Raw genomic sequence first — 219,018 nt, 5'->3', positions numbered from 1 at the left:
GTACAGGAGATTTAGTTGCACTTTCAGCACAATTACAAGGCTTCGTAGGAACACAACGACCTACGCTTAATGGAACGAGGGTCAACTGGCTCGCCTCGTCAGCATGGGCATAACCAAGGTCGTGTGAGTTGACATTGGGGCTCGTGTCTGGCGCTGTGAGCACGGGGAAGGAAAAGCAGGCAACAACTGAAAACGCCATGCATTGGCAATGGGGTGGAGGTTGAGCAATTTGTGGGTGGAGCAGACTGACCAATCAAATGTGATCTGATTCCTTAACTAACCAACTAGCCATCCAGCCTCTGGGTCTAGCTCTAACCAATCAGCCAATCAACCATGAAGAATAACCCTGCCAATGACCATACTACGACTCTTAGCGCTAACTCTGGGGTATTGCCATTGTCCCTAACGCGCCTTGTTCATGTTTAAGTTTTGGTGTTCTCAGCAACAACACGGTTAGAGGTTTATTTTCACCCGGCAGTTGATAGAGAATGGCTGACGGTGACGTTAAATTGACAAGTGGTGAGGATTTGTCCGTTCTTCTGCTGGGGTGGAAGTAATTTTATTGTTTAAACTGGTGCTGGAACGTGCCGAGTGAGTGAGACGTGCGGCGCTGTCTCGTTTGTGCTTGTTTGTTTCTCGAGTTTGCCGTGATGTAACTGTGAAGAGCAAATATACTCCCGGTGTGCATCACGCAAATGCCCTGTACCAGTGCCCACTGCCTCTAAGATGCCTATGTGCAAGATGTCGCAAAAAATCGTGGGCTTATCTGTAGGCTACAATTGTGGCGATATGGAAAGATTGATGGCTGTCAAAATTATAAATGCACTTTACGAATGGAAAGAAAATAAACAAAACTTTTTTCTGAAACACTGCCCCCCCCCCACCTGCATGCCAAGCGTGGCTCGTTTTACGCTGATGTTTGTTTAAATTGGCTGTGAAAATGTGCTCGATTTTGTGTCCTCATTTAAACGTTGACCACATGGAGTCACCCAAACGATATTTCTCTCAAAGTCACTCGATAGACCCCTTCGAAAAACGGGGTTATGTCTGTGAGCACATCGCAAATGTACCCAATTTCATCAGCTCTCAGACACTTGAGGATTAAGCCTGTTGGAAACTTGGAATGGCGCCTGCTAGAACTTGCCGGTTGTTGTCAACATGGGGCTATGAGGTGGCCTGGTGATGCCAGTGTTGAGTATCACACCCTCGCATGCGTGGGTTTCTCTGGGTACTCCAATATCCTTCCACATGTGAGACATTCATGGAATTGCCAAACATTCCAATGCAGGACTTTTCTGAAAAACAATTTTGAAAACTCAATATTTCACATGATACAAATATGTGCATGTAGAGGAAGTTAATGCAAGGGTATTCATGAGTTTAGGTGTGACTGAAAGTTGTTTTTATGTTGTCATCTTTTTCCATATTTTGCTATCGGCATCGTGTTGAATCCATTTTGATCCTCGGAAGCGGATACTATAGAATTACTGCCGAGATCCCGAAGCTTATATCGACTTAAAAACCTATTTGCTGCCTTTTATTTTTTAATATTGGAATTTTTATAGAAACATTTCTCACGATCATTACACGGGATCACATCCCTCCATACAGTATATCCATGCATAATTTTGGGGCTAGTGATTTTAGTTCACACCGATCAAGGCTGGAATTGCCCGCAAGGGGGGTTTTTGTCACCAGAATGACTCCCACCTGCCTTTGTCTCCCCAATGCTCGCGTTCATACACCAGCCCAGGTGCTGCTTAGACCTCAAGGGACACTCGAGAGAGCCACGGAAGATTTAAACATCGCTTGCCACCGATGGCGCAATGCACGCACCACAGATAGCAAAATAAAAGTGAAGGGACTTGCAATCGTTGAAAAAAGGTGGCGTTAGGGGTGGGGTTTGGATCAATAAAGCAAGTCAGCACTAGTGACTGGTTGGCCAACTGGTTAGGGGTAAGGTTCGCGTCGGCACATGGGTTTTTGGATAGTTGGTTCGGGGTATGGCTAATGTTTGGTTGGCTAGCGTGCTCTGCCCAAAAGAAACTACTCCTCCTCCCCCAGTGTAACCGGCGGGGAATGACTTTTCAGTAGTCGGTGAATTATCGTCTCTTGACGTTTATAGGGCCGAGTCTGCTGATCGGGATGACAAGCGCGCAGTGGAATGCGCTTGGCTCTCTGCCACTCCACGCTGACACTGCACGGCATTTCCCAGCAGAACGCGTCTTCATTACTCTACTACCATTCCTGTTGTTACTCTAACTACTACTATTCGTGTTGTTACCATCGCTGCGTAATTACGATACAAAATTCGTTTCACGACGGGGTGATCAGCTGTTATTGAAACCGAGTTCGGTGATTTGTAAAAAAAAAATAATGGTAATTGAATGTCGACTTTAAAACGCGATGCGCTTGGCCAAATTAAAGCCACAAAAGTTGTATTTTTGCATTTGGTTAACTCCATGCATTCACGTATATCGATTGTTCACGATTCGAATATCATAGGTCAACCGACTAGGCATATTCATGCTCATAGCAGCAAGTTGAGGGGTGGGGTACACCAACCTTTCTTTTTTAACCCGTGCGACTTTTTGAACTATTGAAAGCAGCCAGTGACTGATGATACAGTTGAAGAGGTGGAACACTGTACCTTGGTAGTCGGGTGAATGCACGGGGGCAGCATAGAGAGAGAGAGAGGTCAAGAGTTGTCGTGTGCGACGTCGCAAGAGGCGCAACGCTTAGGAAAGTGGAGATGTGAATGTCAACACCACAGGGAGAGTGCGATCAAAGTAGGGCAATGGCAACCTCACTCAGGGCCGCGTAGATAGTCTCTCTAACTATAACTTTATTATTTACCAGGTAAGGCCCACTGAGGTATATAGCTCTTTTTTCAGAAGCGACCTGGCTTTCACAAATTATAGCTCAACGAAGTGGCTTATCATCATGTGGAAATGTATAGCAGCCCAAGACTGTAAACGCATGTTTCTAAATGTGGAGGAAAAAACCTGGAGGACCTGGAGAAAAATCCACGTGAACACGCGAACTCCAAATATACAGGTGACAGCAGGTTCGGGATTTAACCCACGACCTGCATACAGGGCGAGATCTCGCCACCGTGGCGCCAGTCATCAAAGGGGTGTTAGCAGATCGGAGGAAGCCGAGAGTACTCGGGGGGTACTGATGGAGTAAAGTGGATCGACTTCGTGTCAAACTCGATCGAAAATCAGCGCAGTGTGAACTCGATATTATAGATAATGGCTAAGAGATGAGAAGATTGAGGTGATTGGGACAGTGTTTGAAAAAGTCAGATTAAAGGCAGCCCAGGAAAGTCTATGAGTATAAGCTATAGGGGAGCAAGAATGTGGGAAAGACTGCCAACACACCACAGAGAGAAAGGATTAATGAAGACCTGGAGGGCATTCCTCGTGGGCAGTATTGGAGACTTTGTATGGCTTCCTGCTTCACTCTTGACGCTTCAGGATAAGAGAGAGATAACATTCAGAAGGTCTTGCACCAATGAGACCACATTTATAAATATTTAGTCATTTATATCAGAAACAGAAGCCTGGTCACGTTTTACCAACTGACAACGGAGTTGATTGTGGGGCTTTTTTCTGGGCGGTAAGTATGTTACATGTTTATTTTATTGGTCAATATTGTGGATATACCACTTGGGTATTCTGGTCTCCCTTGTAAAAGACATTTGCTACACTTAATGAGCTCTCACCTGGCATGAAATTAATCTTATAAATTAATTTGAAACAATGCGGCACGCACTTGTTCTTCAATTATTCATGCATTACACAGTTATTCGCTGTATTCACGACCTGTATCTCGCGAGAGCAACTACACGAGCACATCACAGAGCCGATTACGCATCGCTTCCTTTGTTGGTGCATTTCTCAGAGGCTGTCTCGGCAATTAACGAAGGAGTAAGGGAACTCGTAGCGACTTCCATGCTTTGTGATTTCAGGAAAAACGACAACACCAAACATAACACAGTTAAGGTTCAGGGATCAGATAGGAAAGGTTCATCTTTTTGGTTCTTTCGGTAAAGTCACGTAGAAGGGAAGTAATAAAAAAATAAAAATAAAACATAATAAAATAGTTCTCACGACGTTTCGGACCAGGTCTGTCGGGGAGACAGCGTCTGAATGTCTCCCCGACAGACCTGGTCTTCACCTGAGGACGGCTGCTTGCGTTGTGGCCGAAACGTCGTGAGAATTAGTTTTATTATGTTTAATTTTTATTATTTTATTACTTCCCTTCTACGTGACTTTACCGAAAGAACCAAGACGATGAATCCCTGCAGTCACGAAAGCTTTAAATCGAAATATAGGAAAGGTTATTTAGGTATACAGAATAACAAACTACCACTGACAAATGCCGAATGTCTGAACTGCTTCAACTAAGCAAAGTTAACCGGGAGTGCATACGTTTTATTTACCAGTAATCGTAAATGGAAGATCAAATCAGATATTACTGATACTACTGCATAGGTTTTCATGGTTGTGCTGCATGGCTCTCCGACATGTTTTCGGATTGTACCGGACAGACATCATGCCAAACATCACGCTGTACAACGCAGAAATCAATCAGTGGTTCTATCGGGAAAAGTTATATAAATATAGCTTTGTAAACACGCAGTGTATCACATTGATGGCACAAGTGTCATTTCATGCACACTCTTTCCCATTCATGTTCAGCGTCTATGGGTGCGAGTGGCTGTCTAAGAAATGCATTTGTATTTGGACACTCTGCCCAAGAAAGCCTCATGTCGTTGTAGTTGTCTTGAAACGTTTTCTGGAACACCCTGCCTGGGATGATGATGGGATATTTGTTATTATACATGTGTGTGTTTTTGCAAATACTTAAATGTATGGAGAAACCCCACACATACTGTAAGAAAACTATCGAACTGCACACGAATAATGTTGTATTTTGTAACAACCCTTAAGTGGTACCTGTCAACCCAACGACCCGCAGTCTGCCACAAGTGACAGTGAAAAACGACGTGAAGCTTCCAACACCCCAGGCGCTAGGATATTTAATATACATATGAATAAAGGTTCCGTGCTTACATGTTACAATGCTGTACAAAATTTATTGCAATTTGATGGTGTTTTCATAAAAAAACCCATAACTAACGTCGTGACATGTTCTGGTAATGCTGCGGGGTAGATGGACAGTGCAGTGCTAACACATGATATGTCCACCTGTATTTAAGGCAGTAGAGAAAGTAGGTTGTTGGCACGTATATTACATTTCAATATCATTCTCTTGTGTGCACAATTCTCAAAAAACAATCCGGCCAACCATCCCAAGTGAGATAGCTCTACCGATACACTTTAAGATGGCACCGTGTGTTTTTCGACATGAACTGCATGGACGAAGCCCCCCCCCCCCCCACATCCAGCGCGTGGAGAAAAATAATTAATCGGACGTTGTGTGGAACAACTTACGACACAACCCACAAACACATCGGAGAGCTGTACAGCACAGCCAAAAACAAAGGCTCTCCGACTTAAAATACGTTTTGAAACCCAGTTAAATCTTGCAACTGCAGTTTACTAAGTAGCCCAGGCCATTGCTGCACCAGGGCTGGTGAGAAGCTGTAAACCCAACACAATATGTCAACTTTAAATTGGCACGGGGGGTATAACGATGAGGCTCCTTTTGTTATTGAAATGAGACGCGGGGAGGCGCAGCCAGGGGCTACTTTCACGCATAACAATGACAACCCGGAGCTGCTACGGGGTAACGCGCATTCACTCTGAAAGCCGAGGGGCGGTTTTGGGCGAAATGTGGCGCGCTGTCTCCTGGCACCGTCCGCAAAGAGAAGTGAGAGTCGATGAGGAATTCTGACGGTCAACGCTGGCAGGACCCTTGCTGAAAATGAAATGGCGGTGGAGCACAATCAAAAACAAAACCCCATCGCATTTGTCTTTAACATTTCCGAGTGAGTAAAACGAAATTCACATTGCTAATGGATCAAGCGTTGGCCCTTCTTCGGCGCACAGAGAGAGGGCAGGCAGATTTACTGACTTATACTGTATTTGAACATCACGATGAGGTGGGTGCAATAGGAAATTTGGGTAACGATAGGAAACATCTCCCTTTCTGTCCAGCATGGGTTTGCATCCAAAATGTTTTATAATCCTGTAGAACTAACAGTTATAGCACTAAATCCGTTCTGAAAACCTGTTTGCTTTAAGTTTTGCATTTAATTAGGCCTCTGTATAAGATATAAGTTTTTATGCATTGTTGGTCATGATTAAAACATTCGATATACATAAGTCTGTACTTATTTGGGTAGTTTTATGTCACTACCCTGGTTAGGCAATGCATAATCACTAATTGTCAGTCATAAGGCACTACGTTTTAGGAGATTGAACGACTTAACAGTTGCCTAGATGCAATTGCAATTGAGATATGACGTCGACGATCAACTGAGTTCGTGTCACTGAGCTATGTGAAGGCGATTTAGACTTCCTGGTGACTGAATTATCTTTAGTCGAAAGGAGCAATGGGAAGTTTTGGAAGTTTGAAGTTATTATTTTGTTTTCACCAGGTAAGAACTCAAAGAGACCAGGACAGTCTCATTTGCAAGAGTGGCCTGAGGCATTCATCTGTATGTATGTTGGACTTATTTACACACTGAGACCTCCTTTACCAGTGGCAAAATATAGTAGTAGGTTTTTACCCTTTAAACTGGTACAAAACTGACACCTTTATACAAGGCATCATGTTTGCAATAACCGCAACACAAGCAGTCAAAATGCAAACAAAAAGAAACAACTCTGATAATGGTAATGATATGCACTGTCCTTGAAGTTGATTGGTCCACACCCGAGACAGCTTTCCTTAGAGCCTAGTCTCCATTGGCGTTGGACCAGATGACGCCAGAAGACGTACAACTCAAAAACAGTGCACTATCAGAGTTTTGAGAGCTCGGGGTAAGCATTTACACTATGAGACATCTCCTTTACCAGTGGCAAAATATAGTAGTAGGTTTTTACCCTTTAAACTGGTACAAAACTGACTAAAGGTGTCAGTTTTGTACCAATTTAAAGGGTAAAAACCTACTACTATATGTTGAACTTCGTTCGCACCCTACGTCGCCAACCGTACTAATCGGAGGTGCGAGGGGGGGTGAAAGACAACAAACTTAGGCGGCCACTCTTTAGTCCTCGCCTGTGTAGTGAGAAAGGGCGCGCTGGGCCGGCCAGCTTGCCCTGTGCTTTCTGGAGGAGGAGGCTGCCGTGTGACTGCATGGGCTGATGTCTATCCAAGTGAACATCTCTTACTCTTTGGTTTTTTCGGTAAAGTCACGTGGGTAAAACAATTAATAAAATAAATGAAAACAACTAAATTAAATCACGACGTTTCGGAGGCAACACAAGCCTCCCTCATCAGGTTACTACAGTTATTTTGCTGTGCCTTTTTACACCTGATGAGGGAGGCTTGTGTTGCCTCCAAAACGTCGTGATTTAATTTAGTTGTTTTCATTTATTTTATTTTATTAATTGTTTTACCTACGTGACTTTACCGAAGAAAACAAAGAGTATGAATCCTTGCAGTCACGAAAGCTTCAAATCTAGAAATGAACATGTCTTATTTTTTTTACGCTGTGTAACTGCGCAGTCACGTGTTACGGGGTTCCTTCAATTAAAAAACAGAGGTCGACCACGTCTATGTATTTTTTTTTTCTCAAAGCGAGTACATTGCGGGTGATTTTCAATGATGGCTAATTTGGCGTGTGATGGCTTATTGTTGCGAATTATGTCAGGGGATCTCCAATGTCCACTGTGAAGCAGATGGCGTGTATTATTATGATGACGATGAATAACTCCCCGCAAGTACTAACCGTGAACGTCTGCAATCAGCGCTTCCACGAGGCTACGTCACTACCCGTGGCCTAAACACGATTATAATTACAGCTCAGCAAGAAGGTGCCGTAAAAGATAAGCTGCTGTTTACAGATGCATTCCCTGCTTCTGAAAAATGGCAGTTTATAGCATGCAGAATGTTCTTATCGCCCACAGTGGCATTATTATTCACCAAAAGGCGAACTAAAAGTAAACCTTTAAAAAATGTTATTTTCAATACATGTTATGGCTGGCCAAAACTTTTTTGGGCATCTTTTTGAAAGAGCCATCTCAATTCTAAAGTGATATGAATTTGGTGCCTCTACAATGCAGTGAAAATGTTTCCGAGCCATTTGTATGTTGGATGATGATGAAGATTACGCTGTAAATTTTCATTTTGCGTAAGCAGAGGACGCATTTGCAAATGCCACCTTTTAATCTCGATCTACATTACTTGGCCATGAACATCCTAGATTGATTTGAAGCTTTCGTGACTGCAGGAATCCATACTCTTTGGTTCTTTCGGTAAAGTCACGTAGGTAGAAAAATAAAACAAAAAATAATATATCAGGACGTTTCGATCGCAACACAAGCGGTCGTCCTCAGGCGGAAAAAATAATCCAGCAGTGGAACTGCTGAACCAGCGAGAGAGCTGTTACAACAAGAGGTTATTTATGTGGCGATGGGCAAGCAAGCGGGGTTAACATTACTCCATCACGAACTCAGCTGATCGTTGATGTCATCTCTCCGTCAGCTGTGACGCTAGCTTAAAGCTCAACTAAAAATTCCAGTAAGGCATCTTTTAAATCCCTCAATTTTCTCAAAAACGTTCATGCTTAATGACATGAAATTGACGTATTTGCATCTCCTCCACAAAGATGGCGATGTAGCATCTCCACGTGCTTGGGTGGCACCCCCCCAGTCGCGCGAGCACGAGGCACCAAGTTCGACTGCCTCCCCAATCGCGCACGTTGCCAACTCATGGCGCGTGGTCGTGAGTGAACGGGGCGAACAAAACTCACGTGCACCTCTGCACGTGCGCACGTGGCCATTGCATTCAGTGGGCGAATGCACACTTTCACTGTGCCAACAAACAGCAATCGTGTGTGTGTGTGTTTGTGTTTTGACTCCCCATCATGGATAATTTAAGTAGCAAGCAATAGCCGAGCTTGTACCGGGCTTCTTCTAGGTTGGCTGAGCCATGAATGAATTTCCTATGAGGTGTGTAAAACATCAGCAATAGAGAAACAAAAGGCACAAAGCCGTGGTATTGGCTACAGTACCACCACCACCGTCACGTGCCATTCCGACATTAATAGGTACCTGCTAACAGCACACATCCCAACAGTCTATAAAGCTATACAGGCACTCTTTTGTGTGCGGTCAAAACTGTTGAAATTGTAAAGCACTAACTCTATCACCATAGAAGGTTTCATAAGACCACAATACCACTTTTCATGGAGCGAGGAGGGCGGTTCAACCCAACCGTATTGCCTCTGTTGATTCATCATAACTGAGGGCGTGGGATTGGAACCAGGGAACTGTTAACACCAGACTCAAAAAAGGCGTGATGATGCAATGGGAAGAGGTGACAAGCTGCCTGAGGTATGTATGTTGACCTTCTTTCGCACCGTACGTAGCCGACACCGTGCTAATCGGGGGTGCTGGGGGAGGACAACGAGGTGATGCACGCAGGCCAACCAGCTCTGCCTCTAACCCTCTCAGCTCATCACTTCCGAAACAACGCGCGGCTACAGCTGTGGAACACACAACTGCAACGGAACATCACCAGCCGCAAAGATGAGACTGCGAGTGGCAAAGACTCTTTCAGCAAGGGTGACAAGAACCACGCGCCGTTTTAGTGATGTCTTAACTGCCTCCGTGTATATTTATTCTTGGTTCTTTCGGTAAAGTCACGTGACTTTACAGAAAGAACCAAGAATATGAATCCCTGCAGTCACGAAAGCTTTAAATCAAAATGCCTCCTGTATAGGTGTTAGCTACTGCAAAGAAAATCTCAGGAAGTGAGACCGTCTCGACCAGAACATGAACTGCATCTGCGGTGAAGGGCAGACGATGCCTCCGCGCATCTGCTTCAGTATCATCTGCTAGAGGAGCCGTGCACGGCTGATGATGCAAGCACCATTACTGGTTGCGCGTGGGCCTGTGTAGTTGATCTGAATAATTTTCTATGATGGGCACGAAATGAACCCAACCGTTGAATACGAGCTCTCACACTGATCATACCACGAGCCAGCTGGCCACACCATCCATTTAGTCGAGTGCCCCTCACTAACCGAAAACAATTAACTAGCCAAGCATGCAGCCATGAGTAGCAGCTGTCTCACTCACCATTAGCCCCACCCCTGATTCCACCTCCGAAAACTTGATCAGGTCATCAGTTTAAAAGGGTAAAAACCTACTACCAGGTCATCCTTTTTCACTTTTGTTTTCATTAGTTTCGGTGTTCGTGAAAAAGGCCAAACTTACGTCTATAAAGTGGAAGGAGAATGGCTAATTAACGACAGTGATATGCACGTTTATACCATGCTGATTTTAAAGGTGAGGATGTGTCTGTTCTCCTGCTGGGGTGGAAGTGACTTTATTGTTGTTTAAACTGGTGCCGGAACGTGCCGAGTGAGTGAGACGTGCAGCGCTGCCTCGTTTGTGCCTGTTTGTTTCTCGAGTTTGCCGTGATGTAACTGTGAAGAGCAAATATACTCCTGGTGTGCATCACGCAAATGCCCTGGTCCAATGCCCACTGGCTTTAAGACGTCCACACTTGAATGCAACATGTCCCAAAATCACCGACTTATCTGTACACTACAATCGTTGCGATAGGGAGAAACTGGTGGCTTATAAAATATAGATTTAGAAAATGTGACACATTCATTAAATACAATTTTTTACGCTGCTCACACCTGCATGCTAAGCGTTGGGTTTTGTGTGGTTAAATTTGTTTTAATTTGCTGTTAAGCCTGCTTGTTTGTGAGTCGTGTAGATTTTGACCTCAATGAGAGCCGTCCAGACTCCGTTCTGTTTCTCAAACTCACTCGATCGACCCCCGTAAAAGCAGCTTTATAGAAACGGCGCATATAGGGAAAGTATATGTGAACGCATTAATGGGGTTTGCGGTGTGACCTGTATATTTTAAAGACTTGGCGAGCACTGTTCACAACCAGAAAGTTAAGTGTATACAAGAGGGCATATAAAATATACGTGTGTGTCTGGTGCAGTGTTACCCTAACTCACATAGTTTCACTACTGACTATAGTTGTACTCTGTTTATACAAAGTTCACCTAAGTAACCCTACACATAGTCAAATGTGCAAGTGCTGTTAGAGAACACCTACGAAGGCTGGATGGTACAAAATGGGGTGGTACTCATGTAAGGCTGAGTCGACCGAGGGAAGGGCCAGCATAGGCCCATATAATAATTGCCACTGATGCAATTTACAGCCATGAATATGAAACTCACTCGTCGGTTCACCGGGTTTGTCGTGCATTGCGGTAACCGCTGTGCCACCTCTCCCGACATAATAAAAACAAACCACCATTCGCCACTAAGTGGTGCTGATGTTACCAGGTTACCTGTGCCAGGCTAGATTCACTTTGACATCATATGAAGTGTCCGAGGCTCACCGGTCGGCCCAGTTGCTTACATAGTTAACTTACAATTTAACCCATATACAAAAAAAAACAATGTTCCCCCGTATACAAACTGTTGGGGAAAGTGCTGTGAGCGAACACCTATGAAGACCAACGCAACACACGGGGGGTTTGGTGGCGTGTCCAGAATCACGTCTGGCCACATTTGTTTCCCGAGTGGTGATGTTTATACACCGTATCAGGTACGTACTCATTTTAATACCGAGTCGCCCTATGGGGAGGCCTCGGGACTTGTGACCAAAATATTCGCCACTGTTATTTGGTCGTGAGCAGGAATCAAACCAGCATGGCCGGGTTCGTTGTGCAGTAGGCTAACCACTACACTACCGCAGCCCAGACAAAGAAGACGCATACAATCACACACACACACACCGGAAAAAAAACGCAAATAGCTCGATTGTGTTGAGTGCGGTTAAAATTACGCAATTACGAGATACAACCATGCTTGACAAACGCAAACAGAGGAGTGAGTGGGATGGCGATGTTGGAGGGGAAGGGCAGGAAGGGGGGGAGGGAGGTTTTACATTGACCAGATTAAACGTGGGCCGAATTGCAAAAGTGCGCGCGGTATGAATGCCCGGCTCTATGCGTCGGCGGTGAGTGGCGTCTTCGGCTTCTTCTTCTTCTTCGTCTTGCGGCTCATGGAGGCGGCAGACGGAGCCACTCTGGACGCAATGTCGCCTGACGGGTATGACAGGCGCGCCGTGGAATGCGCTTGGCTCTCTGCCCTTCCTCACTGACTGACACACTGTACGGCATCTCCCGGCACAAGGCGTCTCTGTTATTGTATTATTATTATACTGCCGTTATTATTACTGCTATAGTCATCACTCACCGCTGCTGCTGCTGCTGTTGCTGCTGTTACGACTGCAGAATTACTCGAAAGTTATGCGCTGCTCAAAAAGAGCATCTGACTGGTGCTTAAAAATCTCGTGTTTACAGCCCCGGAGCCAGTGGTACAAATTACACATTCCTCTGGCGGGGCCGAGTTTATCCATCGGACAACCACCGCTGAATTCCCCACAAATCGGCACTAATTTTAGCGACCCCGGAGGGATGATGGCTTCAGTCAACCCTCAAGCGGGGTCATGACCTTAGCAGGCAAACTTCCGAATGCACGTCACTCGCGATATCGCTGAGCCACCTGGCATTGTCTGCCGTGCTGTCATGGTTAGCAGAATGGCTTTGTAATCCAGAGGTCGCCCTTTCGAAATCCCGTAGCGACAGTTGATTTGGGAACATTTACCGTATTCATATTCTCTGGGTCTTTCGGTAAAGTCACGTAGATAGAACAATAAAATAATGAAAGTAAAAATTATTTTATTGTTCACATTCCTTGGGTCTTTCGGTAAAGTCCCGTAGATAGAACAAAAAAATATATAAAAGTAAATATTATTAAAAAAAATAAAAGTAAATATGATTTTATTGTTCTCTCTATGTGACTTTACAGAGAGACCCAAAGAATATGAATTCCTGCAATCACGAAAGCTTTAAGTCAAGATTGACTATATTATTACAGTCTGCCTCGCCTCCCCGCCTCCGTCCGCCGAGCAATATAAATTAGTCCACCACATTTAGTTGATCGGCGGTTTGTGTGTTGTGGTGTAAAATGTGGGTACTCCCACCAACCGAGCGGAGGCCATTCCGCCAGCAGTGACGTGAGCAAGTTATTGCAGGGCTGCGCACTTACCTTTTTCAACCGCAATTTCTCCTCAATCCCTGCTTCGTAACCCGACCCGTGAGCCCCTGTGCAGTTGCACCGCCTGCACACTCGATAGCCACTGTCAGATTTTTTACTGATAAATGTTTATACAATTAATTGTACGCGATCTGGAACTCGATTGCTTTTGGGTTAAGAACGATTTTGAAACGCTTATCTGGTATTTTCTCGCGAAAGCAATTACGCGAAGCACATTAACGGAACTAATTGCGCATCGTGTATGTTTAAGTGCGGTTCTCAATTAGTGGATCAGTTGTTAATGAACGAAGGGTATGAATATTTATCGCTACTTGCACGCATTGTGATTTCTAAAAAAGAAAACAATGCCAAACGTTAACATAATTAAGGATAGTGGGTGAGATAGGAAAAGTTACGTAGGTTAGAGATTAGACATAAAAATCACTACAGCTGAAACTGCACAATATCATACGAGATGGAGATGTTAAGAATGTACAGTTCTTTGTCAATCCACTGCTGGATGAAGACGTGAAGGTTATGGGAGTCCTTTGACCACACTTCACCAAGATGGTCAGTACGGGTTGATCTTTCAAACGCTTTTTTTGATAGATATAAATTTAAACCTGGGAAAGCCCTGCTTGGGATGTTATTGGACTTTTACGAATCTCTTAGTTGCGTGTGCGCAGAGAAAACCCGCCGCCCATACACAGAGGAACTGCACAGAATGTACGTGAATGTATTTCGTAGCGACTCCTAAGTGGTACCTGAGTGCCTGACGCCTGCCACGAGTTGACAGTGAAATGTGATATGAATCCTACAGTACCCCAGGCGCTATGAGTTCAATATAAACAGTAAGAGAAGTGCGATGCTTTTTTTACTTTACAGGAGTTAAGCGTTGGATTTGATTTTCCGGTCGATAAGCAGAGCGATTTTATTATTAAAGGTTAGTATTATTGACTTGGAGTGATAGAGCCATCCCGCAGTGGTTAGTGCACTGCACAATGAATCTGAGTTATATTCCTGGCCATGGATAACTTCAGTCGTGAATGATATCTGAATTGACACTCGACCTCCTCCAGTAACCTGCATTGACCAGCGTCGTGAGGTATAGTCACAACAACAACAAGCGTCATTCGTCACTCAGTGGCTGTGACGTCACCACGGCGCTTGTGCCAGGCTATGTGCAAGTTGAGGCCACGTGAAGTGTCGAACGCCTGCTGGCAGGTCATGGGGCAGACCCAGGTGTCACGGGTCGACTAAGATGACTGGCCGATGCACCACCTGTGCCCCCTACTGTGCCAACTTTTACTGTGCTTTAGCCACCCGCCGCTCCGCTCGTTGTTGTGAGCGTCGCTCCTCTGCCCTCCGTTGTTGTTGGAGGGCGACTGCCTCCAACTGCCCAGTAGCGTCCTTCACGAGCCTCCTCCACAGAGGCCGATCTTGACATCGCTGGTACCAGTCATTGGCAAGTCCACTCAGCTCCACGTCCTCTTATACCACATCACTCCATCTCTTCTCTATCCCGTGCTGCGCCCGTTTAGCCCCCTCTATCCGGCCGAAGAAAAGCTGTTTAGGCATGTGGTGGCTGGGCATGCGGGCTACATGACCCAGCCAATGCAGCCTTGCCTGCCCGAGGAGCTCGCCGATGGGACATTATCCAGATATTTCAGGCGGTACCGGTCCATCTCCCGACAGAGGAGTGGCAGCCTCTCCTCCGCAGTGAGCATTCGAACATTACACGTGGTCACCTGCAGTGGCTTTTTGCTGTTTAGGGAGGAACACGGAGGGTAAGGTTCAATCTCCTGGCTCCTCCAAATGGGGTTTGGCCAGGAGACGTCACAGACGCCTGTTCCCCCGGGGCCTCCGGCACAAGCTTCGTTTGATATATTTTTCGTGGTTTAGTGGTAATTTATTTGAAGGTGGAGGGTTTATCAGCCCCTCGCACTCGTCCAGAGCCCTCTTTTGCCGCTGTGGTGGCTACAAACGCCATGAGGGGAATGGCCAATCGAATTTGGCCCTCCCCCCATGGCACTGCCCACCACAGCGTTACTGCCCCGGCACCAACGGGGAGGTAGGGAGTTGTTTTGCAGAACTTCTATTGACACACAGCTCCCATGATCGACAAGGCGCGGGGGAGGCCTTCATCCACAGTGAAATAATTACTCAGATTATTCATAATTGACGTAGTCACGTATACTTCTAATGCGTACGCGGGACACCCACCGACATGGTAACAAGGCAGCGTATAGAAGGCAGTAGGTCAAGTAAGCTATTCACCTACGCAGAGTGAAAACATCATTCCCCCGTGTTCACAAATTATATATATAAATGTATGTTGAACTTCTTTCACACCGTACTTAGCCACCGGTGCTCATTGGAGGTGCTAAAAATACATATAACTGGCCAATCTTCCCAAGCAATACTCTCAGACCCCGTGAAGTCTTAAGTCGCACGGTTAAAATAGACTGCTCACTATCGCGATTAGTTTACTTTATCCCCCCCCCTCCCCCCGAACCTCCTCCGTCAATGCTTACCGATAGCTGGTGAGTAGCTGTAAACGAAATACAATGAGAACTTTAAATTGGCACGCGTGGTATAATGATGAGTCGTCTTTGTTATTGAAATGAGACGCGGGGAGGCGCAGGGAGACGCGACTTTTGCGAATAACAATGCCCGACCCGGAGCCACCAACGGTAATTCGCTGGGAGTCGCTTGCCTTTTTACACACGGGAACAGTTCGCCAACGTTGGTTTAAAAGAGCCCGGCTCTGCTGATGACACGTATACAGTCGAAACCGGTACCGAGTGTGATTGTGTTAAAGCAATGCTGCTGGAAACATGCACTCCCAAATCATTGTGAGGCTGATGGGATGTAAAAGAGAGTTGTTAATGTGTAGGTGGAGAACGCAACATGGGAAGAAGGCGTTATGCCTGTTTTATTATTTTCTTTGTACGGCTGATGAACAATTTTGCTTAACATTCGTGCGCTCTCTAAGCGACGAGCACAATTCAAGAAGAGTGGAGAGCCACGTGGAGTTTCTCCTGCCGCTGTGAGAGACGGGGGAGGGGGGGCGCGCATGGGTTAGAGAACAAACACAGGCTAACGACATCATTCAAACTTGTGAAGTAAGTGCGGCTTGTGCAGGGACACGCCGAGCAGTTCCGTTCATTATTACATCGCATCATCTTCAGAGACGGTGACGCCTTGGTGAGGCATTCACGCAAAAGTGGAATGATTATGGCTGATAATGACTACGATTTCCTACCGTCTGCAAAAGTCCGGGAATTTGCCCAAAAAACACCACCACAAGCTACAGCACTCTTATGAAACACTGCGGACCGCTTCTTGCGCACCTTGTGAGACTGGGCGTGAGGCTCTGTGGATACAGCTCATCATCGTCATTACACATCATCATCATCAACACGCCGTGGCTTCGGAATCTGTTTTTGAGTTTGACGCCCGCAGAGGAAAGCGACAAAGCCAAACGGCCGGGCCCAAGCGCCGTGTTTATGTGCCGGAGTAACTCCGTAATTATCGGGACGCGCCAATCCCACCCGATCATCCCCCCCGGGGGTGGGGGGTGGGGTGCTCCGTTCACAGTGAGAGAGAAAGAGAGAGAGGAGAAGAAGAAGAAAAAAAACCTCGCTCAGCTGCAACCAATCGCCAGAGCTCGGTCCGCCAAAATCTGGCACGAATTAGCTGCCAGCTCGCTCATTGGCTACATCCATAATCGCCACGCCGCTTGAAGGCGCTCCCCGTTCGACCCCCCCACCACAACATCCCAGAGCCCCCCTCCTCCACCCACCCATCCCACATCCACCCACCCCCCACACATCTCCATCCCCCCCCGCCTCTCGCTGCATCCCATCCACCAAACCCAATCCATTGCGCGATCAGATTTCAGTGCGGGCCGCCTCGAAACGGCGAGCGCGACGCGAACGCGGCACAAAGGGCTCGGAGCGCAACTTATCCTGCGTCAAGTAGCGCAGTGAGTTCCTAGGCATCTCCCCCCTCCCCCAGCCCCCTCTTCTTCTCAATACCGTCTCCCTCTCCTCCACACGACGAGTGGGGGACGTCTCTACCTCCTCCCGAGTTGTTGTTTAAAAGCGAGTTAGTCTCTTTGTTTCGACGCCGTCATCGCCGCCGCCGCCTCCACCATCGCCGGAGTCGTCGCCCGGATAGAGTTCGTTGTCACCGTCTGTGCGGTGTCGTGGTTAGTGAGGTTTTCTTTTGTTGTTGTAAAAGTTTGAGCGGCGTGCGGCGAAACAAGGGCGAGTGGGGGTGGGGCGAGATGCGCGACGAGAGGAGGGCGAAATAAAAACTCGACAATAAGAAGCAACAGCAGAAGTCAACCGCGGGCGCTGCAGCGCGAGTGAGTGACGCGGGGAGGAAAGACGCCTCGAGACACATGGCGAGGTCGAGGCAGCGCTGCGGGCTCTCGTCCCCAGCCAGGAACCACCACCACCATCACCTCCACCACCACCACCTCCTCGTCGTCGTCGTCGTGGGCTGCGCGCTTCTCGCAGCGCAGAGCCCACGCGCGGAGGCGCAGGCGCACGGCGAGAAGGGCATCTCTGTGCCCGAGCACGGCTTCTGCCAGCCCATCTCCATCCCGCTGTGCACGGACATCGCCTACAACCAGACCATCATGCCCAACCTGCTGGGCCACACCAACCAGGAGGACGCGGGGCTGGAGGTGCACCAGTTCTACCCGCTCGTCAAGGTGCAGTGCTCGCCCGACCTCAAGTTCTTCCTGTGCTCCATGTACGCGCCCGTATGCACCGTGCTGGAAGAGGCGATCCCGCCGTGCCGCTTGCTGTGCGAGAGAGCTCGCCAGGGCTGCGAGACGCTCATGAACAAGTTCGGCTTCCAGTGGCCCGAGCGGCTTCGCTGCGAGAACTTCCCCGTGCAGGGCTCGGAGAAGATCTGCGTGGGGCAGAACCACACGGACGAAAAGGGCGGCCACCCGACTCCTCCCGACCCGCACCCACCTCCGCACGGGGACTCGTTCACTCTGCCGCCGCACTACCGACCCGGTGGGCCATCCTCTGGCGGCGGAATCGGTGGTGGCGGTGGTGGCAGTGGCGGCGACTCGTCGAGCTATCAGTTGACCTGTCCCCCCGTGCTCCGGGTGCCCGGCTATCTCAACTACCAGTTTCTGGGAAAGAAGGAATGCGGGTCGCCGTGTGAGCCGAGCAAGTCCAACGGGCTGATGTACTTCGACGCAGATGAGCTGTGGTTCGCGCGCATGTGGGTTGGTGTGTGGTCCATCCTGTGCTGCGCCTCCACGCTCTTCACCGTGCTCACATACCTGGTGGACATGGAGAGGTTCCGCTACCCGGAGAGGCCCATCATCTTCCTGTCGGGTTGCTACGCCGTGGTGTCGATTGCCTACATCGTGGGCTTCTTCTTCGAAGAGAAGATCGTTTGCAACAAGTTCTCCGAGGACGGCTACAGCACCGTGGTGCAGGGCACCAAGAAGGAGGGCTGCACCATCCTGTTCATGATGCTCTACTTCTTCAGCATGGCCAGCTCCATCTGGTGGGTCATCCTCTCGCTCACGTGGTTCCTCTCGGCCGGCATGAAGTGGGGCCACGAGGCGATCGAGGCCAACTCGCAGTACTTCCACCTGGCCGCGTGGGCTGTGCCGGCCATCAAGACCATCACCATCCTGGCCATGGGCCAGGTCGACGGCGACGTCCTCACGGGTGTCTGCTTCGTGGGCCTCAACAGCATCGACGCGCTGCGCGGATTCGTGCTGGCGCCGCTCTTCGTCTACCTCTTCATCGGCACCTCGTTCCTGCTGGCCGGGTTCGTGTCGCTCTTCCGCATCCGCACCATCATGAAGCACGACGGCACCAAGACGGAGAAGCTGGAGAAGTTGATGGTGAGGATCGGCATTTTCAGCGTGCTCTACACGGTGCCCGCCACCATCGTGATCGCGTGCTACTTCTACGAGCAGGCGTTCCGCGCGCAGTGGGAGAAGACGTGGGTTGCCCACACGTGCAAGAGCTTCGCCGTCCAGTGCCCGCAGGGACACTACCCCAACATGAAGCCGGACTTCACCGTCTTCATGATCAAGTACCTGATGACGCTCATCGTGGGCATCACGTCGGGATTCTGGATCTGGTCGGGCAAGACCCTGCAGTCGTGGCGCAACTTCTACAGCAGACTGAGCAATAAGTCGCACGGCGAGACCACGGTGTGACCCGCGGTCTAGAGCCAGAACTCTTTTTTTTCTCTCTCTCTCGTTTAAAACAGCGCGCTTAAACTACACGGAAGGAAAACAAACAAAAAACAACCGAAACGTTTAGATTTTGTACAGATGATGATGATGAATTGTTTAACTTGTTTTTTAACTCTACATGCGGCGAATTTAGGGATATTTTGGGTTGATTCACCCAACATTGACTCGATGAAATATCTCCCATCGTTCAAATTACGTGTTTTTTTTAATCATTTTAGTTTTGCCCTATATATTGCTAAACATCATACGCGCGTTAAAGCAGTCTCGACGGACGGACTGAACCTATACTTGATTGGACTGCAGAAGGTTTTTAATACCGTAGTTGTTCCCGTGTAATGTGGGTATAGACTTCGCTTAGAGTCATAATTTTGTGTGCGTATCGCATTACCTGCTTTCGAAGATAAGTTATTTATTTTTGTAACGTGACCCTTGATTTAACTCTTTTATTTTTTCTTGGTTCTTGTGTAACTCTTGGGCCAAGTTTGGAAGCAACCACACACATTGTGTTTTCATAAAATAACCATAAAATAGAATTATTCTTATGATGCAGGGAAATGCGAGGCCAATACGTCGGGAAAACAAGATTCCAGTGAAATGTCCATGACTCTACATTGTCTCGTGTTGTAAACCTGACCCTAAACACAAGTGTCGCTTTGTCTTAAATTCACCGTCGGTTGCCTTAATAATTCACATCCTCTGGGAGACGGGCACTAACTACATGACTACACGTGTACAATGTAAGTGACTCACGTCTGAGACCGCTGTACAGACTTTGTGCATCTGATTGACCCCCCCACCACCACCCGTGGATTTTGGGGACCCTCATCTAGCAGTGGATTGCCAAGGGCTGTACATCTCCCATGTACGTGGACTGCTGGTGGAAAAGTCTGCTGGTAGTGGTGGTGCCGCCGATGAAATTTGTTTTTCTTTCGAAGTAAAAATCGCAGTATTGTCGCCTGTACACGATGCCTTGATCATCAAGATCCATCAAGAACGATGTCTTCACGCATCCCATTTTCTTGAAGGGGGTTTGATGCCAACCTGACACCCATGTAATGCAACATCACACACACACACGTGCAAACACGCACTCACGTTTCTCTCTTGATAAGCGCTGCAAAGTAAATGTACAATATTTTGCTTTGACGTATATCTCAATTTTATTTTAAAGTAATAATGATAATTATACAAATGTATTATAAACACGGACTCTTTTTTTGGAAATAAACACTTCTGATTTTATTGTTTTGGTCCTTGCAATTGCTGGTAACATCTGCAGGCAGTTGACTATTACGTCATCGTAATTCTGTATAAACTATCACTTAATTTAGTTGTCTGCCAAATGTGCTTCTAAATGTGCCGCTTAATTACAACGCTGTGTATATTTCATCCAGGTCTGTTGGGAACATGAACCCAGCGCACCGCATCCAGTAATACCTCTGGCTTTGTCTTCTGCTCACGTTGCCTACTCCATTTGACCAGCGAGGATTTAAGTCCCCGTGTAATACTCGTGAGTGTGCGCATATGCGGTGTATGCTTTTAACCAGCAGTGAGCTCATTGAAATAACATATCTGCTTGCAAGGGAGAAGCCGGTCTGGGTTGTAATGAAAACATACCTTCAGGATGAGCCACGAAGTCTGTAATAGGCAGTGGCATTATAATAGATGGCTAATTGTGGCCCTATACTGTGCAAGCAATTAGAGTGAAATCCAGTACACCTATTGCTGTGGGGGCGGAGGGCGGTGCTACGTTGTGAGCAGCAAAAGGGAAGTGCAGAAAAAAAAAGCCATTGTACAGGGTTGTGTTCGATCACCTGTGCTTCCGTGCCTTTTGCCAACCGGTATTGACCAAACGGTCAAACCCCACGAGTGGCACTGGATCTTGAGCCCCCCCCCCCCCCGCCTTGTCCAGCAGCGGATTGACACGACCAGCTTGTGTTTGCATGCAAACAAAAGATGGATTTGTGTAAATGCTCGCAACTTGGTGAACAATGTTGCCGAATATCAATGACACTGGCATAGGAAGTAGTGTGTTTTTTATTTTGACAATTAGACTCGCGGGTAATCTAAAGAGAGACTTCAAGACGGTATGTGTAGCTCCCGTGGTGCGGATGTTTATTATTTGACCATACGTCATGCTGGAGCATGCATCGTATGGGAGCTGTCACCCACTGTGGTTATTTGCCCTTCCTCACCCAAGCGGCGTTGGCACTGCAGTAACCTGACCTTACCGCCACTTCATAATGTCACCAATGTTTTCTATCTCCAAGATTCAGTGGCTCAAGTCTTTCCAAGCCTCCGTCATATGAATACATAGTATCTGCAAGTTACTGACACGTGGATGAGCTGAGACCGATTCTAAAACTTGTGTTTTCATCATGTTGATCATCAGACAGTCTAACCGCTGCTGGATTAAGGCCTCCCTACCACATCACCATCCCTTCCAATCCACCGCGCTTCCCATTAATTTCACTCGTGGCACACAACCTGATTTCGTTGCTCTATCTCCGTGCCAATCGTCTTCTTGGGTGCGTTCTCTCCTTTGGCTACCACGCTGTCACCAGTCTGTTATTTTATAGGGGGGCGGGAAGGTGTGGGATTTTAAGTTCCCATCATTTTACGTGGGTGGCTTCTGTCCGCCTGCCTGGATAGCACTGTGGTCAAGAAGGTTGAGAGTTCAAATCACAATGGGGGGTCCACTCGTCCACCCATCCTTCCTTCACCCGGCTGAGGTTGACGCAAGCGAGTAATGTACCACTTTCTGGGATTTCAACTGTCGTTTTACGATTAGGCTGTTTCATCAAGAGAGCGTGTATTTCCACCACTGGCTCTAGGCTTTGAACAGGATGATTGGTTCCTAATGTGAGTTTGAGCTGGATACTACAATTGATCTGACTTGAATAGCATCGATGCAACGGATGGTCGAGTTGATAGATGCATCGTTGCGATTCTTCTCGCTTTCCTTCGAATTACCCCTCGCGCAACGTATTTAAAATGTACTTCATCAAAGCAGAGTTGTAACTGAAAATAAAAATGACTTTCAAAGCCCAAGCACACGCACGGCAGCTCATCGGCAAGCGTGACTCGTCACGAGTGTGCGCATGAAAAGGTGGCAGATTCTTCTGACGTGAGTGGCGGTTGCTGGCAAGTGTCAAAAGCTGTGCGTGTGAAACCCTCCGAGGCAGGCGTTTTGACACGGCCCAGAATGTCCATGTGCCACTGCTCCGCAAGTGTTTTTTTACCATGCGTGGTGGCATTGGAGAGACGTGTGGGCCTGCGCCTTGGATAGACGATCCCGTGCTGCGGATGATGCTGATGAAGCTGTGAAGGTAAGAACTGCACTGTTGCCCCGCATTCACAGCTGTCCTCTGCTCCTACGTTTTGTTTTGTTCTTGAAGAAGAGTAACATTAACGTATATTTTAATGATTAGTGGAATAACACATGAACTAACATCTCCGATGACCAAATCAACCAGAATGTACCCCATCCCCGGTCAGATCTCTGATGGCTAAGCAGAGCCGTAAGAGTGTTTGGGTGACCACAGTGCACAGGAGGTTGGAATTAGCTGCTGTCAGGCATTGTATTGTATTATACTATTATTTTACTGTACTATTGCATTGTACTATTATTGTACTGTATCGTATTATCACTTGACTGCATTGTATAGCACTATTATTGTACTGTATTGTATCATATTGTACTATTATTGTACTGTATTGTACTGCACTTGTCTGTGCTGACACATCTATGCTCAAAAGTCTAAAGGAGAAAATTGTGGCACCATACATTTAAGTTGGTGTTTATTTTATTTTATTACTTTTTCCAGCTACGTGACTTTACCGAAAGAACCAGAGAGTATTTTAGTTGTAAGCATAAAAACAATTGCGTCCAAGCTAACGTTGGTCTAATTAGAAATTCTGCAAAATCGTTAGAATTTACATCACTTGTGTTTTCAATCTAGGAGATCTGTCATAGACCACGTGTGACTAAGATGCTCCGCTGTAATAACGTTAACATCGTGAAATATATTTGTATTGATCAAATACTGCTGTAAACAATGCGTATAATGTACTGTCCTACTGCTGGGTGAATGCATCCCTTTTTGGTCAAGGGGATTGTTTAACCATATACCTTACCACCTTGGTTCATGTGGGGGTGGTGGTAGTGGTGTGAGGACACGATCTGATATCACTTGTCACTTGTGTTAACCGTCATTGGTGAATCAAACTCCGGTTGTCAGGTTCATTGTGCAGTCTACTGCGCTTTACATCGAATCAATGCGAATGCGTCACTAAATCACGTGATGTAACTTTGATCTATAACGGCGTGCATTTAACGTGCATATGCATTGTACCCATCGTGTATGCACGACTAACTTCTTGGGCACTTACATAAGAATATAATCACTATTGGCCTTATTTTATCCATCCCATCAGATGATGTATTTGTCAACAATAAATGTTCTTTTAGTAAATTTTCATGCCTCTCGCACGCAATCTCAAAATGCCATGGCCGTTTATCTGCCTTTGGAGAAAAATGCTCATTGTACGACGTTTGTTATTTTTATCGTGGCCTTTGAATGCCATGTTGCAAGCTGCTTAGCTGTGAAAATCGGTTGTGGATATTTCGCAGAGATGCTTGACATCTCAGACAGAGGATTCTCATAAAACGTCAAGGACTTGAACAATATGACTGCCTTGGGGCACATTGAAGAGAAGGGGGCTGGTGTGTTGCTGTTGAAGCGAACTACGGCTGCTCCGCGAAACGACGCAGTCGACGTTTGTGTAAACAAAAAAACAGCCGGTTGGAAAGCGCCAGCGTGTGGTTTCGAACTTGTGTTGACAATGGCTTGAGAAGAAAGAGTTCCCAATAAAACAAAAACACCCCCCCCCCCCCCCTGATCGGCTTCAGTCAATAACGGCGCACAGGAGCTGATATGCTAATAAACAAATGATAAAGCATTCAGTAAATATAACCCTCAAATGAATGCGTGCCACATCGAGTGTGTCTGGTCTTCAGTGCTGCCTGTTGTTAGCCGTGAACGCGTTGAATGAGACTCTTTTGGAGTGTGCATTCCCGATGTATTATTTGCATTCTTTCTAAGTTGTTTAATTTACTACCATAAATGTATTTACATATCTCTAGTGTGGAAGATGCGCGAAGGTGTGCGTTCCCACTAGGTCATAGATAATGGCATAATCAAGCAACATAGAATGCATTGTGATTAGGTGTTTGTGTTTCGGTGTTTTGTGATATTTTAGGTGTTTATGAAAAAATATTCTTGAAGCCTTTAAAAAAATAACTATTAAATTAGGTAATATATTCATACCCAATGTATATAAATAATGAAACTGATGTGGAATACATTCATCACTGATATGTACATTGAAAGTAAGAATACATATTAAACTACATTTTACCGACATGTGCCATGCATGATAGGTATTCTTTGTAATATCTCAATCTGAAAGTTGAAGGTCATTTCATCCCAATAATTACATAGATTAACAATCAATTGACCACAGAGGGGCTTTTCAAATGTGGCTTTTTGGTATTCAGCCTCGCGCACCAGCTCCCAGTTTATCTCGCAAAGCAGGGACAATGCCACAAGTTGCACAAGGGAGGGTTGCATATCAATAAATCGATAATGTGTGTGCTTCTGAAATCAAACCTCCGCTGCCTAGTGTGAGTATCCCTGACAAAACCGGCGGAGCCGACTGCTGTGGCCTCTGGCCCAGATATCATCTTCAGCGTGAGACGCGTCACCCAAAGGGCTCATAAATCATAAATGTGCTGATCTCTCCTGAGAACCCCGCTGTTTTTTTGGAGATATTTGAGGATTAAACAAAGCTTGGGCAGTTCACAGGGGCTGACATTTTCATAGCCCTGCCTAGAGACCTTTTTGTAGAGAGCAACATCGCTGTGTGTGCTGATGCATCTGCAAGGCATTAAAAAAATAAGAACATTTGACCCGAGTTGTGGAGTGACCCCTGCCATCCTCTCCCTCCCCAGCCACTCCCCCAACTGTGGTTAATGTTACCTGCATGACCACAAGAAATCCTGCCAGCAGCTCGTTGACACCGATAGTCTAAATTCTTGTGATTTTATGGCTAAAGATTTACTGCGCAGTGTGCAATATATCAGGGGTAAAAAAAACTCACTTGTACAAATTAATTTTTACAGGATCCTGAGAATTTTGCTAGATGGGATTTCAAATGAATAATCCATTTATAGTGCCCATGAGTACAATAAACAATGTGCTCTGTTCCTGCTACGGAAATATTCTTGAACCAATTGGTCTTCCCACATCATCACCATGCTGTGTCAAACGTTTGGATTTTTTTTAGCTTTTTTATGTAAAGGGTTATTGTCGCTATATATGCTTATTAGCATGAAAATCGGAAAACCAGTGAGGAAATGTGAGGTGCACGATCCAAGTATTACGTGCCAATTTGAGCAGCAGGATTGAATGCCAAGTAATGGGCCAGAGAAGAAATCGGTACCACCTGAGGTGGTGAAACCATTCGTGATACCGATTTCACTAGTATTAGAACCAGTCCAACGAGTACATCAGTCGGATAACTCCTGATTTATTGGACAACGTTTGTCCATTATTCCTCATGTAACTTAACATCCAAAAGTCGTAGAAGGATTTACAATACATCACGATAAAAAAAACACCCACTCCAAAATAAAGTTTAGTTTTTTTCAGTGGTCGTAACCTGACCTAAAGAGCTGGCAAACATTTTTTACGTTCAAAAAAACCCCCATGACCCACTCAGCATGGGGAGGCCTTAATAGAAAAGTGAATGTTAAAGGATTGTAAAAACAGCATCAATAATTTTCACGTGATAACCGATCAATTTTTAAAGGTTCACAAATTAGAGCGAAACACAGTGTTTCCACCTTTGTGTCGACAAACTCAAATATATCGTCTGCGCCGAATAAGCTAAAGTTATTCCACTATTCGTACACTACAAATATATACCGAAATTGGAATATGCAAAACACACCGTATTGTCGGTTATTTTTTGTACGCGGCTTATTTTAATGCGCATTTGCGCAATGAAGGCGACCGCCATCGCAATTATTGTTGCAGTTGGTTTGGTACACATGGCGAGTTGGCAAACAAGAACGATTCATGTGGTCCCGCAGCCTGGTCCGTGGTGCAATACTCGTTAGCGGCCAGTGCGATGCGCACGCACGCGCGCGCGTTTGTATGGGTTTATGTTGCTCAACAAGATCCATTGGGAGGGATGGACACATCGGTGCCCTGGCCTGGTCTCGTATTCTCCCAGGTAACATTATAATTACATAGAAGTAGGCCCGGTGGCTCAGGAGTCCGAGAGAACTGAGCCGATTTCTCTAAATTCCAGTTTTGAATACATTTTTTGGACACTCGTGAGTAAACCGGGCTCTCAAGTGTAATAGTTTCAGCCAGGTCAACGGTGACCTGGTTGAAATCATAGCGTTACACTCCACTTTAAAGGAGCGGTTACCAATGACCTGGGTGTGCGTAAATCCCATCATCTTACATCTCGTTTCTCTTTAAATGTGGCTACATTCCAGCTGTGAGCAAGAACAAGAATATCACTTTGCCATGTTATGAACATACCTTTTCGACTGGACATGTGGGAAAGTGAGCCCCCTAGTGTATGGATTTTAAAAAAAGAGTCACTTTAAGAGAAATCTGAAGTAGTTTTGTAACCTCTCCTTCCATGGCCGTTATCTAACACCGGGTGAGAGTAATGCTCAGCGATAGTTACGAATCGAGACTGGGCCTCATGATGTGATAACAATGACACAATTGTGATTCACATTTTGAAACAAGCATTGTGTTACACGTGCAAATGCTCTACGTTTGCAATGCAAACAGAAGCAATGCGGTCCACTACCTGTGCGTCAGTGCAACAATTTTGCATAAGTTGTTGCTTGTGGACTCTGACCAAATCTCTCACAATGCGCCGATCCCATCAGACCTCAGAAGCCAAGCAGGGGTGAGCCTGGATAGCGCTTGGATGGCTGTCCGCCATGCGTGTCAAGTTGTCGTCGGCAGCTTTGGAGCTGCGCTTTGTGGTGGTCAGAAGAGGGCAGTACTGCATTATATATTGTTGTGCTGTACTTCTGTGCTCCCAGGGCCATGCTCCGCGCCCGTATTCTCCAACCCACACTTACCAGCAGAGGTGGGACAAAGTCATTGTTATGCAAGTCCAAGTCGAGTCTGAAGTCATCAAATTCATGACTCGAGTCTGACTCGAGTCCAAGTCACATGACTCGAGTCCACATCTCAGAGGTGGGACAAAGTCATTGTTATGCAAGTCCAAGTCGAGTCTGAAGTCATCAAATTCATGACTCGAGTCTGACTCGAGTCCAAGTCACATGACTCGAGTCCACACCTCTGCTTACCAGCATGGTGAAGTATGGTTAAAAAACAACGCGTGCCTTGGCGAGGCCCTCGTTTGACAGTGGATTCATGAAAAGGCTCTGCATGTGCATTTTGCTTGTGAACCTACAACAAACCTGTTGTTTCCTTCATTGCTACCCGGAAGTGGAACATGATCTTACCGTCTCGATGTGAAAGCGAGGTAATAACTGGGAGGTCTTATTCATAATGCCGCCTCTTAAGATGTTTCGACTAATTAACATATTTTTTGTAACTTCTTGTCTTAATTTGAACATTGCAATTGAATACTCAAAAAAATCCGAACACTTTCTCAAGAATGTACATGTTATTAAACAAGTACTGAGACCCAGGTACATCGCTCTCAATATAAACGGTAAAACAAAGGTAAAAGTGCAGCTCTGCAATTTCTTGCTGATGCCATCGTTGACGGAAGGGGCCTATAGATCGTGTATTTTTACCTCCTCTTCCAAGCTGGCGAAACTCTCAAAAGAGGTGGGAATTACCGCACTTTACCCCACGACACATGACCTGCCGATAAACTGTGGTGTTTCCCATTTATACTCCTGGATCATTACTTCAACTGCTGCACCAGGATTTCAAGTTAAGTGTGATGGCCCTTACACAGCGGGAGCTTTCCAGCTCTAAATATTTAACTTATCAAAAAATAATTGCCGCATGCTTTAGCGAACTATTTCTATATTTCTTTTTCTCCCGTTAAAGTTTGGCAAGAGAAAACGGCACTTCTGCAGTCGGACTGGCAGCAGCGCCAAGTGACTAATTCTGCTTAATACGCGATGACTAAACTCTTGAGCAGGTGGCTTGAAGACTAGGGCAGGGCCTGCTGGTGTCCGCTGGCTTATGGCGCGCAAGAGAAAATATGGCAAAGGAAACGTTGTGGAACGTCCGGGATGGGTTTATTTTCAGCGGCAGACGGCTGTAAGGCCTCGTTATATGAGCACACGATGGGAATTAAGTTACTAAGCCAGACTTCCACTCTTAAGTTCAGAGCACCCAGCCCAGGTTGACTTAGTTGGTTGGTTCTCGAGTGCTTAAAATTATCTGAGAATTATGTCGATAATCAGGTTTAACATCTTTCTTTTTTCTCCAGGACTTACGTTTCTCACTGAATATTTTCCAATTTGCTGGGAGATTGGAGTAGGCACATGCTTAGAAGCCACGGCCATAACAAGAGGGTATACTGGAAGAGGTTTTCTGGGTGCAGAATTATTTTCTAGGTTGCTAACAGGGACAGAAGCAGCTGGAATGAACCTCTGCTTGTGCACTAAGCCCAGCGTGGGTTGGTTTGTGAGCGCTTTAAATGGTTGCGAATCATCACGGCAGCCAGTTTTTCCTCTCATTCTGTCATCGTATCTTCATCAACCAATCAATGTGTATTTATCACATGGAAAGTCTCGTTTCGCTGGTTAGCCAGCAAGTATGCAAGGGAGATCTGTAATGCATTAATTCGGAACAAGAGCATCAACGTCCATCGCTCGGATCTGATCGTGTAAGGCAAGCTGAGGATCGCAGCCAAAAAAACCCGCACGAAGCTTCACTGACAATACACAGGCACGCACGCACATCTTAATTTACGCCGATGTCTGTCCGGGTGGACAAACGCGTAAAAATATTTACACGGCCCGGCACACCACATGAAGTATGCCTATCGCAATGACTGCGGCTATCTCATCGTCCCCGTACCTCCTGCAATATAACCGGTGAGAATGTAAGTCCTGTACACGCAGCTTCACGCGTAGCCGGTCTGCCCGAGGTTCTTGCCGTGCGCAATCGTGGACTTCCCCCCCCCCACCCAACCTCTCATCGGTGATGTCTGGCGTTAATTTTGGGAGGGCTTACACAGTGCTAACTATAGGCCCTCCTGCCCCCCCCCCCCCCCCGCGAAAGTCCATCTGGGGCGAGTTACTCTGTGCGCGGTGGGGGAGGCCTCCCAGACAAGTTATTTTTGTGATCGCATGGCCGCTCCAGGGTGGAAATTAGGGCGGCAAACCACAAAACGTGTCTACCTCAACTTGGCCAGCCTTGCGGAACAGAGTTTCGCACCAGCAAATAAATTACTCTCCAAACGGCATCAATTACTAACGTTACGGGTGCGTTTGCGTTGCTACTCAACGGCACGGAAACCTTTGCTTTATTACCTTGGGCATTGTTGCCGTGAAAGCGAGGGTGTTATTAGCCGCGCGTTTTGATCTTTAGAAATAAATAATAATAAAAGAATTGCAGCTGCCTTAACGCGCACAAAATATGACGTTGCGATTTTGATTTATGACGCTTCTACATGTGACAGCAAGATGAAGTATAAAAACAGTGTACATATTTATTTTATAGAGAGAAGCAGTCGCTCATAAACTAAACTAAAATATTTTAGGCTATTTTTTATCCCACTGAGTTAAATATCTATTTTCAGACGCGACCTGACCACAAACGATAGCTCAACAAAGTGGCTTATCATGTAGACATTTATAGCAGCCAACAACTCTGATATTGATTCAACATATGGAGAGAATAACCAGAGCCTCAGAGAAAAAAAAAATCCACGCGACCACGGGGAGAACATGTGTCAGGGTTGGGATCGAACTTACGTACCTCCTGAATACCAGGCGAGAGAGTTATCATCTTGCCACCGTGACCCCATAGCTAGAGGGTAAAAACGATTGAACTTGGGCCCTGGACGTGAACGGGGGCAAGGAGTCGATAGGACAGACTGCGGGGGGAAAGAGGGTTCAAAATCATGGGGGCAAACAGAACATACAGAACGAGCGACCTCCCACTGAGCAAGAGACCACTGGGAACTTCGCCAGGAAGCATTGGTCGCTAGAACAGAGGGTGTCTGGAGGGGGGGGGGGGGCAGCGTGATGTAAATGGAGAGAGATAGATAGGAACCAGTTCATAGTGGATCTTGAAAATTGTGTGTGGAATGTTGAAATCAATCCAGCATTGAATTAGGAGCCAGTGGGAATGCTTTTGGAGTATTGCGATGATGTGGTCTGGTTTAAAGGTGCGGAATTAGAGGTCTGGCAGTGGCATTTTTGATCATGTGGAGTTTGCTGATGAGGGATTTGGCGAGGCCATAGGAGACGGTTACAGTAGTTGCGTCAGGATGTGTTGAAGGCATGGATGCTGGAGATGTTGCACAGATGGAGGTATCGTTGGAAAGAGAAGGAGGGCTCAGGATCAATGACAACTCCAGGATTTTACACATTTTAACCAGTGTCCTCTCGGAGATTACGAGGTGCAGGCCTCCCCAAGCCATTATCACACCTCACGGTCTTAAATGCAATAATCTGCCCATGTCCTGCATTCTAAGACGGCCACTGCATCGCACGCTTTCTATGTGTTGAGTCTATGGGTCTCTGTGTGTTGAGTCTATGGGTCGAGTTTGTTGTCCTTCCTCCGCACCTCCAATTGGCACGGTTGGCTACATACAGTACAAAATAAGTTCTACATACATACAACTCAGTAGCTTTACTGTCCTCTCACTCACCCTCCCGTCCACTATCTCACTAATCCACTCATTCATTCATCAACCTGCTCACTCACTTACTCACATGTTCGCTTGCAGCGGGCTCACTTCATTCATTCAAGGAAGAGCTTATTCTCTCACTCTCTCACCCACCTAATGGCCCATCCCATGCATGCCGCTAGCTCTCCCTTTGCGTGCCAAATATCCGGGAATGTTCGTCGCCAAAACTTCCTGGGCATCGCAAAGGTATTCAGACGCAGCTGGCTGCCCAGATACGCAAAAGCAGTGGAGTCCGATGCCACGCACTCGCAATCGCAGATCCTTCAAAAAATATATAGCAAGTTGCTTTTTTGTCGCTGTATGAAATGTTGAGAATTGTTAGTGTTATTGGAGATGGCGCGATTAAATCTTTCTGCGTGCAGGAGCTCGGTCGATCTTTGCATTGCAAGGCCATGAAGATTGGCGATGGCTTGGGGATACTTTCATCCAACAGTGGCTAGATCATGGCTGATGATGATGACGATGATTGTCAAAATCGCGTGAGATATTGCCGTCAAAAAAAGAGAAAAAAAGTTTTTTTGTGATGACAATCCAATCGGTTAAAATTACTTTACACAGCTGCCTTCAAGGTCGTCAGGGCAAACTTTCACCGGTATGCATAAACCACCAGTCTACATTCGCACACAGGCTCTACGCAGACAACGGTCTTGATGCCACCTGTAGCAGTGCAAATAATGAATACCTGCTAAGCTTTATTTACCTTCTCCTGTGACGCGTCCAAGAGGACGTGCACAAAGTATATTGCATCTTCTCGCATGCAGGTGCTAGGGACCTGACCATGGCTTGGGCGGGAAGAGACATTCATCCAGCAGTGGATTGATTGTATCCAATAAACCGGGCTCTCACTCCTGCGGAAGACGAAGTGCCCCGTGTGTGCAATGCGCACACACCTGCCACAAAATGCGAGTATACCCATTTTTTTAAGGTCGCCCTGATGTGCAAATGGACGGAACACCAAGGGAACCTGAGCTGGATGCGAACGGATTCTGATCCCCTGAGATGCAGAGTGGGCCCTGGCACGGCATGAAAGGGAGTCCAGGAAAAGGGGGTTGGATGGAACAGCCGCCTTCAAAGGAATGCGTCCGGCTGCCAAAGCCACGCACTTTCATAGTTGCTGTATTGGGAACATTATAATAAAGCAGTTGGATAACCGGGCAGACCCTGAACAATGTCATTGTTTAAATTGTGATAATGAAAGTAATAACGACCATGAGTGTAACCGGGCAAATAATAATGTGATGTTAATTGTAGAAAATGAACAGCATTTACATTTTTTTTATGTGTGCACACTAAGTGCTATCTCATTATGTGGCTATTTAACGGAAAGCATTTCAATCAATCGACGGTTATTAAAATGCTAATAATGTGCTGGCCGGTAAACCCTTTATGGAGTTGATTGACTCAGTTGCTACTTTGCATGTCATCAGCACAATCCCATTATAAATAAAGCTCCCAATTATGCAAGCTGTGTGCTGGCATGAAATTAAGCAGTGCCATTTGTCAATTGCTTACTTTCAATAAAGATGGCATCGAGTTTGACTATGCGTCACCTAAGATATCATTACAAATGCAGTACCGCTAATCATGATGTTAAACTCGCACTGCCACTCTTAAGCGACTGCACAATTTTGTTTCAAGTGTCAGACGTATTCATCTTGATTTGAAGCTTTTGTGACTACAGTATTGTGGGGAAATTATGAAAGGATTGTGAGGAATTCATGAAACAGTTGTGTGACCCCTCCCAGAGACCGTGATCTATGGATTAATGTAATTGCTGTGGATTAGAGCAATCACTGTTCATTTCTGCTCTTTTAGTCACCCAGAATAATTAAAGGTGCAGCGGTAGCGTGGTGGTGCGGTGGTTAGGGCATTGCACTCTGAACCCGGTGACCCGAGTTCAATTCCTAGCCATGGCTCGCATCAGTGATGAGCGGTATCTGCACTGGACCCACCACCGCCCACCCACCCCCACCCCTTCCTTCACCAACCCACAACTAACCAGCATGGCGAAGTATAGTCAAACCACCCTGATGATAACTGCCATGTTGCGGTGGATTGACAAAAAAGACTACACATTATGATTAAGTTAAACGTTATAATAGTTACAGAGTGCAAAATTAGCTCAAAAAGTCGGGGTGGGAGGGGGGCATGGGAATCATTGCTCGAGCGATGGTTGGCAGTCATGCTTTTAAATTGCCATCGTTGCTCTCGTGTGTACGCAGTTTCCCCGTGTAGCCAGTGACGATTACGGGGAGGGGTGGGGTGGATTTTTTTCCCACACCCGACGAGGTGACTGGCAAATAAATAAATATGTATTGCACCGAAACCTAAAAAAAATGCGCAGGGGCCTACGCGCGCTTGCTGGAGCAAATTGTGGGGGCAAGCAGCAGCGGTGAAGTGTGAGGACAAAGTCTGTCACGTGTTGCTGCTTTCCTTTGTCAGGGTTCGTGATTTTGACAGAATTGTGCCCTTGGCGATTTAGGGTTTTTTTCCTCTCTCTCTTTCTTCCTAAAAATCACGTGGATGAATTGTGGAGGGGTGGGGAGAGAGGGGGGCACTGCAACCACCCTGTGATTGTGATGTCGTTTTGATGAATTTGAGTAATACATTATTGGGGTTAAGTAAAATGGATGAAGTTTATATTTTTACTTACAATGTAAAATAAACCACGGTCGTTGCAATACAAGGCATGTAATGCAACTAGAAACGGAAACTGATCCAGTTGGCATTGCCACTATGCCTTAAGTAATACATGTCAATAAAAGACTTGCAATAAATACACGTAATAATCTTTACTAAAGCTGCTAGTCGGGTTTTAAAAAAGGTAAACATTTGTTTTGAAAAATGTTTTCATCAAAACATTAATTTAAAAAAATCCTACACAGTCCATACTGTATTAAACATATATACAGTAATGCAATTTGGTCCAAACAATAATAGTAATACAAACACAACTCCACAAATTTATGTCCGGATATTATTATACAATTCTTGTTTGATCCTGTAATCGGTGTGCGGTGGGAGTAAATTAAAGTGAGAGTACTTCCACTTCTTCCAAGACAAAAAGTGCCCTCTGAAGAGGCCATGGAGGGTACTTTGTGGAGGCTCTTCTTCTGGGTGTCACGTCAGCAACAAATTGCAGGGCTGCACTGAGTCCGACACCACTGAGAGTCTGGGTTCATATCTGGGTTTCAGCCACCAGTGATGAAAATCAGGCTCATGCATGGTGTCAGTCCATTCAGCAGTAATAATTACTCAAAAAGCCACGCGATAAAATTGCATTTTCGATCAATTTGAATGAATCTCCGCTGTAAAAAACTATAACATGTAAATTTTACTGCCACTAAATTGTCAGTGGCATATGATCAATTAGTGGCCACTGGTGTGGATGAGAGGCAATTTGAAGGGCTCTCAGAAGTGTTTTGGCCCTTCCAGAGTTTATTCTCAGATGTGGATGACATTTCTTCTAGCGCGAACACCGAACGGGCATTTTCTTAGTCTTCCTCTCATTGACGTGACATCAATATCGATACTTTGAATGTAAAGATGAGGGCGGCGCAGCCCTGAAATGTCTTGCTCACTCCACTGCTGGCAGAAGTGCCTCTTACTAGAGGGCGCTCTAGAGAGCCCCTATAAGAGGGAGTTGAATGTTGTTTGGAGACAAAATACAAAAACATCATTGTTTTTAAAGCCACAGGTAGTGTTTTTGTTCTTTGTTTAAGCAGACGAGTCTTGTGGGCTGGGGTGATCGGTGATGAGAGGGGCTGTCCACCACAACCCCTGATGGATTGTGCACAGGCCATGAGCGAACACAACCTCCCAAAGGGGGGTAACTTTACTCCCCGGACATGGCGGAGACCTGATAGGGCGCCTTCATCTTCATTTGCCACGCTGAACATTGAGATATTTTAAACCTTTCATTAATGTTATTATTCTTTCTGAGGAGATTAAATATATATATATAAATAAGTTTCTTTAATAAAAAAATATTGTGTAGTTTTCGTTTAAAAAAAATATTAATATTATTATGAAAGTCTGCCCGAGGCCTTTTCATTGTATTGCAGGTAAATTGGTATGGAGAATTGAAAGGATATGAGCAGATCACGGTTGAGTGGCAGTGAAGTGTGTCTTTAATACGAATGCACTCCAGGTTATTTTCTTTTTTCCTCCCTCTTTTAAACTTTTATGTAATGTGAGATCAAGTCCGGACATCAAAGACTTTTAGTAAAAAAAAATGTCCATATAAAAAGTTCAAGATTTGTACAGGCCTCACTCTGTTTGACTTGGAGTGAGACCTAATTCCCAGAGAGCAGCCCTCGTTTTCAAACATTCATTATCCAACCCAAAAAAGCCCTACAGCAATTGCAAATTTGCATGTGAAAAAAATACAGTCATTCAGAACGATTTATAAAACAAAGGATCCAATTCTAATGCATGCTACCTGGGGCATCGAGAGACACCTGCTCGATAAACGAGTTAATACATCGGTAATGAGCACTGGCTCCAACATAAATAAAGCACTGCAAGAAACAACCTGCAACTGTGCGCACACAAATGTAAAAATCTGCAAGTGCAAATTGAAAGGGAAATGCGAGTGCACGTTTGCATGTGTGTGTGCGCGCGCGCGCGCATGAATGCCTGAGGAACGGTCAGCTAGCACTAGACGCGTACACAACGCCATCTCTATGGGCAGAGAGGTGTGGTTTTAGCACAAGCAAAGCTGCTGTTGAGTGAAGCACAATTATAACGCTAGTCCATTCCGACCCCTGCCCTTTTTTCCCTCCTTCAAAATAGCCATTAATCTTTCGATTTAAAGCCATTAATCGCCGAGTCTTTCGACATTGTTCGAATTAGTGTTTCGCCACAGAATAAATCGTCATATAATTGTGAAACAAAATTATTGTGCCTCTGATAATAACTTCATTGCAACTGCCATCCCAATGCCGTAGAAACTGGATGTAAGCATGACGTATAACAGTAGAGTTCTGATTTAAGTGCTTACATATCACTGGTGGGGAAAGAGTAAAGGGAAACTTCTGATACAAGCACACCTAGACTTGTTCCCTGTGGTATTTTCATATCCACTTTGTGCTGACTGGCAGTGTTTTTTTGACGTGATATGTTACATTTGTTTGTCCATGTGTTGCCCGCTTAAAAAACATTTCTAGGCAGTTGAAAGAGGAAAGTTTTAATTCAGAATCAGCATAGCAGCACAAAAATATCCACAGGTTGTGACATCAGCGAGGTCACACTTGTTAGGCACAATATAGTCATGCGAAGCAGGCACTCTGCATGGCTCACTTAAAGTCTAGCAGTGGTTGGCAGAGAGCACGACTAATTCTACCGGCTGACTTAATTCTGCATGGAAAAAAACCCTAAATGGTTTTGACATTGGGTCCATATATAAATAAAATAACAGCTGCAAACATGCCGAATTGGAAGTGCCATGGATCAGGTAAAGGTTTCCACACAGCCTCGAGCTTGGAGATGAATGAGAGGCATGAGTGCTATGAGTGAACGTGCCTTTCTCCAGCAATCTTTCCTTGCTCTACAATATTGGGGTCAGTGACTGTGTGAGTGGCACGCTCGCGAGATGACTGCACTGGATTTCTATATATTTGTTTCACTTAAAAGAAGACGTGTGAACATTTGCTGTGTTTATGTATATATAAAACTGTACTGCGTGACAATATAATTTTCCTCAGCGAGCACTAGTGTTGTAAGAAGGGATTTGATGTCAATATGTATTTAAATTCTGTTAAGGATTTAATTTTTGTTGGGGTTTTTATTTTCAAGAAAAACACAGTACTACATGGTCTGTTAAACTCCCATGCATAACTCCAGTTTGTAAATATCTAGCATACCTTTTCTCGTAATCAGCAGAGGGCTTTATTTTAATGGTCAGTCATGGCTCGGTTTTTGACTCGACAAAAAGCACAGCAATTACTTGTCGCTCGGCTGGTAGGCATGTGGCTATGAGCTTAAAAAAATAGCCTAGGGATTGTAATTAAATTGACGGTGAAAGAACCCTCACTGTGGCCACTTGGGTGGTGTTTCTAATAAACTTGGTGTAAATGGGGAAGACCACAGCAACAGAATAGGGAAGAATCGTGCAAAGAGAGTGAGCGCTTGACACAAAATCACTGAAACTGCCAGTGTGCCCCTTATACCGACGATAATTGGGTCGGACGGTGCAGAAAGACGGTAAAATTTGGCCCAGTGTTACCGGACTTAAGTTGCCAGATGTGATCTGCGCGTTTGAGTCCCAGTTGGAGGAAAGCAGTGTGGAGAGCTGGTAGTGAGCTGTTGCTTGCTGGGTGCAAGTACAGCGGTGCGATACATGTACACGTTGTGTGTTTTACCTGTTGGGGGGGGGGGGATCTGTGCTCTCTGAACAAGGGAAGCCTGTTGACCGTCGGCATTAAATACGAGCTGTCACATTTTTTCTTGAGAATAGCGATCCAATTTGCTAAGTGAAACTGCTTATGGTTCACAAAGCCTGGTTCTGTGACCAATGTGATATTCTGTTTCTCCGCGTGCAGGTAGGAGGTAGATGGTCAGAGGGACGCCAATTTAATTCCAATGTGGCCCAAGGAAAAAACACCACCATGTTTACTTTGCTTCGCCTTAGGCATGCACAAAAAGGAAATATCTGAGGCATTGGGTTTAAAAAGTAAACAGCCGTGCATACAGAGAATGTACGTACAGAAAATGTTTATACATATATTTTTAAACGTTTGAAAATGTAAATGTTTGTGTAAGCTACATATCAATTATACGAAAGGGTACAGGTTTTTGACAGATGCCTTTATAAATTCTGTCAATCGTTTCTTGTGGGTAATTGGCTGGGCAGTCGGGTGTGCAGAGAATTATATGCTGATACATTCAGCAGTGAATTCGCCAGATGCAATTTCATTGACGTTTGGAAAAGTGTCTTCGTAAAGTTTTAAAAATAAACCAATGTTTCTAATTTATTCACCGTGCGCTCTCACATGTCCTCATGAAATATATGAAGTCTCCAGACAAAGTCAATATTTTTAAATATTACATTACTACATGGGGTTTTTCTATAACTTAATGCATTTTCCAACTTTATTGGCCGTGCCATAATTTTTGTACATTTTAAATAAAATATATATATTTATGAGCAACGGACTTGGAGCTTCAATGACCTCTCAGGGGAAGTCATTCAGCTCACGTGTGTACAAGCATCCACAATCGCAAACACGTGTGTCATGAGAAGTATCAGACCCTCCCAACTTCCTGACGCAAGTGATGGCAAAGTGTAATCTCTTTTCTGCCAGTAGTTCAACCAAATAAATGTTTAGCTGATTAGTGTTATTTTATCTTGAGTGACGGAGATTTAAATGTCCTTGGTATGATGTTAAACTGCGATTAGCACGGTTGGCTGCATACAGTGTGAAATAAGTTCAACATACAAATATTCATGCATCCTGCCATCCTTCTCCAGTCATGGCTCAAGATTCCTGTGTTGTGAGGTTTTCTTTTTTACGAATGGTGGTGAGTTGATCAAGAACGTTTGTACATTCACGTAGAGGTTGGTGAACCGGTGGATTCATTCAGGAGTAGCCTGGGGAATGACTGAAGTGGAGCCTGGCGTTGCAATGTGGTCCATGATTGAAATTGTGACTATGGTCGCACTGTGGGCTATTCATTGTTTTGAATTGTAATGGGATGGAGGGTTTGAGCTTGAGCCATGGAGATATCCTTGGGCAGAGAACTGAAGAAGATTAAAATGTATTATTTGTTCTGAGCTATGCCTCACAGTGGTCATCGCTCAAAACCTGTGCAAGATGATGATACAATTTGCGTAGAGTCCATTTTACAGTGTACAGTGCATTCTGATGAATCCCTGCAGGACTCGAATCGTGGCGTTACTGCACGTGGGTTTAAGTGAGCAATGGCCGCCAATCCCGCCAGCTGCTCACTTTCCAACATTTTAGAAAAGTGGCGCGCGGCATCTTGGCACGCTTCGTTCTCATCCAAGTCACCCCCCCCCCCTCGCCCCCCACGAGTGCAATTCCATCCCTCCGAGCCAAACTTTACAACAATTTCAAATGTTCTTGCATGCCCCATGAGGGCCTCCCGGCGGATGTAGTCTCATCCTGAAATGAACACCCGTGGCTAAGTTTGTAAAGTGCCCAGTAAGGGCAGTCAAGGGCAGTGTCAACCCTCCTCGAATGACCTGCGATGTTTTTCGTGGCTCTGGAATGGGTGCCAGCCAGCAGTGATCCGCTAGGGCTCCTCTGGCCAGTTATAATGAATCACCTCAAGTAATTATTTAATTTGGCTCGCACTGCTTCAAATGACAACGTGAAAGTGGTTTCCCTGTCAAATACATATATACAAGGTGTTTCAAAAGAATGTTAACACTTATATGGGACGATCGTTTTTAATGGCAAAAAAATAACGGATAATACACTGTAACACGATAACAAATGTATGTTGATAGCTTCAAAAGGTCAGAGTCTCCAATTTGTTCGCCATCAGTTGTCAACACGTGGCCTGGAATCTTCTCCAGGTGGTCTCCAAAGCCCGGAGGCACATTTATAGTGGTATTATTGCAAATTCTCGGAAGTGTTCACATTTTTTTGAAGCACCCTGCATATAGACTGGTCCCCATTTACGGTGAGAGGTGAGTCTCTTCATAGAACGACCACGGTTTGCTCACCTACAAAGTGGTAACCATTTGTATTCACTCTCGAGGGATGAAAGTCTGAGACGACCACCGGCTGGGTTATATTGCAGGCTGCACACTCCAGTGCGCCACCCAGGAGGAGTTTTCTTTTTTATAAACACAAGTTGCACTTACGGTGTTCTGTGCAACCGGCGACTGAACACAAAGTGAGAATTGTTTAGCCCAGAAGGGAGAACAGAAACTCGGGATTAGAAGCCATTGCTGAGTCTTCATCGATGTTGGAACTCTGTGGGCAAACTGGGAACAACAAGCAATATATTTATTCCCAGCCCCCTATCAATCTGGATGCATGAATTTCCACATCATGCCGGTCATTGGGTTTTTTTTTAACCATACTTCACCATTCTGGGCAGTGCTGATTGGTTAAGTGGTTGGCCTGGGATGGGAGGACGTGACCAGTTTTGATATAAAACTAAACCTTTTTTTTATTTTACTAGGTAAGACCCACTGAGCTAATCGACCTGGCCAAAAATGATAGCTCAACCAACTAAGTGGCTTAACGTGTGGAAATGTATAACAGCCATATATTCTATCACTCGTCCCTGATGTTAGCTGTGGCTTGGAATCAAACTCGGGACGCTTGGTTTGTTGCGCAGCACTCAAACGACGATGCCCACTCTTCCCTTCCGGAAACAACTGGTAATAATCCAAAAACCAGTCTGACATTGATGAGACCAAGACTTAAGACATTTACGAACAATTGAAAAGTATTATTTATCAACATTATACCGTGGGGAGAATTTTTTAAAATTATTTTATTAATTGGATGGTGGCACTTTCACACCAGCAATACATCTCGTACCCAGCACGCTAAACCATCAACCCTTGCCACCACCGCCTCCCTTCATCCCCCCCCCACCCCCCTTCGTGAGGGATTTCGTCGACACTTTGGAACGCGGCGTGTGTCGCGAGGTCTGGCGTACGTTCACCCAGCGGGGGCCGCCTCGAGAGAAACTTTCATCCGAGCGCGGTGCCGCGTCTGGTGCCACTACGTTATGAGTATAATTGGATGTTTAGACACAGACAGCCGCTGTTTTTGGTTTGTCCGTCTCTCCAGGGGAAGAAACCAATCGGCAATGCTGAGCCGTCTCCTGCCACTTCTGCTCACGCCAGTGTCGATGTTGCTGTTATAAGACTGTAACTTTCAGCTGCTGGAGCAAGGAGCCCTTCATTATTTTCTTCCATCTTTTTTCTCTTTTTTTCTTTATTTAGTTCTTCTTGTCCAGCAGTGGCCTCACATTTCTCTGATTTCGTTTTCACTGCACATCTCCTCGGCCGTCGACCTCTCCTTCTCTTCCCTTCTCTCGCTCTCCGCTCCGGCGTCAATGTTGTCTCTCATTTCTCGTCAGTTGTTTTCGTGACGTGTCCTGCCCCATTTACACTCGATTTAATTTTGCTTTACCATCAACATCAGTTGACCCCTGCTATTTAACTTTTTTCTCTAATTTCTTAAAGTATCTCCGTGAGAAGTACAGTGAACTACTTTTGTGGCCCTACTATCCACAACTCTTAATATCCTGGGCTTTTGCCAGACATGTTCCAAATAAATTGCGTTATCCACAATCTCTATGGATAAATACTCCGCATGTATTGTTGATATAATGGGTGAAGCAATGGCGCAGTGATTCGTGCACCTTGCTATAAACCGAATGACCTGAGTTGGATTCCCGGCCCAGGGTTGACATGAGTGGCGAGTGACATCTGATCGAATCCCAGGCGCCTCCCTGGACCCCTTCGCCCCCTACCCCTTCACCAACTGGCGCTGACCAGTGTGGTGAAGTATCGGCAAACAACCCCTCAGACCAACGTGGCGTTAGCCCTCCATCCAGCAGTGGATTGATAAAGGGCTGAAAATTAAACTATTGTCACGGAGTGTACATTACAGATAATAAGATGAACACTCCTGTAATCTGCACTGTACATAAGTGAATTAAAACCCGAAAGAAAATGTCGAGGTCTTCGCTTGCAATCGTGCCAACAAATGTCCTGGCATCCCATGCATTTGACAAGGTCCTACAAAAAGAAAGTGACTTTTAATTTGTTGAAGGCGATCGCCATCAATAAAAGCACGAGTTTAATGAGCTTCCCAGGAGAACCCGAACCAAGGAGTCAGCAATTAGCTCACTTTGTTTAGATTCCTTCTCTTCCCGTTTAGCTCCAACACCTGTCATCGGTTTTAAATAGGTGCTAGGAGCTAATTGTAGCTACGGCAGTGACATTCTTGCTGCTCATTCAAAGCGAAAAAGGAGAGAACGATTTATCTCCCGGCAGTGGAGTTTGCCTTGCGCTGTTTGTTTAATCTGGCAACAAAGTATCGGGCTTAGGAAACAAGTAAAGTATGTCACCTTTATAAACAGTCTGAAAACACCGAGCACCTGAATGGTATGGGCAGCACTCCATCGCTCATCTGTACTCGGGGGGGCCCCGCGCATGACCCAATTCAAGGCGAGTGCTTTTCAAAGTAGCCGACGCGCTTTAAAAACTGCACCAAGTCTAAACACAGCTGGCGACTGTGGCGGAACAGAGTGAAGTTATTTTCCTCAATCCAATATATGCTGGCGCAGATTTATTAAGGCGTTTCAAATGCGTCAATGGTGTTACAGATACTAAACTTAGATGTCAGGTGATTTAGCGAATTCATATAAAGGTGGGGCAGCCGTGGGACGGTGGTTAGGCTACTGCACTTTGAACCAGATGACTGAATGTGATCTTTGGCCACGGCTGATAGCGGCGGTGAGTGATATCTGAACCAGTCCTGGGTCATCTCTCACCTTCACCAACCCGCACTGACCAGCATGGTTTGAACTTTGGTCAAACAACCCTGATAACTGACATGATGTGGAGCAGAGACTGCAATTTTAACTCTCAAACACAAGCAGCTTGTTTTGAATACATGTCCAGCTCTTTTGTCATTCTACTGCTGTACTGTTATAGTATAACATTTAAATTATTATACAATAATACATGTAAAAGGACAGACCTAAATAGAAAAATGTGAAAACTTCCCTGTGCTCTAATTAGCATCGTGGTGGCACTGCATTCCATTGGTGGAGTTGAGCCAGTGATGGTGTAAATTCAACATTTCTATAGAAGGACCAGTGGAGCTACAACGAGCCTATTGTTGGCCCTCCATATTCTCACGTACATCGTAGGCAGAGTTTAATTTCAGCTGAGTCTGTTGGAGTCGGTGATCCAGAATATGTATTCTGTGTCCGGTACACCTTCAGTATACCTTTCGCTATGGCTGTGCCTACTATGAACGTGCCTATTTCAGTCTTCCCATGACATGTAAACTATTAATGGAGAAGTTAAACTCTGGTCATAAGTACTGTACCTATGAACATGGTAAAGGGTAGGGTGACTACTAGGGGGATGAGTTGCACACGGGGCTTTCTGGAGTGTCCCCGTGTTTCCATGCACGTCCCTAAAGTGTTTTTTTGTTTCTGTGGAGTGGAGCAGGGGAGTACTGAGTGCATGGCCAAATGAAAGTGGCCTTGAACCAAAAGGGGAATGGTGCATTAACAAATCGTGGCGTATTCCCAAAGAACGGTCAAAGTAAATTTGGCTCTGGGTGGATGATTGTAACCGGTGCCGTACACCCTCCAAACCAGGTGGAATGTTTTGATTTGCGTAATTTATGTAAACGTTTGTATGTTTTCAGGTGCATGGAAATTGACTTGTGATTGGATATTTTTTAACTTCTGCATGGTATTCTGTTTACAAAATTGAGCTGTATGGCATATGGACAGGTTAGTGTTGGTATAGTGTTGTTATAGTGTTGTTATAGTGTTGTTATAGTGTTGTTATAGTGTTGTTATAGTGTTGTTATAGTGTTGTTATAGTGTTGTTATAGTGTTGTTATAGTGTTGTTATAGTGTTGTTGTTTAAGTCTTTTTGTGATCCTTACTGCATGGGTGAGCAAGGGCTGATTTAAAATTATCAATTGAAATGAAACACTGCATATTTCAAATATAATATCTGGAGGATAAAATGTGGTAAAGTTTGGTATAGGTTGACTGTAGCGATGCAATTCTGTTGATAAACAAATACCACTGCTTAGTAGGAAATAATACATGTTTATCAGAACGAAAATACATTAACAAGGTTTAATGAACTATGAAAACAAGCAGTGTGAAATTAGCCTTGAGTTTGATTCTCAACCACAGCTCACATCAGTGACATCTGATCTGGTCCTGGACCACATTTTTTACAAACTTGCCCTGACCAGCGTGGTGATGATGTATGGTAACGATCTAAATTAGTATTACTAATGATGGTGGTAAAAGGTGTACATCCATTTATGCAGCATTTGGCAAATTCCTTTGAAACATCAGAAAAGGAAATTACAGAATACTGTATCATATAATAATCTGTTAAACTTTCAAATTTGAAAAGGCTATGCTTTGTGTGAGTATACTGAAACCAAGCTGGAAGTCATCTCGAATACTTAAAAAAAGTACCGGTCGTTAAAACACAGGCCTGGCTCTGTTGACGGCGCAAGAAAAAGTAAAAAAAACCTATAACTGCTCCTCAGGACGCCTTCCAAAATCGATCATTTTTTATATTTTTTACTGCGGCAGCCGTTAGAGAATAAAAGCATAACGCACGATTGTGTCTCTTCTTCTGGGACAGATCACGCCGGGCCTGAGTAAGGGTTGCAGCCAGGAATGGGGATCATGGTGGCGGAGGAGGGGAAGAGATGGGGCTAGAGAGGGTGGGGAGCACACTAGCAATCCAGGATGTAAATGAGGCATGGATTGGACGGTGCACCGGGGTCTTGCTTTGGGAGGGAATAGAGGGGGGGGGATACAGTAATACCTAGCGGCAGGCAGCAGTGGCGCAACCACTTGGAAAACGCATTAATCATGCGCAGGGCCTGATGCGTTGAGCGCTCGCTGCAAGGCTGGGGATGTGTGGGCCTCGGCTCACATGGCAGGATGAGAGAGAGAGAGAGAGAAGAAAAGTTGGGACATAGCACGGGCCGCTAATTGAGATTAATAGTGGTGACGATGGACGCGGTGGAGCTGGGGGTTGTTATGTTCATCGGAAAAGCAAAAAGGGCACCTATGGAATACCAGCCACAGTTGGTGGATTCTTTGTGATCACTGCAAACAGGAGAGCAGCATGGGACCGTTTGAATTCGCTCACCCGATCGCAAGGAAGGCCCCACGGTGCTTGAGGTGCATATTGTGTTGCGCTGGAATTTTTTCGAAGGTCAAAAATGAAACTGCTGAAATCAAATTCTGAACGAGGTGAATTGTATTATTGCCCGCTTCTGTGAATTGTAAAGGGGCATTGCTTAATGATTGTTTAATATTTCATGCTGGTATCACTTTTAATAATAGCAGGACTTCATAAGCCCGATGAAGGGGTTGGTGTCATAAGGCATATACATTTGCAATTAAATGGAATTTGTCATAAATCTGACTCTCAGTGGTACACCGTATTTTAAATTATTATTTCAAAAACGCAATTATTCAGTTAATTTCATCCAACAGAATACCTGCTGTCTTCACAATTATAGGTTAGATCATCACTGACTTTTTACATCATCCCAGAATTAAATGTGCATAACATTTGCAGGATTCTGTGCAAATTTCATTTATTTTAAAAAATGTGGGAATTATTTAGTTTTGTTATCATCTTCTTGTAAAAATATTAATAAATCACCACGGCATACATTTCCAAGAAAGTTGAAAGGCATGTCCATCCATGGCCGTTGTGCCTTTTGAAGCAATTATGTAAACAGCGCACATGACAGATGCGTATAATTACACTGTAAGGCAAGAACGCTCCTACAATGGCAGCGGCTGTCTGCCGCGAAATTCCTTGCCCAAGAAAAGGGTCACCAGAGCTGCGTGCACCGCCCGCTTGCACCTCACAAACACGAGGGGGAAGTGAGTTGGCGTTTGACGAGGGCTGGACATTTATCACTGTCTCGGAGAGGGCAGGTTGGGGCTTTACAAGTCAGCTAAAAGAGGGAGAAAGAGACCCGACCCTGCGCTGGAAGTGGGGTGTGTAATGGTGGTGAGCTTTTGTCTGGGCGGGCGGGCGGGCGGAGGGTGGGAGTTCAAAATTACAGAAATGGGCCCCGACTGTGAAAAGCCTGGATCATCCGAAAGCAGAGAGATTGCCACCGCTGCCATTACCCAAATACCTGCTGTTGTTGTTGTTGTTTTGTTACTAAGGACGGGCATGTCTGTTGCAACCTGCAAGGGGAATGTCCTGGCATGTGTCTAAGCCATTTAAAACTAAAGATTGCCCCGATTTTAGTTGAACTGGAGCAACAACGGTGTGTGGTGGCAGGACTCTATATAGACACCGTGATCGTTAATCATCAGCACAGCCGATGTTGTTTTGGGGTATCTGCATTCCAGCGCTATGCTCTATCGGAAAGATTTGTCATAACCATTACCCATGCAGGCTTTATCGGCACGAGTTGTGTCTGCGAAATGAACAACAATGTTAGACCTTCTTGGTGTAACGCTTATCCGTGCCGCGCTGGACTTTACGGAGCATGTAAATCATTTGGGTCGTTCCCAGTTGTAAATTTATACACGGGCACAAAACCCCCGAGCCCTTTCGCAAATGCAAACTCATAAAGTTATTATCTGATGCAGACAGGAGTGTTTTAGGCTTTTAAGTACCCATGCTTTTATCTGTTTAAAGCAGGAAGTTAAAGAGTAGCTGAGGGTTAACCGTGCATCCAGGATGGGATGGTGTTTGTATAATGCTGTCACATGGCTTTTGAGTGTTCTGGCAGGTGTGCGTGCGAGATGCTTTCACATGCTGGTATTTGGATGGTGACCACGAGAGTGACGATGTGCGTTGTCATGTGTGCGACGAGGGAGAGCATTTGTAAAAGCCACATCGGACATGGGTGGGCATGAGGACGTTGTCCATCCGATTCGTGCGAGAGCCCCAAGCAGAGATAAATTGAGATGCCACTGTGAGGCGGCTGGGTAGGGAGTTGGTCCATTTCGTGTTTTGTTTTCAGGAAATGTAATGCAGCAAAGGAATTGCAGCTTCCACGTCCGTAACTGCTCACAGCGTCTGAACACAAGCTGATCACAGACGTGCAGCAATATTCTTACACCAGTCTGGCGGTGCTGCATGAGGATGAGATGAGCCCGGCTGCTATTGATATACAAATCTTACCGATTCTTTGAAGCGTGCAAACATTCGGTGGTCACGCTGTCAGCACCGTTCATTTGTTTCGCCAAAATGACTGCTGTTGAAAGCAAGGTTTTCTTTTTTTAAGTTTGTTTTTGTGTGCATATTATTTGCTAAGTTGGTGTAAAAATGAAAGATAAGAAAGGGAGCTGCTACTCCGCTCCTGGACATCCCAGGGAAACCGGCAGCCCGTTAAGGGATAGACACGGACTTTTATTGAAAGGCTTCAGGTGTCAGGCAAGCAGGCGATTACACTCATTCACTGGTGAGTTCCAGGCACCAACGGAATGATAATAAGCAGCGTGGAGATAAGAAAACTGGTTGTTTTGTTAAAGGGAATTTTAAAGAAAAGACTTGTCGCATAATCCGAACGTTTTGCATGTACGGTAGTAATTCTAGATTTGAAGCTTTCGTGACTGCAAGGATTCATATTCTTAGGTTTTTTCGGTTAAGTCACGTAGGTAAAAAATTCAAATTAAAATTAATAAAAATAAAATAAAAATCACGACGTTTCGGAGACAACACAAGCTTCCGTCTTCAGGTGGAACCGTCACAGCACGATAGCTGTATCAAGTAAGTGAAATTCCAAGAAAACCGTCCTTGTATATATACTGGTTGAGGGTGGGAGGAGCCAAGGCAGGCCCCTAGGTATTATTATTATTGTGAATAATTTTAATTTTTTACCTACGTGACTTTACCGAAAAAACCTAAGAACATGTACGGTAGTGTTGTATGCGAGGTGCCCATATCAAAGAACAGTCATGGTGCTCCAGCATGTTGTGACAACAACCGATGCAAACGCATCAAACATTAATGGAGGGGCGCTACACAAACACAACGCTCCGTATTTGTGAAATGGCAAAAGAGACGATGTTTTTTCCAAGAGCATCACCTGTATATTGTCGGGAGTCAGTCTAGATTTTGGATTTTCTACAAATCACTGTAACACACTTCCCCCTCCACATTAAACCTAAGCTCACTAGTTTCCGCTCCGCACTCAAAACTCACTTATTTTCCGTAGCTCACCCCACGACCCCTTAATCTCCCCTCATATCCGCTACCGTTACTTTCCATCTTCATCTACTCATTGTATGGCTCTCACTCATTCCCCATTCATTAAATCCATTCATCATCATTGACTGCCATCAATTTCGCTTTCACCGATTTCACGCATCACAGATTTGCCCATTGCGTCCTCATATATTTCCATTACATTAACACGTGCTACAGTATCGCTAATTCGGTGTAAAACGCCTTGAATAAGGCGCCATATAAATTATTTTAAGATAAGAATAGACATTACAACGAAAACTAAAAATGCCATTGCCTATCAATCCAGCTAAAAAAAGCTAACTCAAACCAATTTGTTTTAAAATTGGATTTCACAGCTTCCATTTCGCCAGCATTCTTGACATGATGTGGCATGAAGCACATATAAGCAGAGCTCCATTCTATGACTTGCTCCCATAAATAATATATAAAACTCTCCAAGCTTTCCAGACCAATATTATCCAGGAGTATTTACTTAAGAAAGCAAACTCTGAACTGGTTTCTGTGCCTCATCAGCAAGGTCTAGATTTGTTAGCATAGAAACTTGCTGGACCCTCTTGATTTCTAGAAACTTCTCGAAACTTCAGCACTTAGTCACAACTGAAGCAAAATTGGTTTGAAACTAGCGAGCAATCGATGCGGATGTGAATTTCTATGTGTACCTCATCGCTTCCTTCCACAGTGCCAAATGCCAATCTAGAAAACATTGAATTGCTTCATCAGCAGCGCCGACCTTTCCTGTCATTTTATTATTATTACGCCAGTATTTTTTTCGATTCTTTTTTTAAACTCACACCAGATTTACTGTGACTATTTCCGCTGCCACCCTAAAAAATAACTTTAAAAAAAATCTTCCATACGCATAGATTACGTAACGTTTTCCAACACGTGTTTATCCTCCGAAGTATTTAATTACCAGTACGGAAGCCAATTGGTAGAAAAATATTTGCAAATAGTCTTTTTTCCTCCAGGTTTTTTCTCTCTCTCTCTCTCTCTGGTCTCAATCAATTCTCCCCGTTTTCAAGAGGATAAGTGCCTCACTGCGTCACAACTTCACGTGAAAAATGTTGTTATTAGATCATATTCACAACAGTCACAGCGCCTCCCCATTTTAGACGACGGACGGACCTAGTCAATAAATGTTCTCGACATGAGTTTGAAACCGTTAAAAAAAACGAATGTTCACAAACCTTTAGCCAATAATAGCCACCTTCGGAATGCATTGATGTATATCGAACTTTTTTCGCACTGTACGTAGCTAACCGTGATAATCGGAGGTGCTGGGAAGGACACCAAATTATGAACAAAAAGTAGTTCTAAGAAATGAGATTTCAATCTAGATTTAAAAGTGCATAGCTCCAGCAGCTTCCTAATATCGAAGTTCAAAGTTCAAAGTTAATTTATTAGGTATAGCCCTGTGAGCCATTCGGCTCTTGAATCGGGTGCAACCGCAATAAACAAAAAACATGAACAAGAAAACATCTTAAAGTGACTATGTGCAAACAGAAAATCCAAGAAAAGACAGCAAAATATTTCAGAAAAATCACCGTACACCAACGCTGTGCAAATATCCCAGTGGGATGCAAGTCAAACAACAACAACCACAAGACAACTTAGACTAAGGCCATCAGTCTAACTCTGTACTACAACAAACAAACATGGCCAAACCAAAAAACTTTTCGATAATCACCAAAATAAAGCCATAAAAGCAATGAAACAGTGGTCATAGGAATTGTGACGGAAATTTCACAATAAACGACGTAAACAACATGTACCACCAAACTCTGCAGCCATAGCTGGCTGCATGAGTCACTCGGGAGCAAGAGCCGTTCCAGACAGGCCGAAAGCGCGCAACAAAATGACCGTCTTTGTTCGATGGACAGCCAAAATCCGCTGCTGCAAGGATGACTGGAGGTCGCGCGATGGTTTATGCTCCTTGACGAATGGGGGCCACAGCCTCGCCAAGGGGTCACGACGTGCACAACTTGTATGGCGAGCTGCACACTCGACCGATCCACTCCAAGTCCTCTCACCTCGGCCCTTGTCTCCTTTAAGGGGACTCACACGGGAGCACGGAGCGTGTTTCTCATTTCCACCTGCCGATAAAATCGAGAAAATGATGACGATTGTTATTATTGTTATTATTATTTTTTGTCAACAGGCCTGAGAAATTGGGGGGAACTGCGGTGGCTGTACAGGGTACGTTGAAGGCCGCTTGTATTGAGAATCCCAACCGGCAGAGCTCAAGGCTCAGCGAGTTTTACGTTTGGGTTTTTTTCTTTCTGCGGCACGGTAGAATAATATTTGGTTGTATAAAGAGTTGCCGGCAAAAATTCACGTCACCAAATTAAAAAAGGAAGCTCCACTTGTAAGGAAGATTAGCACGTCTGCATCAGATTTTTTTTTATTTGTAATGCTTTTTTTAATATATGAGGGCAGAAATACAATGATTTTCCCCATTGCATGATCTTCTGGCTGTCACAATGCTTCGCCTTCTCGTACACATTTTAACATCAGTTCAGTCAAAAAGCGTTTACTCTACTTAATTAACTAAAAAGATTGCCAATAATCTTGTAAGGTTTTGCTTCAATACATCATAAGTGTGTTCGCTGATGCGACGTTTATTTAACTATATTCGTCCTGAAATAAGCAGGCTCCAGGTATTGCAAATATGTTGTATGTCGGGTACACTTCGTTTACTCGTACAGGGCATGCAATGCGCGTGACTCAGTGCCGCACGTGAGATTGTACCAGAGGCGCAGCGTGTACTCGTTTGGCACAGGTGACTGGGAAGCCAGAATTGCACGCCTTTTGCCTTAAATCTTTTCGCAAGCATAAGGATCATGCCAAAATGATACAGATGATCTATGATTTCACTGTGGTGACTGATATATAATAATATGGTTGACAATTTCCAAATGCTTTACTTTTTTCATTCAGATTTTAAGTTCGTTGTACAAATTATTTATCATCATATGCCAGCAGAGCTTAATTTTAGCCAGAGCTGTCTGGGGCTGAGCTCCAGAAAATATCCCCCCTCCCCACTACCTTCCCACTGTATCTCCATGCTCAAGCAGGCGTTGGATATCTCAATGGGACTAAGTAAGATTGGAGGCATTCTCATCACAGTAACAAGTATCTCCAAAGGACAATCACAGGAGGCTTTCCCTAATGTAGTGCTCGATGCCTGATTGAAATCTCAATTATGAATCGAAATCTATACCTCTTTGTTTACCAACACTCCGTACCTTAAATCTGCTATCTCAGATGATCTACCTGATGTTTGAGCGTGTTCCCACCTTTAGTCATGTTGTAATTCAAGCTGGGGATCTTTTTGCTACCCTCATAAGTATGCATTGCCAGAATGTTTTTAAAGGTTTTCATGTGTCTTGAAAGTTACTTGAAATTTGTAAAAAAAAAAGCAATGCACATGGTTTAAATGCGTGTAAAAACGTTACAGTTTTCTTTATTAGTTTTTTCACTGCATTTGCCAATATTGTAGTTAAATTAATGAGAATAATAAGTTACGTTTATTTGGCTTGACATCCACTGGTGGAACAATCCACTCCTCAATAATTCGGTGAATTGGCAGGATTCAGGGCTGCGATTCGATGTAATAATGAATAATATTTTCCGTCTTCCTTTTACCATCTAATTTGTATGGTTTCATATTTTTACATCCATGTATGTACGGACATTATTCACTCTGTCAACATAAATAGCAAAAACATTAATTTTAACACTTGCACTTTGATGCATATATCACGAGCAATAAGAATAGTGATGGATGATTAGATGGATTGTGGTTACAACCCTACCGAGCAAACGACATTTAACTGTGAGCAGCTTCACTCACACATCACATCATCATCAGAAATGCGTAGGCGACGAAAGCTCGTTGTGCCAACCAGAGTGTCCACGTTCCACCGCCTTGTATTAAGGCCCCTTGCACGGCGAGGCCAGGGTCACGACAGATCGGACGAACCCACGAGTCACTTGGACGGCCGACTGGACGGTGATGAAGACGACGGTCCAGATCCGCTCTGTGCCTGGATGGAGAGAAGCAGGGGACTGTGTGAGGGAGAGTCGTCCTCCATTGTTCCTGCGTGGCCCCAACGGACGTCACGCGCATCGCTTTGCCTAAAAAGTAGAAATGTTTATTTGGGTGAAGAGGCTCACAGCCAGAGCCAATAACGCACAGCAGTGTGTGTGTGCAGTGGTTAGCACGGTAGCGTAGTGGTTAGCGTGCTGCGCTACGAACCCGGGGATCCCAGTTTGATTCCCGCTCAACACCAGTGGCGATTTTCTGAACCGGTCCTGGGCCTCCCCTAGGTCGACTCAGCATCAAATGAGTACCTAGTGCGGTGCGTAATAAACATCGCCACTAGAGACACAAAGGCGGTCAGGTGTGGCGCTAGCCACCCACCCCCTCGTGTATTGTTCCGGCCTTCATAGGTGCTCGCTAACAGCACTTGCCCCAGCAGTCCGTTAAGGCGACACGGGGGAATCTTTGTCTTGTCACCAGTAAACAACAAAACACTTGCGCCCACTGCCTTGCGTACTTCCATATTAAAGTGATGCCAAACAGGCTGCTTGAATTTGCGCTCGCGGTATCTCGCAAAACATTCCGGACACAAAGGCACTCGCAACCATTCGAGTCGCTCTTCCAGAGCCAAACAACCACGTTGAACGTAGGACGAGAGCAAACACAAACCATTTGCTCCCCAACTGCTTCCACTGTGCCAAAGCTATCACTGTGACACTCAAACTCCATTGAGTTCTACTGCCTAGAGCTAGGTTCACAGTTCAAGTTCCCTCCATGCGCTCTCCGTTTCATTACCAATGACGAGCCCCTTCAAGTCGTCAAGCAGTGTCTCCCTGTTTTTGTGCCTCGTGGCCTTTCCCCCCCAGCATTCTTCCTTCCAGAGCACTGGCTCTCAACCTTGTCGGATAGTCTTGCCAATCAAAAAAAAAAGACGTCTTGCGACGCCTCCACCCCCCCCCCTTCTCCGCCCCAGGTATTGCAATGTGAAATCGGTATTTTTGTGTGTTGACACTGCAACGTGGTGCTGGTGTTCTCTGTTTTAATTGCACGTTAACCACTACGTGGGCTGAACTGCTGTTGTAAAACCCCCTTCAGCAACCATCATTCACATTTGAAGATATCGCACTTCCTCCTCCTATATAGGTCCCTCCAACAAGTGTTCCCGTCTGACATTGAGTCCATTACTGGTACAGCTCTTTGACCATCTCTGACTTTGTTCGAGTCACTGTAAAATATCTCACTGAGCCCCGAGTTCTTACAGTAGCATAAAATATCACCAAAATCTTAAGGCACGCACATTAACAACAGTAATGACAATGGGTCTCCGATGGGTGTTTTGGCTCGCGCTGAATGTTATCGGCCAAACAACACACCGCTAACACAGCACAGCGGTGAAAACCTACACAGGAATAATGACACGAGTGGTAAACCTACCCTCATTGTGCTCTGTGTGCGTGTGGCTTCCAGCACCAACTGTTGTTGCCCTAATTGCCCGACTCGTTAGGGAGGCATTGCACCTTCGTATAAAAGTGTTCTTTGTTTGCAGCCTATCATTGACTCCTGGCATTGTTGACCTTTGGCCTTCATGTTTGTGAGAACTGTTCTCACCTTTTGGTTGTTCCTAAAAGTCGTCTGTAATCAAGAGGGGTGAGGGCCTTTTACTCGCTATCTTCTGTGCCTTTAAAATTCTCGACGGACCTGGTTTTCACCTGAGGACGGCTGCTTGCGTTGTGGCCGAAACGTCGTGAGAATAATTTTATTATGTTTTATTTTTATTATTTTATTACTTCCCTTCTACGTGACTTTACCGAAAGAACCAAGAAGAAGAAGATCTATTCCAAGTCATATCAGAATTTATGTTAGAATGGAATCTATGAAATAAAATGTATAACTGTATTTGAAGCAGCACATTTTTGTGCTGCATTGAGCGACCAACGGCTTATTGAGTTCATAAAGTGCCATGGGATGCCCTGCATGAAAAGCCCCTCAATAGAACGATCTGTAAAGGGCTTTGAGACATTGGCCCAAGTCAGGCTGCAGAATCATGAGAGCCACAACACTCGGTGCAGGTGGCCAGATGCAGCTCTTCACCTCCATGCACCCCTTAAGCACGCAAAACCAAAAGCACCAGGTATCCATAGCGTTAATGGCGCTTAAATATTTGTCAGTAGACCTGAATCCTAACATCACATCTGCATCGACATGTCGACGAATAACTGCGGCAGGTTATTATAATTTAAAGCTTTTCACTGCTTTTTTAGTGACGATATATATGAACAAACAAGGTTATAAACAGTTGTCCATGACTTAATACAAATTTGTTTCATAAGGGACACCTTTGCCATAACATTGTCTTTTTGTCAACCTCTTCAATATTTCTCAGTTTTTATAAAGTGTCGCACTTATTTTTTACGACTGTTGCTGAACAAAGGCCCAAAGTGCCAAGCAGTCAGCAACAAACAGCACTATTTAGCCATGGAAAGAGAAGTGTTGTGACCTGCAGTGTGGTGGTTGAACAGTGTGGACAAGACGAAACAGCCCGGTGGACCAAGTCCTCAACGTGCGCGGACGAATCAACGAGTGAAATTTACAGGAACAGAAACCACTGCGGTGGAGATCTTCCCCTCCACATCACCTTTCTGACCACCAGAGTGAGTGTATGACTGCTGGATCATCAATCGCCCTGACTGCTTTACGATTAAGATCTATCAAGTACATTGTGATAAGAACTTGGGTGCCCGCAAATGTGATAGCAGGATTCCAACTTTGTCCTTTGTAGCGCAGTAACAATTGTTTGGTGGATATTTATTTATATATTTACATGATCTAACCATCTTCTTGGTTCTTTCAATAAAGTCACGTAGAAGGGAAATAATAAAATAATAAAAATAAAACATAATAAAATAATTCTCACGACGTTTCAGCCACAATGCAAGCAGCCGTCCTCAGGTGAAGAACAGATCTGTCGGAAAGACAGCGTCTGAATGGGCACCACCACGCTTGGCAGCGTATATTTAAGCTGGGTTGGAGGGGGAGGGGGCGCCTTGACAAAGGAATTTGCATATCAAGAGTAATTTAGCATATTTATGGGAAATGCAGATATGAAACTAGTCACTACTTGTGGAAGTAGGACCAAAAAAGACCTGTATTATGGATGATATTGGTCGCGAAAGCCGACGTGTTATACTAACTAACCTTTGTGGGGAGGATACTTTTCTTCTAACCAGAAAATTGGAGAAACTCCGAATTAAGAGGATGGAGCTGTTATCTTCACTGGTGTTCCTCAAAAGATACAGAAATTCAAAGGTACGTCATCACATCTTTCCCTCTATTTAATAAACGAAACAGGAGAATTTCTCCACAAATCTGGCTGTTGCCTGATGAAGCTAGTTTAAATGAATGGAGAAACGTCATACTCAGATTGTAAATGTTGTGGCTTTGCTCTCCAACACACCGGTGTGCTGTACTAGTAATGAATTGGCATGTTCTGTTTACGTGACAAACCTTACTAATTGGCTGTGTCGGGTGGTGGTGGGTTTAACGATAAATTTATATATTTACGCGATTTAACCCAAAAAAACCTGTATTATGGATATTGATTGTGAAAGCCCATGTGTTAAACTGGATAAAGAGGCTTTAACAAGGACACAAACGCAAAACTACTTTGACACCTCCTTAGCCAGATCAGTAGCAGCCAATTCTATGACAGGTCACATGAGTGTATTGTGCGAAACAGGTTCATGGTTTCAATATAGCAAGAATATTTTTGTTAAACTGATTGGAGGAACTGTGGAATTGCCAGCCTTGCACGATATTCTCATTGATTGGAGGTTTTTTTGTCGTGAAGATATGTTTTTTGGCAGCTTATTGCCTGTTTCAGCTTGTGATTTAATTGAATAACGTCAACTACCACATACATTGACCATATATATATATATTTGAAGCCCAGAAATCCAAGCTTGCAGATTAGAATGGATTCCAGGTTACGGAAGTTTTAACTGTGTTAACAATGTCAGTCGATTTTTCTACCCTCTATTTACCTTTGCTATAAAGTATGACCATTGACTGAAGCAGCAGCGTAGCATGTGTATTTTCCTTTATGAAGACAGTATTAATAAAAATGTGTTGAGCGTTTTGTTTCAATTGCCTCCATCGCCAAGGGGCTGTTATGTGGCCAGTGGCTTTGCTGGTGATTGAAATCCCCCTGCAAGTGTAGTAGCGCGGTTAGGGTCGTTGCTTTTCAGAGTTGATGTTTGCCCCTCTCTCGCCACCCTTCATGAAATTCCCCAAGTTCAGTGTGTAAACTAATGCCCTGGGCAGCATTATTACTACCCTTGCTCTGAATAATATGTAAAAATCGCATGAAGGTATTATTAGGCAGTAAAAAATATATATATTGTCATTACACATTTGTTGTACAATATCCTATTGTTCAAAATAAAAAAACAATGTTGTGCACATGAAATCTTTAATCATTTACAGTATAGGGTGACATTTGTGTGGGTTGTAGCACTAGCTTTCAGATAATCACGTCTTTACAGAGCATACAAACGTTTAATAAGCTAATTTGATGCCGACAATGTCTCTCCCCCCCCCCACCCCTTCCCAAAACAACATCAAAAGTTAACATTTTTCAATCCGACGCTTCCACCACAGAACATGGCCAGGCTCTTAATGATGTCCATTCGCAAGGACTGTTTCGCTTTAATCACAGCTCATCTACTTGAAATGGCTGCAAACTTCATGCATCTTGCCTTTGATATTCTGGTCATGTTTGAAGCACCCCCAGTTCGTATTTGAAAAGCGGGATGGGATTTTTAAGCCGTGCTGATCAAAGGACGTTGAGCATGAATTTTGTTGACACCTATTTAATGTGCACATTTTTTGTGCAGTGATCTGATTTGTTTTCTCTGATGTCGGCTCAAACTTTATTCTTTTTCTCAAACATTTGTTTCTTAATCGTCACCAAATGCGTATTAGACATTCACGAAGCAACAGCACCAGGTGTCCTCGTTGTACAAAAGGTCTGTGGGAGCCGATGCCGAAACTTACAAATGGCGTTCTGGAATGTAAAAAAAAGAGTCATTACTGCTTGAGAGAGCAGTATAAATAAATCTACCCAACCATTATTCATGCATTAATAACCATTAGCTGCAAGTATATGTAGGATTTGAAAAAGCAATTCAAACGTTTCAAGAAATAGGAGCCAGAGATCATTGGCCATCTATTTATTATTAAGAGGCCATTGTCATGAAGTCATATGCCACAGATACCTGGGAGTGTTTTCTTTACTTGTGGATAATTTGCAAATTTTTACATTAAATTGACAACATTGGCTTCTATTGTGAATGATATCGCAGGGTCTTCAAGGATGTAAATGTGCATTTATAAGGCACTTAAATGCCTCCACAGCTCAAAAGGACTTCCATCAGATCGCGTCTCATCTCAAACCTTCCAATGCCCTGTGGCAGGCAATCCAAGGGAACCCAGTGGCAGCTATTCCAAGATGTACGTATAACTATTTTGAAATTGGTATTGGTGCTGGAAGGGGATGATGTAGCAATGTCATTTTCCCGATTAAAAAAAAAACACACGTTTGTGGGTAATTTGAGACAGTTTGGACCGTAACGTTGGCACATAATGGCCTGGTCTTATTTTTACTAATGTCACGAGATCGTTGAGATCCGCTGTGATGCAGCAATTTTGCAACACCCGGAGCTGCTGGCCTTGAACTGCAAAGACTTCTGCAACACGCGGAAATTGCGCTGCCGCTCAGCCACCAAGCAGTAGCCATGGAGCACGTGGCCCACAGTGGTGACTGAGGGGGATTAGAACAATCGACTTCCAAGTGCCGCCTCGGTAGCGGCACAATAAACACGATGTCACCAATCCAGCCCAAAACATTCCCGCGAGGCAGCCATCTGTTCGATGGGTGAGACTGAGCAATCGCTTGTCTCCAAGTTGTTCAGCCCTTCCTCAGACGCCACACGCAACTGTGTTTTGCTTTATGGAGGGGTCTTCAGGGGTGGTCTCTTTATCTTGGCATATCTTTCAATCCACCACCACAGTCTGCCCGCTCAACTCCACACGATATCTGCTCATCTCCAGCCAGCCCGGATGTCTCCACGAGATTTCCCTCCCATGCACCGTGTGAAACGGTGCGTTGTAGCATGGGGTGTGCCTGGCACCACGCACACTCGGTGCCCCATTGAGCTGCAGTGTCCTTGCCACGCCTGTCCGTCTGCACCCACGGCATTGAACTTTCCTCTTTCTATTGTGTGTGAAATGTCGAGTTCAGGGGGTTGTTTAACCTTTCTCGATGGCGGGACACATTCGGAATCTCCTGGCCATCTCCGTGAGCCGTCACATTGTCGTGGTCGCCTGTTCGCCGCCATGTGTCTGTGTACACCCGGTGGCTCGCGGGCCATGAAAACCACGCCACGGCATGTATGTTAAACACAGGGCCTCGTCTTTTAACTGCATATTTCCATCTTCTTGGTTCTTTCGGTAAAGTCACGTAGACCTGGTCTTCACCTGAGGACGGCTGCTTGCGTTGTGGCCGAAACGTCGTGAGAATTATTTTATTATGTTTTATTTTTATTATTTTATTACTTCCCTTCTACGTGACTTTAAAGAATCAAGAAGATGAATCAATGCAGTCACGAAATCTTTAAATTGCATATTTCCAGTATCTCTGGTCGACTGGGGTTGATATGTGACGAGTAGCCACAACCGTGATGAGGGATATGATAAACGACCTGGAACTATTTTCCAGGTCGTTTGTCCGGACACACTCTTGGCTGAGATGAAGCCTTGGTTGCACTTCCCTGGTATAGTTGGTTAGTTTATTGTAATGCCGTATAAGCGGTTGCATAAGTCAGAAGACCGACAACGCCAATTAGCGTTGGCCCCTTGCTTGTTCTGCAAACTTGTTGATGGTTATGTTGAGATTTGTAACATGTGCCGTTATGAATGGCATCGCGAACCCCCTGGCTGCATTTTTAACTCGTGTTTTGTGGTTGGCAATAAAAGGCCTGTTTTGGTAGTCTTGGTTGGGAATGCGGAGCACATTCACTCTCCAATAATCCCGATGCTGGAATGAGATAAGCTCTGAAGAGGATATCTGCAGTTGTCGTAAAATCCAATCATTGAAGTTGTAGGATTGTTTTTGGCACATTTGTTGACAGAGCTATTTTGTTTATGCTCGGTTGACTTATTGAAATTCCATGATTTAGTACTGCACTTAAGTATGGGCAGCACGTTATTCTTGCAGCTGTAAGGTTTTGTTTTTTTGTAGCTTTGTTCTTGCCCATATCATTATGTATTGGACTGTGAGGTGACCAGGAGATGCCAGTAAAGCCATGCATTACAAATCTGTCTGTGAGAAGCATTCAGAGTTACCTCCTCGTATGCTTGGGTATTATCTGGGTACGCCAGTGACCTCCAACGTGACGCCACTCATTAATTATGAAATTGAACAAACATATCGATGCAGGACCCTCGTGAAAAAAACACTCAATTATCAGCGTGACTTTTCTGGATAAATAAAGTGCATTTTACGAATGTATGGGAATGTTGCCGTGGTTTAGTATTTAGCGCACTAGACTTGTAATTCAGAGGTAGCCGGTTGACTCTCGCGCCTGTGCTTCAGTCGAAACACTGGACACGTTTCTTACATCCCCAGGCCTCTGTCTAACCAGAAGAATAAATGGACACACTACAGTTAGCCGATCAACAGGGAACATGTGGTGGGATAGAGTGTGGGGTTTCCCATCTCTACTAAGACGTCTGCCTATCTAGAGGGGCTCTGGGGCTTCCACTACTGGAGGCTCTTCTGCCACTGACACGAGCAAGTCATTGCAGTGCTGCATTAAAAAAATCGTTATTATATTCTCGAGTTAATGTTTATTGTTTTGCTTAAATCATATTTTTATCATCTTATTTTCAGGGTTATGTATTTTTTTCGTGATACAGTGTTTGCTTTTCAGGTAACCCTTTGCATAATATACCTTTGACCCAATGGGCTATTATTTGGTTAATAATTTTAATTTTTAAATAAAGTTCATGGCGATCATGGTAACGCACCCAAAACCATCCAGTGACTCGTATGTGTCCATAAGTCCACAGTGGCAATATATCTACCTCTACCCCACCACCACCACCAAACAAGGAGGTGACCTGCCCCCACATGATGTTCCTAAAACATAGGTATTCATAGCCACTACAATGATCGACCCGTCAAGATTGTCATGCTTACTGCAGCAGCTACTCGATTTCTGAGTGCATTACGCGATAAAGCACAGAGCAGTTTGAGCAAAACGTCATCGTATGTTGACGTTAAATCCAGTCATGAAAACTCAAGCCTCCGACGAGGAGCTTTATTGACCCGCCCCTAGTGGCTATCTGTGAAAAAGAGCTTCATAGCTCATCGGATTTCTCCAAGATAAATAGAGATTAAGATTATTGGCCAAAATTTGATCAACACACTTGCGCTTAGAAATGTTATCTGTGTCAACGAGACAATCTTGTCAGGTGGTGGATGATGAAAACTACTCAGTGGCCTAACCCAAAAACAAATATGGACCACGACGCCCCTACTTGGCAATCTATGGACGCTCCACTGACAAGCGTGTGGCCCGTTTCGCGTACGCGATGAGGAGGTGGATGGGGTTTTGACGCCGGCTCAGATATGCGTGGGCTTTTCAAATACATTCCCTCTGCTGCGTGCGATTAAAGGCTTAGAGAATGGCTCTGGGAGAGGGAGACATGATGGCATGTAATTATGCCATATAATCCATTCATCTCCGGACTGGTGACTCAGGGTGTTCACATTTCGTTCAAGTTTCAATGCGAGTGATCTTTAATATGATTCACGGTGGAGCGGTCACTAGTAGCTGGTATGACAATGGCATTGTTGTGGGTCACGTACAATTGAAAAGTTATGTGAGCATATTTAAAAGAAAATAGGAATGTTCTATAATGTTTTTTTTTTCTAAACAGGTTGAGATATGGTATGTTTTGACTCCTAAGTAGGATTACCACATCCATGACTTTGCAAAGTTATGACCAAACCAGCTGGAATGCACTTTATTTTGTCAAATCTCGGAAGCTAAGCAGGTATGACCCTGGGTAGTTATTGGATGGGTGACCACCCCACACAGCAACAGGTTGTTAGAGGCTGGTAGGCTCCGTTGTGGACAGCACACACACAACTCACACTCTGCGTGGACGCCTTCATACAGCAGTGGATTAACAAAATGATTGTACATTTGCAAAGTCTTGATTGGAATTATCTGTATGTTTGCAATATATTAAACCAAATCGATTTGTGGAAAGCCATTGTTCCTCACTCCATTTTACTTGGAATATTGGATTACGAAACATGGAAATAATCCTAATATGGAATCCTTATTCTCTTCTTTTTATAGCAAAGTAAAATTTGAACATGATATGCGTATGTGGAAAAATATCTTATATTCAGTGCACTACTAACATGTACACATTCTATAATTCTCTCTAGGCGTTCAATAATTCATCCCTCCCATATCCCATCAGGCAATATCGATAATTTATCATGATTCAGTGTGACGATTTTATTCAAGAGATCATTATTTTTTACAACATACGAATCGAAAAGCATCGATTCTTACACACGCAATATGATGTATATATCATGAACATGTATGAACACTCATTAGTTTGCTGAAAACATCTGTATATTTAGAGGACTGCAGAGCATGGACAATCATTGGTGGCACAAGATCACCGCCTGGCTGCTACCTTCCAGTTTGTCTGTGGTTCGTCAGTGAATGTGAGATGTAATTTTCATGAACGAAACTATATAAATCTAAACATCACTATTCTAAGAATAGATATTAATCGATAAATCAATTAATCTTTCCACCACTTAATGCTAACTCGTGATGTGCTTCTTTGTGAAGCCTTTTCCCCATCCTTGGTTTTGATGCAAATGTTGATTGTCATGGGAAAATCTCACATGATTAATCCATTAATATTCTCTCTGGAATTTCCCGTATCTGAAACCACCTCTGCCTTTTAACAGCTACAAGTCTCTTGGCAGACCTGACATACCCTTGATAACACTATGTAACACAATTTTTGTTCTTGGGTAATAAGTGTTATTTCGTAATTGCTTATGCCTATAAAGTATAGAAAATGGCGATTATTCCCCACAAACTCTGCTTTTGTGACCAGGATAGTGATATTTTGAAATTTACCTATTTTCAATGAGAAAACGGGTGACCTTGTGTCTTTTAGTTCACATAAAGTCAGAAAAAAAAAACATGAATCAAAATTAACATGTATTTATATGAAAGTAATGCAAAAAATACTACAAAAGATTTAGAAGTGAGTAGTTTTTCGAGATTTACGATTATACTGTAAATCACTTTCACGAATCAGTCTCCAAATGTAGTCTCCCATCATGTTTTCATTGTACTGTCCTTGGTAGCAGCGTTCAAAGTCAAATATATCCTGGTGGAAGCGCTCGCCTTGCTCCTCCGAGTACGCTCCCACGTTTTCCTTGAATTTATCAAGATGAGCATCAAGGATATGGACTTTGAAGTACATCCTACAGCCCATTGTGCCGTAGTTCTTCACCAGAGTCTCAACCAGCTCCACATAGTTTTGGACCTTGTGATTGCCCAGGAAGCCACGAGCCACTGCGACAAAGCTGTTCCAAGCCGCTTTCTCCTTACGAGTGAACTTCTTGGGGAATTCATTGCACTCCAGGATCTTCTTTATCTGTGGTCCGACGAAGACACCGGCTTTGACCTTTGCCTCAGACAGCTTATGGAAGAAGTCTTGAAGGTACTTGAAGGCTGCCGACTCCTTATCTATAGCTCTGACAAATTTTTCATAAGGCCCAATTTGATGTGCAGTGGTGGCATAAGCACCTTTCAGGGGTCCACCAGTGGCTCCCACTTGACGTTGTTCCTCCCCACATAGAACTCGGTGGCCAGTCCCACCTGTGGTAGTGCGCCTTGGTGTCTAAATCTGTTGTAGTAATTTTTGTATTATTTTAGTATAATAACATGTTAATTTTGATTCATATGTTGTTTTTTCTGACTTTATGTGAACGAAAAGACACAAATTCGCCCGTTTTCTCATTGAAAATAGGTAAATTTCAAAAGATCACTGTCCTGTTCACAAAAGCAAAGTTTGTGGGGAATAATAGCCATTTTGAGGCATAAGCAATGAGGAAATAATACTTACTAGGCAGGAACAAAATAAATAAATTTGTTACATAGTGTAATTATCCTTACTGCTCTGAAGTAATTAAAATTTCCAAAGTATAGGAAGCACAGTCCTAGATGGGCATAGAAAAGCTTGGTGATGTAATAGTGTCCCCATTCGGGCACAGTGATTCAAGAACTGTCCCTTGCCCATGAGTTCATCCCACCCCCTTCCATCCCGCTTGGGGTGGTTTTGACTCCCTCTGGCTTTACGTCGAGCCTCCAGAACATTAAACATTGCACGTGTTCTGTTGTTTCGCTATTATGCATAGAATGAATAGTTAATCTCGGGAGCATGTGCAAGGAACTGGTGCATTGGCATTTGCGATTGTGCTGAAGACGAAAACGTTGGACACTGTGCGGAACGACACGCGGTACAAGCAGAAAACGCATCGGAAAGCAACGTGGTAAAAATAACTAAACGCATGAATGTGATTGCTTTTAATCTTCTTCAATTCTTGCATCCTACCACTGTATCAAACCACACCCTCCCACCCCCATCACCAAGGTTTAAATCCGGGATAAAATAATGATCTTCACAAGATGCCATTCACTGTGACATTTCAAATCCACGCTCCTAACAAGCGCTCAACCGCTATGCCGCATAAGCGCAACCAAAACGCGCACTGCATTTAATTGTAGTGCATTGCATCATTCTCTAATAACAAAAATTATTGCAGAATTTTAATGCTGCATATTTTGCGTACACCGATGGGAGGGGTAATCTGCAATGTGACAGTAAGTGTATTGTCTGCAAATCGTAGCTCTCCACTGTGTTTTATAATAAATCTCCCAAAGCAGGTCCCAGCACATGGAGTGAAACATGGGTCATCGTGCCCAACAGCAAACGCTACAACCCGACACACACTTCGGATGGCTCCGCAGCACAACTGTAAAAACCTATGAAGTAGTTTCTGAAATCATATTAAAGCAAGCGCTCATTTTGCATGAACGCCGGGAGCTGTACGTACCATGTATCACCGCAGAAAGTTGACCCCCGAGCAAAGCATGCGCATTGTTTCATCTGCAAAAAGAACCAAAGTATTTAGGGTTTTTTTTTGCCTGGTGACTCGGGTCTCTGTCGGACAGGCCTGGGCTGGAGCGGTGCATTATGCTTCACTCATGTGGCCAAGGTCGCTAATCTGTCTTCTAGCCCAGCCAGACGCGCGGGATTAAGCGATGATACCCTCATCCTGCTTGCGATGGCACGTGTGGCGGAGCGACGGTAGCCCGGGGCCAAGCCGTAAGCCTCCCGCAAAACTCGGCGGCAATCTTTTACAAAAGGAGGGCAATTACAGTGCAATCCATTTTTTGGGGGGGTTTTGTTTAAAAAGCTTGTCTCTTTTCACTCGCTCACATGTTTGATCTATTTGTGATTAATGATGTGCCGAATATGTTTTGAAGAGACGTGCCTCTTGAGTAAACATGATATGAAAGACCCATGCTGTGTTAAAGGCTTAAATGGTCGGCATGTGTGTCAGTTTGCTGGGAATTATAACTTTTGACGAATAACCTTATAAATGTTGAAATAAAAACGGTTGGATTCATGAGAGCACATAATACAATATTTTGCGATACATATTTGTACAGCGGGGTTTGTCGCTTAAAAAAAATCGCTTAAAAATGGAACCATGGCCGATGTCTTTGGTGACATCATTTAGCCAGTAATAAACATTCCAACCCGCACAATTGCACACACTGCAATTGTACAAAAGGACAAACGCATTCTTGCACTCACACTTCTTTTTGGCACCTACATATACACGCGTACGTACACACGCAGGCACACAAATCGTCCTCCACGAATTGTCTCGCACAGCATTCAATTGTTGACAAACAGCCAACATCAGACCCACGCAGGGCCCCTTTCACCTGCGGTGCATGTCGGCCCATTATTACCAGCGTATCACTGAGGATGAGAATCGTTTTTATCTTTATTTAAAATTAACCTTATGGCGGGACCCCGGGCTCCCGAATAAACAGAAGTCAAAATAGTAATGAATTAATTTATTTTTTAGCGCCTCCGTCCCACCGCGCACATAAACGCCGCGACCCACCTGGCGCGGATCATTCTGTTGTCGTGTCGTCCAAGCGCAGCAGCGAGGACGAATGCGCAGAAGAAAAACAACTTTGAGGCTTTGATTAGCGCATCGTGCAGAGCTCGTCGAGAGGAATAGATTGCCGTGTCGTTCGCCTTCAACAGACATACAATGACGTTGCAACGCAGTTTATACGAGATCCGGGGGCTTATGGGACCCCGGGGTCCCGCCATAAAGTCATTAATGATGTTTTATATTAATATGTGTGTGCATATGTGTGTGTATACTCCTCACATTACGTCGGTTGCAAATATTTAAAAAAACACGTAAAATCCCATCGGCTTAATCTTAGGCAATAATACATTGCAAGGGGTGGTGCCCTGTGCCATGTGGCAAACGGCCAACAAGTGACAACACCAGTGACGATCATCTGAATCGGTCTAGAGCCTCCCTTAGATTGACTCAGCCTGAAATTAGTACCTGCTACAGTTTGTAAACATCGCCACTGGAGAGACAAAGGCGGCCGGGCATGGCGTTGGCCACCCACCCCCACGTGTGCCGTGCCAGCCTTCATAGGTGCTCGCTAACAGCACTTGCCCCGAAAGTCTATTAAGGCTATACGGGGAATATTTGTCTTTTTTGCCCTGCACTATAAACCCAGCAACCCGAGGTCTATTCCCTTCCACGGATAACGTCACTGGTGACTCAGATCTGAACTGGTCCCGGCCCCCTTTCACAAACCAATACTCAGCAGATTGGTCAAATATGGTCAACCCCCCCCCCCCCCACACACACAGAACTGACGCATTGTGGTGAGTGCCTCGTTCAGCAGGAATCGACGGAAAATCTGAAACTGTTTAATGAATTGTTTCATAACAACGATCGTCTACCGCTGTGTTTAAGTTGTCGGCGTACATTAAGTAAACATTACTCATGGATCTTCATGCTTCCTGTGTAGGAGTGAAGTCCATGTGCAAAACGGTGGAAATTGCTGCTTCAGCTCTTTGGAACCAATTGCATTCTCCAATGGCACAGCGCACCTGCGGTATACATTTACTCAGGTAATGCACTGCAACGAGACAATGCGCTTCACTCGTCCAATGTGTCAGCTTCGCTCAAGGCACACGCCAGAGTATACACAATCACAACATCCTCGTGTTGTTTGTTTTAATGAAAATATGTATCGGAGTTTGGGAAGACCTTGGCGAGTGGAGTCCCGCACGCTGCCTGTCTGCCAGCCTCTCCGCTTGCTTCCATTGCTGGCGATGTGCCACACTGGAATGTTTTTCTGCAGCTGAGAAAACAACATTCTTTCAATGTTGAGGTTTGAGCTGACAGTCCAGTGAGACGCACAGTTCATAAAGAAAAAACTGAAACAAAAAAAACTATATTTTTTCAGTAGCCAGTTTAGAAGAACTGCAGTGGACCTTGACAGGCTTAAAGTTTGCCGGTGTGGGATTTGGGGCTGGTCAACTGGTGCCACATTGTTAAGTGCTACTTTAAGACTGATTTGTGAAAACATATTCTCATTGCCTTGTTTTAAATCATGAAAAAAATTCACTTGCCAAATAAATCACAGAATATAATCCTCGGTGAACATAGCAATGAGATGAGTTTTGAAAAAAGAAAGTTATTTAACATCATAATCGTAAAAAAAAAGTTAGCGCTGTGGTAATGTGCGCAACGTACGTGTTTTATAGCGTAATATCTTCAAAATCTATGTTATCAAACACGGCTGTAACAAATTACTGCAGACACGTATACAAGAAGCGGTGTTGGGTTTCGTATTACCATTTTCGTATTCATGGAATATTTTATAAGGCCCGGTATATTCGAGCCCAGGGAGTGAAGGAATGAAACGGAGTTGGCAAACAATCATGTTTTCTTTGGATTGCCCAGATAATGATTTTCTTTTGAGTTTCACTCCAATAATAATAATACATCTTGGTTAAGGATTGCGGACGTGATAATCCCATTGAGGTTTGGGCTTAGACAGAATGTACGTTATCCTGAGAGGTGAAGAATAGCTTTAGAGCTACATCCAACTCATGAGTCATTTGTTTTCCTCCTTTATAATGGTATAATAAATAAACAACATCTATTAAATGCATTCAGCACGTATGGTATTCACGCTATTCCAGTAGTACAGACGCTATAACGAAGGTGATATGCTTCATAGACGGGTGTACGCCAGCATTGTGGGGTGATGTTTGCTCTGTAGTTTTACCCAATTGAGCAATTTGTAGGTCATTTTCTAAATTTGGCAAATTTCGGCCGTGATGTCGGCTCACACGGCTTCGCTTGTTTTTCGACTAACATTACGGAATCTTTAACGTCAATTGCGAAGCAGATGCTGCACAGTATTTTATGGTTAATACAGCTGCAGTATTTTAACGAAGGTGGCTGCTGGCTTCGAACCGCGAGGAGAAACCTATGCATAGATACAGCAGCGGGTAACATGAAAAACGGTGTTCCTAAGCTGTCGCAGGTTGTAGCTGTGAAACCGAATAGGTATTCTTCAAGTAAAGTTCACGTTTTCATGTCTTTGCCGTGACATTTAGAACTCATGGCTAGGGCTGCTTACATTGTGTATTCAGGTCAGAAACCTAACACAACAGAGCCAGGAGACACTACTGGGTGATAAAAGATGACACCAGTGATGAGGAGGAAAATGCCAAACAAATTCTGTTTTATTTAAGAGGAGAAATATTTCTGGAGTTGTGAACCGCAGATGATGAATCCAGTATGCAGGTGTGGGCATTGTTGAATCCCTGAATGAAGTCACTATAGGCAATGTGTGCGTTTCCTACATATGAGCATCTTGGGACATGGAAACGCTGCTACAAACATCTGAACTAACACACTACTGTGCCACACCGCTTTTGTTAAGCATTATATGGTATTTAACTTTTCATTTGGAAAAATAAACTTCTAACAGAAATAATATACAGTCATATTTCAGTAGCATGGAAATGCTTTTCTCATGGTTGTGGTTATGTGTAGGGCTGGTGTTTAGCGTAGTTGGGGTTATGGGTAGTGCTAGTGTTTTGTGTGTTTGGGGTTATGGGTAGGGTTGGTGTTTGGTGTGGTTGGGGTTATGGGAATAGCTGGTGTTTGGTGTGGTTGGGGTTATGGGTATGGCTGGTGTTTGGTGTGGTTATGGGTAGGGCTGGTATTTGGTGTGGTTGGGGTTATGGGAATAGCTGGTGTTTGGTGTGGTTGGGGTTATGGGTAAGTCTGGTGTTTAGTGTAGTTATGGGAATAGCTGGTGTTTGGTGTGGTTGGGGTTATGGGAATAGCTGGTGTTTGGTGTGATTGGGGTTATAGGTAGGGCTGGTATTTGGTGTGGTTAAGGTTATGGGTACAGCTGGTGTTTGAATGAATAGAGATCGAACGTTAATTGCTGAGGCAGGTGTCACGAGTCCCGCTTGAGAACACAGTGACATGATAAGGTGCCACTAAGCTACACTCACCTGTCTGTTGCTGCTACGATATTATGTTTGATACGAGATCACATTTCAAGATATGATGAATCATTCTCTGGATTCCCATTCTCAAAGGGTCATATTAATTTCATCAATCGGTGCTGAGAGGAAGGAGCGATGGTCTGAGATGATGGGAGAAAAGATGAGTTATGGGAGGCGATGATGGGTGAAGTAAGGAGGAGGTGATGTGATGTGAAGTGGGGGGAGTGATGGCGAGCGGTGATGGGGGAGAGTTGTTAGTTGATGGGCGTTGAGGGAGTGATGGCGGGGCTGTTCATGTTGAGGAATACAAATGCGAGAAATTGACTGGTTGGTGCCACAGCAGTGACTAGGGGGCGCTGAACGGGAATTTCCGATCGTGGAAAGAGCGAGTTGATGGGGAGTGCGGTGTGTGGTGTGGGTGGTGGTGGTGGTGGTATTTGGGGGTTTGTGTGTGAGCCGTGTGCGCTGCGGTACGTGCGAGCGAGGGGGCGAGAACGCGTTGGTTATGTTGTGGATGATATGGATGCATGTTGAACTTCTTTCGCACCGTACGTAGCCCACCGTGCTAATCGGAGGGGTTTGTTGGAGAGATATAATAGTGGCGGAGGGAGGGATTTAATCAATAAATAAGTAAAAATAAATTTTAATTAAAAACACGCTTTAATGAAATGTATCGTACTCGTAATGTAAGAACTCGACGACTCCAGGAAGTGGCCCTGAAGCTTGCCATATCGTAAGGGGCCCTGGTCAATTAGAGCCAACATCAGTTGAGCGTGGACAATTAGAGCCAAGCCGAAACATAACATGTAAAAAATTATGTTTTCAAATATGTTTTTTTATTTTGTATGATAAAATATAGTATTGTCATTAGTATGACATAAGTATACCAAGTTTGCAGTCGATACCACATTGGGAAGTGGGTTAAATTTGAGTTACAAGATTTGAGGATACGACGAGAACAGTGAGTTAATAAAAAGCGTGTAATAATACATCGGCCTGTGTCTCTCTCTCTCGAGAGAGAGAGAGACACACAGGAGGGAGTGGTTGCTGAGGTCATGGGGCAAAGAATTAGAATCTCTATTTATACTGGAGTAAGAACGTTGCAACAACAAACAGTACAAAAACATGATAGTCCAAAGTACAGGTAGTCCTCTTCTTACGGTGGAGATGCGTTACGACGACCCCATCGTAAGTCAAAAATATCGTAAGTCGAAAATGACCTAGGCTACCCAGGAGTCTTAAAGAATGGTGATAATTTAACAAAACAGAGCAATTTACAATACCGTACTGTATAAACTATATACTGTATGTAATTATGTAGGCGTTTGCCTGCCGTGCGAAATATTAAATATTTTACACTTTTGTCGTATCGCCATCGTAAGATCGAAATATCGTAAGTCGGAGCATCGTAACTCGGGGACTACCTGTACAATGAAAGTAAACGAATCAAGAGAGGTGGGTGTGAACGGGTGGGTGTGAATGGGTGGATGTATGGAGGGGAGGGGGCGGTCTCGGGTAGTGATGGTGGGGGGAAGGAGGTGAGAGATGAGAAAGAGTGAAGGCGAAGAGCGATTGTGTTGGTTGAGAGCGAGAGATGAGATGCCCAGGGGATGCAGGGGGTGAACGGGATGGTGTTGGTGATGGCGGTGTTGGTGATGGAGGAGAATCTCTTCTTCTTTCGTGTGGCTGACGCAGAGCGACAACTACGACAATCTCACATTCAGGTGGTCAAGCCAGACACCCACGCCAGGAAGCGGCGTTCAGTCGGAGGATCCTTGTCCCAGTGGTGCCGATCATGCGCGTTGTTGTTTGGCCCTGATGAGGAGCCGCGGTTTGTGTTGGGGGAGATCGATGTTCGATGTTCGGTCGTCGTGATTTCTCACTTAACAAAGTGGGCTGCGTGAAGGCTGCCTTCTTCCACTCCACAGAGGAGAATGATAGTGGGGGTGGGGGGTTATCATAGCGAGTATTTGTGCTGCGATAGATTAACATTTTACTGGTAGGAACCTCCTGGTTACACCAGCCCACAGGGGATTATTGTGTCCGTCCGTCGTATAGGGAGGGGCTGGGTGGGGAGGGGCTGGGTGGGGAGGGTGGGGAGGGGCTGGGTGGGGGGTGGGGATGGGTGGGGAAGGGCTGGGGGGAGGGGTGGGGCTGGGGGGGAGGGGTGGGGCTGGGTGGGGAGGGGCTGGTCACCCCGTGGTGCCCTTATAAAACTCAACGTTTAACCTACTCACGCCGGCTTGTGCCCGCCCTCACAGTTGGGCATATTTTCGGAATACACCACGCCGCCGTTGACCCTGGCCATTGTGTTTTTGCGAAAAACAAGAGCTCTGTAAGCCTAATTAAAGATCGACAGAACTTTCATATCAATCAGGTGACATCCCAATGGGACTGCAAGACAGACCTGAATCACATGACCATATTAAAAACACAATTTAACGACAGTACGACTTTCACGTGGTGTTTGTAAAAATGCATTATTGGGTAACATTTCTGTTGGGGAAAATACGTTTCAAATGCCCGCTTTGTCTGTTAGCATTTTTAAACCCATATTTTCGTGTTACATTGATGCTAACAATAATTTCCATGACTTTTGGATGTTAGAGGCTTTTTGTCAGTGAGAGCTTCATAATTAAGTTGCTTTTCCCTGTACACTCATGAAACAGCGTGAGAAAAGCGGTGTGTACGTGTTTTGCTATAACAGCGCCCCCTAGTGGCAAGATTATAATTTTAGCGCTTTTTAAAGCCTGGCGTGGTTTTGGCGGGGGGGGGGGGGGGGTTATAACCAGTTTTTGCGGTTTACCATCCGTGTGTTTAGCATTAGACCAATGTATGCCCCACTTGTGAGCATGAGAAATGGCTATGGAAGGCAACATCGCCCCCTGGTGGGAATTTTTTTGAATATATTACTGTACAAATGGAACAAAATTAAGATTGTCTTGATCCCTCCTCGCCCTCAATAATTAACAGGTGTAAAACTATATATATGGTGCTCTATTTATTATTTATTTGAATGAATGTAAAATTGGTCTTAAAATATCTCGGATTTAAACCCTTGGCTTTTACGCTCTCGGGCCCACTCACTTCCCACTCTCGCACGAAAGGCTCGGGGTTGTGTTTACAGATCTGTCGCCTGTATGACTGAGACTTGAGTTCGAGTCCTGGTTAAGTCAATCCAGAAGCACCTGAGTCTCGAGTCATATATTCCAAGGCTACAGCAAATAAAAGCCGAGCCTCCGACGGTTGAGTGGGGAGTGTGTGTGAGCGTGTGAGCTATGTAAAATATATTAAAGTAAAAAAGCTAAAATAATGTTTAAATAGTTAGATTCGAACCTAGGGTGCTTTGTAATGTCACACGCTCTCCACTCAACCACCACAGGAGGCATGATACTGGTAGGAACCCACTGGTTCCACCAGCCCACAGGGGATTATTGTGTCCGCCCGTCGTGCAGGTAGGGGCTGGGTGGGGAGGGGTTGGGTGTGGAGGGTGGGGCTGGGTGAGGGGTGGGGCTGGGTGGGGAGGGGAGGGTGGGGAGGGGCTAGGGTGGGGAGGGGCTGGGTGGGGAGGGTGGGTGGGGCTGGATGGGGGGGTGGGAGGGGTGGGGCTGGGTGGAGGGGGACTGGTCACCCCGTGGTGCCCTTATAAAACTCAACGTTTAACCTACTCACGCCGGCTTGTGCCCGCCCTCAGTCGGGCATACTGCGTAATACACCACGCCGCCGTTAAACCTGGCGATTGACCGAGCAACCCAATGTTCCTACCAGCTCCCTTCGCAGGAATGTGTTATATACGTCTGTGACTTAGGTGCTAACTCTGATATTAACCTGCATAACCAAGTCGAGGTCGACTGCAACTAACATATAAGGCAGCGGTCGGGAACCTATGGCTCGCGAGCCATATATGGATCTTCCAGTGACGGCATATGGCTCCCAGACAATTTTTGAGTTGAAAAAAAAATCAGTTTGGAACTGATTTTAAAATACTTGTCGTTGTCCATTCATTGACATGCTATTTTTTCTCTGCCCCCTCCCTCTCTCCGCCCCCACCCCCTCTCTATATTTAAGGCCCCGTCACAGAGACGACCTCTCTCTTTGTGCCGATACGTGTTCTCTCTCTGTGTGTATCTTTATCATGTCTGTCTGCTTATGTCTGTCTATAGTTTTCTGGTTAGATTTTTGTTGCTATTTCTTTTATACCTGATGACGATTGCTTGTGTTGCAATGGAAACGTCGTAGTATGCTATTATTTAATTTATTATTTTATCTTTATACGTGACTTTACCGAAAGAACCAAAGAATATAAAGGCATAGCCACAGCGAGGAAATGCTGGATTCAGTGTACCGACCCAGACCTGTCTAAAATCAATATGAATGTAGAATGTATAGATGCACATGGTAATTTTCCAAGAATGCAGAGCTCCAACTATTATGGGACTGAGCTGAAGTCCTCCGACATGTAATGTCTACAACAATTTTGAGGACTTAACGAAACACTGTCCTCCCATCCATATCGTGTTCAACTACCATGCATACTGGAGGTCAAAATACTTCTCTTTTTGCATATTTCCACACACGGATCTATTTTGGATTTCCTTCCCATCGTCCCCCCCCCCCCCCCCCCCCCCAAGTTCTTATAACATCGCTCAATTGAAGAAACATCAACTCTCATCTATTAGAACTTCAATAGTGCTCTGTAACTGGCTGCTTGTGTGTTTTAAGTACGTGCTCAGCAAATTATAAAAACCAAAACACTTGGGTCTAAAGACGCAAGTCCCAAACAGCACACTCCTCCATCTCTTCATGTTCACTCAATTGCGTGCAGGAAACTACAGTATACCCAGCGGCGGTGTGACGCATCAGCAAACTATGCAAAAGCTTTGGGCCCCTAAGTAACTTAAGAGCCGCCGGAATAATACAAGTCTCACTGCAAGCTCGACCTCATCTCGAATAGAATGAAACGGGATCCTTAAAAAATAACGTCAAAGGCCCTAAATTATCCAGCAATACCACCACGGGTTCCACCAAATTACTCTTGTCCATTTTTGCAAATGTGTTTTTGCTAAATCCATTGGCTGGACACATGGAGGTCAAATTGATGACGGTTTGTCCGATATGATCTTACATTTGCTTGTAAAATATCTATTCCATTTATATAGTTAAACATTTAATGTTGAAACGGCAGTATATTATGCCTAACCTATATTAACATTTCACGGTATATATTTTACTTTACAATTAAATTTAGCGACATCAGTGTTTATATGTAGCTCGGACTGCTTTATCTTCTCTATGTATATAAAAGGGAAATTTGTAAATGTGTTTGTTCGAAATGTTTAGTGCACTTCCCGACATGCAACAAACTTGAAATTTGCCATGTGGGTACTTTCCAGACTGTACACCATGCAAGAATTATAAAAGATTGACTTTTGTATTTTGGGGGGGGGCACAATAATGCATATATTTTGCACGGCAAGTAAACTGGGACGTCACATCTGTCATGTCACCCGCGCACGTGGAAGCGTAACGCAACCCTCCGCGGCACGTGTATAATGCCAAACAAATGTTACAGGTCTAAAGCGTTCTTCACGCAGCATTGCTTTCTTTCAATTGTTTACTGCCGTACGCACCCTGAAAGTTTGTCTGCAGCAAGCGCGTGTATGTGTACCTATGGACGCGCCTGTGTGTGGCGGGGGGAGCCGTAGTGTAGTGGTTAGCGCGCTGCGCTACGAACCCAGCGCCACGAGTTCGATTCCCGCTCACGGCCACAACCGGTGACGATTTGAACTGGTCCTAGGTCTCCCCTAGGTCAACCCAGCCTCAAACGAGTAACTGGTGTGTGAACATCGACACTGGGGAGACAAAGGTGGGCCGGGCATGAAGCCGGGTAGTAAAGCTGGTTACTTATAACTTGCTGGCTACCAGTAACCTTAAGGTTTCATTGCATATGCTTTTAAACGATGCAAACGCTGTAAGTTTAACCTCTTGTATGAAATACACCCACGATCGACATGTTGAGGTCTGCTTTTTTAATTTTATGTTAAAAGCCAACAATTTAAATGTTTTTATTAACAATAGGAGCTTGTACAACAGACATTTAGCACAAGTGGTGTAGGGGAGTTGTCCCTCTGCTGACTGGAGTATGGTATAACGTTTGAAACGCCATGTTAAACTTACAATAAGCAAAACCACAGCAAAATGAAAGTTGTATAATACAAGGACAATATTGCTTTATATTTTACAGCTTCTGTATGGAGTTTCCAAGACAAATTGTGTCAATGAAGTACAAATGCTGCCCGTAAAATGTAAAAGCAATACAAATATGGATGCAAACTTTTACAAGGAAATGGATATTTTCACGATGCACAAATTAAGCATAAAAAAAAAGTTCAACAAGCATTTTTCTGAACCAGTAGTTGTCGTTATCATACTCCTTGGGGGAAAGATAGTTGGCTTATGTTTATATGCAATATTAAATTAATGCACACAAACTATCCTGGACCTAAACAGCTTTTGGCTAAGGTTTAATTAATTGTGCCCCATCAACTGTCCAACAATATAAACATACTTAACCGACACTCAATTGCTCATTGTAAAGGTATGTATACCTGAACAAGTGTCGATAAAACTGTAAAGTTAATGATAGGAATGGCTATCTGCTAGATAACCTGAAAACACTAGAAATTGTTATTTCTAAAGGTATTTATAACTGGACAAGCATCTAAAAAAAGAAAAAACTACAATTATGGCTATCTGCTCATACATGTCAAGTATGCCAAAAGCACACTTCCAGATGAACGCATGAGTCTGCTTTAAACGAAAGCATCCAAGGTAAGTCAATTATCAAACATTAGTTTCTTACCAATATTACTAAACCACGTTTAATGTGTCTTAAAAAAAATTGTTTGGAAAAGCAGTGTACTGAGGGAGAGAAAAGGTTTTGGTGCTGGATAAGATCCCTGCTAACAGTGTTTGCGGTGGGGTTATGTGGTGTCTGTCAAGCCGTGTGCGTCCCTCCCATCTGCTCCTGGTACACCTCGATCACGTCTTCATCTTCCATGCCAAGCTGCAAAGGATGCTCAATTATAGGTAATCAGCAATGAACAAAGGCATACAAGAATACATTTTTGTAGAACAGTTACATTGCAAATGAAAGTGTGTGTAAAATTTTGATTTAAATCTTTCGTGACTGCAGGGATTCATATTCTTGGTTCTTTCGGTAAAGTCACGTAGAAGGGAAATAATAAAATTAAAAAAATGAAACATAATAAAATACAATTCTCACTACGTTTCGGCCACAATGCAGGACGGCTGCTTGCGTTGTGGCCGAAACGTCGTGAGAATTGTATTTTATTATGTTTTATTATTTTCCTTCTACGTGACTTTACCGAAAGAACCAAGAATATTTGTAAAATAGTTAAATATTGTATGTTTCACACTTCCTAGGTTCAAGTTTTCCATATTTAAATTCTTAAAACATTTTATATTAGATCAATTCCTACCTGCCTTTCTGATGAATGTGTAAATCAGTGGATGGCAGCAGCAGTGGTGAGCACCACGTCAATTATAATACATTTTATTGACTTATTGGCCACACATTTCTGGAGATCCTGTCTAGTGCCAGTTGGAACTTGATGCAAAATCACTGCGTTGTCATACCTTTAGAAATACCTTGTGCTAATTGCATATAACGAGTTGATATTAGATATTAATTCATCCAATAATAATGGTAGGACTTCATTGTATTATGTTCAGCTGTCTAAACCATGAATTGTACAATACTGTTGTTTTTCCTCACCTCTTTTGGAGTTTGTTGGTCACTGATTCTCTGTCCTTCAAAGAGGAACCGCACAGAGTTTGCTGGGACACCCTAAAAGGAACACATCGGTATTTATTATGACCCAAATACACATGATGAGGGTTACTTTTCAATATTGTATTCTAAATGATGTAAACAATCTCTAATATTGTTTTATGGTTTAAAATCAACCTAAGCCAACTGTTTAAAGAAGCATTGAGAAGTGCACGCATAATTACAGAAATACAAGAGCACGTGAATTGGAGCATGTATACAAATAAAACCACAGTGACTTGAGTAACGCGGCTTGGGCAAAACATGTTGCTTGAATGAACAATGGCTGGTGGTCAAAGAAGGTACACCTCCCCAAGTGAAGATACCCACCAGAGATGGTATGATGAAAATGGCTCTTGTGTAGGAGCTAGACTAGCACTGTGAAACTGAGATGTGATAATGGCTTGGGAAAATCTCCATCCAGCAGTGGATAGGTCATGGCTAATGAAGCCAATTACTGTACATGCAATTGACAATTCATGTTAGAATTGCATGAAAAGCAGGGATTGGCTTTCCAAAAGTATGGGTTAACTGGCAATATCATTACTCTATCCCATGTGAAGAGCCAGGAATGATCACTATATTTGTCCATTTCATGCTATTGTGGAGTTGTCATGTAACTATTGCAATGACAACCAGTAAAACATTGGTGTGTATAAGTTGTAAAGGATCTATCAGACAATGTACATATGCAATAAAAACACGTTATACTGTTTAAAATATTTCTGTATATAAAGATACAAAGTGATGTTTTACCTGTCTCTGGCAGTATGATTCCTTAAGTTTTTTAAGCTGTGTAGTCATTTTCACCTTGAAGTGAATTTCACTGTTGTCCTGAAATAATCAAATACATTTACTGATGAATTAAAACTCCATTGTGTGTTGGCCACTGTCCAACATGCTTCATAACTCTAGTTTAATCGATCATTTCCCACAAATTTATAGCACATTTTTTTTATTTTCATAGCAAGAAAAAAGTGCAGCATACATAAATATTGTTGAAAAGTTTGGCTCAAGATAAATATGAGCACAACAAAAGTCACATACAAAAAGTTTGTTCAATACGAAAAAGTATTATTTAAGGGACAACTGGAAAACACAACAAAGTATGCTTTCAGAAAAATGTATCTGACAATGAAAGGAAAACATGTACGCGCCTAAAGAGAAAATGTTTAAATAAACACATTGCTTGCTATGACATGGATATGAATTGTATACAATGACAATGGAACAAAACATTTGTATCATGCAAAGATGAACCTGTTGCAAAGAGGAAAAATGGGTTATGGAACACAAATTAGAGACATTAAAAGAAGAGAAATTCGCTTGGGCAAGACATCTGTAGGAGAGATGGCTGAAGGCCGACACAGGTGATGGAATGGTAGTCACAGAAATAACACACCTGAGGGTTTCCAACAATGGGAGGTGGAGCAATGAGATAATCTCATGCAAAGGACCGATATGGATTGTGGCATCACAAAGACCATGAGGGATGGGAATGATGTAGGGAGGGGTCTTCATCCAAAAGTGGATTACTTTTGGGATTTGCTGATATGATTTCAGAAATTATTTGACAGTATTCTTAGGTTTTTTCGGTAAAGTCACGTAGGTAAAACATTACAATTTCTAAAAGTAAAATAAAATAAAAATCACGACGTTTCGGAGGCAACACAAGCCTCCGTCCTCAGGTGGAACCGTCACAGCCCGACAGCTGTATCAAGTAATACAGCTATCAAGTAATACAGCTGTCGGGCTGTGACGGTTCCACCTGAAGACGGAGGCTTGTGTTGCCTCCGAAACGTCGTGATTTTTATTTTATTTTACTTTTATTAATTTTAATGTTTTACCTACGTGACTTTACCGAAAAAACCTAAGAATATGAATCCTTGCAGTCATGAAAGCTTCAAATCTAGAATTATTTGACAATATCAACACAAAATTTGAACAGATCAAAGGACCTTCAACTCATTCTTGAAAATGTTTAGACCCACTATTTAGAAAACTTATGGTATGCAATGTGCAACAACCTGTCCAATCACTTTGAGCTTGATGTATTCGCCTTCCTTTGTTTCGGGTTTTTCTCCATCAGCAGCAGGCTTCGTTTCCTGGTCCGTAAAGATGCACAGTCAAGGAAAAGTGACAAGACACATAGTAGGCTACATTTGCAATTCACACGACTAGAGTCTAGAAACAACAAATAACCAAGTGTACCCATTGAGCAACTTTTAAACTATAATCGAAAAGTCTTAGAGTTAAACAATGTTTTTCTCCACTCCAAATTAAATAAGATTGTAAATTTTTTTTTTAGATATAGCCAGGAAAGTTTTACAAGGTGCTAAAAAAAATCACGGAAAACTAGCTTGGGCTGTTAGGCAAGGATACCCACTTCAAAGATTTACATCAAAGCAATAAACAGAGTAACTCAAACTCCACATATTATAGGTCATAACACCACTTGCTGTACTGCCACATTTTCCTGCAGGAAGGCATAATTTACACCACGACTTAAACTTAGTATGAGGTGAACTGCCAGGTATGTTTAGTTATGACTCACAATCTTCTCATTATTGTTAATTCACTGCAGCATAAGCACCTCCCAACGCTGTGTGGGGTAGGGGGGTTCAATCCTGCCCAATTTCCGAGATCTCTCAAGATCAGAAGAATTCTGGGCGATTTGGGCCTTCACTTTGGTGTATAAGTATAACTAATTAGTGCAGTAGTGCCATTCCAAGTTTTAGTGCAATGTTCTATGTCTCGGTTCTCCCAACTAGTGAACTTCATTCTTAGCAATGCGCGGCCAATACCAAAATGAAAGTAAGCAGTCAGACACCCTGCTAAGTCTAAGATTGGGCAAGTTAGCACATGGCACACTTAGATGTACAAGCAATTAGCACCTCTTTATAACAAGAGTCTGAAAGGCAATTGGTTCAAATAATTCCAAAAGCAGCTAAAATCACCAGCAAATGTTGCTCAATTACATATCTATACAGCATGTGTGTTCCCTCTTTAGATACGTGGGTTTTCTCACACATGATATAAAAAAACACTCAAAAGGAAATGGCCAAACATTGCAAACCTAATAATTATTTTAAGACTTGGTGGGGTTCTCCTAGGCAAAAGTTTTTCACTACATTGCACGACACATTACACTACACAGTGCCCTACACATTAGTATGTAATGGTCATTACATTGCACATTTGCATTATACAGTAAACGTAGACTGATAAAAGAGGGTAAAGGTGCAGTAGCCACAATCCATTGATGAATGCCGTTACAAGTTTAAATTAGTGTGTACTCTACGTGTATTTTAACTGGGAAGGCGTGGGTCACAGGATTAATCGAGGGTTGGTTGCGGTTTTGTTTAAGGGTTAGTGTTAGGGTCATCGTTAGTCTCGATAATTATACGTTTCCATGACCAATGGGAACTTCGGCTGGGTCAGCCTAGTTTGGTTCAAATCCTGGTCTTGGGCGTGGGTTCCTATCCCAAAGCGTGAGTCATGAGGCTCCATTGACTCATCCCTTCCCCTCCCTCTTCTCCCCACTACGTTCCGCGGTTGTGTAGAGGGGTCGGGAAGCAATCCCAAGTTTGTTTTTAACGTTTAACATAGGCTTGGGTTAGATTAGCCTCATCCATGATATAGGTCTATTTTATATATTTTTTTGTCGTTTAACACAATCAAGGTGCTGAACTTGAGCAAAAGTTAGTTGCTCCATTCAGTGCACGTTCTGTGTCTGCGTTGACCCCATGACGCCTGACACCAGGGTTTGGACAAGGTAAAACGAGTGGGGCACGGAGTGAAAAAGGGTGAGTGGAGGAGCTTGGCTTGCAAATCAATTATTATTATTTTTTTACAAAAACAAAGGGATTGCATGTGCATCACTTGTGTGTTCGGTAGTGCCGGCAAGGCTGCCGTGCGAACACGAACTCACGGGGCCAGGATGTGTCGAATTACCATGTTAGTAGTCTACTTGTCTGGGGTCATGGAAACACGGACATAAGAGTTTGCGTTTCAAGTTTGATTAAGGGTCTGTGTCTTAACAGTTGGGACGTGTCTTTAGAGTTCGGGTCAGTGTCTGGAGTTAACGCACGTTCAAGTAGTATCGAGGTCAGGTATTTTAGAGCAAAGATAAGTGTAAAGAGGCTGTCGGGGTGTAAGCGTCTGAGCTCGGGTTAATGTGTATTGAGTCTGGATCACAGAGAACGTACGGGTCCAAGTCGGGGTCTGTGTTTTGAGTCCTATTTTAAGGTTTGTTTTTAAGTTGGGTAGATAGGCAATCTGCATTCATAGTTAAGAGTTGGGCTGTGGTTAAGAATAATTGTTTATAATAATGTATATACATTCATGTATCCAGGAAAGTCACACCGAGACTCTCCCTAAGGAGTGTTTGGTAATTCCATAAATGTTTTGAATGCGAAAAGAAACAGTAGTACTTGGAGAAACACCTGCATACGGAAGGATAACATTCGACATTCTGCAGATGAACCCATACGTGTACATCAATTTGCTATACTCCACTGCCATCTCCTGAGTTTAGCAGTGAACAGATTTGCATGAACCTGCAGTTATTTCGATACTGTACAGTCATCGACTTATGAACACCCGACTTACGAACATCCGCAGTTATGAACCAGCTTCCATGAGATTATGTTTTAACATCGACTTGCCAACACTTGCTAACTGAACCGCTTGATCCTCCACGAGATGTAGTCACGACCTTCCGCTGGGAGTGTGTGCGCGCGCACACGTCTGTGTAAAAGTGAGTGTGCAAAAGTGAGTGTCCATGTGTGTGAAAGTGAGTGTGCGCCTGTGCACGCCCATGCCCCCATGTATGTGTGTGTGGAGCGGTAGTGCACTACCAACCCAGCGACACAAGTTCGATTCCCGCTTATGACCAACACCAGTGGCTCCACTATGTCACCTCAGCCACAAATGCGTACCTGGTGGTGTGGTGTGTAAACATCGCCACTGGGGAGTCAAAGGCGGCCGGGCGTGGTCCTGACCACCCACCCCATCGTGTGCCGTGTCGGCCTGCATAGGTGCTGCTCTCTAACAGCACTTGCCCCAATAGTCTGTTAAGGCTATATGAGGAACCAATGTCATTGTGTGCGCACGCACGTAACCCCGTGTGTAAGGAAAGTGAAACTAAATTGACTCCTCTACTTAAGAACGAGTTAGGTTCCAGATGTCTGTTCGTAAGTCGATTTGACTTGTTGTACGGCATGTTGTATAATCTGCTGTAGATGCCACTGGTTTATCAACGCTTTATCATGTCCACTTTATTTTCCATCGTAATAGTGTCTCTTACTACCACCTTCGACACTATCACCACTCATGCTTCGGAGACAGTGGGGGTTGATGTTCGTGAAAAGCACAGAGAACGTCGTAGTGAACCGCACAGCCACGACACAACAACAATGATGGTGACCTAGGCAGAAATGCCGGAAATGCTGGGAAATGACACCGAACAACCACCGCTATCCATTGAGCGGCAGTTGAACTTACGACTCTTGGGACGAACAGGCAACTGTACATACGAACAGGTTTGTTCGTATCTCTTAAAGTTCGTAAGTAGAGGAGTTAATGTAAAACTATTTTTTTGTTACTTTCTTGTTTTAGTTTCTATACAGTATTTATTACAGTATTACAAGCAAATGTACAATATTTGCTATTGATGAGTTTAACCATGCTTCCCATTTTTGTTAACACGTAAGACATTTTGTAACACTGACCTATGTACATTTTGATTATAGTGTGCTGATCTTTAAAGGTGTATTGGAATTTTTTGATTCTGCTCCTGATACTCCTGCTGTTATGAAATGACTCATGCAGCCAGCTATGGCTGAAAAGTTTGGTCGTACATGTTATGCATATCGTTTATTGTTAAATTTGAATCACAGTTCCTATGATTACTGTTATTGTTTTTATAGCTTAATTTTGGTGATTTTGAAAACGTTTTGGTTTAGCCATGTTTGTTTGTTGTAGTACAGAGTTAGCCTGATAACTTTAATCTACATTGTCTTATGGTTATTGTTTGACTTGCATCCCACTGGGATTTTTGCACACAACGTTTAAATAGTGTTTTTTTTGGAAGACTTGTTTTTCCTGGATTTTTCTGTTGTGTAGTCACTTTAAGATGTTTCTTGTTCATGTTTTTGTTTTGTTGCGGTTGCACCTGAGTCAAGAGCCACATGGCTCACAGGGTTATACCCAATAAATGAAACTGAATATTATTATTACATTGCGTTCCTACTTACGAACACTTCGACTTACGAACGTATCTCGAGAACCAATCTCGTTCGTAAGTCGATGACTGCCCTACTCGATTACATGTGCACGCCACACGACGCCCTGGGTAAGTGTTCGCGTGTAAAAAAAAAATACATGTTTGTATTTACGTACACTGGATAGTCAGTGTTTTGAGTAAGAGTTGGTGTTTTGAGTTGAAGTACAGTGTACTTAAAGTTTGGTTTAACTTAACAATAGAGTTGTGGACCTGGGATTAAATGTGTGTATTGTTTATGAAGGTTGGTCACATTCTGAGGCCGAGTCGCGGTATAGGTTAGTGTTCAGCCAAGGCCTTGGGGTAGTGTTTACAAACTGTGTTTAGTGCAATGGCCGTAGTCTGGGTCCGATGGTTTGTCTGGCTTGGCGATTCGCGAGGATTGAATAAGGTTGTGAATTTAATGGCTCGGGAGTACATCTAGAGTCAGTCTTTTCAATCACGTACCGAGTAAGGTTTCGATTGCAGTCGTTTCACACCCGCTTCTGTGAAAAGTGTTTATAGAATGCGTGTTTATACCGCAGCCCGCGTTTAGGCATCGCCTTGCCAAGCCCGCCCCTACAGCCCGTGTTGTCAGTGCGCGCTTACGGCTAGTGTCAAGTAGTCGCTGTTCAGGGGAGGGGGGGGGTTATGCCTCACAAGCCCGTGTTCATGGCGAGTGTTGATGTGTAATTGCCCGACGTTGCCCGCGGACGATCTTTTCTCGCCGCCTCCATCCCAATGAATGGGGGCCCACACTGCGGCCTAGCGAAAGCCGCGGCCTCGCCTAGGGCACGCACCTGATCAGACATCGTGAGCGAGGCGGCGTTGAGAGCGAGTCCCGCTGCCGAGCGCTGGCGACGGGATTTTTCCCTCTTTGGTCTTGATTGGGAGAAAAAACAAAACTCGACGACAACAACAAAGAGCCGCGGCGAATCGTTCGCCGCCGAACAAACTCGGGGCTAACAAAGACAACAACGACGGCGGCGGCGGAGGAGGCGCGATGAGAAGACGGCCCCAGCGGCTCGCGACGGCGTGACGTCACGAGTGGATTTCTTAGCGCGGATAAGCAGGCCGACGTTGACCCCCCCCCCTCAAACCGCGCGTCCGATTGGTCGAGATTAGGCCATGTGATGCGTGTATGGGGGGGGGGGGTGTGTATGCGCGCGCGTCCGTTGTGGGAAGTATAATCGTACCCCCGCCTGGACATTTCGATTCGATTCTTTGAATCGGTCTACTGGTATAATCGATATTTTGAGAATCGATTATTGTTGTTGGTTTAATTTTTGTATTGTGCCTGAAATAATTTAGATTATCTTCTTGGTTCTTTCGGTAAAGTCACGTAGAAGGGAAATAATAAAATAATAAAAATAAAACATAATAAAATACAATTCTCACGACGTTTCGGCCACAACGCAAGCAGCCGTCCTCAGGTGAAGAACAGGGCTGTCGGAAAGACAGTGTCTCAGAATTATATTTTATTGTTTTATTTATTTTATTATTTCCCTTCTACGTGACTTTACCGAAAGAACCAAGAAGATGATTCCCTGCAGTCACGAAAGCTTTAAATCGAAATTTAATTTAGATTAATTCGAGTTTTTTTTTTCCCGCTATAAATTTCCACATTATAAGCCACTTTGTTGAGCTCTCGTTTGTGGCCAGGTCACTTCTGAAAAAGAAGTTAATATCTCAGTGGGATTTACCTGAGAAGATACAACTCAAGTTTAGTTTCACTTGTATATATTTTAAAAAGTGATTTATTTACCTTTCCTATACTTTACACTTCTACCATGTTGTTTTGTTGTTGTTGTAACGTTCTGACACATGTGAAAAAGAGCTTTATAGCTTATCGGATTCCTCCAGTATGAATATCCCAATTCTAAATTGTTGCAATTAGTCCGTCTGGACGAATAATTATACTGGTAGGAACCTCCTGGTTACACCAGCCCACAGGGGATTATTGTGTCCGTCGTGCAGGGAGGGGCAGGGTGGGGAGGGTGGGGCTGGGTGGGGAAGGAGGGGCTGGGTGGAGAGGGGAGGGTGGGGAGGGGCTGGGTGGGGAGGGTGGGGCTGGGTGAGGGGTGGGAGGGGTGGGGCTGGGTGGGGGGAGGGTGGGGAAGGAGGGGCTGGGTGGGGAGGGTGGGGCTGGGTGAGGGGTGGGAGGGGTGGGTCTGGGTGGGGAGGGTGGGGAGGGGCTAGGGTGGGGAGGGGCTGGGTGGGGAGGGTGGGTGGGGCTGGATGGGGGGGTGGGAGGGGTGGGGTGGGGAGGGGGCTGGTCACCCCGTGGTGCCCTTATAAAACTCAACGTTTAACCTACTCACGCCGGCTTGTGCCCGCCCTCACAGTCGGGCATATTTGCGGAATGCACCACGCCGCCGTTGACCCTGGCCATTGACCGAGCAACCCAACGTTCCTACCAGCTCCCTCCGCAGGAATGTGTTACGGGATAAGAGCGATGACAGTAATTATATTTTCATGTAGGTGGCGCCCAAATGCCTCAGCAACAAAAACCTATTGTCACAGCCAAAACTCAACATTTCGAAGGGGAGTATGGTGGTGGTTGTTGCTGAGGTTGTCGATGTTGATCTTCACTACCTGGCCGTTATATTCTTGGTTCTTTCGGTAAAGTCACGTAGAAGGGAAATACTAAAATAATAAAAATAAAACATAATAAGGTAAAATTCTCACGACGTTTCGGCCACAACGCAAGCAGCCGTCCTCAGGTGAAGAACAGGGCTATCGGAAAGACAGCTTCCTAATGAACACTGCTAAGCTTGGCAGCGTATTTGTGTTTTGGTTGCTATGTAAACTCCTTTGTCAAGGCTCTCTCCTCCTCCGACCCAGCTTAAAAATACGCTGCCAACTTAGCAGTTCATTTTTTACCGAAAAGCCAAGAATATGAATCCATACAGTCACGAAAGCTTTAAATCGAAATTTACCTGGCCGTTAGTTACTTTTCCTTTGGGAGTGGGGGGGATGTATTTGCTTGTGCTTTCGACACGGAGCAGGTTTCACATATCCTGTGTCATTACCGACCGTGATCTGCTGGATTAAGGCCCCTTTTCCAAAAAAATATGGTTGTGAATTAATTGTGGAAGTTTGCCGGCCAATTGTGGAAGTGAGGCCCTCCCAGTGAGTGGGGACATTGTGGGAGTGGGTCAAAAATGTAATGGTTTGTGTGACGTGCGTGTGATGTGTTTGGTGGAGTTATAAGATTTAAAGCTTTCGTGACTGCAGGGATTCATATTCTTGGTTCTTTCGATAAAGTCACGTAGAAGGGAAACAATAAAATAATAAAAATATAAAATAATACAATTCTCGCGACATTTCGACTACAACACAAGCAATCATCATCATGTGTGAAAAACACAGCAAGAACATTTTCTTGCTGTTTTATATTTTTTATTATTTTATTGTTTCCCTTCTACGTGACTTTACCGAAAGAACCAAGAATAGGAGTCATAGGAGTTCAGGGTTTGCGTTTATAAATGTAAGTAATTCTTGAATATGAAGATTTTTTTACGTGGGATGACCCTGGATTGTAAATATCTCTCTTTGCGAATTGTATTATAGGGTGGTTCCTTTATTGTTAAGCCTGCACGTCCACATTTTCGAACATTTCTCCCGATCGTAAAGTACAGGGCACGTGTATGTGTGTGATGGGATTATTTTGGGAAAAATTAAGCAACCGTGTGTGGAATTTTGGATCCTAAGTATTTGTCTGTGGGGAGTGGAGCGTGAGTTTGCGGATGTAGGTTTTTATTTATTTTTCGTGCCTTTTTTATCCCTCTCCCCCGTGGTATATTCCAGTTGTGCTGTCAGCATCATAATGAAATGGAGAAATTTCCATTTGGGTGTTTCATTGCCGCTAGCATTGTATAAGACGGTCAAGAGAACCACTGTGAAATTTGAAGTTACTGTACGTCAATATACTGTAACTCTTCATTTAGATGTTAAAGGCTTCCACCGGAATTTTTAATTTCTGTACTACATTATATTTTCATATTTCTCAATCCAGTAGTGTCGAAACTAATGTTGATGCCTTAAATGTTATTTTGTTTGGATTGCAATGTTCTGTATATTTAAATGTGTAGTCTATATATTTTAAACGTGTGGATAGTTTCTTATACACGTGTATTTTAAGGCTGTGTGCTCCATTTGTGTTCAGCCATAAAATCCCTTTGGCTTGCCACTATCTGGAGAAATGTGTTGCAATTGATAATGAACGGTTAAAGTATAGCTGTGGTCTACTGCAGAAATCTACTAAAATAATGGTCATCACAGAATACCAATTTAAATACTGCTGCATCGCCATTCCTGTGAAGGTGCGAGACACTCACGGTACAAGAGCGTGGCATGAAAAATACACAACTAAAAACATGAATTGAGTATGTTGTTTACATGAAGGGTGCAGTTGTTGCCAACGATGATGTGTTGCAATGGGGTCATGTTTTGTTTCAGTTAAGTTGTAAGGTTCAGATTAATGCACTCAAGACTCGAGTATTATTCACAGGTATGTCCATTGTACGACACTCCACTGAAACAGGCCATCCTATGCCAGGCAGAGCACATGGCTCAAGAAGGTCATTGACTTATACGCGATGTTGATCGGTGTGGATTTGTGACGGTGGAGAGCATAGACGTGGGAGCATAGTATAGTGCAATGGATTTTGTTGCATGGCCCCTGCTGACAACGGAGCCTTGCAGTCGCCTATAACCAGTACAGTACTCTTATATAAGCGCACAAATGTATGTCTGTGATGAACGCTGCACTCTCCGTCGTTTTCATGCAGGGGGCGCTGCAAACCTACGCACCCCCTGCATGAACGACGGATGCACAGGGACAGACGTTCGGTTACGTTGGAATCGATCTGCAGACGGCGGTCTTCTCGCACGGCCAGCAGCTCTGTGTCGCCTTATCTCGATCCCGCAATCCCAAGCAGGTGAAAGTCCGCATCGAACCGAACCCCCAGCAACGACGAGAGAAAATTCACACGAAATGTCCTTTTCAATGAAGTCTTCAGATGTAAAATGGTATAAGCTTTTAATAAAGAAATAAAATTATCTAATTCAAAACATAATACAATTCTAAGAGGTTTCATTTTAAAACTTCAAAACGGAGTATCGGGTGCTTATGTGAATGCGTCGTTCGTGTACAATTTTGTTTGTGACTTTCCTGGCCTAAGGCCGTAAACAATTGTGAGGGGTGCCATAGGCACCCCCGAACAACCCCTAGTTTTATACAAGGTGGCCACCCACTCAAGCACTACATATATATTCAAACATGCCTAAAGCGTCCGAAATTGGGTGCATTCCAGGTGATTGGGTCATTGGTTTTTACATAACTAGCTTTATTTTGCAACTTTTGAAATGCTATTTCCTTTCAAAAAGCTTCAATTTGTTTCAAGATCGGGTTTTTCCCATGGTTATATAATTGTGTTATTACGGACTGAGTTGCACCGAAGTGAGTGTTAAACGTTGCTCATTTTAGTTGACAAGCCAGAGCCAGCTGTAGAAATTCCATATTTGTATTGCTTGTAGGGACCATGACTACAAACAATGCCGGTTTATCACCAAGCAAGGTTTCTCACTTTAGTGGCACTGGAGCAGAGCCACCAAGCGAGGATAAGATTGAAAACTCATTTCTTAAGAACTGCTTTTTGTTTAGCTTATCCTTCACCTCCGATTAGCACGGTTAACTATGTACAGTGTGAAATAAGTCCATCATACATACATACCAAACGTCCCGATTTGGCAGAAAGTCCGGGTGTGAAAAACGAGATTTTGGCCCTGGTTTAAGATTTTCTGGCTTCATGCTCGACTTTCGATGCTGGCAAAGGGTGGGGTTGATGGAGAGGGTTCTGCGAGCTTACCACCTTGTGTCCTAGTTGAGCCGGCCAGTTAAGCCTGGCTGGTGTTGGGACTGAAGCATTCGTAATTTTCAGTCAATACATATTTTCAATCAATACAATTTGAACAAATAACTGGGCATGTTGTTTATATTATCACAACATTCAGGTACCTTACACAAACACCAGAACTGCAATAATTACGCATGAGAAATTCTATCAGTAGCACAAGTGTCGTTTGTTGTAGAGGTTCATGGTTCTAATCAAGAGGCTGCATGCTTACTGCAGATGTATTAACCGTGAAAATGATCTGCGCTGTCTTCTTCGCAGTGGACGCTAAAGCACCCCTGACATTATTCGCAATAGTAGGCCATTGTGTTCCAGTGTTAGAGTCCAAATTTTCCATATTCCAAAATTACCCACGAATGGCTCAATTGGGATTGGGATTATACATTGCAAAAATCGGCAGACCAAATGCCCCAGGCCACTATCCTGGGTCTCTTCAGTTCTCACCTTGTTAAACAAAATAAAATAAACTTAAGAATGACAAGAACAATCTCAGAAATAATAAAACACACTCGTGGTTCCAGTTTTATTTAATTTATTGCTTTCCTCATTAAAAACGGGTCATTTCACATCTTTACAAAATACGAACGTTTATGTTTGAAAGATGTAGCTCAATTTTTTTTAAACAAACTCCACTGCTGGGCCCAGAGATAATGAAGCTAGGAAATGTTGGCTTTTTTTGTCACATCCACAATGTTACTGTTCACTGCTAACAGCATGGGACCAACAGTGGCAGTCAGAAATGCTGCATTATGTATCACTGTGGACCCTAACAGTTGTCGCAAGAGCCTTTAAACTGGGCTCTTTGTACTGTGGATATTGGACGTAAACATGCCTTGTGGCACATATTTTTGTTAACTTTTATTTATTGGGCCAGGTCATGAAATACTACAGGAAGGCCGAGTATTCAAAAACACTGATTTTCACGTTTCTTGTCAAAGGTAGAAATTACACGTAGAAGCTGTTGAAAAAGAATCTTTAAGTACAAACATTAAAAGGAAGAGTTATACTACTTCACAGCCTAATTAATTAAAAAGAGCATTATAGATCTGTAAAAATCAACACCGCTTGATTGCAAAAAGGATAACTGGTGATCTTCTCAGTCAGTCTGGGAGAAACCACATTTGGGCTTCTCATGGTTACTATAAATGTGTTATTTCCCAACAGGCAAAATTACTCTCACAAATACAATATTTCACTTTACCTGGTGGGTAGATTCACCTGCTAAAACACAGTGTCAAGTGAGAATTATAGCCCAGCTTGCAAAATGTGGGGAAAAAAACCCCATCCAGGTCCTTTTAGTACAACTTTAACCCAAAACAGCCGAAGGAGTGCTGGGTAACAAAGTACAGCGATCGTGAAAATCACAACCACTCTACATATGGTCATTCTTCATTATCAAGTTTTCCAAAATTGTCTGTGTTGATCACACTTAAGCAGAAATACAATGGAGATTTGTTGACAAGTAAACTGCATTTATAAGACTTGAGTTACCTAGAAGAAACATAATTAAGGCGACTGGATCAAATGTTGGCAGTGACTATAACATTTCTGATGCGCAATGTATAAAACATACAGCTTACAACAAAAGAAATATACACCACCGTCACACCAGTGAAATCTCTTAAATAAATTAATCCTTAAAGGAGCATTTATCATCATCTGATAAGCATTTTGTTCGACAAACATATCCCAAAAGTACCATAACGGTTTTCACCAAAATAATGTCGATTGTAGCTGTTATCTAAATATACAAAAATTATGAGTCAAAATTAAATAATGTATGATCGACATGTGTTGTAAACAAATGCATTAAACAAGTATTACTCAAGGACTACGAGTAAGTGCTATTGAAGGAAGTACTGGAACAAAATACAAATGTTTTTTTTCATCACACTGATGTTATTCAACAGTGAATCGTTTGAAATTAAAGATGCGCTTAATTACATGGCAGTTTTACTTCAGAAGGAACGTTGCAGTCTTAAGTGATCAATGCGACTCCCTTGGGAAAGGTACCCCTGTCCATAAAGCTGCACTCGCAGTACTTTGCAGTGATTTTTATTCAAGCTTCTGCATTGCACAATTAAACCTTCTCAATGTAAATCAATGTGCATCGTGATCATCGTGTTCATTAAAGGTGTCGGTTTTTTTTTCATCAGGGCAACAACCGACCCCTTTCTCTGACACCTCATTTCCTTCTCATTGTTTCACAAGATTCAACATTTTTCATTGTTGATGAACGTGTGCCGACGACAAGTTACGAAGCCATGACAAATGAAACGCCATGTTGCTCTTACACGCCGAGCAGGACGAGACGGCACAGCAAGGGTGGCCAAGTGGGACTGGAAATCACAACCGTGGTGAAGGTGGTGGTGGTGGTGGAAGCCGCTGACTGCGAGGCGTTGCGGGAGCGCCACGCGATACACGAGTCATCACACCGAGGTTTCCGAAGGTGCATGATGCTCGACACATCCTGGCACCAAGTTCACCTTCTTGCCAGGGTTTTGCCCGGTGCTGCAAAGTTTATCACGCAGACATGTGATGAGGCTGTAATTAGATTGTGTTAGAAACTGCGCTGGCATTTATGCCAGCCAAATATATTTTTTGTTTCATAACAGTTGGTTAGAAATTACATTCACGTACGTTTCAGTAATGCCTTTTAAAGAAACACAAGCTGCTTAATGCCATTCAACAAGAGGCGATCCATGGTTGTTCATCACCGCATGTCACGTCTGTATTTTCTTAAAGTCTTTCAGTCATGGCCTTGCATATAAATGAAATGTTTTAATGAAAGTAACTGCATTCCTTAATTGTGTTCAATTGTGATGCGCTTTAGTCACTAGCAAGGACGTACTGGTCATCTGCAAGTGATGGACTGCCTGCTCTGAAAGTATAGCATTGACATACAAATCTATATTTCAGAATCAAATATTGGCTCTTTCGATAGAGCTTCATTCGAACTATTTATTCAGATTGCAGATGGAAATGCAGAACCGTACATCATTACACTTTTCACTGGGGGCATCCACTATGTGCTGGTAAACATGAACAAATAAGCCATCTTCTATTAATATTTAAATATAATATTAATAGTCTCTCCAAATTGAATGGCAGTTAATTCTGTTGTTACATATACATCATTCTGGAATAATAATGCATGCAAAATTAACAAAATAGCATAAATGTGAAAATGAAAGAAAAATAACGAAAAGTTCACCAACTGATGAACATTAACAGATGCTGTAATCGTATATTAAATGGCAAACTGTTTTATAAGAGGGCATGCATGGGAAACCATGCAAACAAACTCAACGTTGGCATTTTACAAAATCGGCACGCGGTGGCAGACTGGCTTACCATTTGTTAAACAGGGGAAGGGGATGAGCTGATGACGGGGATGGGAATGAGAGTGTCGGTTAATGCTAAAATATTAAAACACGTAGAAATGTTTTATTCCAAATTAAATCTACAAGATGATACCAAGTTTGTTGCAATGTTCTTATGAATGGAACCACATGACTCCGCACGTCGTCGTGTTTTAAAATCTTTCATAATAATAAAATACAGCCCTTCATCAATTCACTGCTGGATGAAGGTCTCTCCATGCCATGTCAGCCATTACTTTGCCATGCTGCTCAGTGGGGGTTGATCAAGGAGGCAACCAGGACTGGTTAAAATACCACCCGCCACCAATGTTAGCTGCAGCCAGGAATGAAATTCAGATCGGTGCATTAACCACTGCTCCACTCTTATTAAGGAGCCTGAATATATTTCAATAAACTTTTTTGCACATTCCATAAAAGTCATCCCATGTTTACCAACAGCAAAGCCAATTTCTTCTTCAGCCTTATCTTTGGGTTCCTTGTAAATTCTTGATGAATATTAATGCACAACGGTGATATCCCAAATGTATAACATTTATGTATTTCACCGTGCTAAAGATATATATGTTTAGTTAATTTGCAAAACATAGTGATGTGATTCACCTCTCAACATCCACGTGAGCGTTGTCAGTATTGCCAGCCAGAGTTTTCCACACCGCCGTCTTGGACATCTCCTCCGAGATGTTGATGATGGAAGGGTCACGTTGGCTGAAATTCAAAAGGCCGCAAAATGGGCATAACTGGATTATCTGGGCACGATGGTACATGCTTCTAATCCAGCACTTTGTAAACAAGGATTGGTGAATCATGCAGACCTGAGTCTTACAAGTGCTGAAAGATTGGCAGATGGCCAGGAGATAGCAGCACAGCAAATGGGTTTGTCAACCCATCCGCGCAGTTGTTTTGTGTGTTATTCCCTTGTTTATGTGGGGTTAATCTCCCAGTACTCCTGATTTCTCCCATATGCAAAACGTTCCTTCAAGTAATTGGGCATGCATCACAATAAAAAGGCTCTCCGGAAAATGAGTCTTGAGACTTAATGATGCTCTCCTCTACTCAAAAATTGTAAATGTTGTGGTTTCACGCTTCAACACACCGGTGGGCTAAAGCAGTAAACTATGTCTTTTGTCAACGTGATACTTTTTGCTGATTAGCCGTGTCGGGTGCTGGAGGGTTACGACACATTTATAAATAACGCGATCTAACCAAAAAACGTTGATTATGAATAATATTGGTCGCGAAAGCCTACGTGTTAAACCAATAATATTATTATTGAATCTAAAGATGCAAACAATGAATTATATAAACCATTGAAATAAAGTACACAATATATTAAAATATCCAATGATTCATATTAACGGATGCGATGTTTAGGGGCAAAGGTTTTTCTTTGTATCAGAGAGTATTGAGTTTTTGTTGTGCTCATGCACCAATCTCAATGCAAAGCATGTTTTTGTAAGCAAATACATAGCGCTGTGCAGGAAATTGTGCCGCTTGGCTGTGTATTACATGCAGTGTCTATTCTGCATTCATAATACCGAGCTGGCAAATAGGAAAGATGTGGCGTCACCTGAACTTGATGCCCTTGACAGGGATCTTGAGAACGTTTCCTCCTTCCAGTGGAACCTGCACAGTGCCGACCTCGGCCACCTCCAGCATGCGCTGGGTCTCCTGAGGCACACGGTCACACGCACGTTGGGACGATTCAACGACGAACATTAACCACAACGCGCCACCGTCGATGCAACTGCCACGACACGCGTTGCCATTTTGCATGGACACATTTTTACAATCTCAACGGCTAATATAAAGTTCTTGAGATGTATTTCTTCTTGAAAGTCTGAGAATTTAAACCCATTCCAGTAACCGCATTACTTGAACATGTAGGGCGTCAAGCTAAACTGAAAACGAGAATTTTTACAACAGTGGTTGCATTGCTCTGCCTGTTTATGACACGCTTTGGTCAATAGCAAGGACGTTGTGGTTACTCACAAATATAATAGAACAGCTGTTCAATAGTCCGTGGCTTTGTGATACATGTTGTTTCACACGAGAACGCATTTGTATAATACTGTAGTGGAACAAAATTATTCTTATTTTGTCTTCCTTTGCGTATGTTTGGAGACTCAAGTGCCGTTAGCATTGTGCCTTTCAAATAAGCAACAGAGACAGGTGGGCATGCAATCATGCAAGGGCACGTTCGGACATCGCCGTACACGCTGGACGTTATAACATACCCGGCTCCGGCTGCCTCCGCTGTTCCTGAGCTATTTGCGTAATGTTTGTGATGGGCCCAGGAAAAAAAAACAGGAAATAATGATGAGGACATGAGCCGCTGGTTCCCTTGTTCCCTTGTGCTGTGCTTATGGAGACTTCATTGGTGGAAACTTTTTGATAGGCTTGCCGCAATATGTCGATACCACGATATAAGGGGTCCACAATAATCGCATCGTTTGTTTAGCAAATAATAGTCTCACATCACGATTATCGTTACTCGTTTTCTTTTATAACTCTAATGACAATATTTGTGAAATAACAAACACCATTTAATATTTCTAAAATACTGCACCTATTACCCATTTAAAAGAGTGGTTTGTAAACGAGTGCTCTTTGTGGAGTAATCGAGGGTGGGCTTCATTGCCCTTTGCCCACTGTGTGTTACGCGAGGGGCGGTGGTGGGGGCGACGCACACACCTCGCTGTCCTCCTGCTCGCGCAGAGCGTCCTCCAACTTCTTCTTCCTGCTCTCGGGCATGAGGTCGTCGAGCCAGCTCAGCTCCCGCTTGGTGAAGCAGAAGTCCAGCAGCTTGCGGATGAACACCAGCGCCAGGACCTTCAGCAAAATCAACGAGCGCACGGACGCGCGCGCGCGCTCAGGAGTCGCTGAAGCCTCAGCAGAAAACCAAACATCTCCGTCATCCAGAGGATGGCAATACCGAGTGTTGGGTTTGCGAATCTATGCAAGGATCTTTGAGTATTATCCCCCTTTTATGCCTGGATGGTTATCTCCAGGTACTCCGGATTTCTCCCATATGCAAAACACTGCCTTAAAATGTAATTGGCCAAACATCCCAATGCAGGACCTTCCTCAAAAATAGTTGCATAACTCAGCGGGGCCTTCCTGGATTAATGATTAATTATGCCTGTTTGTCCAGAGAGCGGGGGATCAGGCTGTTATGCATAAAACAGCTGTTATATAAGTTGTGAGCAGCAGAGGCCAATGCAGCAAAATCAAGTCGCGTATCGTGCAATGCTCCATCGTCTTTGCTACCTGCCTTCACCAACCCGCACTGACCAGCGTGATAAAATATTGTCAAATAGCCCCCAAAACTCACATACGTCTGGGCAGGCCCTCACCCAGCAGTAAATCGACAAAAGGGTTGTGCATAAACATTGGTGTTTTATTAAAATCGTGCTTTTAGAGAAGCATGGCCAAAGAGGGTGTGGGAAGGTCCTGCTCCAGACTGTGTGGACTACAGGTCACTTGAAGCGTTTGCGAAGGGTAGCTAATATGGCGAAGAGGGGCCGTCATCCGGCAGTGGATTGACAAAAGGACTGTCCAGTCCAGGTCCATTAATCTTATTGCTGCAATGGCTGGAAGGGGGGGGGGGGATAAGGCCGCCGAAGGTGCTCGTGCTCACGACGGTACCATCATGGGGAAGACAATGGCGGCGGGCGACGCCTTGATGACCCAGAGCAGCACGAGGCAGGTGAACTGCACGGCGGTGAACAGGTGCACCTTGCGTAGCGGCACGTGGCGCAGGTAGATGAAGTCGGGCTGGTGCTTCGCTGGCATTCCGAATAACTTGATTCGGTCGAAAAACTGTCACGACGACCATTACAAATGAGCAACATTGTCAACATCAACATTATCATCAGTGCGAGCGTCACAATCATCCCCCCATGGCTCGAATGGATAGTTCATCTTCTTGGTTCTTTTGGTAAAGTCACGTAGAAGGGAAATAATAAAATAATAAAAATAAAACATAATAAAATAATTCTCACGACGTTTCGGCCACAAGGCAAGCAGCGTTCCCCTCAGGTGAAGACCAGGTCTGTCGGGGAGACAGCGTCTGAATGAAAGACCTGGTCTTCACCTGAGGACAGCTGCTTGCGTTGTGGCCGAAACGTCGTGAGAATTATTTTATGTTTTATTTTTATTATTTTATTATTTCCCTTCTACGTGACTTTACCGAAAGAACCAAGAAGATGAATCCCTGCAGTCACGAAAGCTTTAAATTGGATAGTTCATTTGAACAGCTATGAGGTGCTTAAAGTCATGATAACCCCAGATACTATCCATCATTACTGTAATAATTATAAATATTAATAGGACGATTTGAACTTGTAGATGTGAAAAGAGCTAATGCACAATCATTGGTTGTGTTCGCAAAGGCCAATTATTTTTTAATGTTTTATGGTGCCCCGTTGGATGACACTGGTGATGGAATGTCAGGCAGAATTAGAGAATGCGACACAAAGAAGGTGTTGAGCAATGAAATCAGTTCATGTGTAGGAGTGAGTTGGATGGCAGAATTGCAGGACTGTGATAGATGGTGAAAACATGGGGACGACTTCATCCAGCAGTTTATAAACAACAGCTGATTATCACGATGATTTATACATGCTTATATTTCACGGGTGGAGCAGTGGGGCAGTATGATTCCTGGTTTCCTCTAGGGTAAATAAAGATTTTTATTCTGATTATCATTTCCCTGCCATTGCTGCCAAACAGTGGCGAGTGATATCCAATCAGTGGCAAGTGATCTCTAAACTGGCCCTGGGCATCCTCCTCCACAAACCTGCACTGACCAATATGGTGAAATATGGTCACACAAAACAATGACCGGCATCGCCGTCAACCATCAATGGATTGACAAGGGTTTGTAAATAACTATATTTATCATTATGATTAATATAGAAAGTAGTGCAAGTAGGCAACTTTACTCGCAATGCCACATTCAGCAGTGTAAGGCGACACCGGAGTGGCACGTGCCTGAAAAGAGTGAGTAAGCCCCTTGTGATATGGGGCCAATAGCGCAGTGAGTGCATAACTCACAGACCCAGCATTATAACTCCGAGTAGTGGCATACAGGGCTGTACATTGATTTTCTGTAGTCTGTTCTCTTATAACGCGGTAGTTGCGTTTATGAAGAACACCGCGCTATGGATATATTGCGTTATAATACATAATATAGGCTAAAGCAGTCCGCGATAACGTGAGATACGTATTCACGCTGAACAAAGACTGATGCGCGTGGGTAGCATCTCGCAACAGCATCCTACCTTGTGTTGATGCTACGACGAGGCAGACGTACGACCGCCGATTCCTACTCTCCCGATGTAGTTCCGTTCACTCAATCGTGTGATATCCAATTCGTATCCGCGTTATATCCAATTCGCGTTATAGCAGCGCAGAATATACTCTCAAACACTCATGGGAACAAGAAGAATTGCTAAGTGAGTGTTCAGTGCAGAGGGTGAGATGCGTAATTTCTGCCAGTGAGTGGTGCCACCGTCATACTTAAGTTTTGTCGTTTAACCAGGTGGGAACTAACGAAAGAGACCAAGATAGTGGCATTCACCTCACCTGGATTCCCTTCAAAGAAGAGGCCCCCATGTACAGGAAGACTCCGTACAGCACCGGCATTGGGATGAACTGTGGCACAGGACGGGGTTACGTCACACTGTGAAAATGTGTTAATAGCGTGTTCATAATGTTTAAAACACGACTTAGCCAGGAACATTTTCTGTAAACAAAAACACTCGTATTCAATGGTTATCATAAGCTCCTCAATGCCAAACGCCACAAAATGTTGACGCACGGTACAATGTTATTCAAACTAAAAATACATTATTGTGTTCAATGTGCTTTTTTGACAGTTTAAGTGTGAAGCATGATTGTTCCTATTATTGTATATACATTAACACAATAAACCAAGCTTATAGGATTTTAATACCCCAAGCGAGTGCCCTAGTTTTGGTGCAATTGTGGAATTAAGTGCATTTATTTTTGCTTATTTCAATTAGTGTTTAGCCATTCCAGCATAGCGCCATTTGATGTAACCAATAAAATGACAATGAGGTACTGTCCTTGATATTCCCAAAGCAGCCCGACTCTGTGAACATGCACCCAATATAAAACGATTGTGAAAAAAATATCTCAGCAATTAGAGGAGAAAATATCTCCAATTGTATCCTGACTGATGAAATACTGCAGATTGCGCAGTGACTTAAATTATTACATGTGAATCGGGTCACGTCAAAATGTACTGCTGCTCAGAGCAGCAATGGGGCGGCCAAACTTCAAATTCGTTTGATAGCCGTTGACTTCGCCACAAAGGATTACTAATTTTTTTTTATCAACTATGGCTGGACGACAAGCTGAGTTAACCGCTGACCTAGAATTGACCTTCTAAAATATCAATCCATCAGTCAAAATCTACCCTGAGCCACTAGGATGAATAGGCATTAACAAACGCATACAGTACACATAGACCATCAATGCTAATTAGAATATGACCCAATCACATAGAAAGCACCTGATCACATAAAGATGCATGCATTACCACCATGCATGGCAGGTTGTCATAGGTGAAAGAAGGGCTTTGCTAGGTGGTGGTCAGCAGAGGGCAGTGTAGTAAAATAAATTATTGCACACGCCAATACATTTGTGCTCCCCCCCTCCAAGTCACCAACCTGTATCGACCGGCATGGTCGAGCACGGTCAAACAACCCCCCCAAGGACCCGCAACAGCATAGGGAGAGTCAAGTCACCTTAAGAACACCGGTCATGAAGACGGAGCAACCCATGAGCACGAAGATCATGAGCCCTGTGACGCGCTGCTCGCGGATGCCCAGGAACTTGGGCTGTTCGCCGGGTGCGGAGCACTCCGACTCGACCTTGAGGCTGTTGACGTGCGAGATGGAGAGCACCGTAGCCGCCACGAACCACGGCAGCCCCATGATGGAGCACACGGCCAGCATGATGGCCACCCACAGCAGGTCCAGGTGGTAGCCGCAGCCCTTCTGCAACACGCCACACACATGGATGGGCAAAAACCTGCGCGCTGAGCAATCGGGCTCTAGAGCGTCGGGCTTTCCGAGGAAGACGCCAGGTAAGCAGGTTCTGAGCTGGCACCGCCCAGAATCTGGGTACGAATCCAGGTAAATGTAGTGAGTTGGTCTCAGCTTACAAAACACATTATTAAATTGGTTTTTCACAATTTTTTTCACAATTTGTCAAAAATTAGAGCTGAGGAAAAATAAAATTAAGTTTGAATGCCATGTGATGAAGACTTTTATAGCAGGGTTTGTGGTTAAGTGCAGCACCTATCGTATGGACAAGGGCTCACTCTTGAAGGTATATCAGAAATAGTTATGTGATAGTAAAATCCACGGGGCTGTTCTCTAAAATGAACTGCTCTGCATAAGTTCTAAATGGACACTTTAGGCTCATGATATGGAATCAATAACTGGAAAACTGAGATAAAATACCCAACATTTAAATAATTATTTCTACAACTTCAGACCATGACTACACAAAAAACATCGTATTAAATTTGTCTTGTGATGAAATGTACTCTCAGTGGCAGACTGGGTGGGAATGTGCTGCCCCCTACTGTGTAGACGATATGTCACTTGAATGCATCTCAGAGGTCGTTGTGGTATCCACTTAAATGGGCTGTTCACTAGCATGAAGGGTTGCACTGCTCTGCGAAAGATCAAGGTGGATTTTTTGCCTCATGCTACGATACCGATAGCACAATCAGGATAAAATTTTGGCGAAAGAATATCTATTTTAAAAGTATGGGCGGCCTCCTTGCTCAAACAAGTAGGCAATGCAACAATACAATTATTCATCGATTTAAAAAAAATATTCTTATGCTCACAATGGATATGCATTTAAGAATAATTTCAGATTTGTGCAAATAATATACAAACATTACCTTTAGGCCAATGGAATAACAAGACTGAGTAAATGAGATTAAAATACAATTTGGATTGATCTAACCCCTAAATGAAACAATGTTCCAAGGCAGTGTATCGAAACATTATACATATTTAGTTTATAGAGGGAGGGAGTCTGTCTTAGGCATAGTACAAAATTGAACAACAGCAAGTAGTTGAACATTTGGATGGTTAGGGAAAGGGAGTTCCAGACTAGGAGGGCACCAGAGAAGGGTGACTGAACTCTCACCAAGAAAAAGTTAAAACTGTATGGCGACAGTACAAACAGTCGAAAAAAATTTGATCCTTGAATAAAATCTTGACCTCAAGTGTATTTGTTTAAGTTCAAGTTGATTTCATAATAGCGGTTGCTTGGGTTAGATCGTGTAAATATATAAATGTGTCGTTAAAACCCGCCTTCACCCGACACACGCAACTAATAAAGGGTTGTCACGTAAACAGATCGTGGCCAATTCGTCACTAGTACAGCACACCGGTGTGTTGGAGAGCCAAGCCACAACATTTACAAGCCGAGTACGACGTTTAACCCAAAAACCTCTATTATGGATGATATTGGTCGCGAAAGCCGACGTGTTAAACTCAAGTGGATTTGTTTAACCCGGTTAGAACTCAAGAGACCAGGTTGGGTCCCCTTTGCAAGTGTGACCTCAAATCAAGGCAAATGATTGCATTGTGGTGGGGGTTAGAGGGGGAGGGTGGGCAGGTGAATCATTGAATAAGTGCCGGGCTGCGCTCTCGTTTATCGATGACCCAGGGATAATGGAGCAAAATCACATTTTCCTATGATGGGAACCGAGTTTTCTCATAGGCTGACGAATGTTCATTTCCCACAAAGCATTTTTAATTTTATTGGCGCTGGACGCACGATGTGTCTAGTCAATCCCCAGCCAAGACATGCACTCCAAACTCAAATTCTGAGTCAGGCACCTTAAAAGCAGTGCCACTCAGCCTGATCGTACTATTACATGTACAAATGAATTATGAATTGCAAAAAAAACCATACTTTTTACTTTTAATTAATACACATTTACAGCCCTTTGTTAATCCACCGCTGGATGAAGGCCTGGTTGGACTTATTCTGATCATATGTCACCATACTAGCCAGTGTAGGATGAAGGGGGGGGGCGGGGGAGGGGTGCCCAGGATCAGTTCAAACACCACGAGTGACTGGTATCAATAGCCATGCTTGGGATGAGAACTTAGGGAAGGTTTATATACGCCACCACTCGCCTGTAGTTTTCATAATATCATTGTATTTGTTTACGCAAGTCAAGCCGCATTGAGTTTTGAGACTCATTTTCAGGAAGGTCGTTGCTGTTGCCCAACAGCACCGAAGCCACGAATTCCACTGTAACCTCTGTTTCAACCTCTCGCTCATCAACACAGTACCGAGTTCGGGCCAGGTTTTTCTTTTGTAAAAAAATTGGCCAACATTGCACAACATTAAGTAATAACTGCAGTTTTATAAATATTTTTTGGTGTAGAAACTTGTGAATAATGGATTGCAAATCACATTTGGCTTATTTTACTGTGGCCTTTTGAGACATTAAATATTAACACAGTTTAAATATATTAAAGTTTGCTCTTTGTCAAGCTGTCTTGGGCTTGACGTGCACATTCAATCTGATTGAAAAACCAATACTCATTTGGGCCATGTTACACGCAAGAAAGGTTAAGTATATTAACACGTGCTTTTCAATATGTTTGACCGCCTCTTGTAAATATGCATGTGCAGACGATTTCACATGTCACACAGAAACACAATCACAGGGTGGCGCAAGGAAACGCACACGGGAAGGTTGGGGGGCACCTTCAGCTTGTGCTCCTTGCGGTTGATGATGACGGCTGTGATCTGCTGGTCCATGAAGACCAGAATGGTGCAGAGAAGAGCAGGGATGGCAGCAGCCAGGATCGTCCACCACGGGTTGCGCCCGATGGGGTCCACGATCCAGCCCCGGTCATCCCGCGTGGGCTGGTGGAATAGGAAGGATGGCCAGGTTAACGCACAACCACAATTCGTCCCAAGGCCATGAGGACATCAGCCAGGCTTGGGTTCATGGCCGGGAACCATTAGGCCACGGTCAATGCCAGGAGACACAAGGAAGTCGAGGTCGAGGTCAGGGACCTTTTAAGTCGAAGCCACTGTCACGGTCAGTCGAGGTCAGGTCCTCTAGGCTGGCTGATTGGCTACATTGAGCACAGCCCGTGGTTGCAGTACAAAAACTGCCAAACACTTTTGAAAGAAAAACTGATTAATTACATTTTGCCACACCCCACAGGCAAATGTCAAGGACGAGAGCTGATAAAATGTGTTCAAGGACACGACCCTAATAAAAATGTGCCTGCTCGCACAGGCGTGCTTCCTGCTTCTCAAACAAACTTATGGTTTCCATCTTTCTTGACTGGCAATCACGTCATGTCCATTTATGTTGTACACAACAATACATATTATATTTTTTCCCAACGGTTCTGAGACCGTAATGGGTGGATTTTTTTCTGCATTAAACCCTGCCAAAGAGTAGTCTGGAGGACCCAAGCCTGTGCTCGACTGTTATATCTGCCGTGCAGCAAATTTCCTTCTGATTTATCCGTTTTGGCATGAGTGTTGGAAATATGTGAACAATCCAGAGTGTAGAGAATACGTGCCAGATGGGTTGCATAACTTCAGGTTGCATTGAGCGAGTTTATTTCTGCACCAGGAACCATTAAGCCATTAAACCAAACTCACGCAGGCCAAGATCCACACGTTTCACACAAAATTTCAGAAAGTTTTAACAGCAGCTACAGGTCACACAATTAATCTGAAGTGGAACGTTACATAATTCCAGTTATATATTTTAAAATGTTTATTTGTTTTACGTGTTTCAATGTAAAATTAACTTGGCAGCAAATTTGAGACTATTGTGAAGGTAAATTGAAGTGTCTTCTGCTAATACTACAAAAAAAAGCAATAGGGCCACACATTCATTTCTAATGCCGGCTTTATACCAGTGGTGGAAATTACACATTCCCATGGCAATAGCCAGACCAGTCAATGCGTGATCACTGTCAACCTGTTATAACGTGGTCGTGGATGGTAGGTCAAGTTGACCCCCAGCTGGAATTTGAACTTGCAGCTGCTTGATCGCGAGTCAAATTTCTCGAGTCAAAAGGCACCCCACGGCCGGATTTAGAAGGCACGTTACGAACGATGATGACGACGATGAACTGTGTTTCACACCTGGACTGTGCAGGGGCGTTGCGAAAATCAGCAACCATATCTCTGTACAGTAAATTACAGTAGATGCGGGACTTAACACACTCAGCTCGTATTTGATACTTTAGTTCTTTTATGTTTCTATGAAAAAAAATCATTAAGGGGCGAGAGGTCCGGTAACCTTGGTGGCCATTCAATGGGACCTCACCCCCTCTTTTAGGGTCAATTTCAAGGCCATGTCTCTCCCATACACACAAAATAAAAATACATAAAATAAAAAGTACAGCTCTGCAACTACTAATTCACACCACTGCTAGCAGAAGGGCCTCCACTCGTGAGCTTCTGAGAGCCCCTCTAGAGTGTACGTTGGCCTACTCTTCCACAGTAGCCAAAATAATTTTAAGAGGTAGAAATTTTCACAATTTACCACATCACGGGCGATCGGCCAATCAACGATATAGGTACCCATTCATACTGCTGGCTTGGCAAGAGGCAGCTGGGGAGGGGGAACGTAAGAAACTTTCCCCATTGTTTCAACTGCCGCGCCAGGAGTAAGAATCGAACCGGTGACCTCTGTGTTGCAAGTCAGGTACCCATTACCATCGTGGCAGCATCAACAATCTGTACAGCGTGCAGTCCTGCGGCCACCGTGGTTCCTGTACGCACGTGAGAGCACACGGCCGCGAGTGGGCCCCATTACCTTGAATTCGCTGGGAACCTGGAGCTTGGGCGAGGGGATGCCCAGGAAGTAGTCGATGACCACCATGCTCAGGATGGTGAGGAACACGGCAAAGTCGCTCACCGTGGAGCGAACCTGCACCACGATAGCAACATCACCACCAGCATCAGCCATGATCGCTCCACTGCTGGATGGAGGACTCCGCAAGCTGTCGCCACCTCTCACAATCCTGCGATACGATAATCCGCTTCGCACTTGCACATGGGCTGAGTTTTCTCACTCATTCTCCCTCAGTGTACATCCTCTCGGGAGCAAGTTTCCTCCCTTAGCTGCAACTCTGTTATTATTCTTGATCATCGGCCATCATTCCTTCTAGCAACCTATCCTGCCCAAGCCCACTTACTTTTCTCAATAGTCAATCTGATATCTATAACCTATGTACGTTCTCCGATCCATATGTCCCTTTTCGCGATTCTAAGGATGCATCTGTCCATGCTTTATTGCACACTTTTTAGTTTTTTGATCTTAAATGCCCCTGTGTCCGATCCACCCCACGGACACATGCGCAGCAAAACGGCCAAATCACGCTGAGCGCGCTCCGTCTCGTCAGGTTTCGGAAGTTGAGCAGATTCAGTCTGGACCGTAAATGGACGCCAGACTGAGAAATAAGAATACTGGCAAAAAGGTCCGATGAAGGAAGCTAGACTGTCTGGGAATACCAGGCATTATAAGCTTGGGCTGCGAGGTGGCCAGGAGATTGCAGTGAAACAACAGATACTTGAATCTATCTGTGTGGAGTTATGAATGTTACTCCTTCGATCTTTGTATTTGTGGTGGGTTTCCTCCGTATTCTTTGGTTTCCTTCCACATTAAGCCAGACGCTCGGTAAAATAATTGTCCAAACATTCCAACAGAGCAAGATCCTCTTAAAAACAGGGTCTGGAGACTGAGTGAGGCTTTCTTGGATAAACACAAAGAGTTATTATCAAAAGTTCAAACAATTAGGACCAAAAATTCTAACATCGTGCTGGTGGTTCAAAACAAAGGCCGTTAAATGATTATTGATGGACCCAATGGGAGTCACAGTCATGTTCGCACCTTGGTGGGAAAGTAGCGCATGGTCTTGAACTGCTTGAGGAATCCGGAGAGGAAGAACGTGGCGAAGAAGAGGATGATGGACCAGAAGAGGACGTCAGGGATGTAGGGCCCGTGGTGGCCACACGCCGTCCCCACGAACTCACCGTGTAATTCTAAGCATTTCTGCACGACGAGAGTGGACGAGGACACAGACACCAGGACACAGACAGATGAATAAAGTGACAGAGACCGATATGCAGAGCAGAGACGGCGGGATACAGAGGCAGACCAGATACACAGAGGGAAGCAGAGGCACAGAGACACACAAGACAGAGATACGGAGAGACACAAATATAGAGATGCACACAATACATTTGAGCCAGAGATGCCTGGCGCTGAGCAGCGCAGGGCGCGAATGGTAAGCCTCATGCATCATCATCACTCTGCAAAGTTTAAAAATTGTGTGCCCATTAAATAATAAAAAAACTAAAATGAGTGAGGCAAGTTCTACATGTGCTGGTTTATGTGTACACACAAGCCTGCTGTTAAATATGAGCAGCTATGGAATCACTAAATATAAGCGTGGATTACCAGTACATACCGCACTTAAAATAAAACTTAAGGAACTCTGTATGACATATGCACTCGCCGTGGTTTTTATAATGTATTTATAAACATATTAACGCAAGTATTCATATGCTTAAGTCCAACTTCAGATCTTTTGTAGATTTTCAGATCACGCAAGAATTAATCGCGTCTTCGTACTAGCTGTCACCCGATGCCGGATGATGCCGCTTTCGGATCTGTCCCAAACTCAATATTTGTTTTATTTGGATCATCTGAAAATCCATTACTTGGCTCAATTTTAGGATTTTTTTTATAAATCTGAAAATTAGCCACACGTCCTTAGTATCTATGTATATACATAAGACAGATACTATGCAAGCAAGTATAACAATTCATTGACAGACATAAACGTATTACGGATGGCAGGAACAAAAAGAATATTTAAAGAATAACTCGAGAAAAGCAAGTTAAATATCTTGGATATGTAATGAGATAACAAGAGACTGAATATAATAGTTTGACTTGGATAATTATCGGTACAAGAATCCGTGGATGACTGCGAATTTAAACAATTAGGTGCCAACAGGAGTATCTTATGCCATGTTCTTTAGAAATATCATGGGCAGAGTTAAATGGAAGAATGCCACGATTTCCAGCGTCTTTGAGAAAGGGCAAAGCACACAGACAGGGAGATTATAACGGACGTGTGGTCACCGTTGGGTCCGTGTACACCGGGGCAATGGCGTTAGTCCGCCGCTGGGATGAGTGAGATTTAATAAGACACCGCCAAGAAGGAACACTCACACTGACTGTCAGGTTTCCCCAGGGAATGCTGTCCGCTGTGTGGTTCATACTGTCCCATGCGGCCAGAGTTTCGTTGCTCGGAACACTCGGCTCGACGCACACACAGCTGTAACAGAAGTACACGTACGGACATACGCACGCACGCACGTTAAAAACCCACACCTGCAAACCTGGTTTCGGTCCTCTGCAGGACGCCGCGCTGGGTACACTGGTGCCCGTGTGCTTGTGGGAGGCAAGCGACACGACAGAGGAGCAGGACAACGTGCACTCTCTTTTTTTAAGGAATTGATGTGCGCATAGCTTAGCATCACGTAACAGCACAGTGTGCAGGCCGGACTAGGTTACACTTTGTTGGCGAGACAAATGGGCGGTGTTAAATCGGTGATGTAAGCACACGTATCTCAGTTACGTGCGACGTCATGTTAAATGCAGCTCCGTTGCATAACACACACAATGGGTTCCCTCTCCCTACGACACGGTGCGAGTTTATGAATAAGTAAACAACAAGCGGTAGAGAAGTGCTCCGCGCGCTGCACTGTGAAACCGGCAAACTGAGTTTCATTCCTGGCCACAATTAACATGAGTGTGGCGAGTCGTATCTCAACCCGGTCCTGCACCACCTCCCCTCATCACCTTCACGAACCGGCACTGGCCAGCGTGGTGAAGTATGGTCGAGCGAAGCGACACGTCACAATCAGGTATTTACCCAGCGGTGGTTTGACCAAGTGGCTGTAAAATATCAAACGAAACACGGCACCGTATTTCTGTTTGCATGCACGCATTTAATTTCCCGCACCGTCGTTTTCATATCCTTTCAATTTTTTTCGCAACACGTCGCCCGCTAAAAATAATTCACAAGTGGCAAAAGGCGGCAGGGCTACGTGACGACTGGGAAATGAAAAGTCTGCCGACGTATAATTGTACGGGTGACCTTTCCCTTGATCTTCTTGGGATGGCAAATTACACACCCCACTACCAGTGGCAAAGCAACAGCAACCCCCCACTGCCTGCCCGCCCCACCCCTACCGCCCCCCCCCCCTACTGATTAGCGTGCCTGCCAATCACGCCGGCATTACAAGATTACATCCACAATTAAAACTCTCTCTGCCTCGGCGTTGGTGAAGCGGTGTTTGTAGACGCCGTTCACGTTGGCACGGGCTTATGCACGCGTAGAGTGATTGCCGCGTAGCGCACCGCTTCTGTCCGCGGGAGGCATTTGCGGCCGCGAGCGTAGGGGATTGTATTTCAGCCGGCGCACTCAGGGGCTTAACCGGGGCAGACGGCCGTGTGCGCGCGTACGTGCGGGCACGCGTGCCCGTGTGGGCGTCTGTGTGAGGGATAACCTGTGTGGTGTGTGTATGCCTATGTCTGACTGTGGGGGAGCTGTGGCACAGCGGTTAGTGCATTGAGTTATGAACCCTGGGTTAGATTCCCATTCACGACCAACGCATCAGTGTCGATGTCTGAAATCGGCCTTGGCCTCCCCCCAGGTCTACTCAACCTTAAATGAGTACCAAGTTCAGTGAATACACATCAGCAATGAGGAGATGATGGCGACCAGGTGTGCTGCTGGCCACACTACCCGCATGTGCCATAGTATGGCCTTCAAAAGTGCTCAATAACAGAACTGGCCCCAACAGCCTAAAAGGTCTAAGACAGTGCACATTTGTCTTTGTGTCTGACTACATGCAACAAGCCTGGCCAGGATTCCTAGGTGCACCCGCAGTGCATTAAGGTGAACGCTGCGATGGCCTTTGGCTCCATATTTGCATGCATATGTTTGTTGCTCAATTCACGACTATAAGCAGAGTACAACCGAGTATAATTTGAAAACAACTCACAATTGTAAGAGGCAATTATGAACTTGAGAGGGCTCTCAGAGGATGAGCCAGCAACTCCACTTGACCTCCAAGTCTGGCATTTCCGCCATGCTCGGCAATGTTTCAGGGTCAATTATAATGAACCAATGCTTTGTGTGTGAGCGCGTGTTTGAATCCATGGTGTGCGTGTCTGCATGTGTTTAATTGTGTATGGGGAGCATTGGCACAGTGGTTAGCGCAAAGCACGATAAATCCGGCGACCGAAGTTGGATTCCTGGGCATGGATAAAATTAGTAGCAAGATATATATAAGGTCGACTTCACCTTAAATGAGTACTGTACTTGAAGCAGTGTGTAAAATCATAATTGGGGAGACAACGGCAGCTGGGTTTGGTGGTGGCCACACCAACTCCTCAAGCGCCGAGCCAGCCTTAAGAAGAGGTGGTCACTAACTACACTTGTTCGAAGAGCCTGTCGAAGGGTATTCACGGGATCTTTGTTCGTATAAATGTGTCAATGTGGAATAGTGAGGTCCAGCGGTTCCCCTACTGCCCACTACCACTGGGACCTTGACTTGTACATGAACAGCAAGTTCTAAACGAAACTTCCTGGGCTTCCCTTGTGTAAAAATCAGCCTTAAATAGATTGCCTGGCGAAGTGTGTGGACATCAGATGGTTAAACCAGCCACTGCGCGCACCATGCTAGCCTTAATAGGTGCTCGCCAATAGAACTCGTTTCCCCGCCTCCCGTCTCCCCAACCACAGTCTGCAGGGCTAACCAGCAGACTTCTGTCTCGATGCTCGCGTGCGTGCGGGCGGCTTACGAGTATTGGGTGAGCAGCTCGGGGTCGGCGTGCATGTTGACCTCGTACGTCTCGCCCAGGTGCACGAGCTTCTCCAGTGCCTCGTAGATGAAGATGATGCAGATGAGGGAGGCGAAGGCCTCCTCGGTGAAGCGTGTGATGTAGCAGACGAGCGAGCTGGCGTCCGTGGCCACGAGCAGGAGGCAGAGGAATGCCGTCCACAGGCCGATGCACGCGCGCAACGACAGGTACGAGAGATCGTAGTCCCTGTGGAGGGCGGCGGGGGCAGGAGTGAAATGGTTTATGAAAAATATACCCACAGAGCAGGTCTGCTCCTTGGGCAACCTCGTGATCAAAATTCTACATCATCCTCATGATACAAACGGGGTGTCACTTTGAAGGTGCAGCAAAAGCTCTCGAAGCCAAAACTCGAGAAACTCAGAATTCGAGGAACGCTGAAGGCTACCCAATAAATACCGAAAGACAATTTTTTAAAATATAATGTCAAGCCAGGACTGGAGAGGGATGGAGACAGAAAGTTATTGAAAAATATTTTTCACAGAGAACCCAATGCCAATGATTAAATGAAAATAATTAAAAGTTGCAAATAACACTGTCACTTACTGCACGCATTATGCCTACCGTCGTGTTATTTATCCAGAGGTGTGTGTATCTACATTACGCATTTATCTGCCCTTTTAACACAACATGAGTCCATCTGAGTATCATGTATTATTCATTTAGCAAAAATAATTAATGTGCATTGCATAACAACAGTTTTTCTGCTGTGCAAAGTCATACGTGCAAACCGCTACCATTTCCGTTCAGACACACAGGCTTGTGCAGCGCGTTTTATCTCATCACTAAATTCCCAATTAGGCTTAGTGTGTGCAGACTGCCACACGATCTGGCGTGAAATGCCTTTAATCCATAAAGAAAAAAAAACCCATCGACAGGAAATCCCGCAATGAATGACCATGGCAGTTTCACCAACTGCCGCCGTTATGTCGCAATCCTTAACCGAACGATTCAGCGGCGGGAGGCCACGGAGTGGGCTCTTTTACCACGAGCAAAATTTAGACCCGCACCGACGCTGTGCCGCACCACCATCCCCTCCCTCCCTCCCCCCCACCTCCCCTTCCCCTCTAATTCCTCCCTAACCCACCCTCCCATCCCCACCCATCCCCATTCCTCGAACACGCGGGCTAGCGTGTGCGCGAGCCCGTCGGCCAATCCAGCTGGCGGTGGGGGGAAGCCAAGAGGAGGCGTTGACTGTAACTCGTTGCCATGTTTGGTCGGCGGCTCGATGAACGGTTTCACTGGGGTCGTGATCGCTGGGTGCAACACAGACACGAGTGATCTGCGCTGTACCGCGTGCGTGCTCGCTCAGCCAGAAACCCCGTACCCTCGCGAGCCAAATAAGTTCCTCGCTCACCGCGAGCGCTGCACGTCCTTGTCGCGTCAGGCACGAGCACCTCAAGGGTACACGGGGATCGTGCACGCCGCAGCATTCAGCGCTCCTGTCGGGCCACGCCGCACGCACAGTGGCGGCGGTGGTTCATGGCTGTGAGTCAGCGGCTTGGATCGAGTTAAGGTTGGTGGATCACATAGTGAGGGAGCCATTAAACTGCACAGTAATGTGGTGCCCAGAAGAGGCAGTTAAAACACGTCTCTAGCAGGTTGTCTGCGGGGTTTGATGCCACGTTTCCACCAACACTGGGATACGAGCCAAAGTGGTTCGTGAACCGTGCAAGTGGGCTCACGCCGTGTCATGTAGCCCCATCGCTGTAAACGGGCCACGTGGCTCCCTTCATTAAGGCCACCGTTGGGACCAGTTGCGATGTCGTCGCGGGGTTAAGAGTGAGAAACATGAGGTCAAGGGCATCTGTCACTTAGGTCAAATTCAGGGCTGTGTTTTTGTTTAAATATAGGTTCCGTCCAGAAAGGAGATGAGGCAGGGGGCAGGGAACAGGGGTCAGATAACAGGGAATATAAGAGCAGGAGGATCTGAGCTCATAGAGATGTGCGGCTCTCAATAATGACGACGACTTCGATCGCGCCGTAACGTGGCACACCATTACAAGGGCGCTGAACAATAACCAAAGACATTACACGTGAGTCATTGGTCCAGTTCAATGAGAAGTAGATGTAGTGGTGGCTATTGCAAAGGTCAGTAGTTTTGCGTGAGTTTTTAAAACACTGGAGTGATGTCGGACACTCGTGCTTCCCCCCACGTGGATAAACTAAAGCACAAAAGTGGCCACTTCAAGTGAAAACAGCTTTCGATACTCAGGGGTTCTCATGTGGTGAATAAAGAAATTATTACACGTTAAATAAATAAAGAATAACATATAAAGAATGAGAATTGTCATTGTGCATTATATAATTTTGCGTCGGACTTGAGGGTTTTTGCCTACAACATCTGGCAGTTCACCTGCATTGATTCGGGCAGGCCAGACTCTGCTGTTTGAGATACTGTTTTGCCAGGTTATGCGCTCACAGAAGGCCGTGGGGCTGATGGGTGTGTAGAAGAAATACGTTTAAGTTTTACGTGGAGAAACAGATGCATGAAGTACTGCCTGCTTATGTGCTTTGTCAACGTGGAGTCGGGGGGCAGCACTCACTTGCAGAACTTATAGAGGATCTTCTCAAAGACGAGCACAGGCCCCGTGCTGCCCAGGATGGTGAGCGGCTGCCCCGCGAACAGCGAGTACGCGATGCCCGTCATGGAAGCCCCGAACAGCGACTCGATGGCGCTCTGCGGGGAAAGCACGCGTCACCGGCTCACCGAGATGCACGCGTCTTCTGAGTCGTAGGACGCACGCCGGAAAAGTTTGCGCACAAACACGTGCCTCTCCCGATCTCACGCCGTGGTTTTTAAACGCTTCCAGGTGCAAAGCGTTTATGCGTTAGCTCTTTCATTCTGTTTGTCTGTCCGTCGGTCTGTCTGTCTGTAAGAGGAATCCACGATAACCTCTCTTAAAGATTATCCACATTTTATGAAAAGTATAAAGTGCTTTAAAAAAATCTCCTCTCTGAATAGTATAGCACATGTTGCATTTGCAGTCTGTAGTTCACTCCACTGAACCTCTCTGCTTTTACTCGGTTGTCTTGAAGCAGAAAAACGTGCTTCCGGACACAAACATAGCCTTGCGTGTGTGCTAATGTTCTTCTGTGAACTCTACACAGTCACACGGCTGTAAGCGAGCTCAAAGGCATCATTAACAATTTCAATTACCGGATTTCATTTTGCAACCTACATCCACCCATTGCACCTGGTCATGGAAAAGTTCAATTATTCATTAATTTGACAGCCGCTCGTGCCTTCCTGCCGGATGAACAAGCTCGCAAGGCAAGGCAAGACGTTTATGCGAGTGCTTTTTTTCACTTTGTGACTTCTCTCCGTTCTGTGCGAGCCACAAGCCACAGCACAACTGTGGCCATACAATCTAAACTACGGAACGTAGCGTAATAAAACCACTGCAGTGTGCGCTCCTTCAACCGACGAGGAATAGAAAAACTACCCGGACGCTCTCCTGAAGCCCTCTCGTGGCCAGCAAGACCTTGACGTTGGTAATTTAGCTCCCGAAATGCATTTGCTGCCATACGCTGGAATAAAATGGATAAGCAAACGTCTTGAAACTGCAGTGGCAAACCAAGTGTCGCGCGAGACACCAAAACAATGCAACGATAAGGATGATAATATGTATGTGCTGCTGACGGTCACAAACGAGAACTGCCTGCTGCAACATTTTTACTAAAATATATAAATGCTGCCCCCACTCATTTCAACACTTGCCAGCAACACTCGTAAGTATGCAGAATATAGCTCATGCTAATTTACAACTTGCTTTATTTCAGATAATGAAAAAAGAGGACAGATTCTCACATCGTAAATTTTTTTTAGCAAATGCTCACCAATGGCTCCTTCACCAACAATGCGGCAAAATCGCCCAGGCAATGCCATGTGATGCATTTGGCCATTTCATCAAAATGGAAATCTTATTTACCTACACTGCTAAACTTTTCAATTTTCTCCCGTCATGTCTTATCCCAAATTACTTATAATTAAATTCAAGAAACCCATTAACTCGTCTAATTACAACCTCAAAGGTGCCATTTTATTGCTGATCACTTTGCGTTTTGGACCTTTCAGCAGCCGAGATAGATAAATCAACAACAACAAAAAAACATGGAAAACAGATGAAGACTGCAAATCGCACAACTGCACTTGCTGCTGAATCCACAACTTGTCGGGAGTGCACTGCGAGCATCGAGCCACTCACGATGCGTCCCTCGGTGGCCTCCCCGAGCAGCCCCCCGAATGTGATGACTGGCGACATGCAGGCGCAGTACAGGAAGAGGAAGGAGGCGATGCACTGCAGGTTCAGGGAATCGCGATAGTCGCTCAAGTAGAACGGAATTTTCCGCTTGATGTCGCGCACCAGACCTCCGAATATCCTGTCGCATGCACGCACACACACGCATGCATTCACACGACGGATATATGAACGAATGGAAATTCAACCCCCACTGACTGAGCCATCACTCGGGACCGCATTTTGTTGCTTTGTACGTACAACAACAGGGGTTGGTGGAGCGGTGGGATAGTGGTTTGCGCACTGCGTTCAGAGGCCAGCGAACGGAATTTGATTTACGGCCACGGATAACACCGGTGAAGAGTGAAATCCGAACCGGTCCTGGACATCCCCTTCCTTCTGCCTTCATGAACCAGCACCGACCATCGCGGTGAAATATGGTCAAACCAACAGTTGAGTAGAAAGGCCTTCATTCAATAGTGGATTTTCAGGATTCATGAGACCATCCCATTCCCATTAACAGGGCTTTTCATTGGCTGAGGCTAAGGATTTCCAGTCCCCCAACGATGGATAAAATATCCATTCCCAGAACTGTCCACTGTGCTGTGGGAACACCATGGTCCACAAACACAAACAGGAAAAACGTCTTGCCGGCCAACTGAACGGCTAAAGTCTAGAATAACCTTAAGTTTTTTTTTTTGTGTTACATTGTTCCATAGAACTTGATTTATGGAGCAAACACACAATGCAGAAAATATTTGTACTCTGCGCTGCGAGGATTTAGCAAATAAATGTGCTGTTCAACTCTGCTTCAGTTTTCATTTCACTGTAAGGTAAACTACGGTTCCGAATGGTGTGTGACCGTACGTATAATCCGAGGCATGAATCGGTGAAGGAAAAAAAGGGAACACAAATAAGCTCTGAAGGTAAAAGCTGAGTGCACGTTTGCACACACAAGGCACACGCGCGAGCGGACACATCCTCGCGCTACTAGGCCACTGCTTTATGACGAGGCTGTGACGGTGCACGCCGCAACACGGGGCAGAGTCATTAGCGGTGACCCCGGTGACCCGACGGTGGTCGGCCTCTCGCGCTGCGTCAGCTCGGGGCGCAAACGCGGCGCGGAGCGTCGAGGGTCAACGGACGCTCGTCTCTCGCGCTCCGCGAGGGGCGATGTTTGAAATCGAGAGAAGAGCAAGCCGTACCACCTCCCGCTCCAACGTTACACTGCATCTCATGTGAAATATTGAGTTCTACGCTCAACCCTTATAATGCCGACGGGGAAGCGTAACATTTATTTAAAGATTCCACTGTTTTGTTTAATATTCTGACCTTTCATGGCATAATGAAGATTTGTTTCTGCTTCATAACCCAGGTCTCCTTTATAGAATCTGAATCTCTTGAGCTCTCAGCTGCTTCTGATTACATTTTAAGAATTAATGGATTGTGCGTGTTGGTGGCGATGGAGGTGTTGCAGGATGAAAAGGCTGCTTGTGTTGCGTCCTGATTTACAGGGGCACGTGGTGGCATGTGGAGTGCACAGGGGCGTGGGGGATGTAGAGGGCTACACAGCGGCATGCAGGAGCAAGCAAGGGTATATGTGGGAGTGTGCAGGGGTGTGTGAAGGTGTGCCTGGGTGTGTGAGGGTGTGTGTGAGGGTGTGTGTGAGGGTGTGTGTGAGGGTGTGTGTGAGGGTGTGTGTAAGGGTGTGTGTGAGGGTGTGTGTGAGGGTGTGTGTGAGGGTGTGTGTGTGAGAATGTGCAGGGTGCGTGTGGGTGTGAGTGGGTGTGGGTGTGAGTGGGTGTGTGTGAGGGTGTGTATGAGGGTGTGTATGAGGGTGTGTGTGAGGGTGTGTGTGTGAGAATGTGCAGGGTACGTGGGGGTGTGAGTGGGTGTGTGTGTGAGGGTGTGTCAGACTGTGCTGTGCTGTGTGAGGGTGTGTCAGGCTGCGAGGGTGTGTGTGAGGGTGTGTGTGAGGGTGTGTGTGAGGGTGTGTGTGTGAGAATGTGCAGGGTGCGTGGGGGTGTGAGTGGGTGTGTGTGTGAGGGTGTGTGTGAGGGTGTGTGTGAGGGTGTGTGTGAGGGTGTGTGTGAGGGTGTGTGTGAGGGTGTGTGTGAGGGTGTGTGTGTGAGAATGTGCAGGGTACGTGGGGGTGTGAGTGGGGGTGTGTGTGGGGGTGTGTGTGTGAGGGTGTGTGTGTGAGAATGTGCGTGTGAGAATGTGCAGGGTGCGTGGGGGGGATGCTGGTGGCCGACCTGCCAGTCCTCTGCAGCTCGGGTCCCGCGCCGTGGCTCTCGTGCTCCGGCTCCAACGCCTGTGACGACGCGCCGTTCACGAGGCTCGGCAGCTTGCGCTTCTCCTGCCGAGGAGCAGCGCGGGGGGCAGCAGGTGTGTGTGCAAGGAAAGAAAAAACATGAGGTAAGAAAAAACAGATGGACGTCAAAAGCATGCTTCTGAACTCAACATAATGGTGCCTGCAACTGCATCAACCTGCGGATGCAGGGAAAAGAACCGAAACAATTTAAAGAGAGGTTTAGAATAGATCTAAATTAGCATCCGGGATAAAATAAAAAAACATTTATGGATATCAGCAATGTCTTTCTGTAAAAAATAGACAACGTACTGCAGATGTTACAACTAAGATTATTATATTTCACTGCACTTTCCAAAACTGAAGAACTGCACTCTCTCTCTCACCATCTCCCCGCAAGTATTAATAATTTAGCATGGGTTGTAGCACCTCGTGCAAGAGCCCAACCACAAACTACTGTGGCGTGTCAGTACCACCACAGAGTCAGTACCACACACATCTGGAGGCAGTTAAAACATGACTGCTTTGAGAGGTAGAAAGAATGGCTCAGGGGTCAGATTGCTGATTTGGCACCAGAGAGTCCCGGGATCAAATCTCGACCACTGCCTGTGATTGCACCAGGTCTGCAAGTGCAGTGTCTTGATGGTGGTCTCAGAACCAACTTTAACCAATCACATGAAATTTGCTTCCGAGAGTTAAATTGTCGGATTGGTTGTCATGTGACAAACATTACTCTCATAACGCAGGCTGAGCGAGAAGTTGCTGCCCCCTACTCTGTGGACCAGAGAGGTCACCTGAAGGGATCCGAGACAGCTCTGGGATGTTCACTTTTGTGGGGCGTCCTCTAACGCGAAGAAATGCACTGCTGTGTGCGAATGGATAATTCGTCTGGTGACATGACGCCGACAGCACAACCGGGATAATATTCGGGGGGGGGGGGGGGGGGGGAAGATGACAAAAAAATATATAAGAAAAAAAAACTTATTTGCATTGTGGGTAGTATAACATGCTGTGCAGGCAGGATCGATGCCATCGGTCAGACATTAACTTTCCACTCTATCATTTCATCCTCGCAGACATCGTCTTTTCAATGCAACAGCCATCATCGGCAGGAGAGGGTCCTCACCTGAGAGGGGACATTCTTTGGGGGCTCTATCCGGATGGAGGGGTCCCACTCCCCGGGGGGGAGCACCGTCACCTGGTCCAGGAACTCGTCGATGCCCGACAGGAGGTCCTTCCTGTCCTTGGCCTTGTACGCGACGTCACTGAATATCTGCGATGTGAGGAGGAGGAGAAGCAGCAGCTGCTACAAACTGACAAAACAATGCACGGCACCTCGGAGCAACAGATTCCTCCTCTGGGGGGCTTCCGGGCATTTACGACTCGTCCCCGAGCCAGGTGCCCGTGGTCGTGAAAAAATATTTCATAGTACACCAAGTTACAACGGCCACATGCTTTAATCACCCAGGTCTACCCTGAATGAGACATTTAGTCTCAGTGGGCTCACATCTGGTTGTAGCTACTACTGCTACTGCTACCTCACCTAAACCTGCACACTTGATACTGCTTGCACTCTGCGCATAACCAAATCAACGAAGATGCGCCCGATCTCGCCAGATCTCAGAAGCTAAGCAGGTCTGAGTCTGGACGGCGTTTTGATGAGTTACCATTTTGCTCAAACGGGTTGTCACTGTGCTTGTGGGGTTACGTGGTCAGCTGTAGACGGTAGTGCGGCAACATCCATTGCTGTACTGAAATGCTAAACTCTTGCACCTCTGCTATACTGCCTGCTTTCATAATCCTGCACTGACCGGCATGGTGCAGTATGGTCAAACAACCCTCACAACCAACCCGACATTGGGAAGGCCCTCATCCAGCAGTGAATTAACAAGAGGGCTGCACATGCTGCCTACCGACGGAGTGCTCGCATTTGCAGAATAGCCCTCTCGCAACGTTACGCTCATTAGCATGAACTCACGGGTCGAGTAGGCACACTGCTGTAGCCTTTAAAAGCCGATGACCTACTTTGAGTGGTCCTTTGAGCCGTCACTTAACACGCAATTATCCCATATCACTGCCCTGCAATTCTCAGCCCTAAAGTTATAGTTTATCGCACGCCAAGCGCCAGCGCTAATTCTCAAATGGCAGCGTGCGGTCACATTACGTGCTTCTGCGCAATGGTCACTCTGTTACCAGTGCACGATGGCACGTCACGGAGGAAATGAGGGTCAACAGAGGAATGGCCATGCAAGCACGCAAGTGCAAGAACGCACACCCCAGCGCACGCACGTTCCAACCTTCCGATGAGGTTTCCTGCGTATGCCAATTTGGTTACTTTGCCGCATCAAACGCCATGCAAATCCAGGATTAAATTACATAATTCTAATCCGTCCAGAGACTTATTTGCCTTAAAACCGCTCATTTATAAGCCACAAAGAATGTTTATTCCTGCTCATCACCCTTCCATGAACACAACCTCCCTCCTGAGTGAAACGGGCTCAGGGTCGGTGTCAGGCTGACCTCGTCTGACATGAGGGTGGCGATGGATCGGCCGATCTCGTGGTACTGGGTAGCCTTGCCCGACGGTCCCAGCAGAATGAAGAGGAACCTGCACGAAAACAAGAGGCCACATTTTCAAACAAGTTCAGAACAGCTGGGCTTCCGACCAAACATTATCCAAAATGTGTTTTTGCAGCCCTCTTTCTAATAACATCTGGTTATTCAGAAACATTTTGTAAACAAGCAAAGCTGCTGATGAGGTCAAAACTGGTCCATATTTTGCTCGCTTAAACAAATGTTTCTGGATACTATTGCTCTGTAAACCATAGGCTGAGGGACAAACAAATATTTGAACGTATTTTAGGCGACACAGGACAAAGTTCTTATTCTATTTACATTGACACCAGGGTTTCTGTGGCATCGGACACAGTCGCAGAGATGTTTAAAGCCTTCGCAATCCCCAGAGTGGCCATTACGAGTCGAGTGCCTGGCCAGCACCCTGCTGAGCTTCTGTCAGTGCCCAATTAGCAAGCGGCTGGACGTGCAAAAAGTTCAGAAAGGGGGGACAAGTGAGAACGGAGACCCAACCAGTAGGAGGGGAGGAGGGGCCCAAATATAGTCGCCCCTGGCCCATGGCCGAGGATGATGTTAATCTCCACGTGCACACAATCCAACCGGTGCCATTGTTGAAACTGCGTTTGACCGAGCTGTGGAAACAGATGTTCATTTCTTCCAAAAAAGGCGCCCCATCAGTCATTGGAGTTGAATGGACATGTATCACACATTCAAACCAACATCAACGCAGGACAATGTCACATATCTGACTCACTGGGAACTGTGGTGTTATCGGTCGATATGTTAAATGGCTGAACATATTAACATCTCAAGAATATGATGGATGTAATCAGCAGGCATAGAATAAAATATATTGTGCAAGAAAAAAAAAGTGCCAACTGCTTTAAACGTGAGGAAATGCTTAAGAAGTCAGCGAATGAATACGGGAATAACAATAACCGTACTGTGTGTGAAAAGGTGTGATTCGAGAACATCGATATAATGACCGATACAGCATGCACAAATATACTGCACCGAGGTGTGGGCAGTTCGTGGGTCAGGCCAGAATGTGTGCGCCGTTGTGCTGTAATTTGTAGGCCACGTCTATCGTGCGGCAGCAGTGGGTGAGGCGTGGTGGCATCCACAGCTTTGGCCACGATGACACGCCTGATCTTGGCTGTAATTTACAACCTGCTCTGGCATTTTATTGTACTTTGTTCAAAAGTGGAACCCTCGGCGGATATATATTTTTTCCCCCGCTTTGTTGAAATCGCGCACCGCGTGGGGATGGGGACCTCCGCGAGCCCGGAGAGCAGCACGGCCGGAGAGAGGCGCACGAACGCGATGACCGGGCGCTCCAGGAAGTCCACCTCCCCCACCAGAACGTTCGACGCTTCCGCTCCTTGCGGGATTTTCCGCAGGAAGTTCAGGTCCACCTGAATCAGCACGGAGCAAAACTCGGCCACTCGCCAACGTACGCGAAACAAAACCCCGCTCGTTTATCCCTACAATAAACAGCTGCCACCGGGTATCACATTGGCTCGAGCACAGCAGGGCACTGGAATGGTAGGGATAAGTTGTGATTGCAAGGAGCTTCGAGTTGCAAAGGTGTTTAAGCAAGCACCCTATAAATGCAAATCCTGATGTCCAGGGCTCAACTTCTCACTGAATATTTTTCGGGTCACTGGTAAAACTGGAGTTGGCATGTCACTGTCAGAGCCATAGCGAGGGGTATACTGGATGTCATGCGCCGGGTGAGGACATTGTTCTGGGTCCCCGAACTCGGACTTAAACTAGAATGAAATTAAACAAAGCACATGTATCTAGCTTCATGAATGTTAGTCCAGGAAACAGTAATCACATATTAATATTTTGAATGACAACATGGACACTGATAAAGAAAATGGAACAAAAGCTGAAAGAGAAGTGCATGCAAGTAGCAGGCGCATGCTCAGAATGAGAGACAAAAAGGGGAACATGTGGATCAGAGAATGTATGCAAGTTAAGAAAAGTCACTTCAGAAAAACAAATGGGCTTGGACAGAACACGTGGGAAGAAGGAATGATGGAAGGTGGTCAAGACTAACAATATAGCGGCAGCCAAAGAAGGGAAATGTGCCCAAGAGGACATGCACCATGGAGAGATGAAATCAGTTCATTTGGCAGGTGCTAGATGGATTGCTGCATCAAGAGCAGTTAATTGATCATGGCTGATGATGAAATAGAACTAAACCATTTTTATAAGTGCACAAATGATGCGCACACACGCGTAAAAATGTGCCCAAAAATATTCTTTGCTCAGGCTTATAAATGCGGTGGCTGTTGGAAAGCACCTATTAAGGCTGGCACAATAAAGGCGGAGGTGTTATGGTCAGAACTATAACCCCTTGCTTATTACTGCCCAATACAGATACTTTACATAAGACACAAGGTACTCATTCAAGTTTGAGAATATCTTGAAGCACGAGGTATGTCCATAAACTGTATAAAGCAACAACAATCACAACAACCGTAGTGGTGAGGTCACCACGGCGCTTGTGCCAGGCTAGGTGCAATTTGAGGCCACGTCAAGTTTTGAAGGCTTGCTGGCAGATCACGGGACAGATTCATGTTTTATGGGTTAATTTACTGATAAGACTGGCAGATAGACGCATGCCACATACATGTAAACATATATACACACGGAAATATGTTCATGTCATTGAAGTGACATTCAACAACATGTACTTGGGCGCTTTTCTGTGTGGCGTTTGCATGTTCTACCCCTGTTCTGCATGGGTTTTCTCCTGTTTCTCCGGTTTCCTCCCAACAACTAAACAAACATCATACAATGTAACTGGTATCAGCCAAACGTTCCAATTGAGATGTTTTTATTTATCTACAGGTCAATGAATTTGGGATTGCACATGGCAACATCACAACATCACCCCCATTACTGTGAAAACTTGGAAGGACCTGCCTGAAAAAGTCTTCAGAGTGGTAGTAATAATAATAATCGCCATATATCAAACATGAACCCTTCCCCAGCATTTGACAATGCCACTTACGACAATGCCAGGCCATCCTTGGTCTGGGGAGATACAGCCACAATGCCATGTGGCTGAGGGCTGCTGCTGGTATAGATGCAGCAATCAGCAGCACAGCAGTAAAAGAAGAACAAGGCACGCAGAAGACAGAGGAGGCATTAGAGGCATTAGGAGATTCACACAGCAGGAGGGACAGACAGGTCACGCACAAGGATGTTAGTGCGGTAACTAGCAGGGGTTTGACCGCTAATGCTGCGGTTGCTAAAAAAGGCATTCAGCGATACTTTGAAAAGAAACACATGGGATGCCTCATGCTGCTTCAAATATGCACAGGCGGCTGTGCGCTGTAGACAACTGTGTAACCAAGGCGGTTACGCCTTCTTAACTGTTAATTGCAAGGTCTTCGGAGCTCTTATCCGCACGCTCGATTATAACGAGCGACGCAGGATTAAAGGCAGAAACCAATATGACACCTTTGTAAAATAATAATGTGTTTGAAAATAAAGAGATTATTTTAAGTTGTATTAAAAAACACGAACATGATCACAACTACACTATTATTTACAACTAAGCCTATAACACATCTGACTGCACATTTTTACTGCGTTTATTTAACGGGTGGACCCCTACCAAGATTTTCTAAATAAATTCAACCGTTAAACTCTTCCATGACATTTATTTAAATAGCTGCAGGATTTGCATGGCTGGCTGGCTAGCGATCTTTCGAAAGTTAATGTCGTACATTTAAAACTCACGAAGCCAAAACACTGAGGAGACAGCCTTTTTGGCTAACCACAAATTCTGGCTTCATCGAGTCCCGACTTCGACAGGTTTTACTGCTCGCTGTGCAGTGGGCCAATTTACACGACGTTTGGGATTTTGAAGAAGATGGTCACAGGGCATTGCAAACATGGAAGGAGGAGGCTCGCAGTCGAACCTTGCTGAAGTCCACAGTGCTGGACTCCCCAGCACGGCCCTCGCACACCTTGTCTTCATCTGCCAGGTTCCCGGGAGCCGAATGTGGCGAGGTCAAGAAGCCTGGCCCACGTCCCCACACGAGCACACACAAGCACCACTTTGATGGACATGGTCATTATTTAACCCCCTCCCATCGATGCGAAGCATCTTGATTATTCAGGGATGAGACGGGAACCTTTTCCTTACCGAGGGGCCAAACAGGAGTTTAAAATACTTTTGGTGGGCAACCATACATTAACCACACTCTCCAATAATTTCTCTCAATTCAAGAGGTTCTTGTTTTTTGCAGTGACAGACATGACTAGAGCAGGTAAAAACGTATAAATAGAGTTGATAGATCGAAAGTTTTCCCTTTCCAGTGCCGTGCTCGCAGCGACAGATAAATATCATTTGCGGGCTGTCTGAATTTTTAGGCCTTACGTGGCCGTGGGGGGCTGCATGAAATGAAGTGGGGGACCGTAACCAGTCCAGGGGTAGTAGGTTCGCCACCCTTGGATATATCCAGATAGAGCATGCAAAGTCTTACACAGTCCGAAAATCGTTATCCATTGGCACACCATGCACAACGCGTGCGCACTCTCACGCGGAACGCATTCATGCCTGTCGGGTTCAAATGAACCATTCCTCTTGAGCGTACCATGGGCCGTTACGGTTAGTATTCACACCGCCAGGATCACAAAAACACAATAATGAAGGCAATCTAATTGTGTTAATTGGCAGCCATTACACGTTAATCACGTTTTCACGCAGTTGCTGAGTAATGACCAGCAAGTGCGTTTCAAGTGTCGTATATTTAGCCACCCGTCAACTGCAACGCATCGTAGAAGACTACAAAACATATTCCAGTTGCGCTACCGGCACAATGGCACAAGACAAACGATAAATGTAGCCATTTCTCAGAGGAGCGAAAACCCCATGTGTCATAGAAAGGCTTCTACGTGACTGTTTGCCACACGACAGTGAAACCGATATTTCAAATTCTTCGAGTTGGAATTTTAGCATTTTTTGTTATTAATGACCAGGCTCAGAACCATAAACTAGCTACACTTGAAAGTCCAGTTTAATTATGGGCGGCTAAAAGCCAGATTTCGAACTCTGCTCAGCGCTCCGCTCTCCGCAAAGCAAAATTACCAATTGTGCGCATTATAACGCACACGCACTACACGGACAAGTCTACGTTCAGCTGGGAGTTAAATGGACTTCGTGAACGCGTGAAAATAATCGCCGTCTCATTCGCAGAACCATTTAAACCGCAGATTAAAGTGTCAAATGACAAGTTTTGTATTAAATACGAGGTCATTGAAGAGGTCATTTAATTGCTCCGTTAGGGCTGAAGACAACAGTAATAAGCCATTAAACCAGGTTCCACAATCTTCGTGGTAACTGCTCAAACACACGTGGAGGAGTATAAATGGGAGCCCATCAGCAGGTATGCGGGGTTAAATTAGGCGAGACGTAAACGAATTAGTTCAAGGAGAGCGAGGATGTAATGGGCAGCCAAACGAAGGTCGGGCTCTCGACCTGACGAGCACAAGATCCTCGCTCTGTTGACATAAGTGTTTAACATCTAGGACGACACGCACGCGAATTACATTTTACTGCGACCACACGGCAGGGCGCAAAGGCCAGCGATACGCCCGGCACGGCCACATTGTGTTGGGTGGAGGGGGGGGGTTTGAAACTGGCACATGCTTCCATAAGCTGAGATTGCTACAAATATTTGCTCTCATGTCACCTTGAGGCAAGTTCACGTGTCAATATAGCCTCAGGGCAGAGTTTTACAATATTGAACTGGAATTTGCTCTGCGTTCAAGGCTTCAACAGTCTTACGTTGAAGATTGATAGGCACCCATGACGTCAAAGGTGTTCCTGGGTGTTTCACCCGTTCACACGCTACCACGACTTGTCCTCTGTGACCGCGCTCACCGCTGATGAGGAGCAAGGGCACGAGTCAAAGTTCTGCTCGTCTCGGGACTGCCACAGGGTGACAGCATGGACCTCGAATATAATGCTTCGGAGAGTCATAGAGGATTCACTTGACACACAAAGTGAGTAACCGGAGCATCTTCAGATTCAATTCTTCAGTTAAGTAATACCTGATGCGAAAAGGGACTTGCATTTAACTTCCTTGTATTTAAAGTCTGTAACAAGAGATAATGATGGGGATTCTATGCAAGCCTAACTCGTCGGTTTTTTGTTCAGTCAATATTTTAATCTTGATCAAAAATATTTGGCTCTGCTCTTTGTACAAACAACACACACATTGTGGAGTTGAAAACGATTACTAAATAAGAAACCCATCGAAAGTCTTAATTTTTTACGTGACCGTTAATAACCATGTATGCATGTTGGACTTCTTTCGCACCGTACATAGCAAACCGTGCCAACCAGGCCACGCTTCAAAGAATGGGGGCTTATGACCAGTGGTTAAAATTAAAGCATCACTCAAGCCTTGTCTATTCCTTGGACTGTAGCAGCTACACCCATGCAAGTAGTAAATAATGCTCATGCATTTCTGTTAACTCAAGCAAAGCTTTTATAATTAATTTACCTCTACGACACACTTAAATGCACTTACTATTGGCCCCGGCAGCCAGGCGGCTCGGCTCCATGCAGGCTCTATAGGGATTGGCCAGGCACTGGCCTCCACAGCTGCAACAACCCTGGTGGAGCGCGGCACGTGCCGGCAACTCCTCTAGCACCACGGGGAGCACCACCGTTGAGCTACGGCGCAGCTCGTCCCAACTTTCGTCGTCGCCGCCGCTACCGTCACCACAATCGGCTCCGGCCGTCGAGCTACGGCGGTCTCCGGCAGGGGCTTCCCGCCCGCGGGAAGGTGCCGCGCCGCCTTTGCCCGCGGCCAGGCTACGGGGCCGCTCGGTTGCGTACTCGGTGGGGGCGGTGCCATCGGTAGGGGGGGGGCTGGTGGGGATCGAGGCGCGCTTCTGGAGCAGGTTCGCACGCGAGCAAGTCAGGGAGGCCCGGTGGGCGCCAAGCCAATGGCCTTGAAGGTGGCGCGGGTGTGGACCAGGGATGGAGGAGAAGGGGTGAGCAAGGTGCGGACAAGCGAAGTAGCCGGGTAGGGAGCCGGGGGAAAGGACGGAGGAATAATGGGTGGAAGGGGAAAGGTAGGGGCCACATGGGAGAGGAAAACAAGGGGTTGGACAACGGAAGAGGAGAATAAGGTTTAGGAAGGTGATTGTACAGGCACTGTCACGTTACATCGACGCAAATAAAATGGAGGTTTATTTTTTTCAAGTAAGGTCACCGGAGGGCTTTGTTGGTGAAACATTAACAAACCGTAAAGACATTTTTTAGCTGTAAATATCGAAAGATATTTCCGTGGCAGCTGCGGCCCATAATGCGCTGGGGCTTTCACCACAAAGATGAAAATTACATAATTGCATGACCGTTAACTTGCACTGTTGAATTGCACCGAGGACGCTTTAATCTGGAACAAACATTTCTGGCACTGGTATTTATAAAGCACTTAATCCAGGCCATGCGAGTAGGGATTTAAAAATGCTACAAAAAAAGGAGCAGTGGATAACTCATTACCTCCAAGCCTCAAGGGAACTTCATCTTCTCACTCGGAGAGAGAAAACATTCACCTAAGTTCTATTAAAATCTGTTACGAATTACGTTCTTTTAATGAAGTGCGATGTGGGATGTTCTCGACCCTCCATTTCCTCTGTGAAGGTCACTATGAGTGACTCTGTGTCACTTGCGTGGTATCAGCCGATAGATCTGGGGTCAATTATAACAGCAATGACAACAACAATGGGGTGGATGGGTGGGTGGCTCAGAGGTCAGAGCACTGAATTGGCACCACTGGAATCCTGGGTTTGGAATGTAGGCAGCTGTCCGTGATTTAACCAGGTCCAATTAGCAAAATATATGCACTTTATACATTGTATTCATTATTATATTATATTATTGGTCTCAGATCGGTCACCAATGACTGCACAAAAAAAACCCACAAGCCATTCAATTTGGGTCTGCACTGAATTTGGCTTCAATTCCAGGTCTGAGAATTAAATATTGCATAACTATTTTACATACAAAAGTTGGTTGTAGAAATGCTGCCTTCTACTGTGTGGATCATAGTTCATTTGAAGGGATTCCAGTGGTAGCTCTGCGATTACCACGTCTGTCAGCTACTATCTGTGAGACTTCGGAAAGGATATTTGAATATACAATGGACACCTGTGAATAAGAGCTCATTGGATTCCTCCAGTCTAAATACAGATTCTGATGCCGATATTTTATCTCAAGACATGACGATAGCACAATTGGGATAAAAAAAAATAACAGCATTGTCAAATGAATTTACAATCACATTGTGATTACAATTCATTACGAATGACACATTTACATTTGGAATCGACCCCAGGTCTGCTCAGCTACAACCAATAGTGTTGTCTAACAGAGGAGAGTAAGATGAAGTATCAGTCAAACGGAATGCTAAACTCCTCCAAGGAATTTCAACACCAGTGTTTTGGGAAAATAAGAATATTCCCTTGGACATGAAACAAGGCACCTTTCTTGCAACACAGATGAGTGGAGATCTCATGAGTAAGATCTTTACAGTGCCATGGGAATCCACACTGCCAGGCCATTACATATATTTGCGTGTACTCGAGCGGGGGAGTGAGGAGTGGTGGCACAATGGTTAGCTCACTGCACTATAAACTCAACGACCTAAATTATATTCATGGTCAAAGCTAACACCAGTGGTGAATGATATTGAACTGGTCCTGGGCCTCTTATCTAACATACCTTACCAACCCATACTTAGCAGAATGGTGAAGTATGGTCTGGTATGTATAGAAAAAAAATAACCCCATGACCGACAAGGCATGGGCAGTTTTTCATCCAACAGCGGACTAACAAAGTTATGCAACTTCTTGGTTCTTTCGGTAAAGTCACGTAGAAGAGAAATAATAAAAATAAAACATAATAAAATACAATTCTCACGACGTTTCGGCCACAACGCAAGCAGCCGTCCTCAGGTGAAGAACAGGTCTGTCAGAAAGACAGCGTCTGAATGAACACCACCAATTCGTGAGAATTGTATTTTATTATGATTTTTTTAAATTTTTTTATTATTTCCCTTCTATGTGACTTTACCGAAAGAACCAAGAAGATGAATCCCTGCAGTCACGAAAGCTTTAAATCGAAAAGTTATGCAAGTTGTTTTAAATAAGATTCCTTCTGACGGACTCTAGGTGGAACAACAGCCTCATCGTTTTTGAAGGGTTGTGTTATGACACTTGCACCAATTAAGCCTGTCTCCGTGGTGATAAATCACTAGCACAGGGTCAGGCGCCCTGCTGTTCTCCCTGGCCGTGTTTACAACACAATTACTCCACTGAATTCTCTAGGATCAATTTTCCTTCCCTTGCAAAGGTCATCAATAACACCATCCTGGGTTCACTGTCCATTTCCAATCGCATCTTGCTCAATACGCACGGCCCCAGTGTGAACCAATCATTCTGCCAAACCGCAGTGCAAGCAAAAACACATTTCACTTATGACCTTCGCAATTGGAATTTAAGGACAACAGGCACGGAGTCAATATATTATGTTACAACCACAAAAGTGCAAAAAAATTGGCTACATTAACTGTTTAATCATCATCATGATTTTCATCATGATTTTCTTCATTATTTTATGGTATTATAGATATTACAATTCATTTCATGTTTTTGTTCGTATAAGTGCCGCTTATTCATTTTTTTGGGGTAAAAGTCATGAGATAAATAAAAAATATGCAGGACCTTCCAAAACACATTATACTTCACAATTAGGATACCAATTATATTCTCGATCATCTGGAGGTGACAGATCCCATCCAATCAGAGTCAGTTAGAGTCAGAATCTTTATCCTGGAGAAATCAGGACACGACTGCAAACAACCAACGCATAAATCACAGCATACGATACCTACCGCCAGTGGCTGATACATTATGGAACACGAAAAGTTACTCAAATCGCACAAATAGATTTTTATGCAACAAAAAATATTTTTTCTAACATCTTATTGGCAGCCCAGCAACTGTAGGTATAAAATATCGGGTCGCAAGAACACATTAAACATCCTGTTACAAACATATTAAACATCCTGTTACAAATACATTATAGTCCCCCTTACACTCTACGTTGCATCAAGACAACGAAGCGGGGTCAACCAAGACGAGGCGGGTGTAAAGAGAAATCGTCCTGGTAGGCAGCGGCCAGCGAGCGGGCAAGTGCGGCAACATGTGGTGAGGGCAAGGGCAGGAGCGACTGGGCAAGGGGAGCAATGGGTGGTAGGCAAGAGCAGCGGGAGGGCGGGGGCAGCAGGTGGGCATTGGGTGAGGGGGGAAGAGGGGGCGGCAGGGGGAGCTGCGTGCTCCGTCTCACCGTTCTTCTCCAGCAGGTGCGTGTCCGAGTACTTCTTGCCCATGTCGGCGAGCGAGCGCACGATGGGGATGCGGTGGCTCAGCTTCTTCTCGCTCTGGTGGTGGTGGCGCTTGAGCAGCGCCTGGCGCACGCGGTCGCGCACGGCCACGTCCAGTTGCCCCGACGCGATCTGGTTGTCGAGCACCAGGTCTGACGCACACACGGCGACCGCGAGATGTTAACTCCCTCGCCTGGTATGCAGGAGGTTTTGCGTTCGATCCCGACCCCGACGCCTGCTGTATATTTGGAGTTTGCATGTTCTCCCCGTGGTCACGTGGATTTTTCACAAATTTACATTTAGAATCAACGTGCGTTTGAGATAAGCCACTTCATTGTGTCGTCAATTGTGGCCAGGTCGCTTCTGAAAAAGAGCTATATAGCTCAGTGGGCCTTACCTGGTAAAACCAATAAAATAGTTTAGTTTTAGTTTAGAACACGCGTGGCTTTGGCCACCTTTCTTATGGCGCACAGGGGCTGTCGCGAAGGTGCCACCGCAGGCGACGGGTAGAGGTACAGCCAGGCGAGCGTGAGCTCGCGCGCCAACCGACTGCCTGGCCAGGGGAAATATTATTGGCGAGCGCCTGTGAAAGGTGGCCAAGAGGTAGCCAGGAGATTGCAATGCAGCGACGGATTCCGAATCCATCTGTTGAGGTCTTGTGTATTATCTCCCTCGAACTCTGGTTGGCTTTTCACATACAAAACACCCATGCATGGAATTGGCCAAGCATCCCAATGCAGGACCCGCCTCAAGAAGAGTCTTGAGACAACAGTGAGGCTTTCCTAGATAAAGGGAATCATTATTATACATCATCATCCATCATAATTTTCGTGATCCACTATTGGATGACACTTCTGCAATTTGTCACCAAGTGAGCAGCAGTCTTACATAAATCTGAAGCTTCATTAATGAGAATCAAACACTTCAAAGTTATATTAAAGCTCATTGAGATATCACCAGCAATGCCACTTCATTGGCACATTGCAACATATCATTGTGACATCACTCAAGTGTTCTAATTGGCAAAATTGACCTAAACTTGCAAGTATTTTTCTCATCCACGAAGCTTAAACGTCTTGTCAGAAAGCTTAGGACACCCAGCCTAGGTGTGTAGCTACAAGATAAGAGCGTGTTTGGTTTTAAGATTACTATTTCGCTTAAAGCACACACAGTTAATTGGATGAGATAAGATTAATTTATATTGTCATTTGACAGATGTGGGTTGCACAAAATACCATCAAAGATACATACCGGTTTAAAAAGAACACTATTGTATTAATATTCTAAAAGTCCAATTGCAACAAGAACTTTGGCCCGACTTGCGAATGGCCTTGGAAAATAATGCCTATATTGCCATCATCATAAAGCTATTTAGTATGCACAGATAAAGATTGGTTATGGTATCTGCCCTCCAAAAGGATTTGTTATTTTATTGCAGTGTGCCAAGTACAGGTCCAAAGGCTCAAAATCCCAAGCAGCCATCAACAAAAAGCACCATTAAAGTTGTAATAGATAAGAGTAAATGGACTTCTTGAATTGCGCAAAGTTATACGAAATTGGAAAAAGAAACGACAGGGTTATTCCAAAGTGGAGGCAGTGCGAGGCGGAGAAGCAGAAAGAGAAGCAGTTTAGACCTATGGTGTGGCGGTGATGGTTGAGAAAAAAACAGTCAGTATCTGGTAGACCGAGTCCTTGATATAGGTGGAGGGATTTAAGCGTACATTTCAGAGGAACTGTAACCACGATGGTAGCGATAGAAGAGTCAAAAGGAGGCACGAGAACGCCGGTGAGCGAGTGAACTTGAGTGAATCGGTAAGCTCTGGCTCATCCACCAACTTGACTGCCGTACGCCGATCTCTTCACAGCAGAATATCCCCGTGAACCGACAATTACCGTGGCACCAGAATAATAATAACGCTTCATCCAACAGTGTTTCCACGAGCGATAATCTCAGCCATCGATACAACGTTGAGAGCAGAACTGAACCCAGGAAAGCACAATTCCATGGCGTGTGTAGGGGGTGCTGTAAACTTAGCTCTGAATTGGGGTATAAAGGCAAAGGACTACCACTGCAGCAAAAGTCAAGAACCCCTTGATAAACCGCATGTGCACACATCTTTTACGCGATAGGGCATTTTCATCATACATTTGAAACCAGTAGATACTTAAAAGTATGTGACTAACGTTTAAACTGAACAAAAACATATTTAAGGATGACCAGAAAGAAAAACACGCACGGCCTTTTTGCCAATCCACTGTTAGATGAAGGGCCTTCTTATAGCCAAGCGGGTTTTGGGCGGTTATTTGAACATACTTCACCAAGCTGATCACTGTGGGTTGGTGAAGGCGTTGAGCATAGATGTTAGTGTGCAGTACAGCGCAACAATATATTTTTCTACCATATCATTTGCTGGCCACGTCGCCCTGCCACAGCATATAATTTATTTTATGCACGGTGGCCGCCCATACAAGCACTATCCAGGCTCAACTCAGCTTAGCTTCAGACATCTGACGATACCGGGCACATTCTGGAAAATGTGTTAAAAACAAGCAGAATTTGTATTATTATCATCATCATCATCAATAAAACATGAATAGAGATTCCTTTAAGTTTTCCCATGAGATTTTAGTCAAAATAAATTCCGCTTCACGTCATGAAGATAAATGGTGTCGACACAACCGTGAATTTCACGGCAGAACGGTGGCCGATTGTTGAAGCGCAATCAACAACCGTGTAACTCGTTACCCCGCGAAGCACACGGCCAACTCTTGCGCACAAAGAGAGGATTCTGGTCTCCTGAGTTCACACTTGGTTAAACAAATAAACCCGAGTTGACATGAACCTCGAGTTCATTCACCCTTACTCCGTGAGCGTGTCTGGGGTCACCTTGGGCCAATGCGTCCCCCCCCCCCCTTCGCTTACTTACTTATCGATTTCAAATATTTTGCCAAGATACAATCCCGAGGTGTGACATCTCATTTACAGTGCCGTCCTGAAAACGACACACATAAGGGTCCACATGCCATTTTGTACGCTTTGTGAAATCAGTTTTTATTCTCCGATTCTTTTGATGCTGTTTTCTTTTTACGTTTCACGTGCACACAAGTGCACATTCAAAATAGGCTGCCTGCATGCACACTTGCTTTGAGATTCGTCGTGGTAGGCCTTTGCAGTTGGCAAAAAATAGACATCACCCACCAAATGTTGAGACTTAAGAACCTAATTGGTCAGGCGAGTAATCCGATTAAGCGTGCCGTAACCTAAACGGGTAGTTCTTCACGTCTCACGACCCTACTGTTCGCCTTTGACCAAATAATCTGGAATGGGCCCAGATCTCGTCAGATCTCGGATGCTGAGCAGGATCGAGCGGGGACGACGGCGCTTAGATGGGATGGGCGATTGCTCTGTGCACAAACAGGTTGCACTAGGGCTTGCGGGTCAACGAGGTGGGCAACAGATGGCAATGCAGAAAATACACGGTTGTACTGTACTTCTATGATACCATGCCTAATACTCGAGGCCTTAACCAAACCGCACTGGCCAGCGTGGTAAATTACGATCAAGCAACCCTCACAAGTGTGTGGAGGCCATCATCCAGCAGTGGATTGACAAAAATAGTCATACGTGTGCATCATGCTCTACACACACATGCACGCACACACACATGTCCGTGTTAATAAAGGCATTTTCAACAATTTCCACAACTTTTCAGTTCATCACAAAGGGTCTATTATTTCTAGCTGAACCGCACTATCGATAGAGCAGGAAACCTGGGCTACTGACAGAGGCAGTGACAGACGGCCAATGAGCGAACGCCGTTTCCCTGCCCCCCCTCGCATGTCCCACAAGCTACGGAATCAGAAGGCCTGATAACAACGCAAGCCAAGTCGAGCTGTACCTTAACACACTAAATAAATAAATACAACCATAACAATACACACTAACACCAAGGTTGAGATTACGGGATAAGCAACACCGAGCAGAGTTACTTTGCAACTGGACTTTCACGCGAGTCGATTCGTTATCATGCAGTCATATTCTAGTGGGTCCAAATTCTGCATTTAAATTCTTTCTTAGTAAATTGCCAAACCACACACAATGTGCACGATCTTGCAAGATCTCGGAAGCGGGAATGAGCCTGGATAGTGTTTAGAGGGGCAACCGCTATGCACAGGTGTTGTAGGCTGCTGCAGAGCTACGTTATGGACAGTAGGGTGCAGTGCAGTAAAACCTATTGTACGACACTAAGCTCCAACGTTTATGCTACTCACCTTCACCAACCTGCATTAACCAGCGAGGTGAATTATGGTAAAAAAATACCACATAACTCCTACGACGTGGGGCGGCCCATACCCGGTAGTTGACACCTCGCAGCCGCCCTCACCCAGCCCCCGTTATCCCAAACCCTCAACCCCTTGACCTTCCTCACCAGCGATCTCGTCTAGCGTGGTGGCCTTCATGTCGAGCATCACGGTGCCGTTCATGATGCAGCTGCGCAGCTCGAAGAGGCTGTGCAGAGACAACGTCGCCACGTACGGCTTGCTCCACCGCTCGCCACCGTCCTCCACATCCTCCTCAAACTTCAGCCACCTGTAGCACATCAAACACGGGGGGGGTGGTGTGGGGGGCATATGCTTCTGCACCATCAAACAGACCATCGCCGCTGTGTGACCCAGCAAAATTTGGGAGGGGTCTCTCCCTGGGCCCCCCGCGGACACCAAGCATCCTGTAAACGTACGTAATCAACGTCGCGTGTTCGACCAGTCCCGTTTGAGGCGCAGACGTTAACCAAAGTGTGCGGCGGGGTGCAACTCGTCCGCACGGGAAGCGGAATTAAAAGTGAAGATTACAACGATGTGGGCTCTGTCGGTAACAACTGCAGAGACACAAGTGCAGATGAAGAGACGAGCAAGTGGAGTGGTGGCCGAGGGGTTCAGAGGTCACAGCATGGAGCCAGCATTTCCTGCTACAGAGCGATTGACTACTAGCTACGAAAATTCTAAATGTAAATTCCTTCTTTTCGTGACACGCATATTTTTTAAACGCAAACGCGCGACCCTCCGCCGCGTGCGTGCCTTACCTCGCCGTTTCCCTCCACTCGCACTCCTCACCGTCGCGCATGCACAGCTCGTCCATCTCCGTGAAGAGGTCGTGGGCCACATGCTCCTCGTCGTCATCCTCCACGCCCAGGATGAACTGCACGCGCTGCGACGGCGTGTCTGTGCACGCAAGCGGGGCACAGGACGGCGGGATTCGTATTAGCGCTATGGTTCCCGCAATAGAATTTTTTTCCCAACAGCGATATCACGTCACCATTGGGGCGGTGACGCGACCGAGCGGCAGCGTATCTGCCGCTTGTTGCAGAGGTTCGGAGGTCGAGCCCAACGTCAACCTTCGTTAATACTGCGGGTGTTTTAACCCATTCCAATGACGGACGTGTGCATCATCAGTTTTTATTCTGGTTCCGTTCTGATGACGTATGGAACCGAAAGGAAAAAAAAAACTAAAATGCATTTATCGGTACCGAGGCTCCCACAAGGCCATGCGGGAAGGCGTGTGGCACAGTTTGGTGCCAGCTATCATAGTGCGGTCGTGTCGCTACAATTCTCTGCGGTGAGTACAATGTCTTTAAAACCTCAAATATAATCAACGCCAACCGCTTGGGCGTTCCCAGATTTAGCGGTGAACGGGACCCACCCTGCAACTTGCAGATGTCTCGGAACGCGAAAGGGTGAACCATATATACGCGCCATCCTCTTCACATTAGACGTTTAAGATCCTGTGGCGTCCAAAAAGTTTAGGCCATGTGTGACGGCGGCGTCACAGTCCAAATTCTTTAGTTTACTCACAAATTACCTCATTGAGTAAAGCCACAGAGCAACATCGCCCCCTACTGTGACACTACCTCCGACGACAACCATGTGAAACATTGCACCTTCATAACAGCCTTGCACAGCAGGAATGCAACGAATACCAAATGTACGCATTATTTCATTTTATTAATTTACATGACATGGAGATTATCACGATATCAGTTTCCCATGACTTTACGTTGTTAATGTACTGTGCTTGAATGAACTTCTAGTAAGTATAAGTAGTTCTTCATCTGCAGATCACTTGATATTGGTGTGCAAAAGTTCTTATAAAATATCGGTTAGAACACACAAGCTAACCGTTATAACCACACCGTCAATTACTCCCGAAAACGTTTTTCAAGGCGGCGATTTATGGGGAAATGGTGCGATGCGCTGCATCGGCAGTAGTGCTCGAAGCAGGTGACGAATGTCGTCAAGCTTTAATTTAATAGGAAACAGCAATTGTTCAGAACTTAAATTATCGTGTTGGTACAGAAAATAAAATACTTAAAAGAATAAAACGAAGAAAGAAAATCACAATGATTGGTGAAACCTAAAATATGATTACCGTGGATCTTGTGTTTCATAATATAGCACAGTATCGCCACATCACGGCATCCATAACACTGGTCTACAATTGTTTTAGACGTCGTCTGCTTCAGAGATGAAATGTGCTGTTGATTATGGATTTTTACGTGCTGAATTCAAATGACAATGATTAAAATAACTTATTGGCTACTGTTCCCAAGATATTTAAGTTTTTTACATTTTACGTCTATGTATATTGTGTAGATAGTAGAGTTTTACTCATAAATTGTAAACCTGTGTCTTTTCATGTGTTTATGGTTGTTTTACATGATAACATGTCACCTGTCCTGTTCATGTAACACTTAAAAATCTGCAAAAGGGTTATACAAATAAAATGTATCTTGAACAAAAGGCAAAAAACTATTATTATATATAAGTACATAGTTTAGTCCTTATTCAGTGTCTACTTTTGGGTTTGTCTCTTGTATTCATTAAATGGAGCATCTCTTGTCTCTGTCCAGCAATAGTCTGCAAGCATTGATAGGCTCCATTCGCCCTGATAGCGTTTCTCCATTGTCGCAATGTCCTGGTGACATCGCTCGCCATGCTCTTCGCTCACTGCTCCGCAGTTCAGTAGGAAAAATCTCGATGAGTGCCAAAAATGTTATCTTTAGTGACATGTTGCAACCAAGGCTTTTGTATGCCTTGATGCGGTTTTCCACCAACTCCCTGTAGTTGTCTGGCTTGTTGTTTCTAAGAAAATGTGTTGCCACTAACTGGAAGACGATAATTGGTTCTTTACCCTTCTATCTGGCAACAAAACTGACACCTTTTTGCAAGGAGTCATGTTTGCATAGACCGCAATACCTGCAGTCATAATACAAACAAAAGAACATAACTCTGATAATGTGCACTGTCCTTGAAGTTGATTGGTCCACACCCGAGACAGCTTTCCTTCGAGCCTAGTCTCATATGGGTTGGACCAGATGACGCCAAAAGGCGCACAACTCAAGGACAATGCACCATCAGAGTATGAGAGCTCGGGGCAAGCATCTACACTATGGGGACCTCATTTGCCAGTAAAAATATGATAATTGGTTCTTTACCCTTCTATCTGGCAACAAAACTGACACCTTTTTGCAAGGAGTCAAACATGACACCTTTTTGCAAGGAGTCAAACATGACTCCTTGCAAAAAGGTGTCAGTTTTGTTGCCAGATAGAAGGGTAAAGAACCAATTATCATATTTTTACTGGCAAATGAGGTCCCCATAGTGTAGATGCTTGCCCCGAGCTCTCATACTCTGATGGTGCATTGTCCTTGAGTTGTGCGCCTTTTGGCGTCATCTGGTCCAACCCATATGAGACTAGGCTCGAAGGAAAGCTGTCTCGGGTGTGGACCAATCAACTTCAAGGACAGTGCACATTATCAGAGTTATGTTCTTTTGTTTGTATTATGACTGCAGGTATTGCGGTCTATGCAAACATGACTCCTTGCAAAAAGGTGTCAGTTTTGTTGCCAGATAGAAGGGTAAAGAACCAATTATCATATTTTTACTGGCAAATGAGGTCCCCATAGTGTAACTGGAAGACGTTCCATGCCCTCTTTTCCTTGCCACACAGTGCACTGTCAAATGCATCATCTCGAAGAAGTTCCCGAATCGGAGGGCCAACAGAGACACATTCCTTTATCTTAGCTTCACTTAACCTTGGAAATTTTCCACGGAGGTACTTGAAAGCTGCTTGTGTTTTGTCCATTGCTTTGACAAACTTCTTCATCAGACTCAGCTTGATGTGTAAGGGTGGTAACAAAATCTTCCTTGATTCAACAAGTGGTGGATGCTGAACACTTTTCCTTCCAGGCTCCAATCACTGTCAGAGTGGTCAATCTATCTTGATGTAGTGGGAATCTCTCGCACGACTATCCCATTCGCAGAGAAAACTTTGTGCATCTAGTCTGCAGACCAAGCAAGAGAGCAACAACCTTCAAATCACCACCAAGCTGCCCCTGATGTTAGTCATAGTTTATGCACCTCAAAAGTTGTTTCATGTTGTCATAGGTTTCCTTCATATGGACTGCATGACCAACTGGAATTGATGGCAAAACATTTTCATTATGCAGCAAAACAGCTTTAAGACTCAACTTCGATGAATCAATTAACAGTCTCCACTCATTTGGATCATGAACGATGTTGAGGGCTGCCATCACACCATCGATGTTGTTGCAGGCTACAAGATCACCTTCCATAAAGAAGAATAGGACAAGATCCTTTTGACAGTCACGGAACATGGAAACCCTAACATCACCTGCCAGAAGATTCCACTGCTGCAGTCTGGAGCCCAACAGCTCTGCCTTACTCTTGGGTAGTTCCAAATCCCTGACAAGGTCTTTCAGTTCACCTTGTGTTATGAGGTGTGGTTTAGAAAAGGAGGATGGGAGAAAATCTGGGTCACGTGACCATGATGGTTCAGGACCAGAAGCTGCATCCTCTTCCTCGTCTGACTCAAGTGAGAATGATTCTGGTGCATCAGGAACCGGCAGCCCTTCTCCGTGGGGTACTGGGCGAATAGCTGATTGAATGTTTGGATAATGCACAGTCAACTTTTTCTTCTTTGGCACACCTTTCCAAACTGGAGGCGCCATGCATAAGTAACAATTGCTGATATGATATGTTGGCTCTCTCCAAATCATTGACACTGCAAAAGGCATAGATTTCCTTTTCCTGTTCAACTACTGGCGAAGATTTGTTGCACAAATGTCGAAGCATACATGTGGGGCCCACATCGTCCTGATCTCCAATTTTGCAGCCAAAATAAAGGTGATAGGCTTTATTAACCATAGTGGTTATACTGCGCTGTTGTGATACAAATGTCACTTCACCCCAAACATAGCAGAAGTTATCTGCTATGTTTGTGTTATCGTATATACCGACTCGGTAGTATATCTGAAAACTAGAGCCAATCAACAATCTTAAGCATCATTTTCATTCTCAATGACCCATAATTAGTAAAGTTGGACTACATTTATTTCGGAAGCATTTTGGCTGTAGACCAGTGTAATTAGCGCCGCGCGCCGTGACCAGCGCTGGATGAGGTTTGAGGGAGGCCCCGGGGCTGCTCTGGTTTGGCGAGCCCCCCCTCTCTCTACTAAATTCCTTCCCTTGACTGTTTTACTGCTACCGATGCTCGATGCCAAATGATCCACTGTTACTCATTTTGGTTATGTCAATTCCAGTATTTATATGCGATGTACGAAAATGTCAAAGCTGAAAGAAATGAAACTATTTTAATTATTGAACACACATACTGATACTATGATTTTAATAACCAAATTACCTGCAGGCTTTATTATAGGAATGCGGTATTGCGTTTCATCCACTAAAAAGCAGTGGTGTAGATATTTTTTACGGGTGCCTCAAAATCTAAAGCCCCTGTGTTCATTGGGAGGCAGGGTGGCGCAGTGGTAGTAACACTTGTGCCTCACAGCAAGAGGGGCCTGGGTTCGATTCCCAACTTGGGTGCCTTTCTATAGTAGGGAGTTTTATGTTCTCTTCCTGTTTTTCATGGATTCTTGAGTTTCCTCCCATAGCTAAAAAAAACAGGCAATATTACTGGCATTGTCTAAACATCCCAACGCGGAAATATTGCTTGTAAATGACTCAACTAGGATTATACATAGCAACATTTCCTCCTATTGCAAACAGTTGGCTGGACCTTCCTGAAAAATACGTCTCAAGTTTCCTGGGTAAAAAGACAAAATAATATTAACAGCATATTTGTTGCTGCTTTCCCACCCCACCGCAGGTGGGAGTTCGTGTCACCATACTCCCATATCACACAACCTTCGGGGGCATGAGAGCACTTTGCTACAGGGTCAAAAGGCTGCCAAATATTTACACGTTCCTATGTTAAGGACCTCTCTCTGTCCCGCGTTTAAGTTCCAAGCATGTGCCTCTGCAAGTTTCTTCTGTGGACTTTTCAGATTTAGTTATGGGTAGGGTCAAGGGTTATTTTCCCGTGTCAATATTTTCTGACCCGTGCATAATAGCAGGCAATGTACACCAATTAAAAATGTTCTACTTGAGTCACATTGGAATTTTGCCTTTTCATTATCAAGTTAGAGATATGATACTGAGAGAGAGCAAGAAGAAAACATGGATTAGCGAATGTACATAAGCTGGAGAGATCACATTGACTGTAAAGAAAAGTGAGTTTGCTTGAGCAGAATACATCACTAAAAGAGATGATGATGATGGCGGTGGTGGGAGACTAACGAGGGAGTGACAGCCAAAGGAGGGAACATGCCCGAGAATAGGCCAACCACGAAAACGGATCGATATTAGCAGGAGCTGGATTGATTATTACATCACGTGACCATGAAGGATGAGGACAGCTGGAGGAAAGCTTCATCCAATATGGATGATTATGATAATGGTGATGACATCATAGTGAAATTTGGCAAATATACCAAGTAGGACTATCCTAAATAGCATGCAGGGAGACCAGTCTGGATAAAATAAAGGTCATTATTCAAATAATATTTGTTATGAGGGCTGTTGATGGATTGCGGGTAATGATTATTTAATTAATAACACCTCACAATCGGGCAAGATCAATCCACTGCTGGATTGTTGTCACCATCTCTTATGATTCTGCGATTAAGGCACTGCGTGCTTCACATTTCATCAGGTCGCTCATATCCATGGTATCCATGGTAGTAGATAGCGTTACACGGAACAGTCTGTTCCACAAACCAATAAAGAGGTTTTCTGCAGGTGGCAAAGGGAAGTGAATCCCAGGGTGTTGTGCTGGAGCGGTGCGTCGTCATTAGTGTTCTCGTTGTGCCAAATTGAATATCAAACAACAATTTGCACGGCCATTTTTTGTTACCACGCCATTGTTTTTGGCAGCAAAAGTGGGCGGTCTGTGCGTGCTTGCGCGACGAATGCGTTCATTAATCATCTCCAGGCGAAGCCACCTGTGCGCACACACGAGTGTGTCTCGCACGCAAGAATAACGCGATCGTCCTCCGCTCCACGCGCTCTCTGCGTAAGCACCAGCTCAAAGTGTAACCCCCTGAATGCACACGGCCACTCTGGCCACTACCCACATGAGAGATAAATAAAAAAAATCACAACCAGTGGCTTGGCTATCGAGTGTGCAGGGTGTGCAACTGCATTGGGGCAGATGAGCCCAGGCACCGCACTACAAAGTAGGGAGGGAAATTGAACAGGAAGTCCCATTTCATTCCTTGCGCCAGACCCGTTGCCAACCATGCTACGCGAACTAGCACAATGAAACATAAATGAAGATACAACTGTTATTTCGAAAAGTGTATTGGTTTAGCCATGTTTGTTTGTTGTAGTACAGAGTTAGACTGATGGCCTTAATCTAAGTTGTCTTGTGGTTGTTGTTGGTTGTTTGACTTGCATCCCACTGAGATTTTTGTACACAGCGTTGGTGTACGGTGTTTTTTCTGCAATATTTTGCCGTCTTTTCTTGGATTTTCTGTTTGAACTCAGTCACATATTCACTTTAAGATGTATTCTTGTTCATGTTTTTATTTTTTGTTTGTTGCTGTTGCACCCGATTCAAGAGCCGAATGGCTCACAGGGCTATACCTAATAAATGAACTTGAACTAACTCACGAGAGGTATGCGTGCTTTATTGGCACTGCCTTGCTCGCGCAGTTGCAATTTTTAAATCCTCAAGGCACTTTCCTGGAAGGTGGATTCGCTTGGATAATTACCTGGCACGGTCAAGCGGGACGGCTGTCAATGCGTCGCGGAGTCGTCACAAATTATTCACGGCGCTCCTTTCAAAAAGCGTGGGCCTGGTGCCCGCTGCCGGCTGACAGGGTGGCGCTGGCATATATTTAGAGCTCGTGTGGGCCCTCGTGGGATTACTTTGGCTTTCTCCGCACGTCAGGCCACCTGGCAACACCGCCGTCTGGGCGGGAGAAAACAAAGCCGGCAAACCCCCCGCGATAAACCGCGGGGGGACTGCTGCTCATGACATCCCCCCCTCTAGCATAGACTGGCCCTGCAGCGTGACCTTGTTTGAAAGGGAAGCATGCAAAAAAAACTCAAGGAGGGGCATGGCATAGACAATGTTGGAAAACTTTAAACAAATATTAATGCGGAACAGAATGAGCACGATGAGATCTACTTTTGTCTGTCGTGCATTCTGCTCAAGCTATCACCCACCCCACCATCCCCCCCCACCCCCCATGTATGTAGAAAGGCTACACCTTTCATGGCTTAGTTTTAGTTGTGCGCTTGGTATCGTGTCCATTCCAACTTCAACAATTTAGAATGGGGGGCTGAGCCTTTGGCAGAAGTGGGGGGCGGGTGAGAAGGGCCGACCACCTCCAGCCACTTCCTCCCCAATGCTTCGAGGCTGCCCGAGACACTCGTTTATCTATACGCCAGAGCCGAGGGGAATGAATGGAGATGTACCGAGATCAACAAATAGAGAAAAGAGCTACCCTCAAGCGGAGCAGCATCACATGGTGGGGCAGGGCGACCTCGAACGCAGCAACACATCGAGCTCAGAATGCCCCTACGTTTGCACGTCGCCATGGACACGGGGCGGGGGATAATATATTTTTTAAACAGTTGAGGGAATTTTCTTTTGATGAAAGTTAACGAGTGTACCCCTCGTGCGTCCGACGCGCACTCCCCGTGTCCGGGCCAAGATTGGCGAGCGTGACCGCATGCGATCCTGACGCGAGGGGTCTTAGCGCGGAGGAGGATTTGTTCTCGCGGTTTCCCAAGCTTCTGACAGCCGGCACGTGGAGCCACAGCGCCTGCGCTAAAGGGCAACGTGACGTGCCCTCGTGGCTCCGAGTCACTCCAGTAATGCTCCCTGTGAAATCTTAATGACCAGCCTAAAGACCAACCTAAACTGAACACCCGTATGGAATTATGTATACAAAAGCAATCCGTACATATATGTGTATACACAGGATATTACCACATGCTGAATACCAGACATGCTTTGCATAAATATTCTATGAATAAATAGATACACTGTATATGCTATAATTTCTCTACAGCCCTTTGTCTATGCCATTTGCTGTTTTAAAGCCACCCCATGCTGTGTTAGTGAGGATGGTTTTGACCATACTTCACTACGCTGGGTCAGTGCGGCCTGGTGAAGATGGGGGCCAGGACCGGTTCACATATCGCTCATCACTCATGTTAGCCATGGCGAGGAATCAAACTCAGGTTGATGGGTTTGTGGACGCAGTGTGCTGAACACGTTAAATGCAGTACCAAAATAATAACAATGATAATTATGTTTTGATATAGAGCTGCCAGATACCCTGAGGCGTATCAGATCGCTTTACATCTGAAAGGGCACTGTATCACGTATACAGTACTATTCAAAGTGTAGTGAGTCCAACGGAGTCACAGACGTTGTTCTTCAGAGGCAACACATTTATTCACAACACGTATATACAAAAGGGGTAACTGCCCCTTTACCAGATACAGCCTAGGGTGGTGACCACCCAGCTAACTATACTACACACAGGAATTACAGCGACGATGGACCGGACCCTCACTCGGGTCCCGGCCACGTGTTGGTGCCTCTTCAGACGTAGAACGTGGAGCTTCCAGCTTGTAGACGTGGAGCTTCCAGCTTGTAGAACGAAGCGACCACGGTCCCTCTCAGGGACCCACCTTTTATCCTCCCGGGTCGGGGCCGGCTCCTCCCTCGGCCCCACCCACCTTCGCGAGCATTCCAGCTCCCTCTCGATCCCTCTCGAGAGCTCTCCCCGGACGCGTGATCACCCCCTAGCCCCCCCCCCCCCCACCTGGGGGCCTCTCTATGGACACTCCGGATCACGTGTCTACGGGGTCAACCAGAGTGCCATGGCCCGGGGCAACCCTGTCCCTGAACTAACACTCTCTCGCTCCCCCCTGTGGGAGCCCGCACCGCACGCCATGCGTGGTGCCTACGCTATCCCAGCGCACACCAAGCCCCGCTAGGGCTGGTACTACACCCACCTACGGGGTGTACGCGGTGGCGGTGCATCGCACGCCGTGCTCTGCTAGAGCCGGCATCACTCTGTAACACACACGATGCTTCTTCTTGGTTCTTTCGGTAAAGTCACGTAGAAGTGAAGTAATAAAATAATAAAAATAAAACATAATAAAATAATTCTCACGATGTTTCGGCCACAACGCAAGCAGCCGTCCTCAGGTGAAGACCAGGTCTGTCGGGGAGACACTGTCTTGCGTTGTAGCAGTCACGAAAGCTTGCGTTGTGGCAGTCACGAAAGCTTTAAATCAAAATTTACACACGATGCTGTCCGCGACGTAAGTACATCGCACGCCACGGCCCTCCCGGGATGGCACCCCACAGTGACATCCCCAATGTCACTACAAAAGTATACCCTATATAGCTGCGACAGTTTAAATCTCTGTTCCCACACGTCACCGTAGGCACCTAATATAAATGTCAAAGCGAGCTGTGATTTACAGGTTATTCATGACGGGCGTTCGTCTCGGACTGCACACATATTAAAGATATTCACATTACGTATTAATACAGTGCATGGCTCATCTCAGTTCGAGTGTACACACGCGCGTGAGTGTACATGTGCGTGTGTACACTCACACGAGCGTGTCTGTGCGCGTGCTATTTTGGGTGGAAGTCCCCGTTGTCGGGCGTGCTCACGAGCGAACGCGTGGCTATGAAGCGCCGGTTATGTCACAGCTGCTACCATCTTGGCCAACAGCTGCCAACTTAGTCTACGTGAACGGCGCGGCTGAGATTCCTCTCGCCGCACGAAACTCCACATTTCCAATGCGGTGGCGGCGTCAGCGAACCGGTGATGGCGTCTCGTTTCGTGGAAAAGCAGCTGGGACTCTGCGACCGGCGCTTGCAGCCGTTAGACGAGGCCGTAAACTCGCCACGTGCAACGCAGCAGGGTGAGAGGAAACTGGAAAGGAAAGTGGGGCAGTGGAACTCTCCGGGCTGCCTCCTGGCGTTTTGTGACGCCAACCGAATGTAAATGTTGGACGTCCAAGCTGCTCGGAGCAACAAAGACTCTGGCGTCTGTTCCCGTTTGGCTTGGGTCATTGCCCCGGAGCTGTGATTGACATCTGAAGCAATTTCTGCATACATCCATTTCGCTCCACTACCCAATTTCAGTTTCACTTGATAATGAAAGCAATGTAGCATTGCGATTCAAGAACAATGTTTCTCACAAGTACAATATTACCTGGATCAGATGCGTGGACATGAACAAAAATAAAAGAACAAATAAGCAAGGAGAAGGCGCATGCTTGGAATTACACGGACGAACATAAAAATGAACACATGTATGAGAAAACATAAGCAAGTTAGAGACATCTTTTGAACTGTTAAGAAAAGTAAGCGGGATTTGGCAGGACACGTTGCTATAAGCGTTGAAGGCCAGTGGTTCAGACCGAGATTCCATCCTTCATGGAGATGCAGCGATGAAATCAGCACGTGTCCAGGTGTTGGGTGGATTGTTACACCGCAGTACCAAGAGAGCTCGTGATGGCTTTAGGAGGCTTTCACCCAGCAGTGGATAAATCATTGCTGCTAATGCACATGGTGATGACGTTGCAAGCCCCTGGTGTTTGAGGCATTGCCTTTCAAGCGTGGAAGCTTAGCCCCAATATCGGTGTGGGTTTCTATGAGAAGACTCCGCATTTCTCCGTCATTCTGAATAAAGGGCTGTGCCTACCTTGGCACCCAGACTCCGAGTCGTCTGCGTTGGCCTCTTTGTCACGGACCCGGCGACGATGGTGGTGACGGTGGCCTCCGCGGTGGCGGTGACGGCGATGGCTCCTGCGGCCCGAGGGCACGTGTAGGCCGATGTAGACCGTGCGGTGAGCTGCAAGCGGGACCGACAAGGGACAAGTGTGGTTATAGCGAATGCATGTTAGAATCAGAAGAATCAGAGTCTTTATTTAGACTGGAGGAATCTGGCGAGCGATGAAGCTCTTTTTCACAGATGTCCAGTATGGGCGGGGGTCAACAAGTTACAATGGCAAACAATACAAATAACGATAGGAGTGAAAAATAGTGAAAAAGGTAAGCAAGTCACTAATTTTCGATTTAAAGCTTTTGTGACTGCAATGATTCATATTCTTGGTTCTTTTGGTAAAGTCACGTAGAAGGGAAATAATAAAATAATAAAAATCAAACATAATAAAATGAAATTCTCACGACGTTTCGGCCACAACGCGGATGGCTGCTTGCGTTGTGGCCGAAACGTCGTGAGAATTTCATTTTATTACGTTTTATTTTTATTATTTACCTTCTACGTGACTTTAACGAAAGAATCAAGAATATGAAGTCACTAATTATAAAAAAAATATGAAAGTAATACATTTTTACGAGTCTGATTGAAGGCTGGCACAACACGCGAGGTGGGGGTGTGGAGATTTCCGCGGCTAGCCGCCTTTGTCTTCCCAGTGCCAGCGATGCGCCGACACACCTTTCAAGTTATTTTAGGGCTGAGGTGGCATAGAGGAGGCTTCAGGCCAGGTTCTGGAAGCAATTGTCACCGGCAAACTTGAGGTCCACAACAATTTCTGGATAAATGTGTAATGCAGTGGGTTCCCAAACCCATGGTCTGCGAAACTGTTGCAGGCAGGTACATTGGGGAACCTAAGCGATATGTCTGGGACCGTGTTCGTGAACATAAGGCAGATCTGAAAACACGGTAGGACCAATACCTCGGCCGTGGCTGATCATTGTTTTAATGCGGTGGGCTCACACGAAATTGATTTCTCTAAGACGAAGGTACTTTGCAAACCCACTGGCTATCAACAAAGATTCGTTTATGAAGCCATCCACATATACAGACACAACTTAAATCGAGAAGATGGGTACAAACTTAGCAATCATTGGAAGGACGTTATCAACCAGTTTAAGTGATAACTGGCTGCGATGTTCCCATCCTACCACCTTCCGATGCGAGTTGTTATTTTCGGCTCTCTGATTTTACATGAACAGGTGAAATTCCCCACACTCACACAGCCACCTCGCTCGCCGAGCTCGACTTTGCTGCTCTGTGATCACCCACTAACATGCTAATCTCTGACATTAACATAGCTACCTCCACGCCATCGTCACAAAGGCCGCCCTCAGATCTTACATTAACATGCTAATCTCTCACATTAACATCACTAGCCCCACCCACTTCGTTTATGACCCTTGGGCTACACCCATTTTAAGCCTTTAAAACAGTCCTGCCTCAGCAGCTGTCCCCCTCTTTTTTATTCCTGATGACGAACGCTTGTGTTGAGATCGAAACGTCATAGTTTTTTGTTATTTTTTTGTTATTTTCTTTGAACCTATCTACGTCACTTTACTGAAAGATCCAAAGAATATGTTGCAGGCACTGATTGTTTTTCACAATAACATTTTCTTTATTAGATAATAAAAAAAAAATGTCATAACTTTTTATATGAAGATTTTACAGTACAAGCAGATTTAGCTTTGAAACATATGTTATTGGTACACCATGGTCCACAAAAGCTTTTGAGGGTTGACATTGGTTCGCAGCTCCGGGAAAGGTTGGGTCCCAACTCGAGGGATCGCCACTCTGAATACTGCCCTTGGCGCAAAATAAAATACAGTATAAGCTGTGGTTTCTACGGTTCTCAATAGTGGCTGCAAGTTTCCTTAATAAGGGGGAAAAATGCACATGGTGACACGACTACGAATACACGGGATATTTTTTGTAATGGTGAATAAATCACAATCACAACACAACTGTCATTGCAATTTTAGCCAACAATGTTGTTGTAACTGGCCCAAGGTTTGGTCACCGTTCTTGTGGAGTGGCGGGTGGCAGCCTTACGTGGCCCACTCTGTTAAGTGAGAAATCACGAATAATGCCTGTGTTAGCCATGGAGGTCGTGACAGGTTGATTTATTTCATTCCTGTTGCTTTATGCCCCTGTACCATTCCCGCTCTAATATATGTATATTGAACTTCTTTCGCACCATACGTAGCCAACCGTGCTAATCGGCGGTGCGGTTATGTGCACCGATGCCTACTTTATTGAGAGCAATATTGGCACATTCTATAAAGATTGATTGTTTTTTTAATGCCATCATCAACACAGCGACCGAACATTGGTCAACAATCTCCCAATCTCCAGAGCAACTACTCAACCATTATTGTGTATTGCCAGGAATTCAACTTGAGTTGCTGGAATTGTGCGCGAACAACTACATTACTGGTTCCAAGTAAACAAACAAATAAAGTCAGTAAAATAATACTCAAGAAGTAATTCGCAACACACACACCCAAATATTTTAACAAGTCCAAGACCGCAACAAGGAGATAAAACAGCTCGTACGACCAACACTAGACACCATTCAGCCTTCTGTCATTCACAAAGAGTGACAACCTTAATTTTAACAAGACGTTTCATGTCAGCGACTTCTAATAATTTTTCTTGGCAGCGGAATGAATAAGTGAAAAAAGCAAAAAATATTGCGGTTCTCTCCCGCCACAGTGAGCCGCCATTCTGTTGGACGTGCAGTGGTGGCTGTGGCAGAGGGGGAGGCTCAGAAGGAATGTGACAACAATGATTCAGCACAAATGTATATATCCTCAATGCGGTAAGCACTGGGAAAGTTCACGCTAGTGTCCTTGGCTGGCTCTGTTCATTCTCCGTGTCGAATATAAATATTGAAACTTGAAGGGACAACTCTAGAAAGTCATGGAAAGTGAACGTATCAGCAGAGCTCCTCCGTTGCCGGAGATGCTGACCCCCGCCCTGCATTTGAGACCTAACCACTTCCATGGTTTTATAAGCAACACTGTGAAGGGTTGTCAATGGGCTGTGGCAAGGTCTGGCTCCCACAGGGCCCGATGGAGGGGTAAAAAGGGGGATGGAGGTGAGAGGAGATGGGAGAAAAAAATGGATGTGACGATCACCAACTCTAATCCTGCCCTTAGAGCTATACAGGCCACATTGTAAGCTTGGGGAAAATATTTGTGACATAAAATAGGCTGTGGTTTCCAGCGTGCTTAGCTATAGCAGTGAATTTTGTTGACAAGGGGGCGATGGCGTACTATAACGTCACTATAAATACAAAGGATTATTCTTTGTCCTAGTCAGTGTTAAAAAGAAACAAGCATTATATTTGGAAGCAGGTCTTGCGACTGGTTGGTCGAGTTTTTTTTTTACTCTTCACAAGCGTCATGGCATTTCTAACATCGACCTGTTCGGCAAACATTCGGCAAGTGTATGCATTTCAGTAGCTGTGCCAAGTCTTGCGTGTCTAATAATAATAACACAAAAAAACAGGAATAAACAATATTTCACGAAATTATTTTAAATGAAAACACATTCCAGAAGCATTTGAAAAATACAGTATTTTGGATTATTAGAGCTCGCGGATGCACCTACCGCGTGCTGTAAAACAGCGACAGGGTTTTTGAGACAGATGGCAGCTTTCAGCTGGGATTTCCACCTCTGAGGCACAACAACTGGAGCATATCATGAATAGAAGAATATCTCACATCACTGGGAGAGGGAAGAATGACATGTAAATGCATGGGCTTGAGTGGTGTATTAATACTTAACTGTACGGTCCCAGGAAAACTTGCAGCGAAGATTACACCAAAATCCTGCCCTCAAGGGGCCAAGCTAAAGTCACTGCTGTGCAAACCACGATTCCACAGCTACCCCTGTAGCCACAGCCATTGTTGCGTGCAGAAAAGAACCGGATGGAAGAATGAAATTTTACATCTGGGGCCATTACGGGGAAACACAAAGGTAGAAAAAGCAGACTCATGCTTACAATCCAGGTCAACACAATCGACGGGTGAGCTGCTGCTGCTTCCATAAAACAAACTGAGGCTCTCTTATTTAGTTTTTGTTTTATCTAGATAAACAATATATATCTCCTGGCACAACAGTTATCTTATCCCAGCTGCTTGGTCCGGACGGTTAGAGTGCACGGCTCACAGTTGTAAATTGCGAGTTCAAATCTTGATCAGGTATCAACTGAGCCCACTATCCTTCAGGGGTGATTGTTTGAAAAAAAAAATCTACATTCTACATGCGACGCACCTCCAAATAACACGGTTGGCTACATACGGTGCGAAGGAAGTTGAACATACGTGTACATACAGCCACTGCCGTGCTGCATTGGGCTACCGTATCACCCAGTGCTCTCAATGACCAAACCGTACCGTGACCACAAGGTGAGCACACGTGGCCCTTTGCTCACCTTCCAGCTCCTCCTTCTCGAAGTTTGTCAAGAGGATGGCGCTCGTCTTGCCCCGGTCCAGCACAGCCTCATCATCGTTCCTCTGGAACAGAGGCAATGGTGGTGGGGGTAGGGGGTGAGGTTGCCACGTTAAATCGAAACACTGTGCAGCAGGAGTGGCACCAGGTACAGAGGGAACAAAAGACATATTTGTCCAGGCTCCAAAGTTAAAGTGGCCCATGAAAAAAAAACTTAAAAAAAATTAAGGCTGTTTATTCATACTATCAAATATGAACAATAGGAGCATTACTACCTTCATTATTTGCTGTTAGATTGGGTTATTTTCATGCCCTTGTGCAATTTTCATTGTAAAATTCACAGATTTTTACTTGCATTGGAGTGCTTTCCAGCAGCGATGGTTGGGGTTGTGTGTGTTTAAGTGTGTAGGTCGACTCGGCCTCAAATGAGTACCTGGTGGGTGGTGTAAACATCACCACTGTTGAGACAAAGGCGGTCGGCTGCGGTGCTGGCCACCCTTGTGTGCCATGCCGGCCTTAATAGGTGCTCACTGAAAGCACTTGCCCAACAGTCTGTTAAGGCTATGTGAGGGATCTTTGTCTTTGTATGTCTGGGGCCCGATGTGGTTGGGGAGTCTCAAATGCCCACACCGCCTTTAATGCTGGCACCTCTTCACCCTTTACAATTGTTCCATTCAGCAGACGGTGTCATCAAGGCATTTCAGGTTTTAAGACTGGCCATATCAAGTATAATGTCGAACGTTTACAAGGTAGACAAATTGTTGAAAGATAAGGTGTGTTTGGATTTTTTTGAGTCATTGCCAACTGAAATAAACCAGTTCAAGGCTTGTCTGATCAATCGAGAGAAAGTCTAAACACAAGGAGAAAGTTTTCTGTGCGAGTGTGTAAACTTTTACTTGAGAGAACCACAACATTGCCGAGCCCGATTTATCATTCCATATTATAGTCGCGGTAGGTTTTCATGAATAATATAGAAACAATCAGTTTTATTAAAGCCACGGCAATTCCTATCGACGTCGGATGCCGATGAGGATTGAAAATAAAACGGCGAGAATATCCACCCTGGGTACACCTGTGGCTTAGCAGCGGTCACAAGGCTCAAGACTCCGTGACACGTGAAATTGCATGCCCTCGCATCGTCTGCCACAGCTCCACGTAGAACAATGCAGATGGGTAATGTGGATATCGAAATGTGTAAATCGAAATGTGTGAAACAAGTACGTTCATGTCCCACCCTTTTTGTAAATCCACTGCTGGATGAGGACCCTCCCCTTGGTCGCACAAGTCGTGTCGTTTTATTTTAAAGTACTTCACCACTCTTATCAGTGCGGGTTGATGAAGGTGGGGAAACATACAAGCTCAGTACAACATTGGATTGTTCTGCACTGCCTTCTGCCATCAAAAGCGTAGCCCCACTGCCTACAACAACCTGCTGTGCCTGGTGGTCGCCCATCCAAGCACAAGCCAGGCTCAACTTCACTTGGCTTACAAGATAATGATGAGATTAGGCAACATTCCAAGTAAAAAAAGAAAAACGTTATGCAAGCAGAAAAAAAACATGTGTTAAGCTAAATATATAAATTACTTTGTGGTTTGTGAAAACTTAACGGAAAAAAATGTTGGCTGTGAGATTAAGCAGTTACGTGTAATCTAATCTTTGACCTAAGGGCCACATGTGAGAAACTGTTGCATGTGAATGAACATGCATACCATTCGTGGCCCATGAGTGGTGCTGCACAGGAGGCAAGACAACCCTTCTTTCTGAAACTGAACCCATAATTGGGCTGTTGAGCTCGCTGAAGTGACTTGCTCATTCCCATCTCTATGGACCTATTAAATCACACTAAAGCTACCGAGAGCTGTCTTTCATGAGAATCTGAGCCCGTATGTGAATCTCATCTTATCTCCAAATGCGAAAGAGGATCGGTGGTAAAGGTTAAGGTGCAGCTCCGCAATTGCTTGGAAGGGTCTTTACTAGAGGAAGCAGTAGAGAGCCATAAGCAATGTATTTGGCCTCTTCCATGCCGGCCTCATAACTTTGAATATGCGGGGGGGTACCCAGACCACACGTGATTGACAAAGTGGTGCACCCATTTATACCGCTTTCTGGAAATGGAATACAGAATTTCATTTCAGCTCGGTCTGTCTGCGTTGGCAACCAGAAATTGTTACGCGCCTGGCACACCACATCCAGAACCTCTCGCCATGGCCGTGGCTACTGGTCCTGTGCCATCTACACCAGTCTACTACCGACCTGGAAAAATTATGTGAGAAATGAATCCCTGGTAATGCTGGAAGCCAACATTCTGCATACAAGTGACGCAAAGAGCTAACGGTGCAGTTGCAGGTCGGCACAATGCCGTTTGTGCACCGCTTTAGTATTCAGATTTTTTCAGAGTGTCTATCATACGAGATGTACAGTGTTGCGTCCCGGTATTTTATTGGTATACTCCCAAGGTTTCATAAAAACTTTGCTCGCGAACACAATCTACCAGGGCATGCTGTGCTTCTTCAAAGGTTGCTCACTTGCTCGCACGTACTTCCACACCCGGGCAAACCAGTTAAGTGAGGGTTCTGTGACTCTACCTGATGGTCGGTTCGGTTACTCGACGAATCGGACAACACAATCATTGGTGATGGGCGGAGCTTGGTGACATCATCAACATCATCATCACGTCACATTGGACGTTGGTTGCAGGGGGGGTTTCCAGCCTTCAAGAGACAGGCTGTGTTTTTTTCAAAGGGCCCGAGTAATCAACCACAAACAAGTAAGTCAATTATAATTGTTAGCCAGTTAATTGACATAATCAACCAAGTGCCCGAGCTCTAGTGCTTCCCCTTCCCCCGACCAGATTCTGAGATTCATCAAGGCACAAGCCTGCATGTGCGCACGCACTGCTATCAGTTATGCCTCTAAAAACAATCATCATCAGCCACAGTCAAACGACTGCTGGATTAAGGCCTCCCCAAGCCACTGCCATTTCTCACAATTCCGTGATGTAATAATCGAACTAGTGCTTGCACACGGGCTGATGTGAATGCTTCGAGTCCATAAAACATATTGATTGATATCACAAGACAGCACAGACAGCGCATCCTTTGTGGATTTTTGGATCAAGCCTTTGGGGCGGGGTGGTGGGGAGGGGAGGTTGGTGGCATTGAAGGTGGTTTGGGTTTCCGACGGGAAAACTAAACCTGACCTTAAGCACTTCCAAGAAGCGATAGGAATGAGCTATGACCGTGCTTGGCAAGAAAGGTTGCACCGCATGTGTAGTGGGCTCAAATGGACACTCAGACGTACTCTTAGAGGCAACACATTTATTAATACCAACACACTAACACAAAGGGGTAACTGTCCCTTCACCAGATAATAACCTATGGTGGTGGTCCATCAGGCTTTTTACACTAACTGCACTGGGAGTAGCTACGATGGACGGGACCCTGGCTTGGGTCCCGGTCCCCGTATTGGTGACTTGTCTTCGGACGCAGGGCGTAGAACGTAGAGACTTGAGGATAACAACAGCAGCCGCTCCCACTGGGGGGCCCGGCTTATATTCTGGGTGGCGGGGCTCGCTCCGCTCCTAGCCACGACCACCTTCTCGAATGCTCGAGGAGGATCTCCAACTTCACAGGTGGACCCCCAGTCCCCTTTTGAGGGTCCCTGGGTAGACGCCTCCGGTCACGTGTCCTCCAGGGTCAACCAGAGTGCCATGGCCTCTTGAAACCCCGTTCTGGGACCGGCACCCCCGCACCCTATCCTGTAGGGCTGGCACTGCATGCAGCACCTGGTGCCACTGGTTGCTGTCAGTCAGTGCTCCTGGAGCCCCGCTAGGGCCGGTACTGCATCCACCTTCGGTGGTGTCTGCGATGTCAGTACATCGCTCGCCGTGCCTCTCCCAGGCCGGATTCACACAGTGACATGCAACAGTGTCACTACACATGTATGGGTACTGGCCAAAAGTCCAAGTGATTTGCACCTCAAAATGAGCATTGAGGAGGCGTTCATCTCCTGTTTACCAACCCTGATCCAGTGGTGAAAATTCTACACTCCTGTGGCGGAGGTGAGCCTCTCCACGGGACAACCAATTTACTTCTCTACAAAACGGTATTCATTTAATGCCCCCTGGAGGGATGGATGGGCTCCTACAATCACCAACCAGGATTTGAACTCGCAAACCTTGTGATCGGGAGCCGTTTGCTCGACCACTGGGCCGGTTTCACAGCTCTTGCATCGGACCTCAAAGCACATTCGGTGGCATGAAGAAGTGAGGATTTTTATTTTCTGTAGAAATACTTTAAGACTGATCATTCCAATGCAAGAACCTTTTTTTGTAAAACAATGTCAACAGTGACAAGGCAAATATTTTTTAAAATACCTCATGGTAATCATAATTTATACTCCTTTGTAAATCCACTGCCGTATAAAGGACTTCTCATGATGTTGTCAGTCATGTGAGTTTGTTTGACTATACTTCACCACGTTGGTCAGAGTGAGTTGATGGAGGGGGCGGAGGGTGCAAGACCGGTTCAGATAGCTCTCGCCACTGATGTTAGCTGTGGCTGGGAATCTCAATGGGATCACCACGTTCATAGCACAGTGCGCTAACCACCGCACCAGCGGTCCTCCTCAAATATAAAAAAGCTTAATGTTAATTATATTGTTTAATTTCTACAAAGGGAAAGGTTAAATGTGTTATTAAAGTATAATCCAGATGGAGAGACGCGGTGCCACCGTGAAGCGAAAGCATAACGTTTCAGCCACCGTTGGCACATTGGCGCTCACAATGGAAGGCTAAGCCCAGGGCAACTACTTGATTCTTAACGGTGCCCAAAATTGATACAGCGTCCACGCGTCGTAACATTGAGTTCCCGTCGCAAACCGCCGTGAGAATTCCGCACGCGTCTCGCAGCGTCTCACGCCGCCCCGACCGTTAAATAATGCACGGCCAAGGAACAAAAGCGCATGTGGCCAATCTACGGCCGATTCAAGCTCCCGTTGCGAGCCAAGCTTTCCAAATGCCAAAGGTGCGTTTGTAAATTCTAAAGGTGTGTACAATATGTACAAAAGATTAATTCCTTTTGGGAATATTCCACAGGAAGGGATGATCATCAGCCGACCGGTGGTCGAGACTAACTACGGAGTGGCAGACATAGGGAGGAGAATGCGCTCAAAAGAACGTCCACCGCACGGAGGTGGAGCAATGAAATCAGTCCGCGAGCCGGTGCCAAGTGGGTCGTTACATCGCAAGACCGCGAGGGATGGTGACGAATGAGGCGGCCTTCGTCCAGCAGTGGATTGTTTATCATGATGATGAAAGAGAAAATACTATATGCAACATTAAACCCGATTTTCAGTTCACAGGAGGTATTCAATAGAGATGTGCACCCATTATATATGTATGCGAAAGAATAGACCATTGTGTATCGACATCAAAGCTGAGCTAATCAACGTGATCAAGTATCACTTGCAGCCTTTACATGACCAAGTATCTCCATTTACGAATTAATCCTCCACTTTTGTGCACGCGTATCAATGCTTGGGACTGTGGCGTCGGTGTATAAATGAAAGCCAGGGGTGTCTCTTACTTTATAAGAGAAGGTAACAATGCCACGTGCAACAACACCTCTGCTGTGCTGGGAACCTAGACAGCATCAATCCCAAGTGTGCATTGACTTTCCAACACACTCATCATCAGCAGCCATTCAATCCACTGCTGGATGAAGGCCCCCAAAGTCGTTGCCACTCCTCACAATTCTGCGATGTAATAATCCACTTAGCACCTGCACATGAAGTGATATAATTGCATAAACTCCTCGGTGGACGCATTATTGGATGCGTTACATTTTTATTTTGAAGATTTATAGGATGCGGAATTTAAGATGTTAAGAGCAGGGGTTGGAATTTAAGACGTTAAGAGCAGGGGTTTGCTCATATTCTTGAGAGTCAGGGAGGTGAAACTTAGATGGTTTTGGCACCTGTTGAGAAGAGACAAATAACTAAACTATTAAACCTTGTTTTAGTTTACCAGGTAGGACCCACTGAGCAATGCAGCGCCTATTCAGAAGCGACCTGGCCACAAATGATAGCCCAATGAAGTGGCGTATCACGTGGAAATTTAAAGCAGCCAAATACTCTAAATGCATGTTTCTAAATGTGGAGGGGAAAACTGGAGGACCCGGATAAAAATCCACCCGATTACAGGGAGAACATGCAAACTCCAAATACACAAACATCAGGGTTAGAATCGAACCTACGACTTCCTGTATACCGGGCGAAGTAGTTAACAATTCGCTACCGTGGCGCCCATGTTTAGTTGTATGTGTTTTTATTTAAATGAAAACTTTTTCCGCTATTGCAATTGCGCAATCTTATTTTGCAATTTTTCCTTCAAGTTCTCTCCCCCCTTTGCTAGAGACGTGCATTGTAATGGTGAAGGTACGCAACACACACCACAAAAATAGCTCTTATCTAGTAGCTTGCAAGATGCCTTTGCCAGAAGTATTCCATCTACGCAATGGAGGCCCGTTCAATGAAAAAAAATTCTATAGATAACTGCTCCGTTGTATATTTAAACGAGATGTACATTTTCAAGATTAAAGATTGCTGTTCGAGTCGTAAAAAACATATCGCCTGGTCCAACATAGTACATTTAACTGTGAGCATAAAAATAAAGTGCAGAATCCTTTGTATAGCAGTGAGTTTGAATGCAATATCGACACGCATTATCATACAACATAAAAAGAGAGACGCTCATAAAGACGAAGACGGATACAGAACATATTTTTTTATAAAATGTATATAAACAAGCGTGTGTACCGTCGGCGATAGTCCACAGGAAATGTGTTTACAAGCCGATTACAATACACACCGTGATATTAAAGGTTGCAAGCTTTTATTCGAAGTAAAAAAACAGTGGTGTGTTGGTCCTGGCTGTCCAGAGCCAGCAGCACAAGGCTGTCTGTCTGCCGTTTGTGTTTGTGGTTCTTCCAATGCAACCAAAAGCCACACATCCAAGTGTCGTTCTAGTCCTGCCATGCAGCTGCCATGTGTCAGGGATGTCCTGAAATCCACCTCAGCTGAGACCATCAAGCAGAAAAACACAGACAGAGAGATGCAGACAGAGGGAGGATGCACAAAGACACACATGCACAGAGACACAAACACCGAGGCATACAGAAAGAGAGACGCACAAAGACACAGACACAAAGAGATAAACATAGAAACATAAAAAGAGACAAATACACAGGCACAGATATACTACATATGGAGAAATACAGAGACACTTAGACACACAAATGCACACAGACTGACACACAGACACTCACATACAGAACGATTCAGCGCTGAGAAGAGCAGCAGCAGCCTCCTCATCCCTTATGCGACAGTAATGCGATTCGCCGTGCCTAATGGATTTGGCAATCATAATACAACATACAGTACCATATATACATACACACCGACACATACACACATCCACTGCCACACATACAATGATACCAAGGCGCACACACATACACCAACACACACACACACACACCGATATACACACACATACACACACAGGTCACAGCGCTTTGCCAGGCATGCATCAATCTCTGCCCGACCTACGGGCTCTCCCGGCTTTGTTGTTATTATTATGCATTACATAGGCATCGTGATTTTGTTGTGGTTGTTGTTATTATCATCATCATCATTACAATTGCTATTATTATCGTAATTAAATAGAGCCTCTCCGTTCACTTACGAGAGGCGTTGCAGCTGCTTCCATCGTCTGCGCTGCATCCATGCCCGAGCTGCTACTGCCTGAACGCAATGAGCGCAGGCCCGGAGGAGCCCCACTCTCGTTGTCACATCCGCGGGAATTGCAAGAATCAAATAAAAATCCACACGGCAGCAGGATTCTACAATTTACGTAAAAGGAAAAAAAAATAACCTACGTATTTTTGAAGAGGGCTGGTTGCCAGTAGATGCCACGCCCTGCTGATGAGACTGAGAAAATCGAAACCAGTTGCTATACCATTATCAGTCTGCCTTCACTATCCTGTAGCCTCCGCTCCCTCCCCCTGGTTCCCTTCATGTGCAAGTCCCCCCCCCCCCCCCCCCCCATTTTGTAATGCCTCTTGAGATCCGGTTGTATGTAGATGCACAAGATGTATTGTGCGATGGTTGTGACTGAGCCACTGGGCCAGGCATGCTGAATACTGGGTTCAAGTCCAGGTTCTAGGTGTAGGGCTTTGTTTTGTCCTTATACTCAGCTGTGCCACTGGCGTGACATTTTCGAGAAACGAAGAAATGTTCGTTCGGAGCTTTCACACAAATTATAACTGGAAGATATCATCCAATTACTTCCTCGAGTTCTCGGCTTCCCTCGTAACCACACTAGAGATGCTGTACTGTCTTACACACCCGGCTACATTAGATTTTCAACACGTCACTTCGACTAATATTGTTTAGTCCACAGAGTTGGAAAAATAATCCGATTTAACGCCAGAGAAAAAGTGAAAAGGATGGGATTTGTGTAATCATTCATGACAACTGTCAATAGATCACTTAGAAACCAGGTGAGAGCATTTTAACAACTCTCTTTGGAGGTATGAGATGATCAACTTGAGAACTCGTTGCATCACGAGTGGCTCACCAGCACCAATGACATCGACAGTGGCGACTTCTCCCATTTTTAATTTGACCGATCATCAGCAGCCGAGATCGTTCTTCTGCTGGATGAGGGCTTCCCGGCGACCAGAATTTGATTCCGGCCATGGCTAACACAGTGGTGTTCTCAAGCACCGAATTTAAACCGTATTTATTTAAATGTAATATCATCACCGCCTTGTCACCCCCTTTGCCAACCCCCACTGGCCAGGGTGGAGAAGCGCGGTCAAACGTGGTGAGAGTCTTCAACAAGCAGTTGATTGACGAAGGGCTTTGAATATATATTATTTTAAACATTATATATTCCTTCCAAAATCACGGATGTCAGGATGTGGAAGTGAAGAGATGGCAGTATAAACGCAGTAAATCATTACTTTCAGAGTGCGTGCTAGGAAAGCTTCATCACCTTAATTACTGTGGATGTGTAACAGGGGCCAGACTAATTAAACTTGGTAATTTCCCCGATTCAAATTATTGCAGTGTCAATTACGAAGACAGAACTGCCAACGCACGTGACGGCTCGGGAAATTATGCAAGGTTGTCTCTACCTGAATGCATTCGATCATTCAGCCCTGTAAACTCATGACAGTTTTAATTTAAAAAATTCAAATAACCCCATATATATACGCCCACATCTTGCAATGCATTGTCGGAGGCAATAATAGACGCTCAGAACAAATACATTCTCTGCACTATGAATCACTGCTGACATTCATGCAGTATTAATGTAAAAAGTAAACGAAAAGCCCTCTCTGCAAATTGCTTGCTCACGCCACTGCTGCCAGTAGAGCCTCCAATAAAGGAAGATCAAGGCAGCCCCCCCTCTGCAATGGCATTTCGCCTCCTCTTCCATGTTGGCCAGACATCTCGAGGAGAGGTGCGAGTGCCCCACGCTTACCCCCCCACCACTTAGAACCTGCCCGACCCATGGATATACTCGTGGGTGGACAGAGGCGGAGGGATTCAAGTAACTTGCCGTGTCGCAACTGCTACGCCCTGCGACCGAATTGAAGCTGTGACCTTTCGAGCATAGATGCAGTGAGGTCACCATTATACCTCGGTAGCGTTCCTTCGTTGTCAAACGCCTAAAACATTAGTAAGAAGTTTGATCGGTGAATGTATTCTGTCTCCTTCATTCAGTGGTATAAACTCCATTAGCCGAAAACCTTTGCCGCTCATCTGCTGGTTCCCTCCCTTCACTCTCCCTCTCTATTTCCCCGATCACACTAAAACACAGCATACTTGTACCTATACATAAGATTTTGTCTGGCACCTGTTGTTCTCATTATTATATTTGCCCTGTGTTTTTAGACTCGCGTGCGTTTTTTTAATGACTGTTAAATACCTAGATTATTAGTTGTGCAATATTGCATAAGGCCTCTATACTCGTTCACTGCAATGTTGGTTTTTTGCCTTTGTTTTGTTGTATGTACATGTAAGTATTCTGAACTTCTTTCGCACCGTACGTAGCCAACGGCGCGAATCGGAGGTGCGGAGGAAGGACAACATACTAAACACAAAAATCAGCACTCAAGAAATTAGTTGGCAATCTACGTGCTCGCGCAGCACCACGGATCTCCCATTTAAAACATAGGCATACAACTGGCTAAACGGGATCATCCGTGCAACATATAAAATAAGACTTTAACTATTAGAGCCATGTGTTCATCAATTGCTGGATGAAAGGCCCCCCCATGTCATATCAAGTCATAGGGGTTATTTGACCATACTTGACCTCACTGGTCAGGTATGGGGGGGGGCTCAGGACCGGATCTGATATCAGTCGCCACTGATGACAGCCAAATAACTCGGATCACTGGGTTTACAGCAGAGTGTGCTAACCACTGTTTCACAATTCCACAACAATTTGCATATAATTGTGCAAATCAGAGTTCAACTTTTCAAGCTTTATTTCACACACTTATTGTCAGCGAAATTTGAGCTTTTAAATTAGAAAGAGTTACAAATCAGATACCACCCTGACTTGGCGATGCAGTGAAATATACTTCCGCTGTAAGATATACGGATGCCGCCACTACTATCTGTAGTTTGGTATTTTGCAGAAGTAACAGTGGTTAGCACACTGTGCTATGACCCTGGTGATACGAGTTCCATTTCCGGCCATGGCTGACATCACCGGCGACTGATATCTGAAAAGATTTTGGAACTCTATCCCCTTCGTTTGCCCGCACAGTGACCAGAGTGAAGTATGGTGAAACATCCCTCATGACTGATATGGTGTGGTGGGAGGCTTTCATCCAGCAGGGGATTGACAAGAAAGCTGTAAAATCTTGACTTAAAGCTTTCGTGACTGCAGGAATTGGTATTCTTGGGTCTTTGGGTAAAGTCACGTGGAGTGAGTGAGCTGTAAATTATTATTTCAGCATTATTAAACCTATTTCCTAACCCCAATCCTATCCATCCCACCCCCGTGTTTCAGACACGTAAACATTACACCCATTACCATGGTCACTACAGCCCCAAAAGCAATTCCAATTGGTTACTGTGACAAAAGGCCCTCTCGTAAATCCTTGTGCCCGGGACTGGACATCGCACTTGTCAGTACTACTTAAAGATGCTGAACTGTAGCAGTACCTACCTCGCGACTAATGTAGACACGATATTTAAAAAAATGCATTATCACATAACTCTGCTTTTTGTGTTTAGTTTATTGTCCTTCCCCCACACCTCTGATTAGCACGGTTGTCTAAGTATGGTGCGAAAGAAGTTCAACATACATGCATACAACTAGCTTGTATTGGTCATACGAAGAAGTAACCGATGCAATTAATGTTTTACCCCCTCAGGTGGCAACGATATCAGCTCTGGGCCATGCACTCATTTCTTTGGCACGACTCTACTCCCGGCCTTGTGCACAACACAGCTGCTGCCACTTCCCACAACGTTTCCATGGTTCCCTTCTTTTGAGCAAATTGATGGCGGCATGTTTCATATCACACAGCTCTTGCCGACGTTAATATATCTTTCTTTTAATGGGGGAATAAGCCAGCAGCATTCCTGGAATTTGCATTTCTCACGTTTTAATGAAACCTTTCCCTAGAGCTTTGGTGTTGTGTCAGTGCACCTCACTCCTAAATATTCTCCGGATGTTTTATATAATTCAAGGTTATATAATGTCCTTCTGGGTTTTTTCGTGCGTGTGTGGTGTCGCGTAAATGTATATATTTTACAACTTGGCATATTAAATAAGTCTAATTGTGAATTAAATTCGTTCGTACGTACTTTCAGTACGCCAGTGCAGTTCAGTGTGAAGAACGCGAGACATTCCAATGCACGTAAAGATCTGCAAAAAAACCAGCAGAACTAAGCCCCTCGTCCTGCCTGTGACAAAGCCACGCACGAAATGCATCTCAGAAGCTAAGCAAGTATGAGTCTGGTTGGCACCAAGATGGGGAACCTGCCTGGAAATTCATTATCATGTGTGGTAGGCTTAGGATGCGAGGTGGTGAGCAGATTATTGAATATATCTGTGCGTAGCTTTGAACGGTATCCCCTTGCACAAAACATTTTCTCCGGATACACCATTTTCCTTACACACACCAAATACTCGCGAACAAAAATGGCCAAGCATCCCAATGCCAGACGTTCTGGGGAAGAAAAAAAGAATTTGGGAGAGTAGGTGAGGCTGTCCTGGACCATAGGAATTCTCCACTATGACTGCAATGGAGGTACGTTAACACAATTCAGGGTAAAGTACCGCAATAGAGTAACTCCAATCCCTCCTCGGTATGCAAATGATTGCTTTGTGGAAGCCAACAAACTGGGCTCTCACCTCAAGAGAGAAGCGTTTTGCTCTTGCAAACATTAAACTTCATTATTTTAGCGGTTTAATCTTTGGGTAATACGGGTATTCAAATTATTGCTGGACCAAGCCATTAACATATTATGTAATTATCTATTTTACATACGTGTGGGTTTAAAGTTGCCAAACATTGGCGAATTGCCACTTCTTTGTACGATTGATATGGTTGTGAAAGAGCAATGCAAAATTGCTCACAGCTTTTTTTCAAAGTCAGTCTTTTAAACGAGACGCTGTCTTCCCGACAGACCTGTTCTTCACATGAGGACGGCTGCTTGCATTGTGGCCGAAACGTCGTGAGAATAATTTTATTATGTTTTATTTTTATTATTTTATTATTTCCCTTCTACGTGACTTTACCGAAAGAACCAAGAAGATGAAAACGGACAATCAATAAGTGTAAACCCTCTGTGATATATCTGGATATAAAATAACAATACGCTACGTGTGCATTCCGCCTTGCTTTATACTTCATTTAATGCTGGTATTTAAACAGTAATACTAATTCACAGCTCATTGCATCCATCCACCACTGGATCAAGGGATTCCCCACGCTGTGTTGATCGTGAAAGTTTTACCATACTTAACCATGCTGATCAGTGCAGATTGGGGAAGGGGACCGGTTCAGATAATCACTTGCCTCTGATGTTAGCCATGCCCGGGAATCGAACCTATTATACAGGTTCATAGATGCAGTGTGTTAACCACTGTGCCACCACTCTACCCAGGGTACAGAATGAGACACAAATTTGTCCTGTATATTATATTTTTGACAAAGAAGATGTATGTTTTCCTGGAGGCACAATGTAACACGTTCCATAACCGAATGCCTTAACGTTCCTCCTAACTTTCCATGTTGGAAGTCAAATGTCCTTAGCTGTTTTGAAATCTCAATATTAAAACTCATATTTATTCACTGCCCTTTCTAAAATGTTTTCAGAGTTGCTATCGTTTTAAGTTATTAATTGTATTTTGTTTAACACTGTACAGCGCTTTGGCACATTTGTTCTTGTGAAAGGCGCTATACAAATATATATTATCATTCTAAAAAGGCTTAAGCGGTCCAGCTTATACAAATGAAGCTATTTTGTCAATCCACTGCTGCATGAGGGCCTCTGCATGCTCTGCAGGTAGTGGGGATTTTCTTTGACCCCTGCTTCACGCTGGTTATTGCAAGGTTGGTCTTCGCAGGGGAGCATAGACGTGGGAACACATTACACCGGATATTTATTACGCATTGTTCTCTGCTGCCCACTACCCAGCACAGGCATCACATTAAAGCTCTAAATCAGCTTCAACACTGATTAGCTTCCGAAATCTGGACGTATCCCCACCGATTTGGTCAGAGGCTGGTTTTCCATACTATGAACCAAATGTGCTAATCTGTAACATTTTACCATCACTTCTTTTAACTGAACGGACTTACGAGGTTGCAATTTACCAGTATCTAAATATCACTCTTTATCGTTAAATGACTCTGTGCTGGCTACAAATTAGTCACAGCACTGCAATATAATATAGAACACTCTCTGGTTAGCGCACTCTCTGTGAACCTGGCAGCGAGCAGTTACATTTCTGGCCACGGCTAACATCAGTGGCCAGTGATAGCTGAACCTGTCCTGAAAGCCTGCCTCCCCAACCACACACTTATTTTTCCGCAAACCGCACTGACAAGCGTGATGAAGTAAGGCCGAACTGCCCCCATGACTGACATGGCATGGGGAGACTTTCATCCAACGGTGGGTTGAAAAGGGGCAGTGATAACTTTTTTGAATGAAAATACTGTCGTAATAAATGAGACACAGATAGATGAAAACGTGGTTTAGAGAACATTAGGTCCAGACGTTATGCAATCTGTTAAGTGTGCATGAGCAGGACTCATCCCTATAAGGTATGATGTCTTGGTGGTCAAGAATAGTGATGGAGTGGCAGCCAAGGAATGGAACGCATCAGAGAGAGCACATCCACCGAGGAGATGGAACATTGAAATAAATTCACGTACAGGTGACTAGGTGGATTATTACATCGCAGCACCATGAGATTGAGATGACAGTGGCTTTGGGGGATTACACATGGGTGCATAACGAGGATGAAAAATATAGCAGGTAGCACACGTAGTCAACTTGAACTTGTAACGTCACATTCAGACGTGTAAGGCGACACTGGGGTGGCAAATGCGCTTGAAAAGAGTGAGCCCTTTGTGAAATGAGCCAATGAGTGAGTGTGTGTGAGTGCCGTGACTCAGGGGCCCAAGCCCTCTCACTGCACGTGGTAGCATACAGTGCAGAACTAAACAGGGTAAGCCACCAGATAACGTTAAGATACGGAGAGGATTACCGGACTTGTTTGGCTTCCCCACCCTCAACAACCCATGCTCACCCGTGTGGGGAAGTATGATCACCGTAACTCCCGTGACCTACATGCCATGGGCAGGCCCTCATCCAGCAGTAGATTGACAACAACGAAAATCCCCAAACACCAAATTCTCGTATCCTTGCACCAATGAAAGATGTGAGGCTTATTCAAATATTGTAGTTTTCACCCCAGCCTGTAATGTTAACAACACTGTATGCTTAAGATTATGTACATACAATTACAAAATAGACATGAACTCATACAGCAAAATTCTTTGTATTATTGAAACACGTGTTTATTAAAATTTCCCTTGCCTTGTACATAGTTAAAACGAATTCAGGTTTGGTCAAAGCGTGTGTACGTTACAGACAGCTGCTGTGACACAATGGACAAAATAAATAACCGCACTTTAAATGCACACTTTAGTGTTGACGTATAACAACTCTTTTATAACTTGGGGGGGGTGGGGGGTGGGGAACAAAAACCCGACGGTCATCCTCGACCGGTGGCCAAAGTTCATGTCAATAAGCAGCAGCAGCAACACAATTGTCGACACACAACTGTGATACCACCACTACCAGAGTGTGTGGCTGGCACTATACCACAAAGCCAGCTAGAAAGATTTAAGCTGCGTACCGATTAAAGGGGGGGCTCTTCCCATGTGGTAGAATAAGATTGGTGGTGGGGGGGGTGCATCAAATATCGGCTCGAATTCAGGTCCTGATAAACGTTAATTTATATTAAACGTGAATTAATGCCTCTGATATTCATCATCTGTACATCCCTTTCTGTCATTGTCCCCCCCACCCTCTCCAATGAGCCAGCCATCAACAACAATAACAACCACCACCACCTGCACTTCCAAACACGGCCAACACCAGTGAAGACTGTGTGGGACCGGTCCCTGGGCATCCCCTCGGTCGACTCGGCCTCAAATGAGTGGCCTGGTGCGGTGGGTGGTGAACATCGCCACTGGGGAGACAAAGGCGGCCGGGCGTGACGACGGCCACCAACACCGCCTGTGTTGTACCGTGCCAGCCTGCAAATGTGCTCGTTAACAGCACTTGCCCTCGACGTTTGTTTATAGATACCCGACTGATTACGGAATGACACTTTCCTCTCCACGGCTGTTTGACAACAATATTGAAAGTCAAGTGGCAACAACGTGCATCAATCAGGAGCGTGCCAAGCTATTTGATACGCGTATTGAGATTGGTGGGCAATGTCGAGGCTTTGAAATACAATTTAGCTTTCTAGTGAACTTCCTCCCCTATAAATGGACCACACTACAGCAGACAATTAGGGCCCATGAAGACCACGAGATATCAGGATATCTTGAGTTATGTGGACATTTTCCTGAAGGGACCTCCGTGCCAGAGGGCGAAATTGAAGTTTATCTGAATGAACATCATCAAGTGGCACACATACATACACACACTGTTGGGGTTACCATGATGATGATACCCCCTCTTCCCACCCCACGCCGTGTTGGACATGGGGTGGTGGTTTTTGTTGTTGTTGTTTGACCCTAAATCACCAGGCAGGTCAGTGGGTTCAGATTGTAGCCGTGGCCAGGAATCGAACCCGGGGTCACCGGGCTCAGAGGTCAGTGCCCGAACCGCGACACCACACATCAAGTTCAAGTTCACACATCACGCAAAGCTGAAAATAGTCCACGTCGGGTTAATGTTACCGAGCTACGGATGTATATTCCAGAAAGGCTTGCTCACATTTGGCTACAATAACAGTCTTTATAACAAGACATCCAAAATGTTCGAAGTTGTATGAGACACAAACAATATGGCAGGGCGCCGTTCGTGAACGAAGTCACCGACCATTGAGTGTGGCGTTAAAGCCGACACAAAGTGGGATGAGCTGGCTTACAAGTTATAAACTTATACAGTCCAACATGCTGGCGTGGACTCATTCACACCAGGGTACAGTTTTACCGTCTGCACACACACACACACACCATAAACATAACTTCCAAAACTGCCGGATACGAGACATACACCAACCACGTGTCTACACACACACACCACAAGTCACACATGGATAAAAGACACAACTACAGAATTATGCACACGACACATACCAAAGGCCACACTACACACACACACATTACAAGCGCACTATAATTAGTACAGTACTGTAGACCACACGATACACACACACACACTACATACCACACACTATTCACACACCGCCGATGGAGGCCACATTGCCATAACTTCCCGTTCCAAGATACGCAGCCACACACGCAAACTACGTGTCGACTACGAATACCACTCACACACAATATAGACCAAACTACACACACACACGTGCTATAAGATCACCGTACCTACAAGGCGCACGTGGCCACGTGTCTGCACACACTACAGACACAACCACACACACTACAGACCACACTGTCTACAAGACACACACGCCACGTGTCTCTACACACACTATAGACACAACCACACACACTACAGACCACACTGGCTACAAGACACACACTCTAGACACAACCACACACACACTATAGACCCCACTGCCTACAAGACACACACGCCACGTGTCTCTACACACACTATAAAGTCACACACCATAGACACAACCACACACACACACTACAGACTACACTGTCTACAAGACACACACGCCACGTGTCTCTACACACACTATAAAGTCACACACCATAGACACAACCACACACACACACACTACAGACCACACTGTCTACAAGACACACACTCTAGACACAACCACACACACACTATAGACCCCACTGTCTACAAGAGACACGCCACGTGTCTGTACACACACTATAAAGTCACACACTACAGACACAACCACACACACACACTACAGACCACACTGTCTACAAGAGACACACGCCACGTGTCTCTACACACACTATAGACACAACCACACACACTACAGACTACACTGTCTACAAGACACACACTATAGGCACAACTACACACACACACTAGACACAACCACACACACTACAGACTACACTGTCTACAAGACACACACGCCACGTGTCTCTACACACACTATAGACACAACCACACACACTACAGACTACACTGTCTACAAGACACACACGCCACGTGTCTCTACACACACTATAGACACAACCACACACTACAGACCACACTGGCTACAAGACACACACTCTAGACACAACCACACCCACACTCTAGACACAACCACACACACTACAGACTACACTGTCTACAAGACACACACGCCACGTGTCTCTACACACACTATAGACACAACCACACACTACAGACCACACTGGCTACAAGACACACACTCTAGACACAACCACACACACACTATAGACCCCACTGCCTACAAGACACACACTATAGGCACAACTACACACACACACTACAGACCACACTGCCTACAAGACACACAAGCCACGTGTATCTACACACATTATAAAGACACACACCATATACACAATCACACACACACTATAGACACACGTGTCTGTACACACACTATAAAGACACACACCATAGACACAACCACACACACACACTACAGACAACCACACACACACTACAGACCCCACTGTCTACAAGACACACACGCCACGTGTCTGTACACACACTATAAAGACACACACTACAGACCCCACTGTCTACAAGACACACACGCCACGTGTCTGTACACACACTATAAAGACACACACACTAGACACAATCCCAACCCAAAGAGATCATCATCTCACCGTTGACAGGAGAGGTTCCAGCACCGGCGTTCCCCGATGCTGCGCGTCTCTCCGCTCGTAATCCATGCCGCCCGCTGCTCGCCACCGACTCCTCTGAACCCTGAGCGGATGGTGATGATGATGGTGGTGGTGCTGCTGATGATGATGATGAGTAACGACGTCGGTGGGAGATCGCTGATGACGATAAACGTAGAAGCAGGACAGCGAAAGGGCGACTGGCAGCAAGCGGCGAGTGGCGTGACCACCACCACCACCACTTGAACTCACGGAATTCGCGGCTCACAACTGGGACGCTTCATGCACCGGCGTGTGAATGACACGTGTGTAAGTGTGTGTGTGTGTAGAGTGTGTAGTGTGTGTAGAGTGTGTGTGTGTAGAGTGTATGTGTGTATAGGGAGAGTGTGAGTGTGTGTAAGTAGAGAGCGCCTGTCTGTGCGTGTGCGCGCTTGAGAGTTCGGCTCGGGCGCGCCGTTGGAAATCGTGAAATGTGGAAGGCGTCCGTCCCCCTTATGACTGATCCGCATCCACCACCCCACCCCCCTCTCTCTCCTCCTCCCCCTCCTCCTCCGATGGGCGTCCTCTCCTCGCACCAATCGCCACGTCGTGTGGGTGGAGGCGACGCTCGTCTCACGCTCGTGTTGCGTAGAGAGAACGGGGTGGGACGTGGGGTGGCTGGGTGGGACGCGGGGTGGCTGGGTGGGACGCGTGGTGGCTGGGTGGGTGGGACGCGGGGTGGCTGGGTGGTGGCAGGGTGGGACGCGGGGTGGCTGGGTGGTGGCTGGGTGGGACGCGGGGTGGCTGGGTGGGTGGGACGCGGGGTGGCTGGGTGGGTGGGACGCGGGGTGGCTGGGTGGTGGCAGGGTGGGACGCGGGGTGGCTGGGTGGTGGCTGGGTGGGACGCGGGGTGGCTGGGTGGGTGGGACGCGGGGTGGCTGGGTGGGTGGGACGCGGGGTGGCTGGGTGGTGGCAGGGTGGGACGCGGGGTGGCTGGGTGGTGGCTGGGTGCGACGCGGGGTGGCTGGGTGGGTGGGACGCGGGGTGGCTGGGTGGGTGGGACGCGGGGTGGCTGGGTGGTGGCAGGGTGGGACGCGGGGTGGCTGGGTGGTGGCTGGGTGGGACGCGGGGTGGCTGGGTGGGTGGGACGCGGGGTGGCTGGGTGGGTGGGACGCGGGGTGGCTGGGTGGTGGCAGGGTGGGACGCGGGGTGGCTGGGTGGTGGCTGGTGGGACGCGGGGTGGCTGGGTGGGTGGGACGCGGGGTGGCTGGGTGGGTGGGACGCGGGGTGGCTGGGTGGTGGCAGGGTGGGACGCGGGGTGGCTGGTGGTGGCTGGGTGCGACGCGGGGTGGCTGGGTGGGTGGGACGCGGGGTGGCTGGGTGGGTGGGACGCGGGGTGGCTGGGTGGTGGCAGGGTGGGACGCGGGGTGGCTGGGTGGTGGCTGGTGGGACGCGGGGTGGCTGGGTGGGTGGGACGCGGGGTGGCTGGGTGGGTGGGACGCGGGGTGGCTGGGTGGTGGCAGGGTGGGACGCGGGGTGGCTGGGTGGGTGGGACGCGGGGTGGCTGGTGGTGGGACGCGGGGTGGCTGGGTGGGTGGGACGCGGGGTGGCTGGGGTGGGTGGGACGCGGGGTGGCTGGGTGGTGGCAGGGTGGGACGCGGGGTGGCTGGGTGGTGGCTGGGTGGGACGCGGGGTGGCTGGGTGGGTGGGACGCGGGGTGGCTGGGTGGGTGGGACGCGGGGTGGCTGGGTGGTGGCAGGGTGGGACGTGGGGTGGCTGGGTGGTGGCTGGGTGGGACGTGGGGTGACTGGGTGGGACGTGGGGTGACTGGGTGGTGGCAGGGTGGGACGTCGGGGTGGCTGGGTGGGGAGCGGGGGTGGCTGGGTGGTGGCTGGGTGGGACGCGGGGTGGCTGGGTGGGACGCGGGGTGGCTGGGTGGTGGCTGAGTGGGACGTGGGGTGACTGGGTGGGACGTGGGGTGACTGGGTGGTGGCAGGGTGGGACGTGGGGTGACTGGGTGGGACGTGGGGTGACTGGGTGGTGGCAGGGTGGGACGCGGGGTGGCTGGGTGGGACGGTGACAGAGACGTTGACGTGGGGGCAGTGGCGCAGCGGTGAATGGGGGGTGAGTTGGTTATCTGATAAAGCGATCCTGGGCTGCTCTAAGCTCTCCTCTCTGAAAAATGTTCCGAATAGACACACACTTGGTGGGTGAAGTATGGTCAAACAAACTCCAACGACTGACACGACCGTGGAAAGGCATTTATCCAGACGAGGGGGGGGGGGGTATAAGGGCCAGGGCCAGTTCAGATATCACTTATCCACTCATGTTATCCGTGGTCGGGAATGCAACTTGGGCGGGCGGGTTCATTGCGGAATGCGTTTACATATGTGCGTAACGAAGGTGTGTGTATATAGAACCTTAATGGGATAATCCATGGATATTTCATTGATTTATTTTGCTTAAACCAGGCACATGCGCAACATGTATATAATAAAATATGATTCTGCGCACACGCACATTTACTGCGGGTAATTTATATTTTAACTGCAACGCTATTAACGTCAGACTCAGACTTTATTTCAGCGAATTAGGTACATTGAGATAAGCAGCTCTTTTACAAGGTGCGACAGCAGCCCCCTACACTGTCGGCAGTGGCAGCAGTGAAAGGGCATTGCGGGGAGGTAACGCACAAACGAGATGCCAGTTTCGAATATATTCAAAAATATAAAGTAACAGCTCCTCTATGACGGGTAAGTAGGGTCGATGGTGTGGAGGGACATCACTATTTCGAGAACACTCCCATGACACACACACACGCCATTCTATAACACTCACACCGAGAATTCCTGGCAGTGCCCTCTAATTCACCGGACACTGACATAATGAGTCCTCTGGCCAATTGAATGTCTCGTGGCCACCCCACCACCGCGTGCCCGCAGTGGCGGCGACCCTAAGAGGTGCTCGCAAATAGCACTTTCCCCAACATCATTGCATAAGCAACACGGGGGGGGGGGGGGTTCTTTGTGGAGTGGCTGTGGTTTTTATTTGGCACTCCGGTGACGCGCACTGTGAGCCCACCAAACTACAACCCCGGTAACGTGGGTTCGATTTTCGACCACGGCTAATAATATATTATTGGCGAGTGATATCTTAACCGGTTCTAATCCCTCCCCTTGGTCTGTTCAGTCATTAAGTAACCTGGTGCGATGTGTAAACACGAGCAGTGGGGAGACAAAGGCGGTCCGAAAGTGGTGATGGCCGTACCACGTCGCCCTTGTACGCCGTCCTGGTGGCCTTCATTGGTGGCCACTAATAACGCTTTCCACAACAGCCTGTGCGACTATACACGGAGACCTTTGTATTTGTTATAGCTTTTAACGCACCACTAAATTGTGAACCATATCTCATAAATACTCTCTGTAAATGTTATAGAGGGGAGGCAGCATCACGATGTAAACAAAGGAACACATCAAAGAGTGGGTTTGGGAAATATTCCGTACACAAGATCACCTATATTGCCTTGTGTTGAATCCCAATGATGATAGGTATGTGTAGTCCTAAAATATTTACACTGTGTGCGTGACTGTGTTTTGTTACAAACTCCCATGGCCATTTGGTGACACTCATATTCATCACGCGGAATGCGCGCCAGAGATCTCTGAAGCTAAATGAGGGTTGAGTCTGGATGGCTACCGGATGGGTTGACCATATTGTGCAAAAGATAGGTGCAATAGAAATTACGGACGCAAGAAGGCATTGCAGAAAGATCCCACGGTTGGTTTGCATTCCCTTGTCCCATCTTCACCAACCCGCACTGACCGGCGTGGTTGATGTATGGTCAAATATCTCCCATGGCTCGCAATGCGTGGTGGAATGGCCCCCTCTCTCACCCAGCAGTGAATTTACTAAATTGGGCCGGACATGTCATTCATACCCAATGTGTCCTTTTCGACAAAAAATGTAGTTACATTTTATGGAGAGAGAAAAAAAACCGACACAAAGCGTTTGCAATTCACGATGTGTACAAAAATACACAATTGCGCGAAAAAACTATACAAAGTCGGTTTAACTTAAAGAAGAAAAAAATACAAGTTCCCTGACCGGGAATCGAACCCGGGCCGCGGCGGTGAGAGCGCCGAATCCTAACCACTAGACCACCAGGGATCCTATACACCGTCCAGGCAGTACTCTATGTATAGAAAATTCTAACATGAGTATATGGAAAAAAATCGTCATTATAACGATTACTATAACATGTAAGACTGTTATTTTGCTGAAAGTTCTACAAGATACAGACGCAAAGTTCGTAGCGCGAAGAGGAAATGGCAGCGTGAATGGGAGATGGAGGATCATGGGATAGTGGAGCTCAGTTTCGCCCCCTATAGGACGCCAAGGGTGATGATGACTCCAATAATTGACACGTGCATCCCTCCTGTCAGATGGATTGAGACCATTCTTTCTGCCTTCCTCACGCCATGCGAGTTATTGGGCCATATTTCATTCACCACGCTGGTTAATATGGGTTCGTCTAAGCGAGGGGGCTTATTACAATGTCCAATCCACCAGTGGAATTGGTTGGGCTGCCCTCTGATGCGCACAACAGCCTACAAACATTGACATAGATTTAACAACACACAAAGGCGCCAGGCATTGCACGTATCAAAAACTATTCGGCCATATCCAAACCACCAGCTCAACGTCACTGCATGCATGTTGTAATTTATTCGCTTAGAATGTATCCCACCAACTTCAAGGAGCTGAGAAAATGTGGCCACATCCCAACGGGTAACAAAGACTTTAGACCCGGTTACACCCTCATTAGGACCCATGAGTAGGGTACAGAAATCAATGTTGACCACGGCCACTTGCCTCTGGGAGAATCCACATGTGTTCATAATGATTACATTGGTCCCAAAAACAACGTAGAAAGTGGAATAACTGAAAATAAAATTCGACAAAAAAAATCAAGTTCCCTGACCGGGAATCGAACCCGGGCCGCGGCGGTGAGAGCGCCGAATCCTAACCACTAGACCACCAGGGATCCTGTACACCGCCCACGCAGTGCACAACATCTCTGGTGAGCTTCTGAGATTCGACAAGATGTGTATGTGCAGGACCATTGAACTTCTTTCACGCAGTACGTAGTGTGTATGTTGAACTTATTTCGTACCGTACGTAGCTAACCGCGCTAATCCGGCGGGGGGGTGGGGGGGCAAACTGAACACGAGCAGTTATAAAGAAATTAGTTTTATACCTGTGAACCAAGGCCGTAGCCATGGAGGGAGTCAACATTGGGGGGGACCAAATGTTCCAGGGGGTCTGGGGGTCCCCCCCCCCCAGAAAAAAAAATCTAAATTTGAAAACTCATTTCCTGCCTAAAATATTTAAAAATTCACTAACACATTGGATGGATTTTTTTTTACAAGAATGTCTCATAGTGTATTGTATTACATTGCTTTGTTTTTCTTCTTTTCCTTTTCTTGTTTCATTGTATGTAATGGCAGAGATTAGGGATTAATAAAGTACAACCATAACCACAATAATATAAACAGAAATCTATGCATTGTTATATGAAGACAAGTCCAGATATTGTGGCTAAGGTTTAGCAAATTGTTGCTGTTATTTACATAGCATAGCAATGATTATTTATTTTTATTTTTGATAGCAATATATTGGGGGGGGGGGACATTTTTAGCATATTTGAATATTGGGGGGCATGTGTATATTATAATTACGGCCTTGCTGTCAACCCATTCGGTTTACCAGTATTCTTGTACAGGGACATTGAGTTTTCAGGTCCATACGGGCAAACAAATATTTATTTGTGTTTCTCCCTTGTGAAAAGACTTTGTAGGAAGAACGTCGCGATTTATAAGGGCACGGGGGTGACCAATAAGGTCTGAATCGGTCTGTAATAAGGCAGGCACTGATAAGGGGTTGACAGGCATGACGTTTTCAATCTAGATTTAAAAGTGCACAGCTCCAGTGACTTCCTAATAATCGGGTACATTCCGGGAGATTCTTTCGCAGATTGACAATACGTGTAACATCAAAACATCAATACGGTACTGTAATCGTGATCTTTATCTCGGCAAAAAGCTTGCAGAGTCTCAATACTTTTAAAGAGGGGGGGTCCTGCTCCGTTGGTTATGTTTGGCCCTATCTATTAGTGTTTGATTGTTGGAGTAAACAGGAAAGACCGGAGTAAACCCAACACGCACATGAGGGATAATACTCAAAAGTTGTACACGTGATGAAATATATCCGTGCGGCGACCTCCTCCTCCTTCTGCATATCCACACGCAAATAGAATTTGCTTCCACCGGAGTACTCTATTGGCCTTCCACCCTTACCTTAACCAGCAAGATGTGTTTATGTCAGTGTCATAAGCAAGAGGCAGCCTTGCCGAACAAATACTGCTCGTTTACCAGATGTTACTGGTAAGAGCACTCCCTCAAATCGACGGACCCCCTGTCAGCGCAAAGAATACGTTTTCAGAACTGCCACCTGGACACCTCACAGCCAAATTCTATAACATCTGGGACAGGTGCAACACTCATCAGCAGTATTCCTATCTAAAGTACAAACCTTTGCTTATCTCTTGAAATCTGACCGAGATCCGGCACTTTGTGTAGGAGCGCCCCCTGCCTGCATACAGCTGTCTCATTGCGCTGATGTTTGATATTTATGGCCACAATCTTGACAACATTTTAGATGACGATCTAAAACAAGGCTTGATGCATTATACATTCAGTATCCAGCACTCACCCATTCACTCCAGTAACTCGCTCACAGAAGGTCAGTCGCATCCTTATCACTCTTCCCATGTCGACTGTCATGGTTACTGTTCTCGTGAATTGAGTTCATTGATTCTTCCAACCCGTCTCGGCGGCTCGGGTCGACCAGACTGCTTCGTCTCATCCGCAGTGTTCAACCACCATCACTGCGGGTCACAACGCTTCTGCGACTTTGGAATTCCCTCCTATCGTCTCGACCCCCCCCCCCCCGCGCTCTTACGACCTAGCTCAATTCAAGGACCGCTATTAACTTTAGTAAAAAAAAATGATAGTGCTCTTTATTGCTGGCTGGCTGCTTAATGTTTTTGGCGGGTTGTCATGTGCTCAGAAACTGTGATTTTAAAAAGAAAAGTTTAGTGATGTCACACTGTTGTGGTAATTGAATCAGAGGATCGGTTCAATTACCACAATCGTATGGTTCGCTGTCTAGAAATCGCCGTTTGCGTCTATTATCACTCTGATACTCACCTATTCACAAAAACAGAAGCCAGCAATTTTGTCATTGAAGTTTCCTTTTTAAAGCGAACATGAACATATAAGAGTCTGTTTGACCACATATGAACAAAATGGCACTTTGGTAGTCCATCACTAAATGACGCGTTGGTACAATACTACTAAGCAGCGTGTCATTCAGCAGGACAACTCTGGACTGGTTTCAAGATCACGAGTCTCATCTGCAGACCGTGGCCTGTTGACTCGGTGTGATCTATTGATGTCGTGCATCTTTCATTTTCACTATTATACCCATCGTCTACTAAGAACGATGTGTAAATATTGCATTGTCGTTTGAATGGAAGATTGATTAACACTCGGATAGGTGGAGATATGACCATTTGTGGTTGCCATGTGCCCTGGTGTAAGGAATGAAATGGGCTCCACCTTTCCGCCTATCTCCCAAACAAACACTCTTCGGAGCCCAGCGCCTTGGCCTCTAATGGTCCGTTGGTCCTGGTGTTGTTGTACTGAATGGACATCGCGAAGCTACACTGAAAGCGCATCGATCAACCTTTTACATAAGTGCAGTTTTTTATAGAATCCGGCAGATGGCGGCTGACGCCTTACGACGCGATACTATCCATTGTCTTTTACCGCCAGGGTATATATTTTTTTAATTCATAAATATCAACACGTACAGCACATACAATTCCGCACATTTGTGAGAATGTAATATTGGTTTGATAACTTGATAGATATGGCGTGCATTGTTATACGTGCGCCATTTGAAAAACAAGCCATCATTTATCTTACACTGCGAGGTGAGATGTTAACGCAGGGCAATTCAGTTACCATATACACCTCCAGCAATCCAGGTGCGAGCCCTGGCAATGGTCATTCGCGCCTGGAATTACTGTTATCTGAGCCTGATGTGGCTTTCCTATAGATCAACTCGGCCCAAAATAAGATACCTGGATCGACGATGTGTCAGTCCCTCATTGGGGAGTATGTCGTGCTTAAACGTGTGTCTTTCTGACCATTGGATAAGGACCTCTCCACGCCTGTGTTATTTGATCATCCTCCAGTGCGGATTGGTGGCGGCGGGGAGCATGGACGTGAGAGCATAGAAGTACAGTACAACAATGCATATTAATGCACTGCTCCTTGCTGATCACCACGTAGCCTCGCAGCATCGAACGACCTGCGTGTGTATGGTGCTCACCCTTAAAAGCATCATCCCGGTTCACAGCCTGATGAGCTTCCAAAGCCGTGCCATTTGGTCACAGACGAAGGACTACATTCTGGTGGAAATAGCCGTGGATATGAAAATCTCAGCTGGAGAATAATGTTGTTGCCTGGTTTACTTAATATGTTGGTAAGTTTGTGTTTAGCCATAAGTTGGTGGCCTTAGTTTCCAAATATGTGCAGGGTATCAAACCCTTATATTGTACATCACATGAAGTACAGATGCAGCCCTGAAATAGCGAGCTCACGCCACTACTGACGGAGGGCATCCACTAGAAGGAGTTCTAGAGAGCCCCTATGGATGGCATTTAACCTATAAAGTCCTCTTACACGCTGACCAGACATCTAGAAAGGGGTGGGGACACCTACATTTTGCCCCACGACACACGACCTCCCGATCGGACTCACTGTGGCGTGCCTGTTTATAAACCACTGACTGGGTGGACAGAGGCGGCGGGGGATTTAAGAGGCTGAATCACGTGTTAAGGCAATGTGTTAACACAACGGCTCCGTCGTCTTCGACCCATGAGAAACGTAGCTTTCTTTTTGACATAATTCTTCACGTAAGTGCAGCACAAGTAGCATGTTTTCGCTAATAAAACATCCTGAAAGCACATATGCCTTGGAAGAATATGTTCATTGTATTCTCTCTCTTTAGTATTATTAAATAAAAAGCGCCAAGTGTTGATGACAATATGTGCCACAACCTGTAATGAAGCGCAATGAATACTAAGTATTCAGTTATAACCAATGCAGCAAATTAGTCTTGTAATTAAATGTAATTATGTTCTCATATACATCGTATTAACATCGGAAATAATTGTAAGCTTTGCTGCAGCTGTCTGCTGGGACGGGATGTCCTTACCGCGTCTTTTCGTGTACTTTTTCTAAAACACAGCCTTACAGATTTGAGACGTATCTGTAACGCTCGTAATAATTCGCAGTCATATTCTATCCACTGCTAGATGGAGGCCTCCCAACGCCATGCCGGTGATGGGGGATTGTCTGATCATAATTCTCCACCCTTCGTCAGTGTGGCTTGGTGAAAGAGGTGGGGTGACCTGAAACGGTTTAAATCTATCACTCAAGACTGAAACTCCATTCGCCTGACTCAGAGCGCAAACCACCACAACACCGCTCCCCCAATTTGTCATCTATTGTTGCGCTTTATTTCAAATTAAACGTATTGTATGTTTGTTTATTTGTACTTGTCATGCATGATGTAGGTTACTGCAGTAGTTTTGTTTCTACTGAGATCAAAGGACTGTGTCAAAAGTTTCGGGTATAAGATATTGAGAATGTTCGGTACGGCAATGTGCTTACATCCATCCCTATGTAAGTGTATGTATGTTGAACTTATTTCGCACCGTACGTAGCCAACCGTGCTAATCAGAGGTGCGGGTGAAGGACAAAAAGCTAAACACAAAAATCAGTTCTAAATAAAATAGTTTTCAATCTAGATGTAAAATTGCATAGGTTCAGTGGCTTCCTAATATCGGAAGAAAGAGCGTTCCAGACGGTCGCTGCAGCACATCTGAAATCACGCGATGCGGTGTCCGTCTTTGTTCGATGGATGGCCAAAAGCCGCTGCGAGGATGACCGGAGTTTGCGTGATGGTTTATGCACCTTGACGAGATCAGCAAGGTGTTGTGGTTCCTTCGGCAACCGGTAGCTAATTCAGCTCGTCGAGGACTGGATGGACATGTTCGGATCTTGCGGTACCCGTCAGGCCACGTGCTAAATCATTTTGTACACGCTGCAGCTTGGTGATGTTTTTGCCAGACGTCCCGTAGAGTGGTGAGTTGCAATATTATAGCCTTATCGATACTATGCTACAGGTCATCGTGTTGGTTATGTCACGACTCAAAAGTGGTCGAATGTGTCGTAGAGCACTGATATGAAAATTGCATGCTCTGACTCTATTCTGCACGTGGTGATCAAACGACATATTCTGGTCGAGTATGGTGCGGAGGTTCTTTAGATGAGTATAAAACTGAATCCTGTGACTTTAAATACATGTTTGGTATACATACATATAACGGTTGGGAGAGGAAGCGCGGCCATTCGAATTAAATTCCCCGCCACGGCTAACATCAGTGGCGAGTGGTATCTGGACCCAATCATGCCTCACTTCACCAACCACGCAGCACAATCGAGCGTGGTCAAACACGAACTCCAATGACCGATACGGCGTGGGGAGGCCTTCATCCAGCAGTGGATTGACCAAAGGTTCTGAGCAGAAACACAACACGTGGACTCATGCAGAGTTGGTGGCACTATATAACCTTTAATAATACAGCCATCAAAGCGCTCGCAACATCATTACGCTATACTTGATATAAATACTCCGATATGGTATTGTATATTGGTATTGTAACATTGCAATACTGCATTTAACGTTATGTACACAGCATACCGCTCGTTATACTATTACACAGTTCGAAACAATTGCTAGTGTAATGTAAAAGCGCGTAAGCAATTAATGAGAATACTAACAAACGTATACGCCATGGCAAACAAAAACAACCGAAGAGAAAATCATAAAATGAGCATCCCAGTAACCCTGGCCGCGTGTCGCACATGCGGACGTGTTCTATAGCTGCCTGCACTTGTTATGACGTACAACGCTATTCGCAATAGCAGCTGTAGAGGTGCTCTCCAGGGGGGCCCCCTTGTATAAAAACGGGGGCGCTTTTCTGATTGCATTTGCTGGAGAACAGTGGGCGCCCGCTCAATGGGAGGTCGCTCCTTCTCAGCTGCTGCTTCTACAGTCTGGAATTACACCCCCACCCACCCACCCACCACCTTTTAATCCGTGCTGCCGATTCCCTGCTCCAGTTGAAGTCTAGGCTGAATACCCAACGTCTTTCCCCCTGCATTTGACCGTCTTCTATAATGTAACCATTACAGTACACTACTATATGGTTGTGTATACCCTCCCAGTTGTCGGTGCTTTCTAGTCATGCGCACGTGCTACATCCGAAACGCCAGTACTCGTGAGATGCATCTGGACTAAGACACAATGTACATCATATAGAAATCCGCCACAGTCAATCCACTGCTGAATGAAGCCCGCTCCAAGCCGCCGCCATATACCGCGATCTCGCAATGCCCCAATCCATCCAGCAGCCACACAACGAGATGATGTAATTGCTCCATCTCCCTCGGTGGACGTGCTCTCGGACGCGTTCCATTCCATGGCTGCAACTCGGTCACTATTCTCGACCATTGGCCATCGTCCAAGCCCGCGATGCATTTTCCGAACAGTCGAAATCGTGACTTTTAACCTGCGTGATCACGTAAACCTCAGCTCACGACGTGGTTCGGAGTGGCGTTCTGCGCTCTGGAGACTCGGTAAGACGCGTGTATATGACCCGTGTGTATTTGTGTGAGTGTGTGGTTTAAAACAAGCAGCCAATGCAGCGTGAACATCAGACGGCAAAAGTGGCCGAGCGTGGTTGGAGGCCCCAACATCTTCTGGTATACCGAACCTGCCTTAATAGGTCCATGCCCCCAACAGTCTACAAGATTACATGGGGACCCTTCGTGTCGTTGCTCCATGTGTGTCTGTTTGGGGAGCGGTCGTGCTACAAGCACCGGCGACGTGGTTTCAACGCCTGCCCGTGGCTAACACATCAAAAGGTGAGTAATACGTGAACCTGTTTTGGACCTCCCCTGGGTCGACCCAGCCTTGCACGAGTACCATGTGTCATGTTGTAACCATCGGCACTTGATAGACAACAGCTTGTCCGGCGGCTCTGCGGGCATCTTTGTGTGTACTCTTTTTTATATTATAAGGGCTCTGTGACTTTTCACGCGGATATGTGACATGCAAGATTCACGGCGTCAAGGAGGAACGGGCTTGTTGCAGTCACCATACTCCACCCTTGAATGGCACACGCTGTATATTGCGCCCACACACACACTACGTGGGGTGTACAGTGATTTCGAGGGTGTCAGGCACATCTAACGTGTTGTTGGCGCATGGCTTCATTTCTGGTGGAAACCTGCCCCAGTGTCAACGGTGCCAACAATGGGCCGTAACCCATCCATTATCGCCGTGATGGGCCATTCCACGGTGACGGAAATTGCAATCGGAGGAACGCGTGCGTATTGTTCGATATGGCGATTAAATCATGGATCACACCGCTCTGTCGCGTGAAACAATTTAGGAATTATAAAAGTCCGAATGATGATTAACCCCCAAAGCAATCCGTATTGTCGACTCCATTACCCCTGTTCAAGTCCAGGCTCCAAAACAAACCTTTTTGTCTTTTGACTGATCGCCTCTTGCTCTTTATAGAATAAATCTCCCCCTCCCCCGCCGTTCCTGTATATCGTCTTGAGATATGACCCCATTCAGACACTATATATAATTCCAAATGATTTTGTATATATACAGTAGTTGTCATTGTCAGGTTCTCTTTCCAGCGCTGTAGTTCCACTACTGTCTCATTGATTACATGATAATTCAACGCAAATAAATACATATATTCATACATACACTTACATGGAACTATAACGGACAATTGCCAAACTATTTTCGTGTTGCTTCTTTTCGTCACAAATTCCTTCCAATATGGCAAAACAAACATCACGACGGGACGCAGTTTCTACTCAGCATTATTGAGACACAATAAGCAGACACGTGCCATCCCTTGGCTTGCCACTCCGTAGTTTGTCTCGACCATCTGTCATCGTTATTGTATTTCGATGTCCAAGAAAATGACGGTGGCAGGAAGCCAAATAGATGGAACGCGTCGGAGAGCATGGAGGAGATGGAGTGATTAAATCAGCACGTGTCCAGGTAGATGCTAGGTGGATCGTTGCATCGCAGAATAATCCACACGTGGGACAACGTATCGTGGCTGCTGATGCCGACGAAGATGATGACTGAGTATTGTTACGAGTATTATTATTTTACGAGTCACCGTAGCGGTATTATATGTGTTGTATGCTTGTACACGTGCCGAATGTTGATGATACGCTCAGCGAAAACATCGGTGCAGCATCGAACAGCGCTCGCTGCACGCGTGCTATCCTCACAACGCCTATGTACCGTACCGTGCGTGTGTTAACATTAGAGTAGATGATTTCAAATGTGCGACACACGCACGCGCACACATACTGTTCCTATACGATGTTTGTGTTAATCACGCTTTATATAGGCTACGGAAATATGATGCTCGCGAACTAAATTGGCGCACTTTGACAGCAATAAGCCTAATTTCTCAAATGTAACACTGCTGCTGCTGCTATTAGGTGATATGCGCCGATATAACCCTGAAAATAGCATATATCTGGCATGCTTGCATGCACACATACACTAACACACACACATGCGCACACACACGCGTACAGCCGGGTGTGTGTGTGCAACCAATGATCGAGCTTCAACGAGCTCGACTGAGCAACATTGATTATGCTACAGGTTATCGAGAAAAGTTCCGCTTAAGCTCATTTAGAACTTATTTTAGAAATGATTTTAGACCCTCCAATATACCACGTGATCCGCACGTGACGCTTGGGAAGTCTCATCCAGCAGTGTATTGACAAAAGGGCTGTACACGAGCGTGCAAGTGTTGTACTGTATATGCTAAATATATGTGGTTGGAAATAGACGACACGTGCTTAGGGGCTGTCGGAGCCCCGTGGTGCATTGACTGCAGTTTACAGCCTACCCCTATTATAACAAAAACGAGATGACATAGACCTATCAAGTGCTGCGGCCAGTCAGCCTTGAGCCGATACTCAAGTTTCAAGTTGATCTTGTTTAACCAGGTGACAAATCAAAGGATCAGGATTCGTCTAATTAGCAAGAGTCAACTGGGTCATTGGTCTACCAGCAGTGGTGTGGATGTTTGGTACGTCTCATCTGAATCGAGTAATTGACGGCTAATTTTAATTTTTTTGTAAATGTGTACCCGACGAACAGCCGACACAAGCGGTGAACGTCCTCTACCGCTTTACTATTTGGGCTGTGCACATGACGATAGTTTTATTCAGCTATCGGTCGCACACGTTACTCTTGTTATGGGGCGGGGGTTAACAGTGCGAAAATAAAGTGCATTTAAAAACAACAGAATTCGACATAATTACAGGCGAAATAAACAACGAACGCGTTTTCACCATTGAAAAGAGAAGAGAGATAGAGATACATGTCTTGGATTTTCAGGTTTGATTTTGAGTCCAGGCTCCTGCACTCGCGGTTGTGAGATCCACGCGTAGTATCTATACGTACACGTGTGTGTACTGTGCACGCATGCAGTCACATTTGTAAGGGAATACATATCACATTCGTGGTTATGATGAGCGAGCTACCACTCACGCAATTGAGTTTTTAATTAAGTGTAACTATGCACACAGCCACGAATACAAAGCAACACTTTACAAACCTCTGCGGCTGTGTGCGGTTTTTTTTGTCAGCAAGAAGGTCACCTATCAGTGGTGTCCGTGACAGATAGGCCGAGGTGTAAATGATCGGAGTGGAGTGGCGCTCCAGTGGTTAAGCGCTATAAACTGGGGCGACTTATGTGGTATCAGAACCGGTCTTAGGCTATCTAACCTTTCACCAACCGGTACTGACCAACGTGGTAAAGTATGGCCAGGCAACCTACCGACGAAAGGCCTTCATCCAGAAATGGATTGCGATAGGGATGCGAGTTATTTCATAATTATTATTTTTTATAATCGAATGTTTATGTTCTAAAAGTGATTTCCCGTCTCTTGAAAAACCCCGTAGTCGTCTTATATGAGCTGCTTACTGCCGAAGCTGTACAATAGGAAGGAGTCGATGTATTTAGTAACATAAGGCTTAAAGACAATTTCTTGTTTTAACGAATTGCCCACTTAGTGTTACAAGTGTCCGGTATATTTTAGCGCATTTCTCCGGAAAACTTCATGGGTAATTACTCTAAAGGATGTTGACGATTTTACATTAAACTGCACCCACTTTCAAATCGATATATCGTTTGCGTTAAACACAATCTAGTAATAAAATCATGAAATCAAACGCCCGTATTATTAGGAGAAATCTGTCTCATCTTTTGCAAAACTCACAGAAATAATACGTGTGTGTGTGTATATACCGTATACTGTATATATAAATCGAGCACGTCTTTGCAACGACCTAAAGTAATACTGCCACAATGTACTATATATATGAAGAGCGATAAATTTGTAAACACAACGAGACATCGTACAATCAGCATAGGCCGTGTAACACGAATGAGGCCACCCATCAACACTGAGAATGAGTGTGTGTATGTATGTATGTATGTGCGCGTAAATCTTGCAAAAACACCACTGCGTTTGTCATTAACACTGCCTTACAATAAAAACAAATGAACTGGCTGGACAAACAAAAAAATTATATAATACCGACGTTTCAGGAAATTACCCTTCTTCAGAACGGGACCATTCTATATATGTTTTCTCATGTAAGAGAGTGTTAGATCCATTATTTAAGGGCGTGAATGTCGATTGCGGCGAGTTTATCTTTAATATATCTATGTTTGTGCTTGTGTACTACTAACACAGTTCCTTATTTTTTTGTATACATTTGTATGTACTTGTACATGTGTGTGTGTGTGTTTGTGTTGTATACAATGTCATCGTTGTGCCATCGCGTTCGCGGCTTGGCAAATGACCACCGCGAAGCTACTCGGCTCCGTAGTAGCCGTAGCACACCACATCTTTCAGACAGCTCTTTTCGAAATCGGTCGAGGCGGGGGGTCCCGTGGGGCCCCCCTTCGCCACGGCCACGCACTCCGCGTCTACCCCCGAGAGTCGCCGCTTCTTGCCGCCCCCACCGACCCCTCCGACACCGCTCTCGAACACCCCAGAGTCCGTGGACTCTGCCGACTTGCTGGATGGAGGACTCTCCAGCAACTTGTCCGGCCTCAGATCCTGCTCCGGGACGGGGCCGGCCGCGCCGATCTGCTGCAGCTCCTGGAACATGGAGCCACCTCCAGCCGACGACGACGACGAAGACGACGTTGTCGACGACGTTGACGGAGGCTGCGACGCACCTGCCAAGGGTGCGATCACGGCGGAAGGCGCCGTCGCCAAACCCGACTGCTGCTGCTGCTGCAGAGGCGACGGCTGCTGCAGAGAGGCCGCGTGATGGTGGTGATGGTGGTGGTGGTGATGGGGAGCGCGACTCGACCACGGCTTGCCCCAGTCGCTGGCCGCCGCCGCCGCGGCTGCGGCCGCCGCGGTGTCGCTCGAGTAGTAGCCGAGCGAGCACGCGGAGCTGGGGGGCAGCGCGAGCGACTTGAGGCCGTAGGGCAGCTGCAGCGAACCCCCGGCTCCGCTCCCGACCCCGACGCCAACTCCGGCGCCGTTGCTCGCTCCGGCCGATCCCACGCCGCCAGTGTCCGCCTCGTACGCTTGCTGGAACGGTCCCACGAGCCAGCGCTGGACCGACGCCGGCCCGCACCCGCCCAGGTCACCGCGGTCGGCGTCGGAGAAGCCGGCGGCGGCCGCGGCGAGCTTCGAGCTGTACGCCGACGAGCCGAAGCGCTCGGCGAGCAGGGAGCTGCTGTCGTAGCGCGGTCCGCCGAGCAGCGAGTGATGCCGCGGGACGTCGTGAGGTGACGGCGTGAGACGGTCCGCGTCCAGCCCCGGGTACATGCTGCGCATGGGCACGAACGCACGCGCGCGCGCGCACGTGTTAAGGAACCAGGGGCGCGCAGGTGCAAACGCGCCTGTTGCAGTCGCGTGCGATAATGAGCGGATAGAGCTGTGGACGTACGCGCCCGCCCGTATACTGCCACGTGCGCGCGCGTGCAGGGCGCACACACAAACACACACACAAACACACACACACGTGCAAAGACGAATACAAAGATCCACTTATAGCCTAAATTTACTTTTGGGGCAAGTGTTGTTAGCGAGCACAAATGAAGGTCGGCACGGTACACGACGGGGTGGGTGGCTCGTCCGACCGCCTTTGTCTCCCCAGTGGTGATGTATACACCACCGCACCGGTTACTCGTTTGAGTCGACCTAGGGGACGCCCAGGACCGGCTCAGAGAATAATTAATCGTCACTGCTTTTGGCCGTGAGCGGGAACGAATTCGGGTCGCTGGGCTCGTAGCGCAGAGCGCTCGCCCGTGTCACGATCACACACACGCATACACACACGTATGTACACAACCATGCGCAGCAGGTAATTTGCACGCACGCAGTCGTGCATGCAAGTGTGTACACGTGCGCGCACACGGACACGTGCGCACACAGGACCGCGTACGTGCAAGTGTACACACGGGGTACGAACTACAATTGGATACAAACGCGTACGTCCACAGCCACGTGTACGCAGAGCCACGCGTATCCACATGCGCACATGACTAGGTGCGAACGCATGCACACGCACGGCCATATACGCGACGATGCATTTAGTCGACGACAAACGCAAATGCACGCGCGCACACACGTGTGCATTTACACGACCAAACACACCCACGTACACACCAATGCGCAACCTGCATTATGCACGACCACACACGTGTCGACACAGGCACATTCAAACACGTGCTCATTCAAACGCATGTATTTGCACACGTCCACACATATGTATGTGATCACACAGACGTGTGATCACATACATCACAGAAACATATGCGCATACTCGACTATTTACACGCAACTATATAGATCATGCACGTGCAAGAGACATGTGCATTTACACAACACGAACGCATGGACACGCATGTACGCATATGTGCACATGCATGCATACACCACATACACAGCCATACATAAACGTATGCGCATACATGACCACAGACCCACATACACAACAAATGTGCACACGTCTGCACTTAAATTTAAACATTTACAAAGACAAAGACCCACCCTAAAGCCTTAACAGACTGTTGGGGCAAGTGCAGTTAGCGATCACCTATGAAGGCCGGACGGAACATAATGGGGTGGGGTGGCCAGCACCATGCCCAGCCGCCTTTGTCTCCCTAGTGTCGATGTTAACACACCGCACCAGGTACTCATTTGAGGCCCAGGACCGGTTCTGATAATCGCCACTGGTGTTGACCAGCACTCCCCTGTCGCAAAACCTCACGAAGTTGCAAGCGTACACACAAACACACGCGCAGTCATATGAATATGTACATAACCTCGCAGTGGTCACACACAACACAGCCGAATACAGTGATTCCACCCTATAGACATTTAGACTGTTTGGACAAGCGCTGCAAGCGAGCACCTGTTAGTAGAGGGCCGTCTTTGTCTCCCCGAGTATTGATGTTTTCACATCGCACTGGGTAATGGTTTAAGTCTGAGTCAGCCTAGGAGAAGTCCCAGAACCGGGTTTGTCATTACTCGCCACTGACGTTAGCCAAGTTCGTAGCGCAGTGCGCTATCCACTGCGCCAATGCTCTCAACGCAACAAAGACAAATACCCCCCATATAGCCTTCACAGAGCGCTGGGGCAAGAGCTGTTATCTAGCGAGCGCCTATGGAGGCCGACACAGCGCACGAGGGGGTGGGTGACCAACACCACTACACACACAGCCCCAAAGGGACAATCACGCACAACCCACACGCCGCCTCGTTTGGGATATTCGTGCGCAGCACGGCGTATGGAACTGTCCGATGTGATACCCCACTGATTTATTGAATGGTGTAAGCAAATACGACGGGCTCTGTTAGACCGAGTGTTATCAGGAAAGGGTTGACATATTTATTACGTGCATTGAGATTAGTGAAAAACGTGTAGAGGTTTTGAAAAAAAATCGCCTATATTCCTTCCCTATTGTTTTAGCGAGGTATCTATAAATTGATCACCCTGTACATGACCACTAATCAATCACAATGCATAGTGGTGTTGGCTTGTAAAAAGGTATCTTAAACCCCCAAAACATTACATTGAGAATGTATTTCTGATTCAACTTCAATCCCTTTCGTATTTCTCGCGCTTCGATAAACCGCGAGTAAAATTAACAGAATACAAATTATCATTCGTGTAATTGTATCCATGAAAGCCTCGCTCTTTTCATGCAGGGTCCTGCTACATCGTGACGTTTGATCACTCCCTCTTCAGGAGAAGTCCTCCATGGAGAAGGCAGGCCAATCACTCCGTGGAAAACCCACGCAGGTAAGTGGATAACACAAAAAAAGTCTGTCGCACAAGACGGAAAGACGGAGCCACTTGCTGTACTGCCATCAGCTGTCCACCCCCACTGCCCAGCGGGTCTGGGAGGTAAACTAACCTACGTGATCCACCAAGCCCTTGCGTGCAACGCGATCTTGTATACTGGTCTGTACATCCTCTGCGCATTGAGTGTACACTATATGTGTGAGTGCATCGTTTCGTGTTGGTGTCACGAGGACGGGCACCGTCGCACATTTGCAACCTATCTTCTTGGTTGGTTCTTTCGGTAAAGTCACGTAGAATGGAAATAATAAAATAATAAAAATTTAACATAATAAAATAATTCTCACGACGTTTCGGCCACAACGCAAGCAGCCGTCCTCAGGTAGAGAACAGGTCTGTCGAGAAGACATAGTCTGAATGACACACCCCAGGCTTGGAGCGTCTATTTTAGACCGAAATTTATTTGCGACCTAGTTATACCAAATAAACATTATCTTAATTTATCCAGCAACGCCTGAGTGAGTATCAAAAGTATTGTCCATGAGGGTCTTGCAACATTGTGATGTTTCCCCATGGAACTCTACGGGCATGTCCCGCTAGGCGAAGACCTCGGGGCCGGCCCAGGACTTGCTGGCGGGACTATGTCGCTCGGCTGGCCTGGGAACGCCTGGCAATTCCCTAGGAGGAGCTGGAGTCTGTGGCCAGTGAAAGGGAGGTCTGCACCGCCCTAGTCACCATGCAGCCGCCGCGACCCCCACCAGGACAAGCGAATTGAGAAACCAACGAACTTCCCCCCTCGACCATTATATATACGGGGTAGTATTTCTTGTGATCTCTCATTTACTCTCTCATTTACTTGATACAGCTGTCGTGGCTGTGACAGTTCCACCAGAAGACGGAGGCTTGTGTTGCTTCCAAAACGTCGTGAATTTTTTAATTTGTTTTATTTTACTTTTATTAATTTAAAATTTTTTACCTACGTGACTTTACCGAAAAAACCTAAGAGTATAAACCAACGAACCTTGACCTATTACCTACAGACCAATAGCATATGCACAGTTTCAGTGTTTACAATCGCTTACACTCTTTGGGGTGATATACAGCCTATACGACTAATCATAGCAAGACGAGTCCTAAGAAAAGGGCACTTCATGAATCACGTGAAATAATGCTAGTTTCGTGAATATTTTTTTTATATCATCATCATTATCGTCACCATCACTTAAACTGAATGCATTCATTAACACGTACATTGTGAGTTAAGCGCGCATGTTTACGTGGTCGTGTAGGATTTTGATGAAAAATGTGATTGTCATGTATGAATTGTTTGTTAATGAGACCAAATCGCAAAGCTTACGAGTCGTAGTTGTCACGAAATCCCTTCGCGAACGGGTTGTGGTCGATTTTCAGCTGCGTGATCTGCGGAATAAAAAAAAGGTATTTTTGTCAAACTAGTTGAATAACTTCGTTATTTTTTTTTTTACTTTATTAATATACACATACGTTGTACGTTTTATTGGAATTACTATCCAGTGCAACGTCAAACATCCGCACTGACGAATTAACCACCCAGTTCAGTACAGAGTTTGTGCATGGTGTATCATAACCCATCCTTCACACATCCGGTTATAACTCAGTCCCCAGCGAGTCGGATATGCAACATCGCACGTACTGTACATACATGACGGGCAGTTTAAAGGTTATGAAAATAAAGAATGCTGTATGTAATCGTATTTCCTTTTCCATAACATTAGGATGCAGTCCTGAAATACTCTCCGCTGTTAAAGTGGTCGGGTCTGGAAGACCTGGACACGTAATTTACTACTATCATGAGCCAAGAATGTCTGTGTGTCCCGCGCGTGACGTCACTCCACGTCGGCCAGCCCCCCTCATTAATAATCATGACCAGGTGACCTCCTGCACATGGACCCCCCCCCCTCATTAATAAGCATGTGCGGGTGACGTCACTCCACATGTAGCACCCCCCCCTACTCATTAATAATCACGAGCAGGTGACGTCACTCCACATCGAACAGCCCTCTTAATTAATAATCATTATAAGGTGACGTCCTCCAAATGGACACCCCCCCCCCCCATTCATAATAATTAGCGGGTGACATCACTCCACATGGGGGGGGGGGCGAGGCGCCTCCACCCCCATCCTCGGCGTCAACTCACAACCCTCACTACAAAGGCAGAACCCTCACGTCACGCGATCTCCGTAACGCTGTTGAGACATCGAAGTAAAAAGGACGTCATGATGAACAAGGGATTATAACCTTTAAATGAAATAGGTCTGTGTCCCCGCGGCCTTACAAATTGCACACGAATTGATGCAATGAATATTACGTCGCGGTCTGATTTTCGCTTGCAAGTTTCAGATTTACTGAAATACACCCGTCCTTGGACAGGCAAAAGGCTAGCAACGTCTATTTACTTACAAAAATGTGACCGTTTGATCCCTTTAGGTAATTCGATGTTAAATGTCTTGTGTGAGGTCATGCAAGAGCCTGCAGCATGTATAGCAAGTAATCATGACGGGTCTCTTAGACACAAGGATGCATCATCGGGTTAACCAAAAATAGGTTCCTCTGTGAATATTTCGTCTTTTGAAGAAACCATTCTTACAAAGTGCTGCCCGCATAATTTGGCACGTACCACTACTAAACTTCTAACTGTAGACCCATACTGCATATGCGGCGTGCACCTATAGGGCCATATACAGGATGAATACGTCACAAATATAAATGACCTCATTAACCCACAAAAATACAACACGGGTCACATATGAAGCGCTGTTAATATATTGCCGCTTTGGCTCTTGTCTCCCAGGTGTTCATGTTGACAACGCATTACATAGGCCCCGCTTGTTTTTATATCGATTCTACCTAGAGGGAACGCCACTTCAGGATCAACTACTAATTGTCACTGTTATCGTGCATCACGTTCGGGAATCGAACCTGGCTAAGTGTGGGGGGGGGGGGCGTAGAGCACAGCACGTTCCGCTCCGCGCGTGCAAGCGGATGAGGTCTGGCTTGGCCCACATTCAACCGGCTTTAGCGTCACACTCCGAGGGGGGTGGGAGGAGGGGGGGGATTGATTGGTTCACTGGTGACGGGGGACGTCTCTGTGTCAGTGTTTAGCACGAGACTTAACGCGATTCAGCACTTGTAATCTGACCTGCCCTATGAGTGAAACCAATCAACTTTCATCCGGGACAGTACACGAATTCCAAAGTGTATATGTATATTTTTTGGGGCTCTTTCTAGTCCAATGCATTTCGACTCGACTGCACGCCAAATTTCGCCATTCTGCATGGCCCTTGAAGAACGTTACAAGAATTTGTCTCAGTTACCATCGTCTAAATGTATTGGATGCGTAGACTATAGGTGATGTCAATCACCACTGCAAGCCGTTCACTTTACACAACACAAGGCTCATCACGATGTATTCAACGCACTGATGATCATTGCTATATCCCAAATATATAACGGAAGGTCCGTGCCAATAACAGCTGGCAATTCACCGGCAATTTGTTCGAGCAATCCTGTCGGCTGATGAGCCATTGTTTCGTTTTCAGCTCATAGTCTTAGCAACGACTAGAAAATGCTTATGCTGTGTTTTTGTTGCAGGGATGTGCAGACGATGAGGATATCAGACGATGATAGCCTCCGTATGGCCGTACACAGTGTATAATGTAGAGCTGTCGAGTGCCTATTCAACCAGATACGGTGCCCGACGGTGGTGGTGTGGCTAGCACAACGCCCGACCGCCTTTGTCTACCCAATGACGAACTTTACACACCGCACCGGAAACTCATCCAAGTCGCAGTTGATCGAGGGGGAGTCTAAGGACAGGTTCTGATTCGACTTTCAGCTGGTCTTAAAATATAAGGAAACGGCTCTTAATCTTGTCGCTACATGTGTAACTAAGCTACGTGTCCAGGACTCTCTAACACGAGTTGGAACCTTAGTTGGTGATGTTTTTTTTAAACATTACTTTAAATCGTTCAACAGCGCTCTAGTGACATCACTGAGGAGCCAGACTCAGCAGTGACATTAATGGAGTGATCTTGGAATTATTTTCTAGTCTTTTTTTTCTCATGAACGTAGCGTCAAACTTTCGTGAGGAAGCTCTGGGACATAATCATATATTTTAAAATTTGATTAAATAAATAATACTACTACATGTTACGTACATATTTACACTATACGCATATTCTTTGCGTCTTTCGGTAAAGCCACGTAGATAGAAAAATAATACAAATATCACGACGTTTCGATCGCAACACAAGCAATCGTCATCAGGTGACAAAATGTAGCAGGAGCGCTGCTGAAACAGGATGTTATAAAGGTTTGAGATGGGTGTAGCCCAAGGGTCATAAGCGAAGTGGGCGGGGCTAGAGATGGAATTTGCATGTAAATGTAAGATCGCAGAGCTGATGTACCTCCACGAATACGAAGCTGTAGAGGTGGACATTGTATTGTGAGAGATTAGCATGTCAATGTAAGAAAAACGAAAACCACCGCCACATCGAGGATAACGAGCAACGGTGGCTGTGTTAGTGAGACAACTCAGAGAGTCGAAAATAACTGCTAACATCGGCAGGTAGGATGGAAACATCACAGCTAGTTATGACTTCAACTGGTTAATAACGTCCTTCCAATGATTGCTTTACAGTAACAGGCTCAATGTCTCACTAACACAGCCACCGTTGCTCGTTATCCTCGATGTGGCGGTGGTTTTCGTTTTTCTTAAATTGACATGCTAATCTCTCACAATACAATGGCCATCTCCACAGCTTCGTAGCCGTGGAGGTACATCAGCTCTCCGATCTTACATTTACATGCAAATTCCATCCCTAGCCCCGCCCACTTCACTTATGACCCTTGGGCTACACCCATCTCAAACCTTTATAACATCCTGTTTCAGCAGCGCTCCTGCTACATTTTGTCACCTGATGACGATTGCTTGTGTTGCGATCGAAACGTCGTGATATTTTTTATTATTATTTTTATATCTACGTGGCTTTACCGAAAGACCCAAAGAACATTAATTCCTGCAGTCACGAAAGCTTTAAGTCAAGACGATAAGTATAATTAGTTTTGCTTCCTGTTTTAACCGTGGACTTCACATAGCCAATGATACCACTCATGTCATATGAAACACGTACAGTCTGGATCTCCCCGAATCTCGTATCTGTACTTGGGTTGCCACTTGACACTGTTTTTCAGAATCAGAATCTTTATTTTTACTGGAGGAATCTGATGAGCTATAGTGCTCTTTTTCACAGATCTCCAATAGGGGCAGGCCAGAAAGTTATAACAACAAACAATTCAAAACACATTAGGAGTGCAAAGTCTAAGAAAGTTAAGCAAATCACACAAAAAACTAAACTATTCTATTTTACGAGGGAAAGTCCACTCAGCCACATAGCTCTTTTCCGAAGCGACCTGGCCACACATGATAGCTCAACGAAGTGGCTTATCGTGTGGAAATTTATAGCAGCCAAATAATCAAAATAATCCAAAAGCATGTTCCTAAATGTGAAGGGAAAAATCAGAGGACCCCCGAGAAAAATCCACGCGATCATGGGGAGAACATGCAAAGTCAAAATAAACAGGCGTCAGGGTAGGCATCCAACAACCCCCGACCTCCTGCATATCAGGCGAGGAAATGTGGAAGCCTTCCCGGGAGATTAACCCCCCCCCCCCCCCCTGTTTTTGTTAGTTGCACAATAATACACCACTCAAGATCATGCATTTGCATGCAGTTCCCCCCCTCCCCCCTATTGACATTGGGAGATATTCTTCTTCCCATGATATGTCCCGGTTGTTTTTTCCCCCTTCAAAGGTTGGCAACTCTACTGTGTGCCGAGTCATGAGTGAAACAGGGCGCGACGCGGAGCGGTGAGATGAGACGAGATACATCATCTCTGTAAGCCGTGGGGGTGGGTTTTTTTCCCCCATTCGCAGGGGAGGAAGGCAAAATGGGTTTTTAGAAATTATCTCGCGCCACTTGGAAGCTAAGATGAGCAATTAACGCACGGGCTAATTAAACTGTAAGCGGCTTCTGTAATTCCAAACACGCTTAGTCTTGTTGTTCTTTATTGTAAAGGTGCAGCGCTGCATGGTGTTGCTCTTTACAATGCTGACGGACGGGCGTGCCCGAGTGAGAGTTCTATGACCTCTAAGAGACAACCTCTAGAGAGTATAATATCATGGGAAGATTATTTAGGCCTACTCTTCCACTCCGGCCAGGCGTCCCGGAAGAGGCGGGATTATTCACACTTTATACTCTCTGGTTCTTTCGGTAAAGTCACGGAGATAGAAAAATAAATAAAAAAACACGACGTTTCGGTCGCAACACAAGCGGCCGTCTTCAGGTCACGAAAGCTTAAAATCAAGATAATCTACACTTTATACAACTACAGTACACTGCGATCTGCCGATCGACTGTGGTTTACCAATTTATATTGCTGGGTAGACAAAGGCGGGGATACTTAAGAAACTTGCCCATTGTTTCAATTGCCAACGTCAGGAGATCAAATCGAACGAGTGACCACCGGCTTGCGAGCGCGAGTGTGCTAATCATCACGCCAGACTGTTCATGGTGCTCCAGCAAGTAATGATATGTGGCGCGTATGTCAGTGCCTACGACACGCATTATTAAGGCGACGTCAATCAGTGCGACTCCCCGCGGTCCGTCTTCGATTGTCTACGAACCGTCTGGCACGTTGCGCAATGCGCACGTGAATGGGGGACATTGATGCGTGGGGAGGGGAGCGAGATGGAGTTTGAGAAGGTCAGTGCAATTAAACGGCATCAAATATACGTGGCATGCTGTACAAATAATAATAATCCACGCATGCCACCAGATCAAGCCACCACCATCCAAGGAGTTTCTTCCAATTGGGCTCCGCGAACAAATAATAAACTACAGTATTAAGTTATTAAGGGATGTTGCTTACTGGCGATAAGAACTTGCTAATTGACTGAGTCCCCCCCCCCCCCCACCACGCTGAATACTCAGCCGCCCTTGTGCAGTTTTAGTCACCGCAGTAATTGTTGGCACACATGTTTTGTTCGCACAATTAACGGTGGACGTCGCAGCCTTTCTTCATTCACACAGGGGGTGAGAGCCAGAGTGGAATGCATGCAACGCAAAAGCAGATCGTATCGTTGTTCATCCCTGTGTTTCGTTTCACATTGGTTTCAAGTTTATTTAACATTCACCGTGGCGTGCGTGCCCCTCTGAATCTTAGTACCCCTCGCCCCCCCCCCCCACGCTGCAGGGCTGTTCAATACGTCCAAGTCACGTTTTCAATGAGGGCGAGATTTTTCCCGTGAGCCCCTGAGCCCCAAAGTCGCAACGGCATTGGCTTAGTTGACGTGAGATCCAGACACAATACGCTCCGTGCAATGTGGACTGAGAGAATGGTATATGACGTGCGCCCCGATCATTTGTCTACACCCACGCAGCATCCCTTGGCTGCCTTCCCACAGGACCGAGCTCCCCATTTCTATTTCTCACCACCCCCAAAAAGCCTAAACCCTCTTCCAATGACACTCCGCCGACTCAATTTTCATTCGACCGCAGACTAACTCAATCACATCTCAATTCAACTACAAAAAAACTCTATAGTCTTCAACTTCACTCCACCAACCCAATCTCTGTCAACTTCCACTACACCAAATCAATCACGTCTAAACTCCACGAAAACCAATCCAAATATATATTAACCCGATCTTTCCAACCACCACTCAATTCCACTCCACCAACAAAACCACTTCTCAACTTCACTCCATTCAGCCCATTCACAAAATCTACTGCACCATGAAGATAAACGGGGCAACTTTCCTGTGTGTGATTTCATTGCAGTCTTCAAATGCTGTGCAAAGTCCCACGCCAAACAAAGTTGCACATCATTGACCCATGGTCATCTATGAGGGTCCATGACTGAACATTAAGAATTAATTATGAGGCCCGACCCCTATCCCTCCCTTCTCACCTAGGAGGCCTGGTCCAAGAAGATCATCAGTATATCTAGGGAAGGAACGGGTTTGTTCGGCCGATAATAAAAAAAAATAACCAGGGATGTTGAAATAAATGAGGGTGAACGAAAATAACGAATTCGAGTGGGTTATTTGTCTTCATTAAAGACGGATTCATCAAATTTTCTCATCACACATTTCCTCGTCGTCACCTGCATAAGGAATCGGGCATGTTTAACCAGGTTGTCTTCACGAGCACGTGACACCCAGTCAGCTCGGAGCGCTTGTGACTGGTAGCAAAACCATTTTAAAATGTGGTTGAACCAAGTTGTTTTGTCTCTGAGCAACGTGCAGCTTCGTTTACTCCGTGCTGAGGCCGTGGTAAACACAACAACATGGGCAACGCCAGAATATTGTTGATACCGTGATATTACGGGAACTTTTTGCACTGCTTGTAAAACCCCTCCATCAACAAACCTTTGCTCAAGATGAGGGTGCTTCTTTTCTGCTGTCACGTGGTCTGGAATTCCCTTTGTCTATCCGTACACTCTGCTGATACCACCTGTTCAATGCAAGGGAATTACAACTTTCTTCTACATTGGCACTCTTCTAATCTTAAGAATTGTTTTCATACAATATTCTACCGTAACGTATATAATTCTACCCCCCCCCCCTCTCTCTCTCTCTTTGCTTAGAGTACATTTCTCAAAACTCCACTTCTTATTCAAAATCTCCAGATGTGTATGTACTGTATTCCCTGTGTATGTAAAGCGTATTGAGATGTGGCCTAATTTAGAAGCGTCATAAATACAAACTTCATTGCAAATTGTATTGTTTTACCGGTCAGCTGAGTTCTAGCCTCAGCCGCGGCTATCAGCAGTGGCGATTGGTAGGTGAATCAATCCTCGTCGAGACCCTGGCCGCACCTCACACCTTTGCTCCCAGCCGTCACCAATTGGCGCTGACCAGCGTGCTGAAGTTTTTGTCAAATAACCCATCAGCGGATTGACTCAGAGCGGTAAATCTGTGCAAGTTTAACATTGGTTAAAGGGGACTACAATGCGCATTTGTTTCAGGAATTGCTAATGGATTTTTGCATATATATCCACATATGCTCTGTAATTTTTACACGTTTTTTGTGGTGGTGGTGGTGTTGTTTAAAACGTATGGTTTTCAGTCCCGCACTATTATGATGGGGGGGGGGGGGGGTTTCTCGTCATTTACAAATGTGATTGTTGGTGCAATCGACGGACTGGCGGGGCGTCTCACGTCCGTGTTCTGGTAGGCGGTGACCGCGATGAACTGCGTCTCGGGGAACGTGAAGGTCTGAGCTCGTCCCGGCTGCGTGGCATCCTCCACGCCCTCCTCGTTCACCTCCACCACGTGCAGCCGCGGCTGGTACTTGTGCAGCGACTGCAACACGATCATCTGCGAACAGAAGAATCGCATCCGCGTCCAGGCAGCCGTGGCAGGGAGCACGGGGAGCAGATGTCACGAACGTGTGGAAAACGTAAAAGTGCTGTTGAGTGGCTGGCCACTTTGCGTTTTGGTCCTGTGCTCAGCAACCGTGTCTTTTTATGAAAAAACCCAGTAGAAGCCGGATATAAGCACATCCCTTCAGAGCAAGGCCAGCTGTGCTTATATCAGAATTTGCCGTTTACCTCCCACCACTAGTGTTAATGCAAGCATGCGTTGCTTATAAGAGATGTGTGTGCTTAGCCGATGTAATTCACTATAATTTTTTCGCAGGCAATGGCGTATCGTGGTTGTCTTGAGCCTTGGTGCACGTCAAACTTATTTCGTACGACTGATGTCGATGCAGAGCAACAACTACAAATACTCATTCAGGTGGTCAAGGCAGACGACCGCCACAAGGGCAGTAGAGTGTTATCGCCGTGGTGATGTCTCCTTCGTATTCCGGATCGGGCATCGCGTCGTTATATGTTGCACCTTCCGTTCTGGATGACCGCAATCGGACACTTGGAGAGTTTTTAATTTTATATTTCTACATCATTTATCCGCATTTGTCATGGTTTGTAGGGATGCGGTTTAGGATGCACCATGAGCTTCGTGGAAGATAAAACGCAGGGATCTTCTGCGTTGGGTGTTTTTTTCTCTCAAGGTGTTTGTTTGCGAGTTAAGTTTTCGTGCAAGTAATGGAATGGGACACCCTTTTCAATTCTCCTCCCACCTCCCAGTTCTTCTTAACCGGGTGCCTGGATCCCTCCATCCTGTGGGTCCCGGTGCCGTTTCACTGCTTCCATACTCGATTGCTACGCCACTTACGCAAGGGTGTTCATGGAAGTATAGGGGAAGCAACTTGGGGGCTGGGGATAGGGTAAGCAACTTGGGAGCTGGAGATATGACATTGCAAGACAGTTCTGGTACCGAGACATGCACTGGAGTGGAAACCCAGAGGTCAGCGACGAAGGAGAAGCAAGACCTCGATCCAGTTGGATGTCGACTTAGCAAAAACGACGGCGTATAGCAGAAGGAAGGAAGCGATGGCGAGGCGCGGAGATATCGATGGCACTGCCGGTCATGAAATATTGACCTTGAGTCATTGCCATGTATGGCATTATCATATATAGTATATATGTGTGTGTTGTCATTTATGTACGGGTGTATGATGTATACGTTTAGGCTTGTGAAAGAAAACCAACTAGGCAATACTAAAATACAACATCAGCACTTGCGTTAATGAATATATAATCGTATCAATAAATCAATGACAATTCCTTCAATGAAAGTTAAGTAGTGCATCATTTTTATTCGCATTGACCATTTTGTGGTTTTTCTGTTTGCTCAATTGAATGGTCGCGGACATCCATCGCTGTCCATTTCAGTTGTGATACCTCCTCGTTGCGTGCTTCGCGGGGACAAACGATTGTGCGCCGCGAGTAGGGCTTAGCACAGGCAATGCCGCATACAAACACATCACGGTGTGGATTTACATCGCTTCTAAATGCGACCGCATCTCGATACGCTGTATAACACCGGTGGGCATATTTATTCTAGAGACAAACAGAGGCGGGCGGTCACTTGCAGAGGGGAGAAATGCAGCTCCTGCGACTGGACTTGAACACGGACAGAGTCAAGAGCACGGACGGCTGGGGGAGGAAAGGAGTTCCAGATAATTGGGGTCAGAAAATAATGGGCGACCTCCTACTAAGCGATGGCTGTCTGGGGGACGTAAGTATCGAAAATAGCTCAATTAACTTCAAAAACTCGACGTGAGCAGGAAAAGAGATTCATCCCTTCAATTGCTTCTTCAAGCCGCTGCTGGTGGCCTCCAGGTGATGGGACTCGATAGAGCCCCTCTAAGGAGGGTATTTGGCCTACTCCTCCACGCAAGCCGGACTTGAGTAAAAGACAAAGATTATCCGCGTAAGACGAGGCGCAGACCGACCATCACAATCGGCAACCACCTTCCACGTGTGGAATTCACAGCAGGGACTGGTCGTGCAGGCTGGATTGACACAAGCAACTCACAGGGAGTAGGGTATGTATATGGTAATCAGTCAGTATTCAATAGGCGTTGCATTGGAGACGGGTGATGATTAATTATCAAAAGCATCATTCCAATGTTTTGCTTATGCGCCCACTTAGAGGAAGAAGAGAATCGTCATTGACCTTTTGCCCGACTGGCATTGTTTAGGAATTATATTTGATGACAAATTAAGTGCTATATCTTTGGATGAAAGGGCTATGAAAACATATATTTTTAAATAGCGACGTATTTAGTTAAAGTGAGAAATGCAGTTGTGTGCATGATGAGTATGCACTAGTCACGCCATGGTTAGATCGTATATTTCACTTCGTAGGGAAACGAGGGTATGTATACACCATCATCAAATATAATAGCCATTATTTTTTTGTGTTAATATGATTGTTCGTGTGATTTAGTATATGTGTTAACCACTGCATTTTACCGCATGTTTATTAAAGGCACACGCAAATTTGCACGAGCGACGAAATATGGATCAAAAATCACCTGCGCCAAACCCAACACATCGTTACGAATGTGAATATTATGATAAAAAAAAGTAGAAACGTTAGGATACTGGGGACCGAGATCGATATTTAAACGACACGTGGATCTTTTTCAAGCGAAACATTGCAGATGTGTTGAGAAATAACGGGCACGGTAGCGCAAGATACCACGTCATCGTTTACAAACGAAACTGGTAGACACCACGTTACGTAATCTCTGATGTTTGTATTGCCAAAATCGTGTTCTTTTTTTCTCCCAGAGACCGAGAGGGAATCTCTACCGATCTGCAACATTTTAAAATAAAAATCGCGAACTTGCCATCTGCCCCTCCGATGTGCTCTTGGGTTGTGCCTGAAGAATGTTCAATTCCCGAAGGTGCTCCGAGCACGGTGGAGCGAAACGACGGACACGATGTCGTACGACACCGGCAAAACACATCGCAGATCTGGACGGCACGATGGCGAAGGTGTCCAAGCAGTGTGCTGTTGAAACACATTTAGCCCCAAAAAAAGAATCCACTCGAGTCTCCTACACGAATCCACTATAGCTCTCTGGCCTCCATGTGTATGTGCTCTAAAGAAGAGCCATTGCTCGAAACGTCGCCTCGTGTATCCGTTTTCTTTCAAGGCCACATAGTGTCATTGATGAACGTGTTGAGTTTTCATCTAACAGCCCACCCCCCGCCTAACCTAAGCGGCGTCACGAACACCTCAAAGGCACCCGTGATCGAGACACGCGCTTCGTGATACAATGTGTTTAGTGCCGCTTGCGTGGAGTTCCCGAGGGGTGGATGTCAGCGTAGAGGCTGGCCGCATCATCTGTGTGTGTGTGTAATGGGTAGCGATGGGGCGCACCGTAGGGTCTGGGATGATGCAGCGGGCGGTGCTGGTTGTGGCGTGGGGAGGAGGACAAGGAGAGGGTTAGGGGTGGGAGGTAGTGGTTTACTTATCAGAGTGGGGGTGGGTTCGCAGGCGCGATTACAAGTCCGTAAACCCGTTTCTCACCACGCTCCGTTTCGCTTCGGCTGGCGCCTTTCTCACCCCTGTGCGGCAATGGATCGGTCCCAATTAAATAACTCCCCCCCCCCACTCTCCCCCCGCTAACCACTCCTCCCACCCCACCCCAGCCATCCCCCTAACACGCACACACACACACGCGTGGAATCACATCGCTACACTCCGCAAAGCCACGCGTGGATGCACGCGTGCGGGATTTAGACCGCGAGCTTGCGAAGCTGCCAATCTTCGATGGGCTCGGGGGGTGGAGGGGGGGCAATGATGCAGGTCCAGATGTCTGTGTAGCAGGTGCAGTGGGTGAGTCAGGTACATTAACGGTGCTACGACAGTTCGACGTAGTGAGCGAGTTAGGTAGGGCAGGTGTATGTTGTAGAGCATGGAGGTGATGGGGTGATGTGATGTATGCAGGAGCCGCGTTACGTCAGTTCGCTCTAAGTAGGCGCGTTAGCATGTGATGTATTATAGGTGAGGTAGGTGCATTTATTATGAGTATTAGCCTGCTATGTATGTTAAGGTAGGTACGTTTGTTTGTTAGATGTGTTCGATACGTGTATTAGTCTGCCAGGAATGTGTGCTCGTCCATTTTGTGTAGAAGATGGACTTTGAGGTGTGTTCGTCACTTTATGGTGTCAGGGGGCTTCAGGTATGGTGTGCCCGCCTCTGTTTGTGTATTAGAGGCACAGGGAACCACAGAGAAGCGGGAAGGCAGCCAGAACCGGGGCCAACAATTGTCCAAGCTCTGTGATCCTATACTGGGATGTTTGAGCAACTCCAGTAGTCAACGTTTCATACTATGTGAGAGGAAACCGGAGCACCCGGAGAAACTCCACGCGTGTGAGGGGGGCAACCCTTGTCTTGTACAGATGGAAACAGATGGAGATTCATCCACTTGCTGTACTGCCATTTTCCGACGAGCCAGGCTATGGCGACCTCTGTGCCTCTACGGTATCGGAGGTTTCACGACATCTGCGTGAACCACCGAACCTCGCTGCTGCCTCCACATTGCTGGATCAGGAGGCCACGTGTAGCATAACGACCACCGTCGTAAATATGTCCCGCCACACGTACGTGAGTCGAGCTCTGCGGGTGGTGTGAGAGGTCTCTTGGCCCGCAGAGTTTCTGTGTGTGTGTGTCTGTCCGGTGCGGTGCGTTGCGTGCGCGCACCTGTCCCGTGTTGTTGGTGCCGCCCTTGTTGTTGGTGAGCTTCAGCTTTCCAAAAGAGATTTCCTGGCGCATCCAGTGCGCGCCCGTGTTGGGCGAGTCTGGATGGAGGTACATGCGGTTCCCTGCAACACACGGCAGAACCCGTCTGCTTTGAAGGCATCCCGAGCGAGCAAAATAAAAACACGATCACCAAATACGAACGTCGTCGCTCACTTTGTCCGACTCTGCCGATGAGCCTCGTGAAGGTGGAAACCGTGTATAGATATTTTTTCCTGGTCAAGTAAATGATGCTGGGAATAAAACAAAACGACACTCCCTCGAGATGGCCGGGATGGTGGACTAAAACGTAACATTGCATCTCAGAATCAGAATTTGTATTTATACTGGAGGAATCCGATGAGCTAGAAAGCTCTTTTTCACTAATGTCCAGTGGGGGCGAGTCAGAACGTCACAACAACACATTTTTTTTAGAAACAAATAATAATCTACAATAATTCATCGCGTCTATGTGTGTTGTTGTTATAAGGCAACGGTGGGACAATGGGTCGCGCAAAGCGCCACGAATCCGACTATCTAGCTTCAATTTACAACCAATGACAACATCAGTGATAAGTGCCATCTCAGCACCAGGGAGACCAAGACAGTCAGAGGTTCCGCGGTGATGCCACACCACCCACCCCGTGTCTGCGCTCGATCTGCCCTTACAACTCGATCCGCTTAACAGCATTTGCCCCGGCAACGTCAGCCCGTAACGGAAGGACCTTTGCCTCTGTACGTATATGTGTATATATACGTATATGTGTATACGTATATATGCATATATCGCTGTGCGCACGGTAAGTGATACCGATGTCATACTTTAATGCGACAGCTATAGACCAATACTTATAACGCCACTCAGTAGGTGTCACTCGCGCCAGCTTGTCTCATTTGCTGCCGTGAGAATGTCATTATTACTGCGCGATGAGATGCGATGGGCAATCGCTCCGGCCATGCGCGGTGAGTGCAGTATGCAAACAAAGACAAAGATCTCCCTTATAGCCTACAACAGACCGTTGGGGCAAGTGCTGTTAGCGAGCACCTATGAAGGTCGGAACGGGACACGGAGGGGGTGGGTGGTCAGCACCACGCCCGACCGCCTTTGTCTCCCCAGTGGCGATGTTTACACACCGCATTTGAGGCTGAGTCGACCTAGGGGAAGCCCAGGAATGGTTCAGATAATCGTCACTGGTGTTGGCCGTGAGAGGGAATCGAACTGGGGTGTCGAAGAATTCGTAGCGCAGCGCACTAACCACTACACTACCGCTCCCCAAAACACATCAGTCGTCAGGGGGCAAATGCTGTTAGCGAGCATCTATTAAGGCCGGATCGGCTCACGACGATAGTAGCGTGGTCATCACCGAGTCAGACTGCTTTTGTCCCACGCAGAGATGATGATTGCTCACCGCATCAGGTACTCGTTTAAGGTTGAGTCGACCTAGTGGAGGTTTAGATACCGCGTGCCATTGATGTTAACTACTGTGTCCGAAAACGCTAGAATCGCGTGTTTAATGGATTTACTCAGAGTGTACAAACACGTGTTCACACACACACTCACGCACGCACGCACACGCTCACGTACATGTACCGTAGACACACGTGCCCTGCACAGACACACGTGCCCTGAACATACACACGACAGACACAACTCCCCGTATGGCCCTTGAGACTGTTGGGGAACACCTTTCTTCGGACGTACGTGGCGAAGCCAGCTCCACGCCCGCTCGTCTTTGTTTCCCCAGTGATTACGTTTACGCACCGCGTGCTCGCGAAGCGTGAGATCGGTTCAATTCACGCGTGCCGCTGGTGTCATCCGTGACCGGGAATAGAACCCAGGCGGGCGGGCTCTAAGTGCATTCCGTCTCGTATACACACACATACACACAAAGTACAAACACAGACCTGTACACAAATACACATTCGCAAGAACACCTTACAGCACGTATAGATGTACAACCCTCACTCGCTCCCACGTATGCGTACGGGCACACAGGTTCAAAGACATACACACACACACACATTCACCGTCACACACAAAGAAACAGATCACCCACGTAGCCTTTCACAGGCTGTGGGACAAGTGGTGTTGGCGAGCACCTATGAACGGGGTGGTGTGGCCAGAACGATGTCGGGCCGCCTTTGTCTCCCCGGCGCTGATGTTTACGCGCCGCACCATGCCGAGCGGATCTAGGGGAGGTCCAGGACGGGTTCAAGATATTCGCCAGACCAAATGTTGCCTGCGAGCGGGAATCGCCGCGTTCGAAATAGCAGTGCGCTAACCACTGCGCCACAGCTCCCTTGCGTTGCCGTAGAACGACCGCCGTTCGCCACGAAAGCGGCGGGTGATGTCCCTACGACGCTCGTGCCAGGCTAGGTGCGCTTCGAGTGCCACGCAAACGCTAAAACACGCACGATCCCTTTAATGCTCTCCAACACACACAGGACACGCATTTCCCGGCTAGCCTGAACAGACGTTTAGGTGCAAGTGACGTTGGCGCGCACCAGGCACGCAATTGAGGCTGAGTCGACCTCGTGGAGGCTTAGGACCCGTTCAGATAATCGTCACCGATGTTGACCGTGAGCGGGAAGCGAATTCGGGTCGCCGGCTTCGTAGCGCAACGGGCGAACTGCTACACGACCGCTCCCCTATAGACAGAAGTACAAAGACAAAGATCCCCCCCGTAGCGCCTTAGCAGACTGTTGGGGCAAGTGCTGTTAGCGAGCACCTATGACGGCCGGAATGGCACACGAGGGAGTGGGTGGTCAGCATCACGCCCAGACAAACACACACCTCGTCACAGTCGCACTCCGACGTACGCTCCCAACAACATCAATCTCAATTCGCCTCCACGTTGTTGCTGCTGTTGCTGCTGCTGTTGCTGAAGCGACTGCGACGTTTGTGCCAGGCTAGGTGCAGGTGATACAGACACACACGCGCGCGCGCGCACACTCACCCTGCACGTTGGTGTCCGCCTTGCCGCAGGGCACCCACTTGCCGCCCTGGAAGCGCCAGTGGTTGGGGTCTGCAAGAACGACGTCCACGAAGATGTTGTAGTGCGCCGTGGGGTCGAGGCCGGACACGGTGAAGCTCAAGAAGGGGAACATTCGCCTGCGGGGAAGCGGAGAGACCCCATATCACTCACTCAGCTACATTCGCAAACACCACTCACACCCCCCACTCAGCTACATTCACTAACACCACTCACATCGCTCACTCAGTTACATTCACAAACACCACTCACATCCCTCGCTCAGCTACATTCACAGACACCACTCACATCCCCCACTCAGCTACATTCATATATACCACTCATATCGCTCACTCAGCTACATTCACAGACACCACTCACATCCCCCACTCAGCTAGATTCACATACACCACTCACATCCCCCGTTCAGCTACATTCATATATACCACTCATATCGCTCACTCAGCTACATTCACATACACCACTCACATCGCTCACTCAGCTACATTCATATATACCACTCATATCGCTCACTCAGCTACATTCACATACACCACTCACATCGCTCGCTCAGCTACATTCATATATACCACTCATATCGCTCGCTCAGCTACATTCACATACACCACTCACATCGCTCACTCAGCTACATTCACTAACACCACTCACATCTCCCACTCAGCTACATTCACAGACACCACTCACATCTCCCACTCAGCTACATTCACAGACACCACTCACATCCCTCGCTCAGCTACATTCACAAACACCACTCACATCTCACTCAGCTACATTCACAAACACCACTCACATCCCCCGCTCAGCTACATTCACAGACACCACTCACATCCCTCGCTCAGCTACATTCACATACACCACTCACATCCCTCGCTCAGCTACATTCACAAACACCACTCACATCCCCCACTCAGCTACATTCACAAACACCACTCACATCCCAACTCAGCTACATTCACAAACACCACTCACATCCCCCGCTCAGCTACATTCACAAACACCACTCACATCCCTCACTCAGCTACATTCACAAACACCACTCACATCCCTCACTCAGCTACATTCACTAACACCACTCACATCCCTCGCTCAGCTACATTCACAGACACCACTCACATCCCTCGCTCAGCTACATTCACAAACACCACTCACATCCCTCACTCAGCTACATTCACAGACACCACTCACATCCCAACTCAGCTACATTCACAAACACCACTCACATCCCCCGCTCAGCTACATTCACAGACACCACTCACATCCCCCACTCAGCTACATTCACAAACACCACTCACATCCCCACTCAGCTACATTCACTAACACCACTCACATCCCAACTCAGCTACATTCACATACACCACTCACATCCCCACTCAGCTACATTCACAAACACCACTCACATCCCCACTCAGCTACATTCAGAAACACCACTCACATCCCTCACTCAGCTACATTAACATACACCACTCACATCCCCCACTCAGCTACATTCACAAACACCACTCACATCCCCACTCAGCTACATTCACAAACACCACTCACATCCCAACTCAGCTACATTCACAAACACCACTCACATCCCCCGCTCAGCTACATTCACAAACACCACTCACATCTCTCACTCAGCTACATTCACAAACACCACTCACATCCCTCACTCAGCTACATTCACTAACACCACTCACATCCCTCGCTCAGCTACATTCACAGACACCACTCACATCCCTCGCTCAGCTACATTCACAAACACCACTCACATCCCTCACTCAGCTACATTCACTAACACCACTCACATCCCTCGCTCAGCTACATTCACATACACCACTCACATCCCTCACTCAGCTACATTCACAAACACCACTCACATCCCCCACTCAGCTACATTCACAAACACCACTCACATCCCCCACTCAGCTACATTCACAAACACCACTCACATCCCTCACTCAGCTACATTCACATACACCACTCACATCCCCACTCAGCTACATTCACAAACACCACTCACATCCCCACTCAGCTACATTCACTAACACCACTCACATCCCTCACTCAGCTACATTAACATACACCACTCACATCCCCCACTCAGCTACATTCACAAACACCACTCACATCCCCACTCAGCTACATTCACAAACACCACTCACATCCCTCACTCAGCTACATTAACATACACCACTCACATCCCCACTCAGCTACATTCACAAACACCACTCACATCCCCCACTCAGCTACATTCACTAACACTACTCACATCCCCCACTCAGCTACATTCACTAACACCACTCACATCCCCACTCAGCTACATTCACAAACACCACTCACATCCCCCACTCAGCTACATTCATATACACCACTCACATCCCCACTCAGCTACATTCACTAACACTACTCACATCCCCCACTCAGCTACATTCACATACACCACTCACATCCCCACTCAGCTACATTCACATACACCACTCACATCCCCCACTCAGCTACATTCACATACACCACTCACATCCCCACTCAGCTACATTCACAAACACCACTCACATCCCCCACTCAGCTACATTCACTAACACCACTCACTTCCCCACTCAGCTACATTCACAAACACCACTCACATCACCCACTCAGCTACATTCACAAACAACACTCACATCCCCACTCAGCTACATTCACAGACACCACTCACATCCCTCACTCAGCTACATTCACTAACACCACTCACATCCCCCACTCAGCTACATTCACTAACACCACTCACATCCCCCACTCAGCTACATTAACATACACCACTCACATCCCCACTCAGCTACATTCACAAACACCACTCACACCCCCCACTCAGCTACATTCACATACACCACTCACATCCCCACTCAGCTACATTCACAAACACCACTCACACCCCCCACTCAGCTACATTCACAAACACCACTCACATCCCCACTCAGCTACATTCACAAACACCACTCACATTCCCCGCTCAGCTACATTCACTAACACCACTCACATCGCTCACTCAGCTACATTCACAAACACCACTCACATCCCACTCAGCTACATTCACTAACACCACTCACATCCCTCACTCAGCTACATTCACAAACACCACTCACATCCCACTCAGCTACATTCACATACACCACTCACATCCCCACTCAGCTACATTCACATACACCACTCATATCGCTCGCTCAGCTACATTCACATACACCACTCACATCCCCACTCAGCTACATTCACAAACACCACTCACACCCCCCACTCATCTACATTCACAAACACCACTCACATCCCAACTCAGCTACATTCACAAACACCACTCACATCCCCCGCTCAGCTACATTCACTAACACCACTCACATCCCTCACTCAACTACATTCACAAACACCACTCACATCCCACTCAGCTACATTCACTAACACCACTCACATCCCTCACTCAGCTACATTCACAAACACCACTCACATCCCACTCAGCTACATTCACATACACCACTCACATCCCCACTCAGCTACATTCACATACACCACTCATATCGCTCTCTCAGCTACATTCACAGACACCACTCACATCCCTCGCTCAGCTACATTCACAAACACCACTCACATCCCCACTCAGCTACATTCACAGACACCACTCACATCCCAACTCAGCTACATTCACAAACACCACTCACATCCCCCGCTCAGCTACATTCACAGACACCACTCACATCCTTCACTCAGCTACATTCACAAACACCACTCACATCCCCACTCAGCTACATTCACTAACACCACTCACATCCCAACTCAGCTACATTCACAAACACCACTCACATCCCCCGCTCAGCTACATTCACAGACACCACTCACATCCCTCACTCAGCTACATTCACAAACACCACTCACATCCCACTCAGCTACATTCACATACACCACTCACATCCCTCACTCAGCTACATTCACAAACACCACTCACATCCCCCACTCAGCTACATTCACAAACACCACTCACATCCCCCACTCAGCTACATTCACATACACCACTCACATCCCCACTCAGCTACATTCACATACACCACTCACATCCCCACTCAGCTACATTCACAAACACCACTCACATCCCACTCAGCTACATTCACATACACCACTCACATCCCTCACTCAGCTACATTAACATACACCACTCACATCCCTCACTCAGCTACATTCACAAACACCACTCACATCCCTCACTCAGCTACATTCACAAACACCACTCACATTCCCCACTCAGCTACATTCACAGACACCACTCACATCCCCCACTCAGCTACAATAACATACACCACTCACATCCCACGCTCAGCTCCATTCACAAACACCACTCACATCCCTCGCTCAGCTACATTCATATACACCACTCACATCCCCACTCAGCTACATTCACAGACACACCACCACTCAGCTACATTCACATACACCACTCACATCCCCCACTCAGCTACAGACACCACTCACATCCCCACTCAGCTACATTCACAGACACCACTCACACCCCCCACTCAGCTACATTCACAAACACCACTCACATCCCCACTCAGCTACATTCACAAACACCACTCACATCCCCCGCTCAGCTACATTCACTAACACCACTCACATCCCTCACTCAGCTACATTCACAAACACCACTCACATCCCACTCAGCTACATTCACTAACACCACTCACATCCCTCACTCAGCTACATTCACAAACACCACTCACATCCCCACTCAGCTACATTCACAAACACCACTCACATCCCGCTCAGCTACATTCACATACACCACTCACATCCCTCACTCAGCTACATTAACATACACCACTCACATCCCTCACTCAGCTACATTCACAAACACCACTCACATCCCTCACTCAGCTACATTCACAAACACCACTCACATTCCCCACTCAGCTACATTCACAGACACCACTCACATCCCCCACTCAGCTACATTAACATACACCACTCACATCCCTCGCTCAGCTCCATTCACAAACACCACTCACATCCCTCGCTCAGCTACATTCATATACACCACTCACATCCCCACTCAGCTACATTCACAGACACACCACCACTCAGCTACATTCACATACACCACTCACATCCCCCACTCAGCTACAGACACCACTCACATCCCCACTCAGCTACATTCACAGACACATTACCACTCAGCTACATTCACATACACCACTCACATCCCTCGCTCAGCTACATTCACAGACACATCACCACTCAGCTACAGACACCACTCACATCACCGCTCATCTTGCACTCACGGACGTGCACAGCCCCGCTGAGCTCCGCTCACGAACACTCGCGCACGCCATCCTGCCCCTGTGTAAGACCGTAACCCCCGTCGTGGGAGATCTGCCCGCTTTCTGTCGGCTTCGTCGTCAGACTCCGCGGGAGGCAAGTTACTTGGTTCACCGATGGTGGGACCCGTTTACTGTCTGCGTGTGACCTACAGCGACGATGGGGAAACTTCATGCCGATCCAATCCCTTGGGACCAAGAGAGCGACAACTCGGATGTGCATGTGCGCTACGTTGAGGACGACACGGTGGCGAGATGTTGACTACCTCGCCTGGTTTACAGGAGGTTCGTGGGTTCGATACCGACCCTGGCGCCTGCTGCTGTGTATTTGGAGTTTGCGTGTCTCTCTCCCCGTAGTCGCGTGGATTCTACTCCGAGTCCTCAGGTCTTTGCCTCCACATTTAGAAAGATGCGGTTTGAGAGTGTTTGGCCACGATGCATTTCCACGCGATAAACCACTCCGCTTCGTTGAGCTGTCATCTGTGGACAGGTCGCTTGTGTAAAAAAAAAATAGCTCCGTGGCTCAGGGGGCCTTTATCCGATCAAATAAAGATTGATTTCGCGCCCTGACAGAACATGCACAGAATGTACATCAGGCAGCCTGCACGATCGATCGACTGCATTTAAAGACCGTGTTGTATTCTGCATACGAGCAATTGAAGGATGGCGCAGGGAGGAGGCCTTTAGTCCAGCAGTGGATTGACAGTGGGGTTGTTAATCGTGGGTATGTGTTGACACACACGTGTGTGTTGACATCCACGTGTGTGTTGACATCCACGTGTCTGCTGTGGGAAACGTGGTCACACGCACATTGACGTACGGCGTGGCCCAGATGTCTTGTGACCCCCATTTAATCTTCTGAAAACTCATCATTTTTAAAGGAATGTTTATTTGAAACAGAAATGAATATGCAAATGGAACACATGGCAGGGGGTCAATGAATTGGGAGTCACACAACATCTGGATCACCCCGCAACTGTGCATATCGCCAGCCTCTAGTCTCCCTGCACATGCGCACGTGTGAATTGCGCATTACATGTAGCGGACTGGCCGTCAGGCGACAGACCACCGCTACCGCGTGCATTGTTTAGACACGACACAGAGACAGAGCGAGAGAGACACGAGACACGCGTAGCCTTGACAGGCTTGTTGGGCCAAGTGCTGTTAACGAGCACCTATGAAGGCCGACACGGCGCGCGATGGGGTGGGTGGCCTGCATCACCACGCGCGGACGCATTTGTCTCCCTAGTGGCGATGTTTGCACATCACACCAGGTACTCAATTTGAGGCTGAGTCGACCTAGAGAGAGAGAGAGACACACACACGCCTGAAATCCCTGCTCATGTAACGCGCTTTGAATAGGCATAAAAAACGTAGATTTGAAGCTTTCGTGACTGCAAGGATTCATACTCTTAGGTTTTTTCGGTAAAGTCACGTAGGTAAAAATAAACAAATAATAAAATAATAATAGAAATAAAATAATAAATCACGCCCGAAACGTCGTGATTTATTATTTTATTTCTATTATTATTTTATTTTTTATTAATTTTTACCTACGTGACTTTACCGAAAAAACCTAAGAGTATACAAAACGTGTTCGACCATGTCACCATTGCAATGTTCATCATTCACCGTGCGAACGAAGCTCTTTAAATCATAACCAGCATCATCGTCGTGATGAATCCACAGTTGGATGAAAGCCTCACGAAGCAGTCGCGGCGAGAGAAAAAAAGCGATCAATGTTAAGTGAGTTACAGGCCACGTGGTAGTAATTGCGTGCGTGTCGGCCGCAGCGCGCGACGCAACGACGATGCTGATCGTGATGACGCTGAGCAAATATCGCGTCGTGAAATGAGGCTGGAAGGCACCGCACGCACGCGCCAGTACACGCACGTGCTTCCGTTGCGCATTCGCATATCGAGCATTTGATTTATGGACGACGTTTCCATTAATTACGTAAAAAAATAATTATTTCGGAGTTTTCTGTCAATCCACTGCTGGATGAAGCCCTACTTTTCTCTGTGTCAGTCACGAACAAACTTTGCCGCGCTGCTCAGCGCGGATTGGTAAAGGAGGGAGGGTTGCCCGCTACGGGTTTAGATATAACTTGGCAAGGATGTTAGCCGTGGCCGGGAATCTAACTCTGGTGGACAAAGGAAATAATAAAATAATAAAAATAAAACATAATAAAATACAATTCTCACGACGTTTCGGCCACAACGCAAGCAGCCGTCCTCAGGTGAAGAACAGGGCTGTCGGAAAAACAGCGTCTGACCTGTTCTTCACCTGAGGACGGCTGCTTACGTTGTGGCCGAAACGTCGTGAGAATTGTATTTTATTATGTTTTATTTTTATTATTTTATTATTTCCCTTCTACGTGACTTTACCGAAAGAACCAAGAAGATGAATCCCTGCAGTCACGAAAGCTTTAAATCGAAAAAAAAAAATCTGGTGGACAATTTCGGTGCGCAAAGCGCCAAACACTGCGCCACGACTCTTCAAATTCCTTGAGACGATTGCATTCAATGTAAACTTAATTTACCTGTACAAAATGTGCATATATGTGTACACATAAGTACGTGCGTTGGGGGATTGTGATCACACACACACACAGGCAGAATGTAATCCTACATTAGACCACTGCCCGTTACAAGTTCTGAGCGCAATCACAATTATTATTCTCATCATTTATAAGCAAACAGTTTGTTGCTGTTGCGTTGGCAGCGATGCACAAGCACGGTTAGCAACAAATAAAACGAATTCGTCAATAACACTGTGGACTTTAAATACAATTACATTTTCATAGGCAACGTTTCGGGCGATAGCCCTTCTTCATAGCACATTAACGGTGTTCTCTGAAGAAACTATGTGACGTTGATGTGCTATGAATTCGGGCCATTGACCGAAACATCGCCTATTTTATATTTTTTTATTTCAAGAACGTGTTATTTACGAATGTAATTCTGTTATATATAAGCGCGGTCGGATTTACGAATTTAAACCAAACCAGTGTTACGTCTATAGGACGCGGTGCTCATATATATAGATATATATGACACTATATAGATAAGACCATAATAAAAATGCGTTGTCTATACATTTCAATGCGTTTTGTTGTTGTTGTTGATATCGTGCTGCGGTACAGATCTCATTACGAATCGGAATGTATGGCGTACAAAGCGATATGTTAAATACGGCGTCAGTAAAATCGCCTCCACGCAGAGATGTGGTGATAGTCTCACTGCGGCTGAAGATGCGAACGTCATTTTAACTATTACACCAACCATTCGGCAATATACACCAGAGGGCTGACCCGCTGCTCAACGATTTGTGAATTCGTTTGTTTGTTTTGATGATGGTGATAAAAATGCAGTAATGTACGTCCCTGCAGTTACATTCCGTGGTGAAGTATGGTCGAACAAAACACGACTGACACTTCATTGGGGGGTCGGCTTCACCTAAACAGCGAATTGACCGAGGGCTGTATATGAGTTGTAGTTTATTATCGTACTTATGATTTACATTCGTGTATAGAGGTCGACATTAGGCTATCGCTTCACTTCGCGTTCAAAGTCTCCGCCTTTCACCTCTTCACGCGATACCTTCACGAACATGATGATTCGGTTCGTTTTCCCCATTCAATAACAACAACAGCAACAACTACACAACCACAGTATGTACTCGACTGTAAGCATTGAAAGAAATAAAAAGTAATCTGTATTTGTTTTTTTTTAATAACACCGACCTCGTTATCAATCGATTCGTAAAGTGACGGAGAGAGAGAGAGCAGTGCGCTCACGCGCGCAAAAATCGCGCCTCGTAGTTAGCCCGTGCGAGTGAGTGTGTGGGTGAGGCGTGCAGGTGACTGTGTGGGTGTGCAGGTGAGTGTGTGGGTGAGGCGTGCAGGTGTGTGTGCAGGTGTGTGTGGGGTGCAGGTGAGTTTCTGGGTGAGTGTGTGGGTGAGGCGTGCAGGTGAGTGTGTGGGTGAGTGTGTGGGTGAGGCGTGCAGGTGAGCGTCTGGGTGAGTGTGTGGGTGAGTGTGTGGGTGAGTGTGTGGGTGAGGCGTGCAGGTGAGTGTGTGGATGAGTGTGTGGGTGAGTGTGCAGGTGAGTGTGTGGGTGTGTGTACAGGTGAGTGTGCAGGTGAGTGCGTGTGTGAGGCGTGCAGGTGAGTGTGTGGATGAGGCGTGCAGGTGAGTGTCTGGGTGAGTGTGTGGGTGAGTGTGCAGGTGAGTGTGTGGGTGTGTGTACAGGTGAGTGTGCAGGTGAGTACGTGTGTGAGGCGTGCAGGTGAGTGTGTGGATGAGGCGTGCAGGTGAGTGTCTGGGTGAGTGTGTGGGTGAGTGTGCAGGTGAGTGTGTGGGTGTGTGTACAGGTGAGTGTGCAGGTGAGTGTGTGTGTGTGAGGCGTGCAGGTGAGTGTGTGGATGAGGCGTGCAGGTGAGTGTGTGGGTGAGTGTGTGGGTGAGTGTGTGGGTGAGAGTGTCGGTGAATGTGTGGATGAGTGTGCAGGTGAGTGTGTGGGTGAGGTGTGCAGGTGAGTGTGTGGGTGAGTGTGCAGGTGAGTGTGTGGGTGTGGCGTGCAGGTTAGTGTGTGGGTGCAGATGAATGTGTGGGTGCAGGTGTGTGGGTGCAGGTGAGTGTGTGGGTGAGGCGTGCAGGTGAGTGTGTGGGTCAGGCGTGCAGGTGAGTGTGTGGGTGAGTGTGCAGGTGAGTGTGTGGGTGAGTGTGTAGGTGAGTGTGTGGGTGAGTGTGTGGGTGAGTGTGCAGATGAATGTGTGGGTGAGGCGTGCAGGTGAGTGTGTAGGTGAGGCGTGCAGGTGAGTGTGTGGATGTGTGTGCAGGTGAGTGTGCAGGTGAGGTGTGTAGGTAAGTGTGCGGGTGAGTGTGTGGGTGTGTGTGCAGGTGAGTGTGTGGGTCAGGTGTGCAGGTGAGTGTGTGGGTGAGTGTGCAGGTGAGTGTGCAGGTGAGGTGTGTAGGTAAGTGTGCGGGTGAGTGTGTGGGTGTGTGTGCAGGTGAGTGGATGTGTGTGCAGGTGAGTGTGCAGGTGAGGCAGGTGAGTGTATGGGTGAGGCGTGCAGGTAAGTGTGTGGGTGAGGCGTGCAGGTGAGTGTGTGTGTGTGTCTGTGTGGGGAGCTGTAGTGTCGCCGTTAGCGCGCTGCGCTACTGAACCCGGCGACCCGAGTTCGATTCCCGCTCACGGCGAACACCAGTGACGATTATCTGAACCGGTCCTGGGCCCTCCCCTAGGTTGACTCAGCCTCAAAAAGGCACACGGTGCGATGTGTAAACATCATCACTGGGGAGACAAAGGCGGTCGGGCGTGGTTGCTAGCCATCCATCACCTCCTCGTGTGCCGTTCCGGCATTCATAGGTGCTCGCTAACAGCACTTGCCCCAACAGTCTGTTCAGGCTGTACGGGGGGTATTTGTCTGTGTGGGTGAGTGAGTGGAGATGCGCGGAATTTTGATGAAATAGCGTAGACCCCGACCTCCGGGCTGTGTTTTCACGTACGATCAAAATATGTTTTAACCATACGCCTAATAGCTTTGCAGACCAATATCATCCAAACAGCGTTGGTTTTGTACAGTACATGATTTAATTGATGTTTAACGTCGTCCATTGTCTCAATTGCAAAGGGATACGCCGGTAACTGGCGTTAAAGTAGGAGGCAGTACTTCCAACTTTGTACAATTAATTTGACATCAGGATGAATAAATAAAAACCCGACAGACTAAGGCCAATTGTGCGGCGCGCAGTGGTCATCTCTTGAGAATCACGACAGCATCGACTCCTTGACGACCACATGACACCGAACGGCGAGCCCTGTGTCATCGCCGCCGCAGAGGCATTCTTACTGCGCCGCCGTATCGGGAATCGAACCGTGACGTGTTTGCTTCGAGGTGAGCGCTGGGGGCTTTTGTTGTTGTTGTTGTTTAAAGTAGAGACCAAGAGAGAATGTCAGCGGCAGGTATGAGTAGCGGGAGTCGTTGCGAGTAGCGTGATACAAATGAGCCTATTAATATCACACACAAGATGTATGCTTGTTGAACTTCTTTCGCACCGTACGTATCCAACCGTGCTAATCGGATGTGCGAAATCTTACAGTTTCTCATTCTTTTGATAAAATAAACGGGACACACCTCTGCCGATGAGACCCACAAAAGTCTAAACCAGCCCTAGTGGGTTTTTTTCCCCCAGCTTCAACAACATTCTGTTGTAAAACATTGCCTCGGAAGGCTGATATGCTGATAAGCCATTATATAATTTTGATTTTAATGTTATAATATAACGTGTCTGTTAAAATATACAAACATTGTCTCACGAAATGGTATATATAATAAAAACATATTCGATAGGCGAGTTGAATAATATTAGTTTATAAATGTCTACCTTACACAGATAGACATAGAGGTTTCCTCCACTAAGATGCACGAACAACTTAACGTGAATATCTTGCACTCACACAACGCGTAAATATAAAACCGTACATACCGTATGAATATACACACATACGCGCGCACGGACGACATGTAACACTCGCCTACCCGCTGTAGATAAACAGCGCACGTGCGTATGCATGCATGCAATGTCGCAGGTGCCCAGAGTTTATTGCCCCATACTCACCGTTATATTAATCATACGAGTACAATAGTAATCATCAGCCATGATCAATCCACTGCTCGATGACCGACCCCCCTCCCCACTCACCCTCCCTCTCTCCCCGAAACGTTGAAATCAGCTCGTGTGTAGATGCTAAGGTTGGGATCGCTCCGTCGCAGGATCGCGAGAGGCGCGTAATGAACACGCGCCGCACATCACGGCAAAACGTGCGCGCACGCCTTGTGGTCTCGAACGCGGTTCGAGGACGCGTTGACTACTTTCGTTCACCACTTTCCGATGGGTCGCTAGTCAGACTTGAAGTGGCACGGGAATGGCATCCACATCCACAGCGAGATGTAGATTGGATGCCGTGTGCCGGATGCTGAATTACACATATATACAAACAAAATAAATGTACTCCGGGCAGCCGACCAGAACAGCGCCGACTGGAATTGATCACTGACTGCCTCTGTACACACCGTAAGACTGATTGTGGCGCAATTCTGTAGTAGCGTGACTTTGTTTAAATGGATGGGGGGGGGGGGGGCATTACACAAACTCATAGGGGAGGAGAAGTACCACACGGTCAACGATAAACCAATATTCAACACAAAAAAAGAATTAATTATGATATATGATCGTCTTCTCTCTCATGCATATTGCTCTAGCGCTCAGCCCATGTAGATATACATTGAAAGGCTGCGATGTCGAGCTTGTCTGTTAACTGACTATAAGAATTTTGCGTCGGGGGGAGCTAAAATTTCATTTGGGGAGGGGGGTAGTGTCTGCAGCCGCCTCCCAACCACCAACGCTCCGGGGCTGTGCGGTAGACAGACGGTCACCGGCTTCGCTCGACATCGACTCTGTCGCGCGCTCACCTGCCCTGCTTGGTGATGATCATCTCCGTCTGGTGGCGGTGGAATTTGATCCACAGCGCCCGGTTGCACAGGTACACGTGCGCCTTGCCCGGCACCAGCCCCGCTTGCGGTGGCCCCAGCGAGTAGAAGGAGCCACCCTGGTGGTACCCGTGCGGGTACTGCTGCGGGTAGCTGTACCCGGAGAAGGGCTGTGACGACGACGAAGACGGCGGTGGTGGAGGCGCCAGGAAGGTGCCGTAGGGGCCGCCCGACAGAACCGACTGCGGGCCCATGTAGCGGCCGGGGCTGCCCATGGTGAAGGCGGGCGGCCCCGCCACCTGCTGCCCCACGTATGGGAACATGACCCCCGCGCCTGGCGCAGGGGGAGCCGGAGCCAAGGCGAATCTATCGGAGGTGTCTTCGAACGTGTGTCGCGTGTCGCAGCTGAGATCGCCAAAGAGGAGCGGGACTCTGCCCTGTTGTTGCTGCTGCTGGAAATGATGCTGCTGCTGATGATGCTGATGATGCTGCTGCGCTTCTTCCACCGCCACCACCTCCTTTGGAGCCGCAAACGGGAACGCCCCCGCCTGCGCGCTCATGCCGAGTCCCAGCCTGTGGAGTGAGTCGACTGTGATTGTGTTCGGGGAGGAGCCGGGCTCGTCCCTCCAAGAAAGTTCCACCTCGAGGCCGGGCTGGTGATGTAAGCGCGTCGAGAAAGTGGGAAAACCCGACGCCATGCTCGAGGAGGAGGAGGAGGATGATGAGCAGGGAGCGAAGTAGGCTTGATGTGCCAGCTGCATCCTCGCGAGCGGGGAGGGCAAATGCCCGACTCTGGGCAACTGGGTGGACGATCCGTGCTCTTTCATGCCTCTCCCTCCAGTCACACAGAGGGCAGACAGAGAGAGAGAGAGGGGGGAAAAAAACGCACACACGCGTGCACACACACAGCTAGACAGACACAGGCACGCGTACACACACGCTACTCATATAGCACCACCCTGCTCCATTGGTCAGCTGTCACCTCGCTCCATTACCCTCGGAGCCTCGTGTTACCGGAACTTGGCGGGGGGTGGCCGTGCAGGTTTGGTGGATGCTGCGAGGGTGAGCTCATTGTGAGTCAACCGCGCGGTGCGGCGAC

The 219,018-nt window shown here is 46.0% G+C and overlaps 4 protein-coding genes, 1 long non-coding RNA gene and 2 other non-coding genes across 15 annotated transcripts; 2 read left to right on the top strand and 5 right to left on the bottom strand.

Moving 5' to 3' along the window:
• Nucleotides 1–17,097: 17,097 nt before the first annotated feature.
• On the top strand, nt 17,098–20,704 carry LOC133344847 (frizzled-2-like). Its single transcript, XM_061555096.1, has one exon. It carries the CDS (start codon nt 17,624–17,626, stop codon nt 19,421–19,423), a length of 1,800 nt encoding a protein of 599 aa, XP_061411080.1. The 5' UTR covers nt 17,098–17,623; the 3' UTR covers nt 19,424–20,704.
• A 34,876-nt stretch (nt 20,705–55,580) lies between these two features.
• Nucleotides 55,581–73,719, top strand: LOC133344846 (uncharacterized). The gene is made up of 3 exons (XR_009755380.1): nt 55,581–55,701; nt 66,648–66,750; nt 73,225–73,719. It is a non-coding gene; the product is annotated as an uncharacterized LOC133344846 (long non-coding RNA).
• A 1,451-nt stretch (nt 73,720–75,170) lies between these two features.
• SUMO1 (small ubiquitin like modifier 1) lies at nt 75,171–84,305 on the bottom strand. The gene is made up of 5 exons (XM_061555085.1): nt 84,071–84,305; nt 79,036–79,113; nt 77,765–77,842; nt 76,955–77,026; nt 75,171–76,222 (listed from the first exon to the last, which is right to left on the bottom strand). Exons 1-5 carry the CDS (start codon nt 84,080–84,082, stop codon nt 76,154–76,156), a joined length of 309 nt encoding a protein of 102 aa, XP_061411069.1. The 5' UTR covers nt 84,083–84,305; the 3' UTR covers nt 75,171–76,153.
• Nucleotides 84,306–89,703: 5,398 nt separating this feature from the next.
• LOC133344845 (sodium bicarbonate cotransporter 3-like) lies at nt 89,704–168,812 on the bottom strand. Of its 9 annotated transcripts, XM_061555090.1 has the most exons (29): nt 168,318–168,812; nt 149,734–149,815; nt 145,218–145,367; nt 134,193–134,331; nt 133,542–133,702; nt 129,075–129,263; nt 125,248–125,673; nt 122,629–122,729; nt 121,713–121,775; nt 119,945–120,102; nt 118,634–118,721; nt 117,240–117,386; nt 116,058–116,161; nt 113,770–113,944; nt 112,108–112,241; nt 109,505–109,750; nt 106,862–106,967; nt 105,512–105,673; nt 104,435–104,548; nt 102,349–102,510; nt 99,345–99,596; nt 98,158–98,226; nt 96,217–96,390; nt 95,263–95,400; nt 94,806–94,835; nt 94,139–94,239; nt 93,172–93,276; nt 92,543–92,570; nt 89,704–91,699 (listed from the first exon to the last, which is right to left on the bottom strand). In XM_061555090.1, exons 1-28 carry the CDS (start codon nt 168,381–168,383, stop codon nt 92,549–92,551), a joined length of 3,864 nt encoding a protein of 1,287 aa, XP_061411074.1. In that variant the 5' UTR covers nt 168,384–168,812; the 3' UTR covers nt 89,704–91,699; nt 92,543–92,548. The 9 variants fall into 9 exon arrangements, with proteins under 9 accessions (XP_061411074.1, XP_061411070.1, XP_061411071.1 ...); XM_061555086.1 differs by lacking the exon at nt 92,543–92,570; XM_061555087.1 differs by lacking the exons at nt 92,543–92,570; nt 168,318–168,812 and adding an exon at nt 157,496–157,771.
• A 3,594-nt stretch (nt 168,813–172,406) lies between these two features.
• Nucleotides 172,407–172,478, bottom strand: TRNAE-CUC (transfer RNA glutamic acid (anticodon CUC)). Its single transcript has one exon. It is a non-coding gene; the product is annotated as a tRNA-Glu (tRNA).
• Nucleotides 172,479–173,283: 805 nt separating this feature from the next.
• TRNAE-CUC (transfer RNA glutamic acid (anticodon CUC)) lies at nt 173,284–173,355 on the bottom strand. The gene has a single exon. It is a non-coding gene; the product is annotated as a tRNA-Glu (tRNA).
• Nucleotides 173,356–179,598: 6,243 nt separating this feature from the next.
• TBR1 (T-box brain transcription factor 1) lies at nt 179,599–218,746 on the bottom strand. The gene is made up of 6 exons (XM_061555084.1): nt 217,902–218,746; nt 205,069–205,223; nt 202,076–202,197; nt 197,171–197,329; nt 189,265–189,326; nt 179,599–185,426 (listed from the first exon to the last, which is right to left on the bottom strand). The coding sequence occupies exons 1-6, from the start codon at nt 218,744–218,746 to the stop codon at nt 184,451–184,453; spliced, it is 2,319 nt and encodes a 772-aa protein (XP_061411068.1). The 3' UTR covers nt 179,599–184,450.
• Nucleotides 218,747–219,018: the final 272 nt, after the last annotated feature.

Source organism: Lethenteron reissneri, chromosome 20 (genome assembly GCF_015708825.2).
Source record: "Lethenteron reissneri isolate LAM-NWPU_2019-01 chromosome 20, ASM1570882v1, whole genome shotgun sequence".
NCBI lineage: Eukaryota > Metazoa > Chordata > Hyperoartia > Petromyzontiformes > Petromyzontidae > Lethenteron > Lethenteron reissneri.
This window is presented reverse-complemented; position numbering and strand designations above follow the sequence as displayed.

Bases quoted from the DNA above. Each gene is read 5' to 3' on its own strand.
- LOC133344847 (XM_061555096.1), top strand. From the start codon at position 17,624: ATGGCGAGGTCGAGGCAGCGCTGCGGGCTCTCGTCCCCAGCCAGGAAC.
- SUMO1 (XM_061555085.1), bottom strand. The intron at 77,027-77,764 runs GTAAAACATCAC...TGTTCCTTTTAG, and splicing joins AATCATACTGCCAGAGACAG to GGTGTCCCAGCAAACTCTGT. The intron at 76,223-76,954 runs GTGAGGAAAAAC...CATCCTTTGCAG, and splicing joins ACCAACAAACTCCAAAAGAG to CTTGGCATGGAAGATGAAGA.
- LOC133344845 (XM_061555086.1), bottom strand. From the start codon at position 168,383: ATGGATTACGAGCGGAGAGACGCGCAGCATCGGGGAACGCCGGTGCTG. The intron at 113,945-116,057 runs GTCGGCCACCAG...TGCATGCGACAG, and splicing joins GAGCTGCAGAGGACTGGCAG to GATATTCGGAGGTCTGGTGC. The intron at 104,549-105,511 runs GTGCGAACATGA...ATCGTGGTGCAG, and splicing joins TGCGCTACTTTCCCACCAAG to GTTCGCTCCACGGTGAGCGA.
- TBR1 (XM_061555084.1), bottom strand. From the start codon at position 218,746: ATGAAAGAGCACGGATCGTCCACCCAGTTGCCCAGAGTCGGGCATTTG. The intron at 202,198-205,068 runs GTGAGTGTGCGC...CGTGTGTTGCAG, and splicing joins GGCGGACACCAACGTGCAGG to GGAACCGCATGTACCTCCAT. The intron at 197,330-202,075 runs GTGCGCGCACGC...TTCTGTTCGCAG, and splicing joins GCACCAACAACACGGGACAG to ATGATCGTGTTGCAGTCGCT.